The sequence below is a fragment of the Lepeophtheirus salmonis genome, chromosome 13 (genome assembly GCF_016086655.4).
Source record: "Lepeophtheirus salmonis chromosome 13, UVic_Lsal_1.4, whole genome shotgun sequence".
NCBI classification, from domain to species: domain Eukaryota; kingdom Metazoa; phylum Arthropoda; class Copepoda; order Siphonostomatoida; family Caligidae; genus Lepeophtheirus; species Lepeophtheirus salmonis.
In genome coordinates, this window is record NC_052143.2 from 42,761,038 (window position 1) to 43,004,913 (window position 243,876).

A 243,876-nucleotide genomic window follows, 5' to 3' on the forward strand; every position below is an offset into this window, starting at 1 on the left:
TAATAACAAAGAAGAGAGGAGATCAATGAATTATGAAGACTCTTCACGCATTGGATCACACTCATAGTCCTCCCATGTATCTAATGTTATGTACACACACACTTGAGGTGATGTTATTTAAATTATCTATCCCTATTAAAACAACAGATGGCTCTACATACATATAAAACGAGATGAGCACGGGGTCCGCGTATTTGATGAGTAATTGATTCTACTTGTGAGGTATTATCGTCGAGTCCAAGGTGCACTTCTCTCCCTTTTCATTTTGCAAAATTGATCAACAAGGAAGATCTAAATTGGCAAGTTAGTTACTTATATAACTACTTGGGTAGATAAACCATTTTGATTTTGTTTTTGGGCATAGGAAGGAGAGCTTTAAAAGAGTTAATCTTGTAATAGGAGGAATATCTCCCTCTCTCTTGGGAGTCTAATTTTTACTTTTAAACTATTTCAAAACCATGTTTGAAATAAATATGTGTCACGTCTACACAAACACAAGTTAGAATGTTGTTATTTTTTTGTTTATTTTTTGCAAAATTGCCTCTGGCTTATATTTATATTCTTGGACCAATAATTATCGTTATTTTCTATTATTTTGATTAGTTACTCATTGAATGGACTGCAAATTAAACTGAGAGTAGCAAAAATTCATCTTCACATACAATAAAAGAATTATAAATGGATATATTTTATAATTCTATATTTTTTTCTTAAATTAAATTAAGTCTATAAACCAGGAATTCTCAAACCGCTGCACGTGCCCCAAGTTCATGCCCACAAAAGTTCTTTAATCAGAATATTAAAATTAAGATAAATGCATTTGAGGTCGGTATAATTAGCCTAAATTGTGTTTTTATTGCCAGACTGACATGCACAGCCCAATAACCTGGGGAGTGGGTGAATCAATTGGTAACAATGTTTTCTACTACCAGTAATACGTAGTAAATCCCTAGCTAAGTATTCAACACCTTTACACCAACCAACTTTACTTCCTCGCTAAATTATTCACGAGTAAAATTGATCCATCGACCGATTTCAGACTTCCCTGGTTTGATCCTATATTTATATATATTTAAAATACGAGTCTGCCTTCTCTGAGATTAATGTGGTGAATGGTAAATACTGTACAAAACTCACTCATAAGTGCTTAGCCAACCTGGATGAAAACGTTAGAAAAATAGCCCAGAATTCAAGAGAAATTAGTTGTATAATGAGTATGTTAAAAAAAACGAAAATCAACATGGTCACCCTGAAAATTTGAAAAAATGTTTTGAATGAGATCAGCTGTGACAAAGGGGAGAAGGAATGAAACAGGAACATTGGCCAGAAATACTCTGATGTCTATCCCCAATTCTACTCTGAGTCCAACATGGACTTTCAATAATAACTCTGCAAGAAATCATCAGGGTTATCTCTGTCTTTTATAAATACACACGAATGTTCAATGAGGTTTTGAATATAATTGAATCTATTTAGGGAAGGAAGTGCACTACTCAGGGCTTAAATAATAATGACAACTCCTAAGGAACAGAAAATTCCTTCCGAATTCTAAAAAATGAAACGGGTCAACTTAAAAAATCAAACGATTTACATAACTACCTATGAAATATTGAACAGTATGTTTACACAAATCATCTTATTGATTTTTGTACTGGATTGTTTTTGTATTAACTCAGCACATATGTACGACCTTTTCATTATAAATATATATATTTATTGATAAGTAGAGTCGACCTTGGGGCCCTCTCCTACCCCTCCTCCCTTTGTCCCTTGTATATAGAGCCCATTATCATAGGATATATATTTTTTTGTTTTAATTGTAGATATTATAGAAAAAAAAAATTAAAGACGGGATACCTATATGTATAGTATATAATATATTAATTACAGGTTTTCAACTACTTTGAAGTATGATGAAAGAGCATAAAGTTCAAAGGCGCTTAGATTACAACAACGACAACGACCACCATCATCATTTTCATCCTCCGAGATACTCTTAAAAATACCTCCTCCTCAACTGAAGTCCAGTAGGGGTCAAATAAGGATCTGTATACTTATGATACTCATAAGTACCAGATTATTTATTGAGTTTGGAGTCTACTTAATGAGGATGAGGTACTTTTTATTTTTGTTATTATTATTAAAATAAAAGCAATAAAGGGTTGAACGTTGGATTTCAGGGTCAGGGATCTTACCTATGTAACATGGAATTATGTATAGAGAAAGGTAAGATAAACCGTTCTTCATGGATGGATAAAGTAAAAAATAAATCGGGAGTTTTTAACGAATTTATGATAATATTACAATATACATATATATAGATGTATAAAGACCCCGGAGTACAATAGAATATGTAATATTATTCAAAAGTTTTTAACAAATTTTTATTAGAAATAACCCCTTCCCATAAAATCCTACATATTGCTCACGATTCCAAGTGTTTTAAATATCAAAATCACTATCTCTCTTGTTCTCTAAATGCCTATTACAATTGTTTTTTTTTATTTGGATTTTATTTTTTATCTACAACCATAGGTCAAAGAATATATACCTAAACGTACATATATAATATGTAGAAATATAGATTGAATGAACATTCTTTTATAGGTTGTATCCAATCATTTAATAACAAGTCCGGAGCACGCTTGAAGAAAAAGATATTGAATTCCTTACATTTTATAAGATGTACATACATATTATATTGATACGGTCAATATCTTGAGACACAAGTGTCCCAAACTATGTGGTTTTTTTAACCGAGATGGATGTTAAGCAAAAATTTGCATCTCAACATGCTACTATCAAGTTGGCTACCAGTTCTGTGATTTGGGAAGGTAAAGATGGAGTAGTAACCTGACTCCACCCCTTCACCTCGTTAAAATCTCGTTAATGAATGCATATTGTCAAAATTTGGCTCATTTCTATTAGAATTGAAAAAATTATTGTTTTCATTTTTTTTTTTTTTTTGTCATTTAGCTCTATAGTTTGTTAAAGAAACAGCTAATGGAGCTAAATCTCCGTTAGTAAATTGGGATATTTTACATCCCGAGATTTTAAAAATCCTTTTTATTTCTTGGAATCTACATTTTATTTAAAAAAAAATTTCAATATGCTCCTAAAACATTAAATCTGATAATATGGAATTCTGTATTCATTTTAATATAACACATTTTATCCTTTTGAAGCCCCAAACTCATGTTCAGATTATTTACAAATAAAGGATTTATTTTTTATTGATGTCTACAATTATTTGTAGCATTTTAAATTATACTAATGAGTGGAAAATGCTTTTAAATGAATGATACAAAAGTTAAATGACGTCATAAATAAAATCTCGTTCAACTCTTTAACATGTAATTAAATGCCTATTACTGTTGGGATTGATTTTTTGCTCAGTTCATTAGCCACGTTATAAAAATTATGTTTGCATAGTGAGGATTAAGAAAAGGTCATTTTGTTAAAACTGTCAAATTTGTGTCAAAAAACCTAACATCCTCTCCAGACCTCTTCAAATTAGACTTTTTTGATCAAAAATATATGAAAACTGATATGACATCCATTTCAGTCTAGTCTAAACGGACAAAATACAGAAATAACTTTGATTTCAGACCTTGAATATGCCCACCACGAGAGCCATTTAGATTGATTGTTTGTTTTAAAAAAAAAAAACAGCTATCTCTGGTATCTGACTAAGAAACTTGTGCATTTTATCATGTTCAGTTCACATGAGGGTATGAGCAAGTCTGCAAAGGAGGTACTGGAGCCAATCTTTCAGAAATAGAGAAACTTGAGGGCTAAAGAAATCCAAGCCAGTGTTTCCTGTCATAAACTTACCTACGGTGCATACGGACCTAGAAAGATTACATAGAATCTCTCTATATATTTGATACTCTTGGAGGGAAATGTGACAAGTTGTCTATTTGTCCATTTTTTCACTTGATTTTCACAAGTATCATTATTTTTTTTACTTATATATTCAGTAAAAATTGTATTAGCTATCACTTGGTGCACCTCTCAAGGCTATAAGATTATTCTACGTGTAGTTACTTAAGAAACAAAGACTTCATATCACGAATTTGGCTGCATTTTTGAAAAATGTCATCAATAAAGCTACATGGCTCTTGTAGCGGGCATATTCAAGGTCCAAAACCTAAATTATTTGTTTATTGAGTTAGGTTACACCTCGAAGAATGGAAATTGAAGGACGTTGCTCAATAAGACCACTCAGTCTTTCCTAGTAAAGAGGAAATATAGGAATTGTATATCAACTTCAAACATAATTCCTAGTTCAAATGGAATCATTGTAATACTATAAAATTTACTTATACTTAATCAAGTCAACTCCACCTGACCAATTAAAGGAACATTTAAAAAAAAAAAGGGGGATAATATAGGTTTGTGTATGTTTTATGAAAAAAGTAAAATTTGAAAGGGTCTAACGCTCTCAGACGACCAAATAAGGCCCTGTTGTTGATGGAACACGAGAGCCACTTCTTATTATGTTTATTTTTAAACTAATGAGCTCCTTCCAGAAAAGGAATTAAGCTCGTAGCCCAAGTATTACTCTATTGTATGTTCTTTTAAAATGAACATACAAAAAGTAAGTTTTGATGAGAGAGACGACAATAAGAAAGAAAGTAAATTTGCAGTGTTAGACATGAACAAAATAGCGGATTCATAGTGACATGATATATATATATTAATCACTCTTCTCCATCTCGGATTACAAACAAATATATCCACTAGGTACATTGTGAAGGAGATTTATAAAGAGTTTCGACTCATATCAAATACAAAATCCGACATATCTAAAGATATGTATGTGTTTATTAAATGAAAAAAGATGGGGCTACTGCTACGAGACTTCACATAAATATAATTGAGCAATTAAAATTGTCAAAGGGATAAAATAAAGCCATGCTTTCTGTTGTTGTTGTTGTATTTGTAGTGAGAGAGGAGAAGCAAAGCTATACCTGGGGTTTAACTTTTTTTTTTTTATCGTATACTTCTAATATACATACATACGTACATATAGACTCACAAAAGTGTCAGTTACAATAAGAATAATAATCTATGTGCCTAGGATCATAGGTACACAGACTCTAGTACCTATGTAGCCTACTCCTCATGATTGTGTTTTTATTATTATTATTCTGAGGTAGTTTCTGGAGAAGGATCCCTGCAGAGTCTCAAAACCACACAAATGATTAGAGGTACCATTATTGTTATTATTATTAATACTACTACTAGAACGATAGCTTTTTTTTTCTACTGTTTGGAGCAATAGATTGTTAGTCACAAAGAATGGGTCGCATGGTTCTACAGTATATATGTCTTCATGGGACGCTCACAGCGGTGGCTTCATTCCTTACTTCCATGTGACATTATACAAAACTAAGCATGACTCGAGCCTTTCTTCCCCAGCTACATACTTTAAAACAACCATTTCCTTAATGACATGTACCTATGTAGAACCGCCTATCCGTGATGACCCATCAACTATGTATGGAATCCCTCTTGTAACTATGTAAATATATAGGCTAATAGGCAATATTTAGGCACGTTGACTACAAGTTACAACCAAGAAATGAGATTTTTCAAAGAAGGATTTAGAGCTCTTGAGATGAGGAACATACAATAAATGAATATTCTATGGATGATCCATATAATTATGCCGTAAAATATAAGTAGTATGTAGAGCATTCATTATCAAGTTTAAAGGCCCAAACTAACATTACTCATAAATACATAATAACCATGTAATTTGAATAGATCAAAACGAAATGATATAATTAATTAATGTTTGGTAATTAGAAGGACCAATGTTGACATTAAACTATGCATTTTAGGACGAAGAAATATAAGCTTGTACAGACATTGCAACTTATACACAACATTATATTTAGAAGGTGAAGTACTATAAAAAATACGCTGGTTTGTTTATTCATACCTAACAAATCCGTCAATTACTATTAAAAGGACGCGAGTTTTGTTATTTTTTGAATTATCAAATCTGAAAATGAATATTATTACGGTCAGAAAATTTTATTTTTTAAGGTTAATTTCAGGTCCATATCGAATATTATCTCCTGTATTTTCTAGAAATTTCAATTCGTAATTTCGTGAGTATTTTTACTCATTTTGATAGATTTTAAACGACTTTTGTGTAAGAAAAATCAAGAATATTGATTTGATTGGATTTTTTTCCAAACAGAAATATTTCAAGATTAAGTGCGGGAATTTTGAAACCATTCATTGACCATCCAAATCAAATAAGTGACTCAAAAAAGTGCACAAAGAACAAATGCAATAGCTACCGATTTATGGATATTTTCAAAGAAGTGCGTGCTACTCAATCCAAAGCGTCTGTACATATTTGGGATTTGGTTGACTGTGTGACTTGCTCAATGCCCAATATGTACGCCAAACAGGAAAAAGATTAAAAGACAGAGTCAGAGAACATGAGGAGAAGAAGGTTCTGAACCACATTTCCCCGTGAATTCAGAGTGAATTCGGAAATTCAACACAAAGAAAGCAGGACTCAATAGGAAATCGTGAGGAAACTGCGTTCACTACTGTATCCCAGTTTTTTTTTTTAAATTAAAATTATTAATTGCCGGATTGTGTTTTATTTTTTTTGTGGGTAATAGTTATAATCAGTTACGAATGAAAAGGCTTCCAAACAAGGAGTTAAATAAATTTTTCTAAATATTGAATAAATCGTGTTTTTTTCTCTTAAGTCCAACTCGGAGAATTGTTGATTATCTTACTCCAAAATTAATCTTCAACTATAAATCATTCTCTAATAATACCTAAACTATATTTGTGTTATTATTAGGGATGGACTCAAGTCAAAATATTCGAGTTCGAGTACTTGAAAATTTCCGCATATTACGTATTCTGGTTACACCTGTTTAATACATTAATACTTCTTTTGATAATAATAATAAAAAAGAATGCCTTTAGTTAGTTTCTTACTGTCCTTTTGTTAATTGATACTAGATATAATTTTATTTACTTATCAACACTGGAATGTTTGGATTTGTGTTAATTATAACTTTCGAAAAAAATATATATTTCAAAAAATTGTCAAGTTAGCGTCTGATTCTCATTAATACTCGAATTCAAAACTATTATTATTAATAGTTTCCCTCTTCAACTTCATAAATTAAAGGAAAAGGAAGTGTGCGAAGAATCTCGCGAATTTATTTACTTATTTGAGCCTTTAAAAAAAGATACTTGTTCCAAAATATGTACATACAACGTACATACTTCTCCTTTCTCTCTATATCTCTCAGTGTACAAAAGTAAGTTTATTTATACTTATGTATACAGACACATGTGCCCATAAAATTACTTTGACAGAAAAGTATTTTTGTTTTTCTTACATTTTTCTTTTGTTGGACTTAATGCTCATTGTTGAATTATTAGAGGGTATAATAAGAAAAATTTCTATTTTTCTTTATTTTTTCTTCTCCTACTTCGTTGTCGTCTTCAAAACTATTCACAGCTTGTAACGACAAACTTATTTAGTTTTAGAGTAGCAGGGGCACGAGGAATTGAGATCTTCTTCTGTTTTGTTTTTTTGTTTTTTTCAAGGACAAATTTACATTTTTTTTTAAGAAAAAAAAAACTTGATGCATTAAAATTTTTCACACATAGTTGACAAAGGTATAATATTATGTATATATTTGAGATTCGAGTCCCTTTTCTCATCCATCATTGATGCAAGGAACTGTTCCCGCGTCTCTGTATCTAAAAATTATCCTTCAAATTTTATGCAAAGTTCGCACCTCATCCATCATCAGGCTTAGAGATTTGAAAAAAGGGTGACTAGAACGATTGCTTTTAATCCCTCATGTTATGAAGCGTATAACATTTCGTGACTGGTGTTTTAAATGAATAATAATAACGTACTATAACGTTTTAAATTGAGTCTAATGGTTCGGAAAAATGGGGAATTGTCATTGTTTGAATAAAGTATCAGGATATTACGTATGACTCGAAAAGAGTGATGACGGATACGTCAATCCCAACCCTTCCCCCCCAAATATTGTATTTCTTTAACAAAGTATCGAAGGGATAGATAGGTGTTGTAAGACCTCTATGTTTGATCATGTTTATTTTTACGTACATACAATATACAGGGTCCTCCACTGCAATAGCGACAAACCTTGACCTTATCTAGATTATGAAAGAATGAATTATGGCAATTTTTTTCGGTTTTATTTCATTAGTAAATCTTTTAAACATACACAGTTTTAAATAAAGGAAAGTTTATAATATTTAGGCTCGTATTCCGATTTTTTATGCGTTGCACTTTTTCAAGGAATTGATGCTTATTGTGAACATTTCAAAACTGTGTTAGGCCGATTGATCACATTTGAAGCCGTTGTTATTACTTAAATTTTATTTTACTTCAACTTTTACGTGTGAATACTTGCATAAATATAAATTTATGAAGTCAAAACGATCGTCACCATTTTACTTCATAAATAAATATTACAATCTTCAATTAACAATATTTTTAATTACTTTATTTGGACTAATTGTACCAATTAGTAATTCTTCAGGAAATTAGAAGGCACTAATTATAGGGCTTTAGCATTATTAATTCTGGAGTGATTTGTGTAGAAACAGTTTTACAAAATTTGAAAATAGCCAAACACTACTTGATATGTGCTTGGGTTCTCCATCTCGACACCTGACCAAAAATGAAAACAAAGAAAAATTAATTTTATTAATTACCTAACTTCTTGTATGAGGAGGATAAATCCTGCCCTGATGCACTTTTACAAGTTAGGGATGAGGTCAAAATTTACTCCAATTGTAGTGCACGACCCTGTATATATAAAAAGTTTTTTAGAATAACATCAAAAGTCATGCAAAAAATATTTTTTAGTTGCAATAAAATCATGGTTCATTAAACAAAAATTTGAAATTTTATTTATTGGTGAATTTTGTCACACAAGTTTTCGACATATTAAAATAATCATTAATTATAACATTTTGTTTAAAAAAAAAACATGTGTCATTTTGTTTCTTTTAGGCTTATAGCTGTCCTTAATAAAGGACATAAATTAGACATGTTCCTCAGGAGTCCCTGTTAATGGTCCTTCAGAATGTGTTAAATTTTAAAGTGCCCTAAAAAAAATATTATCCTAAAACCACATTTATATCAAAAACGGAGACAGATACAGACTTTATACTAAACTAAAAGTTGTTTAAAATTATGAGTTACATGGAATGGCCATATTTGATTCTGATCAGACCATATTCCTAGGCTCTGGAGGGCAAATTTGATTTTTCACTAATTTTTCATAAAAAAGATCAATTTCCCGTGTCTTTTAAGCTTTTTAAGGTATAAGTTGCTGATTTGAAAATGCACTAAAAAATTAAAAGTCCAAATACAATAGAAATGTATCTATTATATATTTATAAAAAATCGTTTTCGTTTATAATTTTTACATACAAAAGCTACAATATATAATAAAAATCTTTTTAATTTTATGATAGGCTGTCTTGAAGATAGCGTGTTCGTGCAAGTGTTCATTAATGTCACAGCCAAGTACATCGGTTGACCAATTAAATTAGTTAAGTGAAAATTTAAGTATCTTTTTATAAGTGGATAGTTGTACATTATTAATAGTTTAAGCCCAATTACAGTATTTATTATTCCAATAAGTACCTTGATGGTCAAGATTGATTTGTAGTGACGTCACTGGTTGATATATGTGATGATGTAATTTAGCAAAGTGTGTTACCTTGAGATGGAATATGCATTTGATTCGGACGCGTTCTTAACATTTAGGACGAGGTGTTAAAATATTTTTAGTTAAAATAGATTATTTAACTTTGACTTTACTATGCAATCAATTAAGAATGCTAATTATTGGTTAAAAAATCAATATGATCCTTTTGTATTTTACTTTATAGAATAGTCTACTTTTAGTTTATAAAATGTTTTCATGAGTCGCTCTGAGGAATTATATTCATTTTTGCATGACGTTTACAAAACACAGACGAGAAGAAACATGTCTTTTGAATGTTTCATCAAAATAAAACAAATATTTTATTTACTCGACGAATAAGTACGAGACTTAATCGAGGGACAAATGTTCGTAGCTCGAAAAATTACAATTTTTGGAGTTATTATCAATATATTGTCCTAAAAGTCTATACTTAATGTTAAAACAGTTGAAATGAATTTCTCAGATTTAAAAGCTGAAAAAAAATTATTATTCATAATTATGAAATATTGGAATTTTAAAACTCCATTCTGTAAATTAAGTATTTGAGCTACAAGAATTTTAGTCTCAGCCCTCTTGAAATTTGCAAAACATAGTTTCAAACTCGAACAAATGAACACTGCATTCATCAATTCCTAATACAATACCATTAAAACATACAGACCTCGTACAACGAACATTACTATGTTATGTATGAATATGAATACTTCTTCAATCATTAAAATGACTTCAAATATACACAATTACTTATTATAGTATAATTTCAAAGGCACAATTGCTCATTGGGAATTCCATTGAATATGTGTGGTTCTCTTATCGCAAAGTGTTGTTGGCTAATTAACATCTGTTTATCTTATCTCCTTACGTACCTATACAATGTAAATATATGGATAGAATCCATTTTACTTCAACTGGGCAGGGCAAGAAGAGTCGGTGGTCCAACCCAAATAAAAATATCAAATAATCGTCATCATCAATGTTTGACAATTTCTTACCTATTATTTCAAATGGAATTTTCCTTATTGTTATTATTTGAATTGATGACTTTTTATTCGTATATAATAATACGTATATTTATTCGTCAAATAAAGAATCGTTAAAATATTTTCTGAATCCATTAAGTTAAAAAAAAAAAGAGACGAAGATGGATTGGACATGAGGAATTGACAAATTGAATTAGGATTATTATTTTTGTTATTATTCAACGATTTACCCGTTATATGAACGTACAAAGCTACATATATATTTGTTGAGAGCGGAATTTCATTCAAATTGTTGCAGACATACATACATTTTTGCAAAATCATTTATTTGAGGAATAAATGTTCATAAAAATATTAGCTATATATATATATACAATATATTATGTCTTAAATGTGATTTTGTATGAGTTGTAGCTTATATGAGCAGACTGTACAGGTTACAATTTTTACGTCTTATAATGTTATACCTATTCACCAGAGGGAGAGAGATGACATTTATGTCATATCGGCTAGGAGAAGGCGGGGGCGATACATATACCAAAGTTGTGCCTCTATAGGTCTATTGGTTCTAGCGGTTCCAGTTCTTGATCTGCTAGAGCCGCAACACACAAATTTGAACCATGACCGAGACCACTATAATTGCTTATGGTAACGGGTATTTGGTAACAAACGTTATAAATAAAAGGGAAGGAGTGGTGTAGATTATGGATCCAAGTACGCTACTAGGCTTGAAGGGCCCTTGCAATATGATAACTATAATATTTCTTAAGCCAGGGATTCCCAAACTTTACTATGCCAAGACCTCCCTACACTAATACATTATCAACGGAGGCCCCTTGATACAAAACATGTGTACTATGCAGTGTTAACTGAAAGCAATTCTCCATCTTCCTGCACCCTCTAGCCCCCCTATCGGCCCCCACTTTCCAAATCATTTTATTAAGCAACCTTATTTTTCATAGCCCTGTTGGAACTTGGGGCACAACGCACAACGGCCCTATTTGTATCTAATATCATTTCTTGAGCCTGAACTTTCTAGCGACCTCTTGTTTTAAGCGCCTGTTACCAAACTGAGGCTGTATAAAAAAGAACAGAGACCAAAGACCGGAACCGAGACCGATAAAGCTAAAACCGTTGAAATGAAATAACCGAGACCGGGACTAATAGAACCACTGAACCAGAACCCGGCACAAACGTGTCAGATAAACCTGTTAATATGATTTTAGAGGGAGGAAATGAATTACTGCTATAGAGAAGATTATCTTCTATATATAAAATTGCATTAGTCCAGGAAAAATATCATAATTATATTTAAATTAATTTAGTTATGCGATTATATCACAATTTACACCAAAGATAAACAAGATTTTTTTATTTTAGAGGCTGATGTTAACACTACCACGACATGATATTAATGAACAGTTTTTCCTTTTCTAATAGTGTCTTCTTTTCACACATCCCTTCTTTAAACATGGGTCATTTTAATTACCAACTATCCGTGCTGGGGACTTGAACAAGTCGAGCCCTTGTTTTGAAGACTTGTACACAACTTGTTCAAACACAATAAAAAAACTCAAAACTGGACTTGAAAGTTTACTCTAAATTGTTTTAAAATAAAATTTAGAATTATATAATAGGTAGTCTACACTTATATATTGAAATTGTTAATATTAAGAAAATATTTCCAAAAGGAAAATTTTATCGAGATCACTTTCAATTTAATTAAGTTAATTCAATATAATAATAATCAAGGCTGTGACTACAGAAGATGGATGTCACCCCCCTCCCGCCCCTACACTCCCCCTGACTTAAGATTTTTGTCAAATTTTCAAAAAATCAATCAGCTTTTTTATCACAAAAAAGGAAAATTGGTTGACCAATATATATTTCCTAATAATGGCCTTGGAAATACTTTTTAAAGTATCATTTTTCCCCAGACCTTGAGCTTGACTCAATGAAAATATTAAAGGGCTTAAACTTTTGAGACTCGGAAGCTAGTTTGTATTTTTTTGCAGAAAACTTTCACATAATGGACATTTTTTTGTAATTATGGAGTTGAAATGATCTCAAAATAAATCCAACAACATAAACTGGACTCAATGAAAATATTCAAGGACTTGAACTCGTGAGCAAAGACATGAGACTCGACTTGAGCTTGTAGCATAAGTACCTTTTCCTAGCTTTGCCTCATTACCTTCTATTTAATTATTGATAACCATTAATTGATTATATCATTTCATGTGGATCTATTCAAATTACTTATTTGTTATGTATTTGCAAGTAATAAATATGCATGTAGGCATTAGAACTACAAAATGTGGCGCAGAATATGCCTTATTAATTAGTAATTCTCATCCAAATAGTCAAAAAAATCATAATTAATATATCAACCATCCAAGGCAGTGTTTCTCAAATTTTTACACTGCGTGCTACGTGAGATAATATCGAACCCCTTTTCAAGTACCACTATTATTTAAAAATTTTAACAATTTTCTTGCTGAACATGTTATACAAAATTTTGAACGATCCTTTTGTTATAAAAATTCCCATACTCAAGCCTAAAAATATTTTTTTTGTCTAGTACAGAGTCTGAGCTTGAAAATACATTTTTAAAATCAGGATTAAAAGTTACTCTAAATTTACACTGTTTCTGTACAACTTTTTTTTCTTTTTTTTTTGGAAAAAACAAGTTTTTGAGCTAGTTTGAAATTCTTAACAAGCAAACAAGAGGATTTGCTTCCTTTTTGAAGCATTTCTGGAGTAATTTCAAGGTAGAAGACACTTAGGAAAAATCTGATTTCTTTGGAAGGGGGCTGGTGTCTTTAAGTATAAATCACTTCATTTAAAAAAAAATCTATAATAAATTTAATCTGCGTGGAATAAATACACTTTGAAACATACATACCCATTATCAAGGCGATTATTCTTAAATGACTTATTAAAAAGGAGTTGATTAAAATACCTTTAGTTCCTTTGGATATTAGGTTAGGATGTTAACATGGAGCCTTCAGACTATGTACAATTAATAAATACAAACAGATTTTATGGATACTTTTTCATAACTTGTTACAACTTGTACACAATATTTAACGTTGAACTTGGAGTTTTCCCCCTAATTGTAATAAATGTTATATGTAGGTAATGTTTCTAACCCCTGATAAAAAGGACATGACTGAATAAAATTCAATTCTTATTTAGGGAGAAAGTACATAGTAGTTACTATTTAGTGATCCATCAATTTTAACGACTTTTTTTAATACTCATATTCACTTTAATATAATATATAGAACGAAGACTCTATTGACACAAGAGTGAGGACGGCTTTAATGAGTTCCCAGGCGAACCACATAATAATATCTAATTTTATGCAGGGGTCATCTTCAAAGTTCAGATCTTTTTTTTTTGGGGGGGGATTTTGAGAAAATCCTTTAAAAGGGATATTATACTATTGTCAACAATACAATATATATAAGCATATAAAAAGTAGAGATCTTTATGTTTCGATCCTTTGATGTAAAAGGAAGATAAGCTGCCGATGTTCCTCTGTCCGTCTAGAGGATCTCACTGCAAAAAAAAAAGTAAAATATTTTCTTATAGATACATTGTTGTTGAGTAAGTGCCTATTTATGTACATTCCAGATTTTCATGGATTATAATGTGAGCTACTAAGAATTTCCTCCAATCTATATATATTGTTCGTTCCTTGAGTACTTAGTTATAGAGTATGTATGTATGTCTGTACAAACTTCCTAATCTAAGTATAGAAACATTCATATACACTCCATGTATATACATAAAGTATACACAAGCGTTCCTTCTTCCTTCATTACCATTGTCATAAAGATTAATGAAAAAGATATACTTGTTTCACAGAAGAAAAAAATATATATAATTATTAATAAACAGGAAATCTACTTTGTAGACGTAATTAACCTCTAAAAAAATAGTTATGAACTGCAAATACGAACAAAGTCATCTCCACAAATAACAAACATCATGCAGACATAAATGACAATACCTACCAACATTTGCACAATAACTAGGCCTTCGTTTTTTAATGATGTGTATATGTAGATTTTGCCGATCCTAATTATTCTAAGTGTGTCAAAAAAGAAAATTAAAGCCGTATAAGTACATTTTTTTTGCAATCTACAGAGTTTCCAGGGAAATTTTTAAGCCACTGGAGTCCCAGTGGGTCCTGCACATTCATTGAGTAAAGACCCCACATATTTATCTTTGCTCTAAGGTTCACTCACACTAAAAGTGAACCGGGCCTAAGTTAATAATTGATATCCTCATTCCAATCGTGTTTGGGATTTGAGCCCCACGCAAATTGTTCCACATAAGACTCCGCAATAGATAAGGCTCCGGCACCAGCAGGGGTGGGGGCTGTGGCTAGGATTCAGCTAACATTATTTTTTAATTTAAAAATCTAACAATTTTGGGTGAAGGGTTTATGAAAAAATTTATGATCTGTCTTTATAAAAAATTATTTTTCAACATATATTTTGACGCAGCCCAAAAACATACTATCTGGAGAAAAGCTTGAACTAGGATAATTAACTATTAGTTTTTGGGTGACTATATCTTCTCCAATATTAATGCAAGGAATTCATATTTAGCTATCAGCATAATCTAGTCACTAAATTCTAAGTGTTTTAATTATTGAAGCTTTCTATAAACACCAAAATTACAAAAATGAATTAACTAGATAATACATTTTGTCAGTCCAAATATATTTTAAATTCAGGGATAAATTGGGTTATATGGTTTGGATTGAATAATAAAATTCCCATTTCAAGGATAAATAACAATTGTACCGTACTGAGAGATGATTAAGTTTATTAACACTGTTATTGTATACTATTACATACATATAATTATTGCAGTAAAATATTGCTATAATTAAATTTGTTAACAGCTACTAATATAGATTGCATAAATCTGCAGCTAATAGTCAAAATAATATAGTCACAATTTCTCTGAAGGAAGGCAACACTGCATTATAGATGGGATTGTTAAACCCACATGGGTTCTCACTGAATAGGTTCATAGCACATTGCAGTTAGTATATTGTCCCTTCTAAAATATGGAAAAATATTGATTTTCGGAATACGAAATCACAGAATCAAAATCTCCATCCATGGTTATCTCCAAGAAGTTATTAAGCCCATTTCCCCATGTTTTGCCAGTTAGTGTGTTTTTGCGCTGTTTAAACCATATGTTGTGTACAAGTTGTAATTTTTATACTTTTTATTTGTCAAATATTCAAAGTTCTACAAAAGGGTTGTTCTTGAAGATCTTGATTTTTTATAGTGGTACGCAACGTAATTGTTAGTGAAACACTTACTTAGATAGTCGATATATTAATAGTACAATTCTTTACAGTGTTGATTACAATTACAAATTGTGAAGACCTACTATGTGGCACAGTCAGAATATAATTTAAGTGTGCACTATTAAATTGTCCGTATATGTTCATACATAATCAAATTTAATAGATGAAGAAAAATTAATGATAACATTAACTATTGATACTGACTAAAATATTTGGAGTTATAGTTTAATAAGGCATTTTCAGACGATGAAATTGTAACTAGTACGATCTGCTTGTACATGTTACCAAATGGCAACTGTTACACAACATATATTACGTGATTTTTTATAGTCGGTTTCGAACAAAATCTACAATTCTGAATCCCCCACAAGAACATTTAGAATTTATTCCTCCTTGTCTGGTTAAAAACCCCTGGATTAACAAATAACTGTCATGTTCTAATTTATATGATATTGTTGACTTAGTGCAAAAATAATAAATGGCAAGTCATAACTTTTAGGACAAACAGGGGGTTTAGGATTTCATACCCCCCCCGCCTGGAAGCCATTATTGCCGCCGAGGTCAGCTAACACACATCTATATATCGTATTAATTTTTTATTTATTTTGTAATTCTATTATTAACTAATAAATTATATCTTGTTGAAGTTTTGAATTCAAAGTGTTCAGATTTTAATCGACCAATCGGTATCCCTAGGTATAATTGTAAGTGCTTGTTAGAATTGAAGATGAATATCGGATGAATTCCAACCTATGTGTATTTACTTCCTTCCTTTCACAGTTCCAAGCATTTTTTTAATACTAGGCCATGACTGTTCTCCTCTCAAACATATTTCAAATTGTCTCTCCGGCAGGATCTATTATTTTATTATGTTCACTTTCACTTCATTTTTTATTAAATATTGATGAACTTTCACATTATTAAAAGCCTTCTGAATGAATGAATAGCAGGCAAGAATGATAATGATACTTTTATTGATAAATTACTAATTAATTCTCTTTTATCTAAATATAAAAAATAGATGGATAATATTATTTAATCTTATCATCCATTGTGATAGTGAGCACCATGTATATATATAGTATACAATATACATGTGCCTATAAGAAAAAAAAATCTCGTTCTTTATTATCATCTCTATTATTAAATTCCTTAGAAGAAATGGTATTATACCTAGGTGCATTTTGATTCGTTAAATACTATTTTGTAAAATAATAATTAACTGAATAAAAAATATATTCTTTTAAAATAAGGATTTAAAAAAATAATTCATATCATTTATCGGGAGTCAAAATTGCACAAAATATAACGGCAGGAACATTATGCTAAAGTTCATTACATAATATTTACAACAATTTCTTTTTGCAACTCCTCACCTTTGCTCTAAAAATGGAAGGAAAAAGGCTGGAAATTAAAGCAAAGTTTATCAATACATATGTACATACGAATGACGTAAAAAGTCGTCGGATGATCCTGGTGTATATGATAAGCTTTGATCTTAGAAATAGCAATATAGTCGTACAAAGGAAGTATTGGAAGCATGTGCATATATCCTTAAAACGTTTATAAAGTGTGCATAGTGATCCCTGATATACATCATATAATATTTGTAAATATAAACGATAACAAACAGGGGTTTTTGTATATCATAATTCATATAAATTTTTGTATATGTTTGGATTTGAATATCATTTACTACGTGATGTCTATAAATGAATTAACTCTAGTAGACATTTTGAATATAGCATGTGTAGAGCACTGTGTTTGTTAGTGAGCAATCGAGAGACTAAAGTACTCATCAGTCATATTATTTTTTTTTCTCATACTTTTATTATCATTCTCTCATTCTTGAGGAGGGAACACGTCATATGAATTGATTTAAGTAGTAAATAGTTACGTGGGAGTGTGCTCATGAAAAACAGAGAGTAATCCTGGAGATTTGTTGGGAAGTTATATTCTCGTGCGCAGGAAATTGCTCTGGAGGAAATTGCCATGTGTTGGAAAATTGACCATATTCCGTTCAAACTTGATGATGATTAATAACATTTTATCAATTTGCTTAATTTTGTATATGACAAACATGTCTAAACATATTTGTTTGTTGCATTCCCCAAGGGAGTACCTTCAAATGTGAGTAATATTGTTGCAATATAGGAAAAGGACTTAAAATATGGTTGAATTGTGTCCCGGGCGTAAGTTACAATACATCTAAAGCATCTCATACATCCAAGGAACCCTTCTAACTACCCCCAGGCGAATCTGAGGGCGGAGGGTATTCAACCATATTTTAAGAGGCCTTAAGCTATTTATCCCCCCTACGAATTCTCTCAATCTGTTTCTTAGAAGATTCGATTAAATTCAAAAAAATGTAAGGAAATTTTCATTGCGATAATATTACTCACACTTGCAGGTTCTCCCTTGGGGGATGGAACAAGCAAATATGTTTAGATATTTCTCATAAATAATATTAAGCGAATTTATAATCTGCTATAATTCATCATGAACTTTGCACAAATTTCACTAGGACAGTTTTGCTAGTTTCTTATATTCTATATCATTAAAGCAAAATTTGTCACTTTTGCAAACACCTAACGACTCTGGGCAATGCTAGATCCAACCGCTAGGTTTTCATATGTTAGACAAAAGGGCATGAGCAAATTGAAAAAGACATCAAAGTTTCAAATAACAAAGAACAAATAAGTAAACAAGCTAATAATAAAAAATAATGAGTGAAAAGTGGCACCTTCTCAAATATGAGATATCCTTAAATATGTAAACAAATTAATAATAAGGTATCATCGCTATAATCCTTTTACGTTATTTTGTGTAATTGTTGGACTACGTATTTCTATTCAATAGTACATAGTATCATGGTCAAAATACCACTTTATCCTAGACTCAGACCAGACCAAGACTTTATGTGATAGAGACCAAAACGATGTTAAGACTTTCAGAGGAATCGAAACTAAAAGATGGTTGCTTGTTCTTTGGACAAGGACATTTTTTACTTAGTCACTTAATTTAGTTCTAGTCATTCCAATGTTGCCAAAACTTTGAGTTTCTTGAGGCTGAGAACTGGGAGCCCGAACAGGGAGCTATGGAGCTTCACTTTTTTTAAGAGACAAAAGCAATAAAAAGTAGTTATTATGAGGATGTCATCATTATGTGTTGTATTTATAGAAATTTTCTGTTAGCAATAGGCAAAGGCTTGAAAAATGTTAAGGGGACTCTGCTCCATAAAGCAAGATATTAACAATAATTTAAAAAACAAACGAATTTTAAACGAAATAAATATGTTTTCTTTATTAAGCCCGGGACTTTTCATACCATGTCTTAGTAGAGATGAACACTAATAGGAAGCTACTAGAGTAGAAATAAATATATGGGATTTGTGAATCATTGTGGAAGTAGAGACCATTCCAATATGTCCCATATGTATAAAAGAATAATTTTTTGAGAAGTCATAATTTGACGTACAAATATTTATATTTTAATCATATACTATAGTAGGTTTTCCCGGCGTTGCCCGGAACATTATGAAATTAAAATCAATATAGAACTATTCTGCTTCATATAAAACAAAAAAAAACTGCAAAATTTTCAAAATTATTCTCATGTTGCTTTTATTATATTTATAAGTTGCTTTATTCTGTGTCAGACTCCGAACTCGCAGCCACTTGTCTAAGCATCTGGGTAACCTCCTTATATCCAAAAATACACCCTGTCTCACAGGTTGTAAATACAGTTTAAACTCTACTACCACCGCGTTTCTATGCACCCAGAAACCCTTCTAATATGCTATAATACACCCCGGTCCATGGGTTGTGTATATGAAGTGCTGAGCCCGAGTCAAATTAAATTTCCCCACCACCACTTCCCTGAGCATCAAAGAAACTTTCTAATATCCGAAATGCACCCCTCCCCTCAGGCTGTATGGTTGAAGTACTGGTCCAAAATAAAGTTTAAACTATACCGCTACCGCATATGGAGGCACCAAGGAACCCGTTTAATATGCACCCCCGCCCTCGCGTTGCAAAGACGCACTACTGCGCCGGGGTCAAGTTAAATTTATGTACTGTCGCTTCCCTGAGCATCAAGAAACCCTCATAATATCCCAAAATACACCCCAGCTCTCATGTTGTAGAGGTGAAATGCTGGACGTATATAGTTTAAACTTTGCCGCCACCGTGTTTCTGAGCACCAAAAGCCCCTAGAATTCACCTCCGCCCACGGTTTATGGGCTGTTAGTCCCTAAGGCTTGATAAATTATTCAACCACCGTTTCCATAAGCATCAAAGGAATCCTTATAATATCCTAAGTACACCCTGGCCCTCAGGTTGTACAGTCGAAATGGTATATAAAGGCCTTCATAGCCCTGAGGATCCCAAAAATGTTACCAGAACTTGTTTTGGTCCCTGTAGAACCTACATGAAAAATTTCAGCAAGATCCATCCATTGATTCGTCTGTGATTGAAGGACAGACACACAGACATTCACATTTAATGTATATATTGATTGGTGTATATTTTATGTATATAGTATATATATTTTGGTGTCTCTGGGGTGTTTTTTATATAAAAAGATGTTAAAGAGGAATACAGGGGGGATTGTTTCTCTTTTTTTCTTCCTCTTTATAAGGGGTTAAAGACATGAAATTCCATGTAACCATGATTTTATATAATGTACATTATATATATATAAATTGAATCGTTTTCTGGTATATATATATTTATTTTTTTTCAGATTGGAATTTGATCCTATTTTATAAATTACACATATTTTCTCTCCTCTCTCTCTCTCTCTCTTTGATGGTCAAATAATAAATATGTAAGTTCATGTGAAGAAGTGCTTATATGTATGAGGGTAATATTATTGAGAAATACTTTTGGGTTATGAGAATTGACGTAAAATAATATTTATTATTATTATTTTATATGTAACTTGATTTCTGTATTTCTTTTTTCTTATTTTTACCTCTTGTTTCTTCATGTTCTTAAAATGGAAGTGAGTCTAATTTGAAGAGAAGTAACATGTGGAGGGGCTATGATGATAATGGGAATATAAGGCATGATGTGCACATCAAGAAAAGATGCGGGGAAAATGACTGCGTTTTATAATTATCCTAATAACTTATGGGATATAAGATAAATTAAGATAAAATGTGATCCGTTTAGGTACATGAAAAATTAATATTAGTGTTGCCTCAGATCCGTTCCATTTATTGAGGCATCACTACATACTTGTATTGAGGTTTGGTCTGAAGTGATAGAACGGTCTGGGAGTGTTTTCGATCCTCTAAAGAAATTCGGTTATGATCGGCCTCAAGAGAGATAAAAAAGTTGGGTCCAGCGGTACTACAATAACAAGCATATAAAATTTAAAGTGTTTCCTATATCTACAAATGGACTGGGAAGAAAATTGGGCCATAGAGTGAGACTGAAAAAATGTATCCCTCATTAAAAAGTGATTACTTTTTGGTGCATTGTCTGAGACTTCAAAATAATAAAAACTGTCCGAATTTCAACACTAATATTGTGTAGCTCCTTATTTACACGGTCCAATCCTCCAGTCTTAGGGCTGTCAGTCGTTGGGACTGGTCTTGAACTCTTGGTCCTATGAATTTTTCATAAATATATTGATGGTTTATTAAATATGCACATTTTTTGTTGCAAAAATGGTTATTTTTTTATCATAATGTAATATAAAACGATCATATTATATTCTAACTTTGTTATATAATTTGTTATATTATACAATAAAATAATATAGAAAAGAGACAAAAACTACATGACGTCACGAGGTATTAATTTTACATCCTTTAAGGACCAAAAAAGTGGGAATGAACGGGACCGTGGTCTTAAATACAGACTGACACTACATTACTATGTATCAGCATTGAAACTCGGTCTAACAGGGATTTATTTTTTTCTTTCAGTTTTAATTTATATTTGCTAGACCAATTTGTACGGGTATTCCCTGTCAAACCCGCAATTGTAGACCGTGGATTGAAAATCATTTGCCCAAACTTGTTATACGAGAGGTATACATGTGAAAACACTTTAATCTTCATACGACATGATTGTATTCATGTGCACAATTTGGAAAAACACATGACATAATCAACAGTTCATCTCTATAAAATTGTGTTTGAGAGAAAATGAGATTGATCAAGACTGAATCAATCTAAATTAATTCTTTATTTAACTATGGTACCACCAGTGATAAGTAAACTCTATGTTTGTGGTATGTAGGGACAAGAATTAGCAAGGGAGTAGTTCATCTTATAAATACGTCTTTTATATTCTGCTAAAAATGTTTATATATTAAAAGTTTTGAGTTATGGAGATATTTGAAAGAGATCTTGATATTTTTATAGGGGTACGAATGTAAATAGTTTGAGAACCGCTCTTCTATTTGACTGAAACTTCTTTATACAAGTACTTATGATACCTAACAAAAGTTATAAAGGTCTCAGACCGGGCTATGATTTCCATAGCATACCCCAACACTAATACTCCTCTCATGATGACTCTCTATCATAACTCGTTATAGTATTATCCAAAAAAATCATCGTTTTTTCTCCCTCTTTCTTTAAGACAATTCATATCTGAGCAGGGGGTCTAAAAAGCATTAAATGTCACAATTATCATTGATTTATACGGGAGAAGAGTTCTGCTTGAAACCCTCTCCTCATAAGGAGATGATGGAGACTACAAAATAAGAAAGAACAAGAAAAAAAATTAATATTTTTATGAAGTTTTGGACATGAAAAAAAAAAAAAAAGACTATAAAAATCGTTAAAATATATTAATTAATTTTTTAGGCTTATGTTGTGTAATTTTTTCTTTACGGATATTGCATTTTGTGGGGTTTTTTTTGTTTGCTTATTTGAAGGAGTGCTGTCACTTGATTGGACGAAGGTATCTCTTGGCATTGAAGGGGGAAGAAGCAGTCATTAATTCTCCCTAATTGGCTCTAATTGAGGAGAGTCATCTGGTTGGTTTTACAGACTTGTGTTTTTTTTTGCTCAATCCTTGATCTTTTTTCTTCTTCTACAGTATTATTTTTGTGCCCCTCTTTAAAGCCATTTACATTTTATCTTTATTTAATATCTATGTAGATATGTAATTGGCTTATGAGGTAAACGCATATTAGATGGTCATTTGCGCTAATTGCTTCGGTTTATATACTATATTATATTATGTCCAATTATAAGCATGAACCAAAGTAATACAAAAAAAAGTCATAAAAAGCCCGTAAATTAAAATTGAATATACCAAGGAAGTAAGTACGTCTTATTGACAAATAATTAAGAATTCTATTAGAATGTGTTGCTTTTTAGAGAAGAATAGACCCTGCTCAAGAATTACTTTTAGAAGGACAAAGATACCATCCGTCGAAAAGAAAGCATTTAAAAGGGAATGTCCTCAACTTGATCCAAAGGGGAAATCAACTCTCGTCAGAGCAATTTCATCTGTTCATTTTTAATTTTGAACTGTTATTACAGAGACGGAGTAATACAATGATAACTTTTCCAGGTTCCTGGAGAAGTACGTGTTGCTCAAAACCATATTAAGTCAGAATATTATTGGTCAAAAATTTGGTTAAAAGTAACATATTCCTATTTAAAAAATCTTATAAATTACTGTCTTCTTATAATTCAATATGTTTAGGGCGAGGTGTTTAATTTTTAACAAGGGATTTCCAAATGAAATAAAAATGTAGAAAATAAATTGAAAAGAATAAAAATTGACCCTGAGAAAATCAAGGATCACAAAAATATTTTTGATCAATATTTACAATATTCTTATTAATTGAACAATACTCTGGATACGAGCTAGATTTTTGAGTAATGGGACGTCCCAGTTAATACTTTATAATTTTCTTTTTTTACATAATATTAGATTAAGCACTCCATATGACAGATAAATGGAAATTAATATATATAAATGTTGCATGTAGATTGAAAAATTTTAACTTATATGTACTGGTAAATTAATGAACCTAACGCTTTTGATGTGTAAATGGAGGCAAAACTGCAACACTATGAAAAGTATTTAATGAATTATAAATTCAACCTGACACTTCAACCTTAGATAAGTTACAGTTCCTCAAGCCATTTCTTTATACCGCCCCTTCTCAATATGTATTATGATATATAAAATATATACTGAGTACCCTTCCTATCTCTCCCTCAACTTTGGTGCCCTCTCTTGGACAAATGTGGGCACTGGGGTAGCTAATTTTTTTATGTGAGATACTTGTTCAAATCTGCACCAGTTGAAAAAAATTGAATCAATTATCAAATTCGTTGTTCCAAATATTTGGGAAAGGCACGGAGCCCCCATATGCGCTGAGATCACCAACATAACAATTGCTCGAACTCTGGGACTCAGTGAGACGTTCGTTTGCAAGGTTATGAGATCATTTGACACCTTTAAAGGTGATTTTGAGGCAACATCAATCTCAAAAAAAGTATCAAGTATCTCCATGAAAATTTACGTGCTTTCAACTTGCTGGAATGTATGCCTCCAAACTACCCAGATCAGAATCTGATGGATTTTTTTTGTGGTTGGGTTACAATCGAACAGCAACTCAACCATACCCACTGCAGCACCCAAGATGAACTTATCAGTCGGATCAAGAAGAATTTCCCAGATATGCTAAGAGACCAAGTGGCAAATGCTTGTTCGCGCTTTCAGCCTTGTATACAGACTATAATTGAGCCTGGAAGTGATTGTATTGAATAAACTTTTAGAATATTGTTGTTGTTTTTTTAAAATTTGATAACTAGTTGGAGAGAAAATTGCAGTTAACTTGCTCACCCTGTATGTGTCAATGGCTTCAAATCCTTAAGAAATATGTGAAATATTATATCTGAAATATGAAGATTCGGATGATTTTGTAAAAGAAGATTCCAGGAAAGGAACAAACAGAATGTGGCTTGAGATCATTTCACAAGAACGTCTTCAAAGACGATGGAACTCCATTGATAATTTAGAATAAGTTGTTGATGAAAGTAAAATACATACGTTATTAATTGTCATCCCACTGAATTATTGACTACGCTTTTATCAATATGAGTAATGTAGCTTAATATAAAAAGAATCTGTAAATTAACCAATACTTTTGCAAAGAAGAAAAAAATATATTAAAAAAATTTAATATGTTTTCATACCCGAATTTCTAATTAAAATTTCCTTTTTTGTATGTATATATATGTAGTAACGAAGGTTCAAACCATTGTTACTCAAGAACAAATTATATATACGTATATAGAGGTATTATTCTGTGGATCGTCGTTAATGGTGGAAAATATTTCGATATTTTTCTTTCTCTTTTCAAAGTTTTTGTTTTTTAATTAATTTTCTCTTTCTTTTTTGAAGGAATTTTTATATGCGTTAGTGTATATTTCTTTCATCATACCTTGAAGGCTTAAACCCCAAGTAAGTGGTGGTGGGTGTCTCACCTATTTGAGGACCACGCGCCAAACGAATTCTCCTTGTTGTTTTCGAATGAACAATAATAAATAAACGTAGTCTAAGGAAATAATCCCTATTAAAGTTCTCAAATCACGTTAAATAGAAGAAGAATAGATATTTACTTACTTATTTTATAGAACTATTTATACAAAATAAGATGAGTACAAAATAGAGCTGTAAAACTCCTCGTATTTTCTTACATCTCTCTCTCTCCACGTCGCTTTTTTCCTCTTTGAAGTGATTAACTTCTTTTTTTATCACTTTTAATACCGTCTTTTGTATGAGGTGCTACTACTCCTACTAAAGGTGGTATTATGTACCACAGGGTTGTACATAAATAACAATTTAAGGCACTGAATTAGGGGGAGGAGTAAAGTGGGCTGAGGGTTCATTTTGTGGTTCTGTCACGGTACTTTGGAGCTGTATATACATACTATCATGAATGAGGAACCATGGGTGTCAAAGGTGACTTATTGTGTGACTGTAGATTATATAAGGACGGACACTTTTCTTTATTTATGATCAAAGCTGAGTCAATTTAATAGATTAATTATTTAATTTTAAATAGGAATTGGTAATTGACTAGTTTGAAAAACGTTCCACATTTTAAAGCACGCCTAATAAGGCATTATTTTTGTTGTGATAGTAGTCATTTTTATGGCCCAAACAGAGTCAATTTAAATTGAATAAAAGCATTCTGATCAAAGAACATGGATATGACACAACTTAGGGAAATTAAAGCCACACTTTTAATTGGTGTTTCAACGAGAAAATCATCCCAATAGAGTTAGCTTGAAAGCTAACGAATGCTTTGATCAGTCTATTCACTAAATATTTATTCTCCATTCTCAGTTCATTCTTTGAATTAATTTAGTTACAACTCGTCCTTTGAATCCTCTAACACCATTCTTAACAGATCGATTTTTTCTTTATTGAGAAGCCTAGAGGTTAAATACAGCCTTGTGGTTAAGACCACTTTATTCAACACCAAAAATCGAGGGAATTAAGGGATCTAGGCTAATGTACGACCAAAAGACAATTATTGATCTTTTTTTATATATATTATTAGGAAAGGAAAATTTTAATCTTGATACTTTGGTCTTGACAACAAGATGAAGATTAGAAGAATCGATACCAAGGCCTCAAGAGTAACATAGCTAATTACCCCATTGGTAGAGTATAGATTCTTACGCTAGGATTGGAGACCGTTAAGGGTCACACTGCATAAATGATGTAAAATATATCAAGAAATTTTTGGGATTGCATAAAAATCCAAGCCGCCACCTGGAAGCCATCATAAAGGCTAAGGACGGGTACATTAATGATGAAGGGAACTCAGACATACATCTATTTATGAATTAATTTTGTTGAAATTATATTGTTAATTAATAAATTATATCTTTTTGAAGTTTAAAATTCAAAGTATTCAGATTTTTATCGACCATTCTGTATAACAAAGTGGCAAAACACACCGTTTTCCTTGAATAGATTTCCTTGTCTACATAAAACTTTCCTCCGCAAGATGTCACTTTTGAAATACCACAGGTCCATCATATTTTCCCGTAACGTATACATTTTTTACCCCATTTCAAGAATTTACCATGTTTGTTCAACATGGAAACTCATAGCGGCTCCGTGGTGGGTTATACGGAGCAATATCCCCGGCACCCTCAAATTGCCTTGTAGACAAATAAGTATTTTTGTAGCCAACTTAACTTAGGTGAATAATAATTGTTTCGCCTCTTGCTTTATAGATTTGCAGATAGGTCAATTTTGTAGAGGAAACGTTTCCTTATTTACACAATGAACTGTAAATGAAATCAGACTGTTTGAAAAATAGTTATAGATAATGAAAAATCGGCAAATTCTTTGCATATTGTATAAAAAATGTAGTACGGTTATTATTCGTTATTAAATTAGTTAAAACCAATTTTTCGATTAACCAGAGCCCAATAAATTCCTTCATCTCGAATGAATGTATAGATATATATATCTTAAGAACCAAAAATAAGAAAAATAATAATGCTATTACATCAGCATTAACAATAACAAAATTGTTGTAAAGATTATAGAAGTATATTATACCTTATATAAAAAGAGGAAAAAACAAAATAGCCTCGCGGGCGTTTGACCCATAAGGATGATAATGATATTTTAGCTAGTATAAGCACCTACTACGTAACTAACAATACATGGGTTCCTCTTTTATTACTTTTCATCATCTATTTTAAGAAGAAGAAAATGAAAAATCATAACATATAATAATAAACGTCATAAGATCCACTTTATTGTGTTATCAAAAAACAAAAATAACAATAATAAATGTCCCATTGATTCTCTTTTCATCATTCTTATATATATATATTCGTTTTCTTTTTTTTAGAGAAAGAGATATAGATAGATAGATAAGTGATAAGTAATGTGGAAACCCATCATAAAAAGATACATTTATGTATACAAGAGTTTAATTTAATTTCTTGCTCATAAAATCTTCATTGACTATTTGTTATTCCAAATATTTCCCCCTTAAACTAATCAATTTATCTACTTCCAAAACACGTGTATGCATATTTTGTGCATGAAGTGACTGTTTATTTTTACTGTTTTTTCTACTATGAGGACTCATATTGCGAAATGTGGGTCAATTTTTTTTAAAACTTGGAAATAAAATATAATGTCAAATTCATGCATTACCAGAGGTGGGTGAAAAGACTGTAAGCTGTAAAACCCAAGCCGATTTACTTGTCCAAGTCCTTGAATTTTTTCATGTAGTCCAGTTCGAGGCCACAGATTTATTTTGAGCAATATTCAAGATCTTAACTATAATATAGGTTCTATAGCGTTAAGGCTTTTCTTGAGTTATGTACAAATTAGATTTTGAGTATCAAGTCTTTGCTTAGAAGTTCAGTCCTTGAATACTTTCATCGAGTCCAGTTAAAGTCCTCGAAGTTATTTTATGGTCATTTCAAGTTCTTCTGAGCTCATTTACGGTTTTTAATTGTGTTATAAAAGTTCATAGGGCTAAGGTTTTTCTTGATTTGGGTACCAACTAGTCATTGAGTCTCCCGTCATTGTTTACAAGTCCAGGTCCTTAAGTATACTAATCAAGTTAAGTTTGAGGATATGGATTTCTATGGAGTTCATTTTATGTTCTTAATTAAAATATAGGACCCAAAAGTGCTAAAGCTTTTCTTGAGGTTAGTATAATATAGTTTACGAGTACCTTTGTTCATTGCCATATTCTAGGAGTTTATTTATAGGTATTATGTAAAAATGAATAAAGATACTGCATTGTTAATTATAACGAATTTCTCCTAAAGTTTACATTATATAATGCTTTGCCTATCAAAACAAAATAAAGTAACATCTACTCCAAGTGTTATTAATTACTTTATATTCTAATTTATTAATAGATTATACATATTAATCTGTCAAATAAATCATCAAATCTGATCGAAGAACCTTAATTTGTATACTCACTTTACGAAGCAATCATAAGTAATAATTAACCAAATAATTTTTCTTTTTGTATAAAAATGGGTATATTTTTAGTTATTAATAGTTATCTTTGTTAGGTTCAAGGATATTATGTATATCATAATTTCAATTCATACATACTATAAACTGGAACTCTATTGGAGTCCACCATTTCAGAGTCTAAGTCTATGTTAATTTCGGCGGTGGCAAGATATGGAGCGTTCGAGTTGAAGATACCTAGGGCAATCGAGGGTACTTGAGACTGAGCCGCTGTTATCGTAAGATATAATTCATCAAATGTATCAAGACATTTTCGGACATCGCAGAAGATACTCAAACTTTTTAGGAAGAGCAAAAAAAAAAAAACAACGAGCTAGTTGTTGGTTTAAAAGCAAATTTGCTATTAATATTTTATGTTTGAAGGCCTTAAGGGGGTGAAGAAATTTTAAACTATAATGTTCTATGACATTTTTATAAATGCATCTTCACCAGAAAATTTTAGATAATTCTAATTTTTTATAAATTATTTTCTATCTAAATAAAGGTTTAAAAAAAAAACTAGCCGAGTTTTAGTCGTCAAAAAACAGACAAAATGACAAAAAAAAACTTTTCTTTAATAATATAAACATTTTTTTTTTTTAATATGACGGTTTGAGTTTGAGCTGCAGACACTCGTTTTTAAATTGTTATTTCTTGAATAAAGTAGTCATTTAGTTCAAGGATATTAAGTGCAATCTCAAAAATAAGTTCTTCCTTGACAGGCAGACACACTTTGCTTTATTAATGTAGATTTAATATTTATTTCAACCGAGCTAAAAAAATCACTGGATATTTCATTTTTTAGCCAAGGCAAGAAGCTAAAAGTGGGCATGTAGAAACATACATAATTATTTCCTTTGAATAGCACATTTGAATCTTATACATTGTTCATATATGTGAAAAATATTGAAATCCAGGCGAGCGTAAATTTCTCAGAAAATATCTGTGTTAAAATGAGAGCTATTCAAAAACAACTCTGAGCCCAAAGGATCCCAATATGGATCCAATCCTGGGTTCAAGTCAAGTCTGAGCCCTCGTGCTAGTGAGTTTATATAAATATGATTCGAGACTTGAGTACTAAAGCTCTATTATAAACAATATCACTTAGACAAACTCTTAGGCCCCTTATTATTTTATTCCAGAGGTAGGGACATTACTTGAGACATGCAACTCGACTTGGAATTAACTCCATATTTTGATATCTCTGGACTCCACTTGATCTCACAATCAAAAAAGACTCGTGGCATAACTTAAATACGAACACTAATACTTGCAACTCGATTTGGATCATAGAAAATATATAGTGAGATGAAGCTTTAATTGAGTAAGTTCTTATTGACTCAAGATGAAGGTATTTATACCTTAATAATCTAAAACAAATATTTTCTCTTTTTTTCCCCTCATAGAATATAAAAGTAAATCATACAGTGAGGGCATACAACAGTTGACGTAATCTCTTGCGACACTAGTGCCCTCAAGCAATATATACTTATCTGTCACTTGGACTCACGATCATTTTTTTTAATAGGTAAATCATAAAAAATCTCAACACTTATGGAATACTATGAAATGAACTAAAAATAAATACGTGGATTAAAATTAAACTCAATAAGAAAAGTACAGGGTGTTGAGGTCTAGGCTGGAGAAGGGTCAAATGGAGGCAGGCCAAAAGTTGTAGTCCTTGTTGCCTATATGGGAAAGGGTGGTACTCAAGGGACTTCTTGATGATTTAGGGAGTCCGAGTGAAGATGTCAACGGTCTCTGTAGCCTCTTCGGCGCGAGGGGAGATTGCACACTCACATTTTTACAATTAGAGCCATGGGAAACCCCCATAATTTTTTATATTTGTTTCAGCTGTTGTTTGGTTGCGTAATGAAACCTTGTAATTAAAAATAACGTGAATAAAATTGTAATTAAATTCTACTGCAAGTTTTGGGTAGGCACTCTGTATATTTCCTTATTAAAATTAAATATAAATTCAAGGACTCGAACTAGACTGGATAAGAAGGTTGAAGGACTCAGAGCTATGAGTAAAGACTTGAAAATCGATACTAACTTGTTGTACTGTAAGAACTTCTGCCTCCCACTTTTTATCTGTGATCAAATCAATCGGCTCGAAGTCGAAACATCACCCATCACTGTTTTATACCTTTAAATATGAATGATTTTATATTTATTTAAAAAGAATGTTACACAACACCATAAAATGTGTATTAAACAATTTTTCCTTCAACAAAATATCCAGAAAATAATCCCTTACAAAAATGATGCAAACCTCATCCATTATTATCCACCTCTTAACCAATAACCAATATAATATGTAAACATAACAAAAAAACGCTCATTATTGTGAGTACAAAGAAAAAAGTATGAATGATGGCCTCAGTGCCCATTTAAGGGGGGAGGGAGCCCTTGTTTTGAGTGTAACTATATAGTTAATAATATTATTATTACTGCTCTTGTTTTTTGACTCAAGGCACCTTTCAAATTGAAAAAAACTACTACATTAAAATAAATTAAAGTATATTTGTAGATAGATGAATGGACACCATGTTTTTTTGGTTTGTTTTGTAAGGAGGGTTACCTATGTACTCATAATATTTAGGTAAATAGGATTGCATATGTATTATGTAGCAGAATAAATAAAGAAAAATGGTTTTATTTTGGTGTGGAGCCTGTAAACAAACATTCAAGTTAAATTTATGGTATAAAAGTTGTAAATGTATCAAATCTTAAGACATTTAATTATGTATTTCAACAAACTCCTCTTGAAGAAGTAGTAGAAGAAGAGAATAAAACTTAAAGATCCCTCATTTAGATTAATAATAATTAATGATTTAAATTGGCAAAATTGAAAATTTATGGTTATGACGATGAACCAGACATTAAATGCTTAATTTATATATGTTTGTATACTGTACATTCGCCTCTTTTTTTTTTTCTCTCTCTCTCTCTATCTCTCACAAATGGTCTGATGAATGAATGATACAGACCACCGGGTTCATCCCATGGTATGAACATACTTTTAATTACACATATTTCTTCCATTATATATATTTATAATACGTACTTAAACAAAAAAGGAAATACACTTTTATCAAAATACAAAAGAGAATTTGTCAAATGGCAAAAGATACTTATTTATATACATAAAAGGGCAACCCCGGGGATATACGTACAGTGATACTTTGACATGCGAGTTTAATTCGTTCTGTTAATGAGCTCGTAAGTCCAAGTAATGTATCCTATAATTAAGGATCTTATTTTTGTAATGAAAAAAATAATTTGAGCGATTTAAAAAGGAAAAACAGTTATTTGGGCTTGCTTTTTCTTCTTCTTTTTCATTATTTAATAGGTCGTCATGGTGTTCACTTCTTCCTCTGAAGTAAGTATTATCCCCTTTCTTTGCTGTAAATTGTTTTAAAAATGCATAGTAAATCAAATATATATTCATTCATAGGGTGCAATATATAAATATCTCCGTCCGTCATTCTTTCTATCTTACAATTGGAGACTACACTAGCCGAAAGTTGAAATTCAATCAAATGGCAATGTGAAGCGAAGAATATACTATTAAAGTAAGAAAATAGGGATCTTTACTTTATCGAAATATTTTAAATATAAAAAGTTGTCCTCCTTATAGCAGTAATTCATTTTCTCCTCCACAAATCATATAACAGGCAGCTGTTATTAACAAAGATATTAATTCAGTAATAACATGATCTTGCTCCGCCTTCTTTTCGCACTCTTTTTTTCTTTACAATAATGACAGCCTTACTAAAAATAAATGGTTAAAAAATTAAACTACTTTGAACTATCAAAAAACTACAAGAGAAATGACAGTCTTATTAACTACGTCATTTCAGCTGTTGTACTTATCATAAAAGACCGATAAGGGCCGGTACTATGATCAATTAATTAGGATATGGCTAATAAGACTAAAGTCTTTTAAATATTTTTTGAACCCTGAAATACTACTCCTATTTTAGTGTATTACTGTAAACATTGTCATATACCAATAATAGGTATATAATAAAGTCATGAGACATCCTCTCTACATTCCACCTGTGGCATTTCCTGTATACATCCATACATTGTATATTGGTGATTATCTGATCCATTTGGCATCTCCCTGCCATTTTAGCAAGTATGTATGAATGTCTTTCTTAAAAATTAAGTGTGTTTTTTTCTTTTGTAGGTTGTTGGTATTAGATACCTGTCTACAGAGGTAGATACCCTAATCCCTGATTCCCACGTCAAGTACCCCCATTAAAACGTTATTATTTATTTATCGTTGATCTCTATCAATGACCATCTTTCAAAATATCTTTATACCACCATTATTACTAATAATAACAACATCAATTTGATGAGAAGAACCAACGTATATCATTACACTAGACAGTAAAGTAATTAAGTCAAGGAGCTATCCAAAACAAAAGCAAAAAAAAACTCTTTAGGGTGGTTTGATAATATTTTTTTTTTTTTTTTTTTTGACTTATAGTCATTGAAGTCCATCATGCAACAATAATTTTACTTCTTTTTATGTGATGAGGATTGCAAAAAAAAAAAAAAAACTCTGGGTTTTTTTTCATCCATTTCATGTCCATGATAATGTTTTTTTTTTTTTTTTAAATGATATCAAAAGTAAGGAAAAAAATAAACCATTTTTTTAATAAAATAATAATATTGTTATATCATATGGTTAAAAAAATTAAAAACTCTTCAATGCACTTCTCTCTCCAATCTGATATCATATTTTGAGGACTACATGTTATGACAATGGTTCTTAGTAATATATATAAGACCACCTGGACGATGTTTCTTGATTGAGTTCATACTCAAAAGAATAAAAGTTTCATCGATGATGTCTTCCATAGACTTGGACCAACAAAACATGTATCTATATGTCCATTAGTGTGGTTCTTAATTTTTTTGAACTGTTGAAAGAACATTGTGCAAAAAGTTAATTTTTTGACAAAAAATTTATGAAATATAAAGTTTTAAGCAAATTGAATGTTGGAATTTGCAGTTTGATTTTGTAAAGTTCATAATTTTTAGGAAATAAAATGACATTTTGTCAATATAAGTCCAAACAGAGTAATAATATATCAAATGACTATTGTAGATAAATAGAGACTCTTTCAAAAGTTGAAATATAATTTTACTATAAAATAATTTTTTTATACGAAAAATCAATTATTCTTGTACCCTCTATAGCGAGTACTTTTTATAGCCCTTTATAAATGTTGTTTACAAGTTGTTACTTGTATAAGAAAATTCTAGAAGTTGAAAAGTGTTCCCTTTAAAATCGTTTGTTTAATTACAACATTGATCATTCCAATTACCATTAGTTTTGATCATTTCATTTTGATTTATTACAACTACAATGTAATTATAAGTAACCTAACTGTTGGTATTTGAGCCTTTTAAGGTGCCACAGAATCCTGGTATTTAAGTAATTTGTATTAAAATACCCAAAAATGACACTATTCATGTATCAATCCTCCATAGAATATTCAATTATTGCATTATCCTTATCCCAAGTACTCTCATGATAAATGAGAGGTTCCGAAAGTAAAATCATATTGTGCACTTATGTACAGGAGGTAATATACTTTTTATTTTAAAATGATTGGGAAAAAAAGATGTGTATCATACAAACCTATGGAAACGAGTACATTGGGGGAGAATGACTTGTCTAAATTTTTTGAGGAGGGATCTGATTATGGTTAGAGCACATCCAGTGAAGCAGAATGGTTCGTGCCCTTTCTTAGGAGGGTCGGAATGACTCGACAATAACTGATTGTTGTTATTCTTTCTGCTTGTATGTATATAGAAGAAAACAAAATAGAAGATAGGTAGATACAAAGATGATTCGGATGGAGAGTAAACGGTGATTAAAAGGTGAGACACAAGCATGCTTGTTTATGTAGGCTCAGGCATAAATGGGCAGACAAAATAAAGCAACATTCCTTATTTGAATATTAATAGATGAATCATCATTAAATTTATTTCGATCTCTTGATAAACAATATCTTGGATTGTGTCTACATTGAGTTGTGGCGGTTTTTATTTCTTCGGTTCAGTTTATTCCAGTCTTAAGAAAGGCCCTATTGGTCTTTGGGACGGATCCTTAAGTCTGTCGGCCTATAGGACTGTCAGTAATAGAATTTATTAAATAAAGAATAAATATAGGTGAGAAATGTCATCAAGGATCAAACTTCATAACTTTTTAGGAATGATAGGCAGAACTGAACTGGATTGGACCGACACTGAGCAGGACGGTAAAGTAGTCTTCACTCCTAAACAAGGGCAGAAACAAAACCACGACTACATATTATCAAAAGTATTGGTTGAATTCCCAGACTAATCCTCTAGAAGTAAGGATCAGAAATTGATCTAGGAAATACTTAATATATATTTTTCTATGGCCGGATAGCAGAGCTGGAGAAAAGTCCTTATACTAAAAGTTCCATGAAATGTTTTTGAAAGTGGAGGGTCCTATAATTATTATAAATGTCAAGAAAGCGATGGTTTTGCTAATAAAGTGTTAAAGTCATGCACCTAGAACTTTCACAGTAGATGAACTTTAATATTGTGCATAAATTTTTTTCAGCAATTATCTCTAACACACAAACTATTTGAAATTAGAGGCCTTCTTTGAAAGCTTGTCATTGTCCCATATTTCCCCATACTCAGGATAATTAGCATGAGTATAAATGAAACTAAATTGGTGTATTCGTTTTCTTTAGCTACTAATCATTTAATAATCCAGAAGACTGTATAATTTTATTATCGATGAAATTACTTATTATGCGGGCAACAAGTGTTTGTTAGGCTTATTATAGGCTACACCTCCTATTTTTCAAAGTTTGACAAATATATGACAAAATTTAAAGTTTGGTCATCTCTGGATGCAAATAGAGGATTTGGCAGCCTGATAAAAATATAAAAAACATCCACAAAGCCATGACCAATATTACTCTAAATTGTGTATCTCATATTAACCCACAGAGTCATTTTATGATGCTACTAAAAAATATATCATTTTAGAAACAAATGCTGACAACTACATAATTTTCTACATTGTATTGGATGTTTACTATTTTATCTTTATTTACACAACATGTTTGATCCATTCATTAAGTGCAATTAAGAAATTTGTAAAAAAAAAAAAGGTAAGAATAATTAAAACATACCTTTTTCATTTTGGGGGCACAATTAGTTTGAATGCAATATGGCTGAAAGATTATATCATTTACACGTACTGAAAGTTGTCAAAACAATCTAACTCTAGACAGTATTAATAGTATAGGGTATTTTAAGGTGTCTCATATTACCCAAGGCACATATTACACCAGGTATCTTTATATTTTGGTTAACCAACTGTTCACATTTGCCCGGATTTTTGTAAATCAAAATATAGATACCCAAACTATATAATAATTGTAAATTCTCAAAAGGTAGGGTGGCTATTTCCCCCTCTGTAGATCGGCTCCAATACTGCCAGTCCAACTCAATTTTCAAGTCTTTATTCACAAATCTAATTCCTTCAATATGTTCAACGAGTCTGGTTCAAGTCCTCAAAAATAAAAGGTATTCTAAAGAGTATCTTAACACATTAGTTGAAAAGTCCCGGGAGTCAGACATAAATGCCGCTATTTTTTTTAATTCCCCTCATTTTCAGTTAGGACCAACTTTTTAAAAGACAGCTGTAATAATGATTTTTAGTTTGAGAGTTATTGTGATAAATGTGACGATACTTTTGTTATTTCCAAAACAAAACACAAAAATAATTTTGTGTTTTAATTTTACAGTGCTTCTTGATGCAAAAAAAATACCGTTCAAACTAAGCAATGGCTTAAAGAGTGTTAAATGATTCTGCTCCATAAAGTGAATAAAATAATGAACAAATAGAATGTGGTTTCTATCTTAAGCCCACGACTCTTCAGCCCATGTGTTATATCCAGTGAAAAAATTAAAATGCATGTGAAAAATTTTCCCCTGTATTTAAAATTCCAATGTATTGGGTTTACTATCTATAACCTTGCCCTGTAAAAATATAGTAAGATTTCAAAAAGAAAATTTATCATGGAGAAAAAAATGTATTGACTTTCTTAACATTTAGAGTTAAGAAAGTTAGCTTTGTTATTTAGCTTAGCTTTTGAGTCCAAGTCCAATCTTGTGTCTTTGTTAGTGTGATCAAGTCAAGTAACAAATTCCTGCTTCTACTGGATATCAATAAGCAATCTTAACTCCCATCTTTATATATTTTGTGGATCTTCAGTCAAATATGAAATATAATGCGATGCAGATTTTAATGCGTTAAATTTAACGATAAAATCGTTACAATTTTCCATTTGAATGCACATTAGTCTAATTTTACATATTACAAGATTTCGTTTATGGAAAATAATATTGAATAAAAATTATTCAAAGCAATTTTATTGTAAAGAAACCAAATTTTTGTGATAAGATTCGCACTTATAATAGGGATTTCTTTGTGCAATGTGATTAAGAAATTCATCCGTTTTCTAGTGTGCTTTATGTACATTGATAAAAATCCGGTGTGTTTTTTAGCTGGCCCGTTTTTTTTTGGAATAAGTAATCTAATGAATGAATTTTCTTTTCCTTAGTAGTTGTCAATATTATTTAATTCCTGAGTTTAATATATTCAATTATATTCACAACCTGATTGAACATTCGTGTGGCTCATAAAAGACGGAGCGGGACCCTGAGGACTTGTTGCGGAGTTATAATAAGAAGTTCTTGAGTGGATCAGAGTAGAATTGGGGGTTGAGATCGAAGGTACTCTAGAAAATGTCCTTTTTTATATCCTTTTCTACTTCCTCTCTTGTCACAGCTGAACGTAGCTAATCCAATGAAACGTCAGGAGCATGATTCTTTCTCGCTTCCAAAATTATTCTTCAAATTGTCAGGGTTACCATGTTGACTTTCAGTTTCTTTTTTTTTTTTACATCCCTATTCTACACTGGATTTTTATCACTGTTTATGTAATTCTATTTTCGTTATTTTTTTTAAAGCTAAAATCGTTTATTTTAAGGGGTGATTATTTTACTGTTATGTATTTACTTATAGAAGATACATAATCTGTCACAAAATCGGGCAAGATTCTCAAGTATTCCTTGTGGGTATTGATTAAGAGTTACTAATAGTTCAAAAAAATTTAAAATATTAAAAAAGTAGATGTTAACAAAAGACAAAAATACATATTTGTAATTGGCATTATTAATTTTTTTGCAATTATTTTTTTTCATTTTGAGGGGGTAAAAAATGGTATCTTCTTTTCAACATTATGCAATGTTTTTTGCAATTATTTCATTTTTAGAAATCAACCACTTTTATTTTGTTAATTTTACTGAAAATAAATGGCAAGTCTGCTTCTGTGTAGGAAATGAACGTGGAGATCTTACACAGGCTTCTCATCAACAACCCGTTACAATCAACTCAATAAGAGCTAAAATGACAATATGAATCCAAAGTACATAACTAATATTAGGAATTCTTTGAAATTCTTAGGAGGGGAACTCATATCTCTCTCTGTGAAGCGAGGGAAGACACGTGTGAGGTGTTAAAGATATTTGATATCGTTTCTCTAACCGCCTGCTTAATTAACCTTTATTCTACTACTATTGAAGTATTCAATGTTTGGTGCCCTAATCGATCCATGGAGTTCATTGTTCATAGTGATAGATAATATTCATAATTAATAGGTACATCGATAAACACTTTTACAATTTAAAATAGATTTTTGTGCAAGTTTTTCAAATGTTGACAATGAAATAATGGGAATTGTTGTTGATTGTGGGCAAATGTACATTAATTGGTACTACAGGAAATACTTTTTCGTTAAAAAAAGTCATCACCACCATAATGTAGGCACATACCACATATGTCAGTTTGAAAGGATGTCTATCTATTTCACAAATAGACCCAAATATGACTAATTTTGATAGTCCCTTCCAATATAGCCTTAAAAGGCTTATAAATAATTAATTAAAGTCGATTCTTTTTAACTTTTAATGAACTATAAATCCACTAGGGGGAAAATATGTCCATTTAATATGTATTGGATGTGTACTCTTGTGTTCTTTTTTTTTGAAAAAGCATAGACACTTTGCCTCACAACCTGTATCGACGAACAAAAGTAATAACAATAATGGTTTATTTTTAATAACTTTTAATTTAGGGGTATTCCATGTGTGAAGTGGATAAAAGACATCATCATCACAGATTCTTATAATTTTCGGTCAGAGTGTTTATCCCATCAAAATAATTATATGACTGAAATGTTAGAAAACAAGGAACCGTTTGGGAAAACCTCAAAGCTTGGGCCTCTGGAAGGATCTTCGAACTTCAATGGGACATAACTCCGCTCTGAGTCTATTTATTTCAAAAATTTTGTTTCAAAGTACTTCAAAAATTATCAAAATCCTTGAAGACCAGTGCATAAATTTCCCAAAAAGTGTGTACATCTAAAACATCTTACAATATTATCATTGATTGTATAGAATGGTTTCCTTACATTTTTACGTTTTTCCAATACTACAACCTAGTTTCATTATGTTGTGTACATGAAAGTATACTCTGTAGAGTCACAAATCAAATCAATGAGTCAATTACAGGTCCCTACAGCCAAGAAGAATCAAAACTACTGCAGCAATAGTAGGGCAGACTATTGGCCTGTCTCTATGTGCCCCCCCCCTGCAACCTTGAACATAACACCCTGGACTTTGCAGTTTGGAGTGTCTTGGATATATGCCACACCTCTCATCTCAATTCAGATTGGCTCCAAGCTGCCATCATAGGAGTTTGATACTCCATCGACACGGCCTTTATCGTCAAATGGTCGCAATCTATTCACCGGCGTGGTGAGGCTGTGATTGTGTGAAAAGGAGGACATATTTAATAAGGAATATAGCTACATATAATATTTAAGCAATTCACAAATTGGTTTAAAATTTTTGGGAAAAAATTTCAAAAATCAACAGGAATTCACAAAAAAATTTGAAATATCGAAAAAAATTTCAAATTTTTTTTCCAAAATCCGCAGCAATTCGTAAAAAAAATTTTTTATCTTTAATTACATTCCAAAATCAAATTTCAAATATTAAATTTTGTGGGTAAAAATTTCAAAAATCTATAACTATGAACTAAAAATAAAATTTTGTGGAAAAAAAATATGAAAAATTATATTTTATTTCAAATATTACATTTTTGAGTCAAAAAAGTAAAATTCTTTAATTTTTTGGGGTGCTACAGGCCCTCGAGTTGACCCCTTGTGGACGCCCTGACTATTAAACTTATCGGAGTAGCTGTACAACAGGTCAAAACCCCTTTATTGTACATATCACACATGTTTGTACAAAGTACATATTATGTACTCAGAGGTGACGTATCATTCCAAGAATTCCAAGAACTCCATAGAACAACTTACTTAAGCAATTAATCCAATTATATCATATATATATATATATGTATCAATAAAGACCTTTTTGACCTTAAAAGGTCAGAGAAACCCTCATACTATGTACATAATATGTATGGTTTCAAAAGCATTCCAATCTCATGATAGGATTTATGTATGTGAGATAACCCATGATTAGTATTGAGTTGGTTAACCACGAGCGTATAAACAAGAAGAAGTTTGTAGAAGAAGAATAGGTAGGATAATCATGATTATCTATTGAAAAAAGGTATGCAAAAAGAATGTTTTCCCCCACTCTAATACAAATTCTCATTAATCATCTACAAGTAAAAGAATTATGGTCCAACATACTTACATACGTAGAAGTCTCTAATCAGAATAGTAATTGTCTGCCCGTTAAATATGTATATAGAAGGAAGGAGAGAGTTAAAATACTGCTCGCTGTTCATATTGCTATGGTTATGAAGAGTTTCTGCTCCTGGTTACCAGCTTCACTTCACACTACTCTATACTTAAGTAGGCGGAGTCGATAATTTTTTGCTTTTTAAAAAGAAACCCCCTACTTCTCTTACAAAAAAAAAAGGTCAAATCTGCCGATAATTTATTAGAGTTTATTCATAGTTTACTATTATAATATACCTACATATATGTAACAACAATGTAATTCAACCGTTGCTGCTCCACCAACATTTTATGAGTATTTTTTCATATACATATAATTTTACAATTTATGTTTTCTTAAGAGTAAAAAAATAAAATACCACAGCATTCACTGAGACACACACACACACACAAAATCAATTTGCATTCCCTAAGAGGAAGTTACAAAGAAGTGATCATTATCGCAGAACCCAAATCAGCTATGACTGACTGACTGAAAAGAAGAACCAAATTGTAGATTGCACAAAAATATTATTTTTTATTATTATTTACCCAATAACAGGACACAATAGCAAAAAAAAAACGAACCCAATGAAGAATGTCTTTCTCACAACAAGTGTCAAAACAAGAGAGAGAGAGAGATTCAAGAAGCTTTTTAAATACGACAAAAAAGAATTACTAGTACACATAGAAATTATAATATTCATTGTGAACCTGTCAGCCCTAATAATGGGCCGTTGAGCAGTGAGCAGGGTCCCTTACCAAAAAGAAGAAAATGAATCTATTCAGGCATATAACTACTAGTGCCTTTGTCAAAGAAGTGGAGGAAGAAGTAGAATTGATTAGCTTAATAGAAAAAAAAAGAGGAATAACAATAAGGTTTTAATTTATAGAAAAGAAACTTGTCAAACACTTATTTATTTTATAGGATCTTCATCAACTCAACCTCTCTCTTTCTTTCTCTCTTTATCAGGAGCATTTCGCAGATAATTAATAAGATTAGTTTGTACTAGAACAACTTGTTTGTTGTTCGGCAAAGTACCGACATGATTATGTTTCACCCACTAACAACAACCACTTATTATTATGATTTTTATTGTTATTCAACCATAATATGTAATAGAATGATGAATAACCTATAAGAAAAAAATATTCATTCTTGTTATTAACCTAGGAACATTCCAAAGGAGATTTATTCTTCATCTTGTATACAGAAGGTCAAATTAATTATAGGTGCTTGTGTACCTATGTAAGTTTATGTATGTTCCTATAGATCGATTCTTATTGTTCATTGAGAATTCTTGCCGAGTCAGGCACTCGTAGAATATCCACCCCGTCATCCTTGGGTTTATTTTTTTTTTTTCCTCTTTTTAAAATATCACAAAATGATATAGAAAATGCGTATTTTTATGTGTCCACAATTTATATACATACATATAATTTGAACAATTTTGAAAGAAAATGCCTCCCTAATTATAATTTTTGAGGGTCTGTTCGAGTCTCTTTTTTTCATTTACTTTGTCTTTTGTCCCAATACGCGGTAAGATTTTTTTTTAAATTAGAATCCTTGATTATTTTTTTAGAAAAACAACTATTTTTTTTTATGTTCCTTTAATTGGTCAGATAGTGTTGGACTGATTAAATATATTTAAACATAATTACTTCATCTGAACTAGGAATTGTGTTTGAAGTCCATGAACGTAATTTTCTAAATCTATGTGATCGTAAATCCAAAAGAAAAGAATTTGTTGGCAACTTTGATGGACGACATATCTCCTGACAGAGATCATTATAAAAAATAAAGTGCTCCTTCCTCGCTAATACGTTTTTAATTTTCAAAAAAGGTATAAATAATTAATAAAAGTACAAATATGTACATAGCTTGCAGGTTAACAACTTATTCTGATTTTTTTTATAGGTGTATGCTAACGAGGATTTCAACAAGTTCCCACATCCTTAATAATGCTGATTTCTTCCTCTAGGAGTAATCGTGTATCGAACTAACGCACATTGAGCTCAGATCACTAATTTCTCCATTGTTCATTGATTTAAGTAGCTACAATTTTTTAGTTTTTGGTTTAATATTTAAAAAAAAAAGATTATATATAGTAAAAGGCAGCCTATTCTTGCTGATATATATAAGTAATAATGTATGCTTTAAAGAAACGGACTTAACTCAACCAACACAATAAAACATCTTTGTTTAGAGGATCAGTAACATTTAATCGATTTTGTCTCCCTGGGGGACCTCTTCCGAAATACCTAATAATAAGAAAAAATTACAATATTCTTAAATTTTCAAACTTTTACAAAAAAATTAAGACATTAGAATTTACCACTATGAATATTTAAAATAATATATCTGAGTACATTAACATATTAATAATAAAATATCAAAATATATTCCTTTTACACACGGTTGAACAATTATTTGGTGGTTGGATTGGAAAAGGTTGATAATTGGATATTTTGATTCAAATTGTTGATGAGAACCATGCCGAGTTCGCAGCATCAGAGTTTTTGACAATGATTTGGGAGTTAGGTGTTTTCTCTTCTGCAATCACAAACATTTTACAAGGTTGGGATCCTCATGAAGATACTTGGAATCGAAGTAAGGAGGTTGAAAACTTTGAAAGAGACAAAATGATAATGTATAATTTTTTTTATACAACACTTATAAAATTAGATTTATAATTTTTCATAAGAAATACGTAATTAGATCACTATTGGAATGACACTATACGTTTCCAACACTGGAAAGTCATAAGGAATAAGTTTAGTATTAATTTGTAATTGCATCCATGTTGTGTTTGAGCCAAAAAATGGTCAAACTGCTCAAATTGAAGATTCGAAACCCCTATGTATTAAACATGATATGTATGACATTGTAGGCGATTTGTAAGTGATTTTTTCTTGAACGATTTGAACTCATATTTCGGTGGTTGAGACCGTTTACTCATACCGTACATCATATGACATATTTGTAACAATATTCACAATTTGGAAACACTCATGATTTCACTTGAATACGTTCTTGAATCCATTATTTAATTGAAGATTAGTCACATTGGCTTGTAGTGGAGCAACATTTGCATTTTTTTTTTACAAATTGATGAAGCTGCCTATTTATACATCGTTTTGCAGTTATGAAAATGAGTACTTAACCTGTTGAAATACACTATCGCAGTTATCGAAGTTTTGAAATAGTTTTGTAACTTTTTTTAAATTATTAATTCATTTTTATCATTAAATAATATTCGCAGACCGTGTTCTCGCTTGACCAGACATGGTCCGTAGGCCCCCTGTTGAGAATAACTAGGGATGTAAATCGTGTGTATTTATTAACCGGCCCATTGTTTGGAATTGGTAATCTTAAGAATGAATTTTCTTTTCCTCGTCTGTTGTCATTAGTCAACTCCTGAGTCGTGAACCTCCTTTCCTACTACATTCAAATATATTCAAAACCTGATTGAACATTCGCGTGTACTCATAAAAGACGGAGAGCAACCTTAACGATCTGTTGTAGAGTTATAATTCTAATAAAACGTTTTGATAGCTTCACTTTCAATAACAAAACTTTATATGAAACCAATCAAATCAGATTTTTTATATATGACAAATTTGTTCAGTCCAGAAAAATGTATAGTAGTGGTCTCATACCGCTTTACATAAGAATTACAAAAAAACTGAAACCCAATACTACTGTATTTACCTATTTGTGCGTACATTGAGAAAGTTCTCATGAATTTTTACATCGTTGTTTGACTCTCAAATTGCCTTGTCCTCATAAAAAAAAATGATCTTTTTACAACATGTTCCATATCGAATGACCAAAAAAAAAAAAAACCCACATTTTTATTATGTTTATAAGCCCAAACTTTTCCCAATGATCATCAATTATCCAAAAGCCTAATTGGGAATGGCATAATTTAATATAATATAAATAACAACCAAGGTGAGGACTGACTTCCAGGTGGTGGTGATCTCTCTCTTCCCCCCTCCTTTCTGCTCTCTATACTAAATAAAAGCAGTTTCCATAAACGGCTATAAACATAAGTATATGTACATCTGTCTCGTTGGTAGTTTTTTATACATTATTTCTTTGACAAATACAGTTGTACATATGTTCCAATCAGTATAAATACCTAATCATTTTGATTGCAGGATCTGACGAATTGTGAATGTCTTTATTATGGATACAATGCATGCATTGGTATACTAGTGTTGTCAGGGATACAATATTTTTGTATCGATTCCAATAATGGTATGGGTATTTTGATATTTTTTGACTAAAAATATAATACAAGTAAGGGTAATTAACACTTGAACATGCAATGCGACTGGAGCTTGGGCCAATATCTATTTTGAAGACATACAACTCGACTTGGTCTAATAATCAATCAAAAGCCTCTAAACTGTACTTGGACGCGATAGCTAAGATTACGACTCAAAAGCTAAAAGTATACAGTGAGGGAGGGGGGGGGGGAACTTGAACATGCAACTCGCCTGTTCATGCCTATATTGAAGACTTGCGACTCGTCTCAGTCCAATAATTATAGACTGTACACTTGATATGGACTCGATTGTTTGATTGTTAATGCTCAAATTGGACTCGAAAGCCAAGTTTTTGATATACTGAACTTCAGAAAATGTTCCCTCTATTATAATTATTGATTTGAATTCAGCTCAAACGAAATTGTAGGAATCAATGAAAATATTCAAGTACTGTAACTGGACTTGATAAACATATTCAAGGACTTCAACTGGACTTGATGAAAAAATTCAAGGAGTTGGACCTGTGAGCACAGACTTCAGACTCGATGAGAACTTGCATTATGATGACTTTTTCTTGCCCCTTGTAATTCACTTGGACTTTTAGAGACGTTTGGAGTAATTTTATTTGGGTAGGGATCAAGTTCAAACATGTACAGACTTTTTGAAGTGTTTTTTTTTTTATAAAAGACATTTGAAGGGGTGTCAAGCACAGAAATTGAGGTGGGGTTACGTTATCGATAGTCTGATATTTATGGACAAAATGGCGCAGAAGGTACTGTCTCTCATTTATTATAATACTGTTATATATGGGTCAGTATCCTGGAACCACTACAGAGTGGCCTGGAAAAACGAAGGGATCATTTTACAGACATCTTTATTATTGTTTGAATTAGAAATCCCTAAATTGAGAGTTCAATAGTGACTATTTGAGGTGTTAAGGTTTTTCCCCTCAACTGCACAGTCAATCTAAAGACGTTACCGAGATGAGGAGCAAACTGAAGCAACCTCTATCTGTAGGCTGACTTAAGGAGTCAATACTCTTTTTGTGAGTGATCTTGTGCTTGATCTCAACGGTGCTCCATCAATGATTGTCCAGAGGTTGATCCGGAAGATGAAGAAGAATCAGGCTTTTCTCAAATCTCAGAACGTTAATTTAATTACAAATATTATACAGCCCTCCAACCAATCCTCTGCTGACGTTCCTGACGTATGTAGTATCGGTTTACCGTAGTACAATACTAGTTTTACATAAATTGGAAAAAGCTTTGAGGATTTGCAAAATGCCTTTGAAACAAAACAAATAAACGCAGAGAGAGAAATAACAATATTAAAATACTTTACAAAGAGATGCAACGTCTGATATTCTTCTTCTTCTTCATTCCTTCCCTTGAAGATCTTAAATACCATAAATCACAACTTGAAAAATGATCATTTAAAATACAAAACAAACAAACATTTTTCGTCTTTTTTTATTTATTTTTTTTTGTTAAAGAAAAGACACTCAAATATGTTGGGTATATACAAACATATACACAATTATTTAGGCTTGTATGCAAAAAAGAAAAAAAATAACAAATTACACCACCAAGAAAGACAAGCAGCCTCTTGTGAAATCAGATATCCAGAGTTGCATATTATATGAACCACCGGAATATAAAAATAAAATAAACAAAAAATGAATGTGGCAATTTGAAGATTGTTTGGTAGGAGAGGAGCCTAGGTGCAAGTAGTCGTGTGATGAAATAAATAAGCACAGCTCCCATCCCCAGGGCCGTCCACAGGATTATTATTATTATTTTAATTTTTTTGATTCGTTATTTTTTTTTTAACAAAAAGTTCAACAAAAGGTTTTTTTTTAAATCCATTGCTAGTCACAAATTATTTCAAAACTTAATTTCTAATATTATATTTTTGAATGAAAACTTCCAAAATCAATAACTATTCGTAATAAAAATCGACAGTTGTTTTACAAAAAAAAAAGTTGAAAAAAAAATTCAAATATTCAATTTAAAAAAAAAAGAAATTTACAGTTATTTAAAAAAAATTGAATTTGCAGGATTTTTTTCCCCCACGGAACTATTTCTAAGGATATTTCTTTAAGAATGCTCTATTGTATTTTGACAAATTTGATAGACTCTCATTGTTCTTTTTTAAAATGCTAAATTTGACAAATCCCTTTGGAAATTTTGAACCCTCGGTTTGTGAACTGGGATATTATACACTCCAAGATTTATTTCTTTGAATCTAAATTTCATCGCCAATAATTTACAGTATGCTCCTCAAACATTCAATCAGATTACATATAATTTACTATTTATCTTTAAAATTCCTTGTTTAAGATTTATTTATATATTCAGCAATTTTTAATGGAGGTTTAGTTTTGCTTAAAAGACGTTCATTCCTCTGTTTTTTCTTTTGATTTCTTGGATTTCTTTTGTTTGTCTTTTTCTAATTAATAATTTTGTAGCTATTATTATACATAATTTACGCAAGCTCCATTAATACCTATGGGCACATATTTGATTCCCAAAATTTGCGAAAAAAAATATGTATATTTCATAGAAACTTTTATCAGAGATAAAAATTTCATTCTTTTGGAATCAGAATAACAAATTTAAACCACGTAATTAGTATAATTGTTTAACTATTTATCAATTAATTATATACGTTTTTTTTTTTATATATAATATTTTTAGCTAGTTTACAAACAGCGTTATATAAAAAATGTTCACTACCTAAGACTTACAAAAAATTATGACGTTTGCAATAGCTTCTTGCGACAATTCCTCAAAAGTGGTGGAGGCATTGGTCCCATGTACTTTATGATTCCGGCGCTACTCTTTCCCAACAAATCATCAACGGTACATTCGGTACTATGATGTTCCCTCCTCTAAATTAAAGAATAATTATTACGAGCTAGGAAAAATCCAGCACACCTTTATGTCATATTTTATACAACCATGCAATAACCCTTACTAATTAATATCAAAATATATACCTACATGTTGAATAAGTTAATTGAAGCAAATTGCCATTGATGGTTGACCTTGAGAATACGGAAGGTCATTTAAAGAACATGGAGTAGGGGCTATTTTATTCTTCTTCAAACAACTTTACAACACCTGCCAATGTATCATCAATGTCTGATTTATGAAGATCCCTGATTAGCCTCTATTTTGTGGATTTTTCTTTATTCCAACTTCATCCCTCCACTGAATATATAAATATATCTGTATAATTTTAAAATGGGGGGTGACTGAAAGCCTTTGTATTGAATCTCAAAGAAATTCCTTAAGTAGTAAAAAAAAAAAAAAAAAAGATTCTATCAGTTAAAAAAAGTAGGGGGAAATATATATTTTAAAAAAAAGTATCAAATTTTTTTCTTAAACAAAAGTTTAACACATTTTATAATTAATTCAAGCACATTCTACCTTATATATATATATATATATACTGAAGGCCCTATTAATTAAGAGTACAAAATCATGGGTATACCTACATGTACGCTCTGTATTAACTATAAAAGAGAGGAAAATGAAACTTCTAAGATTTATGACATGGCTACCTAAAATTGGAATTATTGTTGTTATTATTATTTAAATGTTTGCCTGAAAAATATAATATATGAAATTTATGACCAAAAAATGACTTATGACTTGAAGCGCTGTATAAAAAGGAGTAGTGGATATTCAGTATAGACAGAGTAAAAGTTGTTCCATCTATTATTCATACTATTATACTAACGTTGTACCTTAGGACTACTGATAGTCTTTAAAGTCATTAAGACTGATAAATGGGGACAGTTAGTTTTTTTTATTATTTTATATATTTTGCAACTGTTTATTTATTATTTATTTTCTTCTTTTTTGCCAATTCTTTTGAGGATTAGCATACAAAAAGGGCATTTGAATGAATTTGCATGGATGCATCGCATATTGTTATTTATTTGTGTCATTGTTTATTCAGTCAATATGCCTATTGTTCCTTTCAAAGTATGTGACTGACATGGGGTCTCCTATAGATATGTGAGACCAAGGCTTTATTTTGTTATAATATATAATTTGACATAATGCTTTGCAATATTTTAAAATGACTTTTTGTTTTAAGTGTCATATTTTGGTTGTCGAATAATGAGATTCAAAAAATGTTGAGGCCATGTAAAATCAAATGGCTTGTGAACAAAGAATATTTTACCTTAATTTTTTTTAAATATATGTTTAAGATCATATTAAAATTACAGAATTCCTCCCAAGAATAAAATTCCCTCAAATTTGGTAAGCAATAAGGAAAGATATACGAGAAACCAATAGTGTTGTACCACCGGCTCTTATTTAGGAATAAGTATTGCAGTCCCGTCTAGTACCATTTGTCGATCCTTTAAGAGGTAAAATGATAAATCCCTTGTGATGTTACGTGGGTATTTTTCCTTTGTTTATAATTATTCCGTTATATAATAGAATCTTTATTAATAAAACAAAGTTGTACTCCTGACTATACATAGTACCACTAACTCTTGTTTCCTTTAATCTAAACAGGGCATTTGGGCATTTCATTATGTGGCCATAATTTACAATTTGATCATTAATTGTTTTCATGAAATTTGACTGAATTTGTGTTCTTTTCTAAAATCTTGTTAATTGTCGGGAAAAAGTCTTAAGAAAGTAACCACTTAAGAGCAATTTAGCAATTTACAATCATTTTTGCTCCCTAGTGAAGTAAATCCCTCAAACCAACCACGTCCAGCTGCAACCATAGCCTCTAACTTGGCACATGCCTTAATGAGGAACTCCCTGTAAATGTTGGGCACTCGCTCACAAATGGAAGTCTACTAGGAGTCAACAGTGTTATGTACATGTTTATTGGACTTTCTCTCCAAAACACTCTATCGTAATTTAAGGAGTTTGGATCTGGTGAGCTAAGAGGCTTCATTTCCCTTGCTATTTTGCTTCAGGAAGTATGGAGAGTTAAATCATTAACCAATCAGGAATTACAGGGTTCATTTTTTTCTTTCTTTTTTGTTAAGAATAAGAAAAACATATCTCATTTATTTTACAAAAATGATATAACATAAGAGTGGATTGACCATTCCTTGCAAGCCTATCCACCATCGGCAATTTAGCGGCGATCAAAGGTATAAACCAAGATCATGTGATCAATAATTGTACTATTAGAGTTAGCTAAGCCACAACAAACGATGCAGTAGCCTACATGAATTAATCTTTTTAAGAATGTCTTGGAGGACAGTATCATGGCTGTCATGAGGTTTGATTAGATCAGCTACGATCAGCTGTGACAAGGAAGGAGTGGGAGGAAGAAATCCACAAAGGCATTGGAAAGAATTACTACGATTTCGATTCTCAATTCTACTCCGAGTCCAATAAGGATTACCAATTATTACTCCACAACAAATCATCAAAGTGACTATCCGTATTTTATGTGCACACACGAATGTTCAATCAGGTTTTGAATATAATTGAATATAGGTGGAAAGGAAGTTTACTAGTCAGGAATTAAATGATAATGACAACGGCGGAGTAATAGAAATTCATTCTTTGGACCTACTACCCATGAGACTCCTAGAAAGCCTTGGTAACGTCGTCTACAGTTGATTTGGGCAGCTTAGTAAACTCAACAATCCCCTTGGGCGTGCAAACAACACAGAGGGACACAATAATGGCCACACAGCGTTTGTATTCAAGGCCATGTCAGGTTGTTTTTTTGTGTTTTTTCTTATACAGTTTTGTCAGATGAATCTGATGAACATCCTTCCATAAACATAGATCTGAGGGTTGCCAAGATATTAAGGTCTAAACTTGTTCCAGAATTAAAATCCCCAACCTTTTATGTTTGAGATTTAACTAATGTAAGGCATCAGGCCAAAAGTAAAAACTCTACAAATTTGCAGTGCAATATCGAAAGAAATATGAGAAACAAATAATACTTTTTCGATCATTATTAAGGCTGAGGATCACTGTCCCATCTATTCCAACGTGTAGGTCCTTAAAGAAGGATTCAATCGATACCTCGTAACGTTATTGAGAGTGATTTCTTTCTTCCTTTTTTAACAATTCCGTTATATAATAAAATAGATTATATTTCAAAATAAAATATAATATGTTTGTATTATATTGCATTTAAAGGAAAAGATGAATGTTTTTGGCAAGATATATGCAATGTATTTAATACATCTCTCGTATATCTTATTTGGCTCAATAAATCATTGACTGTTTTATGAAAAATTCCAAGGGCCAAATGTTATAAACGCATCCCAAGGACCAATAGAACCGGTCGTAATATTGAGGAAGACCGAATAAATTTGGACCGTACAACACTACAAACCAATCTATTAAGATAGAGGCATCCGAAGGATTATATACAGATATGCAAATTTATGGGGAAAAATCATCATTCTACATAAAAATTTCAAAAATCCAAAGCTTTTCACAAAAATTAAATTTTTTGGAGACAAATTTGAAAAATAAAATTTGTGTTTATTTGCTTTAAAATGAGTATATATTTTATATTCCTATCTCGAAGTGTATAATATTCTTTTATATAATATGGCATTTGTAATTAATTTTAATTTTATTGTACTTAAAACTTAGTTTGAGTGTTCAAATATATAATTACTTTATCTCGATTCCACAAGTAAACCTACTACGAAGTCAATGGAAGGACTATGTCTTTGACACAAATAAAATACAATATGCATTTTTTTGAGTTTATTTTGATAAGTGATTGCGTCACTGGTGTTTTTGCTACTTACCTTTTTCTGTATTTGGGGACAATAATGTCACTTTTGGACATTTATTATGCAAATGTATTTGGAATTTTGACACTATAAAAAGATTTGATCGGTTGTTAAATATTAAACATTTTAGCAATACGACTTCTTCTTTTTTTTTTTTACAACAATCACTGTCTTTAACACAAAGTATTATAATTTTATAAAATGTCAAGGGAGAATGTTCTATGGTATACTGATCAAAAATAAACACTTATTTTATCATTTCAAATTCAATTCTCAAGTTTATTTTTGTAATGTGTTGTGTCCACAGCTTAGCTCTTTTAAATTATTAGTTTTACAATCAAAAAGGTTTTACCTCTTTTGGTGCTTTCTACTATTGCAAAAAAAAAAAATCTAAAAAAAAATAATTAATTAAATAAAAAATATTAAGTTTGATGTAAAATTGTTTAAAAACTTTTAAATGATTGTTTCTTCTTCGAAAATAAATATTTTTGTGTTACTACATTTTGAAGAAATCACTATCGTTCAAAAGTTTATGAAGTCATGGGTCTTGCCCAATTATTCACAATATTTAGAAAGGGCAGGGCTCCTTTTTTCATCCTAGGACACAGGGCTTTGGGTAATTTCCCTAATTATTAGGGTTTATTTATAACATGAATATTCACTTAATTTACGTTTATAACATGAATATTTTCATCACTTAATTATTCATAACAAGGAATAATTTATTAGGTTTTTTTATGGGTAAGACTTTTCTATTTCCATAGTCCAATTACATTTCTAGACTTGCCTATTCAACATAACAGACCCATTGCAATTTTAGAGAGTAGTGCGTTTATTTTATTAAATAAACACAAAGTATAACATAATTAGTTAACTGCGGTATTCTTATGGTTGTTTAAAAAAAAATTAAAAATATGTTATAACCCATTCCTCTGGTATTGAAGTGTTTAAATGTCCGTCTCTTTGTCTCACAATAGAGCTGAGACAATTATAATTAATCGTGAATCCTTTTCAAACTTTGAATATAATTTTAACACAAAAGTTAGATAATAATCAATAGAATCAAATCAATGATTATTTAAATCTATTTTTCAAGCAATTTTTTTTTATTAAGAACATCACTGAAGCAATGTAGTCCTCTAATTATGTGTGGCCAAACTTGGGGCAGTAATTGCACCTCCAAAAATTTTATATAAAGCGTTGTTGAAATGGAGTTCAGTTGAAATTTCCACATTTTAACAATTTCAAGCATCAATTAATAAAAACCAATAGCTATTTCTATTACTTTAGTTTTTATCTATCTTCTTTTCCTAAAAATAAAATAGACAGCTGACGACCAACACACATTTGACATAACAAAAATATTGTTTAGATATGAAATCACTCAATTTCAATTATTGAAATACAACGATCTTTTGGCACTGTACTTTTAAAAGTTGCTGATCATTCGGGGATATTATATTGTGAAAAATTCGTTGATGCTTTCATATTAATGTTCTATTTAGGCTACTTTAGATGAATGAATACTTTAATTGAATTACCTTTTTGATCGATACGGATTTTCACTGAAGAGTATGCACATCACTATTCAACATAATTACTTTTGCCCATCTCTGTATACAGAGATGGGAGCCAAAATATGATATAGCATTAATTAAGATTTTATTCCCTTATTTTTCATTTTGAGGTTTTATTTCAAAATCAAACTGCAGCTGAAACAAAAATAACCATTTTTTGTTTCTTTCCCGTGTCTCTAGTCCTCCCCCATCCCTGAACTAAACCCCATTTGGAATGTCTAGAAACTGTGCTTCTCCTTCAAATTTGGATTTACTCCAAACTTCCATCATGATCAACCTGTTTTCCAGCGTCCGAAGCTATTTTGTCTTTTCTGGATCCAATAAAAACCCTTTTGTTTGTAATTTAGTGATGCTACTAAAAAGTGTTGGGTATTGTCTCACACACTTTGCCCTTTTTGTTGTTGCTACGACGTTTTAACTCTTAGAAACATGGTATCCAAACAAAACTTGTTTATTTATATGTCAGCTTTCGTTTAGTCGAGGGAATTAAGGTCAGGATTGGAGAGGAGCCACATGGAGGCCATAAATCAGCCATGTTGTTGCTGCAGATGTTTTGATTCTTCTTGACTGTATGGGGTTCATGATATTGTAGACAGTCTGGATGGAAATTCTACGGTCTCTGGAGCCTTTTTGGCACTCACATCGGTGCAGAAAAGATTGCACACAGGTTTTTTTTGTTTTGACATGGGATAAAAACTGAATTTGTTCATTTTTGTTTCAGCTGTTGTTTGGTTGCATGATAAAATCTAGTAGTTTCAAATAACAGAAATCCAATTGTAATGAAAAATATTATCTACACTGAACTATTCAGGTTTAAAAATTGTATGTACATATACTAGCATTTTAGTATATAATTGACAAATTTTTATGGGAAAATATTCATATTTTTTTTTTCATTTTTTCATGAAGGAGGAATGATGCTCTTTACTTCCATTCTATTTACCTTTAATAATATATATTTTTCTTCTTTGCTTTTGTTTCTTTCATCAATTATTTTCGATCGATTTAATAGCATTAAACATATAGCCATAGATTTAACCTTAATCCTGCCAAATTATCATTCCATTGGAGGCATATTTTGATCTCTTGTCTGATTAGCTTTTATTTTTAGACTTTTTTTTCAGTATTTTATGGTCACTTAGGTACTATTATTACTTCAACAAACTTGGATATAGGGTGAGTAATAATCATTATAATAGCTAACCTGTTTGCATTTAAGGTGAAAAAGAGATCACTTCTTCCATAATAAAAATAATAATAGCAATCATAGTATGTAGAGCGATGATGGAGATGATGAAAATTCAATCTTTTATAAAAGATATTTGAATGACAATTCACACACACACACACAGAGCATAGCACTATGTAAGGTGATTCAAACTTCATCTTTTAAAATGTTGCTTTTTTTTAAAATATGTATTCCCTCTGTCTATCTCTTTTGTCTGCCTGTACGCACATAATGTGTGTACAGTATACATATCTGTTCCTAACTCCTCAAATTTCACAATCTTGATATGAAAATCTAAAATAAAATAATATTTTTAAATCTAAAAAGAAATCTAAGAAAAAAAAAAATTGGATATCATTATCCTACCCTGTGTTCGGGCAGTGTAGATCTAGCAATCATCATACTAATATTGTATTGTATGTATGTATGTACGAGTATATATCATATATTAGTTATGTGCAATTAATCAAAACGTTTAATTCAGCATTTGCTACAGATCTCTCTTCTCCTTTGCTTAGTGCATTGTTTATTCCACTTCTTTAACAATATTTTCTTTGCAACATAATATACATACAATTTATGTACATGATGTATAAGCATATTGTACAAGTTAAAAATTCTACGTCATATATAATGCTAATTTTAATATGTATAAAACTCTAGTGGCTCTCGATATATAGGGCTTAAAAATGAAGTTCGGTGCTTCAGATTTCCGTATTTTTTAAGGGTAAAAATGACGATATTGCAAAATGCTTTTTAGGCGTTTGACTTAGTAGCGGAAACATTGCGATGAAGTACACAACAGAAGATTTCTAGCCTTTAACATTTTTAGAAGCAGAATGTAGGTACACTATTTGGATGATTTTGGTCCAACTTTTGTCAATATCAGGCCTATAATCCTCCAAACTATCGCTAAATAGCTTTCAACAACAGGAAGTTATTAAAAAAAAAAGTTCCCAGCCACTGCGTTTGGAGTTGTCTCAAACAATGAGGGCGATGTCACGACACCATACATCTCTTCACAAGGCTTTGGCTCCACTTGGAGGTGAGTCTGTAGTGCTACCCTGGATCAAGGAGGTCGTCAGAGATGGTTCAATGTCTTGCAACCGGACTCTACCCCTGCAACACCTTCAAAATGACTCAGGATTTACTCCAAAATCATTGCTACGACTGGTTGTCCAAGGATATTTGGCCTACTAGTTCCCCCTTATCCTTAATTTGATTGATTATTTAGTATAGAGCTACTTTGAGTCAAAGGTCAACAAAGTTCTTCTCATCCCCAAACTTTGTTTGATCGACTCCATCGCTCTAGAATGCAAGAATTTTGATCGGTCTCTATTTAACAGACTCTACACGTGGTTCAGGGCACAAATCAAGGGTGTTGTTGTGGTACTAATAGAGGCTTCATTAAGTGAGATATAGTATCAAAGATTATATCGCCTGTCTAGTTTTTTGTTTTTGGAATAATTATTTAAAAATGACGATTTGATGACGAGAGAAGTTTAAAGTAGATAGTCAAAAACACCGGATTCCATTTTTATACCCAGTATAGTCAGAGTGGGTATTAGGAAATAAATTCAATACTCTTATTATATCATCTATTAGCTATTGGGAAACGGAGATAATGTAAATAACTAAATAATTTTGTGTAGTGGAAATAAAAGTAATATTGAAAGACAAGAGAGACGGCATGGAACTCTAAAGTTACGATTTAATCAATTTTGTAGCTATTTGGGAGCACTATGTTTATCCATTGCGAGGGAGTGTCTTCTCTTAACTCGAATTCCTCAATTTGGGTTCATGAGAGCTTTAACTACAGTCCTTGTCTCACGATTTTGGGCAAATACTCACAATGTATCCACTAGCTTGCATTCACGAATACTTTTTGACACAAAGGTTCTGTGATATTACCATTGAAGCTATATATATTTCTTTTGAAGGTTTGATAAGTCTATTAACTTTATAATTATAGATATAGGTGACCTCAGTTTTTTTTTTTTTTTTGTTTAAGTCGTATTATACACTAATTTTAATTATTATAGTATCAGCACATGTTTTTGTTACATGTCGAAACACAAGAGGAAACAATATTTTTTGTCTTTTCTTGACGTAATAAAGACGAGCCCACTAAATGTGACAAAGACTCCTGGCAAAATGTATTAAACCGAAATGTGACGAAACAAGGCAAATTACAATACCAACTATCCAACATACTTAATTATGATGCATATATCTGTGAGCATTGGATCTACATAAATCGCAACAGAATGGGTCTTATAAAGGAGTAATTTTTATCCAAATAATTTTTAAAAAAACATGTTTATATAGATATCAACCAACCAAAGAATATTCAATCATGACAGTTTCCCTATACATAAGCAGTACTCTAAACTCTTTATATAACATTAAATATCTCATTTTTGAGTTGCAAATTGTACAATTTTCTTACACATGATATATATATTTATATATATGAATATATTATGTCCTTTAGAATATCTTATATTTTTAGTTAAAATATTCACAAAATTACATCTAAAGATAATTATTACTATTTTCCTCCTCATAAGTACTACTCTAAATTCTTCATATATAATTATCTATCTCATCTTTGAGTTGTCAATTCAACAGTTATCTTACAAATGATGGAATCACATATATCGTGCGTCAGAATAAGCCTTATTTAGTCAGTTAAAAAGCTAAAGCTAAAACTAAACCAGATAAAAGGTAACCAGCTAAAACTAATATTTTTTTAATATAGTAAATTAGTCATTTTATTTTTTTATTGGGACTTGTAGCATCTGTTTATACAAGTTATAGCTCATCCAAGCCACAACTATCCATATAAATTTAAAAGAAATCGGTTTTTGATTTATTTTGATGATAAGTTGTTGTGAAAATGTTTGGAAGAGAAAGAGAGGGGATAGAGAAATCCAATCGATAAGTATTTCTACTACAATATACAGACTACATTTATGTAGAACCTCTCATTAAGTTTTCTTTCTTTTTGTTTTTCCTTTAAATTTCCTTCAAAAGCCATCAATTAGCTCATGGATTTTTTTTTTTACTCTCTTTTCCAAAATTATAGGTAAAATATGGAGTAACTATTTTATTATTGTTCTTATTATTACGACAATATGTTCACCCCCCCCTCCTTCTATAGAAAGAGTGCACCACGTACAAAGGACCAATCAGCATTCTCCAATTGTAGTCTCCAGCTGCTACTGCCTTCTCTCTACTTCAGTGACAAGATATTATATATACAATATACATGTCCCATTAAACTCACGTACTTCATAGTATATACTACTTCACATAACTCCATTATTGGCCCTAAAATACCCCTAACCAGATGTCTAAAACTCACATTCCTACTCTTATGACAGGGCCGTAATCACTGGGGCCCCCAATAAGTAACTGAGTGGTCGTATATATTGACCTTATAACTGACAAATCAGTCACCTTTATCCCTTCCTCCAAACCAATTGTAAAACCCTGATTACGGAACTGCCTAAGAATGTTAATCTTCGTTATCTATGACGGAACGAAACGTATTTGTATGACGATTACGGGGACAAACACGAAACAATGTAATCAAACAAGAAACACATTCTTTGAACGTTTTATCTGAATAAAACAGCCATTTTGTCAATAATTGATTCCATTCCGTTCAACGTACTTATATAATTTGCCAAATATTCAAAACAGTGGTTAGTGTATTGCTGCTGGTACGAGAATTTCATTCTTGCGGTACATGAAGAAACCTCATAAATAGGTTAAAGCCATAAAGGTGGTTGTACTTGGATAATATTATCTCAGGAGCCAGAACACTCTGTGAAAAGTTGAAGAACGACTGATGAAAAGGATTTAACGAAAAGAATATCGATAAATAAGGATTGTAATTAAATATGTCTGCAAAATATTTAGATATTTGCTTATGGTTGAAAAACTAATTGTGTCAGACATAAGATTTTTGTATCCTATTTTAAAATATGTTGAATGATGAAAAGGTTACTATTAATTTGACTATTTTCCTTCTTTGTGATGAAAAATTCAAAATCTCTAAGAATTAAGATGTCAATAACAGTAGTGAAGCGTTTAGACAAACTTTCATAAATCCTAAAGAATCCTAATTTAATTACTAATAATGATCAATAACTATAAGTCGTGATAAATATTTTATCATTATAACTCCTCATCACTCGAGAATTTACTGAAGGTCAAGATTTTGCGGAAATTCCATAATTTATTTAATATCTGCGTAAGAATATAATGTTAGTTTGTTGAAAGATCCAAAATTAATTCATGTTTCTAACTTTAAGGAAGGTAATGTGTTATAATTAAATGTTCATTTTTAGGTTTGTTAAAAGTATTTTGTTGGGGGGGGGATACATCATTTACGTGGTAACATACATTGTTAAAAAGCTTATTTCAAATGAATCTTTAACTTTTCCTTTTAATTAATTGCTCAAAAGTGGCTTATAATAATGAATAATTAAATTCGTGATTTTTCGAGAAATTTTTCGTAGGTCTTAAACCCTAAAAATCCTAGAAGACAACTCCTAGTAGGTTAATGTATATTTAATTAAATTTAAACTTATATTAACAGCAAGAAAATCTAAGAAAACGACCGCTTATTGGAGGTAAACACTTCCCCAACAAATTGTACAAATTGTCAGAGGTACCATATTATTAATTTTCGGTTTCTTTTTTTAACATCCCCAAAATGCAACTGATTAAGCTGACTGATAACTATCCTAGCAGGGTAAATATATGATGTGTTTTTTTTTTTTCAATATAGTGATTCTCCTTTCAAAATACGTGCAAGGAGCCCATCTATTTGTATATTTGATTCATGCCAAATTGGAAGACTTGCATATATGTATAATTTGTTCCTCTATATACGTCCATAGACTGTACATATATACATATCTATTGCTGTTATCATTATTTGAAAAGTGTGATTTCAATAGAGAGATTTACGCTCTATCAGAGATAAGGAAATAACATAAAATCAAATACGGAATAGATAGATGCTAATCTATTTATCTATCTATCGATAGATGGAAACGTTTGAATGGAATTACATAGATAGATTTATACTAGTACATACTCTATACTTAGTTATCTATTCTGCATTAAATTAATAACCAGACACGTAGCTCATACAAATTGTAAACGCCTCACAGATAATAAATCATAAATTTTACTCGTAAACTTGTATAGATACATAAAAACTATGTTAAGGATGGGTTTCGAGGAGTAATATTTTTGGAGCAGAGTCGACACAGGGAGCTTAATTTCGAACTTGGGTAGAGCTGTATATTTTAATACCTGTGGCAGGATCGGTTCTATTACTTTTTAAGGTTTTTTTGTGACATTCCTTATTTACTCGGTCTAGTCAAGGCTTGGAACTCAGGCCTTGGGATCGGTCCTTCGGACTGTCAGTACTTGTCAGGACTCAACTGGACCCTACGGAGACTCAATTAGACGGTACTGGAGTATTCAGTCCCAAATAACGACAGAGACAACATAATTTCTATATACTTTTTTTACAAATTTCCCTTCTGATATCCCGGTTTTTCAGACTCTAACCCTAATTTCTTATACTTTTCATTTTTCCCAAAAAAAGAATTAAGGGTCTTTCTTATTAAAAATATTTTTAATCACGTTATTTGTTTTAGAAAATTGTTGTTTTGCATCTTTTTAATTACCTTTTTAAGAAATTATAAGCTTTTTGTGAGAGGCCACTTTTTAGACTGTGTCAATTCGATACAACCCCTCTAGAACACTCCTTACGGACGTCTCTGAAATAGAGCATAACAGTACACTTGGTCCCACTAATGTAAATGACAATACTGATTTCCTGTCAATTTAAAATAAAAGTTTATTCAATAATAAAGAATGATCAAAATCTTTATTTTTTTTAAATCCAAGATGATAATTAAGAATCCAAATGTAACCTTAAATTTTATTCATTTCAAAATATTTATACTCTCGAGATGTCTTCTTTTTTTTTTTAATCAATAAATATATATGTAATAATTGTAAATTTTCAAAAAATTGGGTAGTCATGATCCATGTCCTTTCCACGTTGCTTGGTTTCTGCAATGCTGCAACAAAATTCAACCCCGATGAACTGAGACTCCCAAATTGATAAACTAGACACTCTTCCAGAAAAAAAATGTTTGTTATAATGACAATAATTGTCTTTGATTAATAGAAAAAAAGTCTTCAAATTTATACATTCGCCCAACCCTACTCTAACCTCCCGCTATCCAAAACAAAAATCACTCAAACGCCTCTGGAAGCGCATTTCTGTATTTTTGCTTTATTTTTTAATTAAAAAAAATACAGAAAGATATTGAAATACTCATACAGAAAAAAAAAATTCGTATCAGGACATCCCTAACTTGTATACACGGATATAAGTACCAAAACTAAATGTATATATATATATATGTTGTGGATGTCTGTACAAGTTTCAACTTGTATAAGAAAATTGTACAACTTGCAATTTCTTCATTTTAAAATCCCTTATTTAATTACAACATTGAGCATTCTAATTACCAACTGTACATGGATACAATCATATTATTTTGATCTATTAAAATAATATGGGTATTATGTATTATGAGTAATATAACCCTGGGCATTTGAAAATTATAATGTGCCTTATAATAGTTATAATTTATTAATTTGTAATGATGAAGTCAAAAATTATAGCATTAATATATGGACCATTCATGGATCTTTCAATTGCTGCATGATCCTCATCCCTAGAACTGCAAATCCTTCACCTAAAATCCTTCAACTCATTTTTTGGCTGCAATTTGTACAAGTTGTAACTTGTACAGAACAAATATATAGTGTCTGTAATATTTAATAATTAAAAAAGCACAGAGCAATCACTACGTTCTTTGATAATGATTTAAGACTTTGTTTTATTATGAGGGAAAATAAAAACCATTCCCCTGATTCACCCTGTGTATAATATGTACATTATAATTCGTTTTAATCTCTCTTTCTCTTTCTTTCCACTCTGTATTCAGAGATCTGGGCGGAGATAAGGAAAAGAAGAAGGAAAGAGAGTGGAAAAGAGGCGTCACGTGACGTGGCGTATCTGACGTCATCCCTTTATATATGTACATAACAATTTCCCCCTACGTTTCTTTTCTTTTTTGATATAATATTTATACATATCTTGTAGAGTGCATGCGGCCCGCCTATTGCATGCAATGATGTTTATCTTTCATGAACTATTTATCCCGTTGTTGATGTTGTAGCGTCTTCAGATATTATTATTTAACAGAGGCGTCCGTAGGATTATATTTTTTTGGGGGGACTTGGTTTTGGGGAATTTTTTTGAACGAAAATCCAAAAATTAAAATTTTTGAAAAAATTTCAAAAATCCATAGATATTCACTAAATAATTGAGGAATTAAACTTTTTGGAAAAAAATTTCAGTTATGAAATTTGGCATATTAAATTTTTTGAAAAAAAAAATTCAAATAATATAATTTTTGTAAAAAAATATCAAAAATTAATAGTTATTCACAGGAAATTACATTATTAGGAAACGAAAATCAAAAATGAAATCTCAAACATTAAGTTTTTTGGAAAAAAATTTAAAATATTATATTTTTTGTGAAAAAATGTACAAAATTCTTTGTTATTCACAGAAAGTTAAATTTTTCGGGGAAAAAATCAAAAATGAAATCTCAAACATTCAGTTTTTAGGAAAAAATTTCAAAAACCAAAAATATATTTAAAGAAAACTACAAAATTTTGAAAAAAATTGAAATTTTTTTTAATTTTTTTGCTTCCAGTATACTTTGCCCGAATGACATTTTAAAAAAAAAATCTTACAAACAAACTTATGTCAAAAAACAAAAAATCTGTCATTTGTGGATGACTACAGACCCTCCAGTCCACCTTCTGCGGACGCCCCTGTTTAAGAAATGAAAACAGTTGTGTTAGAGGGGGAAGTGTACATATTAAGTATATAAATAGACAAACAAACGAAATGCTTGGCATTCCTCCTGGTAGCTCATTATGTCAAAATTATTGTTGATAGATATCAAATAAATAAATTGATCAAAAATCCGTCGTATTGAATGAGATATTCGTTTTTATACTTATTAGTAATGATGAGATGAAAGGATTGTCCTGAGAAGATTGATGGATTGATCTATCGGTCAGGATGTCAAGTATCTATTCCCACTTGAATATTGACAAGTGGATCAAGAACAAAAAGACCCACCAAAATAATAATAAATGCTTTGCTAATAAGTTAAACCATAAAAAATACAAAATAGTATTAAAAAAACCGTTAAATTTATTTTGTCAAATATATATATATTATATAAGGTCGTTGGAAGTGAATTCATTACTAATTAAGAGTCTCCAGAGAATGAGAGATATACACACACTAAAAAAATACTTGTATTTTTGGAATATGTAAAAAAATCAATTGAAATGCCTTTTTAAATGGCATAAAAAACAAACGAATTTTTATTTTATTTTTCAAGAATCATTAAAAAATGTTAATAACTGATTTTCTAATGAGTCATTTTTCTGTAATGTTCCTTACGTAAGTATGGGTAATAAACCTCTCACTCTGAGGGTATGCCATGTATACACTCAAATATTTACAACTTTATATTCATATTTTGATTCTCATATTTCTATTTTTTTTTTTTTTAAATAAAAGATCTTGTTTCATATAACTAATGTAAGTATATTTATCAATCCTACAAATATTAATATATATACATACAAAGTATAATTTTTGATTTATACCATCCTTTTATTTAAAAAGAAATACGGCAAACCCCATATTTTTAAGATTTTTATAGAAATAGCAATAAACACAAATTACATCAGGCCTAAGTATCAAAAATTTGAACAAAAATTATTTATTTTTTTAAACTAATCTTGTATAAACAAAAAGAAAAAACGAAGATAATTAGTTCAAATTACTAAAAATTTTTTGCTCTCAAATTTTGTATTCATAGAAAAACTGTTTTTTTTAAAGTCTACAAATAAACATATTAGTTACGGCCCTGCACCCAAAGAAGGAAAAAAACATACGGACATCCCTCAAGGGGTCACCATTATATAATTTGCCTCTCCGATTGGATATATATTATTGTATTTGAATCGCTTGTATCCCGGCTAAAAATGCATTGAGAGACCTTCAACTTTGCCAAAATTTGTTTTGTTTTTTTGTGTCCCCAGCCCAAAAGGCCTTTGTATAGTTAAAAAATATATTTTTGATACTCCCATTTTCAGGTTAATATTTTTTTTCTCTCTGAAACTTTCAATACTGACAACTACCACTGCCTATTTGGAGACTGAGGTCTCATATTAAATGCCATATATGAATGGGAAAAAATATTGTTTCATATATTAAAAAATATGAAATATTTTTATAAAAGTTTATTTTTGGCGAAATGAATGGCTTGATGAACATACTCTGAAATTGATTAATAGAGATCTAAGGGTTAAAAATCACTTGTCATCTTCCACTCAAATCATATATATATATATGAATCTAAATAGTGTTTATTTAATGTTATTCAAGGATTTATAGACAGAGAAATGAAATGAACTTTGGTTTGATTAATAATAATTATTTATTTACTTTTTTTAAATATTATAATAATATCTCTATAATATGTAGATAAATAACACAGATATCATTTGTTAAATATATATCATAATCAAAATAATAAGAATAAAAATTTACTTATAAATAATGTCATGTCATAATCGTATTCAATTTTTTTTATTTTATATATACTTTGTGTACTGTAATATAACAATGAGAGAGAGAGAGAGAGCCGACCCTCTCTAGGGCCTGAAACAAACGACTTTTTTTCTTTTTTTAGCTCCATCAACTGCACTGATGAATGAACGTTGGTTCTGAATAAATGAATGTACATGCACACATACAAATGATGAGCCTTCAGCAAATCACTAAGCTCTTGGAATAAGTGTTCCTTCCCTTCCTGGAGTGTGTATGTTTGTACTTGGCGCGTCAGCATGAATCTTTTAGTAGATGGATGGGACAGTAATCAGTTAAGGGATGTCTCAGGAATAGTCCGTTCGTGGCCAATTTGGCTAGATAAAGGGAGGAACGTTAATTAGGAGGTTTTTAATCAATAAAAGCACGCAATTTACTCACCATGGACCCAAAGGATGAAGGACTAAAAGTACCCGATCCCACAGGTGCACCAGACATATGCATACCACCAAACTGCCCCTGCACATTTCCTCCCTGATTGCCACCTCCAACTCCAAGATTACTACTACTTCCAGGAGGCGGGGGTGGTTGTTGATGACCATGATGACTATGATGCATGCCTGGATGGCCACTCATGTAGTAAGGTGCAGCCGCAGCTGCAGCCATAGCACCCATTGAACTCGCCATTCCGTAGCCATACATTTTCTCAAAGGGCTTCAGCATGTCTGAAGAACTGAAGCCAGAGTGATGTTTCTTCCGTCCCTTGGCACTTAATTTCCGATTCCGACTCTGAATGTTTTCTTTTTTCATGGACATTGGCCTTTGAGACTGGTAACAAAAGGCGGGGGGAAATGTTGATTAGTTATTTGTGATTGAAGGGATAGTAGAATTGAGAGAATGAAAGGGAAAGATAGAGAGAGAGAGAGAGTCACAGGATTAGGAATGATTATTACTTCATAATTATAATATTATATGTAATTATGAGCATGGAGTATTAAGTATTAGGGAGGTCCCAAAAAATAAATAAATATTCACAAAAACTCCTTCGCACACCAACAGCAATAATATGTTATACCCAATCAATAAATATATATGTAATATACTCTATGTCAGTACAAAAAAAAAAAGAAAACCAAAGTATGAGACATTTCCCTTTAGATCAATCAAATGCACCCAAAATCAACGCGTGTGTTCCACGTTTTCTATCTAATTAATTATTATTAGTGTTTGAATTGATATTTGTTTAGGTTGTATGTAAGTTCAAAAAAAATAAGCATAATGGAAAAAAATAAATCTCCGGAGGTTAGTGAGAAACGACAAATAATAATAATAATTATAATGATAATAAGCTACAACGTTAGTTAACTTATAATAATTAAATAGTGTTATTAATTCACAAAAGATCCGTTGTTATTTTATGAGAGATAGAGAAGAAAATAGTAAAAAAAAAAAAATCAACAGCAAAAACTGGGAGAGACAAATCTGTAGGTGAGAATTGTATGTATGTATGTATGTATATATAGTTCTTACTTCTATTCCATCAGAATAATCTGATTCACAGTTCTGAAAGAATAAAAAGTAAAGAACTTAATTAAAAACACTAAAAAAATGTAAAAAAAGAGAGAAACAAAAATAATAGAGAAAAAAACTAAATTGATTAATAAATTAAAACATTTTTTATTTCGTCAAAAAATGTCTATGCTTATTTTTTTTCTTTTAAATATCATTTTCATGAACTGTTTCATCAAAAAATTAAGGCAAAAAAACAAAAACAAAAAAAACTCAAAGTAAATAAAAAGTAAAGATAAGATAAGATAAAAAAAGAATCCTGAAACACACGGTAAGAACTAGGGTAAGATTTTTTTCATCTAATTTCATCACCTCAACAATCTTTGTACTTTTTACCGATTTTTAATTTTCTTTCTTTCATTTTAAAGAGCATCTATTATTATATTTAAGAAGAATGATTATAATAATGTGTAATTAATCTTAGGATCTAATTCACAGGGTGGTGGTGGTGATGAGGATGATTCATGAAAACTCATGCAATAACAGAGTGCTTTAAGTGTATATCTATGTTGTACATTTATAGGGGGACTAATGTCTAATTCCCTAAGAGACGCCTAGCTAGCCAATGTGACATAAAAGTGTGTGACAAAAGAGGTCTGACTTACTCCGTGAAGCTTGTAATAAAGCCCACAAGCGTTGCAGACGGGTTCTCCCGTTCCATTTCGTCGCCAGAGAGTGGTTGTGGTCGTGTTACAGTTTGAACATTGAGTTCCAACTCTTTTTTGGGTATTCTGTAAAATAATAATTGGGTTGTAAGAAAAAAAGAAGTGGAAAGAGGCTGCAGGTGGTACTACTGCGTCGGGGTTTCTACTACTGGCCAATGGTGCTTGCTTGTAGATAATAATAATAACAATAAATGTAATCATAGTAGGAAATACTGTGTAAGTAAAAAAAGAGAATCAGAGATTCAAATATAGAGCTTTTTTAAAATATAAATATAAAAAAATAACGAAAAGAAAAACAAAACAAAAAAAGAGATAAAAATCTCTTTTGACGCTAGTACCCCTCAATGGAAAAAGAACCCTGCTTGCTAGCCCTCTTGCATGCATAGCTTGTCTCTCCTTCCCTCTGTTTTATACTTAATCTATCTATGTACATTAAATAATTCACTGCTTTTCGTTGAAGATCATCTGCAAAAGTTTTAGAGCAACACTTACCATTTTTCGTTTTGGCTTGACGAGGGGACGATTGGTTCCATTCATTTTGTAGTAGAGACCACAGGCATTACAGAGATAATGACCATTGCCGTCCCGTCGCCAGAGCGGCGTTGTTGTGGCAGCACAATTAACACATTCACGTCCTTCTAAAAAAAAGGGCCAAGGATTAATAGATATTCATCATTAGGTGCCATAAAAGTACCTTTGGTAGACGATGAAGAAGATCGGGATGGATGCATGGAAGATCCATTATCCGAGCAGCGATTGGGAGGATGTCCCAAGGCGGCAACAGCAGAGGCCTGATATGACGAAGAAAAGGGAGATCCCAGATCATAGGGCGTCGAAGAAGAGGACCCATAGTAGGGAGACTCCATAGAGGACGAAGCTGAAGTAGAGGTTGGGTAAAGAGGGGATGACTGTTGTTGCTGCTGTTGAGTAATTTGGGGCTTGATATCTGGGCTACTTGGACTTTTGACGACTTCATCGCCAAGGGCGGAATTATTGCCCACTGCGTTGTTGGAGTCTTCGGCAGATGAGTTTAGATCCAAGCTACTGGCGGTGGTGTTATTGGTGTTCTCTTTGGTGACGGGACTGGATGGATGATGAGGTAGTTGGGTCTGCTGTTGATATGACGAAGGGGGTGAGGCTGGCTCACGGGAAGGGGTTAACGATGACGACGGATTGTTACTGTTTGAGCCGCCGGACCAACTTTGTTGTTGCTGATGCTGCTGCTGCTGCTGTTGAACAGCAACATGGTCCGCCGAGTTTCCTGACATGTTTGGCATCCAATGTGGGCGATACATAGACATTCGAGCTGGAAATCAGTTTTAAAACATAAGAATTGGTTTTGTAGATACATAAAACATAATTAAGAGGACTTTTCTAGTCATAAATATTGTCTCTAAACGTATGAATATGTATATATATGCATATAGAATACGGAGGCAGCTGTAAGCCTCAGTACTTTGTTCTTTTATCATTATGTTATTATTATTATTATTGTTGTTGTACAGAGAAAGAGAGAGAGAGAGAGAGAGTAAAAATAAAAACTGAAAATTACATTGAGATAATAATCAAATATACATTATATACATAGCATATACACATTCACTATTATAAACAAGTCGAATAAAAAGAAGAGAGGTTTGGAAGTGGTGTAGAATTTACAATATTGCATATACATATTTATAATGTAGAAAGAATATCTCTCGCAAACTATTATTTAACAAGGCTAACAGATTGCTTAAAAATCATGGATTTACCTTGATTCGCAGCCGTTTCGTAGGCTTGATGCATTTGATAGTATCGTGATGCCTCAGAGGATCCAAAGAACGCGGTTTCTCCGTGGTGCTCCGGAGCCAAGAGACCTTGAGCCGCTGCAGCATGCTCATGTGGATAACGACTTGGATCCACAGTCGAATACCAGGCTCTTGAGGGTGATGAGGAACCTCCTCCAGACACACCATGAGATGACGGGGTATGATGACCCTCCATTCCCGGAGCCATGGTCATCATACTTTGTGAAAGGGCATCAAGAGGACTTACAGATCAGGGCTAGCTTCTGAATCCCCTTTCGCTTCCTTCAAAGAAGGAAAAAGAAACATGGAGTAAAGAATCAAATATTTATAGATACATTGAAATCCACTTTTCTGATCATGAGTTATTCATATACAGGACTCAATATTCCATGGAAACGTCAGTAGGGAAGCAATTAATTTCTTAAAGATTTGTCAGCTTACCTGGTTTTCTTATTGAAGTCTGATTCAAAACTTTTTTTTTTTTTGCAAAGATCCTTTTTGAACCCTTATTTCCTTTATCGATATATATGTATAGGTTCCGTATCGAATAAGAGAATGATAAAACACACTTCACTACTTTGTAGAAATAATACGGACTAATGATAGGGTCAAGAAGTAATTCAATTATTTTTTCGCCAAAATAAAATGTGAATGTACATATAAATCTAATTACACTGTTAAACTGATTCTCCTCTCTTATTATTATTAAGTAAGGTTCATCTCTCTTCAAAACTCGAACTCATATGAGACGAAGGAAAAGAGGAGCACACAAAACTTCGTAGGAGTAGGCAAAGAAGACCGAAGGGTCTCACGTCACAGAGTCATAGTAAGTAGTTCCACATAGAATCATATAGACACATACTTTTTCCCCCGTCATGAGCTCTACCCCCCTCCACTCTCGCTTCCACACACACTCCCGAAAAATATATAGGAAAAGGTGTGCGCAATTTCAGCTGTTACGGTAACTTTTCCTTCTTTTCAAAAAAAAAAAAATATATATATTTTTTATATAATAAGAGATTCGCGGCGCTTGGAAATTTCTCATAGCATATATTCAACTCTATATATCTTCAAAAAATCCCCATAAATCTCCACCCAAGTCATAAAAGCAACCATCCTCTTCATACTCATCCCTATCCTTTGTATTAGGGAACTTATGTCCTAAAAAGCAAGGCTGTATCGATAAAATGCACTGAAAGAAAGGATAGATTGGAACGATATTGCGTTAAGGCTTTTTTGATTATTATTTTGAGCGTACGCGATACTTAGCATTGGCACGGGGGGGAAAGGAGGTTGAGTGAGAAGGGTTTTTTTTCATGCCGGAAAAAGAGGGGGGAGGAAGCAGAGATTGGACGACACGATAAGATAAGAGAAGGGGAACGCCGATAGAGAGCAGATTGCGAGTTTCCGCAATCTAAATTAAAGAGAGGAATAAAAAGAAAATTGAGGCCTTTCTCTCTGGAATACGACGTGTGCATCATCTTTGTAGGTGAGGTTTCCCTGTTATTATTAATTTTCTAAGTGTGTTGTACACAAGATTTTTGTAATACTTATTGGCTGTTCTATTAATTAAATATTTAAACAAGGAAAACAATCATTTATAAACAATCAAAATGTATGACGTCACTTTTTATATATGGTTATTGTGAGAAAGCCGAGCACAGTTAATGAACCATACTTATTGTTTGTAATAATAAATATCTTTCTTTTTCTCTTTAAAACCTTTATTAACTTTCCCTATTTTGTTTTGATATTAATGATTTCCCATTAAACATATATATATATATATGTATATTAATCAATATTTTATTCAAATTGCCCACACAGAAGCATTAAAACAATAGTGATTAAATATTCCATTCTGAAAACAACATCAAAACAAGGAATAAATCAGTAGTAACCATCTTTTGTCATTAGTAAAGCGATCCAAAGGAATTTGTTTCTTCACATTTAATAATCATTTTAACAACTCTATGTATATAACAATTTGTCATATATACAACTTCTCTCTCTCTCTCTCTCTCTCTATGGACCACCCTCACAGCCTCACTTAGCCGTGTAGGGGTACTACTAGTCTTCTTCTTCATCATCATTATTTCAAAAAAAAGAAATAGATATAATCATTTAACGAAGACAGAAAAATAAAAATGATATATCTAATAAAACAACGATCTATCCAATTATGAAAACTGCTTGCCATTAGTAGTCTGTATGTATGACTTTGATCCCTGAGATTAGTGTTTGATTCGAGTCCAAAGTTTCGGATTCATGTGTTGAGTTAGTCGTTGAATAAAGGTGCGATATACATATTTGATTATTCCGTGCGTGGTATGAGAATTTCCACGCCCTTGAGTACCATAATCACGGTTTTGTTATTGGGGGTTTTGATTGGACTCAACAGTACATATTTATTAGGGGCCCAGCGCCTCTGAGGGGGAAACTCAAAGTATGAAGTAGAGAAACATTTTGAAGTTTTGATTTTTTTTTCTAAAAAGTTCCAAAAACCAAGACTCCCCCTAGAATCTCCTAAGGAGATCCTTATTTACAGTCCTTTGAACACTAAACATTTGAATAGTAATCATTACTCGAAAGTACCGAGTTTTGATTATAATTCGAGCTTAAGTAAAGTATTTTTTTTATTTTTTGTAAAATTTCGGGCGAATTCAAAAATTTTGTACAAAATTTGTCAACTTTTATATACTTTTCTTTTCCGAGTTTGAATAGTTCTTGGATCCAACACTACCTGAAAGGCATATTTTTTTACTTATTGGTTTTTTATGCTCCAATCAACGGAATAAAACGTCATCGTCATAAAAGTGCATAAAATAAAAAGATATAATTAATTAGATATATAAACCACAGAATATATCATTTCACTACGTACTACGTGTCGTGTTGTCACGGCATCAAATTTTTTGTACCGGACCAGTATTTTCCTATACTTTTAAAACTAAAAAAAAATAAAGGTTGCTATGGGTAACTGACTTGCACATATCAGCGCCGTAATCATGGTTTTTTATTGGAGGGACTCGTTGGAGTGACTGAGGAGGACTCACCATTAATAGGTTAACATATACTACCATGGAAAAAATTAAGAGGGCGTCTGCAGGGGCTGGCCCTGAGCACCTAATCGAGTAATTTATATCGTTACCACTAAAAATGATCGTCTTGTAGAAAAAATTTCAGAGAGGAAAGAAATAAAATTTGGTTAAATTCAGGCTTGGCCAAAAATTCTTCAAAAAAAAAAAAAAAATCCTTCAAAATAACCGGTGATTACGGTCCTGTTTTGGGGTTGGGATAGTTGCGAAAAACAAATAACTGGTAACCATATTTTTACAGCTCATTTTTATTAAATCATAAATTTGGTGGGTTACATCATTGGGAGACAATTTTTTATTGAAAACACGCGCTGTGTCGCTGATAGTATTGCCTCGCCTCCAAAATCCGCTTTGTAAAGCACCCTTTCAAATGTATTAGATTAGTACTACCATCATTATTAGTCCCAGTATTTTAATCTTATTTTCGCGTCAAATTTTATCATCCTCACCAAAAAAAGTTCTAGTAGAACGCAAAAAATCCTTAATTATGGGGCTACAACCCCTCCAGCTGACCACCCGTGGACGCCTTTGGGTAATATATGTGTATTTACCGAATTAAAATTTGTAAAAAAGACAAAAAAAATAATCAAAGTTTAAAAAGGTGGGATTTAATTGATTTTAAAAGGATAACTATTTTTAATTGTTTACTAGTATGAAAAAGTACATTGTAATATATAGAATCGTTTATCCAATTGAGTGCCTAACTTAGATATTATATGAATGTCTGATATAGGACATTTTGATCAGATGTTATTCTGTCTTTTTGCCTTATTTAATGTGTTGAGATACAGACAGAAAATCAATTAATCTAGATTAGAGGCTTCTATTTTTTTTTTTTTTTTTGCATATACCTTTATATTATATATTGGCAATAATAATTGAGCGAGCGAAGAAACAAAAATGAATGAAATATACCTAGATATATAGGTATAAACTAGTAAATGACATTAGATTTAAAGATTGGAGAACTCTTTTCCGTTTCTCTCTCTTTATTTTCTACTTTGTCTTTTAATTCTTGGTCGTCAATACCTGTCATTAACATTTTTAAGTATATAGATTCTTGTACATACAACATATATATAAATATATGTGCACATTGTATGAATCAAAAAATGAAAAATCCTACATAATGAGGGATTGACATGCAAAGAAAAATAATTAAATCACGAAACCTCTCTCTCTCTCTTTCTTACTTTTATATATATACAGGGTGAGGATTTTAAATTTGTTTCGATCTAAATATCTTGGCAACCCCAAGATCTATGTTTATAAAAGTCTCCTCATCAGATATAACTAACAAAACTGTATCGAAAAAACACAAAATGCCTGAGTTGACCTCCAAACACAAACCCCGTGCGGCCATTATTCTGTGCCTCCGACTGTTGAGTTTACAAAGCTTATCAAATCAGAGGTTTATTATGTTGCTGAGGCTTTCAATGTGTCTGAGGGGTTGGGAAGACAAAGAAGGTAGAGTCATGATCATTCTGAAATGTGTAGCTTACTAGGAATTTGAACACCTTGAACCACTATGTGTCGGGTGTTTTGAAGAAAGAGTCTAATGAAAGTGTAAATAACAATTTTGTCTCCTTGCAGGCTTCTATTGTCGAGGCAGGAGCCATCTGGGACAAGGATATCCTCATCAAGGCATGTTCCAGGCTCAAGGCCAGGTTGGAAACTGTGGTTAAAGCTGGAGGTGTTTGGTTTAAGCAATTGACTTGACTATGAACCCCTTCATGAAATAGGAAAAGATGTATAAATTGCTAAATTAATTTCGGGAAATAAGTATAGTTTAAATTATCCTTAATTTTTCGTGATTTAAAAGAGAGCAGAAAAAACAACATACTCCTAGTTCACGGAATCTAAACTCCTTGGACTACTATGTGTGGGGTCATTGTCAGCTTCCATTTTCGAGGCAGTGGGCAACATGGTCATGGTCTATAGCAGGTTCAGGTTGGAGCCTGTGGTTGGAGCTGAAGTGGGTTAGTTTCAGTGATTCACTTCACCATGGATCCCGTCATGTAAGAGAAAAAGATTTGTGAATTGCTGAATTAATTTTGGGAATTAAATTGTAATATATTTTATCCTTAAATTTTTCTGCCTAAAATCCCTACCCTGTTTATGTCTCAACTGCATAATAGTGTACTATTTACTCTTAGAGTGAATCCTTGGATTACAACATACTTACGTGTGCAATACAGATTGATTTTTGTCCTCATGTTGGGTAATAACGAGGCATTTTTGTGTGATACGGACTTTAATTACTTCCATACCTATAAAATAAAGTGACAAAATGTATCTATTATTAGCTTGAAGAGATTTTTGGGTTTTTATGAAACTTTTCCCCTCATACAAATTATCATTTTCGATGACTCATAGATGACGTTCCTGTATTTATATTCCTCGTGATGTCCATCTTGTTAATTTACTTACAATGAGGAATTCGTTGCCATGTTAGTTATAAATGATATCCTCAGCAACTAAATGTTGTCGATTTAAACACCATAATAGAGACGGTATCAAAACAATCGTCTGGTGGTAGTCAATATCTATATTCATATGGCACGGTTTGCCTGTCTGTCTACCAAGGCCTCATTTTTGAATATGCACTTAAAATCTAAGAACTACATGACTACTAGATGAAAGGACAAGACAATATAGCAACGAGCGTGACATGCTAAATCTCACCATGACATTTAAAAGAAGAAAAGAAAAGGGAAGTATAATTAAAATGATTGAAGCAAAGTATGTCTGTCCTATTGTAAAAGCCTAATAAATCCAAGTAATGCCGGACATGGGCAGAGTTTGCAGGAGCATAAGGAGAGCTAGGGACTGGGATCCTGTACTATATATAGATACAGAGTAAGGATCCAAAACTAGCAGTTAAATTACTTAATTACGAAAACGTTCTCTTTATAAAATCAATTAGTGATGTGTTTGAATACTTTATTTAGTTATATTTTTTATTCCTTATGTCTTCCATCAAGCAATAACAGCCTCGAAACGCAGGAAGGCATTGCACGCAGGAATGAAGGCATTGTCCATAGAGTACCACGGCAGCTCACAGCGCGAATCTGAATTTTGAGGAGAAGTCCTGCAGTCCAGGTGGTTGAGCTTAGAGATGGAGGAGGATCAAATGAAGACATGCCAGAATTCAACCATTTTGTTGGTGCAAAATTATTGTTTCTTTCTGGCTTCATTGGTCTCTAATGCACTTCTTGCATTGGGGCTCACTTAATGGTGCGGCCCACTACACATTCCCAGCTGAACTAGTATTTTTTTGTAAAATTATATGCCCGGGAAAAAAGTTGTGATAAAATTAAGAAAAAAAAATTAAGGATTTATTTTCTAAATCAAATTTTGTAGTTTTAGGATATTTGAAGAAAAAAAAACCACACCCTGAACAGTGAACAAGGTTGCTAGATTCCCCTTTTTTTAAGTAGTTTGGAATTGAAAAATTAGACTTTGCCTAAATATGAAAGTGCTATCTATGTATTTAATAGTTTTGTTTAATAAGCCCATTTTTGATTATATTTAAATTAATTGGTTCTGTGGCCCATTAGAACATTCCAAGTGGCAATGCAGCCGGATGTAGATGCCCACGTATCAGCAGTCTTACCGGATATTGACACAAGCGTAGAGGAGATTACATAGACCCTATCTTTTTAGCTTTTGTAGCTCTGCCATTTTAACAGCTGTCGTTTGGTTGCTTAATGAAACCTCGTAATTAGAAATAAGGAGGATATCATCGTTAGTAAATGCTCATGCAAGTCTTGGGACTCTATATGTAATACAAAGAGCTCTGGATAGAGTCTTTCGATTACTTATATGATCTTCTTCTCATACAGGATCAATGCTCGTAATCCAAGGTAACACTGTATTATTAGTACATACGTTATATCCAAGTGTTTTTACCGTTGCTCTCTTTCTTCTTCTTCTTCTTCGAAGAGCTAGGAAATAAGAAGTAGCGTATATGTAAAATATAAAACTGATTCTTATCAAATGACTTCAAGTTATTATTGTATTTTTATAACATTCATACAAACATAGCTCTTTTTCTATTTCTCTCTCTCTCTTTCCATTTCTTAGAGTAGGAATGTAAAAAGGGATATATTTGTATTTTATTTTATGGGAAAGCACAATGCCTTTTTCCCCCAGTTTATTTTATATTTTTTTTCATATCAAATGTTTCTTTTATTAATATTACCCACTACACCAGACGGATGTTACAACTAGATATTATGTACCTACAATTACAATAATCCCTTTAAATCCAAGCCATTATAGACATACATACATTTAATAGCTATGATTTTATGTCTATGCCTTTCCTCGCAACCTCTCTCCTACTCCCTCTATTCCCCCTTGCTTACAGATATATAGGGATAGTTGATGTCAAGGATCTTGCAAAAATTATCTTTGAGCACAAAATCCAAAACTGATCTCAGTTTTTCTCTCAGTCATCTGAATTATGAAATATCTGGGATTATAGTAATGGTTTAGAGTCCTTTTTACCATTCAAACAATCCCCAAACTAAAAGTACTAAAATGAAAATATATAATTGTTGTCTTTATGATTATAGGTATAGTGTTTTTATTGATTATGTATCTTATTCTAAACTCGATATATTTCCATTTTTAGGCTGAAAAAAAGATGAAAAACGACACTCTTCTACATATAGACCCGTTTAATCTATTCATATTACATAGTGATGAGAAATATCATAGCTTATACTATAGAAAAATATTACATGTATAATTTTTTGTGAATGGATTGCGTTTTGTTTCGATCCTTGTATATCATTCCCAAGGAAGGAGTCCAATCCACTCTCTTATGAGGTCTGGTAGTTTCCCTCAGATGAATTCTCCTCTGGTCATTCCTCGTGGAATTCGAACATCTATTGAGATGGATGATCAAGTTAGAAGTATCTTCCTTTAATAGTCTCGATCTTCCTTTTGCGAGGCTTGACGTTATGAGAATGCATTGAAATCGGGGAAAATATGATGATAATGTGGACTATTTGCTAGTACACCCCCTCAATGAAAAATGGGATCACTTATAAAATACAAATTTGGACCAAAAATCCTTGGAGATGCATATTTTTTAAATAGATCTTTTTTTAAATTATACATTGAAAGGTTTTTCTATAATATAAACTTTTATATTCCTTATCACTATGTAGAAGAGAATTGTTTTTCATCATTTTTCAGCTTAAAAGTGGAAATATATCGAGTTCAAAACAAGGTACAGAATCAATAAAACAATTTTTAGTCATATATCATTTAAATAAGCTTAAATTCGGGCATCGTTGTAAGGGTAAAAAATGACTATGAACGATAATAGTCCCAGATATACTATTATCCCGAATTTTTCAGAATTAAGATGACTGGGAAAAAAAATGATCAGTTTTGGATTCTGGGCTCATAGACAAATTCATTTTTTGGCTTGAATTAATTTTTACAAGTTGAGTGTTCCCTTGTGTAATTCATATAAAGTAAATGGAAAGTGAAATATATCAAGTTTAGTACAATATACAGAATCAATAATAAGACTATATAATCATAAAATAACACTTTTACATAAGTTATATTAATCCTAATTTTAGGTTAGGGATTGTTTTCTAGGGTAAAAAATTACTTTAAACGATAATAGTCCAGAATTACTATAAACCCAGATATTTCAACATTCAGAGTACTGAGAGAAAAACTGAGATACGTTTTGGATTCTTCGCTCAAAGATAAAATCGATTATTCTCTTCAATTTATTTGTACAAAATGTCCCCCTACGCCTATAATGTATAACACATACAGCGAAGGAACCCGAAACTAGCAGTAGCATTTAGTTTTTACCCCCGTTATTTTGAATGACGAGGTTTCATACTACAACCAAACGACAGCTGATACAAAAATTAACCAGTTTTGTTTTTAATCTGTAGAAAATCCCGGAGTAGCAACAGAAGGCATCATCCGTTCCAGTGTCAGTGCCGAGAAAGCTATTAATTGTTGAGAACTGAGCACTGTTAGAGTAAAAAACTACATCTGGCCAGGAACTGCAATTTAAGGATCTATTACATCACTAGAATGAATGTATCAGTCCAAAATCTCGTCTTAAATCTAGGAACAGGTACAAATTGTAGGCAAAAGACGTACCATGTTTGCTCAATGACGTCATGATTAATAAAAACCAATGACATCATCATCAATCTACTATCTAACTAAGAGATATTATTGAATAGGGACTCGATAACGTCCAGCACGACTCGTTTATAGATGCACAGTGCTAGAATCATGGGAAAAATCAATTGGATTCTAAACGATAATTATAACTGAAAACATTATGAACTATGTCAAAAAAAAATCCAAGTTCAAAGCAATGTCTATATAACAGAAAATAAAATCACAAATCCTAGTTATTTCATTTTTTTGACAGAACTTCGACTTTATTTCAGTGTTTATAATTTGAGATCCTATCAGATTTTGATAGAATAGAAGGTGCCATTGTAGCTATTCTTGTACATCAAAAAATCTATATACTTGCATTTAAGAATCATAAAAACTATTTTAGTTATTTAAGAAAAATGGCAAACTACATAGATACATCCAGCAACGAGGTTATATTTTTGCTTCCGTGTGTTTGTTAACACTAGAATAACGGCAAGAGTTGCAGATCGATTTTCATTAAACTTGTTACGAACATTAAATATATTAGTATTAAGAGACCATTACATTTTCACAGGTCAAGATCGAAGGTCAATGGTATACAAACCGTAAAAAATGCGAAATCAATCATAACTTTGGAACAAATTGAGATTAATAATTCAATTTGTATTGAAGCGGAGGTTTTGCGCTCTGAAACGTTCCCATTCTAGTTACTTATGTGGCAAGTGAAGACAAAAAAAAATAATCTAGAAAACAAATTCAGTAAACAAGAACTATCGAATATATTTTTTACATCACAAATACTGGGGTTTTTTTTTCTCCTAGGATCATTTTTTTACAATCGAGAAAATTCCCAGGAAATCAAATTGTATAGACAATTAATTATTTATATTTATTTATAATTACTAAAAAACTAACATTTAGCAACATCTAATATATATTTTGCAACAGTTGATAACATCATTATTAAACATAGTTTACTAACTATCCACAATGATACAGAATTATATATTTATTATTTAATTGCGTATATTATGGACCTACGAAAATATGAACACCTATATATCATAATATAGGTCACATCAAGGTTAATAGAAATACAAGGTTATACTATAACGCATGTACGACTGATGTTTTGACTTCCACCACGCTTTTAATATTGACGTCATAGTAGATGAATGGTTGTGTGTATTGACAAAAATCTGTATTTCTTCCCCAACAGTTGCTACAATATATATCAAATTGAAAATTCTAGGAATAGTGACGTCATAGACTATGAGTGGTTACGTGTTTAGTCAAAATCTGGCTGTCTTGCCAAGCAGTCTGTACAATAAATCAGATTGAAAATTCTAGCAAGGCCCATTACATGACAGTCTAACCTTGTATTTCTATTAACCTTGGGTCACATGATATTAACATCTTCTTTTTCTTTTTTTTAATGGAAGGATTAATTTTATATGCACAAATTACATAAGAATGAAATGAAGGAAGAAGGATCACCTAAAAAAATAAGATAAAGATAACAATTTGAGCTCTGTACCTCAATATGTTCTAAAGATGTGTACGAAGATTAGATATGTTAACAACAGTAAGAGATCTCAAGGTCAAGGTAGCACAAAAACTAAAAAATGCATAATCTACCATAACTTTGGAACAAATTGAGAAACATAAGCCATTACTAGTTTGATATTTGTTTAATTAATTATTCCATTTTAAATCATAGGACATTATTCAAGGAGTGATAACCGAGACGGGACGGATTTTAAGTCATACGCATATTAAAGACCGATCAGCGGCATCGTAATGAATTTATAAGTGGGAAGGAAATTGCATAATGGTGACGTCATAGTAATGCAACAACCTACCAGTTATAGTATGGAAATATTGCATTTATAAAAAAAGTGGGTACAAATGTCCCCTTGCCCACTGGGGCCGATACCACGTACCCTACTGTTAAGCCATTTGTTAATAGAGAGGAAAAGGACTTCATTTTATCGTTTTACAATGGTTTACTCCATTGTCCAGTTCTTTTATTTAATTATAGGTACTTGTAAAAAAAGGACAACAATAACTGTGCCAGCCACCAGTCAGCCAGCGCCTCACATTCATAACATAACACAGTCTATTATTATTAAATAATGATGTCTAAATATATATATATATATGCATAATAATAATGTCTTTTTTATTAGTATGTAGCTATACCTATATATATAGGTATAGCTACAAGACAGTAAACACGTGTAATCATATGTGTCATTGACTTTTTGACCTTAATTAGTGATACTATCAGAAATAATTATCCAAACGTGCTTTTTAAATATGTATAAATATATGTATTCTTTCCTTTTTAGTAAAAAAAACAGCAGTTAAACAGCGAGGTTGAGAGAGATAAAACTAAAAATACAAAATTAAGTAAAGGCCTGATTTCCTTCACCTACACTCTATCAAACAGAGTTAATAATGAATTGAATATATTTAGTGTTAAGTGTCCTAGGAGACAATCATTATTTTACAATCCACTTTTCATCTCCATTTCATCAAAGTGTTTTGATGAAATGAAAACATCTGTTTTATGTATTATAATAGGTACACTCTATAGGACATAGAACATTCATACAATATCTATTTCGATAGTAAACCTCTGTATGTACTTTGTATCTACATAGACATAAACTATTTTTTTTTATTTTTACATAAAATTTTATTAACTGAATACAAACATATTGTTCAGTTTTTTTTTTTTTTTTTTCTAAATAGATTTTTTATTGTGGACAATCATTGAAGGAGTGATTCTCTAGTCGGAGTTTAGTACCTTTTTTCTTCTTCTTTTTCTTTTACTATGTCATAAAAGTTGCTTTAAACAACACACACACAAAGCTGAAAGATTCAAGCTACACTAACCCCGAACAATCGTATACCTGCATATTCATTCGGGAAAGAGTGGGGCTAGATGGATTGAATTCGGTTTTTTGGTGTATTATATACATAGAAGTACTATTAAGAAGTGTTTTTTTTGTTTTTGCAAAGTTCTAAAGAATATGCAAACTTTTGGCAGCAACTTTATGACATAGTTAACTATATTTTATCGCTAATATCAATTTTAATGCCGGCAGTTCCTTGGTCCAACTTGGAATGATATTAAAACAAAATTTAATTAATCGAAAATTATATACAGGGTGCGACAACAGAACTTCACTTTGTCAGTTTGGAATAAAGCAAGTTTTATCAATTAAAATAGTTTTATTATTGTTTCATAATGGTAATACACATTAAAAGTTTTGATGTACACAATTTTGAAAATCATAGCATATAAATAACGTCTCTTATGGGCCATACACTTCATAATCCGAATTTTGGTATTTTTATACCTGGGGATTTTTTTTTTGTTTCTCTTTAAATTACTTTTAATTGAGAGGTTCAAAAGGGATCATTATTTAATAAAAAAGATGCAAAAATTTAATTGTTACATGTCTTATTTTATAATGGTGAATTTATAGTTCATTAAGTAGCTAGTTATTGGCGATTTTGCAAAGGTCTTCAAAATGTTAGGTTTTCATAATACATCTGGTTCCAATTACCAGATTTGGAGAAACTCCAATTCTTGCATAACATCGAATCATAAAATAATCAATCATCATTAACCATGGAATTCTTTACATTCAAAGATAATTTCAAATTATGAAATTATTATAAATTGAAGCAATTAACTGATTTTCATAATAAACACAATAAAAACTCAAATTGGAATTTGTTTCATTTTATAAAATAAAATTTACTTTCGACGGCAAACGCTCATTATTCACTACTCCAACGCATGAGTGAAATTGACTCTAATCCATTCTTAAGTAACTAACTATATATATTTATCCCCATGTTGCCCTAACTAGCCCGTGCCATATTGCTACATCGCCCCCCCCCCTTCTACTTTTTGACAGAGAGTTTTAATATATTACTGAATACTTAACTGATGAACTCCATTTAACTCTAAAATTAATACAAATAACTATATTTTCACAAAAAAAAAAAAAAAAAAGTTTACAAGTTTTAGTTTGAATTTCAGAAAAAAAGCTAATAAACAACAAACAAAACTACTTCAATGCTGTTAATTCTTCCGAAAATGTATCACTACTCAGCTTTGGGTTCACTCATCACCCTCCAAGAGCCATGCCTTTTCTGTACTAATAAACAGTTATTACATGAAAATGTATATTCCCAACTTTAAAAAATTTAAAGTGTGATAAACTAACTCGCGTGTCAAAAGGTCATCTTTTCCTCAACTCTACAAAACTTATCTCTTCAAGGAGTGTATTACAAGCGGAAAAAGAAGGGATTTGGGACTTTTTATCGTAATGTATCCTTATTACGTCACAATATTTCTCAATCTAAAAGTTCCCATTCAAAGATGTACTATTTAAAAATAAGGAGGTCGATAAATATCAATTCATTTTCTTGGAATTACACATCGCTGTTGCGTTGAGTCATTACCATGTGTCAATCAAATACAAATCATGGAGTTAATTCGTAGTTTCCATTTCATTGCTTCATGTAATCAATAACCATTGTAGAATTTATGACCATAGAAACGAAAAAACTGTATTCGACTCATATATTAGGTAAAGCCACTCTTGGTCCAGAAATATTCAAAATACAGATTGATATTATAACGTAGGATTATGAGTCAGAGAGGCTACTTTTGTGACATAAGCGGGTAGACTATATATATCCAGTGAAGGTCCTGGCTATTATGACGCCCTGGACGAACCTCACTCCTCGTACTCTTAAAACCACGCAGACAGTAACATCAATAACACAAATAAATATCCAGAAAATGGGTATTTAAAATTTAAAAAAATTTAAAACCAGTTCTTTTCATAAGCAGACTCACACGTGACTACTCAATACTTATATCAGTTCATATAACATGTTTTCTCCTCAAGAATGAAAGAATAATTGTAAGAGTTTGAGAAGAAAAAAATATGACTCATGAGTACTTGTGTCTCTAAAGGGCTCACTAACAAAAACAAAAAAAACCGTGTTCCCCATGGGCTAATAACAAAAAGCCAGCGAGTGTTAATTAATTTTTAGAATCCCCCCCCCTTTATATTCTATTCAAATCTTAACATATACTTTAAAATCCATATAAATTATGACATATATGTATACTTAAGAAAACAATAACAGACACCGCGCTGAATTTATAATGCTAAATGCACAGACCTGCAATTTCCTTCACTATTAGAATATTGTTATTTTGTATATCAAAATAGGTATATGATATACATCAGGGAGCACTATATACAGTGCATCCTCTATACGCACCTGCAATACCTCATTAATACGACTACATTTCTATTTCATAGATCAAAATATGTTTATGATATACATCATACAGGATTAAATAGAGTAACTCGTTGTTTTCATGTATGTATTCTTGCAGACAGAAAGGCAAAATTTGCTTTATTAATATAGATTATTACATGAAACAAACAAATTAATCTACAATGCTAAAAAATATGTAAGTAAAAGATTGGAGACTACGTGAAAATACTATTCGGTTCAAGCAATTTATACTACGTTAGATCGACATTGAATTTTCCTCGGAATGGGTCACTTTATAGCTTATCGTGGGTTGTTAAATTAATTTAAAAAGGACATTCAGATTTTTTCTACCCATAGAAAGAAATAAATAATAGCAGGAAGAGACACTTTTTTCTGTTTGAAAATGGCGTTGACTTGACGTGTAAATGTTTAATAATAATTGATGCAAACAAATGCTTCCCAACATTCACCATATCATTAACTATGGAATTATTATTCAATAATAGCTGATAACTGCTCACAGCTTAATAAGAACTTATTCGTGTCTAAGCAATCAATATTAAGACCACTGATTAGAAAAAAAGAAGAAGAAATAACGACAACATTCGATATCGATATCATTAGGTTAAGTAAAAAGTTCTGAACCTTTTTTGTTAGATGTTTTTAGTGAGCTATATCTCAAGATTAATACATTACAATAAAAAAGCTTAAAACATTCTTAGAGGTTAAGCGTAACCTTTAAAAAATGTATTTAGAGTTTTGTGTTTGGTGAAGCCAGTAGTTGTCAGTTTACAGCGTTCCAAAATGGATGTAAAAAATTGAAAATTCGATACATTCTTCAGTATCAATACAACCAAGGGGAAAAGGCGGGGAAAATATACAAAAAATGGTGCTGTTTATGGACCCAATACATTATCGAATACAACAGCAAAGCAGTGGTTCTAATGATTCCATTCTAGTAATATGAACATGGAAAACGTCGCTTTAGACTGGTATGTGAGCAGTTATTCCATTGCCCAGGAACGGAAGAGTAGCCAGAAAACCGTTTGTAACCATTTAAATCTGATAATTCAAACTTATTTATTAATTTTATTTTCGAAATGAAGCGAAAAAATGCACAGAACTTTTTGCTCAACCATTATATATTTTTATAACTAGGATTAAATATTAATCAATGGATATTATGCATAGGTTTTTAAGATCTGTAAATGTTCCAAAACACCAAGTTAGTTCGATTCTTGGATCTTTTCGGATAATAAAGGTTTAAGTATACCATACTCGTCCCATCTCTATCGTCTGCTCGATTCGAAGAAAAAACTACTCGCACCCTTGTCTACATAGATGCATAATTAAATAAAATCAACCCTAGAGGCTAAAAATCACTTTATATTTATGTAAATATACAACTAATACCTACAAGGAATAGTTTTGGTTAGAAATAGAGAGAGAGGGGGCTTGTGACAGCTCTCTGCTTTCTATTACTCATAAAAGGGGGGAAAAGTTCAACTAACGAGTGGGATTAAAAAAACAAAAATATATATTACATATATTGTATGACTCTAAATAAATAATAATAACAAAAACAAGAATAAAAGGCGGATCCCTCTCTCTCTCTCTTTCTTTCTCTCTCCCCCTTAAGAGAGTCAAGTAAGTGATTGTGTGCTGTTTCAAGCCTCTAGCAAAATGAAAACCCCAACCACTACACCAGAACGACACACGTTGAACAATTTGAATTTCCCTACTCTACACTATGGTACTTAATAAATGAATACTTTCGTGATTATTCCAAGTGTTTTATGAGTGAAGTATTTAGTGATTGACAAACCCTTTTCTTTAAAAAAAAAAAAGAAAAAAAAAGTTTTGTTTTATTTACTTTGAAGCATATTTACATATATATGCAGATATTAAATATCCTCACCACTACTGAAGGAACAAGGTGCCGAAGGAATCAACATCCTCATTATCAAAGAGTACCACGACTCCCTAAGCACCTTATATACTATTAACACATCATAATATGTAGTCCTACTCATCACAATTAAAAAGTGTGCGCGCTCCAGTTATTCAATATCAAAATATATGTATATGAAATAATTCTATATTTTTTCCGTCAAAGAGAGCTGATAGTGTGCAAATAAAATCTTCCAGAGAAGAACCATCCTTGTCTTTATTTTAAGAATTGTTGAGCGTTTGTTATTGTTTTTTTTTAAATAAAGGCTGGGTGTGGATTCATATAGAATCCGGAGAGACTTTATCATCATGGTGATTAACAACTGCCCAGATGGTGAAGAAGAAGGTCCTCCCTCTTGGAATACGACGACAACGACGACAATGTATGAAGAAGGAACTCAACTACAAAGTACAGCTGCAGCAGCAGCTGTTGCCCTTGGGGGCTCTGTGGAGGCCTATTTTCGAACTCACCATAATTATACATCTCCTTCTTCATTACTCAGTGCGTCCTCTCTGGGAGGAGGACTCGAGAATACAACTTCGGATTGCAAATATAATACACCTTCTACAAATAGCCTTCGAGCCTTTGGTGGCTCTCAGAATAATCAAATATCAGGTAATGATTTTCACACTTTTTAACCTTATTTGTGGGGATTTGAAGGTAGAGTAGAATGTCAAACTTCATCTTGATATGCGAAAAATATATTGCTAATGACATGTTTATTATTCAAATGATTATTTTTAGTTCATTTGAAGGTCGTTGTTACTCATTAATATTCAGCTTCTTTAAGACATTGGATCTCCTCCCTATTTGACTGAATGACCATTATTTCATTGCGCAATGTTATAGAGGAGAGGAAAAAATCAGTATTCAAATTGGGATTGGCACGTAATTAGTTGGAGCCTTTGATTGTTTGTTTCATACTTTGCGATGGACAGGATTATTTTTTTCAATGAATTAGGTGTTGTTGACATACCTACTTATCTGCTGCTTATAACTTGTTTTTAATTAATGACTTTTTTGAAAAAAAAAAAAAAAAAAAAGACTGGAAATTTGATAGCAAAATCTACTTAAAATAGACTTTGTCTATTCCTTCCTCTTAACCAAAGGCCTATTTCCTATTTCTTTTGTAATTAAAGACGAGGACTCATCAACTCTTTTTATTTATGAGGTGAATGAAACCGGTTTGTCTCTTCTTCTTCTCTCTCCCTAAAGGATCCGAATCATACTTATTACAAAATGAAATTCTCATTAAACTCCTTGTATGTAGTCTAATTTGATTCTGTACCTTCTATGATGTACTATGTAAAAATACTTCCAGCACATACCTTGACAACAACGAAGACCAATCTGAAAAAGCAATGCAATTTATTGATTGACATCTACCTATCATTTACCTGAGTGCTATATATATATACGTATGTCCCTTATCAGAAGAGTAGTTGACTCAATAAAAGTCTATATAAACTACATACTGGGTGGTCCATTGATATCTGAACGCTTACTAATTCAATAATTAATTAAGGGAGAGGGATTGAAATTAATTCATATTTCGATATATAAAGGTAGGAACAATTTATTACAAAACCAAACAAACCTGACCCCTCTGGCTTACGTACAAATCGAGAAAATGGCGCTTGGACGTGATTGGCGTATTTACATTCGCAGACTCCAAGCAGTTGGGCGTCTACAGGACCCCCATCTACGCCGTCAGCAAGTCCGAAACTATAGAGAGGAAGAAGGGATCTGTCAAAAACGCCAAAGTGGATCCGGGCGAGTTAAAGAAAACAGCCCAGGCCAATCCCCTCATGTCCCTGTTTCTCATGTATCATACCAGACTGTGAAAAGAGCTATCAAAAAGTGAGTGGGGAGAGCCTTTTGAGAGTGGAGAGACCACTTTTGAGACCCACAATGAAACACACGCATCTGCTCCCTTGCAAGAATCTTTTGAGAGTTTTTGGACCTATTTTTTGTACACTTTTACCCCTCCATAAATGATATTTTCTTGAAGTTTAAAATTCAAAGTCTTTAGATTTTAATGTACCACTCGGTATATAATATCCAAGGCAGCGATTCAAAATCTAGTTTTGTGTGTGTCTCTCTCTACATACACTCATAGATAATTTGCATTAGCACCATTGAGAAAAACCTTGATTCCTTCCTACAAACTTCAATCCTGATTGAAATGCAAATGTCGTCTAATCTGAAGTAGAAATGTCCTTTTAAAATTCGTTATTCCAATGTGTAGAAAATATTTATCTATACATGATTTTTAAAGACCTATGACGTATGCCGGCAATACAATTACAGAGATAATATTATTATACGATATAATGAAATTACGCAGAGAGGGGATCAAAATGAAGGAGTTGTTGTACATATAAAAAAATAATAATTTAAATTTGTTAAAAGGATTTTTTTTTTTTAATATTAGAAAAAAAACCCTGAGATAGACATCAGCATTTTCTTCTTTATTCTTCTTGGAAGATTCGGATCTTCTTCTGAAGGGATTTTTATATATGTATAAATGTTGTGTACAAGTTACGATTTCTGTACAAGCTGTAACTTGTATAAGCAGATTGTACAAGTTGCAATTTCTATGTTTGAGACTTCCTAATTGAACTCCATTGCCAGTTTCTTAATTTCCAATTATTAATTAAGGTTGTCATGTCATTTTGGTCTATAAAAATTTCGTACAATTAGTTATTATGTAATACATCTGCGGACAATTGAACTTTATAACGTGCCCCACATTACTTATATAAATAATTATCAAAAATTTATCAAGTCTTCACTCACAAACCCGTCCTTAAATATTTTCATGAAGTCCAGATTGAGTCCTCAAATATATTTTTAGTTCATTTCAAGTCCATAATTATATTGCAGTGATGTCCAAAGTGTTAAAGTAATATGTAAACTAGTTTTCGAGTTAAATGGAGTTGCAAGTCTTTGATTGTGAAATGAAGACAAGTTGCAAGTCTGGAGTCCAAGTTCTACCTCTATCATTTTAGTAATTTCAATAACATAGTCAGGTATTAAATCATTAATAGGTATTTCAATAGAATATTCAATTAAAACAGTATTCTGATCAAAAGTCCTACTCCAAATTATTCATCTCATTTTTGTACAATTTGCTTTACAAATTGCAACTCATTTCACACAACCTATATCGATACATATAGGATCAGATAAATTAATTATACACCTATTTTTTTATTCTTGTATAATTCCTTCATAGTGATTAGAGAGAGACTTATTTATGAAGTATCTGATCAAATGATGTCATTAAATTATATCAAAAATGCCATTAATTATAGACACTTATATCTGGTATGGCAATCAAGTGTATTTACTTTAAATTAATACATAAATTATTCGCGAAATACACTAAAGAATCGTCATTTAATTCATTTAAAAAGAGAGGCAAATAATTAATTAAGAAAAAAGTGTTTTATAATGAATGAAAACATTTAAAAATCTATCAAGATTCCCCGCATAAATATGTTACTTACAAAGAGGGCGCTTTAAAAAGTTAAAGTATAGTTATTTTTTTTACTCAACTTAAAATATTACAAATTAGATTTATTTTTTTAATGAAATAAAATTGTGAAATTAATTTGATTGAAATCACATCCTTTACTATTGAAAATTAAAGTGGATAAGTAATTACTCATTACTTCTGATTGACGGAATATGCACTAATATCAATGAAATTTTCAATATATAAATATTATTTTATATCTTAAGGCTTAAAGAAATTCAATTGAAGATTGACGGAGTTGTATTATTCCTATAAAATATTTTTTAAGTCATCATTGATGAGAAAAATAATAAATAAAGACACAAAGTTATATTATGCAATAAAGCGTTTTCACTTAAATCATAATTGAAAGAAACTCCATCTTGAGGGTTCAAAGTTGATATTTTTACTACATAAATGTACAAATTTCTATATATCTTAATTAGACTCCGTTAAATAGCTTTAAGAATAAATAAAAACTAAATACCGGGTATCTTTATCAAGTTTGCCCGCACGTAATAGTTTCTCTTTCTATCTCTAAATTGGATTCAGCGACGGGGGATATTTGAAATTCAACTATCGCAACCTTTCAATAATAAGAAAATAACTTTGTTACGTCAAGCGTAGGGGCGCGAAGCATATAATATATTAACTGAGGAGAAGGATATGGATTTTTTCAAGTTATTCAGCACTTGGAAGTGTCACAAAAGTAAATGGAAGGTCTGATTGTGTGGAAAAAGTTGAGAGTTTGGCTCTGATAGAGTATTCGGAGGAGGTGGAGTTCTCTTGTAGTCAATCCGTTGACAAAGGGATATAGATTTGTCTCCTTTTCAATATATTCTTCGCTTCACTTCGTGTCCCTACGCTTGATGTACCGAAAGTTTTTTTTCATTATTATTAAAAGGTTGCGAGAGTTTAATTTCAACTTTCCTCTATTGATGTCTCCAATTTTGAGATAGACAGATAAAGCATTGCTTACAGGTAAGCTTGTACAGGATACCCCTAAATACTTTCATTGAATACAGCTTGATGCCAATGGTAAGCAATGATATTTGAATTATATTCAAGTGATATGAACTGCAAATACCTGAAAATGTCTTGATTGGTACAATTTTTTTTTTTTCGATTAAGAACGAGAAAAGGAGGATGATTAGAGAAAAATATCGTATTATTTCCATTGTAATAGTAATTAGTAGGTCGCTTTTTGATGGAACAACGGTCAAAGTAGAACTGTGCCCCAACTTCCGGTATCGTTCCAAGAAAAATGACGCAGACAATATGAAAGGGCCCATAGAACAGTAAGACATCAAAATGGACCTATTATCTTCAACATGGGGAAAAAGATTGTAGAATGATTTAATAAAATATTTTGAATACATTTTAGGTTCATACTTATGTATAATAACACTATGAAATAGAGGGGTAGATTTTTGATTGAAAGTAAAGGTTAGAGTCCTTTTATGTCTTGGTCCCATTAGGACATGCAATCATTCACTATTTTACAAAATATTTTATGGAAAAAAAAAATGGATTTTATTGATTTAAAACTCGGTTGTTTTGGCCCTCAAAAAGGCCTACATCACCAATGCGTACGTCCTCTCATTTATTATAAACATATAATAAAACTACAACGGTGCATTCAACATTAATAGAGATGAGAAAAAAGTCGAGGATTGCTCTCCAAAAAGTGACGATCGGTTTTATGCGATATCCTTTACAATCTATATTGGAGATACATATGTACATATTGTGACTATGAATAATTAATTACGGATCTCTAATGAAACATTTTTAATTCCAAGTAACAGACAGAACATATCTCTGATTGGGCAACAATGACAACAATACTATGACATCACTCGACTTAAATTATTTCCTTCATTATATAGATTATTCATACGAAAAAATGCATTTAAAATATTTCAAGTAGTTGTGATAAAGGAATTTAAAAATAAATAAAATAGGTCCTTACTTAATTGAATGCAACGACATTTATACTTATATATAGGAATGGCGGTTATCATTATTTTTTATCAGGATTTAATGGCCTCATCCCCCCCTTCTATCTTCTCAGCTCTTATTTTGCAACCACCTACGAAATAAGGTAACTTGCCAAAAGAGTGAATGTTTTAAGACACTAATGGGTAGATTGAGTTGGACTATAATATGTACAAATAAAAATTAATGAAACTTTTTATTTAATTCGGGAAAGAGAAGTCACGTTATATTAAATATCAACAAATACCAAACTACTTTTTGACTCTATTTGACAGATTAATTTTTGTAATTTAATTCTCCCGTAGGATTTTTTTTTCTTGGACTTGATATAGTGAAACTAGTGAAATTGAGACTCGGTGAGAGAGCGAATTTCTATTCCGTTTCGGCCTAAAAGTGATTTTTTCTCGAACGCAATTCCCTTGCCTAAAATAAAGTGTCAATTGATTTTTAGACCAATTTTTTGGTGCCCAGGCCATGAGCTGTAATTTTTTCGGTTTCATTTTTTTAACTTATTTAAAATAAAAATAAAAATTCGAAGATTATTTTTTTTTGGAAAAAAATTCAAAAATCTATAACTATATTGATAAAATAAAAAAATTGGAAAATTTGGAAAAAAAATCAAATATCCACAGCGGTTCACAAAACTCAATTTTTGTCTAAAAATTTCAAAAAATTAAATATCAAATATTATATTTTTTGGAGAAAAATTCCGAAAATTCAAAGCTAGTAACAAAAGAAAAAAATTTCAAAAATCAAAAGCTATTCAAAAAATTAAAATAAATTTTTTTGGGAAAAAAAAAATTTCAAAAATTAATAAAATAAATACATAATTGAGGGGACTACAGCCCCTCCAGTCCACACCCTACAGACGCCCCTGTTTATAAACTGGTTTTTTTACAGTCTTAAATACTCGTATTATGACAAAGATTGATGTTTCCATTATATTAAACAAAGATCTTACAAAGACTATAAATATCTTGATAACCATGAAATCGATTCTGGAACAAATACTTAATGCATATTACATTCAGATTCCATCCATCCATATTTGACATAAAATATGAGATGATAACCGTAAAACTAAAATAAATTACTAAAGCCTTTGATCATTCTTAATTCATTAAGACCGGAAAAAGTGGACATTTCCGTGTTCTTCAAGAGTTAGGAGCGCGAAAAAAAGATAAAGGTAATCATAGAAATATACTTTTAACTTAATCATACATCTCAAGAAATGTTCGATCTCTGTTTAAACTTCAAATGATGTCATTGCACCTTGTTCACAATGTCAAAACATGTATGACATCATATGTACAATACATATGTAAAATCAGTCTAGACCAATTTTTTTTAGACCGATCTAGACCAAATTGTTTCCTTTGAACCGGTTTAGAACTAACTTTTCTATTCCACCGATCTAGAACTGTATTTTTCTATGAGACCAGTGTAGACCAACCTGATTTTTAGGACAGAATTAGTTCAGTCCTAAAAATCATAACGGTATCAGACCAGTCCAGGATTCCCATACTGAAACCCAACCCTTGTAAATTCCATAATAAGACTGAATGTGTATGTTAAAAAAAAACTTTACCAATGCTCAGGAATTCTTATTTTGGTAACGCATCTGTTTAGACATATGTAGAACATTCTCGAAGCATTACCTTTTATTTGACAGTATTATGATAATCAAACAGTAATTGAGTATTTATTCTGCATTTTTTTATACTAAAAAAATGCCATGGGACCAAATATGGACCAGATCAAGACCAAATTTTAAAACAAAATCGGTCCGTACCTAAGTTGGACCACATTAGCTAAAATTTTATCGGCCTTAGAAGTACTGGTTTAGGATTTCCAGAGCGAGCCCTAATAATCATGTTCTTTTTGAAACCATAATATTATTTTTTTGTTATGTTTTTGATTCACTGAATTGATAATTCTGATTTTTTACTCAAAAGGAGAAAGAGAGAGAGAGAGAGAGAGCTGATAAGGAGTTAATTGGGAAAATATGAAAAATAAAACTGCTAAACAACACCTTTCTTATTCGGCAAAAAAAAAAAACTTAAAACTTTTTTGTAAAGATATTCATCAAAACCTTTTAAGAGTCCATTATTAATCCTCCATCAAATCATCATTCTTATCGCGGATCTTTTAAATACAAAAGTGAGGTGTTTATTGACGGACAGACTCTTATACATGAACAGGTGTATGTATCTTCCTATTTATGAATGTTAGAAACTGCTTTCTTGATGGTTCCATAACCTTGCTTCCATTCTTAACATGTGTGCTGGAGAATTATTTTAACTATTATTGTTAATTTTTACATCCTAAATTAGTGAAGACACGAGATCTAGAATTTAGTAGAACAAAAATTTCTATATTTTTAGCTAATTACTTATGTATTAATTTTCTATACGTCTTAGAAAGGTAATCAATACGGAGAATTGCTTTATTTACTTAGATGAATGACTTTTTAATAATAACTTTATTTCATTTTTAGATCAAATAAAACTATCGAGATAAGAGGCATTAAATTAACTAGTTAAAAAAATCCATTGTAAACCTGAAACATTTTATATTAGAAACAATACATACATATTACAGATCATCAATTTTTACTCCAAAAATCTTTATTGTAATACTTAATTTTAACAAATGTGTGGTCAGATAATACAAAAACAGTCATGAACTAAAATTTAGAAAATGAAAATATTTTTCAAACCCATCTATGCTATGTAAACAACCCAATATTTCATAGACATGTTTCTGTCAGTTATAGATTTCGTAATCATATTTCTGGGATTACTTGAGGTACATCAAAATATTAAATATATGTAGCTTGAACCCTTCTTTTGATTGATAAGCCTTAATTTGGCCTCGATACAGTCTTTCAAATTTAATATTTAATCAATTGATTATTCTTTATTTTTGAGAATGAATTTTTGGTATTTTAAACATAATCTGCGGCGTCTTCCTAAGATTTTTAACCAGACTAATTTGTTTATAAAAATGTATGATAATTCGTCAAACAATAGATATGACCACTATCCATACTCAATCTTGAAAAAAATCCTTCTATATTACTTTTTTGTTGACGCGTCGCAAATGCCCATTGGATATAAATAATTAAATTTAACAATACTATTCAAAACTCCCCGTAAAAATACAATATATTTAACGTTTGATTTTGTCATAAAAAAAAAGTGTTGTGCCAAAAAGGATATATATTTAATATGAGATATAAAATAAGGCACAAGTTGACCTGAATTTTCAACGTAAATTTAAAATTGTCGTTAGCGTTGTTTGCTGTTCATTTTATGCCTTATAAATCCTCCTATTTATTAAGTAAATTCTTAGTCTACTTTTTATTTTTCAAATGTTTTTAAGTCTACTTAAGTAATCAAATACATATTGCTACATAACATCGTGTTTGAAATTTAAGGTCTTTTATTTATTTTTTTATATTAAACTACGGCTTAAAATTAGTCAAGAATAGTTCTATTTTGTGTATTTATATAGATTGAGATAATTTACATTTATTTTCGTTCTAGAATATCTTGATTATTTCTCTATCGTTGCTACAAATTCCATTACAAGCATCTTTGAAACTCAATTCCCGATAATTATCCATGCAAAATCTTTCTAAATATCAGACATGTAAAAAACATAAATAACTAAAATGTGAATTATATTAACTGAAGCGATCCCAAATAACTGCTTAAATCCAAAAAATATGTAAAAACAGTTTAGGCAAAACTTTTAGTTGCTTTGTGAGGTATCGAAAGTTTTAACTCGATTGTAAATACTCATAATTATAAATATAGATAAATCCGTGCGCAGAAAACTGCCTTGGAGAAAATTGCACGTGGAAGATTGCTCTGTAGAAAATTGCCATGAAAAATATTACCCGGGATAAAATTGCCCATATTTTGTACAAACTTTATGATGAATAATAACACATTATAAATTCGCTTAATATTATTTATGGCAAATATCTAAACATATTTGTTGATTCTATCCCCGAAGATAGTACCTTCAAGTTTGAGTAATATTATTGCAATATAATTTCCTTCCTTGCATTTTTAAAAATCCAATCCAATCTTTTAGAAATTAATTGAGAGGATGGGTAAGGGGGGGGGGAATAAATAGCTTAGGACCTCTTAAAATATAGTTGAATACCCTATGCCCTCCGATTGGCTCGGGAGTAGTGTTGAATTGCTAAAAACCACCCCCAATTTTTTCCAATACATTCAAAGAACCCCTTTAATACCAAAAAGTAGTTCCCAGCCCTCGGATTCAACCATATTTTAATGTGTTATTATTCATCATGAAGTTTAAAAAAAGTACGGGCAATATTCCTAACTGGCAATTTTCTTCCATGTCAATTTTCTCCAGTGCAGTTTTCCATGTACAACATAAACTCATGTTCCCTATTTTATATTCCCAATAATTTATAAATTTACGTTCCCAGATTAAGGAATTTATCTATGTATAGTTTATGAGGAAATTATCCATTGATTGCCATCTGTAAAAAAATAAAATAATAGACGAATGGAAGTATGAATCTGGGGTTTTATACATATTTTTTAATAGAAGCAATCTGATCGATAGTGATCTCAGCTCACTAATTTTAAAATTTTATTGAAAAATATTATTATTACTAAAAATATTACGGTACATTTTGTTAATGTATCCCATAGAAGATTGAAAAATTAAGTTGGAGAAGTATGTAGGTTTCTTATAAAAACAATCCAAAAATACAGATATATTTTTTGGGGGTTAAGTAGAACTGATTAAAAAGGGTATTATTTCATTTCCGATGCTAATGTAGGAAATTCCCTTAAATCATCTTTTCTAAAAGTTAAAAAATATATAAACAATCACTTCCTAGGATTTAAGGACAATAAAAATTGATCACCAGCTTAATTACAATGTGTCGTAGTAAAGAAAATCTGGTTTAAAGTAAATAAAGATCCGCGATAATTGCAAGACAATTTTTTTGGTCCAATTACTCTTATCTAGTTTTACTAAGGCACGCCAAAAATTACCACAATAACATAACAAACATATGTCAGTTATTGTTGGAATGCATTTAAAGATTATACAAACAAGTAGTTTTTAAACTAATTACGTTTGAAATCAACCCGCCCAAAGTTGGAAATATCATTGGTTACAATAGTTAAAAACTATCGGATCGCAATTTGAAAGTTAAAAAAATAGAATAATTATTTATTTTTAATAATCCACAACTATACCTTTTAAGGGATTTTAGAACACTGCCAAATAACATTTTGACCAAAAAAATTATAAAAATACTTGATGATGATTCATGTTGTAATACTATGTAATTATGATTTCCATTCATTTTACACCAATTTTAAAAGACAAAATGTTTAACTAAAAGCTGCGAATTGCAATATTTATGTATTCATTAATTAATTATCATGTCTGACTCTACATATAATTATCAAGATGATTTGTCATTGGATGAGAAATTTACACGACACAAGTCCCTAAGAAAAGCAATACTTGAAATATTTACTCAAGAAATCCAAAGATCGAAAACAACCTCAAAACCCACTTTATATTTTTTAGCGAGGTAACGCCGTGATTTATTGAGTAATGGTCATGAGTTTTGTTACAAGGGTTCTAATATGGGTTCGGCCTAACTGCTAGAGCATCCTCATAATAAAATTACTCAATTAGTTATCACTTAATTATTGCAATTCGTGGGTAAAAATTAAGATTTTATCTTTTAAAATTAGAGTAACATGGATCCTCAGTTTTTTCGCAAAAGGTTCCATTACACAAAGAGGTTATTCCACAATGTGGTAATTTGGCAATGTGTCTGTTCAGCAAAATGTCATTTGGGAAAGTGTCTGTGTACCCTTTTAAGGTGTTGGATGGTTAACTTTGAAAAGCAGATTATGATATAATAATGTGTTATAGATCAGATAAATTCACTCTTAACAATCTCTTCAGGGCCCACCTCTGACAAATAAATATGATTCCATGTTCTAGTAAAGAGTAAATATACAGAATTTAAAAAAACAATATTGAGTATTACAATATCTTAAATTTTTTCGTAGTAAATTTCTTCTGAATTTTGATAAAACTATGTCAACTCATATCAAAGTAATCGATCATTCAAATGATATAAGGCACAGTAAATTATTACAAAAATTTTATTTCCCAAAAATAATAATATTTCCCCTCTTAAAATTAATTTTTATACAATATCTCAAAGAAAAGTTGACAAAAATGATTGGTTTTTTCTCCTTCATAACCTTTTTCAAATTGTCAGGGGTACCACGTTGATTTTCGATTTTTTTTAAAATCCAATAATCTAAATTATGTTATACATACGATTGTATGTAAATTTTGTTTCAGTCGCTTTTTGATGTTAAAAAAAAAAGTTTATCGCAACCGTCCCTTGTTGCCACTCCCACCGGTCTCCAAACAAAAATTGATGCATCCCTTATTCATAAATAGATTCAAAAGACCAAAATCAATGGCGTTACTAGCCCCTTGAGTATTTTTTTCATGTTTCCACTTATGTAATCTAAAACAGTCGAACAGATCAGTATGAAACTTAGCAAATAGACGTATAAAATAACCAAGCATGTTCTTATAATATTTTTTTGGGGCACCAAGGTCATTAAGAGTCTATTTTTGACCAAAATAAAACCCTCCTTTTTGTTTATCTTTTTCTATATCTATCTCCTTCTCTCTGTCTCCCCCTCTTCTTTTCTCCCTCTGTCTCTTTCTACATCCCTCTTTCTGTCTCATTTCTTCTACCTTCATTCTTTGTTTCTATACCCCTCTACTCAGACCTGCAACTATATATAAATAAAATAAACCTATTTATGTAAGTAATTATATTATAAGAGTGTTGATAATTTTGGGGCTAAGCTCCCCAAATGATGAAAGCTACCAAAATAATCTCCAATATTTTTGGGACAGTATATATAATATCAATGCAATGATTTAATTAATAAACCTGGAACGAGGCGTAATTGGCATCTGAATGAAAGTCACATATAATTAATAACTAGACCCAAGCCGATTATAATTAATATTTTGCATATACATAGTTAGCTTAACGAAAAATATGCCTTATAAATATGTGTTTATATTATATAGGTATAAACATATCATTAAAATCATAGATGAATAACAAAAAATAAAACTCGTTTGAAAGTATATACGTATAAATTGGTAGTATGTAGGTATAGGAATCAAAGAACATTTTTATCGACATTATTATTAATGTGATTCTCTTAAGCCCTGCTTAATTGCTTATCAATCTTTTGAATTATATATATATACATATACATGCACGATAGAAAAATATATAATTCTAAATAAAAGTTGTCAAATTCAATGACAGTCGTTAGATGACGTCAAATTAGTCATTTGGACTCCTTATATTGTTTTTGTGTGTCTCAAAATGAATGAAGGCGGACGAATGCAGAAGATGTCGACCCAAAATGGGTCATTTTAATGGACTGACTCGCATTTTCCAAATATGATTTTTTTTTAAATACATATTTTTTAGTTAACTTTGATACTGTTTTTTTTTATATATATCTATTAACATTGATATGAAGTTTAATGACAAGTGGGGAGGTGGGGGTAACAGAGAACCATTTTCAACGCTGCTATTATTGTTCATTAATCATTGAGGAGAGTAAGGGGGGTGGAGGGGGAGGATTTTTTTTCTTCAAATTTACGACTGATATCACATTTTGCCCCTATAAAATATGAAGCCTTTCTTTTAAAAAAAAAATATCCCCACTATTTAAACATGTTGCGTCAATATTTCATTTAAAGACTTTTTTATAAAGTAAATTTTATTTTCTATTTCTAAAAAAATACTTTTATTTTTTAATTAACTTTATTTATAAAGAAAACCTTCCCATTTCCTTGTATTTTTATTACGAGCAATATTAAAACAAAAAAAATTATTAGTCATTAAATAAATAATCCAAATCATCCAGTATAAAATCCATTTTTCCTACTCTAATAATCCATGGAAGTTGTCATCCACCTGCCCATTCCTCGTCCCTGGACGAGAGAAGGAGAGAACATCCAAGTATAAAGGGTAACCGTGAGTACGTGTGCTCATGAATGATGGAGAGTAACCCTCAGGATTTGTTCCGGAGTTATAATTGTGAGTCATTGTTGGACTCAGAATATAATTGAGGATCGGAGTAGCTCCTACCAATCTCCTTGTTCCTTTCCTTAATCCCCCATCCCCGTCATAGCTACTTGTAAATTATTTAAACAAACACCATGAGAACCAAGCGGATATCTTTCGAATCATATTGAAATGTTTAGGGTTACCATGTTGATTTTCGGTTTCTTTTTTTAGTTTACCGAAAATATTTGGGGTTTAGAAGTCTAAACATTGAAATACACTGAATGAATCATGGATACATACCTGTGATACGTGGGTTAACTTTTTCTATCCTCCACCTCCTGCATTTTTTGACGTGTAACATTTTGTGTAATTTAATTACTATTGTAGAAATTTTGACAAAAACATAAAATGTACTTAATTATTCCTCGCACCCAAATACTGATGAAATACTTAATAGATCAATGCATGAAATTAAAATTTAAAAGTTTATTCCCAAAATTATCCATAAGCCTACGAAATAACCTTCTAATTAATTACTTTAGTTTGACATAATATTTTCAAATAGAATTTTCAATCTTTCCATAATTTATAATACAACTTGCAATTGAAAGGTCAGAACACGTCCCCCTCAAATATAACGTTTGAAGATAATTTGCTTGAGTTTCTAGCTAATTATACGAGACTTGAGAGCCCTAGAATGGGGGTACTTATGTTTAAATATAGCACTTTGGTATTGAAAATACACGAACCAATTCGTAGGTAACCCGCTCGATATTAATAAATACTCTTAGGTCGGTCTGGTCTGATTAGAACTGATTTTCTAGTCAGTCTTTCCCCACCTGTTCAGTATTTTTTTATTGATCTGGTCTTTTTTTCCATTCAGCGGTCATTAGGCTAGTTTTGTAGTCCTACGGTCCAAGCTATCTTTTTATTTTATTCACTCCTAGCAAGGATTGAAGAATATAAAATCAAAGAAAATATTTAAATATATCTAAAACGTATACTACTAGAATATTATACTTTCTAGCCACAAATTTCATGTGACGTAATTAGAAAAACTAAGTCATTTCAGCTGTTGTAATTACCATAAAAGAGGTGCAGTTTTTTTAGACCTACCCAACACTTCTAATACAAGACAAAATATTCATTCATCATCGATTTCTCTCGTACAAACACAAAGTTTTAAAACACTTGTTATTATTCACGTAAATTTAACTGAATGAATCATCTTATCACCCCTCATCAGTGATTCATATGAATGCAGTCCCTTGATAAGAGTGTCTAATAATACATTTTTGTTCATTATATCTTAAATAGCATTACTAATAACAAAATGTTAGACGTTCAAGTCTTTGGAGAACAATAACAAGTGTTTACATAATGTTCTAAGCGCTCATGCTGAGAGCTACTGTTCCCTCACCTACCCTGATCATCATTGTCCATTGTTGTTCACTTGCTCTGGTTTTAGTGAAAATAACCTTTTATTCTGTGGATAGATATGGATTTACTATGTCTCTTCTTTCTTTCGTATTCTTTTTGGGTGTTAAAGAGATTTTGACGGATTAATATTTTAATTCTTTATGAATATTCTTTTCTTTTGTGTTTTCGTTGACAACCAACCCATAAGGAAAGAAAAGGAATGAGCTCCCTATAAGGGAATTAAAATATATATATATATATATTAGTAGTTTTGCCCACTTTTATTTTATTTTTGCAAAGCTATATTAATGGAATCAACAGTAAAGAAATCAAACGCTTTAACAAGTTATACATTTTATGGGTTTTTTCCCCCTCATATGACTAAAAGGTCATCATGATTCTGACCTGATCGGGTTGAATGTCATTCCTAGATGATTATTTTTTGTGGACTAAAAAAAAGTTTGATTTGTTTTTTTATTATATTTCGTTACTCAGAAAAATAGGAATAAATACATTTCGGGAAAAATATTTTCTGAAGTGCTTAACTGAGGATTTAATTACAGATATTCCTTTGTTTTCAGAGTCATCTTCGAGAGTAGTCAATAACTCCAATGAGGAACGCCGTTGCTCGTCCACAGAGTCTCTTTTTTATTCACCGATTTGGACCACCAAATGTACTCCGACATCCAGTAACTTGTCCACTCCGGGTGGCCTCTGCCAATCGGTTTACTCCACTTCTTCCACCTCTTCCATCGATCTCAAATCCAATCCACCTGAATGTCTTCTGGGTGCCACCAATAATTTTGGGACTCTTTCTCCAGACACTTTTTCACCACATGATGTACTCACGTCTCCATCCAGCGGAGGGGGGAACACTTCACCCTACTCCTCTTCATCCACCTTTCGAAGAATCCCCCAAGAAGGTAATCAGTTCTCTAATCCCTCGATAGGTCCCTTTATCACCCCTCTTAACACAAATAATCAAATTGAATACTCCAACTACCCTTATGAGTCATCATCATCTCCGGGAGAATCTTGCATTCCAATAGAATCCTTTGATGGCTTTTGTGCTAGCTTTTTGAGTTCTCCTCAGAGCAACAGTACCATAATTATTAACAACGATAACAATACTCATATGACTAATACGTCCACCCTAGATGGGCTCCTCTTCATCAAGAGCCCACTCCATACATCTGTAGTAAACAATAGCCACAGCAACGGAAATCTTCTTTCTCCCACGACCTCTAACAACAGCCCAGGTCGAACAAGGGTAACCAAATCCAAAGTCACAACTGGTAAGAGACTTCTCTCTCTCACTCAATAATTGTCACTGATGCACCTCCTCTGGGTTATGTACATAGATCCTTGCACGGTGTTTATACTTACACACACATACACAGGCACTCATTGAGCTGTAAGGTTCTAACCCTTTAATACAGTTTCAATTTGTTGTTTCTTGTAGAGGGACGTGAATGTGTCAATTGTGGAGCAACAGCCACACCTCTATGGCGAAGGGATCGAAATGGGCATTACTTGTGCAATGCATGTGGTCTCTACTACAAAATGAATGGTCAGAATCGACCCCTTATCAAACCCAAGAAGCGTCTTGTAAGTCGGCTTTGCTTATTTAAGTCAAACTCTGAAAAATTATAAATTATCATAACTTTTATTTTTATTTTATTTACATTAACAAAAGTCATCGACAAAGCGAGAAGGAACCATTTGTGCAAATTGTAAAACCACGACGACCACACTCTGGCGACGGAATCCGAACGGAGAGCCTGTCTGCAATGCATGTGGTCTCTACTACAAGCTTCATAACGTAAGCATTTGTATCATGTTAAATTATCTGAAAAATTGAGAAAATCGAATAACGTAAATTTTTCAGTTTTGTTTAAAAAATTAGCGAAATATTTTGAATCCTGGGTTGTTTTAGAAAATAAAAATGGGACTCTTTTTTCTTGTTGAGCTGCTTGTTTTTGTTTTTTTTTATTATTATTATGATCATTTTGACTTTTTTATTAGAAAATACATCTTCCTACTTTTTTCAAACTTTTGGAAATTATTCAAAGTAAAAATATTAAATTCACTATCCCCGAATCAAATAGAATACATTTAGAAAGACACATATTCGAATATTCTATCATTAATGTATTATAATGAAATTACCTCGCAGGTTCCTAGACCTCTAACTATGAAGAAAGATGGGATTCAAACGCGGAATCGAAAACTCAGCACAAAAACAAAAGTAAAAAAGAGGAATCCCTCCGGAATGAGCGAACTCTTCCTCAATCCCTTCGAAAATAGGAACTTTTACCCATTACCTTCCATGAGTCGATCCTCATCCGGTCTCTATTCTTCATCACATCCTTCCGTCCCGTCGTACTACGGTTCAAGCTCACCCTCAAGTTCAAACTTTCTCAGTGGTAGTGCCTCATCCTTCCTTGGAGCTACTGGTGGTGTTGATCTCCCTTCTACTTCTCCCTCGACGTCTTCCGCCACCATTTCGACGCTTTTATCTTAAAACTAAAATACAGACGCGAAAATGTCATTTCAATAAAGTTATTTTATGTTATGCAAACATACATACTTTTTTTTTTTTTTTTTTTGCAAGTTTTACTGTGATGATATTATCTTTTAAGTAGATATTTATTTTTTCTGCTACATTTAGTTAATAGATCATGAGAAATATGTACGTATATACATAAATATATATATATTTCAAGAAAAATAATTTTTTACAACCAAGTCATTTAAAAAGGTATTTATAAGTTATTTTTTACGGGAACAGTTGTGGTTCCTTGAGGCAATAAATTGAGTTTAAAGTCCAACCGTTGTTTCTTTATATATGTATATATAAAAAAAGATATTGAATGTATAAATATAAAGATAATCTGATATTCATATAATTAAACGGAGAGATTTTTAAAAGATAGTATCTAAGAATCTTGGCAAAATATGACTCTTCTTAACGCGGGATACATGAGCTTCGTGTGATAAGAAATGCGATTATTAAATTTCGCGCAAATACCTTTACTCCATCTTGATTTAAAAGCACATCTTGGGTTTTTTTATATTAAGAAAAAGAACAATTAAATTTATTTAGGCTTTTTGAAATTATTTTTGTTGCGTGGCTAATAAAATTATCTGTGAAGTGTATTTAACTCTCTCTGTGTTTCTCAGACAGAACGTTTGCGAGTGTTTCTTATACAAATAAAAAAATCAATTTAATTATTTAAAAAAAAAAAAACTTTGATAGAAGAACAATTTTTGTGTGAAATGATGACACAAATTCTTCTCAAGTCATAAAGTTTTCGAGATATGAGAGTTGGGAGAAGGCTCTTTATTACATATTGTGTATTATCAGATAATTATGTATGAGATAATGCTTTGATGAAGTAAAAAAAGTCAATTTTCAAATACCCAAAAAATATCATTTACATTTAACCAAAAGTTTTTAAACATATAAGGTTAAATACACGATTACCATTACCTATCAAAAGCTATCATGATACGCTCAACTAAAAACTTAATACTGAACGTTCAGGACTAGTTTTTCGCAATGATAAGAGATTCAAATTACGACGACATGCAATCTACTAATACAAACATTATATTCTTGCTTAGTTATATAATTTATATTTTGTATAACAGAATACCTTTTAAAGTGGGGGAACCCTCAATGACATCACAAAGGATAGAATTTACCTTCTTTAAAAACCTGCAAGTGGGGATAAACTGCATAGAACCGGACTGGACTGGATTGCAGTCTTAAATAAGGACCCACACAATTATTTTTCTTCTAAACCACTTTAAAAAAGGGGATTTTTCCATTTAAATTATGGGGGTTTTTTTTGCACCATTTTTTTATCAACTCCTTATATGTAGATACATTGCTCTGATTGGGTAAGAAAACGTCTGATCGGCAACAATAATGCAGTATACAAAATAGTTGTTGAATGAGAAAACTAATTTAATCTCGATTTGACAGTTTCTTGAATCAAATATTTATTTGTTTCTTCTCCAAAGAATAAGAAAATATCATATTTCATGGATTCCGAAGATTCTTGGGCCCAAAAGAAACAAAAAACCAACTACAAATTCCAAGAAGGATAAACCATACATAAATTTTCTCCAAGAAAGAACAAAAAAATTATACATACGCACTACTCACCAAATGTATCTTTTTCTTCGGCGCCTATTTTCTTCCTCTATTTTTTATTTTTTTGTTTTTCTTCTTCTTCTTTTTCAACAATTAGAGGACTCAAAGCCATAAGGACATTAAGCACTGGACAATAAAACTATGCCAGCAATGCATTAAAAGATTTACTGTTCAAACTAACTTCACTTGACATATTTTATTAGTATGTATGTATTTAGTAGGTTTTTGTTATTTTGCGGAAAAGAAACAACAAAATAGACAAAAAATATATATTCGTCTTGAAAAAAGAAAAGGAAACGAGGAAAAAAATGTCAGGTTCAGGGTCAATTTTCTATCTGATTAGTGATACAATAATATGTAAAGAAGATCAAAAACACACGATCTACATTAATTTTTGTATTTCAAATTAAAAGTTGTAAAGGAGATGTATGACGTGTCAATAATGAAGCAAGCTTGATTTTTTTTTTCGTCACAATCGATCAGTCAGCTAAAATATTTGATTAAGTTATGCTTTTTAAATTAGATTAGGGAATTTTTAGTATTTGTTGAGTGGAAGCTGTGGTTTTTAACTGTTTCATATAGAAATAGATTGGTTTTATTTACAAACAGTGCAAAATTCTAAGGCCTTAAATTGTAAATGAGAAGTATTCTGAAAAGTCTTTAAGTATTATCTATAATAAACCCATACGGATAAATAATATCCCCTGATACAAGGGTGAATACAGCCGGTAAATAAATATATGCTCATTTTTATGAATAAAAATAGGTTGAACAAAGAAAAATATTTTTTTCCCAATTTTTTTGATTGGATCCTATCCTACTTTTGTATTTTGGAAATACTCTCTGCAATGTATTTCAAAAAAAAAAAAAAAAAAAAGGCCCATCTTATTAAGTAAATAATTTATTGACTCTTTATTTGAAATTAAAATCGGAATAGATTTGCGTCTTAAACGATTTATTTTACAAGTTGCACTCAAAAAATTAGATGAATAATTTAAAGTAGGACTTTGTGTTCCAAACAGTGATTTGATTGAACATTCAATGGACGGCCGATAATGTAATATTAATTCTGTAATTATTCACTATTGTTATAAAAATTACAAATTAGAAAAGGTAGGGCCTTGGACTCCAGACTCTATCTCACAATCAAAGACTCGGAACTGGACTTGCAATCGAATACTAGTTTATACTGAAGTCAATCAAAGCTTTAACACTAGGGACGTCCCTAAAAAATAACTATGGACTTGAAATGAACTCAAAAGAAATTTAAGGACTCGATCTGGACTTGATTAAAATTTTAAAGTACTTGGATTTTTAAACAAATACTTGAGACTTGACTGATTAGGACTTTGGATAATTATTGGTATAAGTAATACTTGAGACATGTTAAAGATCAATTGCATTAAAAAATATATTCAGAATAACTATTTATAAGTAAAGTTATATTCAGAATAACTATTTCTAAGTAATTGTAATAGATCAAAATGCAAGGATAGTATCAATTAATAGTTGTTAATTAAAATGGAGGATATTATAATTAAAACAACGTGTTAGGAGATGTAGAAATTACAACTTGTACAATCTGCATATACATGTTAGAAATTCTACATGTCTATAGTTCAATTTTTTTACTATTATGAAATGAGAGATTAACTCCTGTTCCATGTTCCATCTTGCTGTGACTGGAATCTTCTTAATTATTATTTTACTCTCCACCAAAATAAATCATTATTTTTTTTTATGTTTTGAGTAAAAAATGCTACCTAAAAAACTGTAAAAATCTAATTTTACAAATCCCTCTGAAATGTCAACTATTTGGCCTCCTGGTTTCTTTCAATTTTTTTATTTATTATTTTTTTAGAATTACTTACTGACCAAAATAAGCATGAAATAATATCCTACATAATAATTCCGAGTAAACACATTTTCAATTTCGATGTTCATAATCTCTGTCTCTTCTCTTGGCTATAACTTTAATGGAATCTTTTTGTCATCTCCATTAATTGAAGTTTGTGTCTCTGCGTATTGCAATAATAAGTGACAGTTGCTGTTGTTTTAACAAACAACTCTCTCTCTCTCTCTCACTATTCCACCTGGCCCTTACTGATCCATATCATGGATTCAAAAACACTTAAAAATCTCAGGCTTACATGAGCACAGTTATTTATGTGTATGTGAGTAAGATTAAAAGCTGCGCAGATATTTTTAATGGCACAAGTTGGTAATATGTACATAGGATAGTGTTGTCTCCATAGCAATATTTTCGTAAATTACTATTGGTATTTCGATACTTTTTCGACTAATGAAAATAAAAAACAAAAATAACTCAACAAGACGTTTGCAAGATTTACACAAGTCCCTATGGCGAGCAACTTGAAAAGGGCCTACGACCTACTGGTAGCTCGCGAGCGACGTGTTGGAGCCCCTTGCCTTAGGGAATATGAATAGTCCATGACTCAATTATCACCTACTCCAATGATTTATAGGTTAAATTAATTATTTTAACCAGGAGGTCATTCCAGATACCTCCCATAACTTCTATTTTAAGGTTGCTAATCAATGTTATTAATTGAGACGCCTAATATTCAGATATTGCAGGCTCCTCATCCCATGAACTGTAAACCTTTCATTTAAAATTATTCATCTCATTTGATCTCATGTACAGATAAAGATTGAATTATTAAAACCAAAATAAATTGTGAAAATGATATTTATGTATTTTTATTTTAGGCATTTTTTTCGCTTACCTCTGAGCCCCTTCGAATTAGGCCCTAGATACGTACCTAGTTTCAATTTGCGTTCATCCGGCTACGGGTACACCTATATATAATACCGGTATACCGAACAATAGGTACATAAAACCGGCATTTTTATCTTACGATCCACATAATTTTACTCAAAAATTTGATTTACAATTTATTTTAAAGGGTCAATGTTTAATTGATATTAATTCAAAGCACTAAATATAAATTTAGATACTTAAAAAAAATATTTTTTTTTTTGTGTCAAAATAGTGTATTATTTTTTCCTCTTATTTATGGTTCTCCTTGTCTCAGGTCCTGGTTTTTTTAAGACTCATTACTTTTTTTTTTATCTTTAAGGATTTTGACATCTGAACATCTGTCCAATAAATTTCTACCAACACACGCATAAAAAAAATCTATATTTCCCTTCATTAATACGCAATGGTGACAGAAATATTTTGACATTATTTTTTAAGAATTATTTTGACAGGACTAAGAATATATATATATATATATACATATGAGATTTGGAGCCAATAATCAATTCTAAAAAAAGATTTTTTTACTATTGAGAAAGGTTATACAGAATTGGCATAAAATAAAAAAGCAAATGAGATTTTTTTTTTTTTTTAACAAGAAATAATTTTATTTTTGTACTTCTTAATATTGAACCAACATCATTTTCTGCGTTGGATAATTTTTTACATCTATCTTTTTGCGCTATTATTAGACAAAATAAAAGGGGGGGGGGAAGAACTGTCGATTATTTTTCAGCTAATTCTTCTTCAACCATGTTTGAGACATTATGTCGTCAGCTCTCCTCTCTAATGCGATATTATAACAATATATTATGAAATTCATTACAGGTGGCAGTTATATAAATGATTATTTTTTTGTTATTCTATTTATTTTTTTCTTGAGTCGAGCTTCCATTGTGTAATGTTATTTTCTCTGTCATGGATATGTCTAAATAAATAAGTAGCTATAAAAAAATTGAATATTTCCCTCATCAACAACATACAATAAGTAAAAAAATATTCCCCCCTTTGACAATTTATTAATTTATTTATTTTCAATTAATAAAACCATTTCAATAAAGACAAAAGAAAGAACTAAATAAACATATGAGACAAATTGAATATATTTTTCAATTAATATCTAGCACTTTTTGGCGACTTTTTATTAATTAAAAAATTGCTCTCAGATGTTTGTCTTCTGCCTATATTTGTACAAAATTAATGGGAGTTCGCTAGAACAATGAAAAAAACACGATTTGTGTCATTGATATTACGTTTCAATCTTTCCATTATTTTTCATATCATATGATATTGAGGTTATTTATTTATGTACGCCTAAGACCACGCTTAGCCCCGTATCTTCTCTCATGATATGAATAATCTTTCTACAAATCCATCTCTCCAGGTTGTTTCTTTCTATGAAACACACTCACAGAGACATAAAAGATATTGTAAAACAAAAAAAAAGTCATTTGTAATTAGAGGAATTAAAGCAATTACCTTTATTTTTAAAGGTCTATTTCTATTTTTTTTTATTGCTCCTTTAAAAAAAACGCTTAAGGAAATGATTTAAAAGGAATAAAAGTGTCAAAAAATACATTCGAAATTATAAATTCATCTGTAGAATTCCCTAGAAAAAACTCAAATTCTATATGCAAAAGACTTTCTTTCTTTGCATTTACCATTTCAAAAATAATAAAAACTCAGTATTATGAAAATGTGTACATTCTTTTTGAGATAATCTCTAAAAAAAAAAGAACCATTTTGAGGTCCACATAATTGAATTCCAGTCTACCAATATACAACAACAATTGAACCCACAACGCGTGTTCATTATATTTATTTTTAAATCCTTTATTGAAATCATTTGATTTTACACAGTTAACATTATAAGTATGTTTGGTATAAATAGAAAAACAAGCTGAAAGAACTTATAGAATTATTCAATACATCATCAGTCAATCATTTGAGAGGGGGGTTAGCCACCATAATTACATACGTAAAAATGGCCAATAAATATTAATATGGAGATATCAAACAATTGAATTACATAAATATTATATAAATAAATATATTGTCAAAAAGTATCACAGTTTTAAAAAAAAAAGGCATATTTTTTAAATTAAATTTGGAATAAAAAAGTCGTCAATTTGTATCATTGTGTAATTAATATTTGTTTTATTAATAGTATTGAAGACGTCATTATTTAAAGTTGGAGGAGGAGGAGGTTGCGAGTTGAAGACTACTCTGAGATGGGTTGTTGGAATGATACATTTGCTGTTGCTGTTGTTGATATCGGAGATGGAGATTGTGATGTGTGTTGTTGGTAGAACTCTGTGACTGATCTTGTTGACGATTATGGTGGCTGTTGTTGTATGCATAGACGTAGGGATGGCTCCATGAGGATTCAGACTTGTTTGTAGAGGACGTGGTCATTTTGCGATTACGGGTTTGAATACATTCCTTTTTGAGGGTGATTGGGCGTGGTGTCTATATGTCAGTAAGAGAGAAAAATGCTTAATTAGCTTAATTGTTCGTTAAAAAGAGGAGTCTTGTTCACTTACATTATGTAACTTTTGATAAAGACCACATGCATTACAAACGGTTTCTCCGGATGGTGTTCGTCTCCAAAGGGTCGTTTGATTCGTTTTACAATTTGAGCACACAGTACCTTCTCTTTTGGACGTAGACTTTATTTTTGGGGAAGAAAAAGAAGAAGAAAAAAGTTAAAAATGAATAAAGGAACAGATCAGAGGAGTAGAAAAAAAGGACTTCTTGCTGGGAATAAGTTTGGGAGGTCGCGTGTTTTATGATGCCATGTAGGTCGATTATGGTGGTCGTTTGACAAATTATTTGGAGAGTAAAAAAAAAACATTGACTTCGCAGTACCTCCCACAAATAAAAACACCATATAGAAAGTCCTTGGATTTGTCAAGTCTGAATACTTACCACTCTAGAGTTCTTGGGTTTGACCAAAGGGCGATTCGAACCGTTCATTTTATAATAAAGACCACAGGCATTGCACAAGTAATGTCCGTTACCATCTCGTCTCCAAAGTGGAGTTGACGTAGCACCGCAGTTGACACATTCACGGCCTTCTGAATGGAAAAAAAACAAAAAACACATTATGATTTTGATGCTCTATGCTTATAAAATGCTAATTTTTCTCCTCTGTACCTTTAGCTCTGGACTGAATCTTTTGAACTTTTGAATGACTTTGGACAGGAGTGGAGAGTTCGATGGATTTGCGCCTTTCTTCTGAGAGAGAGGTATTTGTAGGAGATGAGGGATTTGAATCTTCTCCAGAGAGGATAGACTCTGGAGTTGGAGGTGATTCGAGATTTAACTTTTCATTTCTTTGGTATTGGAGACCTTGTGGAGGATTGCTGCCGTTGTTGTTGGTCGTTGAGGCTGTGTATCCTACTCCATTGATTTGCTGTTGTTGACTCTGATTATGCTGTTGATCATAGTAGTTGTGATAGGCATTGCTCCAGTAGTTGTTATGTGGTAATTGAGCAGCTGTAAAATCAAAGATGGAAAATATGAATAAGATTACATATTGTGAAGAATCAGGAATGATTCAATGATGTATGGGATAAGAATAATGGCTAGATAATGGGGGAGACTCTTACGGTAATAATGTGCTTGAGATGATGAAGGATACTCGAACTTAAAGTTGGTCCCTTCAGCGCTATGGAGTGGCAGGGGAGTGGTGGGGGGAGAGGGAGTAAGTGGCTGATAACTGGATGCCATGTGATGGTAGTACGAGGATTGGGAATAACAATTGGCATAGTTGTTGTACATTTGCCTCTGCTCCTGTTGTTGTTGCTGATGAAGGGACCCAGAGTCTTGATGATGACTATGATTAGTAGTACTAATGTTATTATTACTAAGGGTGGAAGAATAATAGAAACTATCCATGTTGAAAAATCTTGGAAGATTTGATTTTATCTAAGATCCTTGATGTTTGAAACTGATGAATATTTTGCGGTTGAGAAACCGCAGGTAAATTCAATTAAGAGAGAGAGAGAGCAAAAGGGTTAAGAGGGTGGGTGGGAGATTGGGGGTAGCGTGAGAGAGTAGAGGAGTGTACAAAATAAAAAAGAAAGGGTCATCCCCCGTATATGCAAATAAGCGCACACGGACGGGTCAACATAAGGGTCAGCCCTTACCTGATAATAAACCGTTTTGTATGTTTTTTATGATCTCAAAATGGATTAAGGCAGATTGTATAAAGGTGGAGTAAGTCGATGAGGAGGATTCGTTTTCTTTTCTTAGATGAGCCAAGGAGGAGGGGATTGAAACGACGTTATTAGCGTAACTACAAAGAACATTATGATCCTTTTCACTTTCATTATCTTGATAAGACAATGCTGGATTATTCGTGCCGGTCATCATAAACATGTATTTTAACTCTTGTGGTTATATATAATTCCAATGGGAAAAAATTATAATCTGAAAGGAGGAGAAAAATAAAAATATAAACATCAAATGGTTTATAATAAAATTAACTTCTTTATTATCATGAACTCAATAGCGATTATATTTTAAGAAGATACATATAATAGATCAATATTAAACAATAAAATCCCTTAAAGAAACGTAAGAAGTCCTCTTTTAAGAAAAAATAAAATATATTTATAATTTATGTCAAAGTGGCCGAAAAAAAGATAATTAAATCTATAAGGGTTTGACTCGAGAAATAGGGAGGAAAACCCACTATGACTAGATATGATGACTTTTTGAAGTCATTCTTTTATATAGGTCAGTGGTTATTCATCTCCCGGACTCCACTAAACCCAAAATATACCGTTATACTTTTTATTGACAAGCTATATCTGAGTTCATTGAAAAAAGCCCCATTTTGAACAAATTTGATCCAAAAATAAACTGTTCATAGTTTGAGAAATACAGTGTTCTCCCTCCCCTTTGAACAATATTGTCAATTTTAGCCCAAGCTTCGGGTAGGAAATTCTAGAGGCAATGGTAAAATATACAAAAAAGTTTTTCATCAATATAATTTATTAATATGTTTTCTAAAGCTATCATATCCAATTGACGCCACCGCCTTTGACCCGTTCAAACCACCATCATATTATTCATGTTTCCATATATTATGTAACCCATTAATATATATAATTAGTATAAAAATAAATACTATAAATAGATGTGTGTCTGAGCACCCTGAATCATTAATATAGACTCCCTTAGTAGCAATAATGGCTTTTAGGCCACGGAAGAAGGCATGTGACTACTTGCAAATCTAATCATCTGTCATGGCGTCACAGTACTAGTTGACAGTGGCGTCGAGGGCCTCAGTGTTTTGGTGACGAACACTAAAGCTCTTCTTCTCGACATGAACCCAAAAGGTGGTTGGTATTAGGGCTGTAGAGGGGGGGGAAGTATCAAAAAATAGTTCAAAAGAGTCTTGCAACGGAGGTGATGGGGTTCTTTCATTGTTAGTGTCAAAAGTGGCCTCTCCACCCTCACAAGGCTCTTTACACCCACTCTTTTGAAAGCTCTCTGAAGTAAAATCCTGATATATCTTGCTTGGAGCCTCATTGACTTTTGAGGATTGGCCTGAGCTGTTTTCTTTAACTCCTCCGGACCAGTTTGACCTTTTTGACAGATCCTTTCTTCCTCTCCAACGTTTCAGACTTGCTGACAACGTAAACGGGTGTACTGAAGACGCACAACTGCTTGGAGTGCGCATTTAGAAATTCATTGATCACGTTCAGGTCTCATGTTTTCGATTTGCACGCCAGCTAAAGAGCTCAGATTAGTTCAGTTTTGTAACTAATTGTTTATACTTTAATGTATCAAAATATGAATTAATTTCCATCTCTCAACCTTAATTAATTATTGAATTAGTCAGTGTTCAGACTTCAATGGAACACCCGATATTCCTATTTCCAAATATTATAAAACACGTTGTTATATTCATTGCATCTCACCCGATATCAGTTGTTGGCAAATTCTTCCCAGTTATGGAGTTATTATTCATTGTTAATCATTCACCTAATCAACATTTATAGCACTGCTGAGCTGTGAAAAAACCTACAGCTGATATCAAGATATATAGTAAATTTAAAATGTACGTAACACTTCGACAATGGTCGTCTATTTATGAAGTCACTCAATTTCAAACACATTTGTTTTGCATTAATTAATTATTATGTCATCGTGATAAGCAAGGATATGAATAAGATGAGAGGCCCTTTTATGGACATCCTATTCTACTATATACGTAGATATATTCAAACTATTTCCGTAGGTTTTATACTTTTATTGAAAATATTAAATTCCATTCTTCCTCCCAATAAAACAATAATTTAATTAACCTCAAAATATTTATAACATACTATTGTCGAATTATTAATAATTACTCATATATACATATTGTTGTGAGACATGCAACAAAGGATCCCAGAATTTTGATTGATTCTTTTAACAAATAAAACTAAATAAATACAAAAAACATAAAGAAAAAAAATATAAGAAATTGTATTAGATTTTTTAAGAGGGCCACACACTCAAATAAACGTTTCTGAAGGCGTTGAAACTTGTTTTTCTTTATAAATTAATTAATGAAATTATGTCATTGATCTATTTTTAATATAACTATGTACAATCTACATAGTTATATTAAAAAAATTAAACAAAAACGATAGAATGGAGTTGACTATGAAAGTGAAATACATGAAAACTCGTGAATGTGAATTTGAAACCAAAACAAACAATCACTAAATAATCAGTTCAACAAAGAAACTAAAAACAAACAATAAAATTAGTTTAACCCGCAAATGTCACGTGTATCATATTTGATACATACTGAAAACTTCGAATTGAGGAGTTTAACCATTTCTTGGGCAAAAAACATTTGATCAGTAGATCATTAAACATGAGGGTAAAGGGTAATTGTTACCTTAGGACCATCTTCCAGTGTTGCAAATAAATTGCCTCATCAAAGAAGAGGTAAAAAGATGCGTTTTCCAAAAGTTAACATTCTAATTTTAGAGGTGATACGATTAAGAGAAAATCATTTTTGTTTAATCACCTCAGCAAGAAGAGTCATTCTGTTACTTCAAATAATATTTCCATTGCTAACCAGAAGCTCAAAAATCAAAAACAATCATCTCTATTAAAAATAAAAAAATCTTACGATTTTCAAAAAAAAAAAACCCAACATTTTTGTTCTTAAAAATCAGCAAGGATTATAATTACAAAAATGATCATACAGTTCTGATCCAAACATTTGCATGGGGTCGGGTTAAAAACTCTTGAAATGGGGATCCTCAATACAAAAGCAAGCAAACAGGATTTTTATCAAAACTGAACATTTATATTCTTTTAAGAATAATTATCCTTAATTTTTATGAACAAATTATTCTGACATATAACCCTTTGGAGACGTCGCAAACGGCATTTAAATTATCAAAAATGAACACAATTAATTAATTGGGACTTTGAAGTTGTTTAAACTTTTCCTGATTTTTTTACAGATTGTTTTAGTGTGTACTCACCACAAACATAATAGGTTGAGAAAAAATAATTTCGTATTTCCCGCCCATTTTGAACTAAGTATATCTTGTTCATGATTGGTCACATTAGATAATACGAATAACCATTTTTAAGTTGTGAGTATATACTACAAACACTTTTGCATAGTATTACACTTGGCTGGTTCAGTAGTGAATTATCATATGTCAAGTATGGAGAGACCTCCATACCCTATGGATATAATTCATATCATATTTTACATTTGTACTACCTAAAAGAGAAAAACGCGTCGAAAGCAACCAAGAAAATTTGTGATGTATACGGGGCCGATACTCTTTCGGTTCGTATTGCACAACAGGGGTTTGAGTGATTTCGTTCTGGCGTAGTGGAGGTGAATGAGGCACCCTGCACTGGAAGGATTGTTGTCGAAAATGTCGATAAAATTATGGAAAATTTCGAGATAGACCATGATGTAAGTAGTTGTAGCATCGCCCAGGAGCTGAGTATCGATCATCAAATCGTTTTGAACCATTTGAAGAAGGCTGGATACAAAAAGAAACTCCAATGGTAGAGGAATCGTATTTCTTCAAAACAACACCAGGCCGCACACATCTTCAATGACACGTCAGAAGCTCCGGGAGCTCGCACCAATTGACTACTATCTATTCTTGTCTATGGCTAAGTACTTGGGGGTGCAAATTTGGCCTCAATAGAGGCCTGTGAAAATTGGTTATCCAAGTGTTTTGTTGTTGTTTTTTTTGCCAATAGGGGCAAGAGCTTCTACGAAAAGGGCATTATGAAGTTGGAATCTCATTGGCAACAATTAATCAAAAAGTTATAAGCCAGAACGGAGCATACTTGGCTGAAATCGGATGATTGTAATGCCCCTTTGTAAAGTATTGAAATAATGCAAAAAATACGAAACTACTTTTTCTCCAACATAATATAAGTGATATATACAAAAAAAACTTATCACTCTTAGTTTCAGTACGCTATCTCAACGATCCCACTTGACAATCAGAGTCAAGTGTTTTCTATCATCCATCAAGCGAACGATATGATTAGCTGTCATTATTATATTGAATTGATATACCAATTCAATCCAATTATTACCTACTTCATCGAGTAGGGCGTTTAGGAGATTGATTTAATTAAGAAAAAGAGAAAAAGGCAATAATGGTAATTAGGTGTGATTGTGCAATCAATTTATACTTCTTAGCAGATTTTTGTTTTGGAAATCCAATCTTTTGTGACATTAATTACTCAAAATCTCTTTCTTTTTCTTTACCAATATATATATATATTTTTTTTTTTTGATGATTTGTCAGATAAAACAAAACTTCTTATTTAATTTTTGGGCCTTTAAATACCTTTTAAAGCAATTTGCACTGTCAAACAGACTAATGAAATTATGCATGTATTCAATTAAGGAAACTTTATATATATATTCACTATAAATAAAAAGATGAGGGGGGGGGGAAAGTGCAAAAAAATAAAGTGGCAAAAATAGTTAAATAAGATAAGAATCTTACATTTTTTTTTCTTCATAAAAATGGCTAATAAGAGATTGACAAGGCTGAGAAAAATAATTTGATGAATAATATTGTATAATAGTATATATATACTACGATGAACCCGTTTTATATATTTTTTTTAGTAACATACTAAGACAAAATCCCTAATCCTCTTCATAATTCCCTTTTTTATTCGTATTTAATATATGTTCGTTTTTTGAATTTGGATTTTTTTTGTTGCATTTTCGAATTAACAGCCCATAGGTTGAAAAAAACACGGTGAATCAATCTTTTTTTATGACAAAAAAAAACAACTTACAAGCGAAACAACAAACTTGCCTTCCAGAGCCCAGGAATCTGGTCTGATCAGGATGAAATCTTAAGTTCGCAACTCAAAACAAGTTTTAATTTATGTATAAAGGCTGTAATTGTCTCCGTTTTTGAAATAAATATCCTGGGCATGCCTTTTAATTAGCGGACAAATATACAAACAAACACCTATTATAATATTATATTATAGCAAGGTAATATCGGGGCGTATATAAGTCTCTTAAATCAAATTAAACTCCAAAACTATAGCTAAAATTCATAGATATCTAAACTATTCCTAAAATTTGAATACAAAAGCTATAATTGACTCAAATATAACAATGGAATATTGGGACAGGGGTGTCTGTAGGGGGTTGGAGGGAGAGGCTGTAGCCCGTAATTAAGGAATGTCTGCTTTTTACTAGAAAATTGAATTTTTCTAAAAAAAAAATATATTGGAATTTTCATAATTTTTGTTCTAGATTATTTAATAAGTATATAGGTTTTGTTGTTAATTATTCTATTAATGTTCCGTGTTTATTTATTTATTGATGGTTATATTTATTTTTTTATAAAAGGATTTTTATCTATTTACGTATTTCAATGGGTGGTTTAAAATGAAATAACAAGGAGAAATATTTTTAGTTTGATTTTTATCATTTCTATTTTTTTATAGTTAATAGATTCTTTTATTTTATCTTACTCAGCCCATTGTATGTACGTTTGTATTATTCCATCAAATAATGATAATAGTCTACTTCATTCAATGAATAAAACCATTGACAAATGGGTTGTTGTTGTTGTTGAAATGATGATGGGAAGAAAGAGAATAATGGGGGAAGAATAGTCTTTATGTGATACATATATAACTAATTAATTTACGTGAATAGAAACTATAAATGATGTCAGCCGTCATCAAAGCAAATCAAGCTCGAAAGTTTTTATCAAAATTGAATATGGATTACATCAAGTAAGTTATTGCATGAAAAATTATCTGCAAGGTACCGCAATGTGCACTTAAAGTTGTTGCAAAAATGTAACATCACAATTTTTTTTTAAATTTCACAATTGGGGGGGAGGGGGTCTTGATTATATATGGAAGACCATATCATTGCCTACGACAAAGATAAAATATGCGAACCCTTTTCTTTTCCTGAATTATAATATAAATTAATAGTAATTTTTGTAATAGAAAATAGTCGAACAATCTTTATTTTTAGAAAATTTGTATGCGTATTTTTTTTAAATGACCTTTTTTTATATAATATTTATTAATTGACGAATAACTACTCTTTGCAGACCCCTTATTTTCCATAAGTAAGTACGCTTCGGGACAAATGATCCCCATTGCCCCTCTAAACAACCCTGGTTCTAAAAGGTAGTCTATATTCTGGGGTATCCCACCACATCCCATAAATTTGACTACAAAGCCTATAATTGATCAAAATATGTCTATAAAATATTGAGCTGTATCTATGTAGGATGTGTACATGTTTCAACTTGTATAAGAAAATTGTACAAGTTGCACCTTCTTTCTCTTAAAATCCATTATTATAATGCCAACTATCATTTCATTTTGATCTCTTAAAATTACAGGGTTATTATGTATGTAGTTGTGAGTTATATAACTGTGGGCATTTGAACTTTATAGTTAGTAATTTGTATTCAAATAGTCAAAAATTACACAATTAATAAATCGATCATCCATGGAATATTCAATTATTGCATTATCCTCATCCCAAGTACATTAAATCCTTCATTTAAAATAAAGCATCTCATTTTTTCCGTAGCCACTTGTCCCATTTATTTTGTACAAGTTACAACTTGTACAAAACCGCAAATTATACACGACATGTGTCTATAATATTTAAAAAATCAACTGAACAATTGTTCTTTTCTTGATTCTTGATGAAGAATGTTTTTATGTTAAATTTTTTGATTTGTGAAAAAACAAAGAGGCAAAAAAAAGTGAGATATTATTATTATACGTTTCTATTTTGCAAATAATGTCTTGTCATTACACATTCCCCAACGTGTAACATGAGCAATACTCATTTCTTATACGACCTTTTATATTATATTATGTACCTATCTATGTAATAAATAAGTCTGTAGATATCTTACACGATCCTAACATGCCGACAATATAGACATTTTGGTCATTATGCATGACTATTCAAATAATACGTACCTTTATAAGAAATGGTATTTAAAAATTTACTTCTTTTCTTGGCGCAAAATGTTTATGCTTGTTTTATATCCAAGAACATGGGCATTAAATATATAATAAATATGTGTAGTAGAGAGAGAAACAAAATGACCGTCTTTTTTTTTTATATGTACTTTTATATATTGTAACAAATGGTTAGTTCATTTAAGATAGCTTAGCCCCAAAAAATTATCAACACCACTATATAATTACTTCTATAAATAGGTTTATTATACCGGTAGTTGCATAAATACTCGGACTAATTTTTAAACGCTTATATCTCGAGGTTTCGTGATCGGGGGAAAAATTTCCACCACAAGTAACTGGATAAATATTTTGGCTTTGTTTTTATTTTACTTACTCGCATCAAACAAAGTCGTTTACGATGAATGACGAGGCCATCTGTCAAGGAGATTATCAAGGACACTGGACTATCCAGGAATACTGTGTTCAAGGTCCAGAAGCTTGTCAAGGAGAGAAAAAATTTATGAAGGAGGGTGTTGGGACCGGCAAACCACGGAAAATCAATGCGGATGAGGTGAAGAAGGCCTTCACAAAAACATTTGGCCACCTCAATCACCTGATTTCAATCTCCTTGACTACAGTGTGTGGTGGCAAATTGAGAAGAAGGCCTGTGCAACTCGCCACCCAAATTTGGACTCATTGAAGGCCAGCGCCAATGAGCAATGGGCATCCATGGAAGACCATTACATCATCAATATGTGCAAGGCCTTCCGCGGGCGCATGGAGGGTGTCATACCAGCTGATGGCGGTTATATTCAGTCATTATATTAAATTTTATACCAGAATAAATTCTCTATTATATAATTCTAGAAAAAAAAATACGTCATACGAATTTTATTACACAATTAATTATTTGCCACAAATAGTCCGCGTATTTATGCAATATAATAATATCTGTACGCAAAGGTTGCCAGCTTCGCGGGGCTGAACGTAGGGGAATAGAAACAAAGAATAAAAGTTGTAGAAAAGAGATGGAGAGAGGGATGTAGAAAGAGACAGAGGGAGAAAAGAAGAGGGGGGAGACAGAGAGAAGGAGATAGATATAGAAAAAGATAAACAAAAAGGAGGGTTTTATTTTGGTCAAAAAGAGACTCTTAATGACCTTGGTGGCCCAAAAAATTATTATAAGAACATGCTTGGTTATTTTATACGTCTACTTGCTAAGTTTCATACTGATCTGTTCGACCGTTTTGGATTCAATTTGTGATAACACCAAAAAACAAACTTACATGATGGGACGATTCATTAATATTTTAAATAGTAATTAAAAAATACAATTCCTGTAAATTTCGAAGAATAACAATTGATAAAATAATTTGTCTTCCTTTATTGAATGTAAATGATATTTATATTATAAAAAGAAAGGCTAATCCTCTCCCCGATGAGCTTTTTCAATGCAAATTTTACCTGGGTGAGTAATGCCACGGTTAAATTTTCCAAGGCTTGTTTACCTAGATTCAGTAATGATTAGTTAAATACCAGTAATAAATAATAATTCATAAGAATCGGAATTTGAAATTAAACCTTATTTTCCCATATTCAAATTCCAAAATTAGCAATCAATTCCAATTAATAGTCCCATCAGTAGTTATAAGAACATATAGTGGCGATCCCAGGGGAGGCTGGAGGGGTTGTATGCCCCCCCCCCAAAAGCAATTTTGCTTTTTACTAGAAAATTTAAAAATCGATTTTATTTTTCAAAAAATTTTACATATGATATATAATTTTTTGAAATTTTTGCATAAAAATTTTATTTCTTTGTAAAAAAACTGTGGATTTTGGAAATTTTTCTCCCAAAAATTGTCATTTTTGATTTTTTTTTTTAAATATTTTATACTTGACAAATAAATTTCAAACATTTAAAAAATTATATTTGAAAAATAATTTTTTGAAATTTATTTCCATAAAAATTAACTTTTCTCTGAACAGCTATGGATTTTGGAATATTATCAAAAAAGTTTAATATTTTGTAAATAGCTATGAATTTTTGAACTTATTTTCCAAAAAATTTCATTTTTTGTGAACAGCTGTGGATTTTTGAACTTTTTTCCAAAAATAAAAATCATTTTGGAGAATAGTTATGTAAAAATTAAGCCCCACCCCCCTCCCCGAAAAAAAAAATATATATATAATCCTCCGGACGCCCCTGATGTATAAGGTATACTTAAAAAAGTGTGGGTTAAAAAGTGGTGCTAGCGACGTCACTGGTTCTAAGTATAGAAGTAAAAATCTCAACATGAAAACAATAAATATAATCATAATTTCTTATCAGTAATCAAACTGCTTTTTTTTTCTTCTTTTTGCTGAACAGTTAGAAATCTTATCTAGGATTTCCTATCTATCCCCATACATACATTCATATGTTATGTTATGTATTATAGCAAACTATCTTTGTCAACAACGCCACCAGAACATACTCTAGTACTACTCTGTGAGAAGATATTCAAATTGATTGTCATTCTATGATGTATGTGTATATTTAGAGAGAGTAAATATTATTTTAAAAAATGATTTGAAAGGACGTAGTATGTGACTCAGACTGATACGAATAAATAATAATTCATACATAGACGACTTATTAGTGAGAGGAAACCCTGATTAGGCAAAAAAAAGAGAGTGAAAACTGCAGAATTACTCTATTTATCATTGCTACAAGTTTCTGATTGACACTATAATTATGTCTATTGAATCTTACAATGAAAACGAGGATTAATTCACCTATACAAAAGCTTTCAATTTCCTAATTGAGGGGGCATTTGGGAATCGTGTCCACACAAAACAATGCTTATGCCCAGTGTTAACGAATGTTATTTGTATGAGGATGACGAGAAGAAAAGTAGTATTTTGTTTTAAATGTTGAGTCGGTTTAAAAAAAAAATATTTTCTTGACGAAATAAATACGAAGCTAAATCCGAAAAAGACGGTATTAAATATGACAAAACAAAACGAAAGTAACACTGGTTACATCCCCTTTCCTCCAACTGAAATACAAATGTATAGTTAGCTTCTTTTAAGGGTGGCTCAAGTCCCCGAAAAAAGTTTCTAAAAGCTCCCACAAAATGTTAATCATATATTTAAAACAAACCTATTTATAAAAGTATGACGGTGTTGAACATTTTTGGGCCTAGCCCCCCCAAATGATGAAAATTAGCAACACCTCTGCTTAAATATAAATATAGTTTTAAACTTTATTCTACTAAAACCTCCGAATCGTAAGCACATTTCAAATTGTAGGAACTCTTTGATGTACGAGAATAACAACAAGGGCGCCCTCTATCCAATCCAAATTTGACATAATATCAAATTTTAAACAGTAAGAGGAAGTCCAATTTATGTCAAAAAATTCAAATTAATTCGTAGAATTATTTTCTTGTGATATAAAATTTGATTTGAGCTTAGATTTTCACATTTCAGAATGTTTAGAGTCATTACAATTATCGTTTAAAAGTTTTTCCGGACGTTAAACCGCCGCCCCAACTGTGCTTAAAACTCGTTTATTTATAAATCTGACTCCCTCCAGACCTGTGAATACTACTAAGGTGTGTGATCATAGATTAATATAGATCGTTTGAGGGCGCTCTTATTGAATCATATTATATCAGCTGTTGGAGGAGGAACTTTTGGATATACATATATAAGTATATAAACTTATTATTAAATGCAAATTTAAAAAATGTAGAGTAAATTCCTCTAGCAATAGCTTTTATGAACTCAAGCGATAACAGCGCCCTCAAGTAAAACTTTATCACTCTATACAATATTATCGGTGAGTGGAATAATAACTTAGATGTTAAATAAATTGTTAGTTTTTTTTTATAATTTCAAAATGTTGGGCTTTTATTTACCCACATATATTTATGGAAGGTTTTTAAAAAATTTCAAGGAAAAAAAAATGTCAACCTTTAGAAGAAAAGTAGGTCTAGTTATGGGTCTGAAAATATTGTAAATTATAATTATTGTAAAAACTAAGCAGTTGATACATTTGATTTAGACTTCTTTTTCTTTAAATATATTTTTTATACGTATATATCAAGTGTGTTTTTTAAATCTACCTAATGCCACTTTAAATATTATTAATATGTTATTCATATTTGATAATGATACTATTCATATTTGATAATGATATTTAACAAGTTAAAATTTGATAATAAGTAGTTGTTCGAATAGCCTATCCTTGAGAATAAAAAAAGAAGTTCAATTCTTGTAGTACTTGTTCTACATTTTCTTTAATATGTTATATAAGAGTAATAGGCTCATTTATAGATAAGCATAAAATATATATCAATGTATTTATCTACAACATATATTAATTAGTATTGGTGTTTATAATTAAAACACGGAGTAATGATTATCATATCATAGAAATGACAAGATTAAAACGTGACTCTACAGTCTCTTCAGTAACCATATAACCCCCTCGTAACAAACGAGAAATACAACTGAAAATCCTGCTAACGTTCCAGGATCTAACCAATAATTAATAAATAGTTATTGTATGATTATAATCCTATGCTTCTGAGTACATCTCGACATATAGATCCCCTATCTATCAGCGTTTATCTCTATGTATATATAACTTAATAGTATACAAAATATGCTTCAAGTACATTTTCCTACTGATAAGATACGATTGTTTGAGTATTAGTTTGTACGATTATACATTCATTAATTTACCGAACTAGAATGAGCAATCCAGATTTAAAGAAGTATAGTTATAATAATACAAGGTTATTCATGCATCCAGGGACAGAGGTAGGATTTTCTAAATTGGATGGGGACGGAACCAGAGATATCACTCCTTGGAATATTGACAATACGTTAGGGCTAATTTGTGTCAAAATCAACTGATTTTATAGATACAAGTAACAATAGTTGATTACTTTCGGTTGATTATATTAATTATCTCGTTCTCGTTTCGTTTGATTTTAAGTGCAGCTAAATAATATAATAAAAAGAACGGTGGAACATGTTCGAACTGGCAAGCCTCCTTAATAAGGAAAATTACGAAAAGGGAATATTCATCAACGATAGGCTCAAACACATACCTAAACTGATTATTTACTCTTATCAGCAGATATTATTGAAGGAAGATGAATATGATAAATTATAATTGATTCAAGGACAGTATCAAATTATATTAATATTCTGTAAACTATTATTATTTTCATGGGATTTCAGTGTTGATTCTTGAGATTTTTAGAGGGATATCTAGGGATATTATAAAATTATGAGTGGCATCCCTGACGGAACATTATGATAATTGTAGGATAGCCTAAACCTAAAAATGATGTAGCGAAACGAAGACAACGTCATCAGTATTTGTATAAAGTAGTGGTCTCCGCAATATTTTTATTTGTCCGCTAGAGGCGTTGAATATTAGTGAATAAGTAACTGAAAGGGTGAATTCACAAGGTAAATTCTGCAAAAGGAAGAAAAAATTGCGTAAGTCATGATGGAAAACGATAAAGTAACGTCATCTGTGGTATCATCAAAAATGACATTTTGTGAAGAAAAAAAGATTTCAATAAGCCAAGAAAACTAGTCAAGTTAACAGCAGGTGTGTTAGTAGGAAGCAAGGAAATTCATCCTATTGAATTCTCACTTTGACAGAAAAATTTCAAATGGCTAACCGGTAAAAAAAATAATAAGGTCCTTTGTTAAAATTAAGGCTCTGCCTTACATTTTATCGGGAAAAAATTAGAACCCCCCCCCTGAAAAAAAATAATGCAGACGCTGCTAAGCAGACACATTTGGCCACTTGGATTATAGCTTTGGAATGACGCACAGAGACAAACTAATCCATAATCTTCCAAAGTTATGGCAGCAAGGGCCGATATTATATAGATGGAGTATAATATTTGTACTGGAGTGTTAAAGTGTAACACTTTAAACCTTATATTAGAGGCAAAACACAACAAAAATCTCAAATTTGTATTGAACTAGTCATTAATGTTCGAGCAAAATTAAAGTTGGAATGGAGTAATTTGTCTTAGTGTATCAAATTTGAGATCCTGTCAGGTTTTGACTGGATAGAGGGCACCCTAGTGGCTATTCTTGTACACCAAATAGTCCTAATTGTGAAGTCAGAATCGAGTGTGTTCTGTGATGGTGAGAAGAAACTATGAAATAAAAGAGAGTTAATAGTTAGAAAATGTCTTAAAATTGAATAAGTTATATTTAACTATTCCTTCCTGACATTTTCATAACAAAAACTTTTCTGCTTGATATTCACATCTAAATATCATTTTTATAAGTGCATATTTATTAATTTATTCCAACTATAGCTATACAGTTGTCGTATCACACTTATTTCATTACTGAGCATTGTCTTTTTATGTTATTTTGACTTCCGTGCTATCAATCATCAAATGTTAATTAATTTCCCACCAAAAAAAAATTCAATCATTGTCAGTTTTAAGAGGAGGTCTTAACATGAAAAAATTAAGACTTTTAAGAAAACAAAAATTTAATAATAGTTTAATATTAATACACTTTAGTTTAAAAAACTTTTTTTGGGTCGAATAAGCCACTATTTTATGAATCTATAATTTAAAAAAAAGATCCTTAGGACACCCCAAAATACGCTAAAAAGAGGGCAATATGTCTATGTAAAAGAGAACGGTTGATAATCCAACTATAAAACTATTAACATATAATTTTTGGCAGAGAATGTATGAAAAATTCCAATATTCAATTTATTTCATTAAAGATACTTTAGATTTATATCAAATTAAAAAAATCGGACATCTCATGGATTTATAAAAAGTCTAAGGGCGCCCTAGTACAAAGACAACACAAAGATGTCCCCCTAGGTTAATATAGCAAAGATTGGCTTTCTGTCTGTGTGAATATATGACCAAAAGGCATCATTGAGCACTGAATTAGTGCTCAATTATGTTTATCTTTAAAATATTTTGATCTAAGAAAGAACGATGTAGTCTTATTATTGAAATATCCTTGTCGTTTTGCATGTAGCATTGAGTATTTATACAGGGTGCACTGTTTATAGAGTTAATATTTGATTAAAATATAAACACTGGTATGTTGAAAATATTTTTTTGTATTATTTGGGCACCGTTAGGGGAGGCACACCCCTTCAGATTTGATTTTATATAACTCCCCAAATCCCCACAATTTTGCAATGCATTTATGAAATAAAAAATGACTGGTCTAGTCCCACCAATCATAACTCCACTCCTGATACAATATCTCGTGTACACGTTTTAATTTGAATAATCAGATTGTATGTATGCAAAAGTAGTATTGAAAAAATGAGATGAAGATTTTGAGTACTTGTGGCAAAGATAATACAATGATTAGATTTTCAATCAATGCTTCATATACACATTAAAACAGTAATACTATAATTTTCTTATAAAAATAATTAATTGACGAGTAATATGTGGGACATTATAAAGTTCAAATCCATAGATTTATATCACATACTCGTAAATAGATACTAAATGAGTAAGTTTACTAATACAATTCATCAATAAGTAGCTGTTAATTAAAATGGTCGGTAGTGTTTTTATTAAAAATTGCATTTTAGGAAGAATAATTTGCAACTTGTACGAAGTTGGAACTTTATCACAACAAGTACGAGTATATGGTTTTGTAATTGATTGAGGAAGGATGGGGATTCAAGGCCTAAGAGAGCCCATTTTAGATAAGAGGTCTAGTAATTGGGTATGAGCAAACTAAAAATGATTATTTACTATCCGCAAGGTGGTGTGACAGTCTTTAGCTTGGCTCAGAAGAATATTTACAGTGCTCTCTATGTGAGTAAAGTATGTTATATTTGGGGATGTAAATATTAATTAAGGAGCACTATACTTTATTTAGTGATCTTTTTCAGTAGATATGTCGTCCAAGAAAGTTGCCAACATATAAATTTCTTTTTGATTTACACTCACGAGGATTAAGACAAGTATTCCATCTTTGCTTATATTATTTTGTATTAAATAATATATTTGAGGTAGTTGATTTATTTTTTTGCCACAAGACCGCTCTACTCTCTGTCGCTTTATTTACAAACAAATATAAGTAAACAACGCTTACCCCCATTGAAAAAAGTTTCCCAGTTCCTATGACTATGCTCTACATATGAGCTTACATAAAATCTGGGTTTACTTCATTCTTTTTAACAAAAAACTTTTGAAAAAATATTTTGACAATTTATTAAAAAAAATTGAAAACCTTTTTTTTTTGTTACTATTAAATAATAATTATCGAACGAAAATCGAGACAAATTAATTATCTGTATTAATAGAGCAAGATTTAAGTGCATGTATGCATAAAGAGCAGTCACAAAGTGCACAGTATCTAGTGCTCCCTCGTGTATATCAAACCAAAAAAGTAAACACAATAAAACAAGGCACTATAATATACAGGGAACACTGTATAAAATGAATAAAACTTCACAGGTCTATAGTTCAAGGGAAAAAAAGGGAAGTACTTTGTATAGCATTTAAAAAAAAAGAATATGACTGTAGATGAGATTTAACAAAGAGCTAAAATGCTCTCTGTCTCATTTTTTTTCTCAGTCCGTTATTATTATTTTTTATTCTTGAGGAGAGAACGTCTAAGTACATAGTGAGTAATTACGTGTGAGTATGCTCATGCAAAACGGAGAGTAATACCAAGGATTTCTCTGGGAGTTATCTAACTATATTATTAAAAGCAAAATGTGTATGTTCGTCGACGCCTAATAACTTTGGCAATGGCGGGACTACCGCTAGCAATATATATATATATATTAAATTTTGACAACAATACTTCATTTTTTGACAACAACAGTTGTCTTTAACAGCAAATATTTCAAAATTTTAGTCAAGGAGAGTGTACTCCCCGTAGTCAGGGATCTGGAAGCTCCAAGTATCAAACTGTGACCATGAAAGTACGTAGATATTATACGTATAAATAGAAAAAATGATGATAAAATACATACAGTAACGATTAAGTTCTTATCTAAAGTGATTGAAAGATAAAAATAGAAACCATTCATTACTTTCCTATGTACAAATATATAAAAATTGTTCAAATACCTGAGTGATATAATAATGTTAATAGTTACCTACATACATATAATATTGATTGAAAAATAAAATAAATATTTTATAGCTCTTATCAAAAAGCAATTCCCTCAAGACAAAAAATAATGTAAAGAGACAATTATTTATTGCTATTAATAAGAACAACGCTCGTATATATAATGTATATTAAAGTTCATCAATAAGGACCGTGCATAATTTAAAACTCTCACGTCATACATATTACACTGGACAATGACTGGTGATGAATTATTATGATCTGATAATTATTAAAGTTTAGAACTATGACGTCATACTTGCTTTAATTTGATTTTGCCTCTAATATTGTTGATTGTTGACTGAGTATTATTTAATATTTACGATCAAAATGGGGTTAATAAGTACAGAAAGTATTATACCTATCGTTTGTACATAGAGTGTATAATCAATCTATCAGACAATCCTTATCTTAACATGTTTCTTTCCATTCTTTTTTTCAGTTAACACCACTTTATATTAGGAATGATTTATGCTGCTTAGTACTTATCTTACCCAAACAGTACAGAGAGTGAGAAAGTGGATTTATTATGAACGCAACCAAACTTCAAATTCCTTGACTCACTTTAAAGCAACAAGTATTTGTCTGCCTTTTCACAGAGAAGAAATACACACTGAGACACAATTAAAGAGAATAATAATAATATCATAGAAATCAAATAACAATATTATATTAAAATAAATATGTGTTTTTTTTTAAACACATCAACTAACGCTTACACTATATCAAAGTACCTTACTTAAATAAATATATTTATGTACTCAACTGATGTTATAAAACTCGTTGTATAGAGCTATTGATTTAAGTATATATATATATATATTTTGTGATTTGGAAGTCAAATATATCGAATAAATGATATCTCTACATTTGCGCTATTACATCTTATTTATTTAATATTTTTTTGTCCGAGACTCATCAAGGTTTCACTTCATTTTGCAAGGACGCATCAAGAAGAAAAACATTACAACAGTCAGACTACAAACAGTCTTACAGCTATTATACAGATATGTGTATCTAAAATGATGTATAAAAGAGAGATTGATTCAAAGTTCAAATAAGGAAGCCAATAAATAACTTTTACAATTAATTTTAATAAAATATGTTTATTGAACGACTCAATAATATTTAAAGAATAAACGGAGAGCTAGTGGATCATCTACATACGTAAAAACCTTTCTTAAAAAGAGGGAGGAAACTTCAAAAAGAAGTATATAAATCTCTCTTAACCAATTAAGATGCAGAGTTTCGACAATAAATAAATGGTTGTTTTTTTTTACAACTCTAGCTACCTAGTTACATAGGGAGTGTTTTTATGTTTCTCAAAAACTTTAAAGGTAGTATCACATTAATTCACAAACTAAGGAATGCAATGTCATTATGGCGTATGTTTTTGCATTATGTTTGGTCGTATCATTAAATGTAAAAAGATATTATCACTTTAAAAAATATTCAGTTATCATTTGAAAAGATCAAAAAAAACCAAAAAAACTTACATTTTTTTAAAACTTTTCCTTCTTTTTTCGTGATGTGATGTTTTATTTTTTTCTTAGGAAGCTATAAGAAAACAACATCACCGCTACACCATGGATCCAGGAAGAAAAAAGTGTGTTATTCTGTCTCTAAAATTCGTATAATAGTTTGTCCTTTGATTGACTCACTGGATGGTTGGATGATGATGGAAGAAGATGAAGAATGCCACCTTTTATATCATGAACTAATAATGAGATTATCACCACTTTGATCAATAATTTGATTTTTATAGATCATACAACAGAAATTAACTTATTAATATCAATGTATTTTCTTCGTATCCTGGAAGCGGGCTGTTGTACAGTAGCTCCTTGTTGTTGTCGTAGCAGTGGTGGTGTCATAGACTCGACAACTACTACTACTACAATGTCAATGATGATGATAACAAGTGCATATATGTATATAAAATAATATTATATATGATTTTTCAGTCCTAGTAGTACATATACATATATGTATGTAGTTTAAAAAATATGTTTCTCCTATGAAGTGTAGAGTATAGTCAAAGAGAACGACTAAAGAAGAACACAAGTTTTGTTCATAGTAGTAATATGTGTTTATTATTATTTTTATTATTATTATTTCACTTGGAGTCCAAAAGTTAGATAAGGGATGGAGATAAGGAATAATGTTGGGGTAAAGGAATATATTATGATGATCAGTATTAATAATAAAAGGATACGAATTGATAAGAGAACTAGGCATAGAGATAGTCTTGAAAAAATGATAGACACACATTTGAATCAATTTGATCATTTATTTTGTCTTACAGAGATATTGTCACTCTTGGAAATGGAGTAAAATAATACGCATTACTCTGGATCTCTGATTCATCATTTTTATGGTTTAAATACCTATAGATAATCTGTGATTTGAAGTTAATCATTAGTTAGTGCGTATCTACCAATAAATAACCGAATATTATATTATAACAACCCTATTCTAACTAGGGGGCGGATTCTCTTCAACTTATTTTCCATTTACTTGTTCATTATCAAAAAAAAAAAAAAAAAAAATTGTAAATGAATACATTTCTCAGACATTCTGAGAAAATATTACGTATAGACTTATTTCCATACTCTCCACTCCTCTACGTCAATGGCCCTATGGATTTGAGTTGTTCAATGGTGAAAAATTAATTTTGTAACTGCATTTGACATGTACGATAATTAGAATACTATGTACTTCATCTTATTTACTTTATTGAATCTTTTCTTGAATATATATCCTGACGCAAAAAGATAAGTCAATTTTGTTTGAAAAGGAGAGATAATTAAATGAAACCCGAAATATGATATTAATTATATTTGCAATTGATGAAAAAATCAGGGAAATCTTTATTCATTAAAAATAGACTTGGAGGAAGGGGATCGATTTTTTTTTTTTTTTTGATTTGTACTAAATTAGAGGAGACCTGGTCAGACAAAATTAATAAAACAAATCATCCACACCTCCTCATGAACCTTCTATAAGGAACCGTATTATGAATATATAAATCAAGAGTGGCTTGGGAGTTAGGTACTGGAGCCCTTGAAAACAAAACTAATATGGTTCTTATAAAATGGGAGTATTATTTATTAGAAAAAGGATTCACGGAACGATCATTGACATTGCTCATATAAATGGAGACTTCAACTATGAAGGTATAACTACAATAAATAGGGGAATTTATTTTATTTTAATCAAATGAACCCTCTTTCTCTCTCTCTTCGTTCAAATAGCCATCAAGATAGCAATCAGTTTGAAATAAATAACAGTGATTATTTACTCCTTTTATGAGAATGGTTGAACATATCTGAGCGTGGGATTTTGACTAAATTACATTCAACAAGAGATACAAAACGAGATAATATGACATATATTTTATTAAAATATATATATATGTAAGAGTCAAGAGAAGAGAAATCAAACGGATCTAATGAGCATGAATATTAAACAAATCATTGAATGAATTCATTTTATTTGAATTGTACAAATACGGTACTGCATATTATCATTTTAATCAATATCTATATATGAAAAATATGCTCACGTTATAGTGTTTTCACTGACGTCCTAAATAGGACCATAATAAAAAGAGACGTCATTTTGGGGGCTCAAAGTTGAAAGTATGAATATTGCATAAAATGGAGAAATTAGTAATTAATATTGATTTAACTCCATTGAATGGGTTTAGAATTAAAAAAAAAAGAAGGTTAGATTTGTACAATTTTTTTTATCGAGTAGAGACTAGAAAAGTAGAATAATTAGAAAACAATATCTTATTATTTCCATTGTAGTAGTTAATTTTGATCTACAATACGGAAATAAGATAGTATAATGATAAGATAAAATATTTTTTAAGGTCAGGTATATAATAGAGAGATGAATTTTTGTTGACACTAAGATATGTCATGGTTATTTTTTGGTCGCATTCTGACATGACCCAACAGTTGACTATTCTCCTTAATATTAATGAAAAAAGGGTTTTCATTTATATCAAACTTGGTTGCTCAAGGCCCCAAAATGGCAGATATACACAATGCTGACGTCACGTGAACGCGCTCTATTCGCACAATAGTTATGATTTGACAAGAGGAAAACAATAATAATCTAGATTTGAACAAAAATAGCAATAATTGAATCAACTTTATTTATTTTTTGTCTACTTACATATTTTTTAGTGATGGATAAAAGAAGTACACAAAGACCATTAATAATAATAATAAAAAAACATAACAATTAAGTATGGCCAAAAATATTTAGCCCCCCGACATATAAATAAAAACGACGTTAGAAGTGAATTCGGCGTAGAACATATACTAAAATATAATTGGAATGTAAATTTCAATAAAATAATAATTAGTAAGGATAATCACTATTTATCACTTTAAATAATATATCGATATATTAATTCGTTCTAAGTTGATAGTCTCCGTTTTGAGTGATGTAGCGAACCCAGGGTAAGGCTTGATATCCCGACTTTTCTATGATTTTTAAATATCTTACCTGCAAAAAAATGATGATGTAAAAATGAATGAAAAGTCAAAATGGCAATCTATAGCACGAGTAGAAGTACAGACCCCTTGAGCAGTAAAAACATACATAGTCAATCTAATAACTCTCCCCCTCAATTTCCTTTCAAGACAGTGAAGCAAGAAACAAATGATATTTACCATATTTATAATTGATTCATAGCAAACAATGACGTATAATTCCAGATAAGTTAATTCAAATAAATACTGTATCAATAAGAATAAAAGTGGATATTCTGGATTTTTTTTAAACCTTAGTACATAAAAATGGCCAATTTAATTATTTCAGTGTTATTTAAAATGATTAACTATTTTCCAAGAGATGGAAAAATAATCAAATTAAGAATTTAAGAAAATTGAGCTAAGACTTTTCTGATAAAAATTTCCGTGCAATTCTTGATTTCAGATAGTTTTATCTTAAATTAAAAAAAAAAGTTATCAATAAAAAATCATAATTTGGCTAAATTTAAGTTGAACGGAGGTTATGTTTTACGTCTGTTTGTTTGTCTGTTGGTCAACAGGATACCGGCTAAGGTTACAGATCCATTTTAATCTAAATTGATACGAAGATTATATGGTCACAGTTAATATCCATTAAACTTTGGAACATATTGAGGTACTGAGCACAAATTGGGTTGTTTATGTAGGTTTAATAAAGAAACTTAAGATTTCGTTTCAAAAAAATATTGTTTCGGAAAGAGTTAACGCAGTGTGGTATAAATCAAGCGACTCACTTGAATTCCAGAAGTTGTAAAATATGGTATTTCAAATTTAACATGGATAGGAGGTTTCCCTTCTGTGAGTTCCGACTCTACACTCGGTAGTCCAAAGTGAGCTCTCATAAGATACTCTTTTCCACCGGGGAAGGATTTTATAGTCCAAATGATGGAGGACTGTTCTGGTACATATTTACAATGACCAGAAGTCGTCTTGAATTTCGGAGAGTCTGCGTCATTAGGGACAGGAATGACTATTTCTACATTATTTGCAGTGGACCTCCTTTTGAACTGAGACTTTGCTTTAACCATATATTCAACTCGGGAGTGAGCATGTCGTTCAATCACAGATTCAATCCATATTAAAGGCTTCACCTAGGAATACATCAAAATAAGATAAATGATAGAAATGTATTTTAACATAATACATAATCATTAAGTATCATCTGTATTACTTCTAAGGTGAATAAATAAACTATATACTACTTATCACTTCAAAATATATTACACAATGACAAACAACGCGCTATACCTATATAAAATAGTCTGAAGCTAAAAATAATAAATCATTTTTCGAACAATTGATATGATATTGATTTTGAAATGGTTATTGAGATTGTAGCATTAGAAGGTAAAGAGTTTATATGGCAATATGTACAGGAACTAGATTTTGTTAAATATCGTTGCCATATGTAAAAATAAAATAATTAGTACAAAGACTTCAATACAAAAATAAATAATTGTGCTAAACATTACTATCTTTATAAATTTCTAAATCAATATTTTAGAACTAAAATTAAAATAACTTTCAAACCACAAATCGTAAAATCTTACATCCTAAAAATAATAGAAAAAAAAAAGAAGTTAATTTTAGAAAAAGCAAACCAACTTCATAGAAAACCTAATCAATTGAATCGAATACTTACATGCGTCGTTAGTCGATATGACATGAGTTCAAATTCACCGTCAGGTGGAATAAACGAAATCGTACGATCATTATCAAATCTGGATAAACGTACACACTGATGAAACTTCACATCTTCTAATTCCACCGATTTTGACTTTCCACGACCAGTACTCTCAAAAAGAACTTTGTCATTCAAACCAAGCCTCAATTCCGGCATCCCACTCAAATAGACTCTCATTTTAATAGCACCAACAATTTCCGATCGTAAAACATTTCCAGACGCACCCGCAAGTAAGTTGACAGATTCAATAACATCAAGAAAAACTTCGTTTTTAGTATATTTTAACCCCTCAGGACGCCAAGAAACGGCATTAGTGACAGCAGGAGGTGGTCTAACAACCACTTCTAGTTTATGACCTTCTTGAGTTATGTACCTGAAATATGACAAGTCATTGCATATTTTCATTTATTGCATATAAATATTGAATACGCACTCTTGGAGTATTTTACCGTCAGTCGTTTGGGGATAGCCAAAATCAACTAGCTCATCAAGAAGTTCATATATAATAACAAAATTATCACGAATGCTTTCTTCTTCAACATCTTTAAAATAATCTTCCATAACCTTAGAGAATATAAATAAATGATTAGTGAAAAGAAGCCATATTAATTTTTGGATAAACATAAACTAAGTACATGTAGTGGGGGAAATAAATAAGTAATTCCTATCCAAATATAAATCAATTTAAGCTCCGTAAAAACGTATCTCTCTCAAAAAAATGTATTTGACGATATTTTGTCATTGCAATTAATACAATCTTAGTTGCTGACTATTAATAAAAGTATATGCATGCTGAGACAATACATCATTGTTGGACAACATCGTGTATAATTTGTTTTAATGACATTAAATAACAGTCTTATAATATATCCAGTCTAAGTTTATCGTTACTTTTAGACTAATTTTAAAAGTAATACTATTACTTTCAAATGGATATTACATTTATAAGTCTTAAAATCCAAAAAAATAATTGTCATTTTACGGAGATTTAAGAAACTCAATTTGAATAGAAAATACTAGTGTATATATATATATAAATGTTGTGAACGAGTTGCAACCAAAAAATAATATGAATAATTTAAAATGAAAGATTTAGAGTACTTGGGATGAGGATGCCGCAAAAATAGAATATTCTAGGGATGATTGACATATTTGTGGTCTAAATTTTGACTATTTTAATAAAAACGACTCAAATATAAGTATTCTATGGCACATTATAAGGTGCAAATGCTCACGGCTATATTATTCATAAATACATAATAACTATGTAATTTTAATAGAGGAAAATAAAATGATAGCTTCAATGTATAGTTAGGCATGAAATAATGGATTAAAGACGAAGAAATTGCAACTTATACGCAATAGATATATATAGAAAGAGAGAGGAAGAGGTGGGACAACAATGACTAATGAGGCTCAATCAATGACATCCCAATAGAATCAATGACAAATGAGATGATTACAGAGCAGATTTTATGAAGTAGAACGAAAATCATGGCAATATTGGAATTCTTTCTCGTAGTAGCAACGACATATAAATTGTTTCTTTTAATATAAGCAAAAGTGACTCCATCGCTTGTGCTGATGAGTGGAGCACTTGAGCCCTCATCTTCGGCAATCGTCGTTTGTCCAATAAACTTCTCAATCACATTGTTCTCAATATCCCCTCTATAATTTCTATTGATGAGAACTTTGCCCTTCATATCCAGGATGTATATGGCACTCAGAACCATGATGAAAGGTGTGTGGATTTGTCCGTGTTCGTGGAGATGAGGTTCTGTTGACACTTCTTCTCCTTCTCTTTCTCTCTTTCCCTCCCTCTCTCCCTCTCTTTCTTCTTCTTTCTCTCTCTCTCCCTCCCTTTTACACAAACAGTAGTTATAGGTCGCTTCCAACTCCCATTCCTCTCTCTACTTATTTACTAATATCCATAAATTAGAAAAGAATGCATTGAATTATTTATATCCCTTGATTTATGTCTTAAAAATAGTTTATCAATTATAAAAATATTTTTATCGAGTTTTAAAACCTTATGAAAAGAAATATTTATGTCTCTATTGTCAAACCTATCAAAAGGAGTATCACTAAAAATATTAATATGACATCATATCTCTTATGATGACGACATTTCTCAATAAAATACCGACAAAATATGTTTTAATAATTAATTTAAATTACTTCATGAAGAACCACTGCTTGAAAAAGAAAACTTTCAAAATGAACGCATCAAAAAAAGTTAAAAATGAAGACATGTTTATATTGATGACGTCATTAGTTAAGTTAATAATATTAAAACAAATATCCATCTATACTTTTTTGATTTTGTATATTCAATATTGATATTATTCATTGGGTTCAAATGAAGGAAATTTTGTTTATGACTAGGGAAAATTATAGTTCTGGGCGAAAAAAATTTAATGAGAAAACAGGGGTAAAAATTATCACCCGTTATTATTTATTATTACGCCATGTTGGGGGATGAAAGTTGATCTATTTACTACATAAAATGGGAAAAAATTATATTTACCTTGTTGAAACTTAATATTATATAATGGCTTTAAGAATAAAAAAGACTTAAAACCTGCAATGATTATTATTTGATATCATTGGGCAATGATACACATTGATATTTGAATAAGATAAAAGTATTTGTACTAAAAATGGCTCGATGTATGCCATTTATTTATATTTTTTGATCGATTATGGATGAGAAAAGTAGAACAATTAGAGAAAAATATCTTATTATTGCCATTGTAATTGTTAATTTCTAGCTACTATTTGTGTACAAAACTAATATAATGATGTAATAACACTTGTTATTACAAGTGTTATTACACACCATAGATTTCATGGTAAAATATATATGTAATACATTTTTTGAAAAAAAAAAAAAAATTGTTGTAAAAATCAAAAATTCCTTCAATTTGGGGAGGGCTATAGCCACTCCAGCCTACCCAGCGACCACACTGATACAGAGTAACACTGATGATTTATTGGGAGTAACTCTTTGTTGGACTAATTAATTGTAGAATTGAAGATCGACATCGGAGTCATTCCCACCTATATCCTTACTATATTTATTTCCTTCCTCACAGCTGCTTACAGATAATCTAATATACCGTCATGATAGCTAAGCTGCTCTCCTCCTAAATTTCCTCGAATTGCCGGAGTGATCAAGGTTATACCATCATTTAGTCGAGCATACTAGAATTTTCATTTTGATGTACCGAATGCTGTGCAAGACAGACATATTTTGACGTCATATAGTTTAACAACCGTACTCTAACAGTAACAGTCAAAGGAGTTTATTTATAGCTACTCTTGGTAACAGTTATACTCTAGGTTGTGCCTGGATCAGGTTCAGCTGTTCTATCAGTCTCGGCCTCGGTTCTTTCATTTCAACGGTTTTGGTGTCGGTTCTTTCATTTAAACGGATCGGTCTCAGTTTTTTTTTATACAGACTCAGTTTGGTAACAGACACTTAAAACAAGCGACCCAGGAAATTATATTAGATACAAACAGGGTCGTAGCTACCTCATACGCAGAGTGCGTAGTGCACCAAGTTCCTGCAGGGGCCCTGGAAACTAAGATTGCTTAAGACAATGGTTTTCAAAGTGGTGGCCCTGAAAGGAGGCTAAGGGGGGCACAGGAAGATGCAGAATTGAGTATTGCTTTCGGTGTACAAAGTATGTATGTTTTGTATAATGTGGGCCTCGCTAATGTATTAGTGTAGGGTGTCTTGGCATAGTAAAGTTTGGGAAACCCTGGCTTCAGAAATATAATAGTTATCATATTTTTGGGGCTCGACAAGCTTAGTAGTGGGCCTGGATTCATAATCTACCTCATCCCTTCCCTCTTTTATTTACACCGTCTGCTGCCTAAAACTACTTTTGCAGATCCATAAGAAGCCAGTAGCCTTTTTATTCCAACTTAACTTTCAAGTACATTTCCCCATCCAAATGATAGTACTCTGAGATTAAAGTACCATTATTACAGCTTATGGCTTAATTATACCTAATGTCATTCACTAATTTTTTACACAAATTGTTGGTTTTTTACCAAACTTATCGACCCGAGTTCCAACTTCTACAGATTTATCTGAAAAGGACATGAAATATAAATATGTCGTACCCCATGTCCATGTTGGAAATTATTAAACCTAAGAATTTTATAATAACTTCGCCGAGTTTTGTAATTAAGGCAATTTTAGCTCTCTTATTTTTTACATTTTTTGTACCTTATTTAAATTGCATATATATTTTTTTATATTATTATTTTACCCAATGCTTCAAACAATCCACGTTTTTATTAGAAAATGGTCTTTATATTCAGAATCATTTGGGTTTATTAATGCTACAAGTTGTACTATATCTAATAAAACTTAAACGTGAATGATATTATGATTTATAAAAACAATATTTAAATACTTAAGGAAAAAACCCAACTTGTTTAAAAAAATACAAGGAAAAAAATATTATAAAATGATAACCCGGAGACATGTCTCCATCTTCGAGCAAAATTCAACTAAACAGATCCAAATCCTTGCTTTAAACTAGTTTTTAATAGACACAACCCAAGTCCTGAAATTCAAATAATAAGTTTTTATTAGTAGTGTACCGAGTCATCGGAATCGGCTCAATAAGGCCGATTCCATCAATACCTATCAGCAGCGTCAACAGGGGGTGTAACTCACTCACTCTTATTAAGGAATTTTTGTTTTTGACTAAATTTTTTTTTTGGTCAGGAGGAAAAATAGGTGTAAATTTTTTTTAAACATTTATTTTTTTTTAAAAAAAGGTCATTCAGGCAAATTATGAAGCAAGCAAAAAATTTAATATTTGAAATTTTTTAACATAATATATAATTTTTGTGAAAAGATATGGATTTTGAATTTTTTTCCAAAATATTACATTTTTGATTTGTTTGTAAATAGCTATGGATTTCTTGAAATTTTTTTTCGAAAAAATGTAACATTTTAGATTTAAAAAAAAAGAAAAGATTTTTGGTGAGCAGCATATTGATTTTTTAAGTTTTTTTTTCTCAAAAAATTATATATTTGAAATTTTTTGCCAATAGTTATGGATTTTTGAAATTTTCAAAAAAATTCCAAAAACCAATTTATATATAAGTATAACCCTGTGACGCCCTATGCACAATTATATGGATAATATGACTTATTTGAGCTCATTTTTAGCGACAAAATTTTGGTTACAAATCAATAAAAAAGCTAGACTAGGCATGGATTTCTCAAGTTGAAACTAGACGAAATTGTTGAAACAAATTCAAAAAATAATAATTAAAAAAAAAAAAAAAATGGAGTAGAAACATTATACAAATTTCCAGATTTGTACAGGAAATTTATTTCAGAGCTACAATTTAGAAAAATAACCAGACATTTTGAGTCAAGTTCGAGTCGTCACTATCCGTCCCGGTCCTATTAAAAAGACAAGTTTTCGTACTCCAGTAAGGGTTTATACATATTTCAGGTTCTGGAACAAGTATATAAAACTCAGTTAGGACCTGAAGACAGTTTAAGACCATTTGATCTCATGTGGGTCGAACCAGTAAAATAACAGAAAATAGTCTTTTGTTAGTTGCGCAATTAGTTTATAATGATGTATAAATTTATCTATTTTTTTTCCTATCCGGAATAAATAAAAAAACAATTTTTTTTTTTGTAATCAAGCAGTTGAAATTAGATCAAGAAGTATGAATTTTTGAAATTTTATCAAAAAATTAAATACTTGAAATTTTTGTACACAAAATTATTTTTTTGTGAAGAAATGTGGAGTTTTGAAATTTTTTTGAAAAATTTAATATATGATTTTTTTTTTAAAAAAATATAAAAATATATGTTAAATTTAGTTTTCGAATTTAAAAAAAAAATTAATTTGTTGTGAATAGCTGCTGATTTTTTATTTGTTTTGTAGATAAATCTGGATTTTTTATTGTTTTTTTACAAATAAATAGGGATTTTATAAAGCTTTTTAAAAAAATTCCATAAAAAAAGCCAAAAAAAAAAAAAAAAATAATAATAATTATATATGATTGAAGTTTGTATTGAGTTGTAATTATGTTACTAAATAGATGTTCTGTTGTACAAAAAAACTGTAGATTTTAAAATAGTGTTTTCAATATTTTTTATCAAAAAATTAAATATTTGACATGACATTTTTGAATTTTTTTTCCAAAAATTTAAATTTTTCGATTTAAATTCAGAAAAATCACCCACCCCCCGAAAAAATAAATATTCATATTTATATATTTTAATTTGATCTTGTGGACGTCCCTGATATTATATAGTTTTATTCGAGATTTCCCAACATTTGGTTCTTCAAATGGATTCCCATCTTACATCACAAACTTACAATTGAGATTTAAAGCAAATCTAAATTATCGATATATGTATACGTTTTAAATACATTTTGTAAACACAGAAAAGGTTTTTGGAACGAAAGAAAAATTTAAACAAAGCTATATTTGTCTTTAAAAAAAACTTTTTTTTCTACTCATTTTTCAATTTGAAATCCAAAATGCAATTTTGCAACTTGCTCTTTATAGTAAAAAAAGGTACCTACATCTGGGTTTGTCGTCACTTTAACCAGAGCAATTTACATAATTTAAAAAAAAATGGGACTTTAAATTATTGTCACTACAGCGTGTCTCACCGGATCATGAATAAAACTTTGGAAAGGTTTCGTTGACTTACTCAATAATTGCAAGTTTTTTCTGTAATATCAACTGGAAGTTCAATAAAAACATCTTGTGTCCCACTTATTGACGTGGGAATGAGCTATGATGAGATCTCCTGCATTGTCCCCTGCTCCAAGACTCAATACCAAGATTAGAAAGTTATAAGTCCTCAACAGGAGCTTTGAGATGAAGCCCGGAAGGCACAAGACCAAAAATGCTCAAAAGTGTGGGAAGAAAACTTGGCGATTTTCTGTCTCTGGTCAATGTAACCTCTGTCTTGAGCAGACTGCAGCCTCCTTGAATATGCAATCTGGGTTAAAATTGAGAGGAAGGTCTATTCCACCTCCCATGTGAATGTCCTAAAAACTGCCGTGGAGAAGGAGTGGACTGACATGTAAGAGGAATACGTGAAGAATATTTGCAAGGCCTTTAGTCCAAGGATCGAGGTCAAGTTTTAGATTTAATAGTTTATATTATGTAAAATAAATATATAAAGTCTCATTGTCTAACTACTTGTACCTTTATAGAGTCTAGATTTTTTTTTCTGGGAAAACGGTAGTATTTTTTAATGAATTTTTCAATTTGGGGACTAAAGATTAATCCTTGATTACAAAAAGCTACACAAGTCATCAAAGTAAATAGAACAATCCATATTGTATATAAAAGTGGTATATGATATGTTGATCATGAGTTTGTTTAAATCAAATTAAATCCTTAACATGGGGCTTAAAATCGATCAGTCCTTGTTATCAATCCTTAAAAAGTGTCCTAAATTTTAGAACGCCTTTCTAAATGCATCATAATATTATATTACGTCAGCTTAGTGAAACTTTATCTATCTTACGTGCACAGTAATAGTTTTGTTACTATTCTTAATTTAGCCTAATTGAAGTATCTTCTATTTTTATATAAATTGATGAAGATGTATTTATGATAACGTCACTAACTGATCTCTATGACGCCATCATTTAACACAGTTTGTCCTGTGGGACGGCTTTTGCGCGTCTAATTTAAACGTGTCCTTAAGATTTATGACTGGACGTCAAAATTTCAAAAATCAATAGATATTTCCTAATTGGGACTGGAGAGGGGGGCTACAGCCCCTCCAGATCACCCTCAGCGGAAGCTTCTATTACTAGTTGCAACTTGTATAATCAAATTGTACAAGTGGGAATTTTCAAATATTTATATATAATTTTTAAATATCGCTGTTTATTATTGGTGTCAAGTAGTAGTATTCAATGGGATTGTTAAGTCTATTTTTAGTAATACAGCCATTTGACTGAGTTTTATCAATATTTATTGTAAATTTTATGTAGTAAAAATATCAGCTTTAAGCCGACAAAATAGCATTTCCCTCAATTATGATACAATTTATGACGTCCGTGAAACGCTCTATTTACTAAAGTATATGTATACAGTGGTATCCGCAGGGGCTGTAGGCCTCTCCCCTAATATTTCCCCTAAATTTGTATTTAAAAAATTTAATTTTCCATGAATAGCTATCAATTTTTGATTTTATTTCAAAAAAAATTAAATTTTCCATGAATAGTTATGAATTTTTGATTTTATTTCTCAAAAAATTAAATTTTCCATGAATAGCTATGAATTTTTGATTTTATTTCTCAAAAAATTTAATATTAATACTCTAATTTTTGAACTTTTATTCCAAAATAATAAATTTTTGGAATAAAAGTTGTGGACTTTTGAAATTTTTTGGTAGATACCTATGAATATTTGAATTTTTTTGAAAAGTGTTTCATTTTTTTATGGAAAGCTGTAGATTTTGGAAATTTTTTTCTAAAAAATTTAATCATTTGTGAACAGCTTTGGATTTTGGAAATTTTTTTAAAAATTTTTAGTTTTTGGATGTTTAAAAAAAAAATTCTTCAACCAACCTCACATTTAAAAGCCCCTGGTATATTCAGTATATGTACAACCACTTCTCTTGAATTAATTTTCGTTGTCAAATTTGTCTAAAACTTCTCAAACTTTCTCAAAAAAAAAAAAAAAAAATGTTTTCAAAATTTCGATTTGAAAGAAAGGTCCCTCCAGAGATAATTTCAACCCTAGTTTCCCTCATGTGACAAGAGGTGTTATGTAAAGATACAATAAAAATGGAGAGTAATTCACTAATTGAGCCTTGAAAACTCCTAAGTTTTTTAATTGTGGAACACAAACCGTCTGATTTTATCAAAATATCACAATAAATAACATAATTTGTAGACTCATTTCGTTTAAAGCAAATTCATAGTATTAAAAATAATTCAATAAATCATTCTTAATTATTGAGACTCAAGCTAATTAGTTGTTGAGCATTCGATTCTTTTAGGTACAACGTTTCTAAAGGTTTATTATTATTGTTTGGTTCAATTAGTATTTAAGTATAATTTTTTTAAGGAAGACAAAAATAAGTGGGAACATCTTATCTCTCATAAAAAATGTGTCTTGATTATCATGCCAATGGCGGAAATACAATTTGAAACAAGAATTTAACTTTTTTGTCATATTTGTTGGCAAATGAAATTTTCCCTTTTTAAGAATTCTTATTTTAATAAGTGGCAATGTTGTGGCATGATTTGAGTGTAAATTATTCCGGAAAATAATGATACAGAAATGATTATGTTGCTGACATTATTGGACAATATGTTTTAAACGTGACTTTATTTTGAAAAAGTGAAATGATTGATATTTAGAGGTTGTGTAGTCTTTAATGGTATTTTGAAGGCTTTGGAAAACATTTCATCAATTGTTAATCTATGCGTACTTACATATATGCTGGCGCATATAACCAATATCTCATCAAAGAAGAATTGTTATTACTACATTAGATATATTATAATCACTCCATTGTCATTAGTTTCAATCTCTACTCTACCATAGCTATAAAAATAATTTCATTACACAAAATCACAATTCAAATAATATGTCAAATAATAGCCTTGTCATTAACCATGATCAAAGTTTTATTTCTATTTTCTTTCTCCCGAATGGATGGGAAATTATGATGCAGTCACACTCACTCCTCTTTTGGCATTCTTCTTTTGTTTGACTATAAAAACATTCAGTTTAACTCAATTAGATCATCAGTTTCGATATGTTTCGTTTGTTCCTCACTTGTGTTTTAGCAATTGCCTTCGTCTCTGGAGATACGACTCCAAAAGTGTATCAACCAAGTCCAACACAGAGCTATAAGCCCGATCCTTCACCAACATCTTATCAACCCCCCTCAGGTTCCTATCGCTCCAATCGCTACGAGGAGTCTCCTCAAGATTACTCCCCTCAACCCTATGCCTTTAATTACGGCGTATCTGATGATTATTCAGGAGCAAATTTTAAGGCTGAGGAATCTGCTGATGGTAAAGCAGTCTCTGGATCGTATCAAGTAGCTTTACCTGATGGACGGATTCAAACTGTGAGATACACCGTGGATGGTTATAATGGATTTGTTGCTGATGTGCAATATGAAGGAACTCCCGTGTATCCCAAGTACGAACCAAAGAATAACTACAAAACTTCTCCTCCCTCATATCGTACTCAACCCATCTACAATCCTCCTTCACAATCCTCTCCACCTCAATACAATCCTCCTTCACAATCATCTCCACCTCAATACAATCCTCCTTCACAATCCTCTCCACCTCAATACAAGCCTCCTATATACAAGAGCAATCCTACACCAAAGTTTAAAACCATCTCAAATTAAATTATGAGCGGTATTAATCTCAACAATTAGCAATTTATTTGCAATTATTTATTACTCTAACTTATTTGTATTTTGCATATTGCAACTCTTATGAAGAAATAATAAACTCTTCCCAAAATTTGCAGACGGAATAATTAATCATTATTTACAATACTCAAAACATCATGTTCCTTGATTTCTTAACTTTTCACCATGCTAGGGACAGTAATCGACTTCATAGTCAAAAAGCTAACTAGTTCATTGGATTTATTAATATTTAGGTAATTCAACGTTGAGAATCCGTCCACTCCTAAAGCTGGATTTGTTCTACATGAGAATTGTCCTTGCACTTGCTATGGCTTTAAATAGATTTTGCCTTGATGTAAATGTTAAATGTTTCAATTTTTTTAAAAGAGTGACCGTAACATTTAATTTTTACGCATTTTTTTGTCATAGCTATATGCTAGGACTACATGAATATATTCATGTAGTCCTAGGCTATATGTATTGTGAAATTAAGCTTGAATCTTCATTGTCCTGAAGCAGACAAATATATAAATTGGCGCAAGGTACTTTCACCTTAAACCATTTATCCTGAAGGATATGTCGCCTTAATACATTTATAAATGATATTAAATGCTTGATGGAATTGTAACCCAAAATTGCAATGCATCATAAGTGCTAATCACTTCTTCTATATAATATAATTTTATAAAGTAGAGTCTTATTAGCTATTAATTATTTTGAAAATTCAAACAGATTAGCGAGTATTTAGAATGATAATATTTCCTATAGTGATATACACATGTAGTCTATCAAACTTGCCAAGAGACGAGTAGACTTTTCTTTTCGATTTACACTCAAAACGATTGAGAATCCCTAATTATTACTTGATATTATATAATAAATAATAAGAAAAAATTGTTCTTTCTGGTACAGAAAGAAGAATCAAGACACCAGTCCCAAAAAAAAGTTGAATCATTATTCATTGCTTCCTATGATTATTGATTGGGAACTCGTAAGGGATAAAATATAAAGTATGAGTAATTCAGTGACCTTCACGACTCACAAGATACTTATATTGAAGAAGTAAGCCAATCTTTGCAGCTATCAGAATTACCGTCTTTGGATCCTGGTTTACGCCCATAAAAGTGAAGTGATGCCCAGCGCCGATATTTGATAGCAATATATCAACCAAAACTGAAGACATAGAAAATAGAACAATTTTTTTTTCACTCTCTAAAAAAATGTCTGCAACACAAAAACTAATAACCCCCACCAAGTTGACGATACCATCCGAATCTCCTTTCAATTTATTTTTATAAGTGATATAAACTTAACGTTTTTTAAATGTAGAAGATAAGTCTTCGGTCGATCCTTAAATTGTGCGAATTGCAGTTTGAAATGTTTTATTAGAAGAACTGTTGCGCTTACCAGATATTATTTTCCATTTCAATAACTATTCTCCGAATGAAATTATATCCTATATTCGTATTCTTTGAGCATTAGAAATAGGTTTTCTACTGCCATCCCTTAACAATATATGAAAATATTTCGATGTAACTTAGCAATTCTCTGTTACTTTTACCATAATGATTTATGATAATTACTTGATTATTTAATTTATGCGCGTATTTGATGCACATCCTTATTTCCTTTTCAAAGATATGTTTAATACCGTCTAATTGTGCATTAAAAGTAATTATTTTATTTCCCAAAGATGGAAAGACGAAATTTTGACGACATAAAAAATGATAATAGAAATTTTCGAATATATGCACGGAATCAAATGTGAATATTTTTTCTCCTATCATTTAAAAAATGATTTTTAATATAAGGTGCCTTAATTGATAATTTATCGGAGTATAATTATATGAATATATATATATTATTTCTCCTTCTATTCAATATTTTTTGTATGACAACTTGTAAAATATGAAAAAGAGTCCTTCTCTAGAGCGCTCCTTGTATTATCCATCTTGGAATGTTAAATTTATACCAGAGCCATATAAGTAGAGTTACGTCACCGGGCTATCCGCATTGACGATAGCTGACTTTCTCATGTGTTTGAGTCACGGCCCAAAACATTGAAAATGTAATACTATATTTTAGGTGAAGAACTCTATAAAGGCAATATATTTGGTTCAAATACGTATACTTTAAAAAAAGTATGCCCTTTTGTCGTGCGTCGTCGTTTACAGGAATCGTTCTTGAGCTGAGGGGATGTCACTTTTTTGAAATTCCTTGGGAGGGAATGGGTCCTAAAAATGAAAGGAAATCTTTGGAAACCATAATGTAATTCTCGATTGTGCTCTTACATTTTGAAGAAATAAGGAATTCCGACATTGTTTAAACATCTAAAACGTAAAGCCTCAACAAAACTCCGCCAAACCCATTTTCCTTCGGGAGAACAATGCTGGTGCTAAGAAAATTTAATAATTAAGGAAATCTCAATCAACTTTTTTATTTCGACTTTAAGCTAAAAAAAATCTCCACAATTTCCGTATCATACATACTTTATTTCTTATTTGGAACCTCCTACTTCCAAAAATAGACTTAGTGGACATGAATCTAATTTCATCAACAATAGAAGGTGAAACTTCTTAAAATGATATATATATATATATATTTGCATCAGTGACATTACCCTTAAAAAATAATAATTGTATGTATTACAGATATTTCTCCTGAGGTAAAACATCTAAAGGAAATAAATACCAAGCTACAAATCCAACTTGGAGTCTATGAAGCAGAAATAAAGGAATTAAAGAAGAAGTTGAAGGAGAAAGATGTCATCATTTGGGACGCAGAATCAAAGTTTAAGTCTTTAAAAATGCGCCTCTCTTCGGTATTTAATTCAAACCATAGAGCAATTTTAAGTTGTAAGTCTTCACATTCCAAAATCTGCCTATGGTCTAATAAAACCATCGAGAATTCACTTCATTTAAGATGCATTGAGGAGTTATATGTTTTCCAAATAATCTATTGCGCCAAGAAATGTTTGGATCAACTTTGCAAAAATAGAGGCTTTATTCAAATCTTATGTAAATCCATTCAAAAAAATGAAAAAAATGGTAAACTCAATAACTGAATAGCGGTTCCATTAATTAATGGAACCGCTATAAGTCTAAAAGTCGTCTATAAATGTCGCCAAATGTTAGAAAATTTTATGTTTTACTCTGTCTTAGGTATGTTAGTATAAGAATGCACATATATTTACGAATGCAAACTGCAATTATCAAAGAAAATAGAATAGCGTCTTCTACTTTCGGAAGACGAAGAATGTGTAGGCCAAATTAAATAAGTTAAAGAAATTATTATTAAAGTAATTATTTTATTTTTTCATAATAATTAAGCTCAATAAAATTTTTTTTTAGTGTTCATCCATTAATTATCCATGTATTAAGTTCTTTTTGGGCCATTTGATATCTGTCACAAGGGGCGCTGAAATCTCGTGAAATAACTCTTCTTATAGTGCTCTGGTTTATACATGATACTTGGAGACATATCTTGAGTTTATAAAAATCATTTTTCTCAAACAGCCTATTACCTAATCAACGGAAGATTTGATCATTATCACTAAACCTTTCTATTGTCTGAAGTGTTTAATTGATATGGCTTTAGATATATTTTTTTCGAAAAAAGCGTTTATGGATATTTTCTTCACATTTTTTTAAAAACATAATTTTGTTGACCTTCGGTGTAAAAGTCCATAATAACACCTCAAATGTTTCATCATCTGATCATAGCTCTTATGTGTTTTATGTACTGACGAAAATATAGGAAATTCTAGTAATAAATATTTATCTTTTAAAGTTATATTTTTGTATAATATGTTAAAAGACAAACAGGGAAGTTCGTTTTGATCAAAAGGTTCATTTACCCTGACATTTTTTTATACGAAAATCATGTAATAATTATGGATATCCGAGGCGTCCTATACAAAACACAAGTAATGAAAACCAAAAAGAGAGAGAGAGGTAGACAGACATGGTAGGTGAATTTACGGTTTAAATAATAAAAATACAACGTTTACAGCTTCTGTAGCCCTTGTTGCCAAGAGAAATCATCATTTAATAAAAATATGAAATTCAAAGCTCAGGGTCGCCCGTAGGGAGGGGGGGCTGGAGGCGCTGTCCTCCACCCCTAAATGAAGAAATTTTTACATCTTACTAGAATTTGTTTTTTGTCAGGTTGAAAAAATTTGACTTAAAAATAGGTTTTTTTTTTTTGAAAATTTTTTTATTAAAAAAAAGTCACTTGTGCAAATTGTGCAACACTGCAAAACATACTTGAATTTTTTTTCCCGAAAAACATAATTTTTTGTGAACAGCCATGGATTTTCGAAATTTTTTTCCATAAAATTTAGTATCTATCTTTTGAAATTTTTGTAGAAAAACATTTATTTCCCAATTTTCTTCTGAGAAATTGTGCATTTTTAAATTTTTTTACCGAAAAATTTAATATTTGAATCCAAAACTAAGAAATTTAACTGACGAATATATTTTTGGAAGAATAAATAACCAAGGTGTTAATTTTTAATATACATTGAAAGTTAATAATTCAAGCTATAATAAGATTTATATTTCGATCATTAATCTGTATAACAGATTGATGAATTTACTAGCACAAACCGTTATAGGGCCCTGTAATTGCAAACAAAAATGTCAAACTTTAAAATAATAGAGTAGAAAATATGATAAGATGAAAATATTTGTTAGAAGAATAAGTATTTAATACATTTAAATTTATCTCGGTATGATCTTTCTCAACTAAACTTTTTGCATATAATTAAATTAAAGACCATTTAAGTAAATAAAGTAGATATGTATGTTTTGAATTAAATAAAAATTTTATGTTAGAAGTAAAAATTGAAAAGTTAATAAGAATAATTTCTCGAGTCATTCACCCTACCAAAAAATAAAAATAAAGCATGAACGGCTTGAATACAAGGCGTACAAAAAAAAAACGTTCCTAGTTTGACGCAACAATATTAAAAAGGAAAAATAAATTCAATGTCAAGAGACGGATGGGTTAATAGAAGCCGGTTCCTCCTTCCCTGTTGTTGCATACAGGAAGAAAACATCATTCACATTTAATTGAAGTAATTTCACCTTTTTCTCTCAGACACGATAAAAAAACTTACAGTTACACTTCCATTCAAAGCATAGTTACAATAGGCGGGGACTTGCATAGTATATAAGGTTCATGTAACCCTCTCGAAAGGCATCAGTTAATGAAAAACTACCCCTCAATTCAAAACAAATAACAATATGATTAAGATTGTCTTCGCTTGCACCCTTCTAGCCTCAGCCCTTGCTGACAATGCTCCATCATACCATGCTGTTCCTTCTCCAGCATACCATGCTCCAGCAGTTCATCATCATCAAGCCCCCGCTCACTATGATGAGAGCCCCAAGCCCTACTCCTTCCAATACGGAGTCTCTGATGGATACTCTGGTGTAAACATTGCTGCTCAAGAAAATGCTGATGGAAAAGTGACCCATGGATCCTACAAGGTTGCACTTCCCGACACTCGTGTCCAGACTGTGACATACACTGTTGATGGCTATAATGGATTTGTTGCTGATGTTGCTTATGAGGGAACTCCCGTCTATGATGAATATGTTCCTCAACACAAGAACCAACACCAAGCTGGATCCTACCATGTCCCAAATCCTTCTTACAAGCCTGCCCCCGTCTCCGCTTACAAGTCTGCACCTGCCCCTGCCTACAAGCCAGCTCCAGTTCCTGCTTACCAACCTGCTCCAGTTCCATCTTACAAACCTGCACCAGCCCCTGCTTATAGACCAGCACCTACTCCATCCTACAAGCCTGCTCCTCTTCCAAAATACGCTTAAATACTTACTTGCATTGAATCCATTTAACTTATTTATTTATTCTCGTGAAATATATGGATAATATTTCTTAATATGTGTTTATATTTTACATACGAAATTAGCTTGAACTTGAATACATTTTTATGGGCATTATTAAGAATTTTTCTAACTCCATAACATTTTATTATTGTAATAATTATTTATTCATTTAAATAAATATCTTTCACATATTAATTTTTAATTTGGGTCTAAATATTTTTTCAGGGTTAATAACCTCTACAATGTAATCTCAGGGTAAAGGTGTGATTTTATATTTGGTTTTTTTTTTCAACTAGTGTAATTTTTAAAAATAATTTCAATTTTTTTGAAAAATTAAGTTAATTTTCTAATACTAAATTTTTTAGAAACAAATTTCTATATTAAATTTTCTAGTAAAAAGCAAAAAATTCTTAAATTAGGAGGGAGGACTATTTTTCACTATTTAGAGATATTACTGGCTATTAAACATTCAACTTATATCATTTCGATGAAGTATAGATATTAACGACTAATAAAGAGGAACAAAAAAGGTTGAAACGATCCCCAACCTTGTTGTGATCAAACAACTCAATACTGAAAGTTTTGATTTATCAAAATTGAAAACTACTTTAATAATTACTTAGTAATTTTGTTAGTTGGTAATATTTCTACAGAGTAGGGAACCAAAACTTACAGTAGAGTTTAATTACCATTTTATCCCTTTTAATTACCATGTTTCATTACGCAACTAAACGGCAGCTCAAACAAAATGAAGAGGTTTGTTCTTATGCCATCTCTCTAAGTGTCAGAAGAAAAGAGGCAACTCGTGTGCAATACATAAATCCTCGCTTAAAAATGCCTAAATACACCTGTAAATCCTAAACCAGGCTTTATCAAAGATTGAAATAGAGTGGTATATGATATGATTTAAAGTTTCAGGAGCATACTGGAAAGTACTGGCCATCAATCTAGATTCAAATAACTAAAAAACCTTTTTATACATATCGGGGTGTAAAATATCCGAGTTCATTAAATAAGGGTTGATGAGATTGTAATTTAAAAAGTCCCGTATTCAAAAAAAGCCCATATGTAAAGTTATATTTATTAATATATTTAATAAGATAAAAAAACCAATAACGATTCCTTTTTTTGATCACCTGTTGTGCTTTTACTTTTCTTACTACTTATTAGTTTTATGAACATTGACTAGTAAAATCAAAATTTGCTATTGGAATGCGGTGAACAACTCCCATCTATTCAATGAAGAATCGTCTCATAGTTGTTGATAGTTGCCGAAATGCCAAGGGATTTGAATAGATAATTCTTTCTCTTTTTGAAGAAAAAGAGGTTGAGAGATTCTACAATAAAAATTGCTGTGGGTTTTATTAATTATTATTTTAAACTATTGAAATGTACAAAGTTTCCTTGAATAACTTTTAAAACACTACAGACAAATATTTTCTCAGACCACAAGTATACTGCCGCACGTCATTTACCAATCCCTGATCTAAGAGGTTCTTGAAATGTAAAGATACATTTACAACTATAAATTTCATTAATTCATCCAAAATATACATTTTTGATGAATTTTAATAGGAAAAGAATCATTTCATTTCTGAACTACATAAATTAGGGATGGCAAGACTTTTCAGTTTGTCTGTCACTTCTAAAAAATAATACAATTGTAGTTATGAATACATTTCTACTATTCTAGAGGGGAGCTCTCCCTCAAAATGACAACAGAGACAAAAAGTGTTTTAATTTTTTTTCTTTTTTTTGGGTATAGCTTGAATTTTTACAACGTGACCTTTTATGAAAAGAAAACATGAACTAAAGTCTTTTTAAAATCGGTGTTGCAATTAAAAATCATACCTCCCCAGCCACCCCTACGCGAACCCCCCTTAAGCCCATCTACATCATTTTACATTAATAATCCATGATAAACATTTCATATCAGCTATTCACCAGCATTGCAGGCAGAATCCCTCTGCATGTTATTAGCGAAGCCCGTGTCATAGTTTTGACATCAAAAATTTGATACCAACCAAAACACTTGCAAAATAAATTTTGTTGTTATGTGTATTTGTCTCAAATTCTAATAACTTTTGATTTTATACAAAATTGATTTTTTTTTTCAAATCTGCAGTATTTTTATTCTATATAAGTAGACTACAAAAGAAAGATCCACTTTTAGTACGATGTATAAATGAAACAGCATGCTCAGGAATTCACTCAAAGAAAATGATACAAGCAAACCATCTTCAATTGCTCCATCATGACAATTCGAAAAATAGTCAGTAAGTAGTTGACATCATATGAAATCTTGGTTTGAAATTCCTTCCAGTTTTAAGACCCCAATTTATGATGCAACACTATTTAAATTACAACAACTGAATTTTGACTTAAAATCATTCAATAATTTTGATATTTATATATAACTAAAGTGAGAATATAACCTTTTTGCGACGTTGTTCTATGCGTGTATTCTAGTTTCTTATTTATTGATTGATAATTATTTTTCTTATATGTATTAAACATAAAGTTTGTCAGAGTTTTTGAAACATTTGTATATATAAGAATCATATTCTTTTCCTTCCTCTAAACAGAAATCAACTTACTTATTTTTCTTAGACAGTTAAACAATTTGACCAAAAGGCGGGGTTAAAAAAAATACAACAATAACACGAGCATAAAAAAAAGAAGATAGTATAAAAGGATCATGTAACCCTCTGGAAAGGCATCAGTTAATGAAAAACTACTCCTCAATTCCAAACAAATAACAAAATGATTAAGATTGTCTTCGCTTGTACCCTTCTTGCCTCAGTCCTTGCTGACAATGCTCCATCCTACCATGCTGTTCCTTCTCCAGCATACCATGCTCCAGCAGTTCATCATCATCAAGCCCCTGCTCACTATGATGAGAGCCCTCAGCCCTATTCCTTCCAATACGGAGTCTCTGATGGATACTCTGGTGTAAACATTGCTGCTCAAGAAAATGCTGATGGAAAAGTGACCCATGGATCCTACAAGGTTGCCCTTCCCGACACTCGTGTCCAGACTGTGACATACACTGTTGATGGCTATAATGGATTTGTTGCTGATGTTGCCTATGAGGGAACTCCCGTCTATGATGAATATGTTCCTCAACACAAGAACCATCAACAAGCTGGATCCTACCATGTCCCAACTCCTTCTTACAAGCCTACACCCGTCCCCGCCTACAAGTCTGCACCTGCCCCTGCCTACAAGCCAGCTCCAGCACCTGCTTACCAACCTGCTCCAGCCCCTGCTTATAGACCAGCACCTACCCCATCCTACAGACCTACTCCTCTTCCAAAATACGCCTAAATACTCACTTGTATTGAATCCATTTAACTTATTTATTTATTTCTTGAAATATATCAATCTTATATTTTCGATAATAATTATTGCTGATTTATTTAATATTTTTGTTTTGTTTTAATATACAGGTTTATCAGGACTTCAGTTCTGCAACCTAAAATGAAAAAACTTATCTAATTATTTTGGTAATTTTTACCAATAAAGTATAGCAAATGAAATTGATGAGGGTTTACTCAATTGGACCATATTGGGCATTAAGGAGATTCCTTCGCTTTTATAAGGAATCGAACAGTATCTAAATATTATAATAGCATTGTATTCTTTGACTAATACAGCTTTCATTGAGTTGATATTAGGTTTACTCATATGACAGACCTTTTCTTCAAGATGAACATAATCTACATGCTTGTATCACTCTGAATTTGCTTTGGTTCCATAGGGGATATTTTGTATCCTTATATATAATTGTAGTTGCTGTGAGCATTTCAGCAAAATCTTTTCCAATTACACGATCATTTTGGGAATAAAAAGTAAAATATTTATCACCACTAAAAATCGGATAAAGATTATTTTTTTGCACTTAGTAATAAGTTAAGAATGGATTTTTATTTGTAATCAATAAACTGTTATCTTAATAATATCCTTTTGGATGAACATCCCAGGAAGAAAAATTTCTACATTTTTTGGTGCAAATTTCAATATAATTTTATATTAACAGTAGTAGCCGGCATTACCTAGAGTATTTAGGCATTGGCTAAAACACAGAGTTTGATTTAATAATATCGAATACAACTTGGCAAGAAATTCTCAATTGTTACTCCACATTTTTACTGCCCATTATAATAAGAGTTTGAGAAAAAATAACAATCATTTGATTGGAGGACAGATGAATACTTTAGCCTCTCGAGTACTCACTAACAAAAGCAAAAGCAAAAACAAATTTACAAATCATGCTACATACACAATACCCTTGGGAATGATGATCAAGGGCGTCTTAACCCTGCAGGAGGCGACTCCCGCCTAGACCATCACTTATGGGCCACCTTGTATAGTTAACTCCGTGACTGTTAAATTATAACATGAAGATCCCACACTTTTTGAGGATTTACAACCATCATATATTAAAAGTTTTTTACATTGCAGTTAACGGCACCTCCCCCTGCTTTGAGAAAACGATGCAAGCATCACTGTTAATTTCGTCCTGTTTTTCCAAAGGTTTTTATATTACATTTAGGTCCCATCTGTCCCACATTTAGTGTCGTCTTAATTGCATGAATAAAAGAAAATATTTGTTTCGTCTTGTAATTGTCATTCAAACAAAATTAGTTGACGAATAACTATATTTCATTTTGTCATAGCTGGCGAAATGAATACTGGCACGGAGCCTGTATAACTAAATATTTATTTAATAAATAATTAAAATTTAACGATGTATAAATCATTTACAGAAATTCTGCATCATGATATTTTTATTGTTGACTTGTGTAATTCAAATATTAGGTACACATTTATGTTTATTCAATCATGGAAATTCTTGATACATGGAATAATATCTACTTCCTTTGATTTTCCTTCTTTTTTCCGCTTGAGTCATAGATCCATTTTCTTACATATACAGGGAGCAGGAATCAAATTGTCGCCTACTTTAAACCTTGATAACTTGAAGACGACATTATCAAATAAAAACCGGTTTGAAACGGATCTAAAGGTCAATACAGAGGTCTACCTGGATGTTATGCTGAAGGTGGTTCTGCCATTTTTTCCAAGGGGTGGCCGGAGACAGGCCCTGTGTGTGTCAACAGGATCAGCACCCTGCCATGTGTCCAAAATCTCCATGCAGTGGTTAACCGAGAACTGTTATGATTCGTAACCAAGGAAATTTGTGGCCTCCTAACTCTCCCAACTTAATCCTTTGGACTATTTTTCTTTGTTGGTATGTCGAGAGACATAAACAACAGATATCCCCATAGCACCAAGGCCAGCCTGAGGGACTCCATCAAGGAGGTATTCGGCAACATGGACAATGAGATGGTCAGAAGAGCCTGTTCAGAGGCCGTATTGAAGCTGTTATTGATGCCAAAGGTGATTATATCGAATGAATGGCTACTCTATACCTATATGCTCGTCATAGTTTTGATTTTCAATAAAAAGTTAAAAATGTATATTTTGTGTTGTTTTTTGTAGAAAAATATTTTGCCCACAATTTGATCCCCGCTTCCTGTACTTTGTACATTCACAATTCTATGTGGATAATTTGTATTAAGATACATTTTTTGCTTGAAATTCTTTGGAAATAAACATATTAAACAATATTTATAGTAATAAATAATGTTTTTGTTTTTTAAATTTTTCTCAAATATAATTAATTGTTAAGGATAAATTTATGATGAACAAAATTTGAGAAAGACAAAGTGGTGCAGTTTGAATAAATCGGGGGATTGGAACATGATTTATTCCGGAAAAACAATCTTCTTAAGACCTTTATGAGGAAATGTGGCCTCCTAGCTCGCCGGATCTGAAGCCCTTGGAATACTATGTTTTGGGAGAGTTTAATAAACGTGCACAAAACCCTGTTGACTGATTTCAAGTTCCATTCTTGATGGAGTGGCCAACAGAAACAAGGAGCTCCTCCTCAATACCTGTGCCAGATTCAGGGGTAGGTTAGTGATGTGGTTGAAGTTGGATGTAGTTGGTTCGAATGATTGACTTCACTATGTCTTAAGATAAAACAATAAAATTCCTTTACTTGGTCGTTAAGTAAACTTGATAATCTTTGAACCTTCGAATCTTAGCATTTGATGGTATACATCTATGAAAACTAGTAAGTTCACAGATCTGTCTTTCATAAACAATGGTTGTATGAATATAATAAAATAAAAATAAGTAATATAAATTTGTAAATTTGATACATCATATAATGACTTATGTCATAATTGAAAAATACGTTATAGAAGAAATAAATTGCACTTTGTGCACAACATATACCAAAACTGCCATACTATGTATGAATACAAATTAAAAAAAGGCAACAACAATGTACAAATTTTTTACTTAGTGAAGAAGTAGACATGTTGTCTGAAAAACACTTGAGGAGTTCTATTTAACGTATTCTCAGATTGAAAGGCGTGGTAGTAAAAACAATAAAATAAAAAAATATTATCAAACTCACAGTATAAAAGGTTCATGTAACCCTCTCGAAAGGCATCAGTTAATGAAAAACTACCCCTCAATTCAAAACAAATAACAAAATGATTAAGATTGTCTTCGCTTGCACCCTTCTTGCCTCAGCCCTTGCTGACAATGCTCCATCATACCATGCTGTTCCTTCTCCAGCATACCATGCTCCAGCAGTTCATCATCATCAAGCCCCCTGCTCACTATGATGAGAGCCCTCAGCCCTACTCCTTCCAATACGGAGTCTCTGATGGATACTCTGGTGTAAACATTGCTGCTCAAGAAAATGCTGATGGAAAAGTGACCCATGGATCCTACAAGGTTGCACTTCCCGACACTCGTGTCCAGACTGTGACATACACTGTTGATGGCTATAATGGATTTGTTGCTGATGTTGCTTATGAGGGAACTCCCGTCTATGATGAATATGTTCCTCAACACAAGAACCAACACCAAGCTGGATCCTACCATGTCCCAACTCCTTCTTACAAGCCTGCCCCCGTCTCCGCTTACAAGTCTGCACCTGCCCCTGCCTACAAGCCAGCTCCAGCTCCTGCTTACCAACCTGCTCCAGTTCCATCTTACAAACCTGCACCAGCCCCTGCTTATAGACCAGCACCTACTCCATCCTATAAGTCTGCTCCTCTTCCAAAATACGCCTAAATACTTACTTGCATTGAATCCATTTAACTTATTTATTTATTCGTTTGCTAAATATAAATTCTCCATTTCCAATATTCTCAGCTCATATATTTATTTGCAAAGATTAAGATAATAATCAGATACTAAAATTTATTAGGAATTACTTTGGTTGATCCTACTTAAAATATCTAAGGTTGTTGTTTGGCGTCGTCGAACAGACAAACTTTTTCTAAAAAATATAAAACATAACTACTGAGGCAATAGTCGGTGTTGGATAATGTTTTTCAGGAGCAAACTCACATGTGGTACTCAAAATCAAAACATAGATCTTTCTCCTTCAGAATAAAGTAATAATAATAATAGCTTGAAAAAAATAAAATAGGACATGATGAGTCTGGGATTACTTTAGTTTTCTAGAGACTACCTGACAGAGCCTTAGTTACACATACTTGATGCTACATGCAAAATGCCTGAAAGATTTCATTAATATGACTACATTGTTATATCTTAGATAAAAAATAAGTATATGATATACATCACAGAGCACACTATATTCAGTGCATCCGGTATACACGCTCGATACTACATCCAAAACGACTGCAATATTTCAACAATACATTTGACTACATTGTTATTTCTTAGATCAAGAATATGTGTGCGATTTATATCAGGGAGCACAATAGACAGTAAACCTTGTATACTCATCGATACCACTTGCAAAATACCTGCAAAGTTTAGTTAAAATTACTATATTGTTATTTCTTAGATCAAAAATGACTGCTTTTCTAATATTCATAAAGAAAAACTTTGCTTTATTCACTTTTAAAAAACTGGTTAAGTACAAACAATCCATGATTGCTTTAAATTCAACGGTGTTAAACCATTATCAGTTAGGTTGCTACTAACCTGCCTAGCAATTGGAACGATATTATTAAGGATAGATACTTTAAATAATATTTTTAATAGAAAAACTGATGTTGTCTATTCAATTTCTTAATTTTTTGAAAGAAAACGATAAATTTTTAAAATAGAAATTATCGAAGAAATTTGATATTCAATTTAATTATGCCTTATTTCTCAAGAAATTTAATATTTTTTCGAAAGGTGATCATCAAACCAGCAAGGAAAAATATCATATATTTGCCGGATACCCCATGTGGTTCATTGAAATCTGAACACTTATTAATTCGATAATTAATGAAGGTTGAGTGATTGAAGTTAATTTATATTTCCATATATAAAAAAATTAACAACTATTAACAAAACAAAACAAATCCAAGCTCTCAAGCTTATATACTTAGATGTTTGGTTGTGATGAAGCAGCTGTTCTTCATATTCACAAAGTATATTGGCTTCTCTAATAGCAACCGGGATTCAACACTACGCCCATTGAGTTCAATATAATAATTTTTACTGGGAATGTTGTCCACTGAACTACGTCGCTCCAATAGCTTGCCTCGGACTCAAATGTTTATTTAAAATGACCTTAGAAAAGCCTATACAGGCTTGATCTTATTTAGTGGAACACATTTTATTATTTTTAATTTTTCAAGAGTAATATTTAAACAAGGGGTTTTGTGAGGACATTTATTTAAAAAAAATCAATTAAATATAATGCACAGCATAACTTTTATTCAATATATGAACTCTCAGCTCTAATAACTGCCTCAATACTAGGCCTAAGTTCCTTGCAGACATTGACTATGTAGCCTTACTCAATCTTGCTCACTCTTTCTTCATGAAAGCCTCTTGAGACGGGACACTTCTGTGAGGACTAGGACACGCCCTCTCCTCCAGATGCGCCTAGATTGAGTAGTTCAAGGGGTTCCTGTCTGGAGAGGAAGTCGACCACATATTGAGGTCCGAAAAGTCAGGAAAGTTGTCTCTCAGAAAGGCTTGTACCTTAGCTGTGCGATGCCACGTAGCTCCGTCTTGTGCTAAAACAAAGCTGTTTCCGTACTTTTCTTCCACCCAGGGGTTATGCTTACTTATCCAGAAGTTCGATGTAAGGATTTGCGTTCAGCCGATTTTTCCTCTCCACAAATAACATCAAAAATCCATGATAAACATTTCCTATCAGCGTTACTTGTGAAGTACGTTTCATAGTTTTGACAATTATTGACTTTAATGTAAGTTAAACAAATTGGTTGCCCGAATATATTAGTATTTGAAATGCTCCCCCCTTCCTATTACTTTCTCCTACGACTATAAATAAACATACCGCATTAGTAAGTAAGATTAGTTGATATTTTAATAGTGACTGGAGCAAAAACATTTTATACCAACCAAAACCCTTGCAAAATAAATTTTGTTGTTATGTGTATTTATCTCAAATTCTAATAACTTTTGATTTTATACAAAATTTTTTTTTTAGTTCTACAGTATTTTTATTCTATATAAGTAGACTACAAAAGAAAGATCCACTTTTAGTACGATGTATAAATGAAACAGCATGCTCAGGAATTCACTCAAAGAAAATGATACAAGCAAACCATCTTCAATTGCTCCATCATGACAATTCGAAAAATAGTCAGCAAGTAGTTGACATCATATGAAATCTTGGTTTGGGATTCCTTCCAGTTTTAAGACCCCAATTTATGATGCAACACTATTTAAATTACAACAACTGAATTTTGACTTAAAATCATTCAATAATTTTGATATTTATATATAACTAAAGTGAGAATATAACCTTTTTGCGACGTTGTTCTATGCGTGTATTCTAGTTTCTTATTTATTGATTGATAATTATTTTTCTTATATGTATTAAACATAAAGTTTGTCAGAGTTTTTGAAACATTTGTATATATAAGAATCATATTCTTTTCCTTCCTCTAAACAGAAATCAACTTACTTATTTTTCTTAGACAGTTAAACAATTTGACCAAAAGGCGGGGTTAAAAAATAACACAACAATAACACGAGCATAAAAAAAAGAAGATAGTATAAAAGGTTCATGTAACCCTCTGGAAAGGCATCAGTTAATGAAAAACTACCTCCAATTCCAAACAAATAACAAAATGATTAAGATTGTCTTCGCTTGCACCCTTCTTGCCTCAGCCCTTGCTGACAATGCTCCATCATACCATGCGGTTCCTTCTCCAGCATACCATGCTCCAGCAGTTCATCATCATCAAGCCCCTGCTCACTATGATGAGAGCCCCAACCCCTATTCCTTCCAATACGGAGTCTCTGATGGATACTCTGGTGTAAACATTGCTGCTCAAGAAAATGCTGATGGAAAAGTGACCCATGGATCCTACAAGGTTGCCCTTCCCGACACTCGTGTCCAGACTGTGACATACACTGTTGATGGCTATAATGGATTTGTTGCTGATGTTGCCTATGAGGGAACTCCCGTCTATGATGAATATGTTCCTCAACACAAGAACCATCACCAAGCTGGATCCTACCATGTCCCAACTCCTTCTTACAAGCCTGCCCCCGTCTCCGCTTACAAGTCTGCACCTGCCCCTGCCTACAAGCCAGCTCCAGTTCCTGCTTACCAACCTGTTCCAGTCCCATCTTACAAACCTGCACCAGCCCCTGCTTATATACCAGCACCTACTCCATCCTATAAGTCTGCTCCTCTTCCAAAATACGCCTAAATACTTACTTGCATTGAATCTATTTAACTTATTTATTTATTCGTTTTCTAAATATAAATTCTCCATTTCCAATATTCTCAGCTCATATATTTATTTTCAAAGATTAAGATAATAATCAGATACAAAAATTTATTAGGAATTACTTTGGTTGATCTTACTTAAAATCTCTAAGGTTGTTGTTTGGCGTCGTCGAACAGACAAACTTTTAAAAAAATATAAAACATAACTACTGAGGCAATAGTCGGTGTTGGATACTGTTTTTTAGGAGCAAACTCACATGTGGTACTCAAAATCAAAAGATAGATCTTTCTCCTTCAGAATAAAGTAATAATAATAATAGCTTGAAAAAAAATAAAATAGGACATGATGAGTCTGGGATTACTTTAGTTTTCTAGAGACTACCTGACAGAGCCTTAGTTACACATACTTGATGCTACATGCAAAATGCCTGAAAGATTTCATTAATATGACTACATTGTTATATCTTAGATAAAAAAATAAGTATATGATATACATCAGAGTGCACTATATTCAGTGCATCCGTTATACATGCTCGATACTACATCCAAAACGACTGCAATATTTCAACAATACATTTGACTACATTGTTATTTCTTAGATCAAAATATGTGTGCGATTTATATCAGGGAGCACAATAGACAGTAAACCTTGTATACTCACTCGATACCACTTGCAAAATACCTGCAAAGTTTAGTTAAAATTACTATATTGTTATTTCTTAGATCAAAAATGACTGCTTTTCTAATATTCATAAAGAAAAACTTTGCTTTATTCACTTTTAAAAAACTGGTTAAGTACAAACAATCCATGATTGCTTTAAATTCAACGGTGTTAAACCATTATCAGTTAGGTTGCTACTAACCTGCCTAGCAATTGGAACGATATTATTAAGGATAGATACTTTAAATAATATTTTTAATAAAAAAACTGATGTTGTCTATTCAATTTCTTAATTTTTTGAAAGAAAACGATGATTTTTAAAATAGAAATTATCGAAGAAATTTGATATTCAATTAAATTATGCCTTATTTCTCAAGAAATTTAATATTTTTTTCCAAGGTGATCATCCAAACCAGCAAGGAAAAATATCATATATTTGCCGGATACCCCATGTGGTTCATTGAAATCTGAACACTTATTAATTCGATAATTAATGAAGGTTGAGTGATTGAAGTTAATTTATATTTCCATACATAAAAACATTAACAACTACTAACAAAACAAAACAAATCCAAGCTCTCAAGCTTATATACTTAGATGTTTGGTTGTGATGAAGCAGCTGTTCTTCTTATTCACAAAGTATATTGGCTTCTCTAATAGTAACCGGGATTCAACACTAATCCCATTGAGTTCAATATAATAATTTCTACTGTGAATGTTGTCCACTGAACTACGTCGCTCCATAAGCTTGCCTCGGACTCGAATGTTTATTTAAAATGACCTTAGAAAAGCCTATACAGGCTTGATCTTATTTAGTGGAACACATTTTATTATTTTTAATTTTTCAAGAGTAATATTTAAACAAGGGGTTTTGTGAGGACATTTATTTAAAAAAATCAATTAAATATAATGCACAGCATAACTTTTATTCAATATATGAACCCTCAGCTCTAATAACTGCCTCAATACTAGGCCTAAATTCCTTGCAGACATTGACTATGTAGCCTTACTCAATCTTGCTCACTCTTTCTTCATGAAAGCCTCTTGAGACGGGACACTTCTGTGAGGAATAGGACACGCCCTCTCCTCCAGATGCGCCTAGATTGAGTAGTTCAAGGGGTTCCTGTCTGGAGAGGAAGTCGACCACATATTGAGGTCCGAAAAGTCAGGAAAGTTGTCTCTCAGAAAGGCTTGGACCTTAGCGGTGCGATGACACGTAGCTCCGTCTTGTGCTAAAACAAAGCTGTTTCCGTACTTTTCTTCCACCCAGGGGTTATGCTTACTTATCCAGAAGTTCGATGTAAGGATTTGCGTTCAGCCGATTTTTCCTCTCCACAAATAACATCAAAAATCCATGATAAACATTTCCTATCAGCGTTACTTGTGAAGTACGTTTCATAGTTTTGACAATTATTGACTTTAATGTAAGTTAAACAAATTGGTTGCCCGAATATATTAGTATTTGAAATGCTCCCCCCTTCCTATATTACTTTCTCCTACGACTATAAATAAACATACCGCATTAGTAAGTAAGATTAGTTGATATTTTAATAGTGACTGGAGCAAAAACATTTTATACCAACCAAAACCCTTGCAAAATAAATTTTGTTGTTATGTGTATTTATCTCAAATTCTAATAACTTTTGATTTTTTTTTAGTTCTACAGTATTTTTATTCTATATAAGTAGACTACAAAAGAAAGATCCACTTTTAGTACGATGTATAAATGAAACAGCATGCTCAGGAATTCACTCAAAGAAAATGATACCAGCAAACCATCTTCAATTGCTCCATCATGACAATTCGAATAATAGTCAGCAAGTAGTTGACATCATATGAAATCTTGGTTTGAAATTCCTTCCAGTTTTAAGACCCCAATTTATGATGCAACACTATTTAAATTACAACAACTGAATTTTGACTTAAAATCATTCAATAATTTTGATATTTATATATAACTAAAGTGAGAATATAACCTTTTTGCGACGTTGTTCTATGCGTGTATTTTAGTTTTTATTTATTTATTGATAATTATTTTTCTTATATGTATTAAACATAAAGTTTGTCAGAGTTTTTGAAACATTTGTATATATAAGAATCATATTCTTTTCCTTCCTCTAAACAGAAATCAACTTACTTATTTTTCTTAGACAGTTAAACAATTTGACCAAAAGGCGGGGTTAAAAAATAACACAACAATAACACGAGCATAAAAAATAAGAAGATAGTATAAAAGGTTCATGTAACCCTCTCGAAAGGCATCAGTTAATGAAAAACTACCTCCAATTCCAAACAAATAACAAAATGATTAAGATTGTCTTCGCTTGCACCCTTCTTGCCTCAGCCCTTGCTGACAATGCTCCATCATACCATGCTGTTCCTTCTCCAGCATACCATGCTCCAGCAGTTCATCATCATCAAGCCCCTGCTCACTATGATGAGAGCCCTCAGCCCTATTCCTTCCAATACGGAGTCTCTGATGGATACTCTGGTGTAAACATTGCTGCTCAAGAAAATGCTGATGGAAAAGTGACCCATGGATCCTACAAGGTTGCACTTCCCGACACTCGTGTCCAGACTGTGACATACACTGTTGATGGCTATAATGGATTTGTTGCTGATGTTGCCTATGAGGGAACTCCCGTCTATGATGAATATGTTCCTCAACACAAGAACCATCACCAAGCTGGATCCTACCATGTCCCAACTCCTTCTTACAAGCCTGCCCCCGTCTCCGCTTACAAGTCTGCACCTGCCCCTGCCTACAAGCCAGCTCCAGCACCTGCTTACCAACCTGCTCCAGTCCCATCTTACAAACCTGCACCAGCCCCTGCTTATAGACCAGCACCTACTCCATCCTACAAGCCTGCTCCTCTTCCAAAATACGCCTAAATACTTACTTGCATTGAATCCATTTAACTTATTTATTTATTCGTTTGCTAAATATAAATTCTCCATTTCCAATATTCTCAGCTCATATATTTATTTGCAAAGATTAAGATAATAATCAGATACTAAAATTCATTAGGAATTACTTTGGTTGATCTACTGAAAATCTCTAAGGTTGTTGTTTGGCGTCGTCGAACAGACAAACTTTTTCAAAAAAATATAAAACATAACTACTGAGGCAATAGTCGGTGTTGGACAATGTTTTTCAGGAGCAAACTCACATGTGGTACTCAAAATCAAAACATAGATCTTTCTCCTTCAGAATAAAGTAATAATAATAATAGCTTGAAAAAAATAAAATAGGACATGATGAGTCTGGGATTACTTTAGTTTTCTAGAGACTACCTGACAGAGCCTTAGTTACACATACTTGATGCTACATGCAAAATGCCTGAAAGATTTCATTAATATGACTACATTGTTATATCTTAGATAAAAAATAAGTATATGATATACATCAGAGCGCACTATATTCAGTGCATTCGGTATACACGCTCGATACTTCATGCAAAACGACTGCAATATTTCAACAATACATTTGACTACATTGTTATTTCTTAGATCAAAAATATGTGTGGGATTTATATCAGGGAGCACAATAGACAGTAAACCTTGTATACTCACTCGATACCACTTGCAATATACCTGCAAAGTTTAGTTAAAATTACTATACTGTTATTTCTTAGATCAAAAATGACTGCTTTTCTAATATTCATAAAGAAAAACTTTGCTTTATTCACTTTTATTAAAAAACTGGTTAAGTACAAACAATCCATGATTGCCTTAAATTCAACGGTGTTAAACCATTATCAGTTAGGTTGCTACTAACACACCTAGCAATTGGAATGATAATATTAAGGATTGACCCTTTAAATAATTTTTTTAGTAGAAAAACTGATATTGTCCAAACAATTTCTTAATTTTTTTTGAAGGAAAACTATTAAATGTCTTTTTTTTGTGAGAACTATTAAAATAGAAATTATCAAAGAAATTTGATATTCAATTTAATTATGCGTATTTTCTCAAGAAATTTAACATTTTTTCGAAAGTGATCATCTAAACCCGCAAGGAAAAATATTTTATATTTGCCGGATACCCCATGTGGTTCATTGAAATCTGAACACTTATTAATTCGATAATTAATGAAGGTTGAGTGATTGAAGTTAATTTATATGTCCATACATAAAAACATTACCACCTACTAACAAAACAAAACAAATCCAAGCTCTCAAGCTTATATACTTAGATGTTTGGTTGTGATGAAGCAGCTGTTCTTCATATTCACAAAGTATATTGGCTTCTCTAATAGCAACCGGGATTCAACACTACGCCCATTGAGTTCAATATAATAATTTTTACTGGGAATGTTGTCCACTGAACTACGTCGCTCCAATAGCTTGCCTCGGACTCAAATGTTTATTTAAAATGATCATAGAAAAGCAGTCTAAACCCTATATAGGCTTGATCTTATTTAGTGGCACATATAGTGGAACGAGAAGGCAGACTATACCAATGCTGGCCAGTTTATTTTTTGTTCTTAAGATATGTCTCCCTAAAGCTTGTTTGGTTGGGATGAAGCAGCTGTTCTGCTTATTCACAGTAAAATCAATGGTGAAATTTTTTTTACCAGAAAAGAGTTAATCTTTGCCCGAAATTTCGTTGGCCTTTAGAAAATTTAGAATCTTTTTGGTTTTTCCAACCGTCTTAGCTTGCTGTTTTCAGAGATGATGTCTTGTCCTCCTCTGTGATTTTGCACCAATATCATTCCAGATTGAAAATAATAAAATGTGTACCACTAGATAATATCAACCCTATGTTATAATTACCCAAAATGAATATAAGGGCTCAATGAATAAACTCAATGACTTAGACTACCTCTGAATATCATCACTGCAAGACATAATCAAACTATTAAATTACTTCCTTTTGATATTCATGACTCTAACTCGCTGCATTTAATACATTTATTGGTCAATCAATACTCGTAATATTCACATATTCCAACTATGGTAGGTCCAAAGTTGGATTTTCTACGTTATCGGTCTCTTTTTATGCTCGTAATCTAAAGTTTGAATTATTATGGGCTTAAAATTATCTCAAAATAAATATGAAAACCCAAAATGAAAAAATTTAGAGCCTACAATTAGGCCCATGACTACAGGAAGGGGAATCATACACTCTTGTCTTAAATTTGTTGTCAAATTTGTCGAAAAGAAAGAATTTTGTCAAAATATTGATTTTTTTCTTGTCACAATTAAAAATATATAATTTTTTGTTGTCAATGAATTTTTCTCGCTTTTTCTTTAATTGGAGGTTATTGAAATCATATTTTCTTAAAGAAGGTCATTTTTATCAAATATTCAAATACCTGTACTTATAAGCAAAGACTTGAGACTCGACTAGGAACTGTATTGTAAGGAATATTCTCTTGGACTTAATATGAAGAGATGCAAAAATTGCAGTTATTACGTATTATGTTGTTTTTCTTCAACATTCTTTATTTGGTTTATATATTATATAGAATATACATATATAAATAAACTGGAGCAATGGGGTGCAAGTAAACTACTAAAAAAAAAATCATATCGCTAGATGATGCGTCATACTTGGGCCTTGTTCATATAATTGAAAGAAAGAAAAACTACGGTGAATTGCATTTGCATTTCAAAAATGTCCCAAAATTAAAATATTAGAATTTGATCTCCTAATTCCAAATATGGTCTTAGTTTTACTTTATCATATTCAGGGGCTTCAGAAAAAGCCTCCAAAGTTTTTTTATATTTTTGACTATTTTTAGATTCAAAGCTTTTTGAACTACTTGTTGTTCAAAATATGAATAATAAATTTCAAAGCCTAATGCTAAACAATTCCAAAACAATTTTGAAAATGTATTTAGTATCTTTAGAACTTGAGTTCTCCATGTTTAAAGTTTTTTTTCAGAGGCTTATAGCTCCAAAAATGATAAATCCAGAAATTGTAAAAATATCTCATTTGATAGCTGAAAGTCGGAACTATCATTTAACAAAGTCTCCATTCAGAAAACCCTCTATATCTTTTTAATATTTCAAGGGATATAGCTCAAGCTTATTTTTGAATGATCTAATAAGATCAATTTATTTAATTACTGAAGGACCATATAGGAAGACAAAAAGAGATCAAAAGGCTAGGAAAAAACGTGAGGATATCAAACATTTTGTCGCATAAGTTGAAATAAATCCGGACCTTCTTCATAGGGAGAATACACCATTTGTCATATTAAACAATTGTTTTCAATTCAGATGAAGTTTCCCAATTTGCCATCGGAATCAGATCAGAAATCCAAACTACTGATCCTACAAAATCAGTATTTTTATCATATGATTGCAGATGCCCAAACAGAAGTTATTTTCTCCCATGAGTCCTCGTTTTACTAGTTCTTGCTTGAGTTCCATTATTGTCCAACCAGAATAATTTTGATCCATAATACATCCAATTATGGATAACTTGTTAAAATAGGTACATATTCAGAGAATAATAAAAGATCAATACAAGTAAGAATTATAAGTAAAATGTACAATAATTATTCAAAAGATTCTCTACGTCAACTTAAGTTCATACGTGATTATTGACCAGACATATAGCAAATTTTAGTTAAATTTAAATATTAAAAGCTCAATTATTATCAAAAAACGATTTTTTTTTGTCATTTGCATCGAAATAAACAATGATCTTTTGCATTTAATCGTAAAGGATATTAATTATATATCTATTTTGTGTATCATAAAATTATTCAAACAATGTTTCTGAACTAAAAATTTGGTTTAAGAGGTTCCACTTTTCGAAACATCTGCTTAATAGATAAGATATTCAAAATCAGTATTTGAATTCTTACGCTTAAAAATCATATTATTAAGAAGAATATCAATATGACTGTTTATGCTTCTGGAACTATGCATATACTTTTACTGAAACGTTGCAGAGCATGTATTTTTTATACCTAAGAACAATTTTTAAAAAGTAACAGCTATTAACAAATTAGATATATAATAAAATTTATTACAATTCTATTGTATAGCAATGATTAATAAGATATTCTATTTATGATATATGTATTCAGTTTTCTAGAGACTGAGTATGACGCGCCATCCCTTGGATGATTTTGAATCATGTTGTTTACATCTCACACCCCATTGTGTAAAAAGTACACAAATAAACATTCTAGTATATACTTAATGCTCTAGGGTAGAATTTCAACTAATATTCTAAAAATCAATATTTAAAAAAAAACAATAGTAAACATGCAAATTAACAATTATGAGAAATTTTTGCCAAAATTTCTTAACAGCCTTTTTAAAATACTTCGATGATTCGGTGAAGTTGATGGAAGGTACCGGGTTTTCTTCCCCCGCAAAATTTCGTGACTCACATCCTGATTTAGGGATTTTCATTGTGAGAGAGACACAGCGGCCTGAAGCTGCCAAGATGATACCTCTTAACTCATCCTCCCGAAGAGGCTGATAGTTAGTTAGTCGGCTGGCGAGGGAGGGCTTTACAATTAAGAATGGCAAAGTCAAGAGCCCTCTTTACTCTAGAAGTCTTTTAAATTCCAAAAGAACAAGACTTTTAGAATATTTTTCTTCCCCATTTGTCTGCCTCTTTAGATTTATGGATACAAAATATTTAAGGATATCATTTATTCCCCTCAAAGAAGACATTATTTTCCATTTTCCAATCTAAAGTGTGGCCCAAACGCTTACTAAGCAGCTCCCAGAGTTCATTCAAAGCTGTATCAAAGTTTAAGGGGCAATCTTAACGAGCCACAGTTATGGCGTTGAATAATATTTTGAAGAATTAGCTCGTGGAAATCTTATTCTACCATTGTTAAGCAATTTTTCTGAATTTAAATTATAAACTGTCAGCTAATTGGTTAGTTGCGGACTTGTTGTAGCCTTATATAAAATTAAAAGTATTACCAAATTGTTATAGAAGTAAACTTTTTTTTGAAAGTTGAATTTTTTCCAAAAAGAAATTCTTTTGTTGACAATTTTATTTTTACTTATTATTATTTTATTTTTTTTATCCTTCCTACACCATCAAGTAAATGGAGTTCCACAGTAAGATAGTGTTTGCAAAGATTAAGGAATAACTTGTGGAAAAGAATATCTTGCGTTAGATGGGACTACAGATAGATCCAGACATTACTTATTTCCCCATGGATCCTCCCGGAGCATGAAGACTTGTACTCAGAAACTGAAAAATACGACACATGAGGACTCAGAACCAGAAGGACCCAGAGGACTTGGGCTGAACACAGAAAAAGTTGGACTCAAATATAGCTCTGAATATTTGATCTAATGCATCTTTACTCTTTTCTTTAATTATATTTTGTATTTACTATTTAGAATGATTAATAACTATGGAATATGAAAAGGATCAAAAATATAATTTAGGTACAAAATAATTAATGAGAACTATGAATATAGGTTGAATATACGAGTATAATCTTAAAAATATATCTTAATATTTTGTCTGATACACTGATTTTACTATGTAGGTTTTATCCGTGATAACCTCGACGAAAAGTTGACGGGGCCTCATTCATGTGTACCCCTTTAAGTCGTGCGTACAAATTTCCCTATAACAAAGTTCTGATAGACCTATATGAATAACATTATCACTGCTGATTTATTGATTACATCACTCTTTTCATACATACCATAGAGACAGAATTGAAGTGCTCGGCGTAGTAATCAATCGTTTTCGATAAATAGAGTTAAGAAACACAAACTTTACTTTATAGATAAGAATGATGGTATTTTCGAAGTAATGAGGACAGAGCATTGATATTCTGTTCAGACCATGAAGTAGACAAGTGACATTTAACACCATTGGAAAATATACCTTAAGGTTTTCGATTACTTTTATACAATAAGCTGCACCATGGATAATGAAAACCTTTAGTCTCTCACCACAGAGAATGGAGCCAAAAATATTGTTAAGACTCTTGACTTCAACTGTTCTATTGTTAGCCTTCTTCACATTTTCAAAATGTATTAAATAAGGGTAACCTCATAATTACCTTACAGAGAACCAATCAGTACTCCAGTCATTGACCGTAGTTTTGTCTAAAACAAGTAGATTATGATTTTCTACAAGCTCTTTCTTAGTCTTTGAGAACACTACTTTACTTTGGGACTCCATTTGACTTTTGATGGCGTAGCGAGAAGGAATGAATAGGCCAGTATAAAGTTTCATGAATTTTAAAAGATTTTACTGACAATAGTATGGAGTGGGACATTTGAGGAAACATGCATCTTGTTCATATCTGATATAAAATTGGAAGCATAAGGACTTGATTAAATTATATTCTTTGAATAAAGCATCAAATTATTTCGTGAATACGACTTTGGTTATGCTGCTGAAATTCAAATTTCCTAAAGGCTTGAATTTGAAACCACAAATACAAAAATTTGGAAGCTTTGTCATAAATCTAGACTTTTTTCTCCTTAATATTTAAACAATGTTAAAATATAAAATATAGTTGTTGTATCTATTTGTTCTTGTTATTTGCCTAATGTATAATTTAAAAGATGTTAGAATTCTTCATAAGAAAAAATATTAATATTGAAATCATAGGTGCAATGAGTCTTAGAATAAATACCCTTAAAAAAATTACTCTATAAGCATTATATTTTATACAATTAGAAATATGTATAAATTTTGTTTTAAATAAGGGGGAGTACAGGCTAAAAAATAAAGTTTTTATTTTTTATTTTGATATAATTTTTAATAAAACTTTGAAGATATCCATCAAAATTATACATTTAAACAACTTGGTTGTCGTTTTTTGTGGTCTTGATGATGACAATGGAGTTGTTCTTTGAAGTCCTATACAATATTAAATCCGATTCTTGGCAATATTAATTTATGTAATTAAGAAGCTAATATAATTTAAACATTTAGAATAAATGACAATTTATTATTGCAATATCAAGGATCCAAATTGTCAACTCAGTGCATGCCTTTATTGAAAGAATTACCGTTTAAGTAAACAAATGATCCATGACTAGATCCTGATCCTCAAATTTGAAAATTTGGTAAGTCATTAAACTATGATAAAAACTGAGTAAGATATTGGATTAATATTGTAATTATACTAGACTATACAATATTGGTTCGGAAATTATGGCTATGATAAAAAGTTCTTATTGTACTAAGACTAGAGTTTAAAATCGACTTCTGAGTAATTCTTGCCAATGTTTTTACTAGTTACGGAGTAGGGTTTGTGTTTAATTCAATTCAAACTCTCTCAGGGTTGCTAACAACTGATCTAATAAAACTTCATGACAGCTAGGTTATTCTTCTCCCAAGTATTCTTCAAATTGTCCGGGTTAGTACATTAATTATTTATTTATTTTTTTGCATCGTGGTGAATAGCATAATTTTTTTCTCTTTTAATATTCTTTTCGTAGGTTTACGATTCGGTCGTTCCTAGAGAAGAAAATCCACATTATTTATATGGACTTCAAAGAAGACTCCTAGGTTAGTTATAACATTTAAAAAAAATCTTCATATCTCAAAATGTGAGATATATTATAATTATAAAATATTTAATTACTGATGTCTTAAGACACTTTTCAAAAACTTATTGTACTAGCTTTAGACCCAGGAAACAGGAATCAGTGACAATTAAATATAACAACAAACGCTCAGACAATATCTTACATGGTACATATTTTCGAGATATTTTGCTTTTTTTAACAAAACATGATTATTATGTTGTTTTATACAACTACGTGGAGTACGTAGTGGTCATTCACCTATCTACAAATATCCAACAATGACAATATAGGATAACCGTTTTTTTTATGTGCGTGCCTTTTTGTGTCTAAGTATCTATGGCACAACATGGACACACATCATGGCTTCTTGACGACGACATGCATGAAAGCTTTTCAATGTCATGAATTTATCCAACCCTCTTCCTACCCTTGTTTCTTGTTAAGATATACAGACATAATATATCGATAAAGAACTTCTGTCTGATTTCCAAATGACCCATACTTCCCTTGACAACAAAGTCCTTTTATGGGAATTAAAGTTATTTTTCCCTACGAGACATTTTTTTTGTGAATGATACTTTTAATTTGTCCTGTTACTTGTAGAATTACTGTGTTATTATATTTGGCTTTTTAACAAAGAGGACATGTAGTTCAATCAGTCAAAAAAATTGTTCTTGAGGAGGTTATAATATTCTGAAATAAATACATTTATTAATTAAATAGTGATATATTTGGATTTCTGTTTTTTATTCATATAAGAATCTTGGATTGTGATCGAAATAATCGATTTTCAACTGTTTTTTCTATAAGAAAAACAGACACTTATGAACTCATAAAAAAGTCCCGGGAAATTACAAAGGCGACCCTAGGGATCGGGCTGGAGGTCCTATAGTCCCCTGAACCCAAATAAAGGAATTTTTGCTTTTTACTATGAAATTATATATTTAAAAAATTGATATTTAAATATTTTTTCAAAAATGTAAAATTCAAAACTAAATTTTTACCATTTTTTTTTTTCAAAAATTAATGATTTTTAGTAAATAGCTATAGATTTTGGAATCTCATATTTGAAAATCATTAAAATTTAATTAACGAAATTTTTTTCCAAAAAATTTAATTTTTTCTAAACAGCTATGGTTTAACCAAAAGCTAAAAAATTTGAGAAAAGCTGTGAATTTTTGGATGCATTTTTTGTGAAGAAATCTGAATTTTCGAAATTGTTCAAATACGAGCGAAAAAATGAGCTCCGCTCATTGCTTTACAAAACGAGTGCTCACAAAATTAGTAACTGAGAGGGAGCGCGCTCAGGATTTCTTGATCGGATTAACTCAAGCTCTCAATTTGAAATTCCTTTGTTATTATACGTGGTGCCTCTACTCCTTCTCCGTAAATAATATCATTTTTACATAAGTCCATTATTATATATGCATATTTCGGTCAATTACAAGCTTTCTGTTCAATTTTCTGTGATGAATTTAAAATATTAACAATACTTTAAAGCCTTCATTGGATTTATGAGACATAATTTGGTCCCTTATGAAGTTCTAATTCTTTTATTGTGACAATTAGTTTTTACTACTTAAAGTACAATTTGCAATGATTCAAAAGGATTACTCAGTATAATTTGTTCATATAAATTAACAATAATTGTTTGTAAAAGAATACAAATGTAATCAAGATTCAATTTTGAGAAAAAATATTCCTGCCTGCTTTTGTGTTTACGGTCCATATATTTAAAAACAAAATCCATAAACCACTATAATTATTGTTTGAGAAGATATATTTAAAAAACAACTTTTATTTGAGATTATTAATTTTTGGTTGTTTCATATTATTTTGCAAATTGTATTACTTATTGACTTGCATAACTTCAGACTTAAAAAAAATAATATTCATGCGTCAAATAATTGTGTTTATTCAAAAGATGTTCCGAAAATGTATTAACAAGCTAAGAAACTAAATGTTGTATATTTTTAGTGATGGAGTAATGAGTGCTGTTTTTCTGCAAATAATATTTTCAATCTAACCCAGATGTTTCAAATAAAGATTTTATATTGATTGTTTTTTAATCTATTTTCATTTATTTTAAATAAACGGATTAAACGGATTATTAAGTCCAAGATGAAAAAAAAATTAAATAAATGAAACTAAAATTAATTTTCTTAATTTAATTAAGAAATATTTCCATTATTTAAAAAAAATATGCCAAATCATTTTGAAATACAAATGTTGGAGTAAATCTAAACAATGTAACTTTTTTATTTTTTTTATTTGCAAACTTTCAATATTTTGTAAATGATTGTAAATATACTTGTTTTTAAATTATGCTCGATAGTTAATTATTGATTGGTTAATAAGCTTTACTAACCATTGTTTTAGAAGTAATCAAAAAATATATATATATATTAAATGCGGATTTATTCATATGAAAATCATAATTAATAATTCAGTCATTCACCTTACAAAAAAATAAAGCATCAACGGCTTGAATATAAAGCGTAAGAAACTTTTATAGTTTGACGCAACACCATTATATTAAAAAAAAAAGAAGAAATTCAATGTCAAGAGGCGGATGGGTTGAAAGAAGACGGCTCCTCCTTCCCAGTTGTTGCATAGAGGAAGAAAAAATCACTCACATATCATTAAAGTAATTTCACCTTTTTTTCTCAGACACGATAAAAAAACTTACAGTTACACTTCAATTCAAAAGCATAGTTACAATAGGCGGGGACTTGCATAGTATAAAAGGTTCATGTAACCCTCTCGAAAGGCATCAGTTAATGAAAAACTACCCCTCAATTCAAAACAAATAACAAAATGATTAAGATTGTCTTCGCTTGCACCCTTCTTGCCTCAGTCCTTGCTGACAATGCTCCATCCTACCATGCTGTTCCTTCTCCAGCATACCATGCTCCAGCAGTTCATCATCATGAAGCCCCTGTTCACTATGATGAGAGCCCTCAGCCCTATTCCTTCCAATACGGAGTCTCTGATGGATACTCTGGTGTAAACATTGCTGCTCAAGAAAATGCTGATGGAAAAGTGACCCATGGATCCTACAAGGTTGCACTTCCCGACACTCGTGTCCAGACTGTGACATACACTGTTGATGGCTATAATGGATTTGTTGCTGATGTTGCCTATGAGGGAACTCCCGTCTATGATGAATATGTTCCTCAACACAAGAACCATCAACAAGCTGGATCCTACCATGTCCCAACTCCTTCTTACAAGCCTGCACCAGTCCCCGCTTACAAGTCTGCACCTGCCCCTGCCTACAAGCCAGCTCCAGCCCCTGCTTACCAACCTGCTCCAGCCCCTGCTTACCAACCTGCTCCAGTCCCATCTTACAAACCTGCACCAGCCCCTGCTTATAGACCAGCACCTACCCCATCCTACAAGTCAGCTCCTCTTCCAAAATACGCTTAAATACTTGGTTTAAAGCCACTTAACTTATTTATTTATTCTCGTGAAATATATGGATATTTCTTAATATGTGTTTATATTTTACATACGAAATTACCTTGAACTTGAATACATTTTTATGGGCATTATTAAGAATTTTATTATTTATTTTTTCTTAACTCCATAACACTTTATTATTGTAATAACTGTTCATTTAAATAAATATCTTTCACATATTAATTAGTCATATTTGGGTAAATAATTTCTCAAAAAAATCAAGCCTATAACAAATATCAGGGTAAAAATGCGTTTTGTTTTAGTTATATTATATGGTATTAATTATTATATTTTTAGTACATCTAATGGGACTCATTGACATCAGAGTACATTGCTACTTAAGCATTTGGTTCACTTTAAATTGCAAGAAAGCGGGAGAGTCTTAGGACGATGGCAATATTTTTTTTCTTTTAACTCAATTTTTTGGAACTTATTTCATTTAGACACATCATAATTTAACACAACATACCTGCAACTACTTTTTAGTGATTGAATCTATTTAGAGATTATACCAACATGTAGTTTTTAAACTCAATCACACTCAAAGTCAGTATAGTCTTATATCTCAATGAAAAGTTTAGAAAAATGATTTTTTTGAAAATAAAAACGGCTTCACGTTCTACAATTATAATGTATATTTTGGGACTATCACTTCTTTATGTTCTGGAATAAGAATCTTTTGTTATAGATCCATGTTTTTCCATTATCCTTCGTCTGTATAAATGTAAATGCAAAGGAAAGTATTATTTGCATGTTTGCAAGCATAAAAAAAAAAATTAAAAGTTGAAATGGTAATAAATTAATTTGAATAATTGAGCTGCATATCTGTAAAATTTAAACCCCTCTCAAGTACTCTTTAAATAGTCAATTGTAGTAGAAAAAACGTCATTGTTCGAATTTTAAATAGTTTTGAGAAGTAACAAATAAAAAAAAACAATTATATTTGAATATTGTATCATTCAATAAAACATGTGTTCTCAACAGTTTTTGGGTGTTGGCCAAAATGAGATGAAGAAATCATCTTGCGGGACAATCGAATGAAACATTGAGTTTGATTTTAATTGGAGAGTAATTAATACAAGTAATTGACGTTTGAATATTTTTATTTTTATATATTATAATTCTAATGACTCTATCTTGCTTTTTGTCCGTGGGCCGTCTGCTGAGAGTCTCTGATAATGACTTGAGTCAAATTTCGGGCTCGGGTGCTTCAATTCCGTATGGAATCTTCTGGTAGAAGTTACTTGTTCTCTTTTTTCAATATCCCCAACTATTAATCTACATTTAAGGGAGATTCAGATGAATTCGAGAGGTGTTTGACAACTTAATCAAAAAATATCTGGATTAAGCTTTTATGACAGTCTACAAACCTGTTTCTAGTATCGTCATTTATTTTTTGTCTAATGGCTTGTGTGTGTGAAAGGAACGTGTGATCATTGTAAGGAAATATTGTTACCCTCTACATGGTTATACAATTTGGTAAGATGTTCTAAGGGCTTAGACCTTTTTTTGAGACTATTTCTTGCTTGATACCACTATACTTTTGTCTATACCTACTACTTCTTGAAAGAAAAAAATTGTTGGTACATTTAAAAAAGAAATTAGATACATACAGTTTAAATACATTCAAATGTAGATATAAGACATTTCCTTGCACTAAAAATACGGTTATTAACAACGAATTCTCAAATAACATTTTATTACTACATAAAACACTTTGCTTAGAAGAAACACGAAGTAAAAATCCGGGTAAAGTAAACTGTTTTTCCCTTCTTTCGTATCAACTTCAAAGAAATTCAAGAGAGTAAAGAAAATCCGGATAAAGTCAACTTTTTATCTGAGTATATCTGTTTTCTTTATCCGGAGTTGACTGTATTAGCATTGTATACAAGACATTGGATCCATTTAATTGTGATATATTCTAGAACATTGATTTTGTGAGATCAAATGACTTTTAATACCACCATCCAATGAAAAAAAAAGAAAAAAAAAGTCTATAAATCTTAAAAAATATATATTCGAATAAGAACAATAAAGATTCAAAAATATTCAAGGTGGTCAAGATAAATTCGGAAAATCTTTCAAGGCTTATATCGAACAAAGTTGATGTGGTAGAACCATATTAGTTTATTATTTGAAGGCTACATTTAATGACATTCAATTATTTATAATGAGATCCCCTTCTCTTGATAACCTCTGCGACACGGCGCTGGAAGTTTTGGAAGGCCAGCGGGGACCCTCTACCGGATGCAGGTTTGCGATTGAACTGGTTCTGGTTTTGTTATTTTAATTTATAGTCTCTGGATAGATGGAGTAGCCAAAGGATAAAATTACACTTTCCAACAAGGCAGTACACCGTCCCGCAAGACCCAAAAAGTGTAGGATGTCTTAGGCACAAAATGTCTTCACTTTTGCACCCCAGATTTTTGGCCTGCAAACAGCCCAAACCTGAGCCCATACGATTTTTATCTCGAAGTAGGTTCACTGTTTAGGCTTGTGTGAAGTTTCATTCGTCTGTAGAGACCCTGAAGAAGTTCATTACCCGTACAATGACAATGCTAGATCCCCATGGGGTAGCCCGGGCCTGCCAAAGGTTCCAGCGCCGTGTGGTCGAGGTTATCAAGAGAGGCAGATATAATTACCAATAATTGAATTTCCTTAAATGTAGCTTTCAAACCAACAAAACATTTATGGTTCTACGCCATCTAGTTCGTTTGTTATAAGTCTTTAAAGATTTACATCCGATAGCATGAGTGATTTCATATACTTTTACAGTTTTTTAAGAAATGAAAAAGAAAGAAATCCAATGTTGGTACACAAAATGTTTTTTATAAATAAATGTAGCCTAGTAAATTTTCTTTAATATAGATCTAACTATTTGTTATAGTTTGCATGTGCAAAAGCAGGGGTTGTAGGGATGAACTGGAGAGGCTGTAGCCCCCCCAAAAAAAAAAAAAAAATAAAAAAATTTTTTCTTTTTACTAGAAAATTTAATATAATTAATAAAAAAAAATCCAAAAAATTTTCCTATGAATAACTATGAGTTTTTCTAAAAAAACTTTATATTTGAAATATAATTTTAGAAATTTTTTGAAAACAGCTGCGAATATTTGAAATTTAATTTGTGAATTTTTTTAATTTTTTCTAAACATCTATGGATTTTGAAATTAAAAAAAAAAAAATAATTATATTTAATTGAATTTGTGACACTTTTTTCCAAAAAATTTAATTTTTTTGTAAATAGTTGTTAATTTTTGAATTTTATTCCCAAAAATTTTTAATAAAAAACAAATTTAATTTTCTATGAATAACTATGAGTTTTTCTAAACAAACTTTATATTTGTAATATAATTTTGAAATTTTTTGAAAACAGCTGCGAATATTTGAAATTTAATTTGTGAATTTTTTTAATTTTTTCTAAACATCTATGGATTTTGAAATTAAAAAAAAAAATTGTAAAAAAAAATTAATGTTTTGTAAACAGCTGTTAATTTTTGAATTTTATTCCCTAAAATTTATAAAAAAACAAATTTAATTTGTCAATTTTTTCAATTTTTGATTTTTTTACAAAAATCTAATAACTTAACCCCTCCCAAAATAAAACCCTGTGGACTTACACGAAAAGAGTGTGCAAGTGCACGTATTCATTGCGTTTCATTCCATTTATTTCTAAAGAAACACAACAATTTCAACTAAAACTCTTTCTGAAATACTAAATCCTAAGAAATGTATATCAGAACACCTCTTTCTATATTTGGGAAAACCAGGACATTTGCAACACTTCTGGTTGTTGCCTTAGTTTAAGTTTACTAAGAGGTTATGAAGTTAATAGTTTATATGTAAAAATAATTGTATTACAAAGTGAATGATCAATGATTACAAATGTCCCCATGTCCAGAGGCGGTTCCAAAAGCTCAAAAATATTGAATTCAATTATTAATTAAAAAATATTTAGAAAATAATATCTTTACATGAATGAATAAATATACTTTTTATGATATTTAGTTATTTAAATTCAATGTATTATACAGGGCAGGGCAGCAAAACGTGGACTGGAGAGATAGATTTAGAAATACATCAAATATTTTATATTTTCAATATTATGTAAAGAAATAATGGTTACAAAACATGTAGACAAGGTTTTGCAAAACTTTCTCACTCAATATGGCCACCTTCATTATCAATCATAGCCTTTACACGTTGCCTGAAGGCCATGCAGGAGTTGATGACAAACCCATCTGACAAGTTGTCCCGTTTAGCCACTATGGAGGACTTCAGTGAGTTGGCATTTATGTGTGAAGTCCTGTTGGTTTGCCGCTTCAAAGTTTTAATGGGTTTTAATCTGATGAGGAAGGGGGCATATCCCTTTACACCACAATCGAGCTATGTTATCTGCACAGAACTTTTGGCACTTTTCTATATGTATATTCTTAAAAAAGAACGGAGGCATCTTCTCTCCATTGAAGGGCACAAGGCTGAGAACCATTGTTGGGGTTTGATAGTTGGTGTTGTAAACCCCTTGAAAATCTTCTTTTGTTTTCACAAGTGGTTGTTTAATTGATCAACTGTTAAAATCTTTTTCTCCGAGAAATTTTCACAATTGACCCATTTGCCTTGATCCATGTGAGGATTTTCTTGCACGTCTCAAGCCTATTGGCTTACATACCCTCTGTCAGAACGTGGTGTGGGGTCCTTATGAAAAAACTAATCCCATGTTGTGCTTTATAGCCCTCCTGATGGTCCTAGGAGCAATAGAGAAGTACCTAAATTAATAATTGTATCATGATTTTAAATTACATTTGTTACAATTGAATAAGACATTATGTAACAAAAAATTGTAACTTCTGCTGTACAACATTTGCCAATACTACCAGTCTATGAATGAGTACAAGTTAAAAAAAGGCAACAACAATATACTATATATACATATTAATTTTTTTTTTGTGAGTGAAGAAGTAGACATCTCGTCTGAAAAAAACTTTTAATTTAACGTACTCTCACGTTGAAAGGCGTGGCAGTAAAAATCATCAAATGAAATTTTTTTCAAACTCACAGTATAAAAGGTTCATGTAACCCTCTCGAAAGGCATCAGTTAATGAAAAACTACCCCTCAATTCCAAACAAATAACAAAATGATTAAGATTGTCTTCGCTTGCACCCTTCTTGCCTCAGTCCTTGCTGACAATGCTCCATCCTACCATGCTGTTCCTTCTCCAGCATACCATGCTCCAGCAGTTCATCATCATCAAGCCCCTGCTCACTATGATGAGAGCCCTCAGCCCTATTCCTTCCAATACGGAGTCTCTGATGGATACTCTGGTGTAAACATTGCTGCTCAAGAAAATGCTGATGGAAAAGTGACCCATGGATCTTACAAGGTCGCCCTTCCCGACACTCGTGTCCAGACTGTGACATACACTGTTGATGGCTATAATGGATTTGTTGCTGATGTTGCCTATGAGGGAACTCCCGTCTATGATGAATATGTTCCTCAACACAAGAACCATCAACAAGCTGGATCCTACCATGTCCCAACTCCTTCTTACAAGCCTGCACCCGTACAAGCTTACAAGTCTGCACCTGCCCCTGCTTACAAGCCTGCTCCAGTACCATCTTACAAACCTGCACCAGCCCCTGCTTATAGACCAGCACCTACTCCATCCTACAAGCCTGCTTCTCTTCCAAAATACGCCTAAATACTTACTTGCATTGAATCCATTTAACTTATTTATTTATTCGTTTGCAGAATATAAATTCTATATTTCTGATAATCATAGCGTATTTATTTAGTTTGGGAAGTTATGATACTTTTTGTGATATTAAGATTTATTAGGAACCACTCTGGTTGATTGATAATAATTTACTCAAAGGATAACATGTACGTAAATAGCGTCCCTTCTTAAGACGAATTTATTGTTTTTGATTGCATTATGTGCTTTTCTGCTGAAGGGTAAAAAAATTTAGACACCAAGCAAATTTTAGTAGATTTATAAAAATTAATGTTTTTTTAGTGACTAAAATAATTCACTTTTATAATTATATTCGATATTAGTACTTTTTCTTAATACTAAATAAGTATTATGTACTCTATGACATATAGTATGTATTTATCGCCATTGGAATGTTCTACTTGAGCCAAAATGGAATATATAAGTACCCCCTCTAATTATTATTGGTAATCCTGATTAACTTTTGCTACCAAAATACGACTGATTATTTCCATTATAATAATTATATTAATTCATTGATGAACTTGAAATGTACAATAGGGCGCTGGGTGCGCAAAACCATATTTTTGGAAATTGATAAGTGGATAGTGATAAAAAGTTGATACCTACGGTTGAAAAATAGCATATAAAATGTCGGTTTTGAAAAATAATTTTTTTCCTCCCAACAAACAATTGAATTTTTCTATGTTTAAATTGACTAAAATGATGACTGCTACTCTAATATACAGTAATCAATACAAAAAGATTAGGTATAAATTTATGGGTTATTGCAAATCATATTTATAAGTAGATTCCTATAAGATATTATTATTTATTTGAGTAACAAATATAATCGAGTTCGAAAAGGCTTTTAGTCAAAATTTATCCGAAAACGAATATTTTTATCACTTTAATATACTAATGTCTGTATTTGTTTTGACAAATAGTATTTTATTGTTTATTCAACAACAATTACTAGAGTCAGTGGTGGTTTTAAGGGGGATTTATGCCTCGCTTTTTTACATAAGATATAGGGGTTTTGCATTTCATCTTTATTTTAGGTCACGCCAGCATTGAAAACATACCTTTTCATGAGAATTAATACAAGTAAACTTAGGTTTCGTACTTTTTTGATAATAGGATGAGTATCAGTGGTTCATTTGTCTACGTAACGCTTAATTTTGAAGTTTCTTTAATTCTAATAGCATATCCAAATAAAAAAGTTTAATTAACCACTTTTCCTTTCTGTAATTGATGCATACTTCTATTATTATTTTTAGAGAAACTATAAACACCATTTTTTGAAAACCATAATTTTTTTTCTGGACTGAAACCATGATAAATACTCCCTTGCTGCTGTATTGGAGGGGGGACTCAGTCACCTATATATTTGGCCCCGTCAATAATTTCCTAATATTCCCTACAATTAAAACTTCACCTATGTATTTTAAAGAATCTAGTGCACAATTTTGAAGATCGAATAATCTTGCACGCCCTTTTTCGAATCTCAGGTCATATTATCACAAATATTACTGAGAAAAACATTTTCAGGGCGAGAAAAATAGGCATTTTCTTTTAGAACTGTTAAAGCAATTTTTTTAACTCTTTCTTCCTGCTCTTTAAACAATTTTATAGCTTAAAACATAGGCCTTTTACATTTGAATGATTTTTCATTGTGAACCACATCGGGGTTCAGACAAAAATTACGAACTTTAACTGACAGGTCAATAAATCAGAAGGATTTCCTTCAGAAACATTTTGACGTATAACACTATTGGTATTAGTAAGCCATCTTGCATGATTTATATTTCCTAGATTTTGAAAAGCAACATATTGCAAAACACGCCCTTCCGATATAACATAATTCATTTGATATAAACATTTTTGATCTGTACTCAATTCTTTATCGTTTATTTATTTGTAACTTCCTTTAACACTTTGAATATTAACCTTGGTATACCAGAGTATACCGTTATTATTTACTCATTTTAATACACAAAGTATTCAAGCCCATGGTTGGATCCTGGGTGACTTAGGAACCAAGTTTATTAACTATTAATTCAAAACCAAATTGATGATGAGCTCCAGGGAGTGGGGCAGCTGCTGCAAACCCTCTGGATGTAATCAGGGCTCAGGGCGTAGTTATTGTTGCGGAGTCTTCTGGAGGATTTTGACTCCATGTGCATCTATATGAAAAAGTCTAGGGGCTTATGTCTGGACTCTGCGGCGGCAAGAAGTTATTTTACTTAGAAGTGCATGTTGGCCAGGAGGCACTCTTGGATATTCTTTGCGGTGTGGGAAGGTGCTCTATTTATTGAAACACCCAGGGAGAATTACCGACGGTAGATTTGATCTATTGGATAACTTTAGTGTCCAGAATTTTGACGTACTCATCACCCTTCAGCTGATATTTTACACTGGGTAGGAAATACGTGACTAAAAACATTTTGATGGGGTATGTCAATGAAAAAAAAATGAAAACAACGGATTTATTTTCTTGAAATTACTTTAAGCAAGGTTCTAATTATAAATATAATAAATCATTCACTATTAAGCATTAATTTTTCGAATGACCATGCAATATATGCTAGAAAATGAGATATAATAATATAATATGATACATTAATACTTCAATACCGTGTTGGTTGGTGCAAATGTTTTCCCATGTATCTAAAATTTGACTTGTTATTTCATGCATAACATTGAAATATAACTAGCTATACTCGATTTTCTAACTTCTTGGTTTTCGGCTCATCCTAATAAAAAAAGAAGCTAATATTTTCAATAATTACTTGCATCTGGTTATAAGATACATTAGTTATGTTCAAACTTAGCCTCATCTCCATTAAAAACCTTTGTGAATTAATACGAATATCATCTGTATTGACTTTAAAATGACCTTCATTCATATTTATACAGTTATATCATTGGAAAAATATACAATACGCTTTTGGGTGAAAGTTCTGCATGAAAAACACAAACAACTTTGTGAGGGTGAAACTATTAGGTACGTAAGCAAATTCAAGGGTATATAAACCAAGAGAAACTTATGGGACATTAGTTCATTCCAACGAAATGTTCCGATATAGTAATATGATATTTTTTCTCGCCCTTTACACATCGTTTCTGGGAGCTTCTTTTGGGGAGGATCAAGAAGGCCGATCCAAACTACCCTATCCATATCAACATGAGCAATCCCTCAAGCCTTATTCATACCAATATGGGATCAAAGATGACTATTCTGGTGTAAAACTCCGTGCAGAAGAGTCCTCTGATGCAAAAGTGGTCAAAGGATCATATGAGGTGGCTCTTCCCGATTCAAGGATTCAAAAAGTAACTTATACAGTGGATGGTGATAGTGGATTTGTTGCCAATGTGAAATACGAAGGTGTTGCCATTTATCCTAATCATGTTTCAATCTATGATCAAACAACACCTACTCCAGTCTATGTTCCAATCAAAAAAACAATTCTCAATTCATAAATAAATTTGTTATTGGATTTAGGTACTTTTTGATAGTTGAATAAATTTTAGTGATACATTTTTAACTTTTGAAGTAGTTTGCTATTCTATAAATTTTACTTTATGCACTTCAGTAAATTTGATTACATTTCAAGTGAATTTTTACTAAGGTAATAGGACTTATCATAAATTACTTAACATCGATAATATTGGGCATAAAAGATAATTCTCGTATTACTTTACGTGTGTGAGTTAATAATAAGGTTGCTTAAGTTCTAGTGAGGTTCAAATTTAAATAAGTGCGTAAATTTAATCAACGTTATTTTTTTTTTTTTTGAGGGGGGTTATTAGGTTTAATTTAAATAGTTTGAAGTTTTCAAGGCTTCTAATAACAAGGTTAATATAGGGTTTAGGGTCCTTAGCTACAATCTTTTTTTTTTTAGAAAAGTGAGCATGTGTGCTTCTAGTTAGGTTGAACCTATAGCTAGGGAGAATAATTTATACATAAACTACTAAATCGATTTTTTATTCTCTATAAAATCGATTTATGTTGCATAGGTTGTTCATTTTTGTGTTGGTAATTTTTTTTGTAGGGGTCATATACTTACGAGCATGTTTGTGCATAGTTTATTTCAGTCTATCAACTCAGATTAATTGGGGGTGGTTTTGATCTAATATTGGGGCATGAATTTCTTTTTTTCTTTACAAAAATGCCTTTAGTGTTTTCAACATGTATAAAGAATTTATAAAATAATGTTTTTTCCTTAAATATATCTTATAAAAAATATCTTTATTTATTACTTCCTTCAAATCTATATGCAACTTTTACATAGTCAATCAACCAGAATAAATATCTTATTAATTTAATTTTGGTATGACAATCATAACTTTGGACAATGTTAAAATTAAAAACATATTTTTTCGTTTGTAAATATTTTATACATTCATTTAGAGCTACTTTTCAATTTATAAGAAATGAAGGGAATCTCGATTTTCATTCGAAAAAAACAAACAAAAAACGATTAAATCCTAATAGAACTTGTATAAGACAGTGAGTATGTCCGTTGAACTCATATCTTATAAAGTAAAAACAAACATGTTTATTTCATCTCTTAAATAAATAAATATCACAGAAACTATTAATGTTTTTAGGCATGGTATGTGGGAGGTTTGTAGACGGGAGCGGGCTTGTAAGAAGATGACTTAGGCTCATATTTGGGGTAGAAAGGAATGCCTTCATATTTGACATCAGCAATAAATCCAGCATAGTCATCAGCGGTATAGGTGACAGTTTGGATACGACCATCAGGAAGAGTAACTTGGTATGAACCAGCGACGGTTTTAGCATCAGAGTTTTCCTCAGCAGAGAACTTGGATCCGGTGTAGTCATCAGCTACACCGTATTGGAAAGCATAGGGCTTAGGAGATTCGTCGTAGGAAGATGGTATGTATACAGGTGCTGGTCGATTATAGGGGGCTGCATAAGGAGCAGTGTGATCTCCGTAGGCGAAGGCAAGGAGTGTACAGGCAATTATGTAGCGAAGCATTTTTGTATGTAGGGAGATGTTTCGGAACTGATATTTTAACAACTTACGAAATGTATTTATATAGTAAGCATATTTGTTGCTTCTTTTTGGTAAACGCGCTTCTCTCTAATGATAGAGCATTATGCCTCACCTGCTTCTAAACCTTTCCCTGAGGAATATGTAAAAATAATTCATTTAATATATATTAAACCCATAACAACGTAGAAATAGGGAATAAATCTTGAAGGTAGTACGTGTGCATTAAAGATAGAACAAAATCGGGAGATTTACAATATGTCTAGTTTGTAGGAGGGAGAATGCTATTTTAAATTAAATTTAGGAAGGATAAATATGACTAACGCGCGGGATTTTCTATTCCTTAAAAAATGGTTTTTTTTTCAACACAGAACCTTTATATTTTTAAAGGAAAGATGAACTTTGAGGACTATAGTATACGAAAAAAACATTTCCTTGGTCAAATGGAGTAATTGTAATGCTATAATAATGTTTACTTAAATACTTAATCAATGCAACTCCATCTCACCAATTCAAAGAACCTTAAAAAAGGAAAAAAATATTCTTACAATATATTTGTATTTTGTACATATATAATTTGGAATAGTGCTGAATGAATTAATGCCAAATAAGTCAATTTGATGTTTTTTCTTAATTTTATACTACTAAAACTTTGGGAACTGATATCTATGATTAGACTATGTCATGAAAAAATAACCTCTCAAATTGATGATCGAAAAATTAATCTTTATAAAAAAGTCAAGAATAAAGGTTTTCTTTTATAAAAAAAAGTCCTTACATTTCTGAACTAACCCCCCCCCCCACCCTAAATAACCTCTCAATTTTATGATATAACAAATTAAAATTTATAATAAAAACATTGTGATACATTTCTTGGTTAATGGTATAATATTTATTACAGCACAAGAGGCTGTTTTTCGAATGAAAGAGAATTTTGATCCAAAAAAACCAATTTTCTCAATTAAAATTACCTGTACAACCCCCCCCAAAGCCAATGTATGTTTTTGATTGTACCCCCGCAAAAAAAAGTCTTTGTGTGCGTGGGGGTGGGTGTGTGTGTGGAATATTCATTTAAAAACGAAGAATATAATGTATCTACATAAATACATTCACCTAAACTTTAAAGATTTATTATGACACCACATGATATTATATCATATTTTCCCCGATTCAAGTACTTCCGAGTTTCAATGCTCATAAATACCTGCTTGTTGTGCACTCATAATGATGATATCTATTAAAAACAAGTAGAACATTAAAGATATATTTAAAGATTTTTAATCATGAAGGAAATACTCATTTTATGAGGTGTAATAGTTTTAACAACTTACATAGAGAGTGATCCATTAAAATCTGAACACGTTGAATTTTAAACTTCAACAAAATATAATCTATTCATTAAGAATATAATTTCAACAAAATTAATATTATAAATAGCGGCAAGGATAGCTTCTAGTGAATAGTGACGGTGGAAGGCTTGGCATTCGATTCAGAGGTAGTACTCTGTCATAGCCTCGGTGTTTGGATGAAGGACACTCTTTGGCATGCACCCAAAAGGTGTAGTCAATGGGGTTGGGATCTGGGTTGGTGGGGGAGCCAAAAGTGTAAAAAAAAAAGAGTTCAAAAGAGTCTTGCAACAGAAAAGATGGGTTTCTTTGACTGCTGGTGTCAAAAGTACCCTTTCCCATCTCAAATGGCTCTTTCAACCCCCTTCTTTGATAGCTCTCTGAGCAGTCTGGTGTAAAAACCCGAGATCTCTTGCATGGGACCTAATAGATTTGAGGGGATTAGTCTTGGCTGATTTCTTTAACTCCAGTTGGGCCTTTTTGAACGTGCCTTTCTTCTTCTCCAACGTGTCTTACTTACTGACGCCGTAGACGGTGGTCCTTAAGACACCCTGGTTCAAGGAATGCGCAAAAGGATATTTGTCGATCACGTTCAAGTGTCATTTTCTCAACTTGAACGTAAGCTAGAGAGCTATGGTTTGTTTTGTTTTGTAACTAATTAAATAGGATTTAATATATTGGAATATGAATTAATTTTATTAATTCTAAGTTAATTAATTATTGAATTAGTAGTTGTTCAGATTTTAATAAATCACCCAATAATAACACATGGTATAATAAGTTCCGGGCTTCATGCATAGATGGGGCTATAAAAAAAACCTAATTTTCAGTGACTACCAAACTTAAAAAGTGTTATAGGACTCCGCTCATTAAAGCAAATAAAAAAAATTGAACGCAAAAAAACAAAGATTTTTTTTTTTTCTTTATTTAAGCCTGGGACTTTTTGGACCATGTGTTATATGAAGTTATATGTATGACGTGAACACTCTAAGCAAGGGGTTATAAAATTTTCGATGCTCAGTATCCCTTGATAAGAGCAAATATGAGAGGTACAGAATGTTAGAATAGTGTTTATGATGAAATTAAATTATAAGATCCTTTTATCTTGGCCGTCTACTCCTTTTGAATTGAGAAGGTCGGGGGAAAGTTTTTCAAGAACTTGTAAAATAGTTAAATCAATGTAACCGTTTCATGTTCAATAATTATCTTTTTAACCCATATTACATGATTTTTGTAGTAGTAAAATTGAGCCTGAGTAGGAGTAGATTATCTTATGTCGAACCCAGGCATTTCTTATTTCTTCATAATATTGGATTCTTAAAACTAACGGATTGGGCTTTTAGACTCACCTTTAGAAGAAAGATATCATGTCACGCAATATTTTAATTATTTATTACTTAACATCTATTGATACTTTTATAAAGTATTAACTATTAATGAGGAATGAAGTTGAAAAACTTAAAGGCGGCAGTCAACCGGCTTACTCAATGTGTCTCAAGTCTTTCTCAAAGTGATTTTAATATGACAAAACGACAAAGTATTACAATTGCATGGGGATTGGAGTGCTACCGTAATTGAACGGCCTTCCCTTTCCTAAATCTTAAAGACACGTTTGAATTGGACACAAAAGCCGTCCCATAGAACAATCCCATACTCAATGACTTCTGTGATCAGCCAATGACGTCACTAAACGCACTCAAATGGTAAACCCAGATACTTTCCAATAATTTTAATGGAAATTATGCCTTCTTTAGTTTGTTGAGAGTATAGAGTTCTCAAACCCTCAAACTTAGTACACTTTTCAAAGGCCGATAACAAGGTATCAATCCCAAACAAGCTCCATCAAAATTTTAAAGCCTATTTTATGAATGCAGTCGTTAGATGTCTCATTTTTATTTTTATGTTCGAAGTGATTAATAATTAATTTTGATAGCTAATAGTTAGAAGAAAATTTTTAACTATCAATCTGATTTTCAATATATTTTTCCTCTTAATAAAGCTATTTTCCCGTAGTATGACAACATCACGTGAAATTTTAATCAAACTTTTTATTTGGGGTAATATATTAATGCGAAGACCCAAAATTTGCAGCAGCATGACTAAATTAGGCTAAAAGGGATTTTTGTGGAATCAAGAGCACATATCGCAATGTTTGATATCTTTAAATATTTCACAAGTAATAATAGCCTCGATACACTCGGAGTAGATTACTAGCTCTTGACGATGAAAGGCCGAAATTTGGATTGCAGCAAATGGTCATCTCTATGACGCCCAAAGTCCTGGGGATTGAGGCCTGGGATGGAAGAGGGCCACGTGGAAGCAGGCCAAAAGGCAGCCCTATTTTCGCTGCATAAGTTTTGTTTCTTCTTAACTGCATGGGAGTATAATGGACTTCTTGATGCTGTATGGATCCTAAAGGTCTTTGCAGCTTTTTCTGTACTGACAGTGGCACAGAGAAGATCGTACAGGTATTGCCTTTATCTTGTTGCTCTGACCTTTTTACACTTAGAGACATCTGTATACTATATGATAATTACGAAGTTGATGGGAGATAATATTTTAATGGTTAAGAAAAAATGACTCTCAGAGCCTCTGATTTTTCTTAGAGAGTTTGAGACTCATAAGAGAATAATTTTTGAGCACCCGTACAAAGGGACTGATATAATCAGAGCCAACCTTAAATATTACAAGACCATATGCGAAACATATTATACAGGCCCCCAATCTGGATAGGGTTAAGGATAACCACAGAGGCCGCTCACGTTTTTGATAAAATATATATTTCTTCTTTCTATTTTGAAAATTTGAACTTATTTTTGAATCTTATCTTGAATACGAAGGCTAAATTTCTCCTTAATACGGTACTTAAAATCGTCCCTGTCCTATCCAGTCTGTCTAGTACGCGCCAACCAAAGCCATCAACTCCCGGCGTTTCGTATCTCTTGTTTTTATTCTTTAAGTTATAAAAAATACTAGTTTTAAAATTTTTTCCTTAACTGATCGAGGCTAAATATTTAGGTTCTAAACTTTTTAATCAGACTGTGACTAAACCATTCAGACACGATTTTCGTGTTGTATACTGCTTTTGTAACACTCCCTTAGTATGATTTATAGGATTTTAGAGTTGGCCTTCATAAGGAAATTACGTGAATATTCGAAACAATTTATATACTCACACGGGAGAAGAAGATAAATAGCTGAGTAATCCCCTGTTTCCTTAACATGACTTTTATTTCCTTTACAACAATAATAATCAGAATTTTTCTCCTTTAATTCATATTTCTTCCTTTTCATTCCTCAATTATTTATTACTTAGCGCCCTTTTTTGAGGCATGTAGAGGCCATTATTTTCAGATTATGATGACTTTGTATGTTTTATTTTATCAATTCTTGTTGGGATTTTTTTCACACAGACTCAAGGAATTTAACTGTCTACAAGCACTACACCTAATCAAATCAATGTAGATTATGTATTTTTTTAATTTAACTTTAATTTTTACTGGTACTCCCCTTCCAATTTTAAAATCAATTAAAAATGTGACACAAATCTTAAGAAAATACTGTTTTAGCTCTGACCTTGAAATTAATTTGTTAAGGACAAATGTTTTAAGTCCATACAAAGGACTTTTTCAAAAAGAATGGCCCCTTTTCAATGACCATTGGAAAAATAGAACTCCTTGAGTTATGCATAGGTAAAAAATGTTGAATTGAATCTAAATGACATCTTATCGAAACTGAGGATTGCCATAAAGTTTTTTTTATTCGTTTACTTTAAATATCTGGGATAAGGCAACAACATAGAATACCTATACTGTACTAAAAGTTATACATCTTTTACGGGTTACTTCTTTTCAAGCTGATATTTTAACAATAATTGATGATATTGAAAGTATTTTTTTTTAATTGTGTAACAAGAAAGAAAAAAAATATCTACCAAAAGATGACACAACTCCAATAAATTTGTTGGCCTCTTAGTTATTGCTTTTTCAGCTCTATGGAGGTCCTTGAATCTCTATTGGATCGGTCAACTTTGTTGTACCAATTATTTATGGAGCATTCATCTCATGATGTTTCTATTGAAACAAGAGATAAATTATAAAAGTAATCCCTGCAATGGAGTGTCCAAAATTATAAAGATACTCTCCACTTACCCTTCAAGACTAAAGGGATTGTGCAAAGACTCAAAAGAAATTATCAAGTGTTATCAACCATCTTTAGAATGGGAGATGCCGATGGAGGAATGTTTATATCCAATAGAGGTTAGAACCCATGATAAATATATCGTTGATGACGCTACTATATATCCATATGTTGTAAACTATGTAATAGCATTATGACACTATTAGTCTATATTTCTCAAGAAAATTGAAGCGAAACCATCACTTGTTCCATTCAGATTGGGTTAGCAACGATTTCAGTATCATTGTTAAGAAAGTCTACTGAATTTCCTACACTGAACCAATTTATTGAATATATGAAACGTAGAAAAATCAAAAGAAAAATACATGAAGTTATCAGAGGTTCTCGTAGTAAACTTTTAACTTTGGCAGAAATATGGTTTACTTATCGTTAATTATCCTATACCCTGTAAGTTGGAAATAAATTTTATAAAGACATATGTGGAGAATGCCACTTTTGCTGTATAATGGAAACTACTAATCATTTTTTTTTGTAACAATGTCCTCTTCTAAATTTAATATAAAGAAACGTTCTTTCGGTTTTAGATAACTCCAAAAAAGGACTTTTTGACAAGTTCATAATGCCATTACATAGGCACAACACATTTTGTACGCCCTAAGGTAAAGGAAAGAGAGGAACAATGGAGGCGGTTTTTTTTATTCTTACCCGGGGGGCATATGCAACGACGAAGATGCACTAAGGTCACATAAATTCCAATTTAATGCAGCGACCCGTGCGTATAGCATATACCCAGAAGTTGAGGTACATAAAGGGTGATTCAAAACGAGCAGTTTTTGGATTGTAGAAATAAAACACATAAAATATTATATTATGGTCAATAATAAATGGTCAATAGTTTATTATGAACCGAAAAAACAATCCTTTACAATTATTTCTAGAAAATAATCCCCTTCATATGTTGGCCACATCTGGCCTTTAAATGGTCCATTCTTTCGCACCAATTTTCGATGACGGGTTCGAGCATTGTGACCGGAATCTCACGAATAACTCGCTCAATATTTGCTTCCAATGCATCAATCGTCGCTGGTTTATCCACATAGACTTTTGCTTTTACGTAGCCCCAAAGAAAAAAGTCCAAAGGTGTGATATCACACGATCTTGGTGGCCAATTAACCGGGCCAAAACGTGAAATTAATTGCTCACCAAAATGATGTCACAATAAGTCCATTGTTACGCGCGCTGTGTGGCAAGTGGCACCGTCTTGTTGGAACCAAATATCGTGGAGACCATGTGCTTCAATTTGAGGTACCAAAAAGTCTGTTAAAGGTGGCAAATCGATTCTTCAAGATCTTCGGCTACAATCTCGGCTATGACCGCAATATTTTCTACGCTGCGAGCTGTACGTGGCCTACCAGACGACGGGACATCCCAACAAGTTGCTGCCCCTTCAAATTTTTGGACTAATCTGTGAATTGTGGATTCTGAAAGTCGATTATGTGGACCATAATTTGGGCGTAATTTGTGAAAAACTTCTTTTACAGAACACTGATTTTCATAGTACAATTGAACAATTTGTACACATTGCTGTGGTGTATATCTTTCCATGATGAATTGTAAAGCAATACTGAGTAAAAATGACGTATGAATTTGACAGAACTCGCGCGCACCTGTCAAAAAATCCCTACTGCAAAAAACCGCTTGTTTTGAATCACCCTTTACGTCATTTCAAGACAGTTTGGGATTACTGTCGTAATCCCAAACTTCTATAAAAACATCTCCATAACAACCAGTGGCAATAACTCTGTCAATAAAAAATAAAATGGTTTTTTTGGTCCATTGCAGATCTCGGAGGAGTTTGAATCATTGTAAAGCTGCTCGTGAATATTTTAAAATATTTATAATACCTAATACTTTTTCATATGATTTCATTATGATATTTTGATTGTGATTCTGTCTTTTTTTCCTTTAAAATAAAAAAAGTATATGAATGGCAAATAAAGGCCAAGAAAAAAATATAAATATCTTTGCTTTATCTTTTAAGAAAATGTTATATATTAGTTTAAAAAAATATAGTTCATTTTTAATTTATGATGATTTTTTCCCCTCTCCTAATAATAAATAGATCTTGTATTTTTGGGAAACCAAAAGAGGATGCCAAAAAACCATTAAAATCAAAAAATGTAAGCTCTAAATATATTTGAGGGAATAGAACTCTTAATAACTTAATAAGCGTAACCAGAAATATATCTTAATTTAAATTGTATCGGATAAATGAAAGATGGTTTGAAAAAATGAACTGTTATAATTGACCTATAACCTGCTTTTATTTTTTAAATTTAGAAACAAGGCTTAATCTAAAAAATATTTTTTTTTGTCCAAATTCGTAAACATTTCCATAATGTTTTTCATAAGTGAAATTAGTGTTCAAATTTTAAAAATCATGTCGAAAAAGTTTCCAATTTTGTTGAATAAAAAAGTATTCAAAAAATTCATTAAAAATGTAATGCATTTTTTTACGACAAATTTCACTCCATTGAAAACCAGCACAGTTTATAACTACCAACGCAATAGGAAAATATAAATATTTTCCTAACCAATTAGTTTCTGATAACAATGGATTTAAAACCAACTATTGCCATAAGCCACTTAAATCAAAAGACAATGGTTGAATCCTACACTTTCGGTTGAACGTATTGGAAAATTATCTTTACTTACAAAGTTATGAGTGACTTTATTAATATAAAAAATGTATTGTATATTATAAAGCAGGAATTCTAAACCTTTTTTTTAGTGATATATCACTTGTAAAATATTTATTTCAACCAAAAAAAATTTTGAATTTTTTTTTAAAATTTCAAAAATCCATATCTTTTCTCCAAAAATCTTAATTTTTGGAGAAAATATCAAAATCCAGAGTTTTTTTACTCAAAAAATTATATTTTTGGGAAAATAAATTCAAAAATTCCTAATCATTCTCAAAAAATTAAGTTTATTTTTTGGCAAAAATCTAAATTTACAGTTGTCACAAAAAATTATGTATCTAATATTAAATTTTGAAAAAAAATCACATTTAAGATTTTCTAGAAAAAACAAAGCCCCTCTAGCACACCCATGCGGATGCCTTTGAGTTATGTACCACTTCTAAAATATTCTTCCAAAATTTCAAGTACCCCAACTGTTGACTGTAGACCAGCTCAGAAATTAAATTTTTGGATCTCTAACTTAATCCAACATGAAATCTCATGATGATGAAGAAATCAGCACTCTGATGAATATGGGATTAGCGATATATAGCAAAAGCAAAGCAATTATATACAAGGATAAATATATCATTAAGAAGTTATCAGTTAGCTTAAAAAATGTTATAATTAAGAAAAATATAGATTTTTAAATTCTTGGAATTAGAAGTAATCGTGTGATTTATAAAAATAATTACTTCTTTATATAATAATTTTTGTACATTTAATATTTTTTTAAAAATAAGGATAAAGTTATGATATTATAAATCACACTATTACTCCTAATTCCTTGAATTTTTCACTCTATACTTTAAAAAAATTTATTAGGTTATATATAAATATATAAGACCATACAAGGACGATAGTTTACTTTGGTTAAATGATATATTTTAATGATGTATTATACTTGCATATCATTGCTTCGATTAAAGATATATTGCTAATATAATATTCACCAAAATGATAATTAATTAATATTTAAGGCCTCAAAATCTACAGTTGGATTGAATTACAGATAGAAAATGGCATTTTTAAGCAAGTATTCGGTCAATTGTACCAGTTATCAAAATTGTTTCAAATCTGTTTCCTGGTAAAACAATTTCATGGATTATTTTTTGACGTCTCGTAAATGATAACGTGCTTCCCCCATTTTGCTCCCACAGGTAGACTACTTGATTGCCTATGCACGAATCTAAGCACTTATAGCATATTTTGTTTTTAAAGTAAGTCCATATTTCATACTTATATATTTGTGCTTAGTGAAACTCTATCAACGCTCTTGAGGGTTGTTGACCTATCAATACACTTTAATATACAAGGTAATATCTTACCTAGTGATACGCATTTTATTATTTTCAATCAGGAATGACATTGGTGCAAAATCACGGAGGAGGACAAGATATCTTATCTCCGGGCAAAGCAAACTGAGACAGTTTGAAATAGCAAAGAAGATTCTAAATTTTCTCTAGCCCAACAAAAATTTCGGTAAAGTGCTTATCTTTTCTGATGAAAAAAAATTCACTGTGAATAAGCAGAACAGCTGCTCCATCACGATCGGACATCCAGACAATGTCTCAGCTTAAGTGAGAAATGTCTTCAGATCAAATAATCAAGTGGCCAGCAAACACAAAGTCTGCCATCCCATTTTTGTGGAGAAGATGGAGTGGATCAATACAGGTGCTTACATCGAACTTCTGTACAAGTACGTGCAATCCTTGGCTAGAGAAAAGTAGGGTGCAACTTTTTGTTCACTCAAGACAGAGTTCCATGTATGTGATCATGCCGGTAAGACCATGGTCTTTCTGTGAGACAACTTTCTCGACTTTTGGCACTAGAACATGTGGCTGCCCTCCTCTCCAGACGCAAACCCCTTGGACTACTCTATCTAGGAGCGTCCGGAGGAGAGGTTTAGTGCTACTCCTCACAGGAGAGTCCAGTCTCGAGAGGCTTCCATCAAGAAATAGTAGACCAAGGTCGAATCTGACTACATAGTGAAGGTCTGCAAGGAATTTAGGCCCAGTATTGAGGCAATTATTAGAGATGAGGTTACATATATTGAATTAAAGTTGTATTGAGCACTATTTTCAGATTGTTGTGGTAAATAAATGTCGACACTCAACCTCTCGTTTAAATTTTACTCTTAAAAAATTGAAAACAGTAAAATGTGTACCATTAGATAAAATCTAGTTATGAAAAAAATAAATTTGTTTTAACCACAGCGAGTATAAATTTCTCAAAAACTATGTCAATTGGCAACCAGCAAAATATATGTATGATTGATGATACAATTATCCCTTACTTTAAAAAAAATTCTATACAATGTTACCCCACTCAACATACAACCAGACAAGGTATATCAGAGATACTGTTATCATGAAAAAAGATTGAAAAGCACCCCTAATTTTGTGAAGTAAAAAGGATAAGTTTTATAAACATAAGAAAAAACCACCTAAATCGTTTTTTTTACTACTTTTGTCCTGCATTAGTGTTCTAAACTTTGATTGGTTAACCCTTTTAAGCTTATACGAAGCTGTGAAAAATAATCCTACAGTCTGAAAGAGTTGGATAACTATCAATTGACTTTAAAACCTTTTTTTATTTTCTCTTCCCCGAGAGAAGAAACCCGAAGACGAAATAAGAAAAAAAAGTGATTTGGGGTAAAAAGATGCTTACACTTTTCATAAAGTATTCATTATTTACCGTTTTCATCAATGTTCGACTAAGTTAAGATGTATCTATCCCAAAATGTTGAGTTCAATTGCCTTCCCATTTTAAATCTTAAAATGTATCCTTAAATATATTTTTAAAAACCCCTTTATTCATGAGGCTACGCTACAAACAAATAAAGAAATGATATATAAGTCTTATAAATTATCTAAATAAACCTATTTTGGCATTTTTTTCATGGTCACTTCTACAAAAAGTGAAATTCCATGCACATTTTAAATAAATTAAGCCTTATCAGCGGGAGCATATTTATAAGTAGGAGCTGGCTTGTAAGGAGAGGACTTGGGTTCGTACTTGGGATAAAGAGGAGTTCCTTCGTATTGAACATCCGCAACGAATCCATTGTAAGCATCAACTGTATAAGTAACAGTTTGAATACGACCATCGGGAAGAGCTACTTTGTAGGATCCGGAGGTGATCTTTCCATCAGCATTTTCTTCAGCTGAGAAGTTGGAGCCAGTGTAGTCATCAGCTACACCATATTGGAAGGCATAGGGTTGTGGGGCTTCTTCGTATTTGGTGGGTTTGTAAGATGAATCAGGGCTGTGGTATGGAGCTTGGGCTCGACTATCTCCATAGGGAGAGCCAAGATAAAGTTGGTTTGATGATTTAAAAGGATCTTTTGCATGATTTTATACATAGCCGGAGATAGAGTTGTAAACTTTTTGGGCAAGCTATTGCATATCGCTATGAAGAAACTGAGAAACTTTTTTTTAAATAAGTATATTTCTTCACTGTCTTCCTTTATGTAAGGATATGAGTAAGGCATGAGAAGGAACCACGCCTTCCATGGTCAATGATTTTCTTTATGAACATGTTGTCTCATGTGACTCGTGGGTGGGGGCTTGTCAGTCTAAAGATATATTCCCACTCATAGAAGCCCTTATTACAAAAGCCAATGTCATTTAATTTTTAATCTTTTCTCTAGAAATTAGAATAATGAACTCTTACACCCTTAGTTAAATAAGTAGGGAATTCAAATTTTATCCAACTCAATATATACATTGTATTATTTAGGTTCTTGCATTTATAAATAATGCCATACACAGATACTAAGGCCTCTTTGATTACTTGTAATTCGGAGGTCATTTAATTGGAACATGAAACGGATGGAATAGAGTGGTAAAAGTAACATAATTTGATCTTAATATTTCTGATTAAGCTATACGGATTGATTTGACATTTTTTATATAATACATAAATTAGTTGTATACTATAATGCATATTTGGTTGATTTTTATGTAAAATTTGATGAATAAACTTAGTTTTTAAATTCAAGACAAGGAGATTAATTTGTTTCTTTATGGTTTATATTACCCAAATTCAATAATTAACATGTTTGTAATATATATCTCTTTTGCATCGATCCAAATATCTTTTTCAGGACTCCATATGAATTTTTCTCTCCAATATTGATTAATGCAAGATTTGAATCTTCCTTTGCCATTACTAGCTTCCCTAAAAAGACAAATGAAGCATAGGAAAAGCTAAAAATCTTGCATTTAGTTATATTGGAATTATATTAAATTGTAAAAGTATGCTCGTCTGAAGATATTCTAAAGAAATTAGATACAAGAGAGTTTATGAATGATGGCTCCCATCCTAAATTAGGATGTAGGTCCTACATCTATTGAAAAGGTTTAGAAAATATTGAATTTCGCATCGCTAAAAAGAATTAGAGTACCAAACAATTTCTGGGCAAGGCAATTAAAACCAGAATTCAATGGAATGAATGGATACCCCTTTGAAAATAGAATAGTTATGGGGCCAGAAAAAGATTAAAATTTGTGAAAATGCTCAGACTTTACCTCTAAAATTTATTACGGGACCAAATGAACCAACAATTTTTAACTCTTGGATATATCCAAGGCGGATATCATAATTAGACAAGCCACGGTTGTTAAACAACAACCACAAATCAAAATTTGATTTACGTGAATAGTATTAGTAGAAATAGTAAACCTTGCTACAGTACATACGAAACACAACTCCATTCTACTTGCGTTTAGAATCGTTAATTTCTCAATTTATAAGCCTAATTTTGAAGAAAATTTAAGAAGTATCTTCACCAAATATTATAAAGAAAAAAGACTATGAAAGGCCGAGGCTACCACCCACCGAAGAAGTGCTATATGTCGTTATAAGAGTCCCATCATGTATGAAGGAAAAGTGGTTTTGGTACTGGATTGCAACGTCGTCCCTATTCGTGAAAAAATCAAGGATACACCATGCTCGTTCTGTAAAAGAAGAGGATCAACTCAGCACATCTATTGAATTATTGGCAATTCATAACTCACGTAAGAAATATTACGAATTCATTGATCTGGGATGCGTACAGGATTGAGCCAAAACGATTCAATTTGCTAGTGGCCATTAATACAAGACCCAAGGACGGATTTAAGATAGATAAATAAATATCAAAGGTGCTCCATATTATATATGGTGGAAGGTCTTCAGGTTCAGGAGGTCTGTATGAACTAGTGAAGATGTATGTACATCAGAACTAATGGTATTTTTGACACCAATGAGAGTGACGGTGAATTTGCTATAGTGGAAGGGCAGTTCAAGGAAAAATAAATGAGCATCTCTTTTTTATAACTTGATTGAAATCCTCTCTCCCAATGTGTCTACCAATTCTTCTTATTTTGAAGCTGTTTAAACGTTTTATTAGATTAGCTACGTGTAGCGGAGATAATTGAATTAACAAAAGCACCACTCCATATCAAACTAGGACGTAGCCACGAATGATTTTGTTGTCAATCCTCAATTCTAACCTGATTCCAATAAAGTCTTACACTTAAAAATATCAATAACTCATCCATCTAAATCATCCAAATTTCATGAGCACATGCATTAGTGATTACTTAATATTTAGTTGCTCTCTTTTCAGGAATTAAAAAAATAATTATTGCAGCTTCAAGGAAGAAAAACAACTCATTAGATTGTCAACTTCAAATTTTTTTTTGAACTTAACAGAGTGCGACATGGCAAATTGCTCAAAATTAGAGGGACAATATTCCTTGACGATTTTACAAGTATGGGCAGGCGTCCCATCTAGTTGGAAGCAGATAAAGGTATACTGAAACTATTCTTGGTACGGCTCAAGTTTAGAGTCTTGATGATGGTCTTGTTGGAGGAGCCATTTTCCAACATTTTCAACACATCTTCAGCACGCTCACTTTCAAACCCCTTCGTTTCGGGATTATTGTTGTGATTGAAATGAAATTTTATGTATGGAAAAAATATTATATTGATTATTGTAACCAAAAAAATCACTTGTAATACATAGATAGTGCATTGAACTGGACGTTATACTAATTTAGAACACCCCTGTACAGAATATAAAAATAATATTTCTATAACATAAAAATTGATTCTTTCAAAGGTTTTCTTTTCTCTCAGTAATTGAATCAATTAATAATGAAAAATCAATTGATTCTTTCAATTAATGGATCCTAATTATATATTGTACTTGATCATTATGATGTTATTTTGTCGTCTAAAAAGGGATACCTGCGTAATAAAGTAGCTCTTTTAAATTAAATACCACTATTTTTATAACTACATATTCTTAAAAAATGTCAAGCCCAAAAAAAAGTATTAATAACATATGTAATTATTATTTTATTGAAAAATATATATTTTTTGGGTATTTTTATTGTGAAAATAAATAGTTATTATATATAAATAAGGTAATATCACAACCGTTGTTTTGAAAGCATGCTAAGCTTTATAAGATGGAGCTGGCTTATAGGCTGGGGCAGGTGCATGATATGAAGCTGGCTTGTGAGCATGTTTTGGTTCATATTTGGGGTAACTAGGAGTTCCCTCATAGGTAACATCAGCAACGAAACCATTGTATCCATCAACGGTGTAGGTCACGGTTTGAATACGACCATCGGGAAGAGCAACTTGATAGGATCCAGACGTGATCTTTCCATCCGCATTTTCCTCAGCTGTGAACTGAGTTCCAGAGTAGTCATCAGATACACCGTATTTGAAGGCATAGGGTTGGGGGCTCTCATCGTAGGATGTTGGTTTGTAAGATGGAGAAGAGGCATGATAAGGAGCTAGTGCTGGATGATGAGGAGCATGGTGATCTCCAAGAACGGAAGCCAGAAGAACGGATGCAATCATGAATCGAAACATTTTTGTGAGTTATTGAATGTTGTTGGAAGAGGAGTCACTTTTGAATTGATGATTCAAGTAGCTATGCCTAATTAATATATAGTACATATAGTTTATTCATAGGCATGTATTTGTATAATTGATTTACATATTTCCTAAATAACGGATATTTATTATTCATAAACATTCAACACCTTATGTGGTTAAAAAGCGTAACGGTCCCTATTTGAATGATAAATGATGTCATAGATTTGATTCTAAAAATTATAATATGTTTATATTTATATGTAGTTTTAAAAACTTTATGTAGAAATATATACCTATGTTGTATATACGATAATGTCCAAGATATCATGGATTGGGTTTGTATGACTGTGTTAGAAATACTTTTAAATATACTAGGACCAAATAATACGCCCCCTAAGAGACCCCCCAGTCTTCTTTGCTCTCCTAACGCCTAAACTTGCTCTGTTCATTGATGACATGTTTTATTGTCCTACTCTATAATTTTCCGCCATTTAATTCTAGATTGAAAATAATTAAACGTGTACCACTAGATAATTTATTTGTAACTCAAAGCGGGAGGGATCATTCCATATACCAATGCCCCCCCCAATTTAAAATCTTTGGGGACGACATATATCCCCTCCCTTGATATGTTACTTCTTTCGTAGAAGCCAACTGCATTTCTTGTAATTGCAATGGTAAAAATTATCAGTCAATAATATAAAAAGTATAATTAACTTATTTTACTCGTAATTCATGATGTACTTTTTACTAACTCTATCTTAAATTGAATTAATAATCATGAGGGAATACTAAAAAAACTGTAGCAAAAAAAAATTAAAAATTTGACTTCATTAAAGAGCTAAAATAATTTTAACATGGAAATCCAAGTATATAGTTTTTTTCCTTGGAGAATTTTGTCCGTCGTTTTTCTTTATGTCCTCTGACAATTAAACATTATATTCAGTGATGGGTACAACATGTCCTGCCAGTATGTAAAAGTAAAATAATTCGATAATTAACGTGATATTCTTGACGATAAAGAATTTCTGAGAAGAAAACAGTTTAGCTGTCATGGCTTTTCAGGAAAATTACAAAGCTAATTTTAAAAGAAAAAAGATAGGGATAAAATAATTAATTTTTTAACCAACATCAGGAGGAACAGGTAATTTGATTTAAAATTCAAAAACATACCGATTTTGACTCATAAAGTGGTGGGTGACTTCTTTTTCAAGGTTTGACAACAGATACAGGGAAGATCAAGGAACGAGACAAACACATCACCTGTTGAAAAAACCAAAACAAACGAGTGTCAAACTTTTGCGTCAAAATAGGAACTTACTTGTTCAAGCCTACACAGGTCACGGGCCATTTTTGGCCCATGAGACAAAGGGAAAAATACAAGTGCAATATTTGGATGGAAGAACTACAAAGTGCGTACCACGTTATTAAGAGATGTTCATCGCTCTCATATGAGAGATACTAAGCCATGCATGAAGATGTTCCTATTCTTAAATTTATGAAATGTACAAAAATGAAACAAATTATTGACAATAACTATAAAATTAAGAAGGACTTAAGATCAACTTCTGCTGTAGTAGCATATATACATCTTTGTTTGGTCGTGTTCTTTACCGTATGTATGAATAGTTTTGTAGTGTATATGTACTATTTTATTACATACATATATATGTACTGTGGTAAACAGTAATAAATTCTTAACTAACCATGGTGACCATATATCATCTTCGTACCATTTAGTTTGAGGAGGTAAAAATCAGACAATTCTACCATGCACTAGCCTAGGTTGCATTATTGGGGTAATAGTTCAAAAAGTTCTCTCGTGTATATCAAATTTAAAACAACGGCTTTGTTATTTTGTTGCATGGCTCAATATAAAACGCAGTATAAAGCAAAACGTATTTCCTTTTTTTCTTTGTGTTCTTTTTAAATTCATTTTATTTCCTTATTCATGTCAAATTATGAGCCTATAATTTGTTCTTCAGAGATGCTTTATAATTATTTAACAGATCATTATTATTTTTATAGAGAGATTGATCACATAAAATAAAAATAATTTACAACATAGTCCCCAATTTCCTCAAGTATTTACTAAAAACTAAGAGTGCTTTTTAATAACTTTGTTTATTTTTGAGAAATTATATAGATTAAGCAGTATACGAAGGATTTCCCGTCCCTTAATTACTTCTTACGTCTTTTAAAGATCCGTAATTGAATATAAAACAATTACTGAACTAGGTAAAAAAATATTTGAACAATTTTAATAAATATGCCGTTTACATTTTATAAACTACAGGGTGTCCACGATAAATTGGAACTACTTTAAACTTCATCCAGATCCATAATGTGGATATTCGGGGTTAAATCATACTAATATAAAAGGTTGCATTAACAATACACTATAACTTCCACCACAATTGTTTTGACAACAAACAATAGTCATCATGGGACAAGCAAGGAAAGACGCCATCCTCGAATTGGCTCGCGCAGGACACAATCCCTCTTCTATCTACAAGCTTCTTAACTACCCCAAGACCACGGTGTACCGGGTCTTCAATGCCTGGGAGGTTGAGGGGAAGGTCTGCTGCAAGGCCCACAACATAAAGAGGGACCGAATCCGCACTCCCCGCTTCCTTGAAGGCCTCCAGAAGTCCATCAAGGCTTCACCGGAGACTTCCTTGTCCAGGTTGGCCAAGAACCGTGAAGTGAGCAAGACTGTGAATGAGGACCTCGGGTACAGGTCATACCGAATGGCCAAACAACACATCCTCACGGCATCCATGAAGGCCACCAGGCTTACCAACGGTAAGCGTCTTTTCAATGACCTGAAGAGCCATGGAGGAAGAATCATCTTCTTCTCCACGAGAAGAACTGGACTGTCGACAGAAACTACAACGTCCAGAATGACAGGTGGCTTGCCAAGGAGAGAGAAGAGGTCTCTGCGGTCTTCACCACAAAATTCCCGGCCTCTGTGATGACCCTGGGTGTCATCTGCAGCACCGGTGAGGTGATACCTCCTTTCGTCTTCATTCCCAAGGAAAGGGTTAACGCGATAAGGTACTGCAAAGTCATGGAGGAGTTTGTCACCCCCTGGATGAAGGATACGGCTGCTGGGAGGGAGTTCATATTCCAACAAGACTCAGCGCCTGCACACATCGCCATGAGGACCACTAACCTCTTCAACTCCCACGACATCACTTTCTGGGATCACAACACCTGGCCCTCCAACTCACCCGACCTCAATCCGTGTGATTACTACTGGTAGGGGAATTTGGAGAGGGAGGGGTTCAAGGTCAGCCACAAGAGCATCGCGGCCCTGAAGGGCTCCATTACGAAGGAATGGAATGCTGTCGATTCCGCGGAAGTCAGCAGAGCATACAAATCCTTTAGGGGTAGGATGGAGAAGATGGTAGCTGCTGAGGGAGGACATGTTGAATAAATTTATTGTTTAATATCATGTCTAACTTTTTCATATTAACAAATACACTCCAAATTCCATTTTTATCAAGCAGGTTGAATTTTAAGATAGTTCCAATTTATCGTGTACACCCTGTATTCTATTAATATTACACACTTAAATCTCAATTAAAGTGATACAAATACTTGATACGTTTTGGTTATTTAATCATTTATTCTTTTGATACATAAGCGAAGTAAAAAGTTATACTATAGGTAGTTATGTTTTGTTTCCAAAAGGACAGAAATACAATTTCTTGTTGGTTACTCATCGCATTTCTTTTGATAATCTTATTATTTCTATGAAGAAATTTTGGCTATCACATAGTGCATATATGTATCGAATGTATGGCATTGCTTCTAATAAAATATAATAAGACAATATTATAATATAGTATCGAATAAAATACTATGTAGGATTTAATATTATTAAATATTTACAGAGTTGATTTTATTTAGTGGTACACATTTTATTATTTTCAATCTGCAAGAACATTAGTGCAATATCAGAGAAAAGGACAACAAGACATCTTATCTATGAATAGAGTAAGCTGAGACCGTTGGAAAGAACAAAGAAGATTCTAAATATTCTCAAGGCTCAAGTATTAATTTTGCTGGAATTTTATTGTTGATTACTAAATTATATCATTTTGAAGTTTAAAATTCAAACATCAACAAGACAGTAATGTCCCACTCGGTTTATATGTTTTTTCCCCACTAACAATAAGATCGATATTTTCTAATAAAGAGCCTTTGGAACAATTAGATAATGTTTTTGTAAGAGTATAATATATCTGTCTTTAATTGGGAAAAGTTTCATAAATGGATCAGAAAAAATATTTTATATAACATAAAGACTCACCTCGTTTATCAATCCAGTGATACATCTTGAAGTTTTTCGACAGGATATATTTTTAAATACATATTTACAATAGAATATGCGTAAATATTTTTTGTATTGGTCAAGATATTTCTCAGGAAAATCTTTTTTACTATTGTCTTAATAAAACATTTATTTCCTATAATAGTTAGCCAAAAATACAAGACTGTACTTTCATGATTTTTGTTACTCCATTTTGTGATCTAAATTATTTTAATAAAAAACAAAATTATACTTAAACTTATTTAATAACACATGAAAGGTAAAAATATATATTTTTATAAATAAGGTCTTTTTACAATTATTTTTTTTTAATATAATTCTTAAGCTTTGTAAGAAGGAGCTGGCTTATAGGCTGGGACAGGTGCATGATATGGAGCTGGCTTGTGAGCTTGTTTTGGCTCGTACTTGGGGTAACTAGGAGTTCCCTCGTAGGCAACATCAGCAACGAAACCATTGTATCCATCAACGGTGTAGGTCACGGTTTGAATACGACCATCGGGAAGGGCAACTTGATAAGATCCAGAGGTAATCTTTCCATCTGCATTTTCCTCAGCTGTGAATTGAGCTCCAGAGTAGTCATCAGAGACACCATATTTGAAGGCATAGGGCTGGGGGCTCTCATCGTAGGATGTTGGTTTGTAGGATGGAGTAGGGGCATGATAAGGAGCTGGTGCTGGATGATGAGGAGCATGGTGATCTCCAAGAACGGAGGCAAGAAGAACGGATGCTATTATGAATTGGAGCATTTTTGTCAGTTATTGAATGTTGTTAGAAGAGGAGTTAGTTTTGAATTGATGATTCAAGTAGCTATGGCGGTTCAATATATAGTATAGTTTATTCATAGGCATGTATTGGTATAAATGATATACCTCTGTCAGAATTAACGGATATTTATCATTTATAAATATTCAACAACTTTTGTGGTCACAAAAGCGTATTGGTCAACTTTATTTGATTTTGATGATTAATAACATAGGTTTGATTCTAAAAATTACGCCATGTTTATATAGTTTCAAGAACTTTGGTAAAAGGATCTAGATTTGATTATGTGTAAGAAATCATGAATTGGATTTGTCGTGGAATGTTACAATTACATAAACGCTATATTTTGATGTTATTTTATATGTGAATAGAGTAATTTTATAAAAAATATATTTAGCAAAAAATCTTTTTGATTTTTAATAGAATATTTGAAGTAAAATATAATTTTTTTTCTTGGTCATATGACATACCATTTTATTTAACATTCAACAATTTAAAAACACAATATGTTTCGAAAACAATTAAAATCATGAGTAAAAAGAAAAACCTAGCATACAAAATAAGATTATTATAAAACGTAAGGTTGGAAATCGTAAGTCTTTTATTATGTGAAGAAAAGAAACGAATAATTTACATGGTAATCTCGACAAATTGAAGCCTGTTTGGAAGGAGAGCCGCTTAGCTGTGATATCATTTCTTTAGATCAGCTACAAGCAGGTGTGAGATATAGAAAATAAACAAAAGTCCTTCAAGCAAAGATGAAATCGAAGTAGCTCATGGACATCGCGCTCGGGAGAAATTATTCTCTTGAACTCAATGTGCGCAAGTTCACGCTCAGATCATTCCTAAAGAAATAAATATACTTTATGTACCTTTATACACACAGAAGATTCCTAGGTTAGATAGATTAAATGTGATGGTTACGTATACTTAATCAGTGCAACTCCATCTAATCAATTAAAGGAACATAAAAAGAGCAAAGAAATAGACAGGAATAACTCCGTTTGGATTCTCAATTCTACAAGTACTTTGACTCAAATGAGGACTTGCACTTAAAAATCTTTAGCAAATCCTCACTGTTGGTCTTCGTCAATCATGAGCAGACATACCCGTAGTTCCACTTTATACTTAGATCTTATCTCCTCTAGAATGAAAGATAATGACAAAAGCTTAGGTAAATAAAAAACACACTGGTCAGGTTCCCAACACAAAAAAAAATTGCACGCTAAAAGATACTTAAGATTTACAGCCCCTTTTCATACATGTGTTGCTATTAGAGATGCATGGGTTAGCTCTTTTGAGCCCATGAGTCCTCCATCTTTTAACTTCAATAGCCCCACCAGCAGCATGGTATTTAATTTGACTACTATTGAAAATTATACAAAAACACAGAATACATATTAATTGATTGTATTTCATTCAAATTAAAAAGTTTGTTCAGAAAATTGCCCGTAAACCTTTCCAACTTATTCTGAAATTAGTTTTTTAGTATGAATGAATCTCTTTAAAATATATCTTTTATTCTAAAGGAGAATTGTTTTCTTAATGAATAAAACCTTTTTACTGTTGAAAAAGTCAAGTTTCTTTGAGGAAAATTAACGGGACAGGAAGGAGGTCAAATAATGATAACTCTACTTTTCTTCATGATAAAATCAACATGTTCAAACTATCGAGACATTGTATCACTTTTTAGAATGGCTAACATCAACTCAGAAACGCATTATGATTTAATGGTACAATTCCTCCTTTTAAAATCGGGTTTACTTTATCTAATAGCTATTGCAAATGGACATTGCAAGTCCGAATAGAAAAAAAATTGTATTAGATCTTGGAAACTAAGTATAACAAATCCAACTGCTTCTGACTATATGATTTTTCTTCTCTTTGCTAGTACACAGCTTCAAAAACTTGTATAACTGTCGCCCAAGGAAATCAATACACGGAGTTCCTAACTTTAGTGAACTCTGATCACCAAATTTTCTACTTTCTTTGACAAGTATGGGATGGAAAAACACACGTCTGTCAAAATTTATCAGAATCTTAACTTCAGAATCCGTGTGCTAAAAATTAATCAAAAATATTACATGTAAATTATATTAAATTTACTTATTGAAAAAACCAACGTTTCATTGGCTGACAGTATTTTCCATGCAATCACCATTGTTTCTCTTCAATATTTAATCAACTAATCATAGCCTCCCCACATTAAAAATATCCAAGCAACTTTTCTCCAATTTTTCCACTTAATGAAAAATGGTCTATTTCAAGACACCATCAGAAAATGAAGCGTTTACTGCGGAGAAACAGTCATTAAGTCTTTCTGAATACCTCTTAATAAAGTGTGTCTTGGGATACGTTCTTCTTGGGAAAGTAGAAAGTGATTTTATTGAGCAGAGTGTATCGTGTAGTGTGAGCTTTTTGAAGCCAACTATGAGTTTTCTATATGACCAGTACTAAATTTTAACAAGGGAATTAGGATATTTTAGCTAACAAAATTTGATGGTCTTAATATGTGGAAATACAGGGTATTCATTCAACTAGTATTAAAGTGAACTGTATCAAGAAATTGACTAGTTTAAATCTAAATTTAGCATTCATTAGCATGATGATAAAATGATTGATCACCTATAAAAAAGTGATAGCGCCAATCTTTTTGTAATTACTGGATATATTTGCTAGAATGGTTTCCTTGCATCTCCCAAAGATTTTCCTTCAGGTACCTTGAATGAAAGTCGAACTTTCTTTACATTTAAATATTGAATGTCTCAAATCTGCTAGGGACTGCTCTTTTTGTGTGGTCATTAAAATGTAAATCGTGTATCAACTTATTATGAAAAATTGGAAAAATGTTTGTTTTTCCAATAGCGAAATTTAGGAAGAACATTGTCCAGTTTTTGATTGGAACGATTTTTCACTTTTGTGTGCGTCTTCTATTATTCTAGAATTACCACCGTATATTTATATTATCTTTATTTGTCTTTGACAACTTGAAAAACAGAACATTAAATATCTAATGTTTATTTCAAGATTTTGAATCAAAAAGGGTTCCTTCCAAATAATATAATTTATTTCACAACACATTTAGGGAATAAATATATTTTCTTTATAAATACATAAGGTGATATCACAAGCATTATTTTAGGACAATGTTTAAGCTTTGTAAGATGGAATAGGAGTGGGTTCGTAAGAGGAAGCTGGCTTATAGGCAGAAGTAGGTTTGTAAGTGGGAGCTGGCTTATAGGCAGGAGTAGGCTTGTAAGAAGGAGCTGGCTTATAGGCTGGGGCAGTTGCATGATATGGAGCTGGCTTGTGAGCATGTTTTGGTTCATACTTGGGGTAACTAGGAGTTCCCTCGTAGGCAACATCAGCAACGAAACCATTGTATCCATCAACGGTGTAGGTCACGGTTTGAATACGACCATCGGGAAGAGCAACTTGATAGGATCCAGAGGTAATCTTTCCATCTGCATTTTCCTCAGCTGTGAATTGAGCTCCAGAGTAGTCATCAGATACACCGTATTTGAAGGCATAGGGTTGGGGGCTCTCATCGTAGTGTGTTGGCTTGTAAGACGGAGAAGAGGCATGATAAGGAGCTGGTGCTGAATGATGAGGAGCATGGTGATCGCCAAGAACGGAGGCTAGAAGAACGGATGCTATTATGAATTGGAGCATTTTTGTCAGTTATTGAATGTTGTTAGAAGAGGAGTCAATTTTGATTTGATGATCCCATATAGAATGTCTAGTCAATATATACTCAATAGGCCAGCTTTTTGTTATTAATAGGTATGTGTTTACATTGAAAAAAATATTGAATATTAGTCAGACCCCTCCCTATGTGTGGTCAAATAAAACTATTATTAATGTTATTCATTATTCTATAATTTCATTTACAAATTCAAAAATGTAATTTTATTAATTTTAAATTGTTTGAAGATGAAGGACTTGACTTAACCAATTTAAACTGTTTAACCATTTTTAAATATACAAATCTAATATAAAAAAATAATAATTTGGTTAGTTTTGTATTTTGAGAAGTATTTTTTATTGTATACCTACATTTAATAAAATAAAATTTTATTGCTTTTAAAATTTTTGTTGATAGCGTTTGACGTAACTCATACCCATACTTATGATGTTATATGAATAAATCTTAAATTGGTAATGTACTGAAGTTTGAGGATAAATATCTCCTATTTTTATACAATTTTTAAATAAAAATTAATACACATTACATATGTATTATATAACTTGAATATTTTCTGTCATATTGATGGTAGAATAATAGAAAACATAAAATAAGCAACATTGATAGTTTATATTTTGTTGGTCAGGACTAAACTAAATTTATTGGTCAACAAATGTGCTTTTTTTATATTGACACATATATTTGGGATTTTTAATCCACTTTTTGGGTGCTATATAATTCCATTTCCATTATGATTCCTTTGAATTTACATAAATTATTTTATATATTTAGAGTTATCAAGTCTTAGTTGAGAAAATGATTGTTTTTGTTGAGTAAAAGTTTTGACATGAAACCTGTATTAACTAGGTATTGGAACTAAAAAATGACCAATTTGTTGAGGTAACCTCTTCAACCAGATTTGATATTTCGAAAATATTCAAAATTTTAAGATAGTGAACTCAAAAAAAAAAAAAAAATAACGTCTGGGCAGTTCTGAGATAACATTTATTCTCACATAGAAGGAGAGAAAGGAAATCAAAAATGGGATTGGAAAACATTTATTTGTCCATTTTAATCTATTAACTCAACAGGAGAGTGTCACTTCTGTTTTTTTTTGTATTCAACATATTATGTTAGTTTAAAAAAGAGACTGTTAAAAGCAGGTTCGCTTATAAATCTATGTAATAATTTTGTGTGAGTTCTGGCCGGGGATTGCAGTGATACAAGTAACTGCTTGATAGACCAATGTGTGGTCCTTCAAATGGTTGCAAATATAAGAAGAATCAAAATTCGTAGTGTCAAAATAATTGTTGAATCATTGCAGAACCATTATTTTACTTCTGTTGAATGCATGGATACCTTTGTGGGCCCCTAATAAGTGTTTAGTATATTTTTGCACAAAACAATTTTTCCTTTCTTCAAGGCTTCTCCTTTTGTGGTAATGCCCGAAAATACAAGGAACTTTAGAGTCTACTATTACTACCCTAAAGTTACTTAATTATGATGCTGAAAAGAAGATTTTTTGCAATGTTCTCCAAGGAAAAATGGGATGGAAATTGACGCTACAATTACGAAGATTGGGCAAATGTTGTACGGAATGAGATGTAATAAATACAACAAGAATAAGTCTATTAAATATTCAGAGACTTTTTAAAACTTATACGTTGGACGTTGGTTTATTAATAAAGATGAAATATAGAGGGTCATTCAGAGTCATTAAATTTTTTATTATAGTCAGTGCCTAGCATCAGCCAAGTGTTAGCCAGCGGTAGATGAAACAGACGAACAACACCTTTAGTTCTTAGTATTTTTGATGGGGCCAATACATATTTTTGATATAATTTTCGATAGTATTACCAATTCACCTCTGAGTTTCCTTTTAGATCTTTTAAGTGCAAACATGTAACTCTGGAGAAAAACACTTCTCTATTCAACAGTTGGTTTCATCAATAGACGTGTCTACTAACTGTGGGATAGATGTTACCTTATACAGTATCTTTGGAACAATTTAATATTGTATAAGTAAAAATATAATCAGTCTGTGTTGAATCGATTAAAGTTCCATAAATGGATCATATGTTGTGACTTCTATTCGTGATCTAAATTATTTAACTAATAATAAAAAATGGCTCCTTTAACTTATTTTATAACACATTCAGCAAATAAATATATATTTTTTTTTAAATAAGATCATATTACAATTACTTTTTTGACATAATTCTTAAGCTTTATAAGAGGGAGCTGGCTTGTAAGATGTTTTATAGGGTGGAGTAGGTGCGTGATATGGAACTGTCTTGTGAGCATGTTTTGGGTCATATTTAGGGTAACTAGGAGTTCCCTCATAGGTAACATCAGCAACTTAAATATTTACCCAAATGAGTTTTTACTCTGTTTAAAGTTATAAAATATTTTTATAAATACAGATGGTCAAAATGATTATATAAATGTAAAACTGAAATTGATCCATCTATGTGTTGGGAAACAACTCAAACAATGCTGTTAACATTGAGTCTTTTTTTTCATACGAAGTAAATAGCTGCAAATGTATATTCAGACACAAACAAGGAATTACATAATTCTCCTAAAACTTAGCGGTGCCGTTAAAAATCAATGTATTGGTTATTTCTACAGCTTTTTATAAGCTGTAGGCGTATAAAACTCACTCTAACTCCGGTCAAAGATTATTTAATAGTACAAGAAATTATGAGAAATGAATCACTATAATGTCAATTAATAGCAAGCCTCCTGTTCTTTGAACGATGGTTCTGCTTGTTATCTGATACATTTGAGGTGGGTATTGCATTTTTGAAACCGGATTGGTAAAGAATAAAAATGTCCCTATGAATGCATCATTTGTCAGCTATGAGTGATTACTTAATAATACTTAATAACCAATAGTATTTTACAGTGATGTGATCAGAGCAATACATCCCTTCTAATTACATTTCAAACATGAAACACGTTCTAGAATTCTCAGTGAAATGGATGTATCAGCATTATTCATCTCGGCTAAAGATCTTGCTAAAAGGGAGAGTTTCATTGATGTTCTCTACCTTGTAGAGAAGGCAAGAGAGAACGTGAAAGAAATCTACATTCTCAACTGTGGAGGGAAATTGACGTTTTTCAACAATTATGGCGAACACAATTCGGATACTTGGATTTTTGTAGATGGGAATGATATTAAATTGATCCCAAATAGTGACTAGATTTGGATTTGTCGTCACTTTATTCGGCAGAATGTTTTTTTATAAAACGTTGTTTGTTGTTTTGTGGGTGTAATCATAAGTGGGTCATTCTATATTTATTTCAATAATAAAGGTAGGTACAACAGTTATAAAAATGCACTCAGTCATAAACTGTTGAAAGTATCTTAGATAAACTGTTTTCTACATATATTGGTTGTGCTTACTGGATAAAAAAATAGTTATTAAATGCACAAAAATATTAAAAGTTTGTTTTTCTAGGAGGCCTCAAAGATAATTAGTCTATTTTATAGCTAATCTTAATGTAATTAGGTTATTTTTCGAAAATAAAATTAAAAAATAATATTATTTCAATGGCCTGATTTTCCTAATTTTTAATTTCTTTGGAAGTCCTGAATCAATGATACTCCAACAATTCCAAAGATTAAATAAAAATTATAATTATTAAGAGTGATATTGGTGTTTTTTTTGTTTTTTTATATAATGTTAAACTACATCTTAGAGTAAAAATGCTTAAATTGGAAACTATCTTTTTGTCATATATATTAGGTGGACCAACCGTCATCTTTTCCTTTTGAATATGTGATCTTTATTGATCCTATCCAGAGCGTTCGGGGACTTTTTTTTCTTTCTAAATTCATGATTCATATTTTTGGATTTTTGTTCGACTTAAAATATAAAATCAAACAACCAAAACTATTATTTATTTATTTAAAAGAATCTCAAAAGTAAAGCATTGTTAAAATATGTAAGTGTTCTTAAATTTAACTATTGTCAAAATATTAACACCTTCAAACCCCCTAAGCCGTCATTGATCCGACAACGTGTCCTCTTTTTTTTTTTGGAAATAAAAATATTGTCACCCGATATCATCCATCTTTGTCTCCGACAGTGTAAAGAAAAACACATGAAATATGTATTAATTTTTATTTTAAAGGTTGAACTAAAAAAATTATGTTCAAAATAATTTAATTGATTTTACAACACATTTAGCAAATAAATATACTTTATTTTTAATACCTAAATAAGATAATTTTTAAAGAGAATGCTTAAGCTTTGTAAGATGGAATAGGAGTGGGTTCGTAGGAAGGAGCTGGCTTATATGCTGGCGTAGGAGTGGGTTTGTAAGAAGGGGCTGGCTTATAGGTTGGGGGAGGTGCGTGATATGGAGCTGGCTTATAGGATGGAGCAGGTGCTTGATATGGAGCTGGGTTGTGGGCATGTTTTGGCTCGTACTTGGGGTAACTAGGAGTTCCCTCATAGGCAACATCAGCAACGAAACCATTGTATCCATCAACGGTGTAGGTCACGGTTTGAATACGACCATCGGGAAGAGCAACTTGATAGGATCCAGAGGTAATCTTTCCATCCGCATTTTCCTCAGCTGTGAACTGAGCTCCAGAGTAGTCATCAGAGACACCATATTTGAAGGCATAGGGTTGGGGGCTCTCATCGTAGTGTGTCGGCTTGTAAGATGGAGAAGGGGCATGATAAGGAGCTGGTTCTGAATGATGAGGAACATGGTGATCTCCTAGAACGGAGGACAGAAGAATGGATGCAACCATGAATCGAAACATTTTTGTGAGTTATTGAATGTTGTTGGAAGAGGAGTCACTTTTGAATTGATGATTTCAAATACAATTTATTGTCAATATATACTTTTGAGATTTTAAAGGTCTGTTATTTTACTAATGGTGCTTTTGTATACTTTGAAGCATATGTGTAATATGTAACGGATAACAATTGAGGAAATAACCACACCTCTTAGGGGTCATTGTTTGTTTTGAACGCCCTTCAAACCTTGGTCACTATTATTAATTAAGGATTTATTTAAAATTTCTATTGATTAGAAATATGAGGTATTTAAGTTGAAAAATAGATATATTTGTAGATATATATGTATATCATGGATTATACATAATGTTCCATATATAATTGACTCCCATGTTTTGTATAAATCAGGTTAAATAATTTTTAGTTATTCCCTCGTTCATTATGCATATTTACAATTTATAGATCCTATAACACCTATTTTAATTAATAAATATGACATTTTAACTAAAAAATGTTGTGAATTTCAATCTGGAATTCCTAGACCGGTCTAATATCGTAATCATTTTTATTAATTCGGTACAACTTCGGTATGGCGGGTCTAGCAGTAAAATTTGGGCAACAAAAAAATCTGTATTGATCTACATTTTTACTTTTGATAAAAAATAAATAAAATGACGTTTTTTTTTTTGGGGGAAAGCTATAAAATGTTATATGCAACTTTTTTTTAGAAAATGAAATTGCTTCACAAGATTTTGATTTAGTTATAACAAAGTTTGAAGTGTGAATTTAGCCTTATAATTTCGTTTGATTGACTTAAATCAATATTATTGGTTATATTTATATTGATGAGTAATGTAACTCTAGGTATTTGAAGTCTATAATGTACCAACCAATAATGATCAACGAGTAATTTTCATCAAAATAGTCAAAAATATACCATATAAATCCCCTATAAATAATTATTGCATTTTTTATATAGAATTATTATTATGTTTATTGGATCATTAAAAATAATTTTATTTTGTTGAACTAATATTTTTTTTACAACTTTTTATAACATTATATACTAATATTTTCTTTTATAATTTATCGATAACAACGACTGAAAATGTGCCAATACTGATTATATATAAAGTATGAAATATGCTATTATGTTAGTGCCAAAAGTTATGTACATATTATTTTAAACTTTGCAAAAAAATAACAAAAAAAACACCCCTGAGACCTCCAAAACACTATTCTGAATAATATACCTAAAGGTGAAAAGTATACCAACTAACCCTTAAATGCTATACATACATAGTTACAGAATGATCACTCAAGCTACAAGATAATATTGCCGCTCATTGTCTCCCCCTCCCTTCAATTAATATTACATAATTATCAGTTTTTTTCATTTAGCAAATAGTTATAATTTAACGTTTATTTATACTGTTTTTCGAAATTGCATTCCCATCTCACATATTTTATTTGTGATATTTTGACAAATTATGTAGATGATTGATACCAAATGGATAGGTGAAATATTTTTTTTTTTTTCAATAGTTATGTTCTCCAATTGTTAGATGTTTCTATTTTATAATTACCAATTGTAAAGGATCGATAAAATATTTATCAAATTTTAAAAAAACAATCAGTTTATTATTAAGCTTCACATTTTGATATAATAAATAAATAAATATACATATATATATAATTTTTTAAGCTTTATAAGAGGGAGTGGGCTTGTAAGCTGGGACGGGAGCAGCCTTGTAGGAAGATGGTTTGGGTTCGTACTTGGGGTAGACAGGAGTTCCTTCGTATTGAACATCAGCGACGAATCCATTGTAGGCATCAACTGTATAAGTAACAGTTTGAATACGACCATCGGGAAGAGCTACTTTGTAGGATCCGGAAGTGATCTTTCCATCAGCATTTTCTTCAGCTGAGAAGTTGGAGCCAGTGTAGTCATCAGCTACACCATATTGGAAAGCATAGGGTTGTGGTGCTTCTTCGTATTTGGTGGGTTTGTAGGAAGGAGCAGGGGCGTGGTATGGAGCAGGTCGTGGAGGATGGTAAGGAGCTGGGGTTGGTGCTGGTGCATCATAGGTAGCAGGTTTTGGTGCGTCATAGGAAGCAGGAGTTGGAGCGTGATGACTGCCATAGACAGAGGAAAGGAGAGCAAAAGCTACGATATATTTGTACATTTTGTTGAGGATGTTAGTCGATGAAGGATACAACTGAATCTGATGAGCCTTGGGTTCTTACGTCAGTCATTTTATACACGCTTTTGATTTCCTTTTTTTTTTTTTTCGGGCCAGCATTTTCTTCGATAGGGAACTTTTATTATTCTTTTGAGCCCTTGTATCTATGCACACCTTAAATGTGGGGGTTATGCTTCATTTTCAAATATATTCAAGTTTGATTTATATAAGAAAATTTAAGTAAAACTTTTGTCCGATTCATTAATACAAATATTCTCTTAAAGTAAAGCTAGATTTCCAATGTTTGATATTGCATTTATAATGATAGAATTTGTCAAGGTTTAAAAAGAGTAAATATATTTTGTACCTATCATTTTAAATCTGATTATACTTTGTTTAATGGGCTTTATAAATTTGATCAGAGGGCCAATTTAATTGCAAATACATATATATATATGAATTAAATTTAGTTGTTTCCAATAATTTTAGAAATTGTGTAATCAGATTCAAAATAGTTATCATATCTAATATTTAGAGTCAATATTTACTTATTTTTGAATTCAAAAATACTATTTAATTATTTCTTAACATTCTGATAAAATACAAATAATGTTTGTAATTATTAAGTAAATAACAAAGAACGAAACTGACCTTATCATTTTTTAGAAGCATATTTAATATATATTTTTCAAAACACAAAAACAAACATGAAAAACGTTGTGTGAAAATATATATTATTTTTTTCATAATATAAACTTTTTCGTATTGAAAAAATAAGAAAAATTATTAATCTTCTAAATTAGATATTTTTTTAAAGGATTTATAAAATTTAAAAAAGATTATATAAACATTGATGAGCGGCCTGAAGTTTCGATTACAATTGCAAATTCAGACTTTCTCTTAATTATTATTCATAGTCCTAAACATTGGTGGATTCAGTTTTTTGAAGTAATTATCAACGAGAAAAATTGAACAGCACTGTTGTTAATTAATTAGAGATCTCAACCTTCGATCTTGACAAATTGAGATACTATGTTTGCATCTGTAGATTACAAGCCCTAGGGACTATTATTATATCCAAAAAAAATGGAATGTTAGTCAGAAAATTTTAAAAAAATGACAGGAAAAAATGGAAATGTCTTTTCAAAAAGTTATTTTATATTTGAGTCGAAAAAATGTCATCTCAGTCGGAAAATTTGAACAAAAAAAAAAAAAAAAAAAAGGCAACAAATAAGTCCAATAAACATATTCAGCAAAATTTAACCTGAAAACTTGACTTGATAGGCATTTAAAGTGGTCAAAAACTCTGCCAATCAATTGTCATGGAGAATAATAATTCAGTCTTGTAGAACTGACTTAGTTTCTTTCACTCAAATACTGATTACTTAAGTTAAAAATGCATCTTACTACACTGATCCAGTCTCAGATCATATACATACTATCTTAAAATACGTGATGTAGTGGTTGTCAGACTCTGATACGCGAGATCCACCTGGTGGTGCGTATAAGAAACTTCACAAATGGGTTAATCCTCTACCATTGTATATTCAGTTTGGTTATAACGATAGTATTTGAGGATTTCAATATTTTTCCGGAGGTAAACAAAAAGTTTGAAACCCACTAGTCTAAGAGTAATAAACAACGAATATGGTAATTGCAGTAAGATGAATTTAAAAAAATATACTTTACTATAAACTCAGAAGTAATTTTCATTCTTATCTCTTGCAGATCGAAGAACGGCAACTGTTCTTAAAAATTACATTGGTCAATCAATTTATCTAAATGGCAAAGAAGTGGCAATGGGTTGTTACTTTCAATATAACATTTTAATTTAATATCTGTTCTTATCGATTTTATTATTGCTTAAAATATAAAAGATGTCCAGTCAATTTGCATAATTATTGATACAAAATTTATCACATTTGTTTGTCAAATAATCTCTACTATTAATATTTATTCATTTAACATTTAACACGACATCTTCTAAATAAATTATAATAAATATAGATGCAGATAAATACAAATATCTAATGGTTTTAAGCATGATAAGATGGAGAATGCACTGGTTTGTAGGCTGGAGTTGGTGTGTGATATGGAGCTGGCTTGTGAGCATGTTTTGGAAGAACAACTTGATAGGATCAGGACGTGATCTTTCCATCTGCATTTTCTTCAGCTGTGAACTGAGTTCCAGAGTAGTCATCAGAGACACCGTATTTGAAGGCATAGGGCTGGGGGCTCTCATTGTAGTGTGTTGGTTTGTAGGACGGAGAAGGGGCATGATAAGGAGCTGGTGCTGGATGATGAGGAGCATGGCGATCTCCAAGAACGGAGGCTAGGAGAACGGATGGAATTTTGAATTGGAGCATTTTTGAAAGTTGGTGAATATTGTTACAAGAGACTTCCATTATTATTTAATTGAGATTTCGTTTATTTCACCTACCTATAGCCCCTTGTATGGTTACATTACATAACACCGGTTCAAGAGAGAGGAACATAAGGAATATTTTGCGTTTTAATCCAGATTATTTCTTTGCAATTATTGAAGTGATATACATATATGTATATTAAACCGCAAAAGTGTCTCATTGCAAAATTTATGGAAATATACACAATGAAGCAATGTCTGATTATGTATTCCAGCGTTTATTTTCTTTATTTTTCTCCATAACTGACATTTGCTTTAAAAAAAATGCATTTTTCTAATTCAAAGAGATATGTATAATGTATTTTATAGTAGACTTATCATCGTTAAAACAAGGTCAACATTGTCAGGATCTATTAACATATTTAATCTATGGATTACTTTGAATTTGGAAATCAGGCATTTTTCCCCTTTCAATAACAAAATGTCAATTCAATTTTTTGTTTTCTATTTTAAGAAGAACTGTCTCACAACATTACTCTAATAATGATTGTTGATTGAAATTACATACCAATGAATACAAAAATGCAGGGCGAATATTAAAATGCATAAGTCTTGCATGTCTATGCTATTGTGAAAAATAAGGTTAAATTGATGTTATTAAAAATGAGGAAAAATGTTTGAATACTTTTATATTATATCAATCAATTTTCTCTGGGGTATGTACTAATATATATGTATAATAAGTAATATTTAATCAATTTATAACTTGTCAAAACATCTTACGTATGTATTTCGCAACTTTTCTTCCAGTAATATACCTGGGAAGAGCAATGATAAGATCCAGAGGTAATCTTTCCATCTGCATTTTCCAAAAATTTAATATTTAGTGAATAGTTATAGATTTTTTAAATTTTCATACAAAAATTTAGTATTTTATATTTTTTTTTTAAATTTAATAATTGACATTTAATTTTCGAAATTTTTTTTGTCAAGAGCTATTGGTAATTCATATTTTTTTCTAAAAATTGTAGTATAAAAAGTTTTTTTTCCTACAAATTTACTACTTGAGATTAAATTTTTGAATTTTTTTTTTTTTTTAAATTTCAATTTTTAATATGAAATTTTGAAATTTTTTCAAATTTTTTCCTACAAATGGGATATTTAATTTTTTTTTCTAAAACCTTTTATTTGAAATTTCTTCCTAAAAATAAAATAGTTATTTTTGAATTTTTTTTTTAATATTATTTCAAGTTTTTCTATAAAATTTAATATTTGAAATTTAATTTTGAAAAAATATTTTTGACCTTTAAAAAATTTTTGATTTTTTTTAAATTCAATTTTTAAAACTATAATAAGTTTTTTTTTCCAAAAATTTAATATTTAGTGAATAGTTTAATTTTTTAAATTTTGCAGAAAATTTAGTATTTTGTATTTTTTCAAAAATTGTAGTAATATTTAATTTTTTATTTTTTAAATTTTTTTGTCAAGAGCTAATGGTTATTCATATTTTTTTCTAAAAATTTTAGTATAGGAAGTTTTTTTCCAACAAATTTACTAATTGAGATTAAATTTTTGAAATTTTTTTATTTTTTAGTATATGGGGATTTTTTTGTAAACAGCTGTGTATTTTTGAATTTTTTTGCTAATATAAAACATTTCAAGTTTTTTCTATGTAATTTAATATTTGAAAAATTTTTGAAAAAAATAAATTTTTTGATCTTTAAAAATTTAGTATTTTATATTTTTTCAAAGAATGACATTGAAATTTAATTTTCGAAATATTTTTTTATTTTTTTGTGAACAGCTAGTAATATAGTTTTTTTCTTTTAGTATATGATGTTTTTTCCAACAAATTTTTTGAAATTAAAGTTTTGAAAAAAATTTAGTTTTTTTTGAGGTTTTGAATTTTTTTTTGAAATATTTCAATTTTTAAAATGAAATTTTGAAAAAATTTCAAAAATTTAATTTTTCAAACACTGATAGACGGAATAGGAGGAACATTAACAGGTGACAATAAAATACTAAGTAATTTTGTATGTTAATGTCGTGATCGATGTACCTTTTTATTCGTTTTAATACATTATGGAAACGAATTTAAATATATTTTTGGGTGATTACAAACATATTAATAGAGTCAAATCCAGAAATAATAGACCTACGCTTATAGTCAACGTTTTTTCATACCAGGTAGTCCATTGAAATCTGAACACTTATTAATTCAATAATTAATTAAGGTTGAGTGGTTGAAATTAATAAATTTTTCCATATATTTAAGTATAAACAATTAGTTACAAAACAAAACAAACTTCAGCCTTCTAGCTTACGTACAAGTCGAGAAAATGACACTTGAGCAAGATCGATGATTTTCTATTCACGAACTCCAAGCTGTTGGGTGTCTCCAGGACCACCTTTCACAATGTCAGAAAGTTTGAAACGTTGGAGAGGAAGAAGGACTCTGTCTAAAGGCCAAACTGGACGCGGGAGGAGTTAAGAAAACATCCCAGGCCAATCCCCTCAAGCCCATGAATGCCATTGGACTGTCTAGATAGCTATAATAAAGTGGGTGGAAAAAGTCTTCTGAGGATGGAGAGGCCACTTTTGAAACCAGCAATAAAAGAAACCCATTTCTTTCATTGCAAGACTTTTGGAATCTTTTGAGATCTTTTCAACTATTTTTTTTTGGGACATTTTTGGCCCCTTACAGCCATGATAATAGCCCCATCGACTACATTTTTGGGTGTATGTCGAGGGGAAGGCATGCAGTGTCCTTCATCGAAACACTGATGTCCTCAAAGCCACGGTCAGCCAGCACATTCTGTCGCCGCCTTGAAACATAATTGCTTCCAACAAGGGAGGATACATTGATGAATAAGAGAGGTCAGATACACATCTATTTATAGTATTGCTTTTGTTCAAATTCTATTGTTAATTAGTAAATTATATCTTTTGAATTTTAAAATTCAAAGTTTTTAGATTTTAATGGACCACTTGGTATAGTAATTTTTTTTACTACATATAGAAGAAATGTTAAAAGAAACATTACGTAAAATATCCACATAAAGTCAACTTTTTCGTTCCTTTTTGAGTATCAACTGCTTAGAAATTCATGAGTATGATAAAAAAGTTGTAATAAATAATTCCCAAATGGTGTTTTCCTTAATTATTGGGGTACAAATTGTAAGCTGTGGACAATGATTTTTTTTTTTCTGTATGCTTCTTTTTAAATTCGTTCAAGTTCAGTTTCAATCAATAATGATATACTTCATAAGTGTTCCTCAAAAAAAAGTAATATTACCACAAAAACAATAAAGTAATTACTTAATATATGAAATAAATATAACATTTTAATCGTAAAAATTTGGCAGTATTCGATTATAATTTATATCAGTATCCCAAAATTACCGTTTTTTTAATAACTTCGGATATATGAAAAATCCAGATATATACAACTTTTTCTCTGAAAAATAGCAGTTTCTTTTATTCAAATTTAATTCTATATATATAATGCTTTGATTCTATTATATATTAGTAAAATATGTATTTAAATTGATGTATGTTCTATGTATTCCTTCGTAACCCATTAATGATTACAAAATATTTTTCAAATAAACTTTATTTTTCGACATAACTTGTAAGGTGAAAAATAATAATAAATAAATAAATATGTAAATATTCTTTTAAGCCTTATAAGAGGGAGCAGGCTTGTAGGAAGGAGTGGGCTTGTAAGCTGGGACGGGAGCAGCCTTGTAGGAAGATGGCTTGGGTTCGTACTTGGGGTAGACAGGAGTTCCTTCGTATTGAACATCAGCGACGAATCCATTGTAGGCATCAACTGTATAAGTAACAGTTTGAATACGACCATCGGGAAGAGCTACTTTGTAGGATCCGGAGGTGATCTTTCCATCAGCATTTTCTTCAGCTGAGAAGTTGGAGCCAGTGTAGTCATCAGCTACACCATATTGGAAAGCATAGGGTTGTGGTGCTTCTTCGTATTTGGTGGGTTTGTAGGAAGGAGCAGGGGCGTGGTATGGAGCAGGTCGTGGAGGATGGTAAGGAGCTGGGGTTGGTGCTGGTGCATCATAGGTAGCAGGTTTTGGTGCGTCATAGGAAGCAGGAGTTGGAGCGTGATGACTGCCATAGACAGAGGCAAGGAGAGCAAAAGATACGATATATTTGTACATTTTGTTGAGGATATTTTGTTGCTGATGTTAGTTGGTGAAGGATGAAATAGGATCTGATGAATAGTGGGTACAAATGCTTGACATTTTATACACCTTTTTGATTTCTTTTTTTGGGCCAGCATTTACGTTTTTTTGTTTCTTTTTTGACGCAAGATACTTAATGTAGGATTTCTTACTTATACCATATAATATGGTTCTACTGTAGAAGACGGTGCCACGCCTAGGAAAAAAATCATGTAGGACTCAAAGAAGGATAATTTCTTATTCTTTGTTTTCTTTACTGTGATATTATGAAATATTTTAAAAAAATCCCTAAAAATGACTTCCTTTCCTTACTTAAGGAGTAAGTGGTAATCTTTGCTCAGTTAATATATCTATTATATATCTATAATAAAATCTAATACTATTTTATTATTAATTAATTTAAATAATAGTCAAATTTTTAACAGACTATTTCCTTCCCAATCGTTGCGATACAGTTATGTCTATAATATTCTTTAATAAAAATAATGCTCTACATATATTAGAGGGCTTTAGGTAATTTTGTCTTAAATTATTTTACCTCCAGACATTTTTCCTTTAAACCCTTTTACCTTAGGGCATTTTACCTTAAAGCCATTTTGCCTAAAGGATATTTCCCCTTAATATATAATAAAGGAGGTTTATACGTCGTGATTGTTTATTTTTTGTTAAAATTGATGTTCCTTTCGAACTTTTTAATCAAAGTATGTCATGTTAATTAATAAAAAACGCAATAAATATGTGTTTCCTGTTGGAGTAATGATGGAATAATGCTACAAAATTTCACTACATACATACAATCGAAATCAGACCAGTAACAAAAGTATATTAGAATTATAAGAAAATAAAAATAAACAAACACAACATGGATTTGAATGGAAAAAGTGTCAATCCCTTCTCCCTTATTAATTATCAAAACATGATCGATTATTAATGTTTTAAAATACTCATGTATAACGAACAAGTAGAATATGAAGCAAAAACATTATGTCATAATTTTTCCAACAGAAAACAAGCATTTAATGTATTTTACAGTATTAAAAATTCAAAGGAAACATCAATTTTAACCAAAAATAAATAATAGTGACCTATAAAATTCATTTATATATATTGAGGTGAAATATGCTTGAAGCTATATAGCTTTCAGAAGAGATGTTTTCAGGCAAAATAGTTTAAAGCATGCCACGGAGCGGGTTATTAAAGTTCGGACAATTTTCACTTTTAAAAAATTTGAAAACAAATAGATAAAAATATTACTTTGTAAAAAAAATGTACTTAAATTAAATATTTGACACAGTCTAGGAAAAGAGTTTTAAAAAAGGCTTCAAATAATGATACATTATTTTTTTTAAAGAAATGTTGCTCAATTAAACATGATCCAAATAATATATTTAATTAAGAAAGACTAAGTTACGGAAAAAAATCGGATGTCAGTCGGAAAATTGGAAAATAATATTCAAATCCCTCTCATAGAAAAATCTTTATGCCTGCTTTTTCCCACACTTTGAGTATTCAATGTTTATTTTTTGTAGAAATGGTACACAACAGACTAATAACTTCTAATGACTTCTAATAACTTACTAAAAAGTATTTAGTAAATATATATTTATAGATAATAAAATTATTTTGTTGCAAATGTAAAAAATAAAAATCAATCTTTCTTCCTTCCATAATTATTCTGTATTATGTACGTTATCATTAAGTTGAAAGGTTGCATAATTCATAAGTATATAGAAGTTTTTGACCATTGTATTATTCTACTCTCTAAAGGCAGTCACATCAGAAAAAGAGAGGTACAGAAATTTAATAATGAAATCATTGATAATTGTAACTTTCATCACTAATTATAAGGATCCTCATTAGCAGACTTGATTTTCAAACAAATCTGTAAGGTAAAATATATCTAGGTATGTAGATGGGGGCTTATTCCTCCATTTCAATCGTTTGCTGAATGGTAGTTCTTAATCATAATATATTACCAGGCCGCGCAAAATTGTTTACCGATGATGTAAATATACTTTTTAAGAGGTTTTGTGGCAACCAATCTGATTGTTTCGTATTTTTACTGTTAAAATAAACAAAATCCTTCCTGTGAGAGCGTAACTACTTCCACACGTGAGACCATGTCCAATCAGGAAACAAAGAGGATAGAAATTGCAGCCCTCCTCCGAGTGGGAGTGCCTCATAACAACATTAAAGAACAGGTTGGGGCCTCGTTGAAGACAATTTACAACGTTTCCAAGCGCTTGGAGGCTGGGGTGATCTCAAGCATTCCCCTGGGGCTGGCAGGAAGCCCACTGTCTCAACAAGGCAAGTAAAGGCAGTGTTCAAGAGGACTCCCAAGAGGTCCATTACCGACATGGCCAGAAAGATGGGAACGTCGACATCAACTGTTAGGGCATTGAAAAGGGCTGGAGGAAAGTCCCTGAGGCGTACTGAACGCCCTCTGCTAACTGAACGTCAGCGAGAAGTCAGGCTTGAGCGTGCCAAGAAAATCTTGAATGATATCAAGAGCTCATCTGGACGCATCATCATTTTTTCAGAAAAGAAAACTTTTACGGTCGATCCGGTTTTCAATAGGCAAAATGACCGTGTTGTGAGCTTTGAAGATGTGCAAGATAAGCACCGCTATGTGGCAACAACAAAGCACCTTGCTTCGGGGATGATGTTGGGTATCGTGGCCTCCAACGGGAAGGCCATGAAGCCGGTATGGTTCCCCACTGGCTCCATAGTCGGCAACTCTCCTTGGGGGTTCCAACAAGATGGAGCACCCGCCCACGCTTCCAAGAAAGCTCAGGAGTGGCTCAAGAACAACATGAACTTTTGGCCAAGGACTACTGGCCCCCTCAGAGCCCAGATCTGAACCCACTAGACTTCTCTATCTAGGCGCACGTGGAGACCAAGGCCTGCAAAAAACAACACAAGAACATAAATGCCTTCAAGGCTGATGTCAACAAGGCCTGGGCCTCCATGGACCACGATTACATCCAGCAAGTCTGTGGCAGCTTCAGACGTCGCCTGACCAGTGTCATTGAGTCAAATGGTGGCTACATTGATTAAATTTGATCACAAGCTAAATATTATTCTAAAAATGTATGAATAAATTGTTTCTCAAGTCATTTGAAATGTGATTATTGTCTGCGATATGTTCTGAACAAAAATCGGTAAATAATTATGCACGGCCCAGTAAGACACGAATACCCTGGTATTCGTATTTTTAAATATGAATGTGGAGATCAATTTGTAGGGTTGGGTACGATTACCTATAAAGTACAAGGTACTTGAGGGGTAGGGGGGAGGATAATTAATTGAGCCATTTCTACTCTGGTTTGCATACAATATCATTAGAAAATCATTTGGTAGTTTAAAAAACACACACTCTTCAACAAAGTAAGTTAAAAAATAATTATAAAGATTTGAAAGATGAGTAGTTATTATGTACATAGGTATGAGTATTTCTTCAAATGAAGATATAGGTTGTGTGGTTTTTTTAAGTGGTAATTCCAAAACTGACCACTTTGGTCTATATAACTGCTATAAAGAATAAAGACCACCCCCAGGTTCTCAAAGGTATTGAATAATATGGTTGTATATGTTAGCCATATCAGAATTAATCAAAATACGAATAATTATTAATTTGATTCTTACCTAACTCACATCATATTTCAGACTGTGTTTTGTTGTCAGCTGTCAGCTTTTTATGTCTCTTATCAGGGTTCCGAATAAAGTTGATTAACTGAATTGGAATTACAAATAATGAAATGAAAACATCTTTATAATCCTGAAAGGTGGTACCATCATTTTTGAATCCCATTGAAGTGATGCACTTTCTTTAACTTGGCTCTTTTAAGCCATTAAAGCAATAGATTAGAAACCATGTATTTCTTACTAACATACATTAAAACAACATATTTTGGAAAAAGTACCAATTAACAAAAATAATGTTAAACATATAGTTCTTTAAAAAAAAACACAAACTAGAATGTTTAGCTTTGCTTGCCATAGAATTATAACCATATACCATAACATTTTCTTTTCAAAATGCTTAATGTGGGCCCGGTAGAACTTCTTCGAATTTAAAAATATTTCATATTTTGTTTTTTTATTATAAGTAAAACGTTTTTATAATACTGCCGAGGCAATATTTATTAGTTGGGGAGGGGAGGGGGATGGAGGGTTCTTATGCACCCTAGGAGAGGGGTAATGTAAATACCATGATACATTTGCCCCTGTCGAAGTAGCGAATTAATTTTTGTGTATTCCATTTTTACACATTTTATCTCTTTGATTCTCCCATTATCTCTTTTAGTCAGTTGATTTTTCTCATTAGAAGCAACTGATAGTAGATTTATTGAATTAAAAAGTTTACATATATCTTTTGCTTGCCCAAAAATGGCTTTTATCTACAAGGAATCTTAGTATATATATATATTTGTTTTTTTGGTGGGGGGCTTGGTTTTTGGATTTTTTTTGTGAAAAATAATCAAAAAATTAATTTAAATATTTATTTTTTTAAAAGAAAAATTCAAGTAATACTTTTTTTGCAAAAAATCCATTGCTATTTTCAACAAATTAAATTTTCCGGACAAAAAAATTCAAAAATTCATAGCTGATAAAACAAAACAAAATTTAATGTTTTAATTGCTTGGAAAAAATTCCTTCAAAAAAATTGCATTTTTTGAAAAAAATTATTTTTTGCCTATTTTGGGATGGAAAGGTGGAGGAATAATATAGTAAAGATTGATTGTGTTGTATTAGGTTAGATTTCAAAACTTTGAGTTAAATATAATCTTAATCTGAATTACATTTGTAAGGCTTGATACAAGTGCGTCCAAAGAAATTTTAGCTTTTTACTGGAAACAAACCTTTGTATTTATTACATTACATATATTAGGATTGGACAAGCTTATATCACAGGGGCGTCCCCAAATTAAATATGTTTTTTTGGGAGGAGAGATGACTTGGGTTTTTTAATCTAAATTTTTCTGAAAATAAATTTGAAATATTAAATTTTTTTGAATTTTTTTTTTAAAAAATCACATCAGTTGACAAAAAATTTCACATCATTCTTACAAAAATTAATTTTTCAAAAATAAATTTCAAATATTAAATTTTGGAAAAAAAAATTAAAAAAATCCTTAGCTTTTCTCAAAAAATAATTTTTTTTAAATACATTTCAAAAATTCTAAGCATTTCTGAATAAATTAAATATTTTGGAAAAAAATATCACAAATTAAATTTCAAATATAAAATTTTTAGAAAAAAAAAATTAAATATTAAATTTTTTGTCAACTGGTGGATTTTTTAAATTTTTTTCAAAGCAATTTAATATTTGAAATTTATTTTCAGAAAAATTCAAAAAACCAAGTTTCCTCGACTCCAAAAAAAAAAACATATTTAATCCTGGAACGCCCCTGTCGTATAAGCTTTTTATTCATTGCTTGTCCACTCCGAATATAATGTAATAAATAGAAAGGTTTGGGAACTTTTTGTAACTCAAATAGACATTTCTAAAAACAAGTAGGTGACTTATCCGGTAACAATGTTCACAGCAAGTAAGTACTTCATAATTAAAGTAAAATTAGATTAATTTTAAATACTTAATAGTGAAATAGTCAATTATAGCGTTTCTTTAATATATTCTGTAAATCAAAACAAAACAGATTTGAAAAGAGCAGTTTTTATTAAGAGCAGGCAAATATAATTATTCGGAGTCCTTTATTTCAAAATAGAATTTTGTACATTAGAGAGCGGCTGTAATGACAAAATGTTGAGCTTTTTTGTGTTCTTATATTGATTGATTACATTCCGTTCACATTTTTTTTTTGCAAAATATAACAGAATGCTAGATTTAAATACCATTTTTTACAAATTACATTTTCAATTTTTTCTGAATGATCCTTTTTTTATTTATAAAACAGATAATTTGGTATTCTTTTTTTAAAGCTTTTTTATATAATAAGGTTTTTAATGTTAAAATATATATATATGAAATATTAATATTGTACATGTAAAGTATATTTTACAATTAAACACGGGCCTACAGTAAGTCCCCCCAACCCCCCATTTAAAACCGACACTAAATCTACAATTTTATGAACAATATACACAATGAAAGTAATTATTATTTACTTACTATTTTTTCATATTAATTTTAGAATTACTTCCTCGACAGGATACCAAAAATATGTATGTAATTATCATTATCTTCATTAGATATTATTTTAATTGATAAATTAAAATGCATTATAATGACAATAAACTGGGTCCGTGTGTTCATTATTGATGAATTATAATTAATATCCTTGAGAAAAACTGGATCAATTTTAACAAAGGAAGTTTATATTTATTTCATATTATAATCAAGGTTTCATATAACTTTTTATTAAAATAAATACACTAAAATATGTTTATTTAAAAGCCAAAGTTAGGTGCACCTCCGAATCCTCTGGTTGGATCTATGGATGGCCCACTTCTGAATATGGGAGTAGAATCCAAGCCTGGAAGAGGTGTAAGCGGAAGTGGAGCTGGTCCAGCAGCTCTGGAAGCAAAAGGACCTGGTCCAACAGCTGTAGGAGCAAGAGAACCTGGAGTAAACAAATGTGGTGGTGGAGGGGGTGGACCAATGGGTCCTTGCTTATGAACTGGATGGTAGTGAGGAGGTGGAGGTGGGGTGTAAACTGGATGAGGTTCATGTTTTGGAGGGATGGCGACACCATCGTAGTGAACATCAGCAATAAAGCCACTATAGCCATCTACTGTATAAGTCACGGTTTGAATACGACCATCGGGGAGAGCAACTTGATAGGATCCGGTTGTAAGCTTTCCATCAGTAGACTCTTCAACATTGTATCTGGTTCCTCTATATTCATCATTCACGTCATACTTGAAGGCGTAGGCTTTTGGTGTTTCATCGTAGTGTTGATAGTGAGGAGCTGGAGGAGCGTGATGTGGAATAGGTGCATGGACAGGAGGTTGGTAAGGCTCTGGATGATAAACAGGCACGTGATAGGGATCTAAATTATCTCCAAATACGGCATTTGCAAAAATAGGCAATGTAACCAATAGATAATGAAACATTTTGAAAGAAGGTTTTGATTTTTTTCTCCTCTGGATGTCAACTGAGTTAGATAGCAAATCAAATTGATGATCTCTCTCTACTCATCATTGTCAATTTATACTCTTGACTTTTGTTCTTTGAATTTTAGGGCATGCTTTTCATTATTCGGATAAAATAATTAAAATCACATAAAATTCCTTGTTTATCGGAAGTAATTGAACTTGTCTTAGTTTTGGGTAAATTAAAAACGTAGACCCGCAATTTAATTATATCTAAATAGCTACATTGATCTATTAATAGTCCACTTAACTATTTTTGCAAGTCAATACTTTACTTACATAATATGTTATTAGGATATTGTTAATTATACATAGTTGGGCGTAGGAAATCAATTCTATCTTTAAGCATCTCATTAGCATATACAGGGCGACCCATCAAAAGATTATATTACAAACAAATTATGATTTGTATTGAATATCTATGAATACTTTTTGCAGGTTAAATATTTTCTTACAATTTATCAGTATCTCATCTAATTCTTCCCAACTATGGAATTATTATTCAATAGTTGTTAAGAATTGTTAAGAACTTGAAAGGAGCTAATTATAATTTAACCAATCAACGTTCAGAAGACTTATTTGGAGAAAATAAACATATTTTTGTTAGCAAGGTTGAATTGTAAGTTTTCAGCAGTTAATATTAGTACCATTCAATGCACCAAACCAATTAATCATTATTTCTTGAGAGTCACGCTTTCTTTTATTATCTAATATATATTTATTTTATTCTGATCAGATGCTGCTTGATTCGATATTCATTACGTATCAATATTTGACAAATTATAAAAAATTATACACATATCAATTATTAAAGTTTAATGTTAATTTCTATTTATTATGTAGATAGAATTTTCTCTGTTCGATATGCATAGTTTTGTGCAAATATCTATTAGGTTTAATTTTTAAGTACCAATTTTGGAAAAGTGTTTGGAAGGGTTGGAAAATTTCTTCAGATTTTTGTATATGGTAACAACAGTACGATTATAAACTGAAACGAATTTTAACTGCTTTCAAAATGGCCCTTTATGCTTTACCTATAGCAATTATTAATACTGCATTCAATTCAAGTTCCAGTTTTTGTGTTTAGCGCCGAGCCAAGTTCATGGTAGGACTAAATTGCCAATTTTTGAATTCGGTCGATGTTGAATTTTGAAAATTTCCACAAATGTTACGCCCAGGCAGCTTAGACCTGGGAAGTTTCGACCTCATACATATACTATAGCATAAATGTATCTTATATGAGATATAAGTTAAGGTTTAAAATGAGTTTTGTATCCATTACTGTAGGAGGCGTTCCATAGCTGGTCGTCTTGAATATGATTATGCATAGCTTACTTAATAAAGTTAATAAAGGAGCAATAAAGATCGTTGGCTATGCAGACGACATCCTCGTTTTAAATAGTAAAAAACATCCCCACACCCTTGTCAAAGCAATGCAAAGTGTAATCCATACTGTTGTTGAATGGGGAAAAGAAAATGGTCTTACCTTTCACCCATCAAAATCAAGCATTATAGTCTTTTCGAAAGCTTATACACTTAGATCCAAATACTTTTTTTATAGAAATGTATGGCAAAGTGATGGAGTATACCACATATATGAAGAGCCTAGGTGTGAATTTTGATCAAGGATTCACCTGGACAGTGTATTTGAAAAATAAAGCCTCCAAGTTTTCTCGGATATGGAATATGGCTAAGGCAAAATTGAGGACTGACCTTCGACAAGGTTCTTTGGTTGTATAAAGCTATCATCCGACCTATCATCTCCTATGAGTGTCTAGTATGACAACTACGAAGAAAAGTGTAAAGAAAATATTAAACACCATTCGAAGGAAGCACTCTTGGGAATGACCCATACATTTCGATCGATACCAACTGCAGGAATGGAGGCAGTTTTTGGTATTGCTCCTCAGGACATATACATTAAGGAACAGGCGACTAAATCAAGAGGGAGAACAAAGCATTTTTGTAGTGATACCTGGGATGGCATTAGTAATTTCCGAAAACGTCGTGGTATCGGTTCCATAGTGATAAAATACTTATACAAGACGGAATGGGTCAACCAAGAGACTACATAAAAAGTAATTGCATTTGGATAGGTAATAGTCATATTAAGAATCCTGACGTGATCATCTATACTGACGGGTCTAAAGACTATGACGGAAACACTGGGGCTGGATGGGCCTTCACAAAAGGTCATGTATCAATTTTGTAGTTCAATGGTTTCATTGAATAAAGAGGCTTCTGTGTATCAAGCAGATATTTTTGCGACAACACAAGGTGTAGAAGCTCTACTCAAGTACGAAAGAACACTGAACAATGTAATATGCAGATCCGACTCCCATTCAGCAATTGCTACAATCTTTAATCCACATACTACTAATTAATCGAAATTTATTCATAAGTAATTCTACTGGATGCCCGTTTATATTTTTAGAGAAAAAAAGGATTGCAACAAAATCTATTTAGATTTGTTTGCAAAATGGATATAATATATTTTTAAATATCAAAGTACTTTTTCCTTAATAATCATGGCCCCAATTGATTTATCCTTTTGTCTTAAATTCTTCTCTTTCTCCTCCAATATTTGCACTCAATCCTCCCTTTACTCTAACAAATCAATATTGCTTTTACCTAAAAATGGTTGGAAAAATGCAAACAAGCCTTATTTGCATAATTTGAACATCACTACCGCTAACTTATCAGTATTAACTAAAATAATTAATTATTGTATACATACTTAATGCCGGCTTTATTACATTTAGCCAGATGATAGATTAATCATTTTAATTTAATGATTTACGTTACAAACAATCACTAAAATTTCTATTCAGTGGGCTTGAATTATGCATACTTTATTTTTGGAAATCCAAAAATATCTGGAAAATTAAAAATAAAATAACAAAAGTTGTAGCATATACGCAAAAATACAATAAATAAAAATCTTTACTAAGTCCAAAACATAAATTAATCATTTATTTGAATTTAAAAAGACATTATTGTTATGACCATAAAAATAAAGGACTAAATATCGCGAATAATGTTAGTGTAAGTTTTATGCAATTTCGTCCGGTGATAGATGAAACATATTGGTTTAACAAGGTGCGGTCCATAATAAAATATTTAAAAAAAAGTGAATTTTATACTGATTAGTTATTTAAATCTAAAACAATATCTACCCCCTTTTCGGAGAAAAAATGGTAACCCCCTAAAGGTCTTATTTAAATATATTCAGAATAAGTTATTACTATTTTATTAGCTTTTAAAATTTATTTAATTGTTTACTTATCTATTCCCCTAAAAAAGCTGACATTAAATTATTCAACTAATTGATAAATTCTCTTTGTCCATTGAATCTCATTCATTCATTGATTTATTAAACTCTTCTGTACATTAAATATTGTTTCTTTTTCTAATTTATTTCTTTAATTAATTATTAGACGGCTGTAAGGATTTTTGCTCTAATAGCAATTCATTGTTGAAGCATTCTTATAACAAAATGAATCAACTATTAATTAATTAACATTTAATCATTGGAATACATGGCAAATAACAAATTTTGTATTTTTAATTTTGTAGTAACATGAATGGGAATCATAATAACATAGTTTTGCAGCATGAATCGTCATTCAATATATTTTTTTCTGCAAAGTGTCCGTTCGGTAAAGTGTTCATTCCACAAAGTGGCTTTCGGCTATAAGGTTTTTGCCAACGAGTACACGCACAGTAAATAAAATCTACATTAAGTATAATGACAATCTATCATTATAAACAGATGGTCCATTTCTAAATTTTATAGAAATGACGAGCTGTCATAGACATAAAATACAAATTTGGGTAAAAAATGATAACTCACAAATTTTGATCAACTATCACGAATAATTGACACAAAAAAAAACACACACACGCATACACAAGAGATGCTGTTTTGATGGTAACTTTGCACCAGATATTTGGGTATCTTAACATTCAAGTAACCAGGAATCTTTCGTTTGACTTCTTCTGATTCACCAATATTTTAGAATTCTTTGTTTTAATTAAACTTTTATTAATATGTTAGTTCGTAATATAATATATCAAAAAAAGAAATGGCTGCTTGATTAATATGCAAACGTACTTTTACAATTAAGGTCATGATTATTTTGAATACTCCTATACAAACCTTTAACGAAAGATCAAAGTCCCTCTAATAGTACTATGTATTTTTGATTATATAGCTGTTTAATTTAAAAATAAAGATTTATAATGTGCCCTTGGAGTAAAAGGTAAAAAAATAAATTTTAATTCCTATTCTGTTTAAAATAAAATAAAATAATTTAAGAATAAAACAGTATTAATAGTTTTATTTAATTTAGTAAAAAAAAAATTAGAAGAATATATAATGATATCTGCTTGTAGTTTGAAAATGACACAGCGAACAATTTATGGGTTAAAATTTCTGCCAATGAAAACAAAAAACAAACAAACCAAGAATATCTTTAATTTATCTTGGAGCGAAGAATCCAATAATTATATTAGTTTTTAGCTGGATCATTAAGTTTAAGAAAAATCTGAGATTATAGTAATCCGAGACTTTTATTGTTTAGAGTCATTTTGTAGCCAATCACCAAATGAAAGTATATTGAACAAAACTGATGTAAAAGGGTTTTTCATTATTATAAAAATGGTTTTATTGATTCTGTATCATGTTTTGAACTTAACATATTTTCATTTTTAGGCTGAAAAAGGATGAAAAACGAGACTCTAATTTAAACCCGTATAACATATTTATCATTCATATTATGAGGAATATCATATCATATATTACCGGCTGGTACATTGAAATCAGAACACTATTTAATCCAATAATTAATGAAGGTTGAGTAATTGAAATTAATTCATATTTCGATATATTAAAGCATAAACAATTAGTTACAAAAAAAATCCTGAGCTCTCTAGTTTACGTACGAGCCGAGAATATTACACTTGAACATGCTCGACGAATTTCCATTCGCCCACACCAAGCAATTGGGCATCTCCAGGACCATCGTCTATACCATTGCCAAGTCTGAAACATTGAAGAGGAAGAAGGGCTCTGTCAAAAATACCAAATTGGATCCAGAGGAATGAAAGAAAACAGCCCAGTTCAATCCCATAAAAAAAATATTTCCTCCGTTGCAAAACTCTTTTGAACTCTTTTTTGACACTTCCCCCTCCCCCTACAGTCCCTACGCCATGATAGAGGACTACATCTGCAACAGGTGCCAGGGCGTCTGGAATCCATTATTGCCGCTAAGGGGGACTACATTAATGATTAAGAAAGCTCAGATACACATCTATTTATAGTATTTATTTTGTAGAAATTCTACTGATAATTAATAAATTATATCTTTTTGAATTTTAAAATTCATAGAGTTTAGATTTTAATGGACCACTCGGTATTTAAAAATTATTATATCTTTTATTTTTAAGGAAATACATGTTTAAAAAATATGAATATTCAAGGATTTGGTTCGATTTGGTATTTTTTTGATTGATCTTAGTTTTTATGGGGTGGACTAGCGAATAGAGAACTATTATCTTACTATTTTATATTATTTTAATGTCATTATAATGAGTTAATCAATGTAATAAATAATACTAATTAATATCATAAATTCCGTATAAATTCAAATAAAGTAATTACTAACTATATACAAAATGCTTAAATTCCCTATTCATCGATCTTTTTATTCTTTCGATCCTGGAATCTCCTTCTCAAGGAAAGAGTCGATTCTGCTCTCTTATGAAACATGCTAGTTTTCTTCGTATGAATTTTCCTCCTGTCATCTCTCGTAGAATATGGAGCTCCGAATAAGAGCATCTCTTGAAATGTATTATCCATTTAGAAGTATCTTCCTTAAATTCCTTCTTAATATTTGAAATAAACTTAGTAATTGCTTTATTTGATTGTCTGTAAGGTAAAAATTACTCTGAACATTAGTAGTCCCAAATTACTATAATCTCAGAGTTTTCTGAATCCTGATAATCCCAATAAAAACTGAAATCAGTTTTGGATTCTGCACTTAAAGGTAATATTTTTGGTTTTATTTATCTGGTATAAATTTTTGTCTTCCCCAGTGTTATAAAAGATGAAAACAAAGCATTGGAAAAAAATGTCAACTTTCAAAACTTAAACTGCGTTGGGTGACATAAAAACTTTTTCAAAATTTATTACGTATCAGTTTAAAAAAAATCATATTTTAAGCCCATGAGAGCTCAACTATTTTTTAAAAATTAGAAATAAACCGGTCTATTTTACAATTTGTTCTATAAAAGTTACAACATATATATATATTTGAGAAACTGTATTTTAGTACTATGTAGAATGTTTTTTAACATATAAATGGTTTTTTAAAGGAAATAATACGTATAACTTATGTGTTATTCCCCCCTTGTCGTAAAGGATACTTCCTAGACGTTATTGTAATGTTGCTTGATCATCAAACGGTCAGAGACCTCCTGTTCACATGCAATAATTTTTATTGATAATGAAGAAGAAAAATTTTATAAAATATCAAGTTTGTTGAACTCTCTTCCTTTAAGAAACTCACTTGGAATAATGGAAGTTCTTCTTTGACAATAACCTAACTTAAGTATCTAATATATTAACATCAAGTTAATTATAACTACAGAACTGGGAGTAATTCGAATTCCAAAATTAAGAGAAACTATTAGACTATCAATTACAGAGATATGTTTACTCAAACAGATAAAATAGAAATACAATAAACATGAGGTAAGCCTCTTGAACTAAGCCTATTGAACAAAGCCTCCAAACCAGTGGGTTGCAATCCTTTTGAGGGCCATAAGTAATTGGATTATGGATTCTGTAGCAAAATTATTATTATATTTTTATAAGTTACTATCTTTCCTAGAAGGGTCCCATTTGTGTGTCTATTGTGTACGTCTATGGCATAAGTGAAAGCCCACTTCAAGTTTTTGCCTATTGCCCCAGTCATATACCTATTGTTGACATTTTTGTGAGAAAAACAAGGGCGCGAGGAGAAGGGGGAGGATTACATATGGTATTACTGAATTAAAACAATTAAATTGTTACTATCAGCTGTCTGTTATATGATTGGGAAGGGGGATAAATTACTGCTATACAGAGAAAAAACTTTTTACTTTTCCTAATTTTTAAGAATAGTTACTCATTTCTAGGGATAATCCTTACTTCAGAGGAAAATTTTAAAATCATATCAACCTATTAAATAATGAACAAAATAGAAAAAAGAGCACACGCAACAACCAATTTTTCCTTTTCGAATTTCTAAACTTATTTTTATCATTACAAAAATGTCAACTTTGCATATGCCCCAGGCCCCATATGTCTCCTCCTTCAAAACAATGTTGTTTGAATATATAAGAATGGAATCGTTTTATGCTTGTTTCAGAATATAAAAATCTTATCCACGTAATTCTAAGGAAAATCGGATTGTCAACTGCAAGTAAAAATATCTATTAATACTAATTATTTTTTCTTAGACTGATACTCTTTTCCATTGTTGTTGAGCATATTCTTTGACAAAACTTCCTCCCCCAAAAAAAAAAAAAAGAAGCTGAAACGCCCTGTAAGCTTGGGAAAATTTTCCTGGTATGCAAAAACTTACACCTGAACACCAAAATGACACTTTTAAGATATGCAATTTTTTACTTCTAACTCATTACAGGGTGGTTACCAGATCTATTGTGTGTGTACACTTCTGAGCGTCTATTTGGGTATAAGTAAATATATAATATATAAATACATGATATTTTTATGAGTGCAACTCTTCAACCGATATCATTTATATAAATGTATAAATATACCTACATATACAGGGTTGATCTTATCTAGAGGTACAAATTTTATTAGTTTCAATCCGGAATTACATTGGTGCAAAATCACAGAGGAGAACAGCAAGAGATCGTATCTCTGAACAGAGCAAGGTGAGAAGGTTGCAAAGAGTAGAGAAGATTCTAAATTTTCTCAAGTACAACTAAAATTAAGAGAAAGTTTTTTTTCCTTTCTGATAAAAAAATTTCACGGCCATTATGGATAAACGGAACATCCGCTACATTACAACCGAATATCCAGACGATGCCGCAGCTTCAGTGAGACATGTTTTCAGGATAAATAATCCATTGGCCAGCACAGGTGAAGTCTGCCTCCCTTTTAGGTGGAGAGGATGGAGTGGTTCAATGCAGATGCTTAAATTGAACTTTTGGAGGCAACAATGTGATATCTTTGAGCAGAAAAAAGTTCGGGGGCATGTTTTCATTCAAGACGAAGTTCCGTGTCATTGTACAGCTAAGACCCAGGCCTTCCTAAGAGACAACTTTTCGGACATTTGGGACCTCATCATGTGGCCGCCCTCCACTGTAGACGTAAACCCCTAGAAATACTCTGTATAGGAGCATCTAGAAGATAGGGTGTGTGCTACTCCTCACAGAAGTGTCCAGTCTCAAGAAGGAGTCTGATAACATCAAGATGACTATATATACAGGTGAGGCAGCAAGGAAATTATACGTTTCTGTTTTTTTTTTTCATTTTCAAGACAAGAATAAAAATTTAATGACGTCACTGTTGAGGCACACTGCACTCTGTCCTATATAATTGTAAAGTAATAATTTTAAAATCCAGACGACTTAATTCATTGTAAGGCAACACAAATTAAGTAAATAAATATAATTAAAATTCATTTATAGTACAAAATGGTAAACTTAAGAACATGCCAAAATGAATAAAAAGCAAAAATATTTAACTTATATTGATATTAATATCTATAAAAGTAAATACTTTCCAATATTTATCTCAATTGTTATGAAATTTGATACTTTATACAATAAGAAAAACAATTTCAGAACTAATTATTTAAAAAGACTAACATAAATTCACATACTATCTGTATGTAAGCTTATATTAAGATACTTTATATATATATATTTTTCTTACATACATAAATGAATAATAAATAATAATTTGTAAATTGACCAATCTGTCTAAATTTTCTCAGATTAGCACTTGTGTTCTTTAGTTTGAGCTTTTTATTAAAGTTATTTACTCTAATTTTTGTTCTTGTTTTCACAAAGAATATGATGAGTTCTTTAGGCCAGTTAGGATATAATTCAATTAGATGATTATGCAGCCTTTCAAATACGTTTGGGTTTTTATCAATTGCGTCTTCATGGTTACAATGAAAAGCATTGAAATGTTGTTCCAGGCAATGACAAAATCCTCGATTGAAATTCAGTAAGGGATTTATAATTCTTCTTATTTGGATTTTGGAGTGGCTCTTTTCTAGGGTGGTCCTTATTAAATTTTGTTTAAACATCTTTGAGTTTAGTAACTTGCACTTGGTTTGGTACGTACACAATTTCTTTTTCGTCAAAGAAAGTTGTTTTTGGAATTTTTTGTATTTGCCCTCTCAAAACAAAGGCCCATTTGCTTCCTCACAATGAATTCCTTTTTCAAATTTGTAAACGTGAATCTGGATGCTTTCCGTCTTGTTCAAAGCCTCTTGTTGGGACTCAGTTATCTCGCTACAAATTTCCTATGATCCTTCATTATCAGTCTCTGTTTCCGAGTTCATACAAGTTTTCTGGACCTTACTTGCTTCCAATAGTTGCTTCATATGCTCTTTTTTTTCGCGAATGTCCTTACAAACACGTTTTGAACCTTGAGATGATGGTAATTTTGCTCAACAGATCCAAATTAGTGCACTTCACTTCAAGGAAATTATCTGAACTGCCACAAAGGTGACGTCACTACGTCAGCTGAGTCAGCTTACACCAACCACTCTCCCTAGAATATCCTCGTTGTCTCACCTTTATATATAGTCACCTTGGATAGCATAGTCAAGATCTCCAAGGGATTTAAGCCTCGTATTGGGGCATTTATTAGAGCTGAGGACTCACATATTGAATAAAAAATCTTACCAAGTACTCTTTTCGGATGATTTTGTTAAATAAATGTTTTCATAAAACCTCTCCTTTCAATTTTACTCTTGAAAAATTGGAAATAAAGAATGTGGATCACTAGATAAAATCAACCCTGTATACTTAGATGTTTACACGCACAATGGATGTGGTAACCCATCTTTGGGTCTTCTAGTTACTTGTAGAGTAATGTTCATAAGAACCTCAGCGCCTCTAGTGAACAAAAAAGTATTTATTTTGCCAACTTATTTTGTAAAAATTGGTTAAGGTGGTGAAATTTCGTAAGCTTTGTTAATTGCTTTGTCATTTGGTACTTCATCCTTTAAAGTAATAAGGGTTTAATCAATAATAGTAGTTACTTCTTTAGAAATATTTTTATTACTAAATACATTTTTTGTGTCATAGCATGATATTACCTTGGAATTGTTCCTTATCGTTAAAACATTGAAAATAACTTGTATAGGAGATGCATGAACTCTTTTCCATGTTTCTTAAAGCAAAAAAAAAAAATCATTTCTAATTTAATTTATGCTTTAATATGTTAGGATTAAGGGAACCATAGGACATAAAAAAGATTCATTTTTAATCTAGACATTTTTTTAAATGTAAAATCTATTCTACAGGGAATAGTTTTTAATCGATATTTTATTTGACATAGAGTGCTTTATTTAAGACCATGAAAAATTATTTATTAGAATGATTTCTGTCTGAAAATACTTCCCACTGCTAAAGAAATGTTAATGCTCTAGCAAACCCGTTATCATGATATACTCAGAAGACAAAGGTGTTCTGACATTGATATGATAAAGCTTTTTGATACATAGTTTGTTGTTGATAAGGATATTGTCATATTTGTATAATTTGTATATATATTCACATTATTTTTTATTGTTTTACTTTTTACAGTTACTGTTCGTATAATTATAGTTATTAAAGGACTTTTATTAAATTTGGAGTAAAAAACCCTCAAGGGTTGTAAATCAAGTTCATGGTTAACTCCTCTATAAAAGCGTCTTTTCTTCTCTCTTTTTCATTTCCGTTGATGGTCACTGAACCTGAGTTTTACCATAAATATTTTCTTATCTCTTTAATGACAGGGTTTGAACTCTCTTAGCAACAAAAAAAACTGTTGCTTTGGCTTCCTTCCGTGCTTCCATTAAATCTTTTCTTAACGGTGTCTAGACACCATTTAAGTACTAGGAACCGACATACTTTAAACCTCCCTCTTTATTTGAGTGTACTCTATACAATCATTCCTTCTCTTCAGGGGAGCCACTGTTTTGCGTCAATTGTTACGGTTAAAAAGGGGTTATATACTTATGTCCATAAATGAATCCTTAGTTGTCCTAAAAACCAAACAAAGAACCATAGAAAGAGCCCATAGCTTCTCATCTCCTTAATTATTAGGTTGAATGATATAGATCACATTCAATGGCGTCACAAGTTGTATAATAAACCCAGGGATTACCCAAAATAAGGATAGGAACAGGAAGAAATATTTTTCTGCGTGTTCTACATGAGTCGTCGTAACATTCCCTTCTTTTTTTCTGTAACTTAATAAACAGGGAGACGGAATTTCTTTCAAAAAACTTAAATAAATGTATGGCGATGAAATGGACTTCTTGATGCTGAAGGCAGTCTGGGTGTAATTGTCAACAGTCTTTGCATCCTTCTCGGCAATGATACCAGCTTCCTTTTTTGTTGTTGCTCCGACATTTTTACAATGAGAGACATGACATCCAAACAAAACCTCTTTATGTTTGTTTCAGCTCCTCTTTAGTTGCATATTGGAACCTCGTAATTGAAAACAACGAGGATAAACTTTATTAGATTCTGCAAGTTTATGATCTCCACTTTGTACAGAGACAATATTGAGCAAAACTTTTCTGTTGCCGAGTGATTGTTCTGTAAGCTCTCACATCTGTATTTGTCCATGGATTACTTAACATCTGCATATATTAAACATCTCAAGTATCACACAACCTCTCCAATAGAGCCTTATTACTGTTTTGATTAAATTCTTTATAAAATATGTAATGTTTTACTTATTTCATGCAGTTGAGTGTACACTACCTTGTATATATCAAGTTGTATTCCTATGTTTCGGAGTGAAATATTATCTAACTACATCAAATAATTATTGGTATATATTTCATATAACCTCTGTGGATGTAAAACTCCCACAACTAAGAACAACCAATAAACACCTCATGGATAAAACTAATCGGCTTCTATATTACTACAAATGAAACCCCAAAAGTTGATTTATTTTCTCAAATAAATACATATTATAAAATTAATCACATACGTACATATATATTGAAGATAAGTTGTATTTTCCCCTCTACTATTTATAGGTAGACTATAAAAATTCATAAAACTAATAGAATTTGCAGCCCTTGAGGGATAATGTCATGCAAAGCGATGCGTTGAAAATAAAAGAAATATCAAGCAGACTTCCAAATCTCCTATCTCTTCAGTCCGAATTTTGGTATTGAGAAGAACTTGTTGCTTGTATTAAATACTTAGGTTCCGACTCCATAATTTAATTTACGTTTCCTGAGGTTAATACTAGAGAGTCAAACATAAAGCATCTTTAATCACAGTTGATGTCCAAGGTATTATAATACATTTTTCAGGGAAAAACCACAATCATAATAACATTTCGGAAATCAAACCAGGAAATATTTTTATCCTATTAATGAATTAGAAATGAAAGATCTGATGTCTGTTCATTTCATCATTTTTTCTAGGGGCATTATAATTGGTTCATCAAGAGATGTTCTTCTCCAATACAAGATACAAATATATTCACAGTTATGAAAGAACGGACGTTTGAACTACCAATGACACAGATATCCAAAGAAAACTTTTCTTCAATGATGTTTAATAAAAAGTATTTACTCCATATCCAATAGTATATAGAACATTAAAGAAGGTATATGGGATTTTTTTAAATTAAATCTTTAATAGGAATTCAAGTTTCCTTCCACTAAATCCAGTCATAATTGATAATGTCCAAGAAGGATCTTTGGAGCTTTTTTTCATCTCAAAGCAATAAATCTTTCATGAGGAGATTTACAGCTTCATTTAATTATTATATCAAAGATAATAATAATTATACCCATAATCAAATAAATATTTTGTAAC

At 31.3% G+C, this 243,876-nt stretch overlaps 19 protein-coding genes and 1 long non-coding RNA gene across 31 annotated transcripts; 10 read left to right on the forward strand and 10 right to left on the reverse strand.

Annotated features, from left to right (window-relative positions):
* Nucleotides 1-64,503: 64,503 nt before the first annotated feature.
* On the reverse strand, nucleotides 64,504-69,416 carry LOC121127868 (uncharacterized). Of its 6 annotated transcripts, none has more exons than XM_040723432.2 (8): nucleotides 68,946-69,416; nucleotides 68,469-68,786; nucleotides 67,409-68,020; nucleotides 67,207-67,352; nucleotides 66,655-66,780; nucleotides 66,011-66,043; nucleotides 64,922-65,308; nucleotides 64,504-64,857 (listed from the first exon to the last, which is right to left on the reverse strand). In XM_040723432.2, exons 2-8 carry the CDS (start codon nucleotides 68,719-68,721, stop codon nucleotides 64,828-64,830), a joined length of 1,587 nt encoding a protein of 528 aa, XP_040579366.1. In that variant the 5' UTR covers nucleotides 68,722-68,786; nucleotides 68,946-69,416; the 3' UTR covers nucleotides 64,504-64,827. The 6 variants fall into 6 exon arrangements, with proteins under 6 accessions (XP_040579366.1, XP_040579368.1, XP_040579367.1 ...); XM_040723433.2 differs by having other exon boundaries at nucleotides 64,517-64,857; nucleotides 67,207-67,349; nucleotides 68,946-69,251; XM_040723434.2 differs by lacking the exon at nucleotides 66,011-66,043 and having other exon boundaries at nucleotides 64,509-64,857; nucleotides 68,946-69,249.
* A 15,321-nt stretch (nucleotides 69,417-84,737) lies between these two features.
* On the forward strand, nucleotides 84,738-102,839 carry LOC121128322 (uncharacterized). Of its 2 annotated transcripts, XM_040723907.2 has the most exons (5): nucleotides 85,203-85,646; nucleotides 100,690-101,031; nucleotides 101,571-101,716; nucleotides 101,805-101,930; nucleotides 102,285-102,839. In XM_040723907.2, the coding sequence occupies exons 1-5, from the start codon at nucleotides 85,340-85,342 to the stop codon at nucleotides 102,630-102,632; spliced, it is 1,269 nt and encodes a 422-aa protein (XP_040579841.1). In that variant the 5' UTR covers nucleotides 85,203-85,339; the 3' UTR covers nucleotides 102,633-102,839. The 2 variants fall into 2 exon arrangements, with proteins under 2 accessions (XP_071748998.1, XP_040579841.1); XM_071892897.1 differs by lacking the exons at nucleotides 101,805-101,930; nucleotides 102,285-102,839 and having other exon boundaries at nucleotides 84,738-85,646; nucleotides 100,690-101,403; nucleotides 101,470-101,667.
* Nucleotides 102,840-108,869: 6,030 nt separating this feature from the next.
* LOC121127919 (uncharacterized) lies at nucleotides 108,870-129,772 on the reverse strand. Of its 4 annotated transcripts, none has more exons than XM_040723498.2 (6): nucleotides 129,171-129,772; nucleotides 111,204-111,486; nucleotides 110,209-110,550; nucleotides 109,981-110,129; nucleotides 109,596-109,721; nucleotides 108,870-109,521 (listed from the first exon to the last, which is right to left on the reverse strand). In XM_040723498.2, the coding sequence occupies exons 2-6, from the start codon at nucleotides 111,433-111,435 to the stop codon at nucleotides 109,234-109,236; spliced, it is 1,137 nt and encodes a 378-aa protein (XP_040579432.1). In that variant the 5' UTR covers nucleotides 111,436-111,486; nucleotides 129,171-129,772; the 3' UTR covers nucleotides 108,870-109,233. The 4 variants fall into 4 exon arrangements, with proteins under 4 accessions (XP_040579432.1, XP_040579431.1, XP_040579433.1 ...); XM_040723497.2 differs by having other exon boundaries at nucleotides 110,664-111,486; nucleotides 129,171-129,736; XM_040723499.2 differs by lacking the exon at nucleotides 129,171-129,772 and adding an exon at nucleotides 128,169-128,437.
* Nucleotides 129,773-131,138: 1,366 nt separating this feature from the next.
* AP-1mu (adaptor protein complex 1, mu subunit) lies at nucleotides 131,139-135,727 on the reverse strand. 2 transcript variants are annotated; one of them, XR_011783148.1, is made up of 6 exons: nucleotides 135,369-135,727; nucleotides 134,339-134,469; nucleotides 133,864-134,278; nucleotides 132,956-133,312; nucleotides 131,860-132,195; nucleotides 131,139-131,799 (listed from the first exon to the last, which is right to left on the reverse strand). XR_011783148.1 is itself a non-coding variant. In XM_040723370.2 (5 exons), the coding sequence occupies exons 1-5, from the start codon at nucleotides 135,636-135,638 to the stop codon at nucleotides 132,097-132,099; spliced, it is 1,272 nt and encodes a 423-aa protein (XP_040579304.1). In that variant the 5' UTR covers nucleotides 135,639-135,727; the 3' UTR covers nucleotides 131,817-132,096. The 2 variants fall into 2 exon arrangements, 1 of the variants encoding a protein (XP_040579304.1); XM_040723370.2 differs by lacking the exon at nucleotides 131,139-131,799 and having other exon boundaries at nucleotides 131,817-132,195.
* Nucleotides 135,728-142,969: 7,242 nt separating this feature from the next.
* On the forward strand, nucleotides 142,970-144,426 carry LOC121127980 (uncharacterized). The gene has a single exon (XM_040723561.2). It carries the CDS (start codon nucleotides 143,696-143,698, stop codon nucleotides 144,302-144,304), a length of 609 nt encoding a protein of 202 aa, XP_040579495.1. The 5' UTR covers nucleotides 142,970-143,695; the 3' UTR covers nucleotides 144,305-144,426.
* A 1,790-nt stretch (nucleotides 144,427-146,216) lies between these two features.
* On the forward strand, nucleotides 146,217-148,102 carry LOC121127984 (uncharacterized). Of its 2 annotated transcripts, XR_011783224.1 has the most exons (3): nucleotides 146,217-146,876; nucleotides 146,962-147,608; nucleotides 147,661-148,102. It is a non-coding gene; the product is annotated as an uncharacterized lncRNA (long non-coding RNA). The 2 variants fall into 2 exon arrangements; XR_005867988.2 differs by having other exon boundaries at nucleotides 146,962-148,102.
* Nucleotides 148,103-149,503: 1,401 nt separating this feature from the next.
* LOC121127982 (uncharacterized) lies at nucleotides 149,504-150,357 on the forward strand. Its single transcript, XM_040723562.2, has one exon. The coding sequence runs from the start codon at nucleotides 149,557-149,559 to the stop codon at nucleotides 150,142-150,144; it is 588 nt and encodes a 195-aa protein (XP_040579496.1). The 5' UTR covers nucleotides 149,504-149,556; the 3' UTR covers nucleotides 150,145-150,357.
* A 2,553-nt stretch (nucleotides 150,358-152,910) lies between these two features.
* On the forward strand, nucleotides 152,911-153,566 carry LOC121127983 (uncharacterized). Its single transcript, XM_040723563.2, has one exon. The coding sequence runs from the start codon at nucleotides 152,926-152,928 to the stop codon at nucleotides 153,487-153,489; it is 564 nt and encodes a 187-aa protein (XP_040579497.1). The 5' UTR covers nucleotides 152,911-152,925; the 3' UTR covers nucleotides 153,490-153,566.
* Nucleotides 153,567-156,691: 3,125 nt separating this feature from the next.
* On the forward strand, nucleotides 156,692-157,392 carry LOC139906989 (uncharacterized). Its single transcript, XM_071892908.1, has one exon. The coding sequence runs from the start codon at nucleotides 156,784-156,786 to the stop codon at nucleotides 157,318-157,320; it is 537 nt and encodes a 178-aa protein (XP_071749009.1). The 5' UTR covers nucleotides 156,692-156,783; the 3' UTR covers nucleotides 157,321-157,392.
* Nucleotides 157,393-160,244: 2,852 nt separating this feature from the next.
* Nucleotides 160,245-160,907, forward strand: LOC121128386 (uncharacterized). The gene has a single exon (XM_040723967.2). The coding sequence runs from the start codon at nucleotides 160,284-160,286 to the stop codon at nucleotides 160,905-160,907; it is 624 nt and encodes a 207-aa protein (XP_040579901.2). The 5' UTR covers nucleotides 160,245-160,283.
* A 2,939-nt stretch (nucleotides 160,908-163,846) lies between these two features.
* Nucleotides 163,847-164,552, forward strand: LOC121127979 (uncharacterized). Its single transcript, XM_040723560.2, has one exon. The coding sequence runs from the start codon at nucleotides 163,857-163,859 to the stop codon at nucleotides 164,478-164,480; it is 624 nt and encodes a 207-aa protein (XP_040579494.1). The 5' UTR covers nucleotides 163,847-163,856; the 3' UTR covers nucleotides 164,481-164,552.
* A 10,276-nt stretch (nucleotides 164,553-174,828) lies between these two features.
* Nucleotides 174,829-175,670, forward strand: LOC121128477 (uncharacterized). Its single transcript, XM_040724064.2, has one exon. It carries the CDS (start codon nucleotides 174,896-174,898, stop codon nucleotides 175,505-175,507), a length of 612 nt encoding a protein of 203 aa, XP_040579998.1. The 5' UTR covers nucleotides 174,829-174,895; the 3' UTR covers nucleotides 175,508-175,670.
* A 4,949-nt stretch (nucleotides 175,671-180,619) lies between these two features.
* On the forward strand, nucleotides 180,620-181,311 carry LOC121128478 (uncharacterized). Its single transcript, XM_040724065.2, has one exon. It carries the CDS (start codon nucleotides 180,673-180,675, stop codon nucleotides 181,234-181,236), a length of 564 nt encoding a protein of 187 aa, XP_040579999.1. The 5' UTR covers nucleotides 180,620-180,672; the 3' UTR covers nucleotides 181,237-181,311.
* Nucleotides 181,312-185,485: 4,174 nt separating this feature from the next.
* LOC121128388 (cuticle protein 7) lies at nucleotides 185,486-186,274 on the reverse strand. Its single transcript, XM_040723969.2, has one exon. The coding sequence runs from the start codon at nucleotides 186,255-186,257 to the stop codon at nucleotides 185,859-185,861; it is 399 nt and encodes a 132-aa protein (XP_040579903.1). The 5' UTR covers nucleotides 186,258-186,274; the 3' UTR covers nucleotides 185,486-185,858.
* Nucleotides 186,275-200,832: 14,558 nt separating this feature from the next.
* Nucleotides 200,833-201,429, reverse strand: LOC121127988 (uncharacterized). Its single transcript, XM_040723567.2, has one exon. It carries the CDS (start codon nucleotides 201,370-201,372, stop codon nucleotides 200,947-200,949), a length of 426 nt encoding a protein of 141 aa, XP_040579501.1. The 5' UTR covers nucleotides 201,373-201,429; the 3' UTR covers nucleotides 200,833-200,946.
* A 4,514-nt stretch (nucleotides 201,430-205,943) lies between these two features.
* Nucleotides 205,944-206,497, reverse strand: LOC121127969 (cuticle protein 19). Its single transcript, XM_040723551.2, has one exon. The coding sequence runs from the start codon at nucleotides 206,461-206,463 to the stop codon at nucleotides 206,038-206,040; it is 426 nt and encodes a 141-aa protein (XP_040579485.1). The 5' UTR covers nucleotides 206,464-206,497; the 3' UTR covers nucleotides 205,944-206,037.
* A 3,062-nt stretch (nucleotides 206,498-209,559) lies between these two features.
* LOC121128678 (uncharacterized) lies at nucleotides 209,560-210,185 on the reverse strand. The gene has a single exon (XM_040724266.2). It carries the CDS (start codon nucleotides 210,149-210,151, stop codon nucleotides 209,630-209,632), a length of 522 nt encoding a protein of 173 aa, XP_040580200.1. The 5' UTR covers nucleotides 210,152-210,185; the 3' UTR covers nucleotides 209,560-209,629.
* A 4,231-nt stretch (nucleotides 210,186-214,416) lies between these two features.
* LOC121128680 (uncharacterized) lies at nucleotides 214,417-215,002 on the reverse strand. Its single transcript, XM_040724267.2, has one exon. The coding sequence runs from the start codon at nucleotides 214,942-214,944 to the stop codon at nucleotides 214,417-214,419; it is 528 nt and encodes a 175-aa protein (XP_040580201.1). The 5' UTR covers nucleotides 214,945-215,002.
* A 1,538-nt stretch (nucleotides 215,003-216,540) lies between these two features.
* On the reverse strand, nucleotides 216,541-217,143 carry LOC121128414 (uncharacterized). Its single transcript, XM_040723990.2, has one exon. The coding sequence runs from the start codon at nucleotides 217,105-217,107 to the stop codon at nucleotides 216,622-216,624; it is 486 nt and encodes a 161-aa protein (XP_040579924.1). The 5' UTR covers nucleotides 217,108-217,143; the 3' UTR covers nucleotides 216,541-216,621.
* Nucleotides 217,144-223,064: 5,921 nt separating this feature from the next.
* On the reverse strand, nucleotides 223,065-223,703 carry LOC121128413 (uncharacterized). Its single transcript, XM_040723988.2, has one exon. The coding sequence runs from the start codon at nucleotides 223,648-223,650 to the stop codon at nucleotides 223,147-223,149; it is 504 nt and encodes a 167-aa protein (XP_040579922.1). The 5' UTR covers nucleotides 223,651-223,703; the 3' UTR covers nucleotides 223,065-223,146.
* Between the last annotated feature and the right edge of the window lie 20,173 nt (nucleotides 223,704-243,876).

Coding starts and splice junctions, on each gene's coding strand:
- LOC121127868 (XM_040723432.2), bottom strand. CDS start 68,721: ATGATGACCATGGCTCCGGGAATGGAGGGTCATCATACCCCGTCATCT. Junction 68,021..68,468: donor CGAAACGGCTGCGAATCAAG/GTAAATCCATGA, acceptor ACTGATTTCCAG/CTCGAATGTCTATGTATCGC. Junction 65,309..66,010: donor ATTATTCTGATGGAATAGAA/GTAAGAACTATA, acceptor TTTTGTTACCAG/TCTCAAAGGCCAATGTCCAT.
- LOC121128322 (XM_040723907.2), top strand. CDS start 85,340: ATGGTGATTAACAACTGCCCAGATGGTGAAGAAGAAGGTCCTCCCTCT. Junction 101,032..101,570: donor TCGAAGAATCCCCCAAGAAG/GTAATCAGTTCT, acceptor TGTTTCTTGTAG/AGGGACGTGAATGTGTCAAT. Junction 101,931..102,284: donor TCTACTACAAGCTTCATAAC/GTAAGCATTTGT, acceptor ATTACCTCGCAG/GTTCCTAGACCTCTAACTAT.
- LOC121127919 (XM_040723497.2), bottom strand. CDS start 110,952: ATGGATAGTTTCTATTATTCTTCCACCCTTAGTAATAATAACATTAGT. Junction 110,551..110,663: donor ATCTCAAGCACATTATTACC/GTAAGAGTCTCC, acceptor TTGATTTTACAG/CTGCTCAATTACCACATAAC. Junction 110,130..110,208: donor GATTCAGTCCAGAGCTAAAG/GTACAGAGGAGA, acceptor TTTTCCATTCAG/AAGGCCGTGAATGTGTCAAC.
- AP-1mu (XM_040723370.2), bottom strand. CDS start 135,638: ATGGTTCTGAGTGCCATATACATCCTGGATATGAAGGGCAAAGTTCTC. Junction 133,313..133,863: donor CATATCGACTAACGACGCAT/GTAAGTATTCGA, acceptor ATGTATTCCTAG/GTGAAGCCTTTAATATGGAT. Junction 132,196..132,955: donor TTACAACTTCTGGAATTCAA/GTGAGTCGCTTG, acceptor ATTTTTTTGCAG/GTAAGATATTTAAAAATCAT.
- LOC121127980 (XM_040723561.2), top strand. CDS start 143,696: ATGTTTCGTTTGTTCCTCACTTGTGTTTTAGCAATTGCCTTCGTCTCT.
- LOC121127982 (XM_040723562.2), top strand. CDS start 149,557: ATGATTAAGATTGTCTTCGCTTGCACCCTTCTAGCCTCAGCCCTTGCT.
- LOC121127983 (XM_040723563.2), top strand. CDS start 152,926: ATGATTAAGATTGTCTTCGCTTGTACCCTTCTTGCCTCAGTCCTTGCT.
- LOC139906989 (XM_071892908.1), top strand. CDS start 156,784: ATGCTCCATCATACCATGCTGTTCCTTCTCCAGCATACCATGCTCCAG.
- LOC121128386 (XM_040723967.2), top strand. CDS start 160,284: ATGAAAAACTACCTCCAATTCCAAACAAATAACAAAATGATTAAGATT.
- LOC121127979 (XM_040723560.2), top strand. CDS start 163,857: ATGAAAAACTACCTCCAATTCCAAACAAATAACAAAATGATTAAGATT.
- LOC121128477 (XM_040724064.2), top strand. CDS start 174,896: ATGATTAAGATTGTCTTCGCTTGCACCCTTCTTGCCTCAGTCCTTGCT.
- LOC121128478 (XM_040724065.2), top strand. CDS start 180,673: ATGATTAAGATTGTCTTCGCTTGCACCCTTCTTGCCTCAGTCCTTGCT.
- LOC121128388 (XM_040723969.2), bottom strand. CDS start 186,257: ATGCTTCGCTACATAATTGCCTGTACACTCCTTGCCTTCGCCTACGGA.
- LOC121127988 (XM_040723567.2), bottom strand. CDS start 201,372: ATGTTTCGATTCATGATTGCATCCGTTCTTCTGGCTTCCGTTCTTGGA.
- LOC121127969 (XM_040723551.2), bottom strand. CDS start 206,463: ATGCTCCAATTCATAATAGCATCCGTTCTTCTTGCCTCCGTTCTTGGA.
- LOC121128678 (XM_040724266.2), bottom strand. CDS start 210,151: ATGCTCCAATTCATAATAGCATCCGTTCTTCTAGCCTCCGTTCTTGGC.
- LOC121128680 (XM_040724267.2), bottom strand. CDS start 214,944: ATGTTTCGATTCATGGTTGCATCCATTCTTCTGTCCTCCGTTCTAGGA.
- LOC121128414 (XM_040723990.2), bottom strand. CDS start 217,107: ATGTACAAATATATCGTAGCTTTTGCTCTCCTTTCCTCTGTCTATGGC.
- LOC121128413 (XM_040723988.2), bottom strand. CDS start 223,650: ATGTACAAATATATCGTATCTTTTGCTCTCCTTGCCTCTGTCTATGGC.